This window comes from Perna viridis, chromosome 3 (genome assembly GCF_037379345.1).
Source record: "Perna viridis isolate PV_CMFRI_1.1 ecotype Kerala chromosome 3, ASM3737934v1, whole genome shotgun sequence".
Taxonomy (NCBI): domain Eukaryota; kingdom Metazoa; phylum Mollusca; class Bivalvia; order Mytilida; family Mytilidae; genus Perna; species Perna viridis.
The window spans coordinates 17,460,429-17,666,336 of NC_142447.1; the positions used below are offsets into that span (position 1 = coordinate 17,460,429).

A 205,908-nucleotide genomic window follows, 5' to 3' on the forward strand; every position below is an offset into this window, starting at 1 on the left:
GCATTTTGACCCGTACTCCATTCTTATATTTTGCTTCAATTTTTCAATTGATTTTCAATTAATTGAGGTTAAATGAGAGAGGAAGATGTAACACATAAAATGCCACGTGTATGTTAACTTAATATTTATTTTCATTTTATCAGTTGACGATTTGAAATAGGAGTTTGCTTGCAACCCCACAACTACATGAACAATGATCTCTGTCGTTAATAATAATTCGTGCATTGTTCCAAACTTTTAACCAAATAGCGTCATTGTAACCTGAATCACCCTGTACCCACAAATTGATAAAGACCTATAATGTAAGTAATGTAAGGCTAAAGTTATCAAAATAAAAAAAGTAACTGTACTTTATAACATATTCAACATTAAAGGAATTCCCCTTCGGCCAAGGTGTTGTTCTTAAATGCATACTTTATTCCGAGGTCATGATTCTATGGTGATGGGGAAATACCGTTTCTTTAGGATAATAATGTATTTTAAGACATCATTGCTATAAAAAGCATCAGGCATCCCACCTTTTTGTGGAAAAATATAGTTGATAAGTTTTCATGTACATGTATACATGTATACCTGTCAAAAATACTTCCCACTCTTGGTGTAATCTATGCTTAATTATGTTCTCATAATATATACATGATATATAATTTAGTACAGGTCTGTATAAAGAAATAAACAGTGAAGCACATCTGTTCAATGTTCGAATTTATAAGAATTCATACAAAATGTCATGAGTATGTTCAACAAGAATGAATAAAAAATATTGTAACACTAAAACACTGAGGCTTCGTTCCTTGTATTTAGCATGGGGCTACAATATTTTATAATAACCTTCTCTTATTTACTTACGTAGGACTTATTGCTGGAGGATTTGGATTCCAATTTCGAACTTTTTATTGTTTTGGGGTTGTTTTGATTACCGCTATAACCTTGGTTCCCTTGATTGCTCTTTCATGGTGCAGATGGATACACCGTAACGAACCACGAGTTCATAACGACCGTAAAACTGTGATGGCTTCAATCGTGTAGCAACTTCACCCTGTTCCAGAAGCCTAATTGTAAGAAGTCATATTTAATTTTGAATCTTGAACTTTCTACGTATTTTGTACAAAAACTAGCGATATATATAATTGGTATTGTTTTTTTTATTTTATTTATTGTTTTTAATCGTGAGTGTATTGTATACGTAAGATCAGTGAATTTTTACATAGTTACATAAATGATACAGATTTAAGATATGTTACCTGATTCTTATAAAGACAATTGCCGTTTGACAAAAAATTCAACTGATTAATTTGCATTATAAACAGTAATATATTGATCTCATCAAACATTCAATTTGTCTCGTTTCAATGACAGAACAATAAGCACGATTTAATAGAGGTTAAAAAAAATATATTATCTACATGAAAGAAGTCATCAAAATCTACAAGTTAAATTGCAAGTAATGACAATTATATAAAAAAAATTACATGACAAATCGATATTAATGTCGGCTACATGTTCCTTTAATTGAATTAGAATGATCATCTCTGCCTACACAGGTTAGAAAAGCTATATCACCGTATGCATTGAATACAAGAATACAAGGGTATGTACAAAGACACCTATCTAAACCTTTTTTCAGCTGAAATATTTGTTCTTTAAGGAGGTAGACCCAGGGTAAGGGACACAACTCTTTAAATCAGCAATATGTCTGTAGCATATTCACTTTCACCAAAACCTTTCAAGCTTTCTTTTGAAACAGAATGAAATCAGTCCAAGTTACTTTGATGGTTACATTATATTGATGTAAAGTGGTAACTACAAACGTTCCATTGATTTGTAAGAGTAGAGTCCCTTAACCTAGGTCTACCTCCTTAAAGCAGCTTGTTGTTCGGTTCAAACAGGCTAAAAAAGTTTTTAAATTGATTTCTATGGCTTTTATTTTAATATTCGATTTAAACAAATTACTAGTCTATTAAGGGCTCGATTTAGGCAGCTTTCACTGTATTGTAAAACTCTTAGATTGCCTGTTAAACAACGTAACCTGTTTAAACGGGCCCCTGAATAACCCGATAAATTGCCTGAGCCAGGACTTCACTGAAAACTTAATGCATGGACGGCAGGAGAAACGTCTTCGGCTTTTCTAAAAATACCCGCCGATATGTTCTTCTGGGTAGACGACAGAGGAACGGAAAACTATGACGGAGAACAGATCCGTTCTCATGGTACAGATGGATACACAATAATGATATACAAATTACCGATGAAGATCACAAAAAAGTTGTATTGAATATAATCTTTTAGTAACATATCCCTGTTCAAGACACCAAATAAGTGTAAGAAATCTAGAAAGTTACAAAAAAAGGTCTGCCTATTATTGGCATCTCTGACATAACGTATGAGAACTCCATACGCATTGGCTGAAGAAATTTTGCCACAGATAAATGGACAATTGGTGATACAAAAGGAATAGTTATCGTGTTTATCGTATAGTTTGGTCTTTAACTTTCCCATTCCATCAATTAACACGAGTGGGTTAAGATATGATATGGACTTTAGCTTTCTTTAATTCAAGTTCTTTTGGGTATATGCCATGTATAAAATTCCCGAAAAAAAGGAATGTTCAAAGACAACACGTCATTTACATTAAGATCAAGGGTTCTTGATAAACAATGTTCTTTCTTTTGGATAAGTTCAGCAGTAAAGTCTCAAAAGAGACCAGGAATAGGTCAGCGAGTAGCGCAGCACATATTATGTCTACTCATAATTTAAGGTTAACTCAAGAGTTTCATTTTCTTTAGTTTTATTTTGTTTGTGTGTTTGTTTGATTGTTTGTTTTCAATTTGTATTTTTATGATATTCAGTATATTGTTTTAATTGTTAAGTATGCATATCTCATTGCATTTTGTTTAAAATTCGGAACTATAAGCTTTGAATTTCATTTGAAATACCATAAGTCTTGATTTTCATTTTCCTACACACGGTGTATTTGTAAAAAAATATGCAGCACACCATCCCAAAACAGGACAATTTACGTAATTATTACAACGTGTGCTAACAGCTGGGAATTTTTCTGACTGATATGATAAACTAGTAATTTAGGGGTGATGGAAAACCGGATCAATGGTGATAATCAGTAAAAAGTATTGAATACTCATAGTCTGAACAAAGTTAAATAATTGTTTATCCGTTTTCAAAGATGACCGGATTTTGTCCTTATTATCATGATTATATGCACATCGATCATAATTAAGCGCATTCGCGATAATTTCAGTGACACTTAAACTTTTTTCCATTGTTATTTACCAGTACCATGTGTTTTACCTCTAATCTTTTAAGGTACTGTTTTGAAATGATATATTTGACACTAAATTTGTAAGAATAGAATAGTTGTTTGTAAAAAAAAATAATTACAACTATATTTTAATAGGTATTTATAATTATCACTTCGAACCGTCTAGAGCAGGTACCGACAAACTTCTTTTGAAAAAATGAAAAATGATGTCGCAATACTAAAATTTTGTAGTACTTTTCTTTATTGTGTTTTTATACCACTAAACATAGGAAATACAAATTTGCACAACCACAAATATTTTGTGGTCATGGGTTAATATTTAGTACGTTATATAAATGGACAAAACATTGACAATTTTCTTTACAGCCAACCTTACTATTGTTCAGGTTTTAGATAGGGAATTACCCGTGCAAGCGAGAATCAATTTTATGGTTATTGAATAATATTTTTGACAGCCAATTTACCAAATACCTCGCTACTCCTTATTCATATGTATTTTTGATCAGGCATGAAAATTGCACGGAGAGGGTTCATGTAATCCCCAAATACTGTTGAAAAACGAGTTATTATATCCGAATGCTTTGTCTGTCAACTAATAACTGCATGTTCGCATCAAATATAGAAGAGAGATATTTCCTTTGAGTTTCAGTTCCCTTTCTTTTCAAATTCTAAAGTTCTACTTGTTTGGAAAAAATACTATAATTTAGTTGCTATTGTTTGAGTTCAATTTCATCTAATGAAGGTTGGTGTCGCGTTTTATATTTTTCAAAAGAAAAACAATGGTATAGAGCAATTGTTGAGAAATTAAAGGAAACCATAGCAAAACAATCGTCGGAAAAACGTGTACAGAAGTCAATATCATGTGCTTTTTGACATAAGATAGGATATGTACTGTTTTTTTTTCATTGGTAGCACATTGCTTCCCACATAGAAGACAGTTCCGTTTCCTGACACATGAATTAGGATTCCGCTGAAAGGGTCCGTGTAGTATTTGCTTCTATTTTCAGATGAAAAATTGGACATGTTATATATATATATTTGCATTGTCGTTAACCTATTTTCTATTTGTTCATACAAAAGAAATTTTGATAAGCACAGGGGTGTTTGGATCAGGTACACGTCTTTTTTTAAACGATTTGAACCATATCCTATATATGCAATAACAATACTATGATTGTTGTCATAACGGAAGCATGTGACGTTTAGCTATACTTTTGTGTATGAATATGCATGCAAAATTGTCATATGAGTAAGTTAAACGTACAAAAAAAAAATCACCAAAACTAAAATGCAGTTTTAAATCATGTTCTTGTATATATTTATTACACTTGTCACTATATCTAAATTGGCGTCAACGTCTGTTCACATTGACGTCAAAAATTTGTCATCGGAGTTTGATGGAGAGAAAAAAAAGTTTCTCCTTTTTTTAATGAAGTGTAATAGTTATTTATATCGATAACGCATGCCTTTTTTTAATAGAAAATTAAGGTTTTTCGCGGTTGATTACACAAAACATATCGGTGAAGAAATAATTGCTTTTTAAAGATGATTTGGATGTTTGCACTTGATATGAAATAAAATTTTCTTAAACATTTTATTAAGTTATTAGTTAGAAGTATACCTCATTTGTGTGCTGTTTATGTCTTAGATAATAGGGCTTATTCCCATACCATGCTTAAAAGAAACTAACTTCCAAAAATACCTTTTCGTGCAAAACATAAATATTTTCATTCTTTATATAATATAGAACTATGTCTTTAACTAACTATTTCCATAGACATTGTTGTACAATTTGATTGTATGCCAGAACTATGACAACATTTTCACAATTTGTAGACATTGTTGTTCAATATGATTTTTATGTCAGATCAATGACGATATTTTTTTTACTTTGAAGGCATTGCTGTACAATATGAATCGTATGTCGGAACTATGACAGTATTATTAAAACTTTGTAGACATTGTGGTTCCATATGAATGGTATGTCAGAACTATGACAATAGATTTGACATTTTGTAGACATTGTTATACAATATGAATTGTATTTAAAAAAACTATGGCAATACTTTTTACACTTTGTAGACATTATTGTACAATGTGAATCGTATGTCAGAACTATGACAATATTTTGGACACTTAGACATTGTTGTACAATATGAATTGTAAGTCAGAACTGTGGTAATATTCATATCGTGTTCGAAAAATGTTTGCTCAAAGAAAATATAAAGGAAAAAGCTGAAATTCAGACAGCACGACACGTGTAATATGATTAACAACCGTTATGGTGAAGCCTACTACATGTAATGATATAAACACTAATACTTTAACAGGAACATCATTTAAAGAGGCAATTATTTACTACTATTGTCTTAGTTTTTGCAGGATGATTCAGTATGTTTCAATGAAAACAACGATCGATGTTACAAGCAGTGACAATTTTCAATCACTGGCGAATCAATGATAAGAATCAAGAGGGTGTCGGGTTTCTATTTGCAATACTGAATGAAAACACACCTATCATACGCCCGGCCAAATCACCTTACAAGCTGTTAAAATTACTGATTGAGAGAGATACAGATGTCAATTTGGTTATTTAAGATTCAGATTGATAGGATGGAACATCTAGGTACAAATACGTAGTACTTAGTAGAGATTCTTAATACTTTGTAAAATACTATTCCATATCATCTTCTAAAAGTACCACAGATGGTACTGTCAAAATAATGGAACTTTTCATCGACATCATATTATTCAGTATTGTGGACGTTACTGGCATTCAAATAGGAACAAATTGCGCTTCCGTACTCGCTGACCAATGCCTCACTATTATAAGGCTATCTCAATAGCTGATCTAATCCATAAGATGGAACATCGTTTAACTGAACCCTTTCCTCCCAGATCCTGTTATACAGATGACGCATTGTCTTTAAACAATGCTACTTTTGGGGATCTTATTCATAGCACCTACCCCAAAGGACTTGATATACAGTACACTTATGGCACTATGAAGTCGGCCTCATTTCGCAGCCTACACTTGGAGATCGATGGAAAGGGAAAGAAATGACCAAACTATACGACAGACGCGATTACTTCTCATTCCAAATCGTTAAATACCCTTTCTTCATGGCAAAAGCTTTTCAGCACCTTGGTATGGAGTTTCATTCGTCATACCAGAGCTTGCCGAAACTATGTAGACTTTCTTTACCCTAATAGACTTCTTACATTAGGCTTTTGGAACAATGTCATTTTGCTCTACGATTGATGTCATCACTACAAAAGTGTTATGGTCGTCAACACGATCTCCTAGAGCATTATAGTGTATCATTTTGCACCATGAGAGCCGATTTGTTCACAGTATCATAGTTTGTCTTTCTCTTTCGTCTAATTCGGACGTGACATTTTATGAGCACATTGTTGGGTGTTTCAAGAAAAGTAGAGGACGCTTACTGTACTGTGCACCTGTTCCATGCTCTTAGATGTTAGTGGAGTTCGGGATACTCATTTACTCATTTTTTGTATGTGTTATTGTGGTTATTTCATGTTATTTATTGTGTGTGTCTATGTTTCCCATCTAGTATTTATGGTTGGAATATATTCTTTTGATTATCGGTCAAATCTTGGTTCCCTTGATTAACTGTTGCAGTTTGCATTTCTATTTTTATACACCTTAAACTTCTACTTTGAAACTAAGTAAACACATTACGATGTGACCAATTTCGTTTTAACTTACTGATTCATAAGATTTTGTTTTCTTTTTTTTTATTTATCTATTTTATTATTATTATTTTTTTTTTGTTCTTTTTTGTTTTATTTTTTTTTCATGAATCAACTACAACCATTTTATTGGTACACTCATCTTCTGTTGTGTTTCGTTTCTAACATTAATTTGCTAATTCAACCTTTGAAATTTCAGTTGACGTATATCTTTTTTCCTGTCAAACAACACATTACGTATCAAATCAGATTTTCCCTTAAGTGTGCCTCAATGACAAATGTACATGTAATAACAGTATTACTTATCGTTAAGCAATGTCAATAAGTACACATAGACGGAAATGAACAAAAGTACATATGTTAGTGGGATGTATTCCGGTGACCTATTTATGCTATTGTTGACACCATTACTGATTGATTCACTAGTATTCATTAAAATAGGCTGTTAAATTTCATTAGAATACTTGATCAATTGAAATTTGTTTTACTTTATACTGCTGTGTATTTCAAGCATTTTTATGAGACAAAAATTAAATTCACAATAGAAGGAATCCATCGCCTGTTTTGTTTTGTTTTCTTTTGAAGGTAGTTTATGTACATTATAATAAATATAACTCTTATTTTTTCGAAATTGTCAACATTCACGTTTTAGGACTTTCAAGTTATGCGGATGAAGTACGAACATGTTTAAATGAAACATAACTGAAGGATCGTCTATTGAATGTACCTGTATGTTTCACTAATATCACATTTGTTTGCTTGAACGCATTCCAAATAAGATAATACCAAATAAGCGCTGTAGATATAGGTGAAGGATTGGTTCGAGAGTTGCTGTGATAGCGCATACTATACTAGTGAAGTGAATTCGATTATTGTTTTTTTTTTTAATCATACATTCATCTCCCACTAAAATTAACCAAATGAAACCAAATCAAGAACGATAACTCTTATTAAGTGCCGGTTGAATATACAATGTATGCAATTTTTATCTTAAAACCGCAACAACCAAATGACAAATTAAGATTAGTTATGTGATCTGATACTGTTTCTAAATGAATTCTCTGGGTTTTTTGACATGCATGAATCACCTTCTGTCTGATTTTTAGAAAAAAAATGCTACTTAAACTTTTGCATTTTTCTGCATTATACAATCCATTCCTCATTACCAGCAAAAACTAGTGATATGTGATCTTATTCACCAATGGTCTTTGTCCCTGGATTACATTCTTTTGATTACCGCTATAACCTTGGTTTCCTTAATTACTCTTTTATAAAACAACAGGGGTATAGAAAATAAGCACATGTAGTATTAGGGAGAGAAAAATATTGGGAGTGAAAAATGCACTGATTCCAAAAAAGTACCCTTGTATTGAAAATATTATAATGTTTGATTTTTTTTTTATAATTGTAATAAGATTGTGGGTGTTTGCAAAGACACGTGCTCTATGAGATCATTCTAATAAAGAAACAAACTGTGCGCCACTCATGGTAGATTTGGTTGTTTTTGTTCGTATGAAGCTAGGTAATGCCAACTACAGATAAAACAAAAAACGACTAACCCAGTCCTTCAATTTCAGTTTCCGTAATACAGATGGTGCTTTATTTCTGGAGCACCCTTATTTGCAAGGAAAACTAACACCTAATTTACCCAAAAAGCGTAGATCTAAACAGATAAAACTGATACCCCTTCTGCTTCATACCCAAACCTTACCTTATTCATAGATAATACAGTACGTTTGAAATGGAAACTTTTTAACATACGGGACGATTTCGGCTTACCGATTGTAAACTCCCTTTTCTTTGTGACAATAAACCAACATCTAGATCCTGTGGAATGTATGATCTGTTACTATCGTGCAGACGATTTGAAAAAAAATGACTTATTTTAGTGGCACAAGGATACTATCAAATAAGCGTCTAAGACTGGAATATGCACAATCTTTGTTGGTATCATCAATATACCGGATTAGCAACCCACCGATATTACAATTACCGAATCGCACTCACAAGCAATGAGAAGGTGGCTTTGGTGAAGCAGGAAATGACAAGTCTTCTGTTTTACCTTAGATATCTCTCGATCGTTTTGTTTTTGGTATTTTTTTGTTTGTTTTGTTTTTTGTTTTTTTTCTTTTGTTTTTTCTTTTCTTTTGTTTTTGTTTTGTTTTGTTTTGTTTTTGTTTTTGTCTTTTGTTTGTTTTTGTATTGTATTTTTTTTTGCTTTGTTTTTGTTTTTGTTTGTTTTGCTTTGTTTTGGTTTTGTTTTGTGTTTATTCTTGGTTATTTTTCTAATTTGTCCGAATTCGCATTCCAATGATCTTCAATTTTTACAAGTATATTTTATTCTTTTTGTCTACATTATGTATTAGATCGTCTCTGTTACCTGTTTCTATGTTTGTCTATGTTACTTGAACTCGATGTCTCTGTATTATACTTCAGTTTTGAAGGTTCGAATTTTATCCTCTGTTTTGAGACATCGGTAATTTTCCATGTTCTGATGCTTTGGTTTTTTTAATTCTCTGTTTTGATGCTTCGGTATGTTTCCTTCTGTCTCGATGCTTCGATATTTACCCTCTCTTTTAATATTTTTTAATGTTGCGGTATTTTTTCCATTTGTTTTGATGCTTTGGTATTTTACCCTCTCCTTTGATACTATGATATTTTCCCTCTGTTTGATGCTTCGATACTTTCCTTCTGCTTTGACTCTTTTGGTTTTTTTTCCTTTGTTTTTGACGCTTCAATATTGTCCCTCTTTTTTGATGCCGGTATTTTTCCCGATATTCAGAAAACTCCATAACCCATAGATAGAGTACTATGAATTATTGTACACTAGTGTTGTTAGAATGTGTATAGTAAAAATTCAAAGTGTAGAAAGTAACTTCTATTTATACTTGTTCTTAAGTATTTTAGCAGATCTCCGTAACCTTTTGTTTTTCTTACAGTTTGATTGCTAGCTTCATCAGAAATTTCTATATTTTTCCCCTTTATTTCAACATTCACAGGTTTTTATATCGTTGTGTATTGAAGTCATTTGTGTCGATCTCACCAGATCGTATCAAATTTTAACAAACTTATTTACCACGCATTTTATCGTCTCTCAAATCGAGATTATTGGACCCTCCTATTTACAAAACAAACATCATGCTATGTAATTTTCAAATCAAGTGTGGTTTAAAAATTGAATAAAGTTTGCAAATTTCGTGCATTTTCTAATGTCAGAAGATGTTTGGAACTACATGTAGTTGCCATGTAATAATCTCTTTAATAAAGATCTAAGCATATACACGTGGTAAAACCAAAAAGTAAGAGTGTTATAATAGCCCTAAAATACTGCAATTTATAGCAGCTGTAAATTTAAATGCTAACATGTGAGAGCTCACATTTACGAAGAAAGCCGTTATATGTGTTGTAATATGTAACCTAACTGTGGGAACCGATTGTAGCTAAGTCGGTAATGACCATGTCATATCGAGAGAGTCAGACAAATTATATCTGCTAAAGCTAAAGTATTCTTCGGCTGCAATGTACAAAAGAGCATTTCGACTGGCAACATCTTGAAAATGTATCAAAACTTGTTATGCGGATGAAGTGCGAACATGTTTAAATGAAACATAACTTAAGGTCTATTGCATGTACCTGTATATTTCACTACTATCACATTTGTTTTGCTTGAACGCGTTCCAAATAAGATAATATCAAATAAGCGCTGTAGATATAGGTTAAAAATGCAGAAGCATCGAATGGACAAATGTCTAATCAAGCAAATGTGTCTTCAAGTTGACAATTTACTTGGCAACCCAACCTATTCACTTTTTACTATACCAAAGTAGGAAAATTAACAATAATGCATCTGTTCTAACGTCCTGTGGTATTATACTTTAGGTGCGGAAATATGGCTCTTGTATCAATTCATTAAATACCAAAACTTCACAATTATCATTACAAACAGAGGTATATTGCTGGAAAGAAACACCTCGGTGAATGGTGCTTGGACTAGTACAAAGCAGAGCCAATCCTTCTTCTCCCGAATGGCATGAATGAAATATTTGCCAAATTAGGTTTAACTGTAATCAATCACAAATCAAATAATTACAAGAAAAAATCAAACAATATGAAGCTGACATTTTTATATTAAATATGAAATTATGAACAGGATATAATAAATTATGAATAATTATAAATTAAACTTGAAAAAGAATATGAGATTATGATTGTTACTAAACATACAGTTCCAGATGTATACAATGTTCATGTACATTTGTAGCATTATTGCCCTTAGATGTCTCGTTTAAGCTAATTATGTAAAATTATTCAGACTGTTAATGGACCAGTTATACATGTGAAACATACAAAATCATTTAATAACGATGTCATTGACTTCCGCCTATTACGTTCTTGCAGGAATTTATGGTACAAAACGACAGAAAACTTGTAATACTATTAAAGTCTATTTAAAGGTTCATTCAGGTATTTGTTTTTGTGAGTGACGCCACACGCGGTGTTGGTGACATTTTACGTTACATTAAAAGAAAATGAAAATAACCTTTTGATATGGTCTTTTTTATTTTTTTTTTCAATTCTTGTATCAAATCTAAAACTAGGTATAGTACATTTATTATCAAAAGAATTATTTTCTCTTTGATCAGTATGTGCATGTCTTTTTAGTCTCAATACAACAAATTTATGTATATAAATATTATAACATTTTATTTCATTCTAAAATATTTTTAAAATTATTTTTAAAAATACACAATGCATAAAATACGTTAAATTTGTATTATATTACCATTATATCGTAAACACATAGGCTTCATCACACCACTACTCAGAACAAACATCAGGCATAGTTGAAATATATGACATAATGAACATCAAGATTCAAGATTCAAGATTCTTTATTTCACTCAGACACAAGTTATGTGTAACATGAGGCAAATACAAATACAATTAATGAAAAGTGTCAAAAAAAATCTGTATTATCACATGCAGTATGAACACTCAATGGTCATTGGCTGATATATCACATGCAGTATGAACACTCAATGGTCATTGGCTGATATATCATATGCAGTATGAACACTCAATGGTCATTGGCTGATATAGGGGTCTCGTATTGATACTGCAGTTGATAGAGGTTTTGACATGCAATATCAGACTAATTACATGATGAATTATCTCCGGAGTACAAAGAGTAATCAAGGGAACCAAGATTATAGCGGTAATCAAAAGAATGCAATCCAGGGACAAAGACCAGATATGGAAAACAGACATGCACAACAAAGAACATAAAGTAACTAAAATCATACATACAAAGTATCAAAAGCAAATGAGCAACTCGGACTCCACTAAAAACTTGGAGCATGGTAGGTAGGGTATATTGTATATTGGTTTGTATTTGTTTGCGGGTTCTCACGGTGATATGTATTTAATTTATTTAATTCCTACAACTACTATAAATTTGAAGCATTCGTCTTATGCCACCAATAATGAACAAGCTTCTCTCGTAGTCCCTAGAATCCGACATGACTTCATTTAGTATGGTATCTCGTATATTTCGTTGTTGTGTAATTATAGCTTCAGTAGTTCCGGCCGAGGTCCATGTCAGCAAGCATAAAATGTCATAGAGTTTGTTCCTTAATGTTTTAAGAATTTCTTCAAATATGGTGTCGGTTTCTTGTTCGACTTCATAGAACTGCAAGTATTGTATTGTTTATGTAACTTTGCTTTAAATTTGTCTGAAAATGAACATATACCATAATTGTAATTAACAGCAGAGATTTTGCATGCCACAAAATTAAGCTGGAGTGTAGAAAGCAATAATGTTTCACTCGTAAAACTCATAATAGTCGATACGAATTTAACCTATGACCTTGGAAACACTGAGCAGACAGGAAGTTAACCTGAAATGAAATGGCATAAAGAGTAAGGATCCTTGCCACATGTAGTTTCGTATCTTGAACCAAAACAAAATGCTCAAACTCATAGCTCACAATTTATGACATATTTAAGAAAATTAAATCCTCGTTAAAGTAAAACTGTAAAAGGCATAAAAATATCGATATATTCAACTTCGTCCTCTTACAGGTTACACGTGCCTCATATTAGAAATCAAGTGCTCTTTGACACTGTCATCTCTAAAAATGAAAGATCTAATGATTTCCTTACGAACCAAGAAATAATATAGTGTTGGTAAGTAACCATATTTGTATTGGCTCCGTGGTATGCCAAATGGCATTCGAAGGTATTAACACGGTCAAAATAAACAAAAGACTATATATCAATAATATTATTACAAATGTATCTAACTTCATGTGTTGGTCATGAACGTTCGTTTGCACAAATACCATAGGCAGTGCTTTGACATGACAGCTTGTGGTCATTGGAGCGTGCATGGAGCATACGAACAAAAGAAAACAGTTTATATTGAAAATAAACACTCAGAAACTTACAACAAATTGTTGTTTATGAAATTTGTGTTTTTTAGTAGAGGCACTGTAACGCTACCCTTTTGCATTCCTGCAATTTTGAAATGACCGGCTTTAGAAATTCCATTTCGTAATGACCATTTCTCGGATATTTAGGTACTAGAAAGATTTGGGATGTCTACAACAATTGTATTAAAAGTAAGTAGGCTAACAATATAAAAACCCAAAAAGGTTAACTTGATTCATACCCAAATATATTTACTCTATATATAGTGAAACTGGTCTAAACCGAGCACTCATGGACTCAGTCCCTGTAAAAATCAGGCAGTTGGTGAAACATGATATGGAAAACCCATCATTTTGATAGTGTAATTTGACTATTTGCACCATCAGAATCAAGGAAAACAGACAAGATTTCCCATATCATGCTGGACCATTGAGTTACATTTCATTGAAATGCACTGAAAATGAACATTTAAGGGCAGATAACTCCGTCATCATTGTTCTAATATTCTATTGAAAATTTTCTGAGCAAATTCAGTGATGCAGTGATCAAATAATGGTCTATTCAAATAATGTGAAAGTACTTTAATTCGTGGATTAGGGATGAAATACAAGTTCGTGAATTCTTTAATTCGTGGTTTTGAGGTTATCAATATACACATCAAAGGAAATCTCCTTTTCGTTGGTTACCGAATTTCATGGTTTGGCCTACCCACGAAAACCACCAAAATTGGTACCCAAGAACAATAGAACTTTCACAGTAGAGAAAGTATCCTTGAGTCAGACCGGTGGGTTTTTGATACGCATGCTTCTGATTTTCCCATTTTGCCTGATTCTTACAAAGACTTAAAATTAAGATGTATGATTATTTATCAATATTTTCTTTTAGTTTGTATGCTAATCTTTTTAACCTTGTATGTAACCTTATTTGTCTACTTCCATTTCTGGTTGTGTTGGTTTTTCCTTGAAGATGAATTCATTAAAGTGCTCGAAGCACCTTCTGACCTAATTGTTTACATTCTTTGTAATAGTTTCGTCAACTCTAAATAAAAATATTTATTACATCTATAAAGGCTTAAGATAATTGCCTTGTATTTTAAATTGCTTGATTAACCGCACTTAATGTTAAGATATAAGTGAATGGTACAAATATTTAAGCCATTTGTGAGCTATAATTATAACAAGAGCTGGTGATAAAAGATACAAATATAAATTGGGCCTTGTCACCAAATTTTGTTTAATGATTCATGTATTCACCGGTAATAAAGTAGGACACATTAAGTTTAGGACAGAATTCTACCCTTGTGAGTTATTCAAAACACTTAATTGAGGACGAAGTCCTGATAAAGGCTATCAATACGAAATAAACTCTTGACTTTAGAAACAACGAGAGCCCGATTTAAGTCTGACAGGAATTTAACATGTAGTACTAAGTGTAATACCGAGTCCGGAACATTTTCAATTTTGTACCTTTAACACAAAATAAATGTTTATATGTCTAAATATCATATCTTAATTTTTGTTTTGTTAAATTATAAAGAAATATAAATCCCAGTTGAAGTTAAACCGTAAAAGGCATATTTTTTTATTGTATTAATACGACTTCGTTCTCTTGCAGGTTACCTTGTCCCATATTAGCTTAACTTGATTTATGTAGAAAATGGCATCGTTCATTTCAGTTTGCATCTTTTTTTCATGAAACAAAATGAAAACGATCGACAAACACGAAGAGTCACACACACAGTACATGTACCGAGAATTGAACCACTTTCGTTAATATCTGAATACGCATGAAACTTACCTCTTGTGTGTAAAGCTCAGAGCTCCAGATATAGGTATTGGTCAAATGAGAGAGATTATACTTCATTTCTTACCTATACAGTACCTGTATGGGATAAACTTCCCATTTTATGGGGTATTGGGCAATAGGGTGTGGGTATGGGAAATAGGGCAATGGAGAATGGAGTATGGGCCGATGGGGAATGGGGGATGGGGGCAATGGGGTATGGGGGATGGGGCAATGGGGAATGGGGTATGGGGCAAGTGGGAAGTTTATCCAATACAGGGACTGTATTCTTAAGCAAATCATCACACACTTGTTTTGATATGATAGTTTTTTTAACTATTTATAAATGATCCACACGAATTTTTATCCTCTAGTGAAAACCACATAATTGTTAATGGTCGCCGAAAAGATTTTGTATTGTATGTTGATGATGTGTTATTTTCAGACACTTCAGAGGGTTTGCTGCATTAGGCTCCCTTTGCTCTAAATGGTGTTTAAACGTAAATCGTAAATGATTGATTGATTGTTGGGGTTTAACGCACGAGCAGTAATATTTCAGCCGTATTCAGACGATGAACATGAAATGGATGATAAAATGGACATGAAACGATAACGAAATGAAAAATGGGATGGGGGACACAAGGACAACAAAATTTTGATTGCCACTGGAAATTACAGTATGTAATATGCCAGGGTTACTCCATTCCACCAACTGGGGCACACAACTCAGTTGCTCTGTGGGCAGAGTGCACTAGCCCTCGGCTAGGGTTCTGAGCGCTATTTAGTCGCATTTTACGACAAGCTTAACGCTGCTGCGGGCCTATTCTTTTGACACCCGGACCCACACGGGGCCTAAAAAATACAAGTTATGATGTTCAATAAATCAGAAAGTATTTTGACTATCACTTTTATTTGGATGGTTGCACATCTTAATACGCAGTGGTAAATTCACTCAATGAAAGGAAGAATTATACTAAAGTCCTTTAATTATTTGTGTCAGACATGTCATTATTAATTTCCAAAATGGTAAACTTTGTAATGATATACAATGTTTTATTGTCCTTAAGCATTCTCCTATTCCCTTGATCTGAAATATGTATGGACCGAAATGTCCAGTTTTGGTAAGGAACTGCAGGCTGTCATGGTCCGAAATGTCTCTTGGTCGAATTGTCCGATATAGATTAATCGAAAAATCTTCACCAAAACAATGTAAATTCGTGGTTTTCTAGTATAGAAGTTATTCTTAAAAAGCTTGATATAAGTGTGCAAAACAAAAACAATATAACGTACAAAAATTTACAAAAGTGATTACAGATAAGTTATATCGTCTTTATAGGTTTTATAATCTGAACAAGGAATTTTTTTTTTCTTATCAATCAAGTAAAATATTATTTGGAATGGGAAACAACTTGAATTTAAGAGAATTCAAATACAATCAATCAATCAGTAAAATAGGAATAAGTGCTCGACCTTTAAGGGGTGAGACAGACCGATATTCCAAAAATTATATACCAGATATATCATTGAAAAAATGTCAGTATTGTTCATTAGATAAAGTTGAGGATGAAAAGCACTCTATAATTTAATGCCTATAATATGAGCAAATATATGTAACGATTTCAGAAATTTGGATATCATTTTTTATACCCCAAGCAACGAAGATGCGGAGTGTATAATGGTTTTGACCCGTCCGTCCGCCAGTCCGTCAGTCCGTCTTCAGTTTTCCGGATTTTGTAATGAGACGCTTGTAGATATTGACATAATTTTTGGTATATAAGTTCACCATGATAAGTTACAGGTCAAATTTAACTTCGTTCCGCCCCGACGTAGTAAAATTCACAGAAATAACATAGTACGTGATCTGAGATAACCCCCCATGCACCCCCACTCATCAACCAAAATATGATTGTCAGGTACCCTTATACCTCCCATTTTCGAATCTTTTTGTAGCCAAAAAATAAACTGAAGCATTTTGTATTTTTTTTTTTGGCTCCTTTTTATACCTCGTTGCGGCAAGAATCCATTTTTAAGTTTTCTTTTTATTCTACGAATTTCATTTTTCTACAGAACGTAGTAAACTGACATATGTATATATAATCATGTAGCCCAATGTCTCAGCTTTACAATAGTACCAAGAAAGCTGCGGTAAAATGGAAAAAAATGTACCCTACCCCGCCGAAAAATCGCTAAATTGACATATTTTTCAATGTCAAGACCCCTGGAGTATTAATGCATCAGAAAAAAATGGTTTATTTGGTATTTTCTATTTAGTATTATTACAATTTATGCTTCTGAGGTTCTTTTGATAAATTCTAGCGATTTTCGTAGTCAGAATTTATCAAAAAATGCGAAAAATGATATTTTCGATTTTTCGGTCAAAAATCACATAAATTCGACTCTACAAGTTATTAGTCAACTAAAACGTCTCAAATTTGGTATCATTCGATAGATAATTTAATGTTCTACATAAATGAACCACGAAAAACTAATTTTCGTGAAAGAATATTCAAAAAATGTTAAAATATTACCCCTACTCCTAGAAAACTGGTCTCAGTATCAAACGGAATTCTCATTCACAGCATACCGACACCGAAAAACTCATATTTTAGGTATTCGTAATTAAGATAATGATGTTCCCAATATATCTGATCCATTCAGGCGCTTAGATTTTCTTTTTAGGGTAATAACTACTATAAAATTGTAAAAAATGGAATTTTCTGAATTTTAGAATTTCTCTATGTCACCCGTTATTTCCCGTTTTTTTTTTCCAGAATATCGTAGTTCAATCAAGCCTTTGTGTGATACAGTTCATTAATATAATGTCTTAGCGTCAAAATGAGCTCAAGTAATAAATATTTAAACTTTTCTAAGTCAAGTTATGTGAAAAATTGCCAACCTACCCATGAATAAAAATGCCTTTAATATATAAACTGTGTACGATAGACATGCTGGGTACTATTGTTTTAATTGTCGATGTATTCAACATATATTCTTATTTCAGGGACGTATTTTTTCAGTTTCAATGTGACAATAATGAGTTTTTCATAAAAAGGGAAATTTTAAGAATTTCATATTTCCTTCCATTTCACCAAAACAATAGGGTTTTTCCCTAAGGCTTACCTGGAGCTCTGGTAAAACTTTATTTCATATTATATGTCTTAAATGGGTTCAACGCAATTGAAACAACTTGTTTGTCTACCCCGGACTTGACTTTTTATGAGCAACTCGGCGGGTGTTTCTAGAAAAGCAGAGGACGCTTACCCTACCGGTGCACCAGGTCCATGCTCCCAGTTTTTAGTGGAGTCCGAGTTGCTCATTTACTTTTGTTTCTTTGTATGTATGATTTTAGTTACTTTATGTTTTTTGTTGTGTATGTCTGTTTTCCATGTCTGGTCTTTGTCCATGGATTACATTCTTTTGATTACCGCTATAACCTTGGTTCCCTTGATTACTCTTTCTAAACTTAAAGGTTTGTTCGGTTGAACAGGGCTTTAAACGATTCAGACTAAAAGGGTATAAAGAGCGATAATCTATGTTGGAGTCGACCTATTAATGTTTCCTATATATTTACTACGCACCAGTCCACTAGCATAGAGGCTTTTCTCTACAGGATGTGAAAACTTTGTTAAAGCATGAGTATATGCTCATTACAAACATAAGGAGAACGGATAGGTTGATTATGTCAAAGAGACAACAAACCCACAGGGATGAAAAATGTCAGCTTCAGGCCACCCAATGTTCTTCAATGAACTCACATCAGGCTGTCGCCGTTACACATGTGCTATACTAATTTTAATAAAATTGATGAAGTGCAAAGCTATGAAATAGCGAATTTACCCTCTGTGCAAAAGATCGATTACACGTATATCCTCTGTGCAGGACAATACAGTACGGGGTCTGTTTTATGCTGGATTGGGTTTAGATTTCACTCTACTATAATTTATGATGCGTGCAAAGCATGTTAAAATACTTACATTTGTAGTTGTATTAAATCTAAATAATGTCAAATCATATCCCATTATAGCTCTAAACCCTCTACAGTTGTATATACGCTGAAATATAAATAAGTCTGCAGACACATTGTCACAATGACATAGTCCATGTTTGGCATATATACTGAATGACTTTTACTTCGTTTCCAGAAAGATGCATGGCAGAATGTTATAAAGAAACCAATCGTTTCATGGGTTTTTTTGTGTGGGTTTTTGTTTTTGTTTTGCTTTTGTTTGTTTGTTGTTCTGTTGATGCAGTTTTTTTTTTATTTTGCAAAAAAAAAATCCCCAATAGTAGATGACTATTTGATTTTGAGGAGGTAAAGAGCTATAGGAAGAATATTGACATAAGTATTTCGACTCAGAACTCTTCGAAAATAAATATTTACATCTTGAAGATGGGAGAAACAAGTTTGAGCCTTTCAACACACTCTGATCCGAACATTATGCTTTTACATATACGGAAATAAACACTTTTGAATCAAGCCCCCCCCACCCCCCAAAATAGAAAAAATAATACAAAAAATAATCGTCCCCTAATTTATAAGCATGCGCATGCTCTTAGCTATACACTGTAATTACAGGGTGTCTTCTAGCTATTCCAACATTTTAAAAATATATATTCTAGATATTCCTACATGCAGATAATAATGGATGTTGTTTTAGTAGGTTTTGTTGTTTTAGTAATTATTGCCTAATTAATTTTACAGGTAAATTTGGGATTCAACATTGGATTTAAACATTTTATTAGCAAAATTATAATGTGTTTTAGAGAAATGTGGGGCTATTTTTGCCAAATTTATAAATTTTTTCATGGTAATAAACATAAAATATAGACTGAAAATGTTGAAATATTGGAAAGAAGATAGAGACTGAAAATTAAATTCAGTTAATTAATAAACAAACGAAGAAGCCGTCCATGCCTGCACCTTGCCCCAGTACCAAGCCGATGGTAAACGTGTCCCAAGAAAACGCAAATACCGAGAGATCGACTCAAGACTGACAACACTAAAGATTCGTCTACAGAACCATGAACTCACATCAGTCGTTTGCTTACGCTGCTTCTCATCTTTTGCATCTAGAGTAGACTTGTGAACTTTTGATTAGTGTTTGAGCTGTTGTGCTTTGTATGTTTTATTTATGCATTTATTGTATGATTCTTTTAAACAAATCATGTGTACTTTAACTTTATTTACTGCTTTTTCATTTATTTACAATGTTATCAGTGCTTGAATATTATGTACTTATAAAGTGTGTATTATCAATGACTTATTGTCATCATGAATATTGAATATTTAATAAAATTTAAAAATATAAATTCTGGATATTCCTACATACACAAACTTAATCCCTTGTTTATACAACCGTTCTGGCTTTTCCTATATGGATTTTATAATTTTTACCTACAAATTTTAGGATGTTGGAATAGCCAGAATAAACCAATTACAGTGGAATATAAATTATAATGCTCAAAACAATAATTATAAAAACACGACATCTTTTCAATTGACTACTTCTTTTTTTAGAATCTGTTCCAACTGTCATATTTTTCACTTACCGGTCTTGTTTGTCGGATCAATGGCCGCCTTCTATATAAAGTGCGGTTGTAAAACAAATTCAAACAGGCTTCTAAAACAGCCAAAGATATATATCTGTCTGTCCTACTTTTAGCTTCACAAACTTCTATTCTAAATACGTTGTTAAATTGGTGTCTAGATAAAGGACTTTCCTGTGCGGTGTCTTCCGTTGTATCGTGATCGGGAATGATATCACTGTAGCATGGATGCAGCAGACGGTCACTAAAACTGCGCAGCAGTGCACTTTTTACATGCACACAAATCATTCCGAAGTAGAGAACAGCTCGAAATATTTTTAAACCTACATTATAAAACCGAAAATATTATTTTGACCACAGATGGCTCAGGATGTTTTGTTGTCTTCAATCTAAATTTGACTGTAGCAAATATCCGTCCAATGACCCCGCTTACGCGTTGCTAGGAAACTCAATTTGCTACCATCAGATCTACAGCTACCGTCTCCGAATCTTCACGTCATACAGCTATCTCCTACGGTTTGTGTTTGTCTGTACTACTAGGAGGACTACAATGTACGTAATTTAAGTAGCTGTCTTTGTAAGAATCATGCAAAATCTGAAAAAATGTGACACACTCTAAGAAAGGCTACATATTTTTATTTTTGTAATTAAATTGTTTTATGGGTGTATATTATGAAATGTGTAATTATTCATTCCGATCTGTCTGCTCTTAGGAGATAATCAACATTGAAAATCCAGTAGATTCTATTGTATTCGAGTGTCATTTACTGAGTTATCTCCCTTAATTTTGAAATCTACAGTGCATTCAATATAATTTTTATCTCCTATGAGCACGGGTTATATGAAAAACCAAATAATAATTTCTGTTTACTTAAGCATTTTAAACAAAATATCAAAAATAAAAATATGTAGGCTTCCCAACCATGAATCACATTTTGCATGATTCTTAGCTGGAGTGCTACTTAACTTGAAATATCGGATGGTTGTTTAATATTACCTTTACTATCAATTGATCGATTGATTGATTATCTTTATATCCTCTAAATTTTAAGATTTCATATTTTTTTCATAACCCAAAAACAATTGGGTGTCAAGAGTGGTTCCCGTGCGTATACATTTGAGACTGCTTGATTGTGTTTTTTCTCAACATTTTGAAATTTTTGTCAAGCTCCGCTACATTGAAAAATATCCATGGATGCAGATAGAAGATTATATTCTTTCTAAATTATTTGCCGGAAATGTCGCGATCAGCGGAGCAAAGTACTTTCACCCACAAATCAGTTTCTAAATTTCAATTACATAACACTTAAAATAAAGAACAAGGAATTCTCCAAAGAATTTAAATCAAACAGAAGAAAAGTCTAATTGTAAAAATCAAATATTATTATATTTAATCTTAATATCGGACTAGACTAAATTTCAGCCTAACGAGAAAGACTGAAACTAGTGGCTTGTTAAAAAAAATGATGTAGGTGCGCAAAACATTTGTTGTTCCTACTTCACCAATTTTAATTTTCACGGAAAATACACGGAATCAGTACTAAACAGATCAGTATTATTTTCTACTATTTCAAAATGCCTGAATAGGTTTTCAAAACTAAACTCAAAACCTTATTGTTTTTTATAAAACATTGTTAAATTCATTACTCTTGTATACTTACAAGACATCTTCATATTATTACCAAATTTCATTTGGTTAGTGACAAATTGTTGCTGCTTTTATAATGGGCATTATTGCAAAAGACAGGGAAATTGTTTCAAAATTTCCAAAATTTGAAAGTTTTTGCGAAATCGAGAACTGGAATTCAAAGTCTGCTTTAACCTACGTCACTCGAACATTCCCTTAGTTTTGGAACCAGACCTTAATATCATTGACATTCGGAAAATGCACTCTGTTATGTAATTAGTAATGGTTGTCTTATAGAATTTGGTTATTTTCAAATTCTTAAAATGGTAACAGGTCTAGGCTAGGAAGAGTCAAAACAATATCATACAGTCTTCTGATAGTCTCATACTGTATAATACACTCCCTCGTTTCGGAAATTGAACCGAGAATGTCAGTAGTTTCAATTTAAGCTTTTTTAAAATCAGTAAAATGCATGTCATGCAGTCGTGTAATTACTGGAATCATAAATGGGCTTGTTTTGGAAATTTAATTTGAGAAAACCAATGGAGTATGAACTTATCAGTCGTGGTATTACTATCTAATTATGTAGTAGATTTTCAGCAAATTTATGTGTTTGTTTCAGTTCTAATTGATGAATTTTCGTGATCGAAAGGTCGGTAGGGCAATCAGTTGGGACAAAGTGACAGACTGAATTTAAAACTTAAGCATAACTTTTACGGTTTCAACAAAAGAGACGCTTCAAAGTACGATTCCAAGAATATGAAAATTCGAATCAGAATGCGCACGTAAAGTGCAACTTACAAGTAACACGGTGCATGTCCAAACTATATTTTGTAACTTTTTTTTTTATATAATATGAAATTGTGTGAAGTTAAAGTTGAACTAATTCCCGGTTTTCTGAAAAATTCTATATGTTATTGCTTTTTTTGTTGTTTTTTATTTTTATTTTGTTTTTTTTTGTTTTCACAAATCCTTCTTCAACTAAAACCAGATCGCTTGAAATTATTGAAGATATGAGGAATAGGTGTTAGTCTACCGCTTTTGAAGGGATCCTCCGGATATTTTATCAAATGTTATACAATCTTCAGCTCACGAGTCCGTGTTGAAGCAAGAGATTTAGCATCTTGAACCGGAAATTGTTCCCGCCTTCTTTCAATCATTCTGAACTTGAGATATTTTTTATTAAACACATACCATAGTGACATTTACATGATTTTTCCCATGCCTTGCAATTGAATTCGTTATTTTTTCTCCAGGATACAGTTTTAATTCACTTTTCAGTATTTTTCCCCATTGAGATAATGCAGAATGAGTACTGATCTCAACTGAAGTAACAAGCATTGTCACGCTATAGTCTAGTGACGGATTCGCACCTACAATGGTAATAAAATGTATATATTTATACGGTTTCGATTTTGTACAAATTTTACACTTAAAAATTCTAATATTAAAATAAAAAAAGTTTATACATTGCTTGATTTCCCCGCATTTTACTAAAAAATGAAGACTTATTTTGGCTCTCGGCTAATACTTATATTTATGTATTTACGCTCCCCCCCCCCACACACACACACACACACTTATATGTGAGATGAGATCTATGATCTGCCACTGTTACGTCCAGTTTTATCATTCTTTTGTCATATAATGTACTATGGTTATCTGTATATGTTAATAATGAAAGTAAAAAGATATGCACTACATGTACGATGGAAACAATCGTTGACTTTTCAAAAGTGCATTTATCTGTTGATGTTACCGAAAAGGACGGTGAGCCGAAAGAGGTCCATTACAGCAGTTACTACAAGTAGGCATCGTGGGCATTTCCATATAACGTGCTTTCTGTGCAGTGAACGGCTTTTCTCGAGGAAAGTTCCACCAGCGGATAAAAAGTTAATAAGATGCTCTTAAGAATTACCTCAGTCGCATGCCGCATACCGTCAAACCTTGCTTAAGATAATTTTTTTCTGTTATATTTAGTTTTGTCCTGTTTATTTAACTGTTTTTTTTTATTTGTAGTTAAATCCGACAACAGTGAAACCTATCCAACTTAACCTCAATCGGTACATCCTCGGACAATCCCGGTAATGCTCGGGATCAACGGTTGATCCCGAGATTGGCCGAGAAGTTGCGATTGACCTAACATCGAAGAATCCGAAACCCTGTCTAAACCAAACGCTTTTTGGATCTTTTTTTCTATATCAGTTTATATGTAGTTTGAATCGTGATAAACAGATCATCCTTCTAAATTAGTCAATTTTAAAGTCCAAAAAGGATTCGGTTTATGCAGGTTTTATCATACTTTTACTGACCTCATCCTGAGAAAAGGATTTATTTACATGACTGTATACTTCGTTCCGCGAATCGATTCACTCTTCTACAAAAATAAAAAAAAAGGATCTCTCTTTTTCGAAGTCGATATTATTTTTTGTCTCCTGGCGGACAGAAATGAGCCATTAACATTTAGAGAGATAATTCTAATACATATGTTTACAGCGGACGATATTTGATTTTTCCATTTATATGTACAGCTGTAGATGCGTAGGGTAAATAATTATATATAGGCATTTTTTATATTCACGCATTACAAAGAATTGAACAACAGCCTTGTGTATTCTTGCAGAATGTATTACATCGGACGTCATATTACAATCATTGTATCTGGATATAAGAGCACATCAAAATACACACACAATCCCATAATTTCCCGTATTTACTTCAAATCATTTTATATTAAGGAAAAAGCCTACCCCCTTTTGAATGAAATAGACTCTTTAGAAATGAGAAAAAGAGGTGACCAAAGCGGTCGCTCAGTTATTTATTTTATTATTTCCTTATTTGCTGCTTCCCTTTTAATTCCCTATTCGATACTTATTCGTCAAATATCTATTTTTTTTGTAATATTTACGATCAAAAGGCGTATAGGAAATAAGCAACGAATAAAGAAAAAAGAATAAATATGAATAAGAATAAGGAATACAGTCACAACAACAAATCAGAGACTGAAGTCTTCAAAGTGGCAAATCGTGGAATGTCCAACGTCCAGGCGTCGGTTTTACAAAAAGTCGTAACATGTGAAATTGATCGTAAATCATGACGTCACAATTCTATTTTAGTTTATGACGTCATTCATGGCGAATTCAGTGCTCTACTAAACATAACTCTCAATTAATCAATGATTTTTCTCATTATCATCTTAAATCCTGACGTAGATATCTGTATGGATATGGTTCAGAATTTAAAAAATCACAAATTTTAGTGAACTTAAACTTTTTAGTTCGATTGATAATAAACATTCACGTTCTCTTCCATTTCATATCTATTGAAATATCGTACATTTGTACATTATGAGCAAAATAAATATATTCCTTTTTCGAATATAGACCCGATCGTTTTAAAAGCTGATTGGAGTTGTGTTGTAATATTTTATACGTACCGACTTTAGTTTGAACTTTGTTGTATAATTTCAAGCGAAATTTCGTTATGCTCTATTTAAAATCGGCTGACTTCGTATCCGTGATGACCCGAATGTTTCTCAATCAAAACAACTCGGACACTCGACGTTTCGCAGCTATATTACAGAAAGTAGCCTGCTAGCCTATCATTTTATCTTTTAATGTAAACTTTCCGCTCTCATGCAACTAAAAAACACACGTACAACACTTGTACACGTATGGTATTTAAGAGGTACTTTTTGATGTCGTATGAAGCTAGAACTGACGGTTTTACGGCACCAATCAGCAGCATAAGAAGCATATGGTGGCGTAGTAAAATATTATTATGCAAATCATGTGCGAATGTATTGTACTGAAATAACGAAGCAAGACAACAATGTTAGCGATTAAAGAAGGAATAAAGAATATACAACTTACTTGACGATCGGCAGAGATATAGTAACATTTGTCACAAAAGCCTTTAATAAGATATCGTTTTGTAAGAGTAAAACACAAATATAGAAGTAATAAAAGTTACAATACAAGCTTGGAATTAAACGTACATGTAGTACCTCCAGAGACCTGAAGCTGATCATCAACATTGTACTACGTGAACAAATGTAGAGTTCTGCAAGCACCTACTGGTGAGAGGAACCCAAATCTATAATATGTTAGAAAATGAAAAAGCATTTTCAAAACAATGAAATAACAATAACAATACATATAGCTAGTAATACGGTTTCATGATGCAAACGCAGTCAACGCCAAAAAGCTCAAAGCCTCAAACTTTGGAATAAGCATACCATTTTCAATGTATAATAGAGGTTTTTAATCTGCGATTTTCAAAAAAAAATTCAAAAAATCGATCTCCAATTTGTTTCTTTTTCTATCTTTTATTTTTGGCATTAAATTACTTATTCGGTATGTTAACTCTAATATTATATTCATGTAACAATATTACAAGTAAATGTACCAATCTCCTTCACAAACCATAGATATCAACAGGGGAGATTAGATTTGTCTCCCCTTGAACAGATTAAATCAATGCTATAACAGTAAATTGAAGTTTAAATGTTAAAGTCATCAGTTATGCGTTTCTGTGATAATATGACACAAAATTGCCTTTCTTTAAATGCATACATAATAAAATAAATTGAGATCTTAGAAAAAAAGAATGCAACGCAAGAATTTATATTTTCAATACGATAAATTTTGTATTTAATATTCAAGTTTAGCTTTTTAATATCATTTATATGCGAAATAGTACTTGCATAGATATATTGTAGATGCATACAATTTTAGACCATTTTCGTTATTTTGGAGTTTTAAAAACCCTAAAACGCATTTGTATACATGTTACGAAAGCGGCGACTTGCACTTTTAATTAAGAATTGGCAATAATCACAAAAATTGTCTATTGAAAAATAACAAATTTTCCATGTGCATATTGCTTATTGCGCGAAGCCAATAGACGAAATTTTTATCTTAGCCAATTCTTATAAATTAATTTTAAAACATATTTTCATCTGTAAACGCGAGAAAAGTAGCTCTGAATTTCACTGAATAGAGGCGTGTCAATATTTTTTTAACCATTAAGATGTAACAAAATTATTTTAACCAATCAGATTACTGTATTTATCTCAAATTGATTTATTAAGAAAAATTGCATGTATATCTTTGAATACAACTTAGTGTTGCTAATTGATGTATATAACATTTTGTATTGGTTAGGGCATACGCAAGTCACATAAAAATATTATTTAAATATTATGGCTCAACGTCCACATTTCATACAATTCCGCGTCTTTGGCGGAGAAGCAGTGACTTCCAATTTTTAAGTCTGTGTTGTGTCTCGGCCGGAGATCGAACTATCGACCTCCCGCGCCAAAGGCGTGCACATTACCATGAGAATATAAGAAAAAAAATAACTTGATTTTGTAAGAAATTGCATTGAGTCATAAGATCAACTGTAAATGTTTTGATTTATTCTTACATGGATTGAAATTGGTTGGTCAATGGGAGTAAATAGGGAAGAATTAAAGCTTGGATTCAAAAGTTTATGCAGTAATGCTTACCATAGATAATCGGTTTTGAAGTTGGATGCACGAATAGCAAGGTGCATATTGACAGTGAGGTGTAATGGACATAAATTAGATTTGTCGGAATAAGAAAGAAGTTTCGACGGAAACCCGTTACTAGTATTCAAAATTAGTATAATATGGCTATCTTGGATTTTCAGTCCTTGCCTTAGGGGCATCGGGGGAATGAAAGTAATTTATGTCCGTAATGTCAACAAACGTCCGTTTACTTTGATTGCATTTGGGATACTTGCGGTAAAATGATATTTGGTACGTAGTTGCCGGGTGGTGAATTCTATCATGTACGCGCTTTTTGGATTTAAGTGTACTTTCGTTTACTTTACGAAAATTACCGAGGTCAAAAGAAATAAGACACCTCGGTAAATTTCGGAAAATTGACCGGAAGTTTTTATTATGGGTCGGATACCTTAATTCCTGTTGAACGAGACTTTGCAATTTGTTACTATACGCATTTTTTGTGTTTAATCAGTGATAGTTTACAATCTTAGAGAATGTGGTAAGCAGAGTATGAGTAATCTACTAATCGAGAAGCCCGCGTAATTACCTACCTACATATATATGTATACAATTTTATTCATATGCCCAAAATGTGACGACTTTATTTCCTACACTGCTTCATCGGATCAAAGTGATACAGGGAAGATAACGTAAGCATTGAAGGGTCTGAAAAATTTCTCAACGATGTTAGAACTGTTAAATTTGTAAAGCAAATTTTTGGTCGTTTCCTCCGCTTGATTCTAACTCGTTTCGCTGAGATATCTATGGCAACACCGCCTGCACAAAGTCCACCCCTTAGACCACTCGGCCAGGTAGGCTATATAAAAATGTAGCTTTTGCTGGCGGGGTCATTGCTCCTCGTAGGATAAATCCAGGGTGTAATTTAGTACACAATGTATGGTAGTACGGGACACCACATCTCGATGTTGTTATATAGGTATTTATGTATAGCTATAGTTGACCGAGTGGTCCAGAACGTTGGACTTAGTGCAGGCGATGTAGCCACATATGAAGAGAAAAAAATCGAATCTCGCAGAGGGATTGACCAAATTTGCAATCTCGAATCGAATCTAGAGTTGAGGCGTAGCTTAGACTTGTACATTTATATATAAAATTATTTGCATTGTTAATAGAAAATGTTGAATAGCTTGTATTATGCGGTGTTATTAAGGTTTATGAAAATAAATATATGTTTAACAGCCAAAGAACATTGGATGGTGACTGTGATTAAGAACTTATATGTTGCACATTCGCCGCTATAATGTTGAATATTGAATGTAAGGTAGTAATATATATAACAATAAGGGTATTTATCTTTTGTAAATGATTAAAATGTGCTTTTAATGTATAAAATGAATTTGTCAATCGTTAAAAAATCAAACGTTTTTAAGGTATTGTTTAAACAACAGTAATAGTTCACTTAACCATAAGATTTTGCCCATCTGAATCAATCACTGACTCTATTGGAACTACTAAATGCATGCAGATCTTATCATTACGTCATTTAATGCCCCGGTATACTGAGGTGAGACATGTCTTACTTCAAAATCTGAAAAGGCTTCCTCTATAGTGCATTATAAACATCTATTTTCTTACTAGCGGAAATTGTGAGTTTTTAAATGTGGAACAGAACGGACTAGTTTTCCAACACGTCTATAAATATATTAAGAAAAGGAAATGTTTTCTTCTTGCTTAATAGTCGTTAAATGTTTGGTCTTAAAGATATTATCAACATCGTCTTCAAAATCATCACCGACATTATCATCATCGATATGGATGTTTTTCATTTTTTTTTAAATTTTTCATGCACTCCTTTGTTGATTCTATGATTTTACACTTGTACACTTTGTCATGCCCGTATTATTGTTAAGTGGTATACTATGAGTTTTTACCGGAAGTGGACCTTGGGTATGACCGAAGTGGACTTAGGTGGGAAACAAATAAAGAGAACATGGGAACCTTTGATGTGGGACGGGCACCTTAAAGTTTGGGAGGGGGAAACCACCTCCGTAGGTATCCTCATTAAGTGTCCGAATTAGTGTCCTTATATAGTATACTATAAACAGATAAGTATAAAAGAGGGGGTGTATTATGACGAGTTATCTTTCTTTGTTTATATTGCTTTTTTTATTTTTACTTTTTCATTATCGTTAATTGTTTTTTTTTAATTATTTTTGTAAATTAATTGTAATTTCATTGTCTTTGTGTAATAATGTCAAATTGAATGGGCACTTGGAATAGAGTTTAAATTTTGGTTATGCTCTCATTGCGATTCAATTGATTGTGTAATTTGAATAGATGTCTCACGGATTACAGAGATTAAAGTTTGAAACTTTCCATTTTACTGGTGATTTCAATAGCCCATGTATTGATTTTTAACCGTTTTTATTCTGCTTTATGAATACATTACAGGTGTAAGGGCGTGTTGTGCAATGTTTACCACAAAGAAATAATTTTTTATTATTGTTTTTATTATTTTTGTTTTAATATTTTTTGCATTCAGTTTGAAATTTTGACTAAAGTCTAAAGATTATAATGACTATCGTGAGGTTTACATATTGTACATTTGGAGCGTTAATAACTTTTAAATCGTGTATTGCCTTTCATTTTTATTATAATTATATTTTTTATAACCGACCAATTCATCACCTATAACAGATGAATTCTACCTTTTCATTTTTATGGGGCTGTATCGGGTAAATTCATTTTTTTCAAACACGTCTATGGACGTCAATTAGGTAAACCATTAATTTGTTGATATTTTTTCTCTCAATATTTTCATTCAATGTTTGTCTTTGTTTTTTATAAGGAGATTGAACTCTTTATTGCTATAGTATTGTCGATATGTACATGTCGCCCAAACTTGTTTTGAACGTGTTATGAGGCTCTATCGGGTAAACCGATTTCTTTTGCATACTTAATGTTTACATGTTCTGTACAAGATTTGACATGTTATGGGGGTAAACCATTGAACTACGGAATTTTGTTTTTCTCTCCATATTTTCATTCGTCGTTGTTTCCTACGCCCCCCTTTTTTTTTGGTTCAAGTATTGTATGATGGGCTTTTTCTACATGGAAATTTTTACTGCTATAGTATGTTTTCAAGCTACTTACACTCAAACTTTGACCCGTGTTATGAGGCTCTGATAGCAAATATGTTATGCTGTTGCTAATAGGTGTTATCGGTTGTGAGCTACCCTGTTTTGTAAGGAGGTTTTTCTTTAGTATAGTTTTACTACACAACAAGATTTTTTTTCGAATATATTTGATTTATCACGCTACGATAACCATGCAAACAGACCAATACAGTCCACATACGCATCCTGTTCAGCAAAGGACAACATTAGAAAGACTGAATCATTGAAAACTGGTTTATCGGACTACGATACTTTGATAACAGAACTACACCAATATGCTTTGAGAAAAGAAAAAAACCAAGATACTACGCCAAGATCCTTATACTTCGCTGAAAGGGCTACGCCAATCGATCCAGGATGAAACTCAAGAAAGCTTGCCCAAGGACCCAGCTGACGAAAACTTTTTCATACACCCGACAGACGATCCCCTTGCTTTCGACGTGCCCAAATGATACTTGGACGACCATTACATGCCGTGGGCCCATCCCTTTATCAGCGTCATAGCAGGACCCACCGGAAGTGGAAAAACGATGCCTGTACGTCGATTCGTACAAAACGTAATGCACATGATGATGCCTAGACCCGATCGAATAATGTGGTGCTACGATATTTATGGAACCATGGAGGATGCCGACTTTGTACAAGGACTCCCCGACCTTGACACCTTGGATCCCAGAGAGAGACACTTGCTTGTTCTAGACGATCTGATGAATTCGGTCACTGAATCTATCTCGCATCTCTACACGAAATATTCTCACCATAAAAATATAAATGTCATGTTGCTGGTTCACAATCTGTTCAACAAAAACAAGTATCACAGAACCATCATAGCTCTATTAAGAACGTACAACGACGGAATATCAAATACTAGTGGAAACCAGAACAGAATATCGTGCATCCTTGTATAAGAAACAACGTCCCTTAAGAAAACAAGAAAGTTACAAAAGTTTGCCTAGATGAATCATATTGATCTACGATGCCAGAATCTGAGAGGATAGTTCATCAAGAAAAAGGAGGAGCTATATAGGAAATACAACGAACACTACCAGCATTCATGTTACCGAGGAACAAAAGGAAGTGATTGTAAAATAGAGTGGAAAAAACCGACTTGACGCCAATGATACTCAGACGGCAAGAATACACATATTAAAGCGGAATCTTGAGGATATCGGATCGTGAAGTGTTATTTGAAGGGGAAGAAGAACACTTGATGGAACAGACAATTGAGCTGGACCCGGATTTGAAAAACAGACGACACTCCGACGAATATATGAATATGAATTGTAAATCTATTATATAAAATAAAAACAATCTTGTTTTGTAGTAAAACTATACTAAAGAAAAAAACCTCCTTACAAAACAGGGTAGCTCACAAGCGATAACACATATTAGCAACACCATAACAAACATATTTGCTATCAGAGCCTCATAACACGGGTCAAAGTTTGAGTGTTTATTGTTTGTTGGGGTTTAACGTCCGAGCACAATATTTCAGCTATATGCAGACAATGAACATGAAATGGATGATAAAATGAACATGAAATGAAAAAAAGAAAGGATGGGTCACAAGGATAATAGGGTCGACAAATTTTGATTGCCACTGGAAAAAGAGGGGATGGGTAAGGTCGGGCAATTTAGCCTCCTGTGGCGGAGCGCAAAAGTTCCTACTCCTATCGAATACCACAGCAGGGTTCTTTAACGTGCGAGGAACATGGCATCTTTCCCAACACGGTGCACCACTATGGTTTGCGGTCAGGTTTTCCGTATTATAGCCTGACAACTCCAGCATGTAACACGCCAGGGGTACCCCATTCCACCACCTGGGGCACACATCCCAGTTGTTCTGTGGGCAGAGCGCCTAGCCCCCGGCTAGGTTTCTGAGCACTATTTAGTCGCCTTATACGACAAGCTTAGCGCTGCTGCTGGCCTATTCTATTAACACCCGGACCTGCACGGGGCCAAAGTTTGAGTGTAAGTAACTTGAAAACATACTATAGCAGTAAAAAGTTCATTATAAAAAAACCATCATACAATACATATACCAAAAAAGGGGTCGTAGGAAACAACTACGAATGAAAATATGGAGAGAAAAACAAAATTCAGTAGTTCAATGGTTTACCCCAATAACATGTGAAATCTTATACATGCGACATGTAAACATTGATAGTATGCAAAAGAAATCGGTTTACCCGATAGAGCCTCATTCAAGTTCAAAGCAAGTTTAGGCGACGTGTAAATATCGACAATACTATATCAATAAAGAGTTCAATCTCCTAATAAAAACAAAGACAAACATTAAACGGTCATACAAGTCTCAAACTTAAACAAAAAATGGCATAGGAAACAAACTACTAATGAAAATATGGAGAGAAAAAATATCAACAAATCAATGGTTTACCTAATAGACCCCATAACGTGTCAAACCAAGTACACGCGACATGTAAACTTTGAAAATATGAAAAAAAGGAATTTACCCGATAGAGCCCCATAAAAATGAAAAGGTAGAATTCATCTCTTATAGGTAATTAATTAGTCACAATAAAAATCTAATAATAAAAATGAAAGGCAATATATCATTCAAAAGCTATTAACGTTCCAAATGTACAACATGTAAACCTTACGATAGTCAGTATAATCTTTAAACTTTAGTCAAAATTTCAAACTGAATACAAAAAAATTTAAAACAAAAATAATAAAAACAATGATATTCAATGATACTCACACATGTAAACAATATTCATACACTTTTGTAGTTAATTACATATATGATTTTAAAGTACACATTCTCAGCTTTATTTTGACTACCTTTAATCATAATACACTCACATAATGCACTTACAATTCATAGTCTAGGTTCAGTGTGTTTTTGGTACTACATAGAGGGGTGGTTAGTGAGTCCATTAGAAAAATCATTTATCTGCCCTTGAAATTTTCATTTGCAGTGCATTTCAATGACGTTGTAGCTCAATGGTCCAGCATATTATGGAAAATCTTGTCTTTTTACCCTGATTCTGATGATGCAAATAATCAAATTACACTATCAAAATGATGGCTTTTTTTCATACCATGTTGCACCTACTGCATGATTCTTACAGAGGCTGACACTTAATGAAAAAACCTGATTGCCATGAATGTCTTGCTTTAAATATTTGTGTCACAGAAGTGATATCAGAGTATATGACTGGCTATTTTGAATACCTAAGTTTCTTGACCAACGAATGGTCTGGTTTAGATATTTGCAATGAACAGTATAAGAAATATGAACGATTTTCCGCTTTTCAAGTGGAGGATCAAATAGAATTTGTCAAAATGACAAATACACAATAGGCGTAAAACTATTTCCTTCCGTACAGTAAAATATATTATACAGCCAATCGTATTTATTTATGAAAAATCCTAAACCGATTTGTGTATTGCACACAAACAGTCTTTGGTTTCTTAAACTCTCCTCTATGTAAATGAAAAAAAAACTATCTTCTTGCTTTTTAGGCCGCTAATTTCAGACTTACGACATCTTTAAAATCAAAGTGCGTCTTTCGGTGAAATACTTCGATAAAAATATAATTCATTGTCATACTTTTAATAAAACGCTAGAAAAAAATGGGCTTCACTATGGTTCACACCGCATTCAGGCGATGATATCAAAAACAGCATATCATTTTCTGAAAGGGCAAAAGGAATGAATCAACTTTGTACTTGGTGTGCATGATCAGTATTTACGTCATATTGATACAACCCGATGGATTAAATTCCATGATTTAAATTTTACAAATCCTCTAAAGGCATTCATTAGTTGTACTTCACAATCGGTTTTCACAAAACAATAGCTTTTGACATTTAAGCTGTTCTGTAAATATAATACATTATACGCAAACACGGAAATGAACTTAAACATTACCCAGTACTGGTCATATCATCCGTTACTATCAGATTAGTGTTTCCGTGTACATTTGAAGCTGAATACTGATTAAAAAAGTATTTATAGATGTATCTAATTGAAGTGATCTAACGTCTGTATGTATTGGGTTTCTAAAATTTGCAAGAATCCTTACAACAACGCTACATGGCTAGATTTGCAAAGTGTACCACAAAACCTCTTTCAAAACTTTAAACTTTTTACTCACAGTTGTCAAAGAGGGTTACCAGTCCTACCACGACACTTGGTGTCAAAGGGGGTCATCAGTACTACCACGGCACTTGTTACTCCCTTGTGGTATTAAATCAATGTGGATACTGAAAAATTCGAAAGATCATCTGATATTCCTCAATTCAAGATTATAATCAGAAAACAATACATTAAAATTTATTATTTTTCAACTTTTTATATTTCTTTTCCCCATATTCAGTTAAAATTCCGACACAAAACATTATTATCGTTATTACTCAAAAAAGAGGGTACACCTGATACAAATTTGTAGTTTGTGGTAGAGATTCCTCACATTTGGAAAAAAAACGATACCAAATCATTTCAAAATATATTTGTCCAGTGTAGTGGACGCGTTCTTTAACAAATAGTCGGCATGTCAAAAGGAACATATTGTGCTCCTCTGCTTGCTGACCTATTCCTTCCCTTTTATGAGGCTGACTGTATAGCTGATCTGATCTAAAAGGAGGAACACCGTTTAACTAGACCAGTTTCCGCCATATATATGATGTATTAGCGTTAAACGATCCTAGTTTAGGGGATTTTATGTATCGCATCTACCCACAAATACATGAGGATAAAAGGATACTACAGACATTTTGAGCCAGCCTTATATCCTTATATTTTAACCTACACTTACAGAACGATGGTAATGGAAAACTGTTGACTAATCTTTACGACAAACGCAATAACTTTTCATTCCGTATTGTCAACTTTCCTTTCATCTGTGGCAACATCCCTTCAGCACCTGCATATGGAGTTAACATAACACAACTCATACGTTATGCCAGAGCTTGCCGTAAGTACGCAGACTTTATGTACCGCGCTAGACTTCTGACAGTCAGGCTTCTGGAACAGGGTTATATCAGTTTCATAAAAAAACCTTATCAATTATGATACAAAGCTTATGAAAATAGTGGCATTAACTATTTTTGGGGATTTAAAAACTCGCTTGAAATGCTTGATTAATTACATGTTCGTAGAAAAGTTTCGAATCTGTTCTAAGTTTTTATTTTTCAAAGTTATACACTGCACTTCCACATAATCTCATAAAACAAAAAATCACATATTTTGTTAAATGTTTCGAATTCTTTTAGATCATTTTTATTAACGAGAATGATAAAAACTACATTAATTGGACTTCTTTTGATAAGCTTACAACACTCAAATTCCTTTTCACATTTTCATACGCTTTGACAAAACCGTTTACTGTCAAGTTGTTGGAATTCCATTGGAACCAATTGTGCACCACTAATTGCGGATCTCATTTCATTCTGTACTGACACTAATTGCCATTTATGGCTAGGATAAATAAAAACCTTCCAAAAAGAAAAATCTAATCACACTTTTATATATTTGGACGATATTTTGGGTCTATATATACTGAAGAAATGTATCCTGTCGAGCAGTCTTTGAATAAAGCTAGTATTGATAATAAAGAAAGTCCGCTTTTTGATCTTAGTATTCGTATCGATAATGGTAAACTTAATACTAAAATTACGATAAAAGGAGTGATTTTTCATTTCCTATTGTCAACTATCCGTTTTTAGATGATAACGTCCCCTTGTCATCATCACATGGTGGTTACATATCACATTTAGTTCGATTTGCTCGTATTTGTTACGATGTTTTGGAATTTAATTAAGGAGTCTTTATATAACAGAGAAATATAACATCAAGCAAGGTTTTCGATATCACAAGCTTGTAAGACATTCACAGAATTGTTCAACCGATACCTGGAACTCATTTTCAAATACAGATGTACTTGTAAAGCATTAAACGTGCAGGCATCTATCACCCGTTGTTTTATGGTAATGTTCTAAACAAAGGGAAATCACGATACTCGCCCAATAAGTAAACATAACCGTTGAGTAGGCTCATTCGTAAAGGGTATAATTATGATATTGTTGTCAAATTGTTAGCATTCGTTTGGTATAAACATATAAACATTCATTCGATCATTCGGTTTTTACATAAAAATTAAAACACGATAACACTATATTTAAAAACAGATTTTGGCATGACATGGGTTATGTTCTTATTTTATGACTTATGATGTAGCATAGTTCTCAACCCTGCATGGGGAGAATCGGGATTGATTTTACACAAGGTTGGGACACTGTGAGGTCAGCCACATATCTTGACCTACACTTAGAAATCGATGGTAAAATAAAACTATTGATCCAACTTTACGACAAACATGATTACTTTTCATTCAGAATTGTCAACTTTCCTTTCATCTGTGGCAACATCCTTTCAGCATCTGCGTTATGCCAGAACTTGCCGAAACTACGCAGACTTTTTTTGTATTGCGCCAGAATTGGCGAATACGCTTCTAGAACAGGGTTATGTTGCTACAAGATTGAAGTCATCACTACAGAAGTTTTATGATCGTCATCATGAACTCGTGGATCGTCACGGTGTATCCATCTGCGCCATGAAAACTGATATGTTAAATGTGTCATAGTTTTCCTTTCCTCTTTCGTCTGCCCCAGATTTGACTTTTTATGAGCAACTCGGCGGCTATTTCTAGAAAGGCACAGGACGCTTACCCTACCGGTGCACCTGGTCCATACTCCCAGTTTTAAGTGGAGTCCGAGTTGCTCATTTGCTTTTGTTACTTTGTATGTATGATTTTAGTTACTCTATGTTCTTTGTTGTGTATGTCTGTTTTCCATGTCTGGTCAATGTCCCTGGATAACATTCTTTTGATTACCGCTATACCTTGGTTTCCCTTGATTACTCTTTAAACTGGTCTAGAGCTGGCATGTCAGTTAACTGCTAGCAGTTTTTAATATGTACATTTGTGTAATTATTATTTCTTCATTTCCATTGTAACAAGAGAGTCAGACATTTTGGAACTGATTTTAAGTGCATTTATTTGTATAATACTTTTTCATAATGGCCAGAGGCTCAGACATTTTGGAACTGAATTCAAATGTATTTAATTGTGTAATACTTTTCCATAGTGGCCAGATTTTTAAAGGTGAGGGTTGTGATAACGCCAAAGTACTTTAACCCATCACATGTCTTGTGTCGTTTTCACCTTTAGTTTATTTTCATGTTACTTGAGTAAATAGTTGCAAATCTTTCGTTGTATATAACCCGTGTATAATGATGTTTTGGGGCCAGTCTGCCCTTTGGTGTGAGGTTTTCTCTGTCATTCATTGAAGACAAATGGATGGCTTTGGGCTGACATTTTCATCCAAGTGAGGTTGTTGTCTCTTTTACATATTCACTGTACCTATTCTCGTTATATTATGTTTCTACAAGATCGAAATCGTCATTATAAACTCATCATTACGGTTTATCCCTCCTCTGCACTATAAGAACTGAATTGTTCAATGCGTCATAGTTTCCCTTTTCGTTTGGCTAATATGGAAATTAACAAAATCAGATGAGAAACAAACTTTCAGTTTGTAAATGACCGTGTTACATAGTTCACGACTTTGTTAAGCTCGTGGCTATATTGCAATGTGCCGAAAATAATTAATCGTAATGGAAGCGGAAAGTTTAGTGCGCTATAAAACTTTGTTTAACTCACCTTTCATTTTGAAATGCCTGTACCACGTCAGAACTATTTGGGTGGTTTCAAACTTTCCGGTTTTCACCCTGATATTGCCATTTGTTATACGAACTTTCCTTTTAGACTTTTACTTTTGACTACTGTCTAGATTTTATCAACTCAGTTATTTTGTTATCACCCTTCATATATCAGACCTCTGATATCTCGATTTATTTTGGAAAATATCACTGTATGGATTCATATACACACACAAAAAATGGTTTCAACACGTTTTACTATTGTTTTGGTTTCTATCGCAAATTAATAAAAAGTATGAAAGTTCGAATTAAGAAATTATTCTTTCTTTTCTAGTTTCACCAAGTATTTGCTTGGGTCAGAGATGTTGTGTACCAGTTCTTATAAAATGCAGACACTGCCAACGGTAAATTGATTCATGGTGTGGAAAAAACCATCAAACAAACGATGATTTTCCAGTCTTTATATGCTATACTTTTACATAACGATTATCATTTCTGCATTTCTACAGCTTAAATCAACCAAGTGAAACTAAATCAAGTACGATAACTCTTGCAAAGTGACAATTTCAGTCTTTACTATTTTTATCTCCAAAGCGTAACTAACAAGTGAAAAACTGAAATTGGTTTTGTGATCAGTTACTGTTTCTGAACAAGAAATAAAATTGAATTCGGTGAGTTTTTGCATGGATCAACCACTGTCTGATATTTTTGTTTTAGAAAGACTGATATTTAAGGACATAGACCAAGGGAAGGGGACACAACTCTTACAAATTTTTGGAACGTTTGTATACACCATTTTACATCAATCTCATGTAAGCATCAAAGTAACTTGGAATGATTTCATTCTGTTTCAAAGTAAAAACTTGATTTCAAAAGTAATGTCCCTTGCCCTAAGTCTACCTACTTAACACCATTGAAAGACGAAAATAAACGTTATTATATTTTTGGATCCTTTCTTGATAACAATATATGATTGACTTGAACTCTAATCGTGACGAAATTATCATTATGGCCACGTCTAGAACGGGTAAAAAATCTACTACATCAGGAAATTTTTGGCATTAAAATATGTAAATGTAGATTTTTTTTTGCTTCTAGCTTAAAACCAAAATAACTTTTAAAAGGAAGCTTATAAAAAGGTCCATTATACTATGGCCAGGTAAAATTTAACTTAACTTTAAAAAATGTCATCATTGGACTGAATTATTATTATTCAAATTATCTAAGAATGACACGAATGACACATTCGTTGGAACATGTCAACCTTGTGGTTAATATACACTTAAAGATATATCTGACTTAGTGGAGTCTGAAACTAGAAAACTAAGTAAGGTTAAACAAAGAATTTAAAAAAAAAATCAAATTTTGACAGCCTATTCATGACTGTGACTGCTTCATTAAGGGTGCGAATATGTTTTTAATGATGCAGCCAAAATGTTGTCAAAGACAAGCATGAAAACAAGTATAGCTGCTAACAATAATTTTTATTTTGTTATTCTGAGTTTTTGTCACAACAAAACTTGCACATGTTACAATAAAAATATACATAATAAAATTAATGTACTGTAACTTCAGGAATTATTGAGTAGACTTGGTATTGTGATTTTTGCTATTTTGTCTGAAACAGATTTTAATTTTGCTATTTTGAAAAACATCAATCAAAATTAATATATAATATACCATATAATGTAAACAATATCGCAATAATTTCCGAATTTACACTACAGTCAAATCTGTCTTGGCGACCACCAGCATTCAGCAACAACCTGTATTAAGAAGAATGTGATTTAAATATCCTTCAGTGTTTTATATCGAAAATTATCCTGTTTATAAAGAACACCTGCCTTATGTCATCATAATTTTGTTCTCCCTTTGTAAGTCACTTAAAACAGATTTGACTGTTTCAAAACAACCGCTGATGATAAGTAAAGTGTATAAAATGTTTTTAAACACATGTTGTAATTAGGCAAAAATACCTAAAGATAAAGCAAGAAGGCAAGTCCCTGATTGGTCCTGAGTAGAATAATAGACATGAGTAAAGGTCAATAGACCTATTTGTGGTAAGTGTGGAATAGATGATGGGCATTCATGGACCATGCTCGATATATAATTTCACGATACAAATTATTTTGTTCTACGCATGCCCAATTTCGAGGCAGTGTATATTGAGCCTTCTCATCAATTTACTACAAAAAGGTCTAAAAATTGAAGCTGTGTAAAGAGCAGCTTATAAAAATTTACAAAATAAATAACATCATGAAGAGATTCTCCCTTAATAATAGTTTGAGAAGTAATTCTACTGATGGAAAGCAAATATTTACGTATAAAAATGATATGTACGCCGTTTGCTGAAAAAGTCTCCTACATACTTATTTACTTGCTGAGAATGGGAGAAAATCTTATTGGTACTTTAAAAATGACCTCTTAGGATGAACCTTACATATTTAGTTAGCGTTATTTGGATAAATTTTACAGAATCTTTAATGATAAGATAGTTACGTCCCAACTTAGTAATCCGATCACCTAGTCGATATTTCAGTTGCATAACATTGCGTGTGGGTATCCGTAAAAGTCTAGAATCATTTATTTGAATCTGAAGATCGCATAACACACCCCGAAGTTTATTGGTAACATTACAAAAATCATCTCCATTGTGCAAACTTGTTTCTTCATCTCGATGCATTTGTTCCAGAAATACCAATATTTTAGATATATCTTCAAAATCATTAACAGCTTCTTCTGTAACCTGTAGAGTTGTAAAATGCAGTTAACATATTACAACCAAATTTAGAACGGAACAATACATAGCGGAACGATCGAAGCATACATGAGAATACAATAGTATATTTTCTGTCGTCTGGCATAAATTGCAGACTTTTTGGACATTTTCTCCAATGTGTTTATACCCTTGCAATATTGTCTATTTCAATATTAATTCATACCAAAATATATCATTAATTTTTGTTTCTGTTTTGAATTTGGTACTTGTGTAGCTCACTTTTCAAGTTTTTTAAGTATAATTTCAATCAACCTGTTTGTCAAGCACAAAAGTGTCTACTAGCCACTTGTAAGAAATAATTATTTAGCTGATTTCTTTATAAGACCGTTTACACTTTTACATGATTAAGCTATATTTTTTATATGACTGGTCACTTCTTAAGACGTTATATTGTCAACTCTGACATTGTGGAATCAATATATTATATGAAAGTATATCTAGTATTTATGTTCATCAAAACCTTTGTCACTCTTCGGTTAAAAGGAGCTGATTTGATTCAAACTTTGGAAACATGTATTTGAATTCACTGATGTAACTCATTTTACCCCCAAAGTTTTGGTTGGGTCTATGGGACAACATATGTAATTTGACCTAAACGATAGCTAATCTAGCCTGAAAGCGAATGACAATGAAAAAAAAGTTACTCACATTTAAACTAGAAACGTTTATTGTCATTTTTCTAGTATCTGCTTCAGGGAAACCTTCTAGGTGGTAATAATCTGAATTCCAGCAACTGGTTATTTGCCTTCTTATGGCATCATTGTTACTCTGCAGAGGAAGGAGTAAGAAATATGTAAGCAAGTGCTGATCCAAAGATGTTGAAAATTTAAAAAAAAACGATTTTTGTAGAGGTTTCATGACTTGTTTTGGTTGTATAAATCGAAGGTTGTAACGCCTTATGAAAACGAATTCAAATGAAAGTAATTTAATTCGTGAATACCAATATTTGTGGATTAAGGAAGAAACACAAGTTCGTGGATTTTTTAATTCGTGATTTTGGGGTTTTCAGTATACATATCAGTGGGATTCTCCTTTTTGTTGAAAGCCGAATTTTGTGGTTTGACCTACCCACGAAAAGCACGGAAATTGGTACCTCCACGAACAAAAGTACCTTCACATTTGTATATATGCTTCTTCGATACTAATTAGCTGTTTTACATACTCAATTGGGTGTGACGTTTAAGAACAATTTAAATCATTTTTATTATTATTTTATTGTTATTAAAGATGTGTTTAAATTACTCGTAGATAGCACAATGCTCTTCAATAACATTTTTTGAAGGAAAGAAAATATATTGCCTTGCCAATTGACTTGTTTAATACCTAATACATTTCATCAATCATATCAAATAAATTCTTCGTCTATTTATGAAGTTTATTCTAATACTCGCTGTAAACATCAATATATGATAATCCCATAGAGTGAAGCGTCTTTTCTTTCTAAAATATGTTTTAATTTAAAAGATTGTTCAATCATACAAGGGAAACATCCACTTGTTGAGAAAAAAAAACTCTCATGATTAATATTCATTGATTTCTACATTATAATGTACTTACGTATCTAGCTTTAAGTCTCATAAATTCGTGTTCAATTTCTGGCATTTTAGTAATGATATTCATTAATGAGTTCGGAGGGGGTGCATCTGGTATTATAAATGAAGGTCCACATGGTTGCTTCCATGGGTATTCAGAAATACACTGAGCCTTGGTAAGTTTGACATTTATTCCAATTAAAATCGTCTGTAAAAGTAGTATAACTCCTGTTGGCATACCTGTAGAAAAAAACTTAATCCTATAGTATATGTGTCAAGTAAAACAATGCAAATCTTTTACCTTTTCTGCTCAAAGTTATTTATTTTGGTGACTATCTTACACATGTCAATCAAGTTTCAAATACAACATTAAAAAAAAAACGTTTCGCCACCAAATCGACACATTTGCACTTTATACATACAAAATGTATTCATAGCAAATTGTGGACGTTTTCATATTACCCCAATCCAAGAAGCCTGAAAGTTGAAATGGTCAATAGATTTCCTTTCCATGTCTAAGTTTGCGTTCGTTTGGAGCAGTAGTGCTAGTACCTTGTAATTTTTTTTAAAATATGTCTTCATGACAACGGTACAGATATTAGATATTTGTTTTATATCTAGTACAATTTAATGAGAGAATGTGTTTAACATTTCAGGGCAAGGAAGATTAGAAGGGAGCAACAGCTTGCTGATAGGTATATATGATTTATTAAACAAAAATAATTACCAAATGTGATTTTGAAAGTGTACAACGGCAAATACGAGTAGAATAATTGGATCATAGAATATATGAAAAAAAGTACAAAAATGGAAAAACGATTATACGTTTTCAGATTTAACGTTTTACAAAAACAATTTCTAAAGAATGATAATTGGCTTATACTACAGAAATTAATGGCTGAATTACCGGAGCAGATTTCGAAAAGATTATAATTAATTTATAAGCACATGTAAGCACAGCTGAAAATTTTACATAATTTAAAAAAAATGGAAAATACCAAAACTTTTCAAAGTTTTTCAGTTTTCACTGGGTAAAAAGTAGATCCGGGTTTTACATATAAATAATTTTTATTAACATATGATAAGATTCTGTATTTTAAAAATCAAATTTAGCTGCAAAGAAAACATCAACTTCCTTTGAATATTTGCAAATGTAAGCACATATAGACTCGAACAAAAATTATTTTAGAATTAAACAAAACAGAAACTATTAAAAAAAGACAAAAATTTTTGAAATAATGATATATGAAATAACGATATCAAAATCGTCAATACAACAGTTAAGCCTGTTTAAATCAAACAATGAATAATCCGAAAACCTGACTAAAAACGCTTTGTAATTATATCAACTCAAATATATTGCAAAACACCTGTCTAAACATAATCAAAGTCCAAGCGGAGTTCGGTTTACAAAGATTTCACCGTACATTGTAATTTTCCTTTTAAGTGTCAGTCCCTGTAAGAATCAGGCAGTCGGTTAAACATGGCATGAAAAAAACGGGTTTTTTTAGTGTGATTTGATTATTTTCACCATCAGAATAGAGGAAAACAGGCAAGATTTTCCATATCATGCTGCACCAATTTCATTGAAATGCACTGAAAATGAACATATCAAGGGCAGATATCTCTGTCAAAACCATAAACTTTTCTAAGAGTCTATTGACAAATTTCTGCACAAAGAGTCAGAGATCAAATCCTTGAGTGATATTACATTGTCAGATCGGTAGGGTTTTGAAATGCGTGTTTCTGATTTTTCCTATTTTGCCCGATTCTTACTAACACTTGTACTCAATTATTTCATAATTATAATATTTTCCTTAGTTCGCGTTAATGTTATTGTAATATTATATCATTATTTGTTACGACCTTTGTTTACTTTCCTTACTTTTCATGTTGTTTCCTTGATGTTTGAATGAAAATCAGAACATAAAATTTTATATTTTCATTCAAAATGAAGATGGTACACAAATAACACATTCAAAACGTATATAATTGTTTAAACAAAAAACTAAACAGATATAGACAATCCAATGAAGATAGTTGTTCTCATTTCGATTGTCCTTCCTTACCTTTGTTTAAATGCATGTTGCTAATTAGATTTATACATTAATGATAAATTGATAAGGTTCATTTCATTCATTTTATATGTATGCACTTGTGGGTTATTGACTCTCAAAACAATTGGTTATTACTTTCCGCAAATAAACTAAATATTGGTATCTAACTTCCGACTCTATTGGTTGGTTAATAGAAATGATCTGGAGAATACGGGTTTTTTTTTGACATTTGTTATTTTAAATGTCATAGTTTGAAATATGTTAAATGCTTTCTAATTGAAATTTCAAATCAGTTGTGCAAGAGTAATTAACAAAAAAAATTCCAAGACAGTTTTAAAAACACTTTTTTATTTCACAACTCTGATATAATGAGCTCATTATTTGTATAGGAAATTTCATAATGAAAAACGAAGTATTTCATTCTAAACCAAAAAGTACACAACATATAATATGTTGACACTAGGAACAATATGGTGTCTTTTCAAACAATGTTGATGAGCATGTTTTTTGTAGGTAAAACTTGTCTAAACGACCATCAGTATCCAGCAATAACATGTTTTTATTTAAAACATGAATAAATCTCTATGTAGTACATTCTATGTAAAATTACCCTGTATGTAAATACCCCCTGTCTTATGTGATCATTGTGTTGCTCTCCCATTGAGGGTCACTTCAAACAGGTTTTCTTTTACTTGAAATAGCTAAGAAGCTATTTAAAAATTGCAAGTCCTCAAAGAGGAAAAAAATATTTTGAAATATTTCTCTCTCATAATTTTAAGATATCTAACAGTATCTTTGAAAATCAAGAGATTTCTTAACATCTTCTTCATTCTACTTGATATTATTCTGTAATCCCTTTTCATGACTCCTCTAGATGGTATGAAGTCTTTTACTTCGTTTCTATCTGTCTTTGTCTTTAGCTCACAAAGAGCAGATTTAAGTTTATTAAGAACGTCGCGAATCTTTTGAAACAGCTGGTCGTCTTTACCATCATAAATCATCTGCTCTAGAAACACAAGTATTGATCCAAGGTTGAAGTAATCATAAAGTATTTCTTTCGAAATCTACAAAGAACAAATTAATTAGAGTATTAGAGTAGACATAGTAATTGGTGATTTCAAAGGCAACCAATACAGGAATGGTCACACAACAACATGGACACGATATTGGCTAAGAGAAAAACTTATATTTTACTAATATTCTCATATTGATTTACACAATGTAACCATATTACTGATAAAAATGAGATAAACAAACGTTTAACGTACATAACTCGCTGCTTGTAATACGTCTCAGAAGACAAAATTTCATCTGACAGCTTCTATGACGAATTAATAAAGTCAGGTATGCTCAAATCGTTGATGCTTACGGTATTTGTTACAGCATTTGAATGCAAATATGTCGAATAAATAGATTTACTTTAAATTGCTCTTCTATATATTATATTATTATTATTTTTTTTGTATTTTGTTGTTTTTGTTTTTGTTTTTGTTTTTTTATCTCTCTCTCTTTTTTAAAAAAATCATGCCTTCACCATGAATTACTCCTACAAACCCTATCTAACGATAAAACCTCATCTCGCGAATTGAAAATAGGGTTTCATTGCTTATCTTATTATACACTGTATTATACTTGTAGTAGACGTCTTAGTACATGTAAAAGTCAGTCCACCTCCTGGCTCAGTTGTTCGAAAAAAAAACATCCGCTGGACAAAAGTTACCAAAATGGGTAGGGCAACAGCAATATTTTCACGTTATCCAGCGGATCCCAAATGCCAAAAAAATATTTATAGATATAAAGCTACTTACGTTAATTGTTGTTGGATTGATAATGAATCTGGTTGCATCAGCATGAGGAAAGCCAGACAAATGTAAGAAGTCGTAATCACTTCTCGAGCATGATGTTAAATTCCCATGTCTACGCAGCATCTTCTCCTTTAAAAGAAAAGGTTAGTTTTGACTAGAACATAATGTTGGGCACCAATATACACTAACTTAGGTACTAAAAAAGGGAAATTACAGGAGGGTTTAATATATTCATGAACATTCGATTCCACCTTACGGTCTTAAGTTAGTTCTTTTAAAAGAACATTTCAAATAGATATATTTCTAAATAACTATTAAACTTACATAGATGGAACTTGAGTCATCTATCGCCTCGTTTAGCTTAATTATTAATTCGTTTATCCAACAAAGACTTTCCGTTTTTGCTGGCCCGTCAGGGGCTTTACCACCTCCACATGGGTACCTCCACGGTTGGTTAAGACCGCCCACGCAGTCAGAAAGAGCATGGTTCCCAAACAGGGCGATAACACAACACATTATGATGATGTAGTTCCGTCTTCCTGTCGTAGTTTGAACAAGTAATAATTCAAAATTGAAGAAAAGAACATAAAGAGAATGGATATCGCGAATATGTCAAACAAACAATAATTGGATTGCGATCGGCTTTGTCAGGATCAAAAGTTCCGATTCAAAATATTGCAGAAAAGGAGTAAACAGCAAACGGGGGACACATCACACCCAAACACACCAAACATTCACCAGATGAACCCGTACAAGACAAAAAAACTAAAACAGAATTTTCTGAACGCAAACCTAACTAAAAATCGAGAATGATAGATGTGTTCCGAGGTGATGAACAGTTCCTGCTTCTTGCATCAGATATCCGCTTTTTTCGTTTAAAGTCGTGTCCTTTAAAAGGATAGAACATCTTTATCATATAGATGTCGTTTGATTTATTCTTATGAATTAAGTCGTTTGATGATAGGTTATCGTAGATTTCACGACCGATCTCGCCAAACGAAATTGAAAAATCCAAGTGAAGATATTTGTTTATGAATTTATTGAAGCTTACAAGTACAATTGTGTTAACATTTAGTGTTTGATTTTGTTTTCTCCAGTTGCTTACCGACAGAAAATATAAAGAGTGATAATTATAGGTTTCATAATGAGCAAAAGTTGAATATCGCAAAATATCAACTTAAGTTATTCAATTTTATTATCATAATAAAGGAGCCTCGGCGATTTTTTATGATGTTGAATATTTTGAATTTTTTTTTATTTTCAACTTAAACGAGTTATAAAACCTTTATATCTTTTTTTCTCTATGATTCTTTTGGAATAATTTGGCTGATTCAAATTCGATATCTGTCATGGCAAAAAGTCTAGAGATCGCCCGTTTATGTTGTCATCAATGGTGTCGAAAGAACAGAAACGTCACTTTTGACCAATCAAGTTTTTATAAAAAAAAAAATGATACACAACCATACAACTACCAATTGCGACGGTTATTTTTACATTTAACTTGTTCGAATCATCGTTTATGGTGGTATATCACAAATAATTTCTAGCCGTCTAAGAAGTAGATAAAATGACCAAATGTTACAGAACGTCTGAAATTTGTTTGAAAAAAGTTTATCCATTATAACTTTTGCTCTCAAAAACTTATTTCAAATGCGTATTGAAATGTCCTAAGATCATATACTGTCAACGTATTAATTTTCGCGGTTGCTATTTTTTTGCGGATTTCAATTTAACATTTTTGCGGGTATCAATTTTCGCGGATACTATTTTTCGCGTTTGTGTACTCGTTTAATTCATTACTCAAAGGTAAACTTGCATTCAATGACACCAGTCACAAGATGGTTGATTTTCTCTCAATGAAAACTACTTTGTTTATAAGTCACCTCGAAAATAGCGAAAATTAATACTTTTACAGTATTGTAATTTCACATGAAAAAAAATATGTTAAGCAGGTAGACCTAAGGTAAGGGACATAACTCATGAAATCAGTTGCAGCTTACAAAAAAATATTATCATAAGGAGGTAGACTTAGGGTAAGAGATGTAACTTATGAAATCAGTGATATGTTTGCATTATATTCAATTTCACCAAAGCCTGTCAAGCTTTCGTTTTAGGCAGCATAAAATGAATCTGAGTTAATTAGACGCATACATAAGATTGATGTAAAATGCTGAATACAAACGTTCCAATGATTTTTAAGAGTTGTGTCTCTTACCCTAGGTCTACCTCTTTAAAGCATCGATAGGCTTCCTGATATCTTGTGTTATATACATGTAATAGAGACGGAATTTCATGGAAAAGTAAAAGTATTTAAGCATGATTTATACTTTACCATTGTCTTTTAATTCAAAACCGTGTATCTTACATTTAGCCAATATTAAAAAAAGGTCATTTTTATTGTGTGAGACATTGATTTTTTCTAATCTTACCTGACAAATTTCGATTTATGAATTTAAACATTTTGAAACAAAATTAATGTTTAATTGATAAAAAAAATCAGTAACAAATTTCTTTTATTCAATTTTTGTCGACCACAATTAGTAAATGTTTCCGCATTTTCTAACATTGTAATATTTCCGACATTGTGTATCGATTGGTCGTTATACAGTTCCAAACTACTATCAAAATCCGGTCATTTCGAAAAACATGAAACTGATAAATTGCGGGTACCAAAACATATTTGCAAATTTTACTCAGTTAAAGAATTTTTCAGATTTATGTTTGCTTTCTGGTTTCGTGTTTATATCACCTTTAATGAACCACACAACCGATTAATCACTAGTGTCCTTTATTAATTTTAAGGACTTTTTAAAATCGAGATTCGTTAGTATATATATGCATGTAATGAGAGAAAGATTTTTCGTAATCTCTGCATGTACTCAACGTGCATAAAACATTGTTATTATACAGAAAGTAGTAAAACTTCAATTGTTCCCAGTAACAAATTTCGATAATTCATGAATGAAATGAATTTCGATAACTCTTATATTAATATTCTTTCAATATCAAATGACGTGATTCGAAAATGGAACATTGACTGACTGTCCATATCATTATTTAGACCTTTTACGGGTATGACTGCCGTAAAATACACGTAGCGTCCTATGCGAATAATGAAATTAGACTTAGATGAATATAGAACAGTGATGGCGCACTAGCATGCAGACCTTATCCATGGAATATTCTTAGCTTCAAAAATAGCTTACAGGTTCAAGTGTGGCGATATGTTTTTATTCTATCACCCTTTGTTTAACTTACTCATCAGATTAAAATTGAGAAAAAAAACTTTTATAATGTTATTCAAATTTCTATACTATTTATTCAAATGCTAAAAAATAACTTATTGGCCTTAGGTGAGATAAACGTTAAACATGAAAACCATTTTTAAGTAGCACTCCAGCAAAGAATCATGCAAAATGTGATACATGGTTGGAAAGCATACATATCTTTATTTTTGATATTTTGTTTAAAATGCTTTAGAAAACAGAAATTTATATTTGGTTTTTCATATAACCCGTGCTCATAAGAGATAAAAAGAGATAGAATGCACTGTAGATTTCAAAATTAAGGGAGATAACTCAGTAAACGGCACTCAAATACAATAGAATCTACTGGATTTTCAATGTTGATTATCCCCTAAGAGCAGACAGATCGGAATGAATAAATATACATTTCATAATTTACACCCATAAAACAACTTAATTACAAAAATAAAAATATGTAGCCTTTTTGGGGTGTATCATATTTTTCAGATTTCGCATGATTTTTACAAAGACGGCTACTTAAAAACATAGTCAAAATTATACTTTATATGATGCAAAAAATAAAATGAAATTCTATGACGACATTTCGTCAATATTTCGAATTTTAGAGTTATTTTTCCTGCTTAGATTTACACGGTTTTGTTTGTTTGTTTGTTTGTTTGTTGGGGTTTAACGCCCGAGCAGCAATATTTCAGCTATATTCAGGCGATGAACATGAAGTGGATGATAAAATGAACATGAAATGATGATGGAATGAAAAATGGGATGGGACACAAGGACAAATTTTGATTGCCTCTGGAAATAGGGAGAGGTGGGTAGGGTCGGGCAATTTAGCCTCCTGTGGCGGAGCCCTATGGTTCCTACTCCGGGAGAATACCACAGTAGGGTTTTTTTTTATCGTGCAAGGAACGTGGCGTCTTTCCCAACACGGTGCACCACTATGGTTTGCGGTCAGGTTTTTCGTATTATAGCCTGAAAACCCCAGCATGTAACACGCCAGGGGTACCCCATTCCACCACCTGGGGTACACAACCCAGTTGCTCTGTGGGCAGAGCGCCCTAGCCCCCCAGCTAGGGTTCTGAGCACTGTTTAGTCGCCTTTTACGACAAGCTTAGCGCTGCTGCAGGCCTATTCTTTTGACACCCGGACCTGCACGGGTCTACACGGTTTTGAATTACTGACAATGAATATTGATTACAAGCTGAAAGTCAGACGCCATGCTCTTTATAGTAGTGTTGCCCACTTTTTTGTGATGTTTGTGTGAGATCATTAACAAGGATCGAGCGCTGAAGTGAGTGTGATACAGTAAAACCTGTCTAAACCGAACCGTGAATAATCCGAAACCTTGTCTAAACCGAAACCTGAAAAATCTAAAATATGTCTAAACCGAACTCTGAAAAATCCGAAAACCTGTCTATACCAACCGTGTATAATCCAAAATCCTGGCTACCCGACCCCTAGATAATCCAAAAACATATCTAAACCGAACCCTAAATAATCCAAAAACATGTCTAAAACGAACTGTGTATAATCCGAAACCCTGAATAAACCGAACCCAAAATACAGAATACCCAGAAAACATGTCTATCCTTACACTTTCAAAGTATTTTTCTATCAGTTTAATTGTATATCAAACTTTGAAAAAACTGAACATCTTTCAATCGAAATAATTCCGAAGGACCAAAAGTGTATCAGATTAGACAGGTTTCTCTTTTTTTTTTTCGGATTAATGATACTTTTTAAATGAGATTTTGTAGGAGCCAAATTGCTAATAATGCAATACTTGTGGTACTTTTTGTTACGATTTCTATATTAAAATTTTCATATATATGATTCTAATGCTGTTTATGAGAGGTCACTCCTTAAATCACATGTACAGCATGTCGAAATGTGTAATATTAAATACAACACATGGTACTGTTATTGAATTCGTTTGTATTACTTTGGTATGATGTTCAAATTGTAGGGCAATAAACTTTTATGTTTAATCAATGAAAATAAGATATAAAAAAGCTGTTTTGTACTTCAAAGCCAGTTTTGCATAAATCTAAACGACTCATCACCTTCATCAATGATTTCCCCATTCGATCATACTCTCACTTATTAACCCACATATTTATAAATGCTTCAAGTGCTTAAATATATAAGTATCAGGCAAAGTCGAGATATAATGAGTCATGCTTAAAAATCCCACGAAGATAAAAGTGTAGGCACATAGTTTATGGTTTATTGGAGACGTTTTGACAGTTCATTCGTCTTAGGAGTGTCAGAGGATGCAGTTAATCGAGTTTGAATTACAATAGGTTTATAAAGGAAAAGTTGGTTGCCTTCCCCTTTTTGATGGTAAAATGCATTGCGTTTCATATATTTTTCCATCCAATTACTGACATTTAAAAAAGAAATGAATGCCCTTTTTGCCTTTCAGAAAATTTTTCGAATAAGATATCAAGGAAAGGCTTGTGTGTTTTATTTTTTGGTTTGTGTTTTTTTTCAAACAAGATTCACTCACTGCCTGATTCTTACAGAGAAACGTATTTAATGAAGTTAAAATACACATTTTCAATGCAAACAAGGTAAATGTGTCAATGCACTATAAAACACGGAAGTGAGTTATTTATTGACTTTGAAGGTTTCTACGGAAATCGAAACTTAAATGAATTTACTTTTTCGTCATTGACAAGTTCACCTTACTTTTTTAAGGGGGCTAAATTTGAAAAAAAGTTGTAATCAATAAATTAGAATATTAGTTTAATTAATTTATTAGTTTCGGTTACTAACTGTGCACTCTGAAAGCTCAATTAATTAAAGGGAATTTTTCTCTCTATGAACATATTAAGTATGTTTTCAATATATGTGCTTGTATCTTTTGATGCGTTATTTTTTCAAGTTTTGATTTCGAAATCAAAACTGAAAAAAATGCACAAAAGATACAAACACATATATGCGTATTGGAAACATTGAACAATATATAAATGAGGATGTAACACTCTAGGTCTTTAAAATGTTATATTTGGTTCCTTACTTTTTCGATTCTTACGAAGTGCATAATCTTAAACATTCATTTCTAATGCAAGCGTTTCGTTTTTGACTGTAAAAAGTATTATAACGTTTTTAAAAAATCATGTTTGTTGGGTTAGCCAATGTTTGAAGTGAACAAGACTGGTGTTCCTGTTTAAGCGACGTTCTTGTAGCTTTTCATGTTTTGATGTTTATGATTACAATTTTTCATCTAAAGGACTAAGAAAGATCAGGCCCATATTCGGCACCTTGCATAAATGGAAATTAGAAATTTGACATGGAGGAGTTTATTCTGCTGTTTAGAATGTTAACAGCAGAATAAACTCCTCCATGTCGAATTTGTAATTTCCATTTATCGAAGGTGCCAAATATGGACCTGATCTTTCTTTTTACAGTCTCCGAATTGTCCTGAAATTGGGTACTTTCTGGAATATTATTGCAATGTTGAGTGTCTAAACTTAACCAAAACTTTTTGTTGAAGATTTCTTAATGCCACTTTGTCTAAAGTCAAAATCGGTTATGATTTCCCTGGGTCACGTTGTTGGAGACCTTTTAAAAGAACAAATATAGCATTGAAAATTGTCATTTTTCCTAATTTTGTTGTTTTTTATCGTATTGAATATATGTAGTCTTGTCAGATATACACATTAAGGTGTAGATGTGTACAGCTAAGATAATATTAGTATCTTGGAGATGATAATCTAACTAATAGATTAAGGATTTACAAATTGCGCACGTAGAAAAAACTCAGTGATTGCACAAATAGATCTACTATAGGTTTCGTCGGATTGACTTTGCTGTCAAAAAGAGGGGATCTGTCTTAAGGAGGTAGACCTAGGGTAAGGACACAACTCGAACTAATCATTGGAACGTTTGTATTTAGCATTTTACATCAATCCAATATAAGCATCGAAGTAGCTTGGACTAACTTCATTCTGTTTCAAATGAAAGCTTGATAGGGTTTGGTGATATTGAGTATGAAACAAGCATGTAGCTGATTTCAAGAGTAATGTCCCGTACCCTAGATCTACCTCCTTCATTGTTAATGTACAATAATTAACATTATTTTCCTCTATAAAAGATACCGGTATTAATCATTTTCTTACACTTTTATCGATAGCTTTTAAATAACACTTTTCAAAATTTACCGATGAAAGTATAAAAAAATAGTATATACCGGTATCTTTTATTACTTTTATTTGCTTTTGTTACTTTGTATGTATGATTTTAGTTACTTTATGGTCTTTGTTGTGTATGTCTGTTTTCTATGTCTGATCTTTGTCCCTGGATTACATTTTTTTTATTACCGCTGTAACCTTGGTTCCCTTGATTACTCTTTGTCCCTGGATTACATTCTTTTGATTACTGCTGTAACCTTGGTTCCCTTGATTACTCTTTGTCCTTGGATTACATTCTTTTGATTACCGCTGTAACCTTGGTTCCCTTGATTACTCTTTTATAGAAGGAATTTATATTCATCATGGAACGTATTATTTTGTTTTATTTATTCTTAAAATTTATGCCGTTACTGTCGAGCCTATGGTCTGTACAAGGACTTTTTCTTTAAAGCGAGGATATATCAATCAAGGGTATATTCAGTCTTTGTTGATATAATAACTTCTAAAGTTTTATGGTCGACGTCACAATCTTATCAAACGATATAAAGTTTCAATCTCTTAGATGAGACAATATATCTTCAATTAGATTCGACGTCTTAACGAAGTTGACACTTACTAGCCGCAATAGATAACGTAGCTCCTCTGACACAAATCAAAGTGGCTAGGTCATAAGATTCTAATTCACTAGGGTTCTCTATTGCAATATAAATCATACTGCTATACTGAGAGTGCGTTGAAATTACCAAAGTTTTTATTAAAATCTGAAGAGACTTCAATATGATAATGAATGCGCTTTTGTATTCAATGCTATTGCTTTGCATTTTCAAAACTTTTTTTTTTATTTTGAGGTTTAGTCAATAGTCAATTGTTTCAAATGTTAAAATATTCTTATACTATGTCCTTTAATCTAAGTATGCGAATACCTATACGCAGGTCCGGCTAAATAGATGGCAAAATCCGTATTGCATGCCATATCGACCACGTGATACCAATATCAGGCCCCGTGGGCCACAGTCCAGAGGGGCTGATATTGGTCTTGATTTTCTTTACTTTTGTTTTTATGCTAAATCTTTCTTATTCTGTTCGCTACATTGTGTATTTAGATCGTCTCTGTTTCATGTGTTTACGATTAGATTATATATATTTTTTATGTATTTGAATCATCCCACTGCTAATGCTTCGGTATGTTTTACCGATATTTAAATTAATAAATAAAATAATAATTATTAGGGGTACCAACTCAGGTTTTTTTTAAAGCCATGTAAAATGAAGTCCTGTATGTGCACATTATGTGACTTTTTGGACATTTTTTTTGTTTTCTCATAATACGCACTGTAATTAAAACCTCATATTCCATACATAGCTTGAAAATCACTATCTAATAAAAAAAAATCATATTGAACATTAATGAATGTTAACTTTTAACTCCTTTATTGGAAACAAAACATCAACACAAACGTGGAATGGCAAGAAATAGTAAGTAATGAACCATTCACGGAAAATCACTGCAATAGTACATTTTATTGTGCACCCGGTAAAATGTATATTGAATTAGAAGTGTATGAAATATTCTCCTGGCGACACGTGTTGCACGGGTTAAATCTACCTGTATAATAAAGTGTCCTACTAACTACAAAGTGTTTGCCTCGAGGCTGCGTTTTTTTATATTAAGTCCAATAAAGCTATTTTCCTCTTACTTCATGCAGCCAGTGTAATGCCTTTTAGGACGGCATTTTATACTTTTGTTAATAAATTCTAGATACTACCGATCGACAATTGCGTGTTTATTAATAAATAAATGATAACAGTTGCACAGAACTTTGTAAAAAAAAAATCGAGTTTTCGCTTTTTTTAAATTTATGATTTTTGAAATAACGCCAAAAACTGTAAAAAAAAAACATCGTAAAAATGTTTAATATTTTAAAAATAAACTCAAAATAAGATATTAACATAGATGACTTACCTGATTGCATCGAACTTTGGACATTGAGAAAAACTTAAAATTAATTGATAATATTACTAAATATTTTTCCTCAGTGTCATTATGCTACAGGCATAATCTTTATTTAGGTTGGCATGGTTTTAATTTTGATATGACTTATTTTTAACTTCTTTATAGAAGTGCTATTTCATGAAAAAATATGATCATATTCAATTCATTTTTCTATGAGATTAGCTCCGGGTATGCATTTCTACTTCTGTATCAAATTACTTATTAGTAAGGAAAAAGGTAAGGTGTAGATTAATATCATTTATTAAACTCCTAACTGGAGTAGAGTTTCTAATTATTTATATCAGGAGCAATTTTCATGAGCAGATGTGTGAATTTGGGGTGTATATAATATGACTACCGAGATAATTAGATCTATCGTTTATCTCAGCTTCCTAATTAAGTAGCATTCCCGTTAGGAATCATACAAAATGTGATACATGGTTGAAAAAGCTTCATATTTTTATTTTAATGTATTGCTTATAATATTATAGTAAACAGAAAAAAATATGATAAAATCATTGGTCTTAGGAAATATGAATTATATCAAATTTCATTTAGAATTCAGAAGTAATGGAGATAACTATGTATATGACACTGAAATACAATAGAAACTATTGAATTTTTTATATGAATTTCTAGGACCAGACAGATTGGAATAAATAATTATACATTGCATCTTATGGACCAATAAAGCAAGTTAATAATAAAAAAGAAAACGTGTTTTACGGGAAAACTTTATATTGACCAGCCGGAAGAACTAACTTAGATTATCCAAGACACTGAGAATATAACACCAGTATGTGTGCTAGATTGGCCCACTTAGAGAATTGCTGATATTTCTCAATTTTGCATGAGAAAATCTACATTTCTACATATTTTGGATCTTTTCCTCAGTTCGAGTTTTTTCGATAAAGTGACTGAGTTGAAATGACATACATTTAACAGCTGATCACGACATATCAATTTGACATGTGGTTCGTTACAACCATGGGTCAACTGTAAAAAGTGTGTATACTGATAGTTATCAGAAAGTACTTACTTAAAGATGTTGGATTGATTTAATATCAAGACACAACAGAAATTCCATTAAACATCTCTTTTTGTCTTAATCAAACCATTTACAGTCTTTATTATTTTGTAATGCCAATTAAACAAGCATGCAAAGGATTCAGTATCTTCATTTTTCCGTATGTTTTCCTTTTGTCTTTGAAATTGATTTAACACAACTTTATGGAGGTAGACCTAGGGTAAGGGACATACCCAAGAAATCAGTGATATGTTTGTATCATATTCAATTTCACCGAAGCATTCATTTGAAACAGAGCAATATAAATCAAAGTTACTGTAACAGAATCTGGAATGGATAATAACTCCAAGACGTGTACACTGACTGCTACGTTTATTATAATAGTAGAAGCGAGGATCACAGAATATACAACATGTTCCGAATATATACTATTCACTTATATACATTATATTCACATTACGAGGAGGAATGACCCGGCCAGCGAAAGCTATATTTTTATATAGCCTTGCTGGCCGAGTGGTCTATGGCGCTGGACTTTGTGCAGGCGGTGTTGCCATAGATGTCACAGCAGTACGAGTTCGAGTCCCGCGGAGGTAACGACCAAAAATTTGCATCGCAAATTTGACAGTTCTAACATCGTTGGGAATTTTTCAGACCTTTCTTTACGTTTATCTTCCCTGTATCAATTTGATCCGATGGAGCAGTGTAGCAAATAGAGTCGTCACATTCTGAGACGTATAATATTGATTTGTTGGGACATGCATCATTAATTTGATCCTCTATCCTACATATTAACATCCAAATGAACTGTCCCGTACCACCATACATCGTGTACTAAGTTACAGCCCTAGATTAATCCTACGAGGAGGAATGACCCGGCCAGCGAAAGCTATATTTTATATAGCCTAGCTGGCCGAGTGGTCTAGGACGCTGGACTTTGTGCAGGCGGTGTTGCCATAGATGTCACAGCAGTACGAGTTCGAGTCCCGCGGAGGGAACGACCAAAAATTTGCATCGCAAATTTGACAGTTCTAACATCGTTGGGAATTTTTCAGACCCTTCTATACGTTTATATATCTTCCCTGTATCAATTTGATCCGATGGAGCAGTGTAGCAAATAGAGTCGTCACATTCTGAGGCGTTGTATATATATATATATATATATGTATATTTCAAATATGCCAAACGTTACAAAACAAAAGTGGTAAGTGACGTTTATTTTAAAAACAATAGTTTAAAAAAGAAAGCAAGTATAGTTCAACGTTATTTCTCAATTTATTGTTTGAAAATGTCATCATATTATCTGTGGTCTTGGTAAACGTTTTCTTTGAAACGTACATGTGTTCAGTTTACTACAAAAATACTTAAAAGGCGTGATATAAAACTTACCGTATTTTTTTTTTTTTTTTTTTTTTTTTGACAAGTTATTCAGTTCCATGATAAAGTCAATCCAGTAAAGTTGCAATCGTTCGAATGTGTCGATCGGCTAATATGTCTATGTGTTGATTTCTTCAAATTACTTTTGTAAAAAAAAAATTGTAGAAACGAAATAATCTATGAAAAAACCGCAACTTTACAGAAATGTTGATACGGTATTTTACACCTTTTTAACCGTATTAAGCCTTTATGTATCTTTCGCACATCTTCAGTTTGCGATATTTAATTACGTCTGTTATGACGCTATTAATTCTAACATAAAATAGTTTTCTGTCTATTACATCAAATTTGTGTCATGTAATATATTGTATGTGTGAATTGATACTGTCTTCCGCAGTCACCCCTTGTTACTAACGGAGTATTTATTATTTTGATGTAATTGGATATACATGATTTTCTCGATAAATCTGACATATAAAGCAAATAATAGGGAACGACAGCTTTAACAAACATTCTAGTAATGTGTTTAAGCTCAATCATCTTTTATATGCTCTCAACATATATTATTATATTAAACAATTCAGAGTAAGAGTAGTTCTTTTAACTCAAGAAACAAATGAATGATGAGACGAAAGGGTAATGCAAAATCACGTTGGTCTATAAAAAACAAAATCAAGAAGGCGAAACAAAAACAAAACAAAAAATATAAAAAAACCTTTTCATTTCGCCATGAAATATTTCAAGCAGTGGCAATGTGTTAATTCATAACCATTGAGATATTTCTGCGATGTAGGTAAATACTTTAAATTTCTTTATGTATTTTATTATATTATTATTCTTATTATTTTATTTTATTTTATTTTATTTTTTGGAACAATGAAACAAACACACTCTATTGTCAATACTAGACGTTTTAATGGATTCTGTGTTAGTCATTTACTTTTGTTGAAATATGCATGTTATAAATATGTTGTAAAACTGACAACTGGAAGTTTACATTAAACAGTCGTTTTGACATTTTATCATGTAGATATTTTGCTAATAGTGTCATATATTCGTATGAAAAACTACACCTGGTCCACGACTCCTGTTTTTAATGGAGGACAAGTTGTTCACTTACTTTAGTTTCTATGTGTATGTTGTTTCGGTTATCCTATGATATTGGTTGGGCGAGCCTATTTTCTTCGTTTTGTCGTTGTTCTTGGTTATGTTCTTTTTTATTATGCCCACAATCCTGGTTACCTGGAAAAGGATTTGAACCATATTTTGTATTCCCCTTGTTTTATTTTTATATGGAAGCTACTTTTAATAAATTACGTTAAAAATGATTAAAGGTACACAACCTCTTATGTTGACGGATTGCAATTAAATTTTGTTAGATGGTCGGTAGCAATTAAATCTATGATGTAATTAATTATGACAGAGATGGGTCCAGGGATTTTTTTTTGGCGGGTGGACTTATTGGAAAATTACTGATTTTTGCTTTTCTCCTTTTTTACACTGATTTCTTTCAAACTTTGGCGAATGGATAGTAGAAATAAAATAATGGTTGGAATTTATTTTCACTAAAATCGGTCAAGAAGGGACTTGGTAAAAAAAAGTAATGATTAAGCTGGATAGGGTCTCTATTATTTTTTCTCCCAATTTTTATGAACTGTAAGATATGTTGCAATAAAAGTTTGGAATCTGTTAAAGGAAACCTTTTTTTTGAGTGAGGGAATAGGGACTGAAGAGCACAAACCTGTACATGGAAATTATGAGTGCTCATTAAGGTTCTTGAATTTTATCCTGCATATCAATTTTTCTCATACACACTGTATAATCCTGCAAAACCGTTTCGAAGTACATGTAGTAAATCATATATTACTACTTTTTTTAATACATTAATTCGAAATCTAAGAGAGATAAGTCATAGTTATTTATTTAAACTCGCTAATTGAATTCACAGGCGCTTCGTTAACTTCATTCTCAGTTATATCCTGTTCATCGATTTCTTTCGAAAATTTATGAATAATCTTGTTTTTGATTGCGTTCCATATTTCCTAGCATGAATCTTACAAAGTGCGATCTTAGAATGAAATCAATATAATTTTCCAATACCATACATTATAAATGTTTTCCGTAATTAATCTTTGCTGTGTTCTCAGTTGCAATAGATTCGTTGTACTTTTATGAACTGGGTCCTGTGGAAATAATTACGTAGTTAAGGCCAGCAATCCACCATCTTCCTAATGTTCTTAACATCGACAAGTATGATAATACAGTGAAACCCGTCTAAACCGACGAACCCCTCAGTTTAATCTGTTTTACCATGGTTCAAAATGTACATGTACATTAATTGATATAAAAGGACTTTGGAAAGTGTCTGGATTGGACAGTTTTTGGTATATTCAGGGTTCGGTTTAGACAGGTTTCATTGAAAATTATCTAAGGCTATACAAAACCTTTAACTCACAAAACATGCTATTGTTTTACAAGAAAATCAAATCTGAGGCGATAATTGTAAAATGTATTCCTAATAATGCTCATTTGATTCTAATCATTCAATTCGCCAAAGGTCAATACGCATTTGTGATTTCTGTTTAAAATTTGTCTTCAATGTGAATGAGAACTCATCACATAGCGTTCACGATAACTATGTCGCATCCACAATGTGCTTTCTTCAACACTATAATCTGGATATTCCCTTTCAATGCAAAGTCTGATGTGCATTGTTGAAACTGCTTCTTTAAGTTATAGTGTTAAATGTATATTTTCATTCGAATCGAATGAATTAAAATTTATTACGTTTTCATGCATTTGTGGTTTAGATTTCTACTTGATTAATATTGAAGATGATAAACGTAAACACTGTGAACAAGGAATAACACTAATGACTCCCATTCTAAGCTGATGATTAAAAAAGCACGTGACTTTTAACCATCTGGCGATGATTACATTTCTGCGAGGGTTTTTTTCCAGTCATTTTACATTTACGACCTCGAGTTTTCTACAAGTTTAATGTGAGATCAGATTCTCCTACAATGCTGTCGGTGGTTGCAATATTTCTCCTCTCTCGATAGTTAAATTTTAGAGTTACATGTAACCATTCGCTGAAGCCAGTGGGTTGAAATCTAAAATTTAACTATCTCGAATAGATAAATCTTGTTATCCCTCGAGACTTAATGAGTATTTTAGAAATAAATCACGGAAACTCCATTTTATCATTGATCATTGGTTTACCACGGGCTGAACATTTATGTTGCATAAATATAGGCATTAATGGAGTTTCCGTGTTTATTTCGATTCTAATAAGACAATAACGGTACTTTTTTTTTACATTTTCGTGACCTATGACGGTAACTGTAGACCCGCCATATTTGTCCATATTTAATTATACACTTTACGCTAGCTTTGTCAGTTGAAATGGTCACTAGTGAAACTTTGCTTTGTATTTTAATAATGAAGGAAAGGGCGAATTAAGTAGAACGATGCTAGGTATGGCAATAATCGTTTGCATTGTAAGGTCACAGTGTTAACACAAGTATATGTGTAAGTGGTTTTACGGAATATAATATAATTTTCTAAAACATAACTTTATTATCTTTATTAAACTGATTTCTGGTTCATTTGTAACGGTCAGTTTAAACGTCATGACTAAAAGACTGTCAGCGATAAGCATATTAAAATCATCATGGTCAAAAGCAAGTAGTGTGTTGTGTACAAACAATTAATAGAAAAAGAACATCTCATGAGCTCATCTAAACAACACCAGACGAGGTTTTTCATTTATTCATTTATTCAATGAGCTTTTTCTACACATTGTTTCACCTCGACCAAATGTTGTATTGAATTTTATGTGGATTGGTACTTAAATCATTAAATGACTTAATTGTTCGACAATAATTAAAGAGGAAACATGATGTTTTGAATATTTGTCATGCAAATAGATAGGGTATATCGAAAGTGAACTAGTAATCATTTAAAATAAATTGATAAGTCATAATTTGATTTTTAATAGGGACAAGGAAGAAATTCTAGCGAATAAAACTACCAATTTTATTTTCTGAAGATTTTAGTAAGACTAAATTATTAAACAATTTGGACATAGGACAGTGTGCCATTAAATGAAAAAGAAATATAGGGTTCAGGTGTAAATCATTTGCTATTTCTTGCTAAGGAGACAAGGAATTCCAATTTTAAAATAATAATTTATCCAGAATAATCAGTGACTGATTATTTCGTAAAGTTGGTTTTTACTCTTTTAATGTGACCTTAATTTTACATCTGGTCATGACGTATAATTGGCCTGATACGTCACGATCAGCTGTTTAATGTAGGCACCCTTGGGTAAGATATAATAGATCTCTTACTCGGCAGAGCCTCGTTAGAGAAAGTTTAAATCTTATCTTCGCGGGTTTCTGAAATTCCCCTAGAAAAACAGAGGACGCTTACCCTACCGGTGCACCTGGTCCATGCTCCCAGTTTTTAGTGGAGTCCGAGTTGATAATTTGTTTTTGTTACTTTGTATGTATGATTTTAGTTACTCTATGTCCTTTGTTGTGTATGTCTGTTTTCCATGTCTGCTTTTTGACCCTGGATTACATTCTTTTGATTACCGCTATAACCTTGGTACTCTTGATTACTCTTGCACTCACACAGGTGTTGTATTCTCACAGATAAAATATATCTCGTTTGTGATGATTAAAGTACCAGTCCATTTAAAATTCAGACACTGCCTATGGTTAGCTGATTCATGGTGTAAAAATACCCACGGATCAAACGATGCTTTATTTGTCTACATATAATATATATTTTATTTGACAATGGTTCTGTCTGTATTTAGATCTGTACTTTGGAGCAAACTACACTTTAACCTCCCACTAAAATTAACCAAATCAAACCAAATCAAGAACGATAACTCTTGCAAAGTGCTTACAGCACAACCCCGAAATGAAAAAAAATAAGACTGGTTATGTTATCTTTAATGGTTTGGTACAAGAAATACAACTGAATTCAGTGGGTTTTTGACATGTACGAATCACCTCCTGACTGATTTTTATAAAGACTGCTACTTAAGTAAGAAAACATGTATTTTAAAGAAGGCTGTATACTAAAAGCCCTCAAAATATTTTTTTTTTATTTCTTATTCAGAAAAAGTTAAACAGTTACAGACCACATTACCCTTTGAGATAAAATTTATAAATATATTTTACATAAAATTGGCACTTTTCTACTGTTATTGTATTTTTTAATTATTATTATTATTTATAAGAGGGAAAGTATGATTTTCAGCTTACAGATGTCTGTACATAGATAAAATGAACTAAAGTTACGTACTACAAAAAGCATCATATGTTCTGTAGGAATTTTGTCACTTTGTATTATGTCTACCATGGGGAGTTTCTGAATTTTATTTAGATTTGTTCTCAAATAGTACTTAATTAATACTTGAATATTTATACGGTTTTGTAGATTGATGTTCATATTTCATAGTAATTTTATCAAAGCGATTATTAATATTAGGTACGAACTAATCCATTTTTATGTCACTATGTGACCAAACACATTATTAGAAAAAGATGAGAGTAACGTTAAAAAAATTGATATAGGTATGAAACAATGTTTGCTGACAGTAAGCAAATCAGGGCCGTAGCCAGGTTTCCTGAACGGGGGTGGGCATTGATCACTGATAAGCAATTTTACTTGATTATCTGGTATGATTTCTCTTTAATTACAGGCTAAAATGTAAATCAAAGTGTTTTTTTTTTCAAAAGGGGGCTGCAATCGCACTCCTCGCACCCCTCCTGGCTACGGCCTTGTAAATACATTAGTTCTTAGCAAGTGATTGTCAATTATTTATCGTTAAGTATACTAAATATTTCTTTAGATCTCTTTCTTATAAAACTAAATCGTTAAAGAGACAAACACTTATTTTGGTCGTTTTGTTTAATAGACAAGCTTTAATTAAGAAAATGGTAACAAAGTGTACTGGATAAGAACGGCAATAAAAAACATAATCCAGCAACAACGACAAGACAAAGAAAACAGATAAAGCGCAACAAAGTACACGATATAATCAAAATGACACACATAAAGAAACTGAGGTACATTTTTTTGTAAATGACCAACGCGGATTCCACTAAAAACTAGGAGCGTGGACCATGTACAGTTTATAATACACAAATTTGAAATCATCAGCCAAATAAATTCAATGTAAACTTTTATTTTGTTATTTTCGGTTTTACAACAAGTTGGTCATTGTAAAAATAAGTTTTTACGTCGAAATATAGACTGCCTTTATTGTACATGTGTTTTAAATTCAGGATAAATTTTACGCCTACAATTTTATGCGGAAAAGTCATCCCGGAACCATACAACTATGTTGGTACAATTATAGCGACGCGTAGTTTTATCTGCTTCTGAAAACAAAACTGAAGTTTTAAATTAAATATATAATTTGCCAACTGAAACAAATACACACAAAAAAAAACTCCCTTAAAATGGTGTTTGTTATAGGTGTTATAATTGTCTTCATAATAAATACTAGTAACCTAATAATCAGGTAATTAATCAATTATAATTATTTCCTTAACAGCTTATTTGAATGTTGGTCTTCAAGTTTTAAATGGGTCAATATATGTGTCTCATAAGTTTCTATTTCCGTAGATATTTATTAAGCATATATAACATTTCCGTGTTAGTAGAATTTTGACAAATAGAGATAAAAAAAAGTACTCGTACTATGATTTTATGTTTTAAATTACAAACATTCAAAACTTGTAAATTTTGCAAGTACAACAATGTGAATAATTTGTTTCTGACAAGAAAATTAAAAATATATCAATAATTTTGACAACTAGAAGCTAAATAAATACTAGTATAACAATTAAGTATAAGTTTTGTAAATGTAAGAATCTGGTAAAATGTGAAAAATCGGAAACATGCGTGTCAATACCCCCAATCAGATAATATAATTTCACTCAAGGATGATTTCTCAATTTCTAAAGACCTCTAATTTACCTCTGCTTTACCGGGTATGCTCAGAATGTTTTTCAAAAGTATGTTGTGGTTTCGACTGAGTTATCTGCCCTTGAACTGTTCATTATTAGTGCATTTAATTGAAATTATAACTCAATTTTCCAAAGTGATATGCAAAGTTCTGTTTTGCATATTTTATGAAGTTTTATGGTCGTCATCATGAACTCGTGGATAATTATGGTGTATCCATCTGCACCATGAAAACTGATTTATTCAACGGGTCATAGTTTTCCTTTCTTCGTTTGTCTACCCCGGACTTGACTTTTTATGAGCAACTCGGTGGATGTTTCTAGAAAAGCAGAGGACGCTTACCCTACCGGTGCACCTGATCCATGCTCCCAGTTTTTAGTGGAGTCCGAGTTGTTCATTTGCTTTTGTTACTTTGTATGTATGTTTTTCATTACTTTATGTCCTTTGTTGTGTATGTCTGTTTTCCATGTGTGGTATTTGTCCCTGGATTACATTCGTTTGATTAATGCTATAACCTTGGTTCCCTTGATTACTCTTTCTGTCTGTTTCCTTGAATATAATGGTGCAATTAGTCAAATTAAACATTCAAAATAGTAGGTTTTTTTCATACCATGTTTCGCTTACTGCCTGATTCTTACAGAGACTGGTACTAAATAAATGTTTTTGCATACAGTGAAGTTCAGTGAAATCCGTCTAAATAAAACCTCTTTTTGACTGATGTTTGATTTACCAAGATTTAAAATATGTTATGACTGTCAGGCAGGGGTTTCATAATGTGTCGGAAGTTTCAGAATGTGTCCGAATTTGAAAGGTATCGGCTTGGGTAGTTGAATTTCACGGAAATCGCATTACGTATTTGGGGAAAAAACTATGAATATTAATTGTTTCCATATCTATGGTTATCACACAATGTGGTCCATTCTGAAACTAAAATATGAAACCTATCTAATAATCTATCATTTAAAGTTTTGAAATATATATTCATTTTCCCGCTATAAGAATATGAATGCTCCGACAAGGTTTATCACTGACAACGATTGCATGTTTTCACAAAAAATATATTATATTCGTTATATCCATGTATTCTAATCTCCTTGAAGTAAGCACATAAATGTTGATTTTATTATTCAGCGATTGAAACAATTTTTGTTTTGATATTAGAAACCCTTCGCTGTGTTCGGTCTCACCTAGTTGGCAATTTATGAAATGTTTAAGTTTTACGTTTCAGTTGATGAATCTAACTCCACCAATAGTGAATTTAAAAGTGTAAGAAGAGTATATCATACTTTTGAATAGTTTGAAGAATTGAAATTATTCACCTTAACCCCTTTCAGACTTTTCTGGTTCATTTCGATTTTTTGGTTCAACAGGTTTCGGATATACATTTAAACTGATACTAAGGACTTAAGACGTATCTGGTTCAGACAGGGTTTTTTTTATCTTTCAGTGTTCGGTTTAGGTGAGGTTTCTTGTATAATGGAAACAGCATTTGTAAAAAAAAAACAAAAACAAAACAAAAACAAAATCTTTAATTAAGGTAAAGTATTAAAACGTGAAACTGGTGGGTTGGTACGGAAAGTATTTTTGCAATTAGAACGAGTTCCATATAATCTTAAATGACCGGATCAAGATAGTAGTCTGTAATAAATTAACCAATCGATATGCAAAGGAGGAATTTTTAATTTTAGGTTACTAATCATTATTCAAAAACTAAATAGCGGAAATTATTCATAAAGAATTATTCCATTAGTTCAATATAAAAGACAATATAATGATATTGTTATCAAAGACAAACTTTCGTGTAGTGTTGAAATGATTAAATTCATAAACTTGTTCCAAACAGGTAATAACAGTTTAAATAATAAAAAAGGCAAGCAGTATTATACTCACTGAAATATCTGCCTGCGATTTATAAATCTAGTCTATGTGAATATTGAAGATATTTATTCGTCATCAAAGACCATTCAATCAACCTTTCAATTAAAAATAATTAATAAATAAACTAATAAAAGCAATCATGGCAATTTTTTTTGTTTGAGTACAAATGAGTTGGCTTTTACATAAGTCATTTAGACATTCATCTACTAATAAATTATTATCTGGAAAGGAATAAAAACAGCTATGAACAAACTTCAACCAATATATGCTGGGTGTCATAACAGGACTTATATAAAAAAATATTTTTAATATAAAGAAAAATATTACTATTATTATTGTACGTTAAATAATTAACTATAGTTTTTTTTTATCATAATTCTGATCAGTAGACGATATCCGATGAAATTCTCGAATACCAAATACAAAAAAAAATGCCGACATTCAATCTATCTTATAATAGAACAAAAATCTGTTAAAATTTTTCAAAATGTTATAACATCACAAATACAGTTTCAGAAACTTCTATACATACATTTTGTGACTGGCTGAAAACCTATGACAAAAGCTTTATATAGTTATATGTACTAAACGTTAACACTTTTTTTTGAATACACATGTCGAATATATATTATTTGCTAAAAACTAACACTTAAAATCTTGTGTAATTTAACTGAACAATAAAACAGGTCAAAAATGCCTGATATATATCGACCGTAATTAAGATTATTAACCCCAATGAGCGTAAATGTAGCCAATGTTAGTTCGTATATCATTTTCTTTCAAGTTCTTGTTTAAATTACAATAGGAAGTGGAAGTTGTATCATCAAAGCATGTTTTTGTTTTGTCCTTCTTGGAAACCAAGCTGTCTCGAAATGTGCAGTAATAGAATTAAGCGAGCCCTGGAGAAACCCCTGTGGTGGGGACGTTAAAGATTTTAAAGGAGTACCAAAATTCCACAGTCTTTCTTGGATAAGGAATTTTGTTGTTCAACTGAACGAGGCAACTGATGATTTAGAAAAATTGAAAGGAAACTATGTAAGTTGTAAAGGGTAAAGGCGGGATATTGTAGCAGAAAAACAAAATTTCCATTTCAAATAGAGTCCATGCAACAACTAGACAGTATGTTTGTTTTCAAAATATTTTTATCCATTTCATATCATAAATGCCTAATTTTCTCAAAGTTAAATTTTGGTTTTCGATTAACTGCAACAGTTAAAGAAAACACAGAAAGCATTTACATTCAATAAAAAATAGAGAGAACTCTTTATTTATGTGCAAAATTTGGTTTGTTAGGGTAGTGTAAAATCGTTTCCTGAGCCATCTATTGTCGTATTTAGATAAAACTTTTTTTATTATTTGACATACATATGCTTTAAAAGATTACATTAAACCAAAAACAAAAGTATTGAGATAAAATTTCCCTTGTGCCAAACACAGCATAGGTTCTGCCTGATTTTTTCATGGACAGCCTATTAAAAGTGAAGGTAGGTAATAATAAAAGCTTTTAAACAAAATTGTACATTACCTAATTCTAAACAAAATAACACACAATCCCGAAAGCTTTCAATATTATTGTTATTCATTATTATTACTAGTGTTGCTCACAACACTATATGACTTTTGACGCTGTATAATTTTATGATACAATTTTAATTGAAACGTTACGACTTTTTATATGGCAATCGTTCTACTTGAGCAACCATAATGCATAGACAGTATATTTATTGATGATATAACGCGAATGGCAGTAAGTAACACTTTGCCTCCGCCTACTTTCTTACCCTGCCATAAACTACCGTTTATCGTCGTATCACTGTCGAGGGCCACTAGCGGGGAAGAAATGTGGTCAAATGTCTATCAATACTAATTTTGTTTTGTTTACTTTCTAGATGAATAAAAAATCATACTTGTTAAGACGATTCCGGTCAAAAAACTGCTCCCTATATTTATCTGGCTTTCCTACTGCCGATTCCACAGCTCATAGACCAACACGAACCAATGTAAGTTGTTACTTCATGTGTGTCCGATAATCCTGAACTAAAGCTTGTGTATAAATCATTGTAAAACATACGTTTTATTGAAAGTAATAGTTTATGTTTTTGAAAAGGTTTTGAAACATATATGATGTTATGTACTATACCAAGCGTTATTTCGAAAAACCCCGAAAAGAAATTTTGTGTATACACATTTATTTCACACAAAGCTATAGATGAGTAACATATTTATCTCACAACGGGTTTCTCTCAAGACTATTTTAGAAGAGGGAAAGAGCTATCAATGAAACTATGATCCGACAGAAATCGAAAGAATATATTCCGAGGATAAAAACTAGACACAGAAAATAGGCACACTCAGAAGAATCTGAAATAATCCCCTCCCCCCTGAAAACACATACAAAGAAACGGAAGTAAATGAGAAACCAGAAACCCATTAAAAACTGGACCAATTGTACCGGTAGGGTAAGCGTCTTTGCTTTTTTAGAAACATCCACCGAGTTGCCAGTAAAACATCATGTCCGGGGTCGACAAAAGAGGAAAAGAATACTATGACACGATTTTTATTTTCATAAAAAAAGTTTGTTTAGCATTTGCATTGACATTGTATCTGAACTGAAACATTTATCTAACTTATCAAGTAACACTGCGTATAACATTGAGACACTGTCAATTATAAGATGAAACAATATACAAAAAACCCAACAATGCTTTTTCATATGCTTCATTATTATTTTTATACAAATCTGTATCGTGGTTAGAGGTACACATACATGTACACATCTCTTTAATCAACCAAAGCAAGAATGATAATTCTTGCAAAATGCCAATCTGCAAACTATTTCTGTCAAACAATCGAAAGAAAAATAACAAGACTGGTTATGAAGAATGTAGCTATTTTAAATTAGAAATACAATTTAATTTCAAGTTTTATTTTACATGCTTTTATCACATCCTAGGCCATTTTTATTTCAGATAACAAATGAAATACTGAATGATACTTTAAATCTTGGAACCATATTACGTTTTATGAAAGAGTTGTTGCAGGAACATGATAGCGAATTAAACGACCAACAGCTACGGACATTGTGCAAAGTTTTCTTAAAGTTAAAAAATATTCTTTGTGTTCTCAGTACAAAGACAGATGCCAACATAACTAATAAGATTATACCTTTGACAGGGAATATTCGTGGCGAAAGATTGGAAAATATGTTTCGAAATCTGCTTCTTTTTAGAAACACTATAAATTATTTTCAGGCGATGTCAATGAAATATATGGAGCTATATTTTTTAAATTTTGATGACTTGTCTTAAGGAATGCCAAATTCTAAGACGAATACTTCACTTATTTAATTAATTTTAGAAAATATATTTTTTAATTTGTTATTTATGTTGTAGTGAGCCGTTTAATAAACATATATACAGTTACTTGCAGATTGCAGGGCCTATTTTATTTGTAATAAACCAAATGGATCAGACACAAGTAAAATTACATACTTATGAAGTCTTCTCCTGAAATAATAATAATTACAATTCAATATAGGCATACAAATAGTCACTACTATTATTTATGTTTTACAAAGTTAAGACGAGACAGTTAAAATATAACATTAAGTGATGTGGTGAGATGTGATATGATGTGTACTAATTCAGCTCAATCAATAAGGAATCTCGTAGTGCATTTAACGAAGGAATACACATGGACCAACACAACCTGATATTGTTTTTCCGATAGATTTTCTGCAAGACCAACAAGTAAGTGTAGGTCTATATTGCAAAATTCAAGAACCCACTGTAGAGCATTCTCGTACGTATGACGTAAGTTTTTGACCGGATAAAAACGCCTTTGCAACAGTGTACAGATTACGACGAACAGTGATTATTTTTATTTATTATTATTTTTTTTAACGATCGGAAATTTTGCCAGTATAGAAAGTCATAAACGATGTTTGCAAACACTGTGGTGACGTCAAAGTTAATTTGTGTTTTTGCACCAGAGCGTCACATTGCTGTGAGCTTCCTAATTTTAACTATTCTGATTTAGTAAATATAGCCGTAATGCAAGAGTCCAATTGTCTTGTTAAAATGATTTTATTTTAGCTGAAAAGAGGGTCTAGCATATAATGTTGTTTTTGGAACAAGCTGTTGCCTGCTCAGTGGTGCGAGGGTTTCTTCAATGAAGACCCATGGGTGGCCTTGAGCTGATATTTTTCATACCACTGGGGTTGTTATCTTTTTGATATATTCACCATATCCATTCTCCTTATAATTGACGGAGTTTACATGGTGTTATACCTAGCAATAAAGCAAAACTCAAAGCTTACAACTGTGATGTGTGGTGTAAAGAATATAAAAAAAACAAAAACATGATTTTTTAGAAACACCATTAGAGTTGCTTCTGTAATATCGATTGTAACATGGAATAGAAAAAAATCATAAATTATAAACAATACTCGGCGATTTTATAATGGCGATAGGAAACTTATCTGTAATAGACTTGTAACTCTGTTCTTAAAACTCTTGGTAAGAAACAAGCAATGGAAGTAACTGTCTTTGTAAGAAACATTCAAATTTTGTAATATGTGATTCATCCAAAAAGGCTACACATTTATTTTATAGGTCTTTATGATTAAATGTATAAATATTCATTCCAATCTGTCTGCTCTTAGGCGATAATTCACATTGAAAATCTAATCGTTTCTACTGTATTTTAGCGTCATTTACAGAGTTATCTCTCTTTGTTTTGAATTTTAAAGTATGTCTGAGTCTTATGTTCTTTGCCCATAGGCTTCTGTAGTAAACCTTAATTTCTCATGACTTATGAGCAACACGGCGGTTGTTTTAGAAAGGCAGAGTACGCTTACCTTACAGGTGCACCTGGTCCATGCTCCCAGTTTTAAGTGGAGTGCGAGTTGCTCATTTACTGTTGTTACTTTGTATGTATTATGTTGGTTATTTTATGTTATTTTTTGTGTATGAATTTTTTGTGTGTTTTCTTTGTCCTTGGATTACATTCTTTTGATTTCCGCTAGAATCTTGGTTCCCTTGGTTGCTCTTTAAAAAAAAGACAAGGAGTTTCAATCTAACCTTTGACCCTGTTTGTCCATTTAGGAGATGTCAAAAATCATTTTAAGGTGCATTTTAGAAAAAAAAGTCACGAATAATGGTACAGATCGAACTGAAAATAGATTTGAGTTCATAAAATAGCCCCCTCTTCTGAAGCATTATTTTTCATGAAGATATTTTTTTCCAAAAAGAACCAAGTTTGTTGTGTCATTGCTTGATATTTACTCTGTATCTTGGATGAAATATGCTAATCATTTGCAAAACAAAATACAAGAAAAGCAAAAAGAAAGCGCATTACATTTTTTACTTCCATGTTTTGACGGACACCCGCTCATTAATATGCAATACAAGACTGATGCCAGTACTTTTTATATAATTTTAGTCTCTTAAGAACAAGGGTTATATGAAAATCCACATGTTATTTTCCGTTTACTATGACTTTTTAAACAAAATATAAAAACAAAATATGTAGACATTCCAACCATGAATTACATTTTGCATGATTTTAATCTGGAGTGCTACTTAAGATTTGACAAGCTCTTGTACAACGTATGAGCAGGTACCTGGATGTGAATCAATTAATGCAAAAACATATTTATGTCGGCTATGAATATTGTTTTGTTTTTATACAGACGTCCAACTGGGTCAAAGATTTTTAATGGTACAATTCAGTTAATTGTGAACATTTTCTAAATTAGATCAGTCCTATCATTACCAGCATCAGCCTATCAGTGTAGGTATTTTTTCACGTGCTTTATTAACATCATCAGTGAACAAATTGTGCCATCAAAAGCTCTGATGTTTTGTAAAATAAAAACGTACCACCCACCACAAAGTATGCCACCCAAGAAAACAAGTGTAATATGTAATTAATGTGCATCAGATAATGATGTATTACTTGTAACTTTTTATTTTATTGTATTGTTACAAGTATGCATGTTTTATTTCAAATAGTTTGCGGTTGCCCACCAATCGACAAATATGAATTCTCCTTTACCAATATGATCAAAAGCCTGCATCTGTCTTTCATCAGAACTGATCTTCAAGAATCAGCAGGATATATGTCTTAACAAGCAGGAACTGCTCGTTCCAGATTCACTCACTGTTTTAGTGGTCTTTAGTGTTGTACAGTTTTTACTTGTATAATCATTGTTCCTTGATTTTTTTCATTTGTTTCCTGTGTATAATTCATAGTCCGTCGTAGTCGTTATGGTATTATCCTTTGATTTCTACTCATTTGAATACTTTCCGTATGACTTCTTCGTCCTGTACGAACCTTAGAATAGTAGTCCAGGTAAGCCATATCACGAAAATCCAAAATGGGATTTTTCAAATGTCTTTTATGAGGGCTTTGTATTGTTTTAATACTTCTTTCTTAACGGTTTGAGATGATAACCAAATGAATACAATTTTTTTTTAAATGATGACCGATGGTATGCTATTGCTAACTCATTTGCGTATTGGTACTGGTTCTGTGTAGTATATAAGCAGAATAATATAGAATGTGGAAAGGATGAATAATAAGTGCTCATGAGCTGAAATCGCAAATAAATTAAGATATATAATTAATGACTAGAGAATAATGCCTTTAGATTACCTTTACGAACACAAGTGCGAGTATTACAAATATTTTGTAAATATACTTGAGTGTCAAATGAAATGAAAATGACCATAGTAAAAATATTTGTTGTGAATGCTCGTGCGTGCTATGTTTGATTGTCACATAATTATTCTTGGGTAATTAAATCAAAATCATTGAAGGTGAGAATTTCAGTTAGAAACTACAATCTCCCAGGAGCTTAAATCGCTCACTCTTTTTTCATATTTACCTTTAAAGCGCAATGGCTCTGAAAATGTGTGGTCGTACTACTTCCGTCGCTGGGCCTTTTTGTCGATTTGCAAGATTTTCTATCTATTATTGTTTACAAGATTTTCACTAAAAACTGCACAATATGTCATTTGTATTACAAAGACAAAATCTCTTAAAGAGGCAGACCCACAACTTCGATTCTAAATACTTTTGTAGGACTCATTATAGGGATTAGTTCATCAATAAAATAGTTTTCTATCTTTTATCGATTTCAAGATATTGGCAAAAAGCTGCATCTAACGTGGTCTGTTTTGTTAGCCTATCAACGGTAATAATTTTGTTTCTCATTCCCTCAGAGATGCTTTAATACATGTATACATTGAAATAAATGGCTTTGTAAATGGACATGCTGGCCATGTTTTAACGGATATCCTAAAAAAACATTTATGCTCAATGTCATAGAAATCTGTCAAATAGTTTTAGAGGAGATGAGCTAACAAAAATATCGTTTATGATAAAATATATTAGTTCAATATTTTATGCACTATGTTAATGAGATGAATGAAATCAATGTGTGCTAAGATGATGCTCCATTAGTCACAATGAGACTTTTTAGTACCTTAAAAACGAAACACCTTACAATGACGTTAGGTATCTTAATACATAAATCATTTTTGCACAAATTAAATCCAGGGACTAAGACCAGACATGGAAAACAGACATACACAACAAAGAACATAAAGTAACTAAAATCATACATACAAAGTAACAAAAGTAAATGAACAACTCGGACAAGGTGCACCGGTAGGGTAAGCGTCCTCTGCTATTCTAGAAACACCCACCGAGTTGCTCATAAAAAATCAAGTCCGGGGTAGACAAACGAGGAAATGAAATTATGACCCGTTGAATAAATCAGTTTTCATGGTGCTGATGGATACACCATGACGATCCACGAGTTCATGATGACGACCATAAAACTTCTGTAGTGATGACTTCAATCTTGTGTCAACATAACCCTGTTCCAGAAGCCTATTTGTTAGCGCGATACAAAAAGTCTGTGTAGTTTCAGCAAGCTCTGGCATAACGTATGAGTTGTGATATGAACACTCCATACGAAGGAGCCGAAGGGATGTTGCCACAGATGAAAGGAAAGTTGACAATTCTGAATGAAAAGTCATCACGTTTGTCGTAAAGTTTGGTCAATAGTTTTCCTTTACCATTGATTTCTAAGTGTAGGTCAAGATATGAGGCTGACTTCACAGTGTCTGTAGTATCCTTTATCTCAAGTTCTTTTGGGTAGATGCGATGTATCAAATCCCCGAAATTAGGATTGTTTAAAGATAATACGTCATCTATATAGCGGAAACTGAGATTGAAGGATCCAGCCAAACGATATTCTTTCTTTTTGATCAGATCAGCTATAAAGTCAGCCTCATAAGAGTGAAGAAATAGGTCAGCAAGTAAAGAAGCACAATTTGTTCTCATTGGAATGCCGACTGTTTGTTGAAAAATACGTCCACCACACAGGACAAATATGTTGTCGATTAAAGATTCCAGCATTTTGTAAACATCTTCCTCTGTATATTTGGAAAATGATTTGGAATTATTTCTTACAAAGTATGAGGAATCTCTACCAAGAACTATATATTTGTATATAGGTGTAACATCTTTTTTGGAAAAACAACGATGTATAATGTTTTTAAGTCGGGATTTTAACTGAGTATGGGGAATAGAAGTATACAGTGTTGAAAAATCATAGTTTTTAATGCTATTATATTCAGATAATAGTCTTGAACTGATTGTCTCCAAAAGATCTTTCGAATTTTTCAGGATCCACATTGAATTAATATCACTACGGGAGTAACAAGTGTTGTGGTAGGACTGCAGACCCTCTTTGACAGTTGTGAGTATAGAAGTTAAAAATTGTGAAAGCGGTTTGGTGGTACATTTTGCAGATCCAGCCATGAAACGTTGTTTGTATGGATTCTTGTGAAGTTTAGGAATCCAGTACATAGACGGTAAATCATCGTCCTTAGCAGAGAGACCAAAAGAAGATAGCACAGAATTATGGTTTTCCACAATCTCTTTTTTGGAGAGATTGGTAGTAGTATAGGTCTTATCACTGCTATTATTTTCTACGTGTACCTCTAATAATAAACATTGTATATAAAACGTTTTGCAGACAAAAACAATGTTGTTTTGGGCTTTGTCTGCTGGTACGACAACATACTTGTCATGTATAGTAGACAATGTTTTTGCTACATCGGGGTCTTTGAAAACTGATGTAGCCTTGGCACTCATTGACCTACTAAAAACTTTCATTCGTTTCAAAATTAAAGACCTCACGGCCTTTAACCACTCTGACAGAGAATTTTATTATCATTCAACAATAACTTATATACATTATATTCAAAAGTTTTTTTTTATTATACAAAGATAGCATTGACAAGTATTGACAATAGCCTTTCACATCCCACTGTCGATGGTTCATAAAAAAACATTTTAAAGGGAAGTTTAACATACAGAAACCATAAAATACGAAAAGAAACCAATCTATTTATAACAAGTTTTTGTGTTTTTCTTGGAAGAAATTCATATTTGTAGTTGGTTGGTTTTTAAACATTTCATTTCACAGTTGCATACAAGATTTTGTTCTGGAATTGTTATGTAGGACCTAAACAGTTAAAAGTAATCGTAAGTAGATACATTATGAAAAGCAATTAAAGGTTAATGGTGTATGGGACATACATGTACGTTAAAACATCTTTTTGTGGCATAAATGCTGCTTATAGAAACTTATTTATGACACGACTAACAAATCAGTTTTCAAGGTGCAGATGGATACACCGTAACGATCCACGAGTTCATGATGACGACCATGAAATTTCTGTAGTGATGACTTTATAACCTTGGTTCCCTTGATTACTCTTCAACATTTCAGAAGCCTCATTATAAGAATTCTAGCGCGATACGAAAAAAGTCTGCATAGTAACGGAAAACTCTAGCATCACGTTTGCTGAGTTGTGATATGAAAACTACATATGCAGGTGCTGAAGGGATATTGCCGCAAATGAATGGAAAGTTGACAATTCTGAATGAAAAGTAATCACGTTTGTCATAAAGTTTGGTCAATAGTTTTCCTTTACCATCGATTTCTCAGTACAAATCAATAAATAAGGCTGACTTGACAGTGTCTCTGTAGTATCCTACATCTCAAGTTCTTTGGGTGTAGATGCGATGCATCAAATCCCCGAAACTATGATTGTTTAAAGATAATATGTCATCTATATACCATATTCAATATCTAAATAAAACAGAGAATCTGACAATAATACTCTAAAAAAAAACAAAGTGGATAATAAATAAAGATAATACGTCATCTATATAGAGGAAACTGAGGTTAAAGAATCTAGCTATTCTTTCTTCCTGATCAGATCAGCTATAAAGTCAGCCTCGTAAGAGTGACGGAATAGGTCAGCAAGTGTAGGAGCACAATTTGTTGCCTTTGGAATGCCGATCATTTGTTGAAAAACGCGTCCACCACACTGCATAAATATCTTCTGTTGTAAAAATTAAATTTTCTGTATATTTGGAAGATTGCTTATTTGTAAAATGATATTTTACTTGACAATTGTATGGTTGTATTATATAATGTAAACAAATATCTACTTTGTTTTTTTTTTTGTATTATTGTCAGATTCTCTGTTTTATTTAGATATTGAATATGGTATATAGCATACTTGCATATATAACAAATAACGTTCTGTGCTTGAAAAAAACTGATATTTGCCTATGCATTTAGTCCTTATATATAATTCAACTTTTTTGGATATTAATCTTGAATGTTTAGGTCTCATATGATATATCTCATCACTTGAATGAAGACACGTTTTAAATTTTTTGTGTTGATGTTAGAATGTATTTACGATATGTCTCAGTTTTTTTGGACACATATGCCGTAATAAAATATACAGCTATGCCAAAGTAAATGATAAATATTTGTTTCTATTATTTTAGATAATAAAATGTGGGATATTAAGAACAAAATGAATGCGAGTTTCATAATTCAGATATTAATATTAACTGCGATCATTCGACCTGGTATTTTACTAAATTGCAGTGATGTTGATACAACTAACGGTTAGTGATACATCATTAGAAATGTTTTAGGGTTTTTAAATATCAGATGGTTGTGTACTAAACAATATTCGCAAAGAATCGAATCCAGGAAACTTGAATTTACAGTCGCTACAATCCATCGCTACAATAGGTTTACTGCATGGCCTCCTCCAGATCACCGTTTGAGGATCTTAAGTATCATTACTAAAATCATATACCTATGTTGAAAAGACTCAAATACATGAATTAACACTAGCTAAATGAAACATTTGTAAAATCTTGTCTGATTAAAGATTCTTAAGAGGAATCCAGGGAACCAAAAAATTTAGTGGAAATCAAAAGACGAAGACCAGACATGGAAAACAGACACACACAACAAAGAACATAACGTGACCAAAATTATACATACAAAGTAACAAAAGCAAATGAGCAACTCAGGCTCCACTTAAAACTGGGAGCATGGACCAGGTGCACCGCTAAGGTAATCGTGCTTAAGATGTTCTTGCACATGATCTGATACGATCTAATTACTGAAAAACGGAACATCTTTATGTAGATTCCTGTTGACATGGTGCTTCCTTAATGGATATTTTGTTTCTTATAAAAGCGTATAAATGTGTACGTAATTCCAAATAAGTAATTTCCATAATGTATTAGTTTTATACACCGCTTACAAATTGGGTTATAGACAGCGTTTAATGAGAAACCGTTTCGTTCTTCCGTCACACACTGTATCTTCAATAATATATTTTCTTAACCAATGAGAGAGCTACAACGACAAGCTATTCATTAGTTAATCCCATCATTTACCTTACATTTGGAACATTTGGGGATATGTGTGTGTGCTATTTATGTATTTATTCATTGTTTTAATTGTTTTTGACATTTTTTTTATTTTTATGTTTGAAGATGTTCTCTATTCAACGATCTCTGTTTTAAATAAATTCTTGCGTAAAGTAAAAGATACATGTATTGTATACCAGTTTCTTCTCACCTGCGTTTCTGCAGTATAAATTACACTTTACCACCAAATCCTAGGTAGTTGAAGGCTTTGTTATATACGGCACCTATTTGTTTATGCTCACATCGTGTACACTTTATTGCAGGTGTATCTAAATGTTGTTTTTCTTTTAGCCCAGTGTGTTATTTTTGAAGGAAATACATATTACGTTAGTTCCAGCGCTGATAAACCTGACTTTCGTGGTGCTATGGTAAATATCAATCCTATAAAGTTTTTTTTTATTTTTTATCAATATAATTTCCCTGTAGAAAGCAATGTAAAGTCAGCGTGTAATAAATTTCCATATTGCACTAGTGCAAATATAGTTAAAATTTGTGAAGTTATCCGTGAAACAGGTTCATTTTAAACAAGACTTGATTATATTGCCATACTATAAAAGGGATATTGTATGAAGAATACTGGAGAATATTATTCTTCGTATAATGTACATTGCACTCGTAAACTCGTAAAATATACAATTCTACTCGGGATAATAATCCCCAGTATTAATACAATAATCCTGAATTATTGGTAATTTTTCATATCATTATGATTACTGATTTGTTACACCTTTAACTACATATTGCAATAGATTTCCATGATCGCGAAGAGCATGTTAAGCATCAGAACCTCAAAATCAATTTGCTACTTTGTTGTTATTTATAACATTAATTGCATTTCCTAAAATAATGGAAATATAACTATAAGTAGATTTGTAATTGTAATGCAAACTTTTCGACGAAATGTAAGTCTAAAGATAGTGCTCAACATGGATGCGGGAGGTCAGCGTTCGAATCAAACCATACACCTCTCTGCAAAGACGGAAACCATATCGGAAATTCGATGATGACTGTTTAGCTAGGAGTCAAAATAATGGATAGGAGTTGATGACATGCTCACATGCTTACTGTTCCTTCTATGAGCAAGATTATTAAAATTATCCTCCAAAGTGTGTTGGGCTTTTATCAAGCAGGGTCTTTCTGATTGACCAAACATTATCGGTTCCTGAGTTGCATAAATTATCTTCAACAGAACGTAAAACCTTAATCAATTGAACAATCAGGTATTCTTTAATCTCCATGTTCTATCTTTGTGAATTACAAGCTGGGGCTGGGTTTCTTCCATATTTTTTTTAGTTTTTACTTTTAAATGCGAGGAAAACAATAGACCTGGGAAAATAGGAGCGGGATTTCAAGTTTTCTATGCACAGGAACTGTCTATATGACGGTAATGCCCACCAATGATAACGGATGTTAGAATGGTTGGACCCATACGTTCACGTATGAATTCGAATACACACGCCGTTTTATTTTTCATTTTTAACACTGAAATATAGTTCATCGTAGTTTTTTCTGCAATTTTATATGTTCGTTCGTCGCGCAAGGAATGTTTTCTCATGCACAGTACATTATGCCGTATTTTACATAACGTGATAAAATACAAATCTAAAGGTCACATTACCTTCGGTAAATGTTTACTTCTTCGAAGATAGGGACTACGCTTGTCTCCGTTTTTTGCTTCATGTATTTCTAGGATTTTCTTTTCAAATCCATTATTTTTTATTCAAAACTTTAAAATATAACATGTATCTATTCTCAATCTCTCTTTGTGATATTCTTCTACATGATGTCTAATTCTTTTGAAACATGAACTTTGCAAATAGTGAAATCTGAATAAACCGAACATCCTGTGGACTATAAAAGTTGTCCGATTTTGACCGAACACCGTTTGGACTATAAAATTAGTACAATTTTGACTGAACACCGTTTGGACAATAAAATCTGTCCGGTCGGTACAGTTTTTCGGTTTAACAAGAATAAGAATGCATTTAAATTGATATAACAGGACTTTAAAAATGTCTTTTCTAAACAGACTTTCTTTTTATTCATTTCTGTTTAGACCGGCTCCTCTGTTCATATATATATTTTTTAAAGTAATACAGACCCGTTTGAAATGTAAAAAAGGGTTTGTATTTTTGTTCGTTTGTTGTTGTTGTTGTTTGTGGTTTTTTTTCGTAATTAACTCTTCTTTATACAAACATTTACACTAAGCCTTCCAGCATATTAAAGGCAAGGCAGTGTTACATTACATCACAAACAATGCATTTTGGTCATATTTATAGTGAAAATGAGGGCTAAGTTATTCCGATGATAGCCGAATTTCACGTAATTCCCGTGCAACTAGTGGATTCTCCTTTGGATCGTTAATTTATTTTCACTGAAATACTATGTCGATGCGCAGAGTATTTATATTACTACTGAGAGGAGGACATGTTTTTTTTATATCATTTCAGAAGAAATGCAAAGAGCGTTACGGGAGACTGGTTGAACTGGATTCTTATTGCACACAAGGCTTCTTCTTAAACATGATGCTTAAAAATAAATCTGGTGGAGGAGGTTTGATATATTTGATAAACACACATATAGATTAATTTTCGTTTAAAACGCCATATATTATAACGTTTCATTGCAGTTTGACATTATTGGTATTGAAAAAAAGTACCCGTTTTTAGCGTTTTTTTTTTAATGTTCAATGGGAAATTGAAAAAATATTATGACAAAACATTAAGCGATTTAGATATGACTCAGTGATATAAATGGATAGTAAAGTTAAAAATACGATAAAGGTATAGCACGCTACTTGGTCAAAAAATGATGATATGATAAAATGGGTTATATTAAAGTGTGTCACAAAAGTCTCTGTAAGGATCAAGCAATTTATGTATCAGACATTGTAAGAATTTCTTTCTGTGTCTATAAGATGAAATTTACAATTATTCGTTCCAATCTGTCTGCTCTTAGGAGTTAAATCACATTTCAAATTCAATACTTTCTATGATGTTTCTATGTCAATTACAGAGTTATCTCCCTTAATTTTGAATCTCAAATGAACAGGAGTTATTTGAAAAAATCGCATGTTAATTTCTGTGAACAATAATAATTTATATCAAATATAAACAAATTTAAAAAATTTAGGCTTTAAAACCATGAATAATATGTTGCATGATTCTTAGCCGGAGTACTACTTAATTATATTTGAATAGAATAACACGGGAGGCATAATTCCAACTACATTTTGTACCTGTTTACGTTTCAGAACATTATTCGTTCCCTGCAAAATTCTGAAAAAGATTGGCATTTTTTTTAATATTTCAGACTATTGGATAGGTGGCACTTTCGATCTGAATGTGTCTCGCTGGATCTGGGTTACAAGCCGCAGACCGATTGAGTTAGCCATTTGGCACCCTGGTCAACCAAATAGTCCAGACGAAAATTGTCTGGCGATGTGGAGTCCATACTCATACTTATGGGTAGACAACAAATGCACTGACCATTATCACAGATATATCTGCGAAGGTAATAAAGGCAATTAATTGAAATTAGGTTATTTCTAATTGCAACGTAAACGTTTATATACAAAATTAGGTCATTTCTGATTGTAGGATTAAAGCATTATAAATTGAATTACCTTGTTCGGTAAGCGAATATAATTTTGTTCCATAATTTGCTTTAATTATTGACTTTTGCGCACGCGAGTTTGAAAAAATGTGTATTTCGTATGTCTTTTAATTTGAATTAGATTTTAAAATAAATGATGTTTATCTAAATGATTTTTGTTTGGTTTGGTTTGGTTTTGTTTTTTGTTTTTTGTTTTTGTTTTTTGTTTTTGTTTTTATTTTAGTTTTTGTTTGTTGTTGTTGTTGTTGTTGTTGTTGTTGTTGTTTTTTGTTGTTTAAACCACACGTCTAACGATTGTACTCATACAGCTATTTCGACTAAAAATATTCACTTTAATGCCTGCTGTGCGCTTTTTCTTTTACTAAGATTCGTTCTCATTTTCAGTGGTAAATTGTAGATTAAGGACCCGATATCTATATATGCAACATTCAACCAATCCGATTTGTTTTTAAACTTTTATCAGAAAATTGTCAATGGAGAATTTATATTGTTTCCACAGTCAATCATTTCATTTTTGGTTTTTAATTAATGAACTATTCTATTCAGTCAATCAAATTGACGATAAAGACATTTCTTGTAAAAACACTTACTTCCATCCATCTTTCCTTTGACATCTTTTAATATATTTGTGCAAAATCCATATTCCAAATTTCCAATATTCTTATATAGATAGTTTGGTTCTGAGTGTAGGTATCGGATTAAAGCCCGTTTTTATCATTTCATTTGATATTTTGATTTATGTCTCCTTGATCTTGTGTTACGAACCGAACAAAGAACAAAGACAGCGCTAATAGTAAGTACTTGATCAAACACCAAACAAACAGAACAGGTCTTAAATTCACTTGTTCAAGGCCAGGTGAGCTTTTGCCATCACTTGGCGTCGGTTGTCGTCGTTAACATCTTTTGTTCAAAATCTTCTCCTCAGAAACTAATTAACTGAATTCAATGGAAGTTAGTATTATTTATTCTTAAGATATCCTGCACAAATCTGCTGTTTTTAGTTTTGATCCGTGAAAGAACCATAACAACCGTTTCTAAAAATAGAATATAGGCACAAGACAACAGTTTTGTTTTGGATTTGTCTTTAAAATCGTTAGGTTCAGTCAACTTTTGACCAAAGGAAAACGTGTTTAGCATAATGAGTGTTATCTTTGATGATATTTTCGTGATGATTTTTTGTTGTATTATCGCCTTTCGTTTTGGTTTGTCAAATAATGCTTTTATATTATATTGTGATTATTTATTTGTTTTGTAGGTTCTGTTAGAACTCCAGAAACTATTCAACACTAAACTATTTTTTTTTTAAATTATGTTTTTTGTAATTGTTAAGCATTTTCTCTTTCCATTAGTGAATATTAGTAAATATTTGTAAAGAATTGTGTGTGTGCGAATCTGTGTACGAATGACTGTGTCTCTCAGTTTATTATGTTTTGTTGTCTCTGATTTCAGTTTAATCATTCCGTCATTCCACTTTTTTTTCTTTGATCTAATGTGCCTGTTTATTTTGCTCATATTTAATGTACGTATTTAACTTAATAAATTATCTGAAACCAGTTTTTTATCAGTCCTTCTCTGTACATTACATTGTATGTTTAAAACAGATTACATATCTAAGTACCTTAAGTAACATACACTGAACGTAACAAATCTTCACTTTCCTTTCCTAGTTTTCCCCTACCAAACATTTAATAAGGCCTGACTACAAATGTAACTAGCTTGAGTTAGCTATCAATGACTACTTGTGACTTTCATAAACATGTCTTTTTGTACTGCGTTAGAGTTCTAACAGATAGGCTTCTGGAACAGGATTTTATTGCTACAAGATTGAAGTCATTACTACAGAGGTTTTGTGGTCGTCACCATGGATCGTTACGGTAAATACATCCGCACCATTAGAACCGATTTGTTCCACCTGTCATAGTTTCGTCTACCCCGGCTTGACTTTTCATGAGAGGCTCGGTGGGTGTTTCTAGAAAAGCGGACGACGATTACCCTTAGGAATTAGCTATTTGACGGTTTAGTCAACTTATTGGGTGAGTATTGCGCTTTTCTAGCTTTGTGAAGAATATTACCATATTTTATAGGACGAGAGATACCCTCATGTATTAATTGTATACAGTACATCTGTATTTGAGAATGAGTTCCCCTGAATCGGTTGAAAAAATTTGTGAATGCATTATAAGCTTGTGATATCGAAAACCTTTATGTAGTAATTTCTCAGTTATATATAGATTTCTTTCGTTAAAATTCGAAACCTTGTTACAAATATGAGCAAGTCAAACCTATTGTGATATGTAAACACCATAAGATGACGACAAAAGGACGTCATCATAAAAAACGGATAGATAACGATAGGGAATGAAACATCATCTCTTTAATCATGAATTTTAGTATTGAATTTATTATTTTTGATATGAAAACTTAGATCAAGAAGCAAACAAAGATTAAAGTTGTCGTAAATAAGAGCCAAATATCGATCAAATATCTGAGGGTGCTATTAATGTATCTACCAAATGTTGTTTAGAAGGTCCTTCTTTTAGCCATAAATTGTGATTCGAAACAATACAAAAATAGGTCCGCAATAAGTCGTGCACAATTAGCCACCATGGGAATTCCAATAACTTAACGATTAATGGTATCGTCAAAGCGAAAGAAAATGTTATCTAACAGGAATTCGATTGTTGTAAGCATGTCAAAAGTAATTCAATCAACTTATTTTTTATTTTATTTATTTTTTTTTTTTTCGTTACTGAAAATGATCTAAAAGAAATCGAACAAACATATTCACAATTTATCAAAAGACCTAATATATATCTACAATGTAATGGAAACATATTATATGTAGATTGTTTGAACAATGAACTAGTTCTAGGTGTATTCAACACCAAAAAACCATATGGCCCGTTCATGATGCAATTGTAGGAGCACAAAATGTGTTGTTGCTTACGTTCTTGCAATAAAATGTATCTGAATGGCAATAACATCAAAGTTTCAAGCTTTGCCCGTGGTCAATCTCGGATGATGACCTTTTGTTGTGACCTTTTGTTAAATCAAGTCTCGTCTGAGGAGATAGGAAGAAAAACACTTGACACACAAAATTATAAATTCTAGTGGTGTCGAAATCTTTATCATTGGTAGATTGTAAGTAGCTCTCTATTGGCCCGAAAACAATACTGCATTAAATGTAACATGTTATTGATTATCTTGTCTCACGAAGTCAGCTCACATGCTTTACTGGCATACAATTGAGGTTGAATACAAAAATAGCAGTACCCATTCCTCGATGTCAAACAGAAGACCGTCATTAAGACTATATAAGTCCTTTGTGGTATTGGTTCTATCACTTTAGAACATGTAAAACGAAACATGTCGTCAACAAACCATTGAATTCTGGTCTTTAACATTAAAGAAATGAACAATAATAATGCTACTGTCTTTAAATTTCGGCTTCACTGTGATCGTTGTATTTTGTATACATCTACAAATATCATGGGAGTAATGTATTCACTGATTTTCGTATCGAACACGCTTTAGAAGACACTTCACAGAATTTAAATTTTGCAATTATTTCTTATAGGAGTTGGTGTTTTCAAATACGTTTCATGATTAGCCCATAATTCTTTTTTCTGTGTCGTAATATTGTAAATAAAGATTTTATTGCTTGGTAACTACATATAATAAGGTCTATCGAGATATTATAAAACGCTCCTTTTCTCTCTTCCCCTATCCTCCAAATTAATTTGTTCTGCTGCTGTTCTATCAGTTTAACAGGTATAAAAAAAATATAATGCTATGATGTCTGCCGATGTGGAACTACATGTATATGCATGCTTATGGACTTTGGACTTACCTTTACACATGTATTAAGAATCAGGAACATTTAAAAGCCAAAACCTTGGATGCACTTTGGTATAGATAAACTTTTCTATACATAGTCTCATAATTCGGGAAATAGATAAAATCAGTGTGTTCCATTGCCTAATAAGTTTTATTATTTGTACTTTATATAATAAATTCATGCTTGCTGTCTCAGAATGGGAGGGTAACCGTTTCTGCCATAAGGGGCACGGTCTTTTCTCTAGTACTCTACGTCGCATCATATTACAGTATAACTTTCAAGCGTGACGGCAGGAAGTTGGAGTTGGACCGATATCGAACATAAGTGGCTGGTTCTGAACTGAAACCAGGACAAACTCACCTAATTATGTTTCCATCTCAGGGTGCACTGTTTCGCTCACCAAGTTACCCCCATCAAATTTCGTAAAACTTAAAAGTTGAAATTTGGTGGATATATTGTTTAAATGTTGTTAGCATTTATACATAGACAGATGTAACATATGTAATTACAAACAGATGAAATTTAAATGAACAATGGTATCCGGAACGTTTCAGTCAACTGCCGTATATGGTTCTCTCCTCAGCATCAGATGGCTGATTTTCAAAATACCTTATTTTGCACGAATTTTTTTAACTCATATTGTGAGAGAATGAGTCGAAAAGGGTCTTATTATTTTTACCCTTCTCCCACCTACTCCATGCATGTTTTCATCCTGTGGTAGTGTCTAGGTGCCTGATATTTTATAAAACATAGTATTTGAATATTTTATAAAACATAGTATTTTGATTATTAGTTTTGTGATTTGTGCTAAAACTCAGTAAATTTTGTTTCAGTATGTTACCATGGCTACTGGATTTTATAACAATAATCACTAAATTACTTATAAATGACTTGAACCTCCACACACTAAGGATTTCAAAAATATGCACTTTTTTATGATAAAATACTAGAAATTTCTGTGCGGACTGCATGAAAACAGCTTTATTTCAACAAAATGAGACCAAAATTTTCAAAAATGACCTAACTGTATTGTACTACCTCAGTACACAAATTAATAATTTCTAGAACTTTTTATATTTGAACACTGTACTGAAACATCTCCGTATATATAAAAATATTAATATTAGATATAAACAGCACCTGTCAAATCTGTTTTTTTTTTCACTTGATTTACTTACTTTCAATTTATCAATTGAACTGACCGGACATTATTATTAACATATCTATGTAATTTATAAATAGTAGTTATTATTTCTATTATTATTATATTATTTGTTGCATGAAAAATGCGTATTTGTCTTGTTCGCCTTTGTAGATTTTGTTACCACAGTCTAGGTGTATTATTTGTAAATATCATCTCTAAATTATGATAAAAAACCATTATATATATAAAGGTCTGAAAAATTCCAAACGATGTTAGAACTGTCAAATTTGCGATGCAAATGTTTGGTCATTCCCTCCGCCGGACTCGAACTCGTACCGCTGTGACATCTATGGCAACATCGCCTACACAAAGTCCAGTGCCCTAGACCACTCGGCCAGCTAGGCTATATAGATGTCACAGCGGTACGAGTTCGAGTCCAGCGGAGGGTACGACCAAAAATTTGCATCGCAAATTTGACAGTTCTAACATCGTTGGGAATTTTTCAGACATATCTATACGTTTACATATCTTCCCTGTATCAATTTGATCCGATGGAGCAGTGTAGCGAAGAGTCGTCACATATATTTATCTGAATTTATAAAGTGTTCTCTTCTCTACAAGAAAGTTAACCAGGAGGGTGATTTGAATATGAGTCGGTGCGTTCTTTGTTCTCTTGTTTTTACCGGGAGAAATTGGGACACCCATTGTTTCTAATGGTGCACAACCTTGTCCATATTTTTCATGTGGCCGTTCATTTAAAACATATATATATATATCGGAAACTCCATTTTATCATTGTTTTACCAAGGACTGATCTTTTATGTCGTATGTACCCCAAGCGGCAGAAAGGTTTAAATAACGACCTAAATGGCCAGCCCGTGGTTTAACAATGCTAAAATGGAGTTTCGGTGATTTATTTCGATTCTAATATGAGTTCACAAATTTAAATGCTCGCAACCTATGTGTTGCACGAAATGTTGGTCACGCTTTTGTCACTTTTTGACCATGGCTTTGGTCTAATGAGCTTTGAAGCTCAAATACCAGTTTTCACACACATTTTACATATATAATGCCAAATAAAAGATTATTTATTTAATTGTATCTTATGTCGGGAACTAAACTGTATTTTGTATTATTATTTCATCGTGGATGTTAAAGTAGAGCATGACTACGATTTTTAGTAGATAAATTTCCTATTTTTTTTTTTTTTTTTTTTTTTTGCGAAGTTACCACAGAATGAACTTTCTTTATAATTTTAACGTAAAAACATAGGTCACCGAACTTGATTTTAAAAATTTTGAGCCTTATTTAAGCCAATACTTTACAATATTTTATATGGATTCTGCAAGAAATTTTCAATATTTCGCTAACTTAAACAACAACAAAAAATAATTATCTCCCTTTGAAAGAGGCTTTTATGTCAAAAAATCATTTGAAATGATTTAAATATTTAAGTTTTACATCATTTAAAATATATTTAGTTTAAAGAAAATATATATATGTCTATATAACTTTGCAAGATGCTTCGTATAATAGGTATGATCTACCTTAGCACTTTTTTTCCGATTTTTTAACGAATGCGATACTTATTATTGCGTGAAAGCAAGCCAAAGGCATTACCAAAAGTAAATTTAAACTTTAAAGTGCGGACATTCTGTAGCGTTTCTAAATAAAGGAGAGAGACCTTTACATTTTTGAAATGGTTTTGTGAATGCTTCTAAGTACTTGCTTGAAAGTGTTATACATGTGCTATACATGCTTTATTTGTGTGTAACGTTTTGGAAGATATCGTTTTCATGATTCAGGATTTAGTCGCTTTTACCACTTTTATATGAACATGTAGTTATAAATAGATTTATTGTAACGTTACCCTGACTTAACACTAGCATGTATACAAGTTCCTTGACATTTGTATAGCTTAAATATACGACATAAAAAAAACTTTGTACTGTAACATCAAGGATAAGATTACAAAAACTGTTTAAAACATTTTCTAAATGTCTTGTGTTTGATGGAAAGACGAACATGTTAAAAGATTTCTGGACTTTCAATGTTATAGAAAACTGAAATTTCAATAAAATGCGAATATTAAGAGAAAATAACGTCAATTTGTATTTTAAATGAAGTATAATGTTTGTCATTCAATTTATATTTCAAGATAATTACATGTCGGCAAAAATTGCGGAAAGATTCAAATATGTCAAAATAAAACAAAATTGCTTAATCTTGAGTACATGAAAAAGAAACGATCTACATACACTATGTAGTGAACTGAATGAAAAAAGAAATTACATTTTAAAACTGAAGATAAAGGAAACAAGACGCCACACGAAAAAAACTAAAGCACTGTCACAGCGGTACAGTTCGAGTCCCGGGGAGGGAAAGACCAAAAATTTGCAAAACTCGGACTCCACTAAATTCGGGTAGCATGGACCAGGTGCACCAGTAGTGTCAGCGTCCTCTGCTTTTCAAACAAAAAAACAATATGTAAAGTATGAATGATATTGCTTTGATACTTTTTCAGTTACCGATTAAACAAAGTATGTAACAATCATAACACAAAGACGAAAGAAGTTAAGTTCAACGTGTTTAAAAATGCAGAAAAGTACTCAAAATAGGAGATGCACATCGTTTTTAATTACTATTATGTACCCCTACGCGTGACAAACGGACGACGGACGGAAATGGGTAGCCACTAGACTTGCTTTTATCCAAATTCCGGAGCACTGGTCTCTTCCATGCCGGCATTTTTTTGCCATTCCAGAATATTAGTGGAGGAATCTCAACGGTACGGAACTGGAGCTGCTTTGGAGTTTGGCTTTTACCATTGGTAAAACAAGGGTAATTCTGATTCTTTTGCTACCACCACAAGCATAGATAGCTATCATCAATGCAGAAGTCATGTTTTTCACCTGGCATCCTTCTTATTAGATTACTTGAAGTGTAGGCTTGCAACATTTTTAAAGGTATATATTTAAACTTTTTGGTTCAGTTGGTTTGCCTTTTTCCAGTCTACTCCTTTGAAATATAATATTTTTGGCTGTGGTAAAGATTACTGTGATATTATTAAAGTGGATAATTTAAAACGTAAATCTGGTTGATGACTTGTAATATCATTAACAACACAGAAGATATGTCTAACTACCTATTTGTAAAATATCCTTTACTTGTTATTTGCATGGCAATGTCAATGAATTCTGCCGATCGTATATAACGAGTATGCGATTTTGCTTGTTTTAACATCCAGTGTAATGTTTTCTGCGTTATTAGTTATTAGTAAATATGCTGCACAAGTGATTACAAATGCAAAACAGAGGTCAATTTTACAATCGAATCGATCAGTGATACTTTGCGAATAGTTACCCGTGTCATAAACCTATAGTAACCACCCTGTTTATTTCTGTAAAAAAAGAACAAGAAAGAAATATTGTTGCATTTATGTTCAACAAATCATCAATGAAATCACAATTCTTATTCACAGTCCCTTTATAATATTAAATACTGTTGTTCTAATTGAACTAATCAGATATATATCATACATGATAGACAGATATTACCTAAACAAACCACACTGGATCCCTTGTACCACACGTATGCTAACTGTAAAAGACTAAAATATTTGTTATTTAATGTGTCACTGCATTGTACTTATCGTTTATTTCTTTTGGAAAAATGTAGATGTTTCCAAAACAAATAACATGCACTTACCGCATTCAAATCCATTTTGCGAATAATAACCATAGCAATTACGCCCTAAGTCGCCGATAGTTGCTGTTTAGGTATACACCACGGTATGGAAGCACTTGTGTTTTTATTTGTTATTTATTATTATTATTATTATTGTTTTATGTATTTGTTGTTACTCATGAAAGACTCGTATCTACCTTTGCATCTAATTCGTCACTTTTTCAGGCAGATGTGCAGATCTCATTTGATTTAATAAAGTTTAATAAAGTCTCTTACTGAATTTCTATGTTGATGTGAAACTTTGACAGAATGTGTAAATGGAATTTCCCCATTTTAAAATGTAGCGATGCTTAACAGTCCTTTTTTCATATTTATGGAATGCACGCAATTTAAAAAGTTTTTCAAATGGGCGTAACAATCCCTTCAACACACGACAGACCAGTTGACGACCTCATTTGGAAAGGGAAGTACTGTAAATATTTGTCTTTGAAATTTGAACAATTTGTACCTCGGTATGTAATTAAAAGGTTTGAAATAAGTTATTTATAAGCTCTTATCGCAGTTTCAATAGATCAAATATTTAAATTTTAAGTCTACTGCAGTTTATTAATCTAATGGGGCAACCAACCAGTCTGTCGGGTTTGAATCGTACTTTCCTTTGCTTGAATCTTTTTTATAGAAAGTGAATATAAAAAAGGATTAATATATGACATAAGTATTAGCTTTTTATTGTCGATAAGATATTGGGAGGTAAGAATAAGACAAAGTCGAGGTTCATAATTCCGACATTATGCTTAATTTCGATTATTCGATATGGTGTTGCACTGAATTGCAGCGATGTAACTACAGATAACGGTAAGTGTTACGGTAAGAGGTTTTTAGTTTTTTGTAAAATTTTAGAGCATTGTTCACTAGACATAATTCGAAAAAAATTGAACCCAGGAACCATTGGACCGCAGTTGGCACTCAACAAACATGTATAACAAATACTACATTAGCCAGAGCATAGTATTGAAAACTGTCTTTTGATAGAAGCCATTGCTACAATTATTGAATTAAAAGAAAAACTTATAATTTAACTGCATGAGCTCAAAAACACTGTACCAAGATCTAAAACCTTATTACTAAAAGCACAGTTCTGTGTTGAAATAATTAAGTTCGAATATTAAAGAGTATCACGGGAACCAAGATTCTAGCGCAATTTATCGTAAGTTTGTCATATTAAAGATCTATAAAGATGTACTTGTATTTTGTATTATCAATACGATCCGATTAGATCTCATGGGCGAAATAAGGAACGCATTTCCTCATCTAAATTTGTAATTTACTTTACAGGTGATACCTTATGAAGTATTAAGTGTATGTGTTTGTAAGAATCAGGCAAAAATGGGATAAATCAGAAATATGCATGTCAAATCCCACCGATTTGACAATATAACATCACTTGAGGATAATTTCTCAGAAATTTTTCAATAGAATGTTTAAAAAAAATGAGGTTTTTGACAGAGTTATCTTCCCTCGAAATGTTCATTTTCATTCAATCTCAATGAAATTATAACTCAATGTTCCAACATGACATGGAAGAGTGATCAAGTTAACCAAGATTCTAGCGGAAATCATAAGAATGTAAGACCATACATGGAAAACAGAATAAAAAGTAACTAAAATAATACATACAAAGAAACAAAAGTAAATGAGCAACTGTGACTCCACTAAAAACTGGGAGCGTGAAACAGGTGCTTTTCTAGAAACTCCCACCGAGTTGTTCATAAAAAGTCAATTCCGGGTTAGACGAAAGAGGAAAGGAAGACTTTGACACGTTGAATCAGTTTTTATGGTGCACATGAATACACCGTAACGATCCATGAGTTCATGATGACGACCATAAAACTTCTGTGGTGATGACTTCAATCTTGAAGCAACATAACCCTGTTCAAGAAAATATTGTCTTTTTTCCCTTGATTCTGATGATGCAAATCGTCGAATTACACTATCATGGGCTTTTCATACCATGTTTCACCCACTGCCTGATTCTTATAGGGACTGACACTTGAATACTCGGTTAACATTGGGTGATATACAATGTTAAAGGGGTAACCCTTTCGAGGTCATCACAGAGTGTATTTTCCACTTTTCATTTTCTGTAAGTTTTACTTTTATTTTGTTTCTATTTTATACTTGACACGTCTCCCATACAAAGTTCAAGACTTATTTTGAAGTTAGAGTCCTTTTTATCTAACATGTATTTTCATTGTATTCAGTTCCCTTTATTTTACTTATTCATTGCTTACATCTTCTGCATTGCTATACTACTGATCTCATCAATGCCGATCGGTAATTATTTCGTGCTGCCCGTATGTATTGTAATATACCAAAAAAATATTTAACAGTAATGGAAGCGGTAGATTTAAAACCTGGCTTTACCCATCTTTTAAATCAGAAATACCGGTACCAAGTCAGGCTTCCGTTTTACAAAAAGTCGTAAATGTAAAATTGATCGGAAGTAATGACGTCATAAACTAAAATAGCATTGTGACGTCATGATTTACGATCAATTTCACACTTACTATTTTTTTTGTGAAACCGACGCCAATACCATTGCCAAGATTTAAAACTTTTCAGGTTTTCTCTTCATACTGTCATTTGTTATACGGACTTTTGTTATTGACTTTTCCTTATAACTATTGCGTAGACTTTTTTTAAATATGCTTTTATTTCATAATTTTCTCTAGCTTTACATTTTCAAATCAACTCAGATGTAGTAAACTATTTTGTTTGCCAAGCTACTCGCAGCCTGCAAGATAACTTAAATTATGACATTTTTTGGAAATGTTTTTAAGACACTGTGCAATTGCTTTTGAATTTTTCGTTTTTATACAGTACTCTACTTACACTTTTACTGCAAGGTAGTTGTAGGCTATGTGTCAAGTTAGGCACCTTTTTGTTACCTATGGTCACGATATGCACACTACTTCGATTGTTTCATAAAACTGATTTATCTGTATGTTTTTTTTTAGCTCAATGTATAAAATTTCAAGGAAATACCTATTATATTAGCTCCAGTTCTGATAAACCTGATTTTGTTGGAGCTAAGGTAATAGACAATGAATATAGGTCTTCCATCGCTTTTATTTATTTAATACAAGTTTAACTACATAATGCCGATAAAAATAAGCTCACGGAGAGTGTATTTATAATCAAGTATTCTCTGTCTAAGAATCAGACAAAATATGTAATAAGGTGTGGAACATGAAGAAAAAGTACACAGAGATTGTATTGCATTATTCAAGTATGTAAACCTCATGACTACGAGAAATTACTGTCCACGTGTTTGTAAAATTTGTCTGATAGATCAAATTTAGTTGAAATGCACTAATTTTTCCGAGTTTTTCCTTATACAAGTCACCAATGCTTCATGATGAATTTAAATAGCTTTTCAGTTGTTTTCTTGATGTATTTGAATATGTTTGAGGCAAAAAACACCAAATTGAGAAAATGATGTGCCACTCATTGCCTGATTCTTACAGACAATGGTACTTAAGTACTGCCAATTTTATTTGCTTACTCATTGTTATCTGTTACATTTGTTGCATAAAATAATGGTAATGACTGTAGATTTTTGTAATTGTAATGCAAACTTGGCCACGAAATGTCAAAGCACAAATACATGTAGTATCGGTGGTCTCGGGGAAGCAGGCTAGCCTCGAGTACGGGGGTTCGTGCGTTTGATCCTCTGTTGAGTTTTAAACCGAAGACTTTAAATTTGAAGTAACTGCTTCTCTGCAAAGACTGCAGCATATTGGAGATAAATTAAATACTGATTAGCACAGACTCAATATAATGTGTAAGAGTTTAGTGACATGCTTACATGCTTTCTTTTGATTATATGGGTTAGCACATTAACACTATTGACACAAATCATTCAAAGAATCAGTATTATTTCTGTTACAATCGATTAATGAAATAAAAAAAAAATTGACTGATATAAAAGTATATCTTGAAGTTTTCTATTCCTTTAAAATGAGTAGTAAATATTTTTTTTTATATATTATTTCAGAAAAAATGCGAAGAGCGTTTAGGAAGACTAGCTGAACTAGATTGTTCTTGGAAACAAAGCTCCTCCATAGATCTGATGCGTCAAAATAGATCAAATATATCTACAGGTTAGATATATTTGATACATACACAAAAATATAGTTTAAAGCTTGAAATTAAAATGTCACTAATCGGTTTGACATTATGAATCTTATCAAAGGAATATCCCTCCTTCAACGTTGTTGTTTAAACTAAATTTATTTGACAATATTTTGTACAGATGGATTTTTCAGTTGACTGGCCTACATCGAATAAATATAATGACAAAAGCAATATAGATGTAGCGTTATATCAGTAATATACATTAATTGTAAAAATATGAATGCTCAATGACAAACGTATATAATATAATGTACAATGCCGCTAACCTGTAATCAGACTTGAGTGTTATAATCGGATAATTATTTGGAAATAAATCAGTGCCATAAAGCTATTTATTTTTACTTTCTTTTTTTTTGGGGGGGGGGGTTATTATTTTATTTTTTGGGGGGTTATTTAAATTATTTATTTATTTATTGTGTTTTTTATTCTTTTATTTTTGTTTCTTTGTTTGTTTTTTGTTTTTGTTTTTTGGTTTTTTTTATCTTATGTATTTCTATTCCCTGTGTACAAATTGTAATTTTGTACTTATTTCATGTATGTTTAATTTGTGACATTTTTATTCAATTATAATTTGTATGTTCGGTTTGGACAAATTATCAATTGCATGAAATTAGTGAATACAAATTAGTACAAATTAAATTTGTATAAAATCTGCCAAAAAAATTTCTTTCATTTTTAATTGTTTATATTAAGAAATTCTAAATATGCCAGTGACACACAAACTATTTGTAATATCGAAAATCGAACATACCATCCAAATAATAAAACTGTGGCTTTATAAACTTTCATTTAAAAGCATACTTCACATTGATTAGAGCATGCCACATAACCATGAAATGGGAATTACACATTACATTTTTCTTTTTCCATTTGCATTTTGATGATACATTTGAAGTACTCCTGCTAATATGTTAAGTTCATTAATTAAGAGAAGATTGTACTTAGAAATATAACTTCTAGAAAGTTCTAATACTCGGGAAATTTATCCCTCTGAAAAACCATTACTATATGTGAATCCACTAAACAAAACCGACTAAAAATAGAAAACGTATGCTGTTTTGTTAGAATTATTCAGCCAAATTCAATGACTAAGAAAAATCAAAGAAGTTGAGCTCACTAAAATAAATTTACCTAAAGCATGGTCCAACATTTCAATATAGACTGATTATTTGATTGTTTACCCTGATTTGAAACCGAGCATTTAATTTCATACAAGCTATAAGTTATTTTGGCCGATTATATACAAATTAAAATTTGTACAAAATGTTCATACAAATAACCATTTGTACAAAATTACAACTTACACATACCATGTACAAATGACAGATATGTCAAGATTTAACCTATATTTGTAAGTATGGTATAATGTTTCAGATCACTTTTCACCCATATCGAGATTCTGGAAAAGTCTAGCATTTAATGAATATTTCAGAATCTTGGATAGGTAGCTCATATAATCAGACATATTCTCGCTGGATCTGGGAGACAAGCCGCAGATGGATTGAGTTTGCAATATGGGGGTCCAAATCAACCAAATAATGACGGATCTGGTGGGAAAAATGTCTTGGAATGTGGAGGCCATACGACTACTTACTGGTAGACAACAAATGCACTGACCATTACCGTAGATATATTTGTGAAGGCAATAAATACATATATTGAATACAAAAATATCAATCATATGTGTTACTAATTTCGATATATTGCACGCATGTTTCTAAGAGTAACCTCTCATCAGCAGCATTAGATTAAAAAATACAGCAAAATCTAAATAACAAAATTAAGTGTATACAAGAAGTACTCAAAACCAAAAATTATCGAAATAGCAAGTCAAATCCATCATAGAGAGGTTCTACCATGTGCTATACAAGGAATGAAGCCGCAGTGTTTCAAGTATTTTGAAATGTATTATACTGCAAGTGTTGATAAATATGATAAATAAAATCTGACATAATTCGGGGGCAGATAAGTCTGACTATTGAGTTGGCGAATACCCACGGTGGACCTTTGGTCGTCCAGCAGTGGCATCGACCCAGTATAGGTCATTTCTGATTGTAACATAAAGGGATTTAAATTATTTCTGATTGTAACATAAAGGGATTTAAATTATTTCTGATTGTAACATAAAGTTATTTCTTATTTTCTTAAACGTATATATATATATATATATATTGTATATATATTTTTTTCTTTAATCTGGTATTATTATTATTTACTTTGGAGCTCGTAATTTTGCAAATATTTGTGTTTCAAACGTGTTCAAAACATTTGATTAAGAAAATAATATACTACTGCATGTGTTTGATATTCAATTCATCTACATATGTATATGAAATTTGTTTTTCAATATACGTACTTTTGCTTCATAATAATATTTTATATTTAATTTTAGACAACGCTTCTAATACTATAACTCATATATCTAGTTCGCTTCAAACATTACTTTTAATGTCTACTGTATGTTTTTCATTTTACTGTGAATATTTACATTTTTAGTAGCAAATTCTAGATAATGAATTCTTGATATACAGGTTTCACTGTCTAAACCGAATCACCTTTGGACTTTAATACTAGTTCGTTTTACACAGGTATTTGATGTGCCTGCTTTATTTTTTCAGATTTAATGCACATACTTAATTTTTTTAAATTTGAATCCAGTTTTTTTTATCATTCCTCCTGGTACAATTAAATTGTTGAATATGTCGCAGAAACAATAACTTCACCAGGACTGAAAACGTCAGCTCAAGGCCACCCATGGGTCTTCAATGAGGAACGAGGAAACCCTCACAACACAAAACAGACTAGAGATCGCCCCACAACAATATGATACACAGGTACAGCGAAACTGTTTAAACATTTCACAAATGAACAAATGATTACTAGCATTTAATTGAAATACCATCTCCAAACCAGTTTAAACCTACAAAAAGTTATGCTCTTATCGTATGTAATATCAGTCCCAATTCCTCTCATGCGGAGTTGAGAACCACGGTACATCATAAGCCATGCAATAAAACGTGCAACAATTTATATTTCTTCCATTGGAAACGCCATTAGTTGTCTTCTATGATTAGATTGAAATTAAACAATCATTTTGAACATACATACATCAATAATGCAAGACTTTGTGGAATTGAATTGCATCTGCTCATATATATATACATATATTTTAGATGAAAAAAATATATATATTGTACGTGACATTAGAACTTTGCAAGAGTTATCGTTCTTCATTTGGTTTCAATTGGTTGATTTTAGCGAGGGATGAATATATGATGTTCTAAAAAATACAGATCTGAATGACAAAAAGATCATCGTTATTTGAAAGTAAAGCATATATAGACTGAAAAACATCGTCTGTTTTTGTGGGTTTTTCTTCACCATTAATCACTTCATCATTGGCAGTCCCTGAATTTTATTTGGACTGGTACTTAAAGACTTAATGCCGTTCTATTAATGAAATACAACTACTCTAATGGCACTTAGTACATGCAATCAACTTTTGATATTTTTAATCTAATTTTATGATAGTATAACAAAGGGAAAAAGCATCATCTTCAAGTGTATCGAGCATTTAATGCGTGCGCTGTATTGAGCACTTACGTTCATTCCAATCTAACACATTGACCTTTACAATCCCCTGTAATAAAAGGTAAAAAATGAACAGAAAAATCAAAACAAACACACCACTAAGGAGGTAGACTTAGGGTAAGGGACATAACTCATGAAATCAGTGATCTGTTTGTATTGTATTCAATTTCACCAAAGCCTCTCAAGCTTTCGTTTGAAGCAGAATAGAATGAAATCAAGTTAATTACATGCTTACATAAGATTGATGTAAAATGCTGAATACAAACGTTCCATTGATTTACCTCCTTAAGAACACTTACAGTTACTGATAGCTAGCTTAGCAAATTTTATGTACAATCTATATAAATTTTATCTCAAAAGCGCAATCCCCAAATGAAAAACCAAGACTTGATATGTGGTCTGTATCTGATTCTGAATAAGAAATAAAAGTAAATTTGGTGGGTTTTTGACATGCATGAATCACCTCCTATCTGATATTTGTGAGCAAAGACCAATTGTGTAAGCTACTCAAATGGAGAATGCAAAGGGTCAATTTGAACCATCTTTCATAATTCTAAAAATCATTATGTTCAGTACTTTTTTTAAGAATTATAACAAGAAAATCCCACAATAATGAGGTTGTAATTTAACATTCATTAACAACTTCCTAAGAGAGATACTGACGATCAGATGGTACCAAAGGCATAAGCAAGCTAGTAAGCAATTTAACATTCATTCAAAAATTGGTCTATAATTTTGTCATTTGATTTTTCTCCCTAATAAAGTGACAATTTTTATGTCTGAAATTGTAACAATGTATTGTATAGATGGTGAATAACTATCAGGTATCCGTTATCAGTTTCCCGGAATAATTCGAATACCTGAACCAGCAGTCCATCTTTACCAATTTAATTGTACTTTGTAAAAGAAAATTGTTAAACCGTAGCCCCTTAAGCCGAATCAATTTTAAAGTCCAAAAAGGGATAATGTTTTCACTCGTTTCACTGTATTTTAAAAATAAATGACGTATTTGATCAGACTTATATTTCAAAATTTATTGTACAGCAAATTTTATGTCAAAAAGTGTGGTTATATAGTGTGGTGTGAAGGGAATCAGTTATTTCTTATTATTATTTTATTTATTTATTTTTTAAGATAACAATTCAACGTGATGCTTTGCAATAAACATGTTTTAAGTGTAAGCTTTTGTAAGAATCAGGCAAAGGGAAAACAATAATGCATCATGAAATCAAAATCATCAGAGTAATATTGAAAATCTTTTTTGCCTTGCTTCTGATGGTGCAAGTAATCAAATTATTTTTTTTCAAAATGATGGTTTTTTTATAATATGTTTCGACTTTCTCCTGATTCGTACGGAGACTGACACTTAAATAAAATCTAGTATTTATTACTTGTATATTAAAAAGCATATATTTGTATTTCGTTAGACAAACTGATGTTTTTTTTTTTCGTACAGAAGAGTCGTGTTCTGTGTGTAATATTTTGTTTTGCGTGACGTTTTTGGTCTTCTTTGAGGTAACCAAAATTATTATAGTTTTATCAAAAGACATCTTGCATAACTACTTTTAATGATGCTGGGGTTTACAAGGTGATTCATAAAGATGTACATACAGCATAACGAGCTAGACATACTAAATAACTGAGAGATGATCATGAAATCCAAATACCACGATGTAAACAGGTAATTTTGTAAGTGTGCACGCTCCGGTAAAAACTAAATCAAATGATTATACTATCTCGCAATCAAATATGATTCCTTTGTGACTGACCAGCTGATTGATATTCCTAATCACCAGTGACGTCGAGAAAATAAACGTCAAAAAAGAGTTGTTTTGGAGAGAAACCGTGAGTTGCATTACAATATATATATTTTTACATGTAACGATTCAACTTTATTACACAGAAAATATTCGATCCTCTACTGGATATAAGGTTAATTATTTATCTGTTGTTGTACGATGAGTGCCTTTTAACATTTTTAAATTGTATGACAATGTGATTTCAATTGAAATATATTGAATATATTAACCAAGTTGAAAAATAATGTGTATGTTTTTACACCGTTACAAAGAATAGAATATGGCTTTCGTGGAATGCCTTAAGTGTATTATTTATGAACGGAAAGTGTCAGTAGAAATATACCTTATGTATAAAAGGTAAGAGATTAAATCAGTAAGTGATATATGTACATTTTGATCTAATTTGTGTAGCATTAAAAAATTCCGATATGATTTTTGGAAGAGACAAATTACTGTTTATGGAAAGTTAATTCTGTTTTTGATTTTCAATTCTAATATAACGTCCTTCAAAGTTCTGTAGAAAACAGCTATGATAAAAAAGTAAACGCATGAGCAATATTTCGTGCAACATATAGGCTGTGTCTATTATAAAATAGGATGAAACTATTAGAATCGAAATAAATCACAATAATATCAACCACTCGCAACAGCGATTTTTCCTTATCGCATGTTCGTATCTAACCTTCGATAGCGTGATATCGCAAATATCTAGCCGTCTAAAACGAATATAGGACAATAATGGTAAATAGGATTCAAACGGCAATCAAATTAAAGAACATAATCCAAAGATAACGACTTGGCTTGGAAAAAAAAGCACAATCAACAAAAAACCTGAAGTTGCTTATATATCATCACGTCTGATGTAGAAGAAAGAGGAAAAGAATACTATGTCACAGTGAACAAATTGATTTTGATGGTGTAGATGGATACATCATTTAACGATAAACGATGTTGGTGAACATTCAATTTTTGTGGTGTGACATAAAATCTCCATACGCTGATGGTATGTTGTCACTGATGAATGAAAAGTTTCTATGAAAAGCTCGCACCGCTAGAACCAAATTGAAGATTATGCTGATCCTTCTTGTAATGATGATCATTCCTCAATACTATGTGATTTTAGGTGAGCACTACATACGTAACACCAGATATATAATTTGTCTTTCCTTAACATTTGAATGTTTCAAATTGAGATAAAGAGTTTAACGCCTCTTTCGTGTATTACCCAAGCTTAAAATATATGTGTTTGTTATAACATTAATATTTCAGAAAGTTCATACATTGATCTAGATATGAATAATACATTAGTCATCTTCTGCATGATACCGACAGTCTTAAAAAGACTGGTGCCAGCGTTGGAGTGCAGTGATAAAAATAATATCAACGGTAGGTTTTGTAATAAAAAAAAATTGAGCAACATATGAATTTGTTTTTCCTTGTGACAATTCATGAACATAGATAGTAGGTATATTGTATGTCCCAAAAGATCTTTAAGTATACATTTTTTCTATTCTCCTTTTTAAAATTATTTTTGACAACATATTCTTCATTATTTTTTCTACGACCCAAATATACTCTAATTGTCTTTCTGCACATTTCAGCTGCACCTTGTAAGTTATCGATAAGTGAAGACGAGTATAATGGAACTATAGCTAGAACAAAATACGGTACATTTTCTGATATTATCTCATTGTAGCTGAGTGTGTTCGATTAGATGGAAAGAAGTATTTCATCAGCTCAGATATTGCCAGTTCACGATGCGAAGGTAGAACAAGTGATCGTATTGATAAGCGTGCACATGGGAGTTGTTCATTATTTTTTTATATTTATATAATCAAGACAAAGCAGCGATCACCAAATAAAACATCACCAAAACACAAAAAAAACTAAAAAGTACATGCTGAAAAACGGACAGAACAATATCCGCTAAAAGCTAGGGTGTGACCAAGTAACTAATTACTTACAATGTTGTTTTGATGTAAAAAGGAACGTCCTGCAGCTTAAAGTCCTACAAAACACAAGTACTTTTTTAAAGCTTTAGTCTTATCGTTTATTTTATATTGTACAGCAGTCAGAATTAGATAATCATCTATTGAATTTCATTGTAGTTAAATTGTAAACAACGATCGGGAAGATTGGTGGAACTTGATACCACAACTAAAATAGCTTTCTTCAGGGATAAAATGCAACAAAAGGGGAAAAGTGGAGGTTTGTTTATATTTTCTTGAGCAGTTCAAGTCAAGGAAATAAATAGTGATGTAATGTTGGCAAATCTTTTCATAAAAAAGCTACTTAAAACATTCACTATGACCAATGTAAATGTAAATTCTTCTAACAAAATTATAATAGAAGCTTCTTTTTATGTTAAGTAAAACCTATATAAATCGAGTCACTTTTTGAGTTTAAATATTCGGTTAACCTGACTTTTAAATATATTAAAATTGTTATATAGAGACTTTTTAGAGTTTTAGAGAGTCTCGTTCACACAAGTTTTCTGATTGATCATGGTAGGGTTTAGACAGGTCTTTATTTTCGATGGTAATCAGAAGTCGTCAATATCAATCTTTATATATCGTTGCGTTTTCGTGAATGATTGATTACCTTCAAAGTAAAATATGATTTTGACACATTGTTTGATATGACCATGGACACCACACAAGTTGCGTAGTGTACTACACTAGAGTGCAGGCGTCGGTTTCACAAAAAGTCGTAAGTGTGAAATTAATCGTAAATCATGACGTCACAAAGCCATTTCAGTTTATGACGTCATTACTTACGATCAACTTTACACTGACGACTTTTTGCGAAATCGAGACCTGGAGTTCGATTCCAGCCCGAGTCATACCAAAGACTTTAAAATTGGAAGCCACTAATTCATCTAAGCTCGCTGTATTTAGGAATAGAGTGATGTCTAGTCAGCCCGGGGTTTGAATAATGTATCAGTTTGCCAAATGGAATGACAACCTACCTTCGGGCTGTTGCTTCTTGCAAATAAAGCAAGAAAGATATAATTCAGACTAATAGGTCAGGCGGGTACTGGTTAATTAGTCAATCGTTTTAGTCCCGAAATGCAAGAATATCTGTAATCAATCAAACAATCACTCAATTACATTATCAGTGACTATTTTACAGCGCTACAATGTTTTCATAAATGTTTTCAAAATTTAATGTAAAACATATTAATTCGGGCGAAGTAGATAAATATCTTTATACACCTATGTAAAATTTTGTACCTGATATGTTTTTATTATGGAATTGAACTATATATGACTTTAAACGTTGAACCAGGAACAGTTTCTGCAAACATAATCACAAAGTTGCATTTGGTACAGCTCTCAGTTCGGAGGTTAATTTAAATGTTTGACACAGTACGAAAATGGTTAAAGTTCAAATTCTTTCTAGATTACTGGATTGGAGGATCTGATGACGAAACTGAAGATAACTGGATCTGGGTCACAAGCCAAAGAATAATAAACATTACTGACTGGGGTAACCAAATAATGCAGTGTCGTTTGAACATTGTTTGGTGCTATGGAGTAGTTTTAACTACAAATGGGCTGACAACAATTGTGACCACCTCTATCGATACATATGCGAAGGTAAACAATTAGAAATTAGTGTGAGAAAGTATTAACGTAAACGTAAGGCGCTATATCACGTCAAGAAAATACCTACATTTGGCTATGACATCTTGAATTAGGTCCAGTTTTAACTTTAGGTTGTTTTTTCATTGTTATTTTTTTTTTACTTAATAAATATTTGGTCATTAGTCAAGTCAGAAGTTTTATTCGATGTTGATTTAGAGAGACTTTAATGGCTAGTTGATTGATTTTTTACATAGACTGTTGCAAATGTATTTTGTATCCTACTTTATCCATATAAAAACAACATATTTACATTTATTATTTTTTATAATGATAATGGAACAGCTAATAGCCTTAAGGAAATTTTGACTGTTACATATTGATTATTGTTTTAGTCTTTATCCACTATGATGTATAGTAACTTAAGCAATTCACAATTTTAGCAGTAACGGTGTAAAGATTGCTTTTAATACTAATGCTTGAACTTTATGAATTGTAACCTCATGGCATGTAAGGATTTTTTTAAACTCTTAAAATTTATGATAGTTTATGGTAGGTCATGCTTAATGTTTTTTCGTTATAAAGAATTGTTTTCTAGATTAGTGAATGATGAAGAAACTCCAAAATTTCAATTTTAATACCAAGGTACCAAACTTCAATTGAGATAGGATAACTCGTGCTCAATTTATTGGAAAAAAATGTATGTCACCGAATACGTTCTCTATTTTACGTGTATATATTATAGATATATCATTTACCTTAGTTATCGCGCACTTAATTTTGTGCTTTGCCTAACAAAACTATTATATAATCAATTGACTTTATATACGATCACGAGTATTGAGTGTATTATGAAATATTTATGTTCAAATTAAAACTTTAGATTTAAAGTCACATGAATTTAGAATGAGAAAAACATAACAGACATTTAACAAGAAAATGGTTCTTAATATTTAGAATGATAAATTTGAATTCCACTTTGGACATACTTTCCTACAAATAAAGCAATATTTAGCATAAATGCATTTTTAATAAGTTGTCGCAATCAAGTTACTTTCGTTTCGTTTGTCAATGCCTCAATCGAATGGTCAGTTTACAAGGATTCCAAAAGTAAGTATATCTTTTGCTAAGATTCAAATATATTTATCTAGTGAATTTTAATTCATTTGAGAATGAGATTTCTTTCTACGTTTTATAACATACAATAACTATCCAATTTGTAATGTCTGATCTAAACGTAAGTGAAATAATAATACGTACAATAACCTTCTAGAAAAATATCATCAAAAAGACCAACAGCGAATTATTGGTGTAAAACAACTATAATTTAAGCTGAATTGTAGGGGAAGTGTAATGTCATAAATAAAGAGCAAGAAGCACAAACTATATTCCCGGGTATGATAGTACCATGGCTGTGTCCGCTGAGCCACGATATTACCTTTTTTCAAAATTGCTGCAGAGCGTAGTGATGATGCTGTGATAGCATGCAAAGAGTAGGAAAGAGTAATCAAGGGAACCAAGATTTCAACGGAAATCAAAAGAAAGTAATCCAGGGACAAAGACCAGACATGAAAACCAGACATACAAAACAAAGAATATTAAGTAACTAAAAATAATACATACGAAGTAACAAAAGTAAATGAGCAACTCGAACTCCACTAAAAACTGGGATCATAGACCAGGTGCACCGGTAGGGTAAGTGTCCTCTGCGTTTCTAGAAACACCCACCGATTTGCTCATAAAAATTCAAGTCGGGCGTAGACGAAAGGGGAAAGGAAAACTATGATACGATGAACAAATCAATTTTAATAGTGCAGATGGATATACCGTAACGATTCACGAGTTCATTTGGAATTATTTTAGGAGGAACGTTTTGGAATTGATATATGATGGTGTTCGACATCGACGCCGCTATGATTATTTTGAACATGTAGATTCTTGAAAAGTTCATATTCCTGCAGAATGCATCAAAAATCTTATACGTGCTTGGTAAAACTGACGGAAGCGAGAGTCCCTGAAATGCTTTTTATGAATATTGAGCCTTTCTAGAGTCACGATTGCTTTAATTAATAATTACATTACATTTCACAATACTGCAAAACTTCCTTTTTAATCAGTGGGTAGTGATCGCCTCGAGTATGGGAGGTCGTGTGTTTGATCCCCAGCCGAGTTGTCATACCCAAAAAATTGAGAGACATTGAATAGCTGCTAAGCACGTGGTATATAGAAGGCAGAGTAACATTGGACGTTAAAACAAATACATATACGACATTCATGAGAAGTTGAAAAAAAATCTCTTCATAAACGGATATGAAATTTTGATTTATTGTGCTAAATCATATTCTTGTATATCCGTGATAGATTGTAAACGGTTCTGCCATGAATTCACATATTCAATATTTGTTCCGAAAATGTTCATATGAAATTATTCGCTGAAAAGCTACAGAGAATAAGTTGTTTTAAAGATTTTTACTGTGTTATGGAATAAATGGTTCCGCAGTGAATACAAATACTAGTAAACAATACAAATTATAAAACATATTCCATTTGACAAAGATTTGAAATAACTTTTTTTACAAAAGTTAACTTGTAACAGGATTTATATGGTTTGATTTAAAATTAGTTAATGAGCATTGTACCTAAAATGATACTTTTGTCCTCCACGTACACTTCAATTTTCATTTCTTTTTTTTCTTTAAGATTTATATTCCATTTGTAACAAAATGAGTGTCAGTACCCATATCTCACATCTGAGGCAGTGACCGATTCCATGATGAGCTAATGAAATCCATAAAGCATTCCAATAAAATAGTCACAGCGTTGTATTTTTTTGCATACAGGTATAAACATGAAAATTCAGAATATAAAAGTGTATAAAAGAAAACAGGGTTTACAGTATGTAGTCAACATAATGTTTTTTTTCTACTGAAGTTTGAGTTTCGTATTAAGTTTTAGTGTCAGTATTAGTTTAGTATCAGTTTTGTTTTCTTTGAATTGTTTATACACAGTTTTAAGTCATTTTCCTTGAATTTGAATATATTGTTACGATTTTAAAAAGGGTGTCCTGTAAGCTTAACATTTCAATATTTGTTTTTGTTTCGTTTTCACAAAATCTTATATCACTACGAAAATGCCTGTATATGTACAGATATTCAGTACAAGGGTCATTATTTTAGTAAAATAGATACACAATATCTTATACTTAATCACAAATAAGAAATGCGAGATGCGTGTAACTTAAGTAACAATTTTTAATGTTTTCCTTGATAGAAAAAATACCTGTATTGTCTATTTTTATTCACACCAACTTCGATATGTCAAGAAAAAATTCAATGATACAAACATCGAGAGGTTTTAAATGCTATTCTTATTTTGTCAAGGTCCATGTCCTTTTTCTACACAGTACCCTTTTCGTGGAAATCGCACATGAGTTTGAAGAAAAGAAAATATCATATTACAATGTTTACTTATTAACAATTTAGGTGCACATTCAGGTAAGAAATTTTTAAAATGCATACTCTATTTTAGATCAAAGTATAGAAATGATACATTGTTTAAGATAAACAAAGTCACAGAAACATCATAAAATGATATATTTGTTGTTTTGTTTTTCACAAGGTACTTTTTTTTTAATATTCTGTTTAAAATTGGTTGTAGCAGGAAACACTGTTTTTTTACCTGTTTAAACATGCATGAGCAAAAGATGCATTTTAAAAGAAGTAAACCTACATAAAATAGTTCACTAACTGAAGTTTTCTCGCGTGATGAAGAAAGCGTCTGAGTCGTCGTTTACTGAATAAAGGACACTACAATGATTTGTTAATATAGAAGAAAATGATTAAATGGAATTTTTACTACATATAAAAAGCTGAAATTTGTCATATCTACAAATCCTATCTAAGACTTGGGTAATTTATTAGAACAACGACACAAAATCTATGAATTTGATTTTGAATTGAAACATTTTGGTGAATTAAACGTAAGCGATATGGTCTGTGTAAATACTTTTATTACAACATAATAATTTTGTACTTCGGGAGATCACGCTTCAAAGGTCAAATTTCTTACTACGATCTAAATGTTTTTGTTGTTACTTTCATAGTTCTGCAAAGTTGTCTTATCTATTAAGGATAAAATGATAATATATAATGAAAAATTAGCATTAATAGAAATTTTGAAAACACCTTCTATATTAAGAAGTACTAAAGGGATGCAGCAACACTGTCATCACACTCAAGCATAATTAAGTAGCTAAGAATCATGCAAAATTAAAATGTGGCTTTTCATATAACGCTTGTTCTCGGGAGATAAAAAATATATAGAATGTAGTGTAGAATTCAAAGTTAAGGGAGATAACTCTGTAAATAACATTAAAAAACTATAGAAAATATCGGAATTTCAATACAGATTATTTTCTAAAAGCAGATATATTGGAATGAATACTTATACATTTCATTATATAGACATACAAAGCAACTTAATAACAAAAATAAACTTAGTAGCTGTTTTTGAGGGGGATGTATCACATATTTCGGAATTTGGATGATTCTTACAAAGACTCCAAATAAAAGAGGCTGTAAAAAACCGAACGTTCCAACGGCGAGAGACCGTTGAGTGTTGACAAGATATAGCAGGTAACAACAAAAGGTTTAAGACTATAAATCTGTATAAGAACAAAGAAGCGTAGAGTAATCAATGGAACCAGGATTATAGCAGAAATCAAAAGAATGTTATCTCTAGGGACAAAGATCAGACATGGAAAACAGACAGACTCAACAAAGAACATTAAAAAAATCAAAATAATGCAAGTAACAAAAGTAAATGAGCCATTCGGACTCTGTCGGACTCTATTAATAAATAGGAGCTTGGACCACAACACATTTAACAAATCAGTTTTGAATGTGCAGATGGATAAACCGAAACGATCCACGAGTTCATGATGAAGACCATACGCAGGTGCTGAAGGGATGCTGTCACACATGAAAGGAAAGTTGACAATACGGAATGAAAAGTCCCATTTGTCGTATAGTTTTCCTTGATCATCGATCTCTAAGTATAGGTCAATATATGAAGCTGACTTCACAGTGTCTGAAGTATCCTTTATCTTAAGTTCTTTGGGGTAGATTTGTCTCTATTGGAATGCCGACTATTTTTTGAAAACTGCGTCCACCATACTGGACAAATGTTTTATCGGTCATAAATTACAGAATGTTAGATTTGGAATTATTTTTACAATGTATGAGGTATCTCTATTAAGAACTACATATTTGTATCTAGGTGTACCGTCTTTTTGGAGTAAAAACGATGTATAATGTTTTTGAGTCGGAATTTAAACGGTGTATGCGGAATAGAAGTATAAAGAGTTCAAAACTCATAGGTACACATACGTATTCAAGTATATGATAAGTGTTTAACATCATCTTACAAACATCTTTAATAAAAAAAAAAGCAGTTCATGTAATACACTAAACGTCCACCGTAATGATCGATGAAAGTCATGTTCAATGGAAGAGGACATCTTTATGACAGATATTAGTATATATTTGGAACGAAAAATGTCACAATAAAAGGTATACAAAGACATTATATGATTACTTTTCTTTTTTAATTCTTCATTAGAAGCTTACGATTTATGATTTAATGATAAAATGACATCGTTCCTTATATTTGATTAAAATCGCACTGTTTAATTTAAATTGTTATGTTCTAATAGTGTTACTTAGAAAAATGTTTTTTTTTTACTTGTTTCTAACATGCACGAGAAAAAGGCACATTCAAAAGGTCACCAACCGTAGAGTCTTTCATTGAATGAAGGATGTTATGATTTTTTAACTACACACTACAAACATACAAGAAAATGATTTTAAGGATATCATTCATTATTTAAAAAGCTGTAAAATTAGTCATATATTTGAAATCCACGATTACAAGTAATGATTTCATTTCAAGTAAAGTGTCTCAAAACTTTTATATAAACAAGTCCAATTCAAGAAATAATGGCATAGTGATGAAGGATTCAGATTTATAAAGACACCTTAAATTCATTTTGAATAAAAATCATTGTATTAGTTGTATATTGGTGTCATGATATAGGAATTAGCAGAATCATAGATAGATACAAAATTGAATTCGCCTTTGATCTAATAATAAAATGTTCCGGATATTCAACTATAGTTTAATTGCATTCCATTACGCAAAATATCTAAAAAAAAATAATGAAGTTTGTTAAATGTGTAAGGGAAAGATTGTCTTTTTCTATGAAAAATGAAAAGTCGGGGAATGAATTGTTATTTATAATATACCTTAAAATTCTGATTAAAAAAAACAAAAAGGAGAAAATGGGAATGCAATACTGTTAGCACTCTAAAGTGATGTTTTCGGCTTTTATTTTCACTAGAATATTACTCTGCATTTCTTTTTTTTCGTGTTGTCTGTATTGTTTGCTTTTATTTATCTGGCTTTTTAGTTGTTGTTTTTTTTTTTAAATTGAAATTTTGTCTTTGTTTTGTTCTATTTGTCTGGTTGTTCGTCTGTTTGGGTGTTTTGTTTATCTTTGAAATACCAGACTTGAAATAGGTTGATAACTATTTTCTTCAGATGCATTTTTCATGAGTGCAATAGTTAAAGGATATTTTATCTTCATCATTCTAACCACAGAAAAAGTTCTGTTTGTGTATCTTGACATAGCTTACTTGCAATCGCGTTAAAACTCTATCTCTTTTCTTCAGATGCATGTATCATGACTGCAATAGTTAAAGGATATTTCATCTTCATCATTCATACCACAATAAAGGTTCTGCTTGTGTATTCATTAAGTTGTAGTAATGAAACCAGTATCCATGGTAATATTAACTTCTACTTAAGATGCTGTATTTTCTTTTGTAATTAGATATGTATAATTTAATGACATTTACATATGAAAAAAATCCTGTTGTTGCTAATGTCATTTGTAAATTATTTTCATAAATTTTTAAATTCAGATTAATGAGAAGAATAATCAAAGGAACCACGAGTCCAGTGGGAATCAAATATGTAATCTAAAACGACAAAGGCCAGACATGGAAAACAGACATACACAATATAAGACATAAAAAAAGCAAATGCCGCATACAAAGTAACAAAAGTAAACGAGCTACTCGGACTGCACTAAAAACTGGGAGCATGGACCAGATGTATCGGTAAGGTAGGCGTCCTGGATTTAGAAATACAAGGAGTTCAGTACGAATAATGTTACTAACAGAAAATTCATTTTTATAGGTAAATGTATTATGTTTGAAAACAAGAGATATTTTGTCGGTTCAGAGGAATTGACCTTCAACGATGCAAAGGTAAAGGGAGATTTATAAAGTGAAGATCCATGTAAGGATCAGGCTATTCCTGTTTTAACCATGATACTTCGAGGTGATGAGTACGATTTTGCCTGAAGTACAAAACTCAAAACAATCAATAAAACAGATGAAATGGCGTGCTCAACTGTTTTAACATTTGAATTTTTATATATAAATTATCTCCGGTTAAGAGGGTTTTTTGTGTGTTTGTAATTTTTGGTTTTCTGGTATTTTACATTTTGACCTTTATGGTTTTAATTTTGCCGCTAATAGTGTCAACTTATTAAAGCATTTCTACTTGTCTGCACGCGCCTTTGCTGTTATGACTTCTCCTCACCATTACGCAATCTCAACACTTTTTTTCATATGCGATTTTTGTGTGTTGATTGTAATTTTCACATAGGGATAAGGTGTACTACTTCCCAATTTCTAAACGGACATTTGATAAAATTTTGTGAAGAGTAATCATGTCAAAGATTATACTTTGAATTGTAAAACTGAAAATATTAATACATAAATGAAACATCAAATGTTCGTCGAATAATAAAGTATCTGCAGGGGGAAAATGTTTGTTTGTCTCATTTTGTAGCATGCTGGAGAATGAATTTATTACAATTATAAATTTACATAGTTTTGTACGTTTCTTCCCAAAGTAATATTTGCGCAAATTACGCATCTTCTGTGAATATTTATACTACTAAAGAAAGACCGATTCCTTTGAGCCGCAACTTCTATAAAACCATACAAGGTCGAATATATTTGTTTAAATGTAGTGATGCGTATTTCCTAAATTTGTCGTTGAAACTATGCCTTTTTTCTACGGAAAACGCAAATTTTGGGGAAAATACCCAAATTCGCAGACCGTCATTGGTCCGTGTGTTTTAATACGCTTTCTCGCATGCTCAATCCACGTACTGCCCGAGTATTGTAATTTCATTATTTTGCTGAATCAAACATCCACCATTTCTCATGGGTGCAAAACTGTCCAGACGTGAGAAGGCATAGAACGTGTCGAAATAAACCTCCCCCAATCTATGTGTATCCATCTGGGCCCGAAGATCGGACCCCTCCACCTTTTTATGTGTAAACTGGCATGGCTGGTAAACCCCCTACTCATTGTTTTGAATAATTTAAGAATTTGTTATAAACCTTATAACTGAGCGGAGCGAGCAGAACTTTCAGAAAATTATTGGGTGTTCAACCCAACTCTCTCTTTCCTCCCACCCAACACCTAAATATATTTCGAGTTAATAATTAAGGCACCACTTTAATAACCTACTTGAAAGAGTAATCAAGGGAACCAAGATTATAGCGGTAATCAAAAGAATGTAATCCAGGGACAAAGACCCGACATGGAAAAAACATACACACAACAAAGTACATAAAGTAACTAAAATCATACATACAAAGTAACAAAAGCAAATGAGCAATTTGGACTCCACTAAAAACTGGGAGCATGGACCAGGTGCACCAGTAGGGTGAGCGTCCTCTGCTTTTCTAGAAACACCCGCCGAGTTGCTCATAAAAAGTCATGTCCGGGGTAGACAAACGAGGAAAGGAAAACTATGACCCTTTGAATAAATCAGTTTTCATGGTGCAGATGGATACACCATAAGAAGGCCCCCGTAGCGTGCACATAAACGGAATTCTTGATAACTTAAAAATCAAGGTTGCTGCCCATAGAGTGAAAATTTGGGCAAAGTATCAGGATAACCAGCTAATAGCACCAGGGTTACAGGCAGAGGCTGCTAATCTTGAATTAATACGTAATTGACGCAGCGCGTGTCTGCAGTAGTCAGATTGTTCATTGCAAGTGTTTCTAATGGAGTTTGGGTTTTTTTTTTCCCTCAACAGGCCATATCAAATTTTAAAGTCTTCATTTTGCGTTTGTCGGCATCATCTTCGTAAAACATCAGTTCCCCCATACCCCTGGGTCAAATTAAACCAGCTGGGGCCAATAAAACAGCTTTTTTTGTCCCAGATTAAACCAATTTTTCCAGGAAAGTTCATTGGTATGATGATATGAATCTTTGCTTAGGGACGCATCATTTAACGTCCGAGGGGTTGGGGGCTTGTTTTTTTTTTTTTTTTTTTTGCTTGATTGTTTAAAATATATCGATCCTGACTTTGGAAAAAAGTTAATTTGGTAAGGAAGGATTTAAAAATAAGTACTGTGAATAAAAAAAGAAAAAAAAACAATTCTGAGTCAAAAAGAAAACCAAGTGCCGCTGAAAGGATAATGGTCAACTCCTCTCAAACCACTGAAGCAATTGGAACAAAAATGTACACCATTGATGTCTGGTAGATAGTCGTAGATCCTTTGCAACGATTACTCATTTTGTTTGTATCCGTCAAGTTAGTACAGTGTCAACACTTTGCTCAATCGACCGCGATTTCGCGGGCATCCTTCAGTTAACATAAAATTGGAAAACACATTTCTCAATTCTCAATTTCTCATAATTCATTGTGTGATAATCGGTAGTTAAATCATATCCATGGAAGTTGATTTCAGTTGGGGTTTAATCTGAAATCGAGATTCTTGGTTTAATCGTGCCTGCATCAATATAATTTTGTTTGGATTTGTCCTCTGCTGTATCCATTTGTGAATGCGAATAATAAATTATTTCCACTTTGTAGATCAAATGTGAAAATGTACCTGGACGACTTGCAGAACTTGATACTTTTAACAGTATAGATTTCTTCCGGAATAAGATGGTAAACACCATGGAAGGTGAGATTCTATTGTTTTTTACGAATTTCCGATGAACAATGTATTGGTATGTATCCCCATACTCCCCTATTTTACCTTAGGGGAATTTTGATATACAACGTATTGAATTTACTATTAGTTGTATCTAAAACAACATTTATCGTTAGTGAATTCAAGATATTCAGGATTACTTTTATTTGTTATCCCTTGATATTTATTTTGGAAATACTAAAAAACTTTCTTCTTTTTAGCTCACCTACACAAATAAAACATTTTAGCTTTTGTCATCACCTTGTATATTGTATTTGTCGACATCGTCTGTCTTTAACATTTCTTTAAAAATCCTCTATCAGTGGATTATTACCAAATTTGGACACCGGCATCCGTAGGATATCTACTGTATCTACTTTCAGCGTCCAACTCCTTGTTGGATTTTTTGCCCTTAAATGACGAAAAACGATGGTCGTTTTGTATTTTATCTTATATCTTATGATAAGACCTGCAAAAGTTTCATTGGGTCAAAATTGTTGGAAGACTCCTTGTTAGTTATTGTCTTTGAAAGACAAAAAAGTACGTTTTTGCAATTTTCGGTCAATATCCTGAAAAATATAAGAGATAGGAAAAAAACTTTCAACTGATGAAATGATTGTCTCACTAACCACTTTTAAAGTTTCCATCACTTTACATGTTAAACAAGTAATTTTCGATGTTTAACTGTGAATTCCCAGGACAAATGACACCTTATAGTTGCATACCATCGCAAAGCTGGAAGATAAAGCTTTCAAAATCATTATTCTAATGGTACGATGACCATAGAAATTCTTCAAAAAATTTTCTTGAATAAAAAATACTAAAAATCGACATTTTTACCTCTTCTGCTAATTGACAGCATGGAGGAAAATTACTCACATATGTATACAATATTCATACACTTTTGTACTAAATTATATATATGATTTTGAAATACGCATTCTCAACTTTATTTTGACTACTTTTAATCAGAATACACACAAAAAATGCACTTACAATGCATAGGTTTAGGTTCAGTGTGTTTTTGGTACTACATGAGGGGGCATTTGACAAAATATTAAGAAATATCGGATCAGTCTGGTTCAAATTTCAGAAAAAAAATCTGTTTATTTCTCTTTAAGTGGTATCCCCAACAAATGCATTTTTGACATTTTTTCCAGTGTATTTCTTGCTATCCGGAGAACCACAGCTGCTGAATTTGTATAAATTTCACATTTATTGATTTTAAATACATAATAACACAAAGAGTTGAATGTATGTGTTGCAATACTTTCAATAATGAATTGGTGAGCGAGTCAGGTATTTGGTATTATTATGGTACCATTTGAATATTCCAAAAGATTTTTTAAATTTCGGATGAAGTCACTCATACATTAATTTATTATGTATAACTAAGGTTGCAACGGAGCACTTATGGCAGACAAGCATTTTTTTTTAAACTTTATGTTTCAAATATATCATTATATAAATAAAAAACACTATGTAAACTGCAAAACATTCTCTGGTGGAGGTTTCGTTAGCTGGTCCATTGACTTGTTCTGTGTATCGAAGGTATTACTACTTCTTAAAATATACAAAATTGAAAACAAAGGACTTGGAAAAACATTTGCTATTTTTACACAAATAATAATTTATTTTTAGATTTATATTCTTTGGTTTTAACTATTCAATAAGTGATATTTGTTTGGAAGTCGTAATATTCTATATTTATCAGCAAACATTTAAGTAGCACTCAAGCTAAGAATCATGCAAAATGTGATTAATGGTTGGAAAGCCTACATACTTTTATTTTTTAATATTTTTTTTAAATGCTTTAGTAAACAGAAATTAAAATGTGGTTTTTCATACAACTCGTGCTCATAAGAGATACAAATTGTAAAAAAATGCACTATACAATTCAAAATTAAGGGAGAAAACTCTGTAAATGACACTCAAAATAAAATAGAATCTATTGGATTTTCAATGTTGATTATTTTCTGAGAGCAGGCAGATTTGAATGAATAATTACACATTTCATAATATAGACCCACAAAACAACTTAATTACAAAAAACAAATATGTAGCCTTTTTTTGGGGTGTATCCCATTTTCAAATTTTACATGATCCTTACAAAAACAACTACTTAACAAAATGTTTAAGTGTAAATCAAGGAATGACCGTTATATTTTTTTCGGTGTATGAAAAAACAATCTCAATCACGTGGTACACACTAAATAAACTACAGAGCAGGTTATTTTCAAGTCTGGACACCGACCATTCAAATAGACCGAAAAAAAATATAAAAGTCATACGGTACAATTTTATTTTGGAACCAAACGTCAACGAGTAAATCGTTATAAAAGATTGATGACGTAAAAGTCACATTACAAAATAATATGATGGACCAAATTCTTTATCCAATAAGAAAGCGTGTTACTTCTTATATTTAATTCTGAGAGAATGTTTGTAATTTCTAACAGGTTATACGAAATAATCTGATTTGCGACAGTTGACATTCATTAAACACGAAACATTCCTGATATTTTAATTTCTAATGGACCTCAGTTAAAATATTACGAATGAATTCGTTATCAGATCGGTATTTTGAATTTCGGACTTCGAACCAACGAACGGTAAAGACGTCACAGTACTAAATCAGTATACACAAAATAATCTGGTTTGCTAAAAAAATCAAAAGCTTGTCATTAACTAAATCAAATTGTTGTAATTTACATAAAAAGGTTGATATTATAACCGTAAAAGTCAAAATATCTTCTAGGATACTGGCTTGGAGGGACTGATGAGGGAAGTGAGGGCAAGTGGTACTGGATTACTAGTCGTCGCCCAATTTCCTTTTTTGATTGGTACAAAGGTACCGACAGAGAACAACCCAACAATGCCGGAACTGGAGAACATTGCATTGTAATGTATAAAGATTTTGGGTACCAGTGGGCAGACACGTATTGTACAAACACTTATAGATATATCTGTGAAGGTAATTATAATCAGTCTATATTTTCATGTTAAAAGAAAATAAAGTAAACTGATATTCTTTTAAATTTCATTAGTAATAAATGGACTATGCGTCCATCTTGTCAAAGATAAGACAAGTCTTAATTATATTTTAAAAAAAACAATGTAAGTATATCAGTCTTCAAAATGTTTGTAAGATATTAAATTCCTATACTATAACATCGTGATTTCCAATGTTTTTTTTCTATTTTTGTTCTTTTTTTTCCTATTTTATCTACTATGAATCATATACTTATGTACATTGTACATGTGTGAATATTTATGAATCTAGTCAGATATTAATATGATTAGCATAGAAACAGCTTTATAGTTATTTTTTGCTTCCTACAGTAATGCTTTTTGCATAGAATTTCAATTAGTTAACAATATATTGGACAATGTAAAATTTCGTTTTTCTATATATACATTTTCTGCTTTCATAGAGCACAGTAAACTATAGATATTCTGCATTTTGTAAACTTTTTTTGTTAAATTAATATTTTGCTTATAATTTAAATATGAATTATGTTTATACTTTCATGACATTTTATTTTAACATTTCAAATTATTGTAATTTGGATATCCCAAAATTCCAAGTCAAAATTCAAAGTATAAAGAACTGTTACCTGCCTTACATTGATGAATATTCAGTTTTGTTTTATGTCTTTAGTTTTGTATAAGCTTCAACTTTGTTAACCATCTGTTTTCATATGTAAAATGATGATTTAGAATATTGCATGCTATGATATAGTATAATAATTTCACATTTGAGATGGTTTTACACCTTTTGCAAGAAAAATCAGCTTATAAAAACGGAGAGGACTTAGAAAAATCTCCTCTGCCTTTGAAAACACAAAATTAAGTATGTGTGCTAGTGACAAGAACTTTGACACTCTCTAGTAAGTACGTATATACATTATGTCTAGGCATTGTATTCGATGTAAATGTTATTCTTTATTTATGATTTAATACTTTATTAATATTAGTGTGTTTTTAACTCACTTGTTTTTAAGAATGTAATTTTTAAAGCGTCATGTTTAAGTATGGGTCTGTATCTAGATCAGATAAGAGGATTCATCATTTCTCACGATACTCCATGAAGCTGTTCAAATGCATTTTTTACATCTTAAAAAAAATTCTTGTAATCATTTTCTTGGATCTGCTCAATATTATGAAATAAATTTTGACTGGTTATAGTGTGAATTTTCTAGAGGGAAATTTCCCCTTACTTTTCTTCAATATAATGTAACCAAACTACAGGAGTTGATATCACCAGTTACTTTTATTTGCATTCTAATTGTCGTTTAAGTTTCTATGAGCATATTAACGGACTTCCAATCAAAATATCTTTTTGGGATTAAGATATGAATGAACCATACGTTCTCTGACTGGTTTAAAGGCAGACATGTACATAAAGGTAGATATTGTTTCTTGACGAGAGAAATCAAGAAATATTTCTTGTATAAGCATCACATAAATAAACAAATGAAAAACGGAAATCGAAAACTAAAAATGATTAAAGCATCAAATTTGTTCTATTAATTTTGAAGTCGTTTCCATAATACTGTAAATATACCGAACAGACAATCATAGAAGTATTTTAATATTTGCACATGACATGTAGTGATGGCAAAGCATTACTTTCATGCATGCTCCTAGTTTTTAGCGTAGTCCGAGTTGCTCATTTACTTTTGTTACTTTGTATGTATGATTTTAGTTACTTTATGTTCTTTGTTGTGTATGTCTGTTTTCCATGTCGGGTCTTTCTCCCTGGAATACGTTCTTTTGATTACCGCTATAACCTTGGTTCCCTTGATTACTCTTTGTCCCTGGAATACATTCTTTTGATTACCGCTATAACCTTGGTTCCCTTGATTACTCTTTCACTATTGTATAATTATAACTTTACCAAGACAACATTAATATACTGTACGTACCCTAATAAAAACATTAACACTTCGTTTTATTCTGTTCCACATACGTATACAAATGTATACATGTACTGATATTCATTTCATTGTTTTTATTCAATAGATAAAGTAATGTGACAGATAATGCAGAAGTTCTCAATCAATGTATATTTGGCAAACAAGTGATATATAAACAACAGTTGGTGGATATGTTTTCTGTCTGCCAAAAAAGCAGGTGGGGTAAATTGATATTTCAAATTACCGTTCTAACTGGTATCGCATAAGAATCACAAGGCGCATGTGTACGAGAGAAACATAATCAGAAGAAGAAAAACCTGCTTAAAGAATCTTTAGCATCACGGACTACGCTACTACATGCAATTGTATTAATTAATAGAACAGTTTTAATGTGTATCATGACGAATCACCCAAAATATACTGTTCTGTCATGATATTACAAGTCAGTTTGAGAGTAAGAGGTCATTCGAAAGATTCAAGGATGACTCAAATCGATAGCCAATGCTTCTCCGATACGTATGTGGTTGAAATAAGAAATATAACGACTGCATTTATCTGTTTGGCATCCATATAATGTGGCTGGGAGTGGTGGTATGCTTTCCTGTGTGTTGTTGCTATTTTGAGTTAACACCTTAAAATTAACAAAATACTTCGCAGTGCCCAAAGATCGAAACTTGAATAGTTTAATAGACAAATGTGGACACATCATTCAAGCTTGAAACAGCTCTGAATTTTGATTTATTGAATTTTTGACACGAATTTTATCTGAATCAAAATGACAACTTATTCCTAAACAAGTACTAGTCAAATAAATCCAACCCTACCTTTATTTGGATGGCACAATATCAGAGATATCCATTCACTTATAGTCAAAAGGACCTTTTTTATATTCCCCACCTTGACTTTGTTTTTTTTTTTAAATTTTGAGCAAAGGGAAGTAACCTTCCAATCCGACAGATTGGTTTACTGTCCGATTGGAGCAATGGACAGCAGTAGGTCAACTTCAAATTCAAATATTTGACTTATTGTAAGCTGTGGTAAGTACTTGGTTACATTTGAATAATAAATTTCAAACCATTTAGCTACTAACCGAAGTGTAAATAGTTTAGGTTTCAAAGAGAAATGTTTACTGTTCTTCCTTTCACCAATGAGCCGCCAACCAGGTTGTCGGGTGTTGGTGGGTTACGTCCCTTTGAAAAATTTGCTAAAATGTCTTGCATTTCATAAATATGAAAAATGACAATCAATGTCCAGATATTATAGCATCTCAAAAATACAATTCTCATAAGCGATCCAAACTTTCCCCTTGTGGAATAGTATATTGTGGTATAATTTCATAAAGATCCATACACTTTTACCGTATTTGCATGGAAATACTACGATGACGACAGCATCATGCCATTTTACGATTGCAATTTGTCTGCGGTCCTATAAAACCTCATACAGTGTGTCAGTATATGACAAAGCATGGTCTGTCTAATTAATCAAATGCCTTGTGTCTCTTTTATCGTTACTGACAACTGTATGTACTATTTGGCGGAACCAAATAAAACTAGAACTTATGTCCAAAATATTTATATAGAAAAATTCTGTAACATTGCATCAAATAGATAAACAATGAAAAACAAAAATAATTATTACTACAAAATTAACAAGAAATCATCATTCATAATCATCACATTGATCTTTGAGTGCAGATCGAGATTTTTAATTGTATGGGCACAGCGAAGCAAATTATATTTGTGCTTTCTGAAGATGAAAAATATTCTGAAAGATATCTGCCATTTAAAAATATGAAAATAAAGAGTTTGTAGTAAGTGGAACTTCATGACTTCTCTCTCTGACAAACTTAATCTAAGAAAAAGTTAAGGGGGCAATGATTATTTCGTGATACAGAGGATGGAACGAACTACCATTTTAGTCTTATTTCATTCTGACATAAAAAATTTATTTGATTAAGACATTTTGATTACAACTAGCAAAATTTTGAGGTAAACAAATATGAAAGGAAAGATTTTGTGACAGTTAAAGCCATTCTGAAAATGCAGAATATGTCCGAAATACTAAAAAATGTATGCGAAACTGACCTGTTCAATCGCACCTATAAATATACTATGACCCATCCAACGCTGATACTGAACTGGCACCATGAATGTCATAAACCATGATGATAATAAACAAGGCTGTGACCATCTTTTAAAGCATAATTGGAACAACAACTGACACAAATTGGAAAAAGTCAACTCTACACATACATTAATGAATGTTTGGTGATTGGATAAATTCCCTCAAAATACAAAGTCCGGACAAATTTATTATATCACTCTCAAATAAAACTATAAGAGACGTTATTACAGAATTCACATTCATATTCTCTTACAATGCTGCAAAGCTATAAATTTTGAAAGCAAAAACGGTTATACATGAACAAGCATGAACAGCTCAGCTGTACCATCATTATAACACAAAATCTAACAGACCTAAAAATAAAAAAAAAACAATATAGACCCACTTAAGTCTAAGTAGTACTAAACCCAGCAAAAAAAATACAGAACTTTAACCTACAAATAGCATTATACTCAGACCCTACTCATTGTGTCAATAAACAAAAAAAAACATTTAACACATTAAATGTGACTATAATGAGTCCAAATAGATTAAGGTATTTGATTTTGTATTAAGCATCAGTCTCTGTAAGAATCAGGCATTGAGTAAAACATGGTTGAAAGGAACCCAACACTTTAACTGTGTAATTTGACTATTTGTACTATTAGGACAAATTTTCCATATTGTTTTACTTTGATCACATGAGCCATAATTTCATTTATATGCGCCACAAACGAAATGTCCAGGGTAAATAACTCAAACACTCATTTTGAAACATACTTGTGAAAAATTTCCAAACATATTCAGTATTGTAGTGTTCAAATAATGCATAATTCAAATAGAGAAGGCTTCCTTGAATTGCAGTATATGGTCAAATCGGTGAATTTTCGACAAGCATGTTTCAGAATTTTCACATTCAGCCTAATCTTCACAAAGACTTGAATTATGTAAATGTAGATGATTATAAGTGAAAAAAATCAAAATTCTATCATTTGATACTGTTGCTCATTAATATCAATTTTTTTATGATTCTGATAATTGATAAGGGCATTCCTGTTTAATTATTTGTTAACATTTATTTAGTAGGCCAAACAATATTCAAATTATATTTTCTCCAAATATCTCCAAATTTTCTTGTTTTTATGATTGTTTTTTTATTTTTATCATAGGATCTGCCTGATGTTTACTTGGACAGCCTCTTAAATTGACAATTTCATTATTTTGCCTATTTAGAGGTGAAAGAGAAACCAAGATGACCAAGGTTAAAGCGGTAACCAAAAGAATGTAATCCAGGGACAAAGACCAGACTTGTAAAACACACAACAAAGAGCATAAAATAATCAAAATAATAGTTACAAAGTAGCAAAAGTAAATGAGCAACTCGGACTCCACTAAAAACTAGGAGCATGGACCAGGTGCACCAGTAGGGTAAATTATTATTAAATGCTTATGACTTTGAGTGGAAAATGTCAAAATAACACAGCTTATGCAAGTACAATTTTGACCTTCAATTAAATCTAATTACATGTGTATTAAAATACATAATAATGCAAAAACGTAATCAATACACATCTAAATATATAACTTACAATATGGTTTAAATGGAAATGCCCACACAATATGTCAGAGCAAATGGAAGGGCCGACAAAAAAACAAGTGGTGGTACCTACATTTACCCAAAAATTATTAAAATAATTCCATAAAAAGTATAATAAAATGAAAGAATAAAAACGAACTATGAATAGTGAAAATATGAATCAGGGATATACAGTTTCACATCAAATATTTGTACAGTCAGTTGAAGTAAACATTTACCAAAAAATATCAGGAAATTTTGCTGATGAAAGGCATGTTGAATGTCAACAAAAATACATCGCATAATATGTTACAATAGAAAATATACACACATGTACAAAAACATAGCATACGTCTTCACGAGATCTCAACAACTAAGGCCAAGAAAAAAATTACTGCTTTAAGAATCATTGTTTTCAGAAATTTGTGTGGTCAGGAGATTTGATAAACTTTTGTTAATGAACTGAAGCTGACGTTTACTAAGAAATTGTTTAAACTAAACCTAACATTGAGCAGTTAAGGATTGCCAATATGGAAAAGATATTTCTTTTTTTTTCTTGCCCTTAGCATAATGATATATAAAAATTACCAGGTAGTTCTATGTAATGCTGTTGTCAAGTTGAAAATAGATTACAAAAAATATATATCCTATTCTTCACAAATGTTATTTAAGTGTAAGTGTTTGTAAGAATCAGGCAAAATGGGAAAATCAGAAACATGCATGTCAAAACCCCACCGATCTGACAGTAAAATATCACTCAAGGACGCTTTCTCTATTTGAAAAGACCAATATTTGATCTCTGCATCACTGGCTTTGTTCAGAAATTTTTCAATAGAATGTTAGAAAAATGAGATTTTTGATAGAGTTACCTGCCCTTGAAATGTTCATTTTCAGTGCATTTTAATGAAATCGTAACTCAATCTACCAGTATGATATGTCTGTTTTTCTTGATTCTGATGGTGAAAATAGTCAAATTAAACTATCAAAATGGTGGGTTTTTCATACCATGTTTCACCCACTGCCTGATTCTTACAGATACTGACACTTAAAACACCAAAATGTGAAAATACTTATAATGTAGGCAAGTCCTTTGCAAAATCAACTTGTTTAATGTAACTCTATGTTACTTGTATTTATTACATGAATGTATAGTAATTTCAGTATGTTTCCAAATGTTTATATATTAAAAATGGTTTCCTAGAACACTTTTAAAAAATCAGCCATCTGTACATTAAACAAATGTAGACTACTCTGCAGACATCATTTTGTTTTGAAACAAAAAAGGAGATTCAGAAAAGGAGACACCAAAAAACACTGATATAGAAACATATACATGTAAACGAGAAATGTTTATATAAGGTATAACATAAAAGAGTAAGGGGAAAATGTAAGTTAGCTGGGCATGTACTCCTATATCCAAATTGCATACTGGAATAATAGATTTCAAGCTTCAGCTAAGAATCATGCAAATTTTGTAACATAACCCCAAAAAAGGCTACACATTTTATTTTTTGTTATTATGTTGATTTATAGGTCTATACGATGAAATGTATAATCGTTCATTCTAATCTGTCTGCTCTTGGGAGATAATTCACATTGAAAATCCAATGGTTTCTATTGCATTTTAGTGTGGTCTCACTAACCACTTCTAACGTTTCCATTACTTTACATGTTAAAAAAGTAATTTTCAAAGTCTCACTGTGAATTCCCAGGACAAATGACATCTTAAAGCTGCATACCGTTGCGAAGCTTGGAAAATAAGGCTTCAAAAATCATTATGCTAATGGTACGATCATAGTAGAAATTCTTCACAAAATTTACTTGAATAAATAATACTGAAAATCCACATTTTTACCTGTTCTGCTAACTGACAGCATGGAGGCAAATTACTCACACATGTAAACAATATTCATACACTTTTGTACTTAATTACATATATGATTTTAAAGTACACATTCTCAGCTTTATTTTGACTACTTATAATCATAATACACACAAATAATGCACTTACAATGCATATGTCTAGGTTCAGTGTGTTTTTGGTACTACATAGGGGGGTGGCCATTTGACCCGGAAGTGGTTAGTGAGACCTTAAAAACATTTTATGAGTTTTTATGTTTTTCTTTTTTTACATTTTATGAAAGCTTGTGGTATTGTGAGTCTAATAAGACCGAAACTATCAAAATCAGACATAGGACTACAAAGAAATGGTCATTTTTATATCATGCCCCTCAGTGATATTTTCCCTAAATTACTAAAAAATTACAATTTTAACTAACTTGTCACACCAGATTGATACCTATGATAATTCAAGAAGTTGTAATAGTAAATATCATTTATCATTATGAAAAAAGAACAGATTTCAACAATTTATATCATACCTATTTCATTACTGTGTGATTCTTAGTCTGTGCTGTGTGACTATTTGAGTACTTTGAATATCCCAAGCAGTGACGTTGTGTATTTCATGGATGACGTCAAGTTATGAGTCACTGTTACTGATAAAAATGTTGTTGCTATGTTGTTTTTTAAAATACCTTGCACAATGCACCTCTTAAAATATAGCCAGATTACCAATATCACTATACTGATTTTATGGGAAAATGGAAATAATGACCAAGAAAGGCAATTTTCCTCAAATTATGCATTTCTCTGAAATATGCCATGATTTAATTTATGGTCTCACTAACCACTTCTAACGTTTCCATTACTTTACATGTTAAAAAAGTAATTTTCAAAGTCTCACTGTGAATTCCCAGGACAAATGACATCTTAAAGCTGCATACCGTTGCGAAGCTTGGAAAATAAGGCTTCAAAAATCATTATGCTAATGGTACGATCATAGTAGAAATTCTTCACAAAATTTACTTGAATAAATAATACTGAAAATCCACATTTTTACCTGTTCTGCTAACTGACAGCATGGAGGCAAATTACTCACACATGTAAACAATATTCATACACTTTTGTACTTAATTACATATATGATTTTAAAGTACACATTCTCAGCTTTATTTTGACTACTTTTAATCATAATACACACAAATAATGCACTTACAATGCATATGTCTAGGTTCAGTGTGTTTTTGGTACTACATAGGGGGGGTGGCCATTTGACCCGGAAGTGGTTAGTGAGACCTGTCATTTATAGAGTTGTCTCCCTTTATTTTGAATTTGTACATAGTACATTCTATATAATTTATATCTCTTAAGAACAAGGGTTCTATGAAAATGCACATTATTTTCTGTTAACTTAAGAGTTTTAAACAAAATACCAAAAATAAAAATATGTAAGTTTTCAAATCATGTATCACATTTTGCATGGTTCTTAGCTGGAGTACTACTTAAAATATCTTGAATAATACATATGTCATATTTACCATTACATTTTGGAATTCTCACATTGAGATCAGGTTAACAATCTTTATTTCAAAGATCCAATCAGCCAATGTCTTAATAAATCAATCAAGCCTCAATGAATTTTCATCTTTTTAAAATGTGTACATTCTGTGTACATTACTGCAATATAGTGCATAACAGTACAACACTTACTCATGAAATATAAACACTACAAATCATAGGTTTTGTACAATAAGATCACTTTAAATTTAGTCCATGTTCTTTGGAAGTTATCAAAAGATATATACAGGCGAGGAAGAACTATTCATATTATTGTTTCCTCTCAATTTAAATGTTAAAACACAATAATCTTTTCAGTTTATTCTTCCCATGAATATTCTAGAACTGATTAAATCAAAAACAAATTGCAAACCTATTTTATTACATTTAAAACTTTTATAAACATTAAATTTTGAAGGAAAAATGGAAAAGAAAATTGTAGGGATGGAAAATAAAATTTTAATTTTAAATTGTTCAAATTTTTCAGTTTCTGAGGGTTCACAGAACATGTATGTAGGTAAAGATATTTGTGTGTTGCAATCAGTAGTATGATTTCCATTACACAGAAATTCAGAAATTTTGGACTTGCAACCCTGATATCTTATTCTATATAATTGTAAATTAAGATTATACAGATAAATTTATACATCATGCTTTTAGAGAATCTTTTACATTGATACTTGGAATGAAAAACTCATCGTCAGCATCATCATCTTCATCTGACTTTGGAAGAAGCCGGTAACGGCCGTCTTGATTCTGTTGACGCTTAGCACAACAAATTTCACGAATCAGAAAACCTAACCCTACTATTATACTTAGACATATCAGGACTATAACAAGAATGATCAACACCATAACAGTTTTACGTTTACCATGTAAATAATCATACCCTTCATCACTGTGTTGTCCATTCTGCAGGCAATGTTCTGAAATAAAAAAAAAATGTATACATTCAAAATTTATCCACTTTATCCTTTCCATTATAAGACTGGCCTTCATTCTTTTTTTCTTTTTCTTTTCCCTGTTGGTCTTTGTTCTTGGAATACGTTCATATAATTGACCTCCTTGATAGTTCTTTAAAAGATTGTATGGTAATGTGTTGTTTGGATTGGAATTGCAGAGTTTTAGTTAGATTCAACCCTCATTTCATTTCAAAGTATAGACCTATTAAAACTATAGTTCATATACAATTTACCCAAACAATTTGTTATGGTTAAATAACTGCACGCTACAAAACATACCTTAGTTTTTAAATGGTAAAAAAAAAAGTGCTTAAATTCCAACGCAACTCACTATAAATCAGGTAAGCAAGCAATTTCAAATTTTTCTGCTTCCATATGCAGTGTGTGTGTGTGTGTGTGTGTGTGTGTTCTATCAGACATTTGTGTCTTTTGTCTTCCTTTGCAAAAAAAAAAAAAAAACAGAAAAAAAACAACATATTGTTCAAAGTTAAGATCAGAAAAATAGATTTTACTTTATTTAAGTGTGGTTTGAATTATTTCCTTATTAAAATTGGTTAATTAAGTTTTTCATCATGCATTCTGCAAGCATGTTGTAACCAATTTATAACTACTAGAAAACTTTCAAGGAAAGTGAAACCCAGCAAAATGATTAAAAGTCCACGATTTTAAATCACTCAGTTAGAATGGGAGATTAATAGTCATTACCAGAAGAAAACATAAATATTAGATTACGTTTTATTGGAAAACATTGTTCTCGTGTATATCAACAACTTTATAACAACACAATCAATATTACATTCTTACAATAGAAAACACCAGATTTTGAAAATTAATGTTGAAGTAGATTGCATATGTTTTCAAAAATACAATTGCAACACACAGCGAAAAGTGCCACCTATGAGAACTGTATGCAGCGTAAGATATGATTATCGTATGAACCAAGCATGATATAATAATCAAATGACTATCATATGTTAATTATTATATGATAATATCATACCATTATCATATAAATCGAGCAACATATGATTATCATGAGCGACACTTTTGGCTACATTTTTCAATGGAAGAAATACCTTTAAAAAGTTCCTTTTTTCATTGACAGAAAACGTATTATGACCACAATAATTAGAAAGTTACCAAAAAAATCAAAATATCTTTTATTTCCCAATTCATAAAAAAATAAAATAAAATAATAGTGCCATATATGTGTATACTGATGAAGTAAATCCCCTCATTTTAAAGTTAAGTTTATATAAAAACAAGTCTAGATCACCACCTTAGAATTTAAGAGTAAAGTATCTTTTTTTTTTTTTTTTTGCAAGTATGATTTTTAGATGCCATTAAAACATCTACATTGAAGAGATAAATATGCAACAAATCATCAATTGTTGCACAAAAAAACCAAAACCAGAAAATTGGAAAATAGATATTAACAAATACAATGCATTCAACACAAAACAAAACCTCCCACAAAATATCATTCCGTAACTTTTTAAAGCAAAAAAAAGCCTTAATGTCGCAACCTGTAGACATATTGTTCGTAAAATTGATAAGAAAAAAAACCTTTTTGATGCATTAACACTGAGATTCATATTTCTGTTTTATTATACACCTCAAGAGTGAAATAAAAATCAGAGAAATAAATTGAGAACAAAAATGTCAATGATTTCAGGATGATTTTTTTATATACATCATAGAAGTAACTATAATTGCAATGTCAATGCATGACAATAATTGAGTATCTCATGGTTCTTATGCGATTCATTCTAGATAATTTTTTTTCTAAAACCAGAATTTCCGCAAACCTTTAGCAGCACTTATGTATTGCAGAAAATGTTTTCATGTTTTTTCAAGATTTTTGAAGTCCAAGGAAAAGTTTGGCAGCCGCCATACATCCAAACTAAAAACTTTTTTTTTTCCTTGAGAAATTATGTCAAAAAAACTTTCAATATCTTATGGAATTGATCGCTGATAATGATGGAGTATGTAGCAATTTAAAAAAAAAGACCTACAACAAGAGAGACTGAGAGACAGCCACTGAAAATAAAAATGGTCTGATTGGTTTTAAGTAGGAACATCTTTCAAACCTAAAGATTTGACACTAGTAAAAAAACAGTCAATTGTCACTTATATATTGAATTGCATTATGCATTTTCAAAGAAATAAAAACTTTAAATATCAATACATGTTATCTAAGAAATTATTCAAATTTAAAGTAGCAGTCTTCATAAAAAACAAGAGGTGATTCACACGTCAAAAACCCACCAAAATCACCTTATTTTCTTATTCAATATTCAGACACCAAATAAGCAGTCTTAGTCTGTCATTTGGTTTTGTACTTTGAGATAAAAAATATAATGATTGTGTATGAAACTGGCATTTTGCAAGAGTTGTCGTTCCTGATTCGGTATGATTTTGTTGTCTTAGTGGGACATGAATGTATGGTTTTCTAAAAATACACATCTACATATGGGAAGGACTATCGTTACCTAAAAATACAGCGAATGAAGGCCGACAAAAAAAAAAAAAATTTGTTCTCTGGGTTTTTCAATACCATGAATCATCTCCTCCATACGCAGTGTCTGACTTTCATATGGATTGGTCCTTAATGCCAAAGTTCAAATCTGACTTTAGGCAATATTTTGTGCCTAAGTTCAATTCTAACTTAAAACAATACTTGATCCCATAGGTCTTATTTTTCTTATTTCTTATTTTAGACAAACTTTTGATGACTAGTGTAAACTACAGATATATAATCTTTGATTGCCAGCTGTGTGACTAGACACTAGAGTATGCTATCATAAATTCTAAAAATCTATTTATTACTAAAACATTCCAGCAAATTTCAAATAATTAAATAATTTTGATTCAAAATGTTTATTTTCTGAAAATCTATACTTTTGGCAAATTGTACATCTATTTTAGATATGAAGACCCTATGAAGCTAAAAACTCTGAACTGGTATACAAGGAACTAACATTTATAACTTAAAAGTCATTTAGCAACACTATCATTGTGCTATGATAATACAGTTTATCATGTTTAAACAAAACCAAAATAAACAGGTAATCTGTCTAAACCAAACTTTTAACAGAAAAAAAAATGTCTAAAACAAGCATCATGATGTTTGTTAAAATAATTTTTTAATGACTTTAGACCTGTGAAATCTAAACACATACATAAACTGACAGAACTAAACACGTGGTCTACAACAGGTTTAGTTACGCAGGTCTCAATGTACTTAAATCACAAGTATTTGATAACACAACATTTGTTGGTGTTTTTTTGGTGTTCTTTTTTTCCAAAGTAAGCAAGTGCAAAGTGACACTACTAAGGACACTGAGTGCTAATATTTGAGTCAAAAAGCTAACTATATCCTTTTAGCAAGTGCAATGCAAAACATTTACTGTAAACAAACTTTTATTTGTGGGGTTACAATTTTTCATGGTCTACTGGATTCAGTCCAACAATTTGATTCCCGATGAAAAGTAAAAATTTGACTGAATTATCTCATTCTTTTATGAAATAAATGAATCTTAAAATCGACAAAGCAATGAAATTTAGACAAACCATGAAAAATTATTCCCACAAAAAACATAAGTTCACAGCATACAGTGATAATGCTGTCATATTTCAGTGAGTAATATAAATAACTTTGTTGGTCTTCCTTTGATTAAATGACTATCTAATGACAAAATGCATTCAGTAGTTAACTGGACAATAAATAAGGATTTTTTTTTAACTTTCTACCATTTTGTAGGTATTTAATCGGAAACTCCATTTTATTATGGTCTTACCGTGGGCTGGCCATTTTTTGTCACATTGTTTTACCCTGAAAGATACCAAAGGGATAAATTACAACATAAATGGCCAGCCTGTGGTCAAACAATGATAAAATGGATTTTCCGTGACTTATTTCGATTCTAATAGGACTTTTTATTAGACACAGCCTGTGTATTGCACAAAACGTTGGTCATGTGTTTATCACTTTATACCATTGCTGTGGACTAAAGAGCTTCGAAGCACATCATATTAGAATCTAAATTTGAAAGAAAGTTTAAATCTCTTCGTCAAGTGTCCAACTACCGAAAGGAAGTTCATCAGGTAATTCAATCATTGAAAGACCAACTCTATTTCCTGGATAGCACTACTGAAAATCGGGAAATTTTCGCACCGTCTTTTTTTCACGATTTCTGCACCACGAATCTGTTTTTGAGACGGTTTAAATTTGCGATCGATCATCAGTTGAACTGTTATGTTCTTCAAAGAAAATATTTGCAACAGTTTAATTTTCACATTAAGGATCTTGGCGTGAAAATTGCGAAAAATAAAACCTCAGCGAAAATTTCCAGGTTAACAGTATTTTACTCAACTGAAAAAGCAATTATACAATGTATAAGTATATAAACAGTGATGAAGTGACCCTTTTGCATACATAATACATATAAAAAAGTTAGTTTAGTAAATATATCTGTATATAGAAGTGACAAAGAAACTAAGATGAAACTTCAGATTCATCAACCATCATTACTAAAATTAACAAACAATAAATCACTTAGGTACTACTTTTTGTTTTTCTTATTTCTTTATACAGATAAACTGTTCATGAGATGTGAAATACATACCATGAAAGTATTCACTATTAATAAAAAAAAAAATTGGTCTTCATAATTTGTGGATGATTGAATACTTGAAGATTAAATTTCATCAAACAATAAAATTTGTTTGATACCAAAAAACTGAAATACTTCCATGAAATAATAAGTGTTTTCATTAACATTTCTGAAAGTAGTTGGTAACAAATTTATGATTGAATGGCAGAAAATGAGTGATAGCCTAAAAAGTTTGAAGTAGTTAATTGCATTTTCTAACTTTCAAATATAAATGAAAACACTGATTGTGTGTGCTGTTTAGAGTAAATAACAAGTTTTGGAGACTGATTGCAATAGCCATGGAAACAATGTTTTGTGACAGATTGCCCAAACAATGCTTTGTGACAGATTGCCCAAACAATGCTTTGTGACAGAATGCCCAAACAATGTTCTGTGACAGATTACCCAAACAATGTTTTGTGACAGACTGTCCAAACAATGTTTACAATAAGTGTATGACAAGTTTTAGTAATCAATCATCTAAGAACCATGCAGGAGTGATTCACAGGACTAAAAGTCACACTTTTAATAATGATTCATAAGGGTTTTTTCAATTCTTAAATTTTGTTATCACATACGATAACAATGAGCTTCACAGAGTGCAGCATAATACTACTGCAGTGGTCAAACCACAAACTGTTGGGGCAAGTGTGGATACAATATATATAACTTTTTATAACACTTAAGCATGGGGATTTTCAACTCATTATGGACACAATTTGGTTTGGACACAATTAAGTTCAAAATTTGAAATATGAAACATTGTTTGAAACATTTTCAAAATCTGACCAAACCAAAAAAGTTGATTATTTGGGAAGGGCCCAATTTTGTACCCCTTTTAATCCTAAATGGTAAAAGGATATTAGCCTATCCTGTAAAATAAAACAAAACAGAATTTCAAAAGGAACAAACTGACACCTAAATCATAAGGAAATCAGCAACACGCATTTTCAATTAACTCTAATGATAACACCTATTTCCATGAGGGGTGGAATAAAAACCTCCAAAAACTAAACAACAGCCTTCTGCCATGTCCCTTTTACTCAGGTTTTCATAAAGAAACTAAAGTAACTAGACGCCAATGACAACAACATGGTGATACCATTATATACTATCGAGAAAAACAAAAACAAAAAACATGGTTGTATAAAGATCTCAAATACCTTTAATGTGAAAACTTTATACGAAAAAACCTCTGCCAATAACATAAGTTAATCTCGTGTTATCATACATCAAACAAAATTTCAAAAAATCATGTGACGTTTTTTTCAAATGAATCACTTGTTGTTTTGCATGAATCTTAGGAAGACAGAACCTTAAAACAACATTTAAATTTGTAGACAATTCTATTGAAAAACAAATACACTTAAATGTAACAAAGACACTTTATACATACGACCAAGCAATCAAAACTTGCATACGAACAAGAAACATATTTGTAAAACTTCACCAAAATATTATAAATAGTTTACATTTATACATTTTATCAAATATAATACATTTACCACATCCAATCATTTTTACAATTAACAAAAACATTGCACATCATATGATTTTTGTAAAAATAATATTTGGTCTTTTTCCTCTATTACATTTATAAATTATTTTAAACCATTCACAATGGAATGAATGAAAATAAGTTAGCTCAATATGATTTCAAGATTTCCCTGTTAAAACTAAAAAATAATTTCTGAATTTTTTAAAGCTTATAGATCTATCAAAGCATTAATACTAGCACACTAAATTGATTACATGAAGCATGCATGAATAACAGTATCCTAAATTTTCTCAGGGCAGACATAATGCCATTTTATACCAATTTTATGGTTAGCAGTTTTTTTTTTTTTTTTATTCATTTCTTTTAGCTTGGTATGTAGATAAATAAAATATTTTCTAGGAGAGAAATGAGTACAAATGATCCTGATTTTAAAAGAAAATGTGAGTAAAGAAAAAAGAGAAAATTGTTTAATACATACAGTAACTCAGTCAGTCCATAAACAACAAACCAATTTTTCTAAGAATGGTCTAAACAATTTTTACAGAATAATAAAAATTTCGTTTCTGCAATTAGATTTTTAACATGGAAGAATGTGGCCTAATGAATATAATTTCTTGAAGCAACATTTATACCTTCAATAGGAGGTTAGGCATTTAAAGAAAGGTTACCTTTACTAAAGACTTTTTCCTGAGCTTTATGTAATCTTTTTCACCTACTAGGCAAAGGGTAATTATTTTAAAATATTTAGCCACAATGTTTTGCCTGCAGAAAATTAGCAGTTGTCAAATTTCCAGTACAAATGAACCCTTAACAATATCTTATATCTCAAAATTGAACAAAACCTGGAATATTATTCTGTTAAAACAAGCAGCAACCCTTTTAAGTATTCATCTCACAAAAAACTAGAGGCTCAAGAGAGCCTGAATCGCTCACTTGGTTAACCATTTGCTTATTTGAAAAAATTGAGGAATGAGACAGGCTAAGTTAAAATCAACTAAATTGTCAAATACAGGAAATGCTTTTCATAGCATTTCCACGACCTGAACCAGAATTTTGCTAAAGGCATCGATTTTTGAACTTTTTTCAAAAACCTGTCTTATGACCCCTAAGTTCCATTTTTAGTATAGGCAGCCATATCTATTCATGGATTAAAAATCACAACAGCCATTTTGAGCACAATACACGAAAGAACTATTATGCTTATTTTCATTCAATGATCTTAAATGGTTTTTGAGAAGACGATTTTCAAGTTGTACATATGAAAAAAAAAACAACAAAAAAACTGTTTCAGGGGTTGTAACTCCTACATTAGTCAATGAATGGTTTTAAGAATTTCAGCATAGGTCCTTCTCATGATGCTTAACAATTTTATCCAATACCAGAAATTTGGTAAAGGCAACAGTTTTGAGTTATTTGCAAAAAACTGCCATCTGACCACTATGTTCTATTTTTAGTAACAGCGGCCATGTTTTTTCATGGATCAAAAATCCTAATGGTCCATTTGTGCAGAACACCCTAAGGAACAATTATACTAAGTTTAAAATCTGAAAGTCCAGTTGTTTCAGAGAAGAAAATTTTTTTAAAATTTGTCCACAACGACGATGACGATGAAGGACGCCAAGTGATGGCATAAGCTCACTTGGCCTTTGGCGAGGTGAGCTAAAAATAAGATGTTGAGCCACAACAAGAAAATGATATGTAAAGTTGGGAATAAAATTGTAATCAGATGTTTAATGCACAAAAACAGCCATACCATGATCAAATATCTAAAGAATTAGCACCATGATTTGAAGAAGGACAATGGTCCTTACAGCAAATAAAATGGTCATTATCTGATGTGTTGAAAAACTCTAATGAATAATTGCACAATTAACTACGAGATTTAAAGTACTTTAATGCTAGTTTGATAAACAGTTTAAATGCCATTGTCAATTGTTCAATTAACTACCGAAGGAAGTTCATTAATGTCATTATATAAAAGGAAGATAAACTCTACTCCCTGAAGATAACTTTACAATCCGCTGTAAAATGAATAATTTAAATTAAACTAAGTATTTTTTTTTAATTCTTATCAACCTTTATTGTTTTTTTTTTTTTTCATCCTTTTTTTTTCAGTTCTACATATCAATATTAACCATGAATAATTTCATTATTTTACCACGAAGGATTTCTAGGTTTGGGAAAAATACAACCAACAGATTTTTTGATAGTGTTAACAAAAATTTTCAATGATGCCTTTTAAAAAAATGAAAAGTGTCACTGAAAATGCTGACCATGAACTTGAGCTTTCAACCTTTTCATTTAAATGTTTCATTTGGATAGTTTAGATATTTAAATTAATATTAGTTCAATTGTTTTTATATACAACTAGAGAAAAAAGAACAAAAATCATCCTCAACATTTAAAATTGAAACATTCATTCAAGCCTGACCTATAAACTGATTATACCCTAAAAAACAGTTCAGATCGATTTGTCATTTTTCACTTGTTCCCATTTAAAAGGAGTAAAACACTTCATCAGTTCGTAAAATTTCAAATAGGAGGTTGAATAAGTTTTAAAAAAATGATACAAAAAACGCTTACAGTAGCAACATGCCTACTTAATATTTTTAGTTACTATACCATACTTATTTTGGTCTATCAAAAGAAATCTCACACTAAGACAAGTGAAAAATGCAAGAATTAACCAGACTGTAGTGTACCCTGAGAAAACTTTGCCTTACGTCATGTAATCATCATCTTCACTTCGAACAGGCTCGTATTTAAAAGTTGTAAATAATGACATGGATGAATTATTTTTACGAACAGTACACACAAGAAAAAAAATAAGAATTACAATGATAGTGGCTATTAGAATTACACTTATAGTCAGAATCACGGCTGCTTGATTGACAGAAGTTTCTTTCAAAGGAGACTGTTTGTTAGAAAGACATTTTTCTGAAAGTAGAGAAGAGATGCAAGTTTTGATATTAGTGCTTGTTGTAAATATATTAGTGCTTTTTTTGTGACTGGTGTTCCCTCTGACCTATTAAACCTCATTGTTTTTTACAGATTTTTTATATGTAACATATTGGGTCTGCCTGATTTTTGGACACCTATATAAAACATGAAGGTCAAAGGTCAGAGGAAACAAGGTGGAAGAAAGCAAGCTATATATAACTATGGAAGAACAACTATTTGAAGAATACCAAATTCTGATGGTGGTATGTCTTAGCAAACTCTATATTTACATTCTCCAATCAAGTGTCAAGCACCAATATTCTCAGTATAATAAACACTGTAGATTGAGTGGTTGTTACCTTTTAGGTATTTAAAAAAAAAATTAGTATAATTCATTATTCAGCAATAAGCAAAATGCATAAACCTGCAAAAAGTAAATTTTTAAAAACTGCTGAAAATGTATTCTACAAATTAGAGTTCTTCCACAGAATGCATAAAGAATAGTTCCCATGATATTTATACTTCGAATAATGACTTTATAATTTTAAACACCCCCCCCCCCCCCCCAAAAAAAAAAAAAAAAATCTACATAACAATAAACATCATGGAAAATATCATTCTAGCAATATTTTAATAGCCAATTTAGTTTCAGTTGGTTAAATTGAACAGACTTGCTTATCAATGGCAATGGTCATAAAAAGCTGCATGTAAAATTAAAGCACCCAAAACACTGATTTTATCCACTGTGACCAAGTGGAAATACTGTCATCCACCAGAACAGTAGTGTATTGTTTTATGACAGGTTCAGTTACAAGAACTTCAAAGTAGACAAGGATGGGCCATTTTACTTAAACAGCAAATATTTCTATTCAAAAGGCTAAATGGTGTAATGAAAAGATGAAATGAGAAAAATCAAGAAAAAAATATTGGTCGTATCATTAAAGGTGCTTAATGGAAAAAAAAACAGACAGGAATTTCAACAACACAAATTCAAAGCTACAAAGTTTGACCTCACTACCTCCTCTGTGCTATCCCTCATGAAAATTTAGGTACTTTGTTATTTGTGTTGGTAAATAATTATAGCATACTTCGAATCCTAAACTTTCACAATTCAAAGTATAACATCCATGAGCATAAAATTTTAGACCTTTTTTTACATTTTCTTTCTACTAGAGTATATTGGAATAATGCATTTTAAAGAAAATTTCTAACATCGTAGATGCTAAAGCTGTTGGAAAAAAAATTAAAAGTTCTTAATTTTTTTCCCGTCAGTTTAAGCATCTACGAGGTGAGAAAATTCTTAAAATACATTATTCCAATATACTCTAGTAGAAAGAAATTGTTTATTCCATAAACAAATCAAGAAAAGTTAAGAATTTTGAGTTTGGAAAGGGAATATATTTCCAAATGTGCAATTAATGGCAGCAGACATTTTAGGAAAGTTCAGGGCAAGATATAATAAAGTGAAAGAGTAGACTCCTATAAAATATATAACAGTCTGGTTACTATTTGTCATTGGCTTTAGTGTAGATTCCTGCTCTGAAAAAAAACAGTCAGAACTTAAATTACTTCCATTTAAAAAAAACATAACTAGAAATTCAGTGAGCAAGCTCACTAACAGAATGTACACTCACTTCACACAGAGATGAATGGAAAATACTTGGAGTGGTTGCAAGGTTTTAACATATTAATTATATCCCTTTGGAGTCCTAAAACAGTCATTTATTTTTCCATGAAATTATTATATTCCTGCACATACATATGATACCCAAGCTTCCTATAAAATTTCATTTAAATCCTTTGAACAGTTAAAGAGGTGTTGAGCTTATGTGAAATGTAAACAGATGGGCAGACAGATGAATAATGGTATAAAAATCAACTTGCATCATAACGAGGTAATGTATCAAAAAGATCTGTTATGACTGGAATTCTAGTAATAAAGATTTCAGCTCATAGAGAGATGTATCATGCCAGAAAATTGTTTGAAGACCAGGGTCTGGTTTCATAAAATGTCAAATTAAAATTTTCCTCAAAATCCTTCCTCAAATCAAATTTCAACCGATCAGATCACTTGAAATTGAAGATTTGAGGAAAAGCACAGGACTAAAGAATTATCAACTTGAGATTTTTTTTATGAAACCCGGGCCTGATTATACATTTTTCATATCTATATTTACCTTTTAGAGGTAACCAACACAGTTGTTATCTGTGAACATGCAGCATAGAAAGGCATATATTATGTAAATATCACCCTAAAGCCAAAAAAATCATAAGGGAGTCCCCCTTACCTTTCTTTGCGAATTTCTATGTGCTAATCTTTTATTAAATAATAAAGGAGGAGAGGCATTAAAGCCATTATTATGCCTGAAATCAGAGGTACAAAGTAACTGTAGATAACTATATTGGGTCTGACTCTGACCAAAATTCTGGCCCAAAACTGGTACTTAGAAACAAAGAAAAACTTGAGAAAAATTCATTTCTATAATAAAATATAAATGTTCTATTTATTTCAACCTGTATGACAAGTAGCCAACAATTTCTAGCGATGATTCAGTTTACTGAAAATGTAATTTTAATTAGAATAAAAAATGAGCTTAACTTGAGACTTCCACCTATGAAAATATTTACAACTATTGATTTAAGTTATAAGCTGGCTTATTGGTTGCAAATCACCATTACCATTCTTTTTCCATTATAAATTTTGACTTATTCATATACTGAATAAAAACATATTTTCCTATGTAAAAGTTATATTTAAAAAAAATTGCATCATAATGGTTTACCCATAAATCCCTAAATGTACCAACTCCTTCTGTGATGTACTGTTGAATAAAAAATAATTGTTCTGCCTGAAAACACGAAGGGAAAAATCACTCAAAGACAGAAAATATTTCCTAAGATAATTTTGGCCACTGCCTGGTATTCACTTACTTAATAGTCACAGATCAAGACATTTCGAAAAGAAGGGCTGCTGACTGGCCTCAAGGAAAGGGGGCCATTCCAGTAGTTTTTAAATTTTACTAAAAAAAAACAACCTAACTATTTGAGAATAAAACAAGATTGAGGCTTCCTTTTCTGTTTGGTATCCTTTAAAGCTACCTACTTAGGGATTATTATTCTAAATTTTTAAAAAAAATTATAGCATGCAAATATTGTGGAGTTATACATATAATGTGGATACCAAATGTAATTGTGTTCATTTTGCTTTAATCTATATAAAACATGAAGGTCAAAGGTCAGTTAATTTTGGTTGTTGTTAGGTCAACTCAAAATTTTAATTTTGACTTTCAACAAATTAAATCATCACAAAACACTAAAAAAAAAAAAAAAACTGATACCCTGAAATATGAGTAATTTCACTGAGGCTTAAAGCTCTAATCACATTAAGTGTAAGTGTTTGTAAGAATCAGGCAAAATGGGAAAAATCAGAAACGTGCATGTCAAAACCCCACCACCTTACAATGAAATTATTACTCAAGGATCCTTTCTCTCTTTGAAAAGATCATTATTTGATTTCTGCATCACTGGCTTTCCACAGAAATTTTTCAATAGAATCTTAGAAAAATGAGGTTTTTGATAGAGCTATCTGACCTTGAAATGTTCACTTTCAGTGCATTTCAAGGAAATTGTAACTCAATGGTCCAGCATATGAAAAATCTTGTCTGTTTTCCTCAATTCTGATGATGCAAATAGTCAAATTACACTATCAAAATGATGTTTTTTTTTTCATACCATATTTCACCAACTGCCTGATACTTACAAAGACTGACACTTAAATCCTGAATATATTATCAACTTCTAACCCTCCCTCGAATCTAGCTTTTTTCCATCCCTTTCTATTTTTTATGTTATATTTACCTTTTTTACTATCACAGAAACAACATGAGCCTGAGATATCTTTCTCAGATACACAGCATGGTAAACATGCATGAAGATAGGCACTGTACGCCCGCGGAGCTTTACAGGAAGTACAACCTTGAGATCCGCTCCTCTGACATGTTTCACAAGAGGAATGACATTTGGTACATTCCTGAAAAACAGCAAAGTTAAATTTAGACTAGAGAAAAAATACTGACTTTTTGTCATAGGAAGCAAAAATGTCAACAGAATATATTTTTCCAACAATAATTTTTTTTACTTCAAAGTTGTCAAAATAAAATATTTTGGCTTAGCAGCATTAACTTCAAATTTCAAAGTCTTTCGTATGACTCATAGGAAGACAATGGGACCCACGACGTCCCAACAATGGAGATGAGCATGCTACAATGAGACTACACAGGCAAATGTACCACACATGAGAATCATATGGTTTCCCTCATATGTTTATCATATAAATCAAGCACCATATGATAATCATATGTTTTCGTTTATATATAATCATCATATATTTTCATGCCAAAATTAATAATCAGATAATCAGATAATCAGATAATCGTATGTTTAATATCATATGATAATCATATGAATTGAGCACCATATGATTATAATATGTGGCACATTCTGCTGTGTACTGAGGTGTTAAACAGCACACATGTATTACCAAACCTCATATTACTATACCTACCATGTGTGTAAAATCAAAATAACTGTCTCCATCACACTGTTTGTTTCTGACACAACCCTCTTCAGTTTTGTCGAATCCAGAGGCACATGATGTACAGTCATCTGGAAAATAAAGTAGAATATTTTACCTAATATAATTTTCACATGTAGACACCCCATCTTTATTACTTCATGCCTGCACATTCTTCAACAGTGAATTCTATTGAATGAATTGGATGCAATGCTCTCAATATATAAGCTTGTAAAAGGAAATCAGTATGTTTGGTAAACATAAAATTTTGCCCTGAATATAAACTTAGACAAATCAGTATGGATACTGCATAATATTTAGTAAAGTGTATGCTTACTTTGCCAACAAACTTTTTTTTTGCATTCCATCCATGCACAAAATGGAAACTGAAGTCCAAAATGAAGCAAACTTCAACTTCTGCCAAATTTAAAAAAAAACACTTGCTTTCATTACAAAATAAGCCTTTTTAACTGGGAAAGCTAAATTTTCAATAAATATCAGTGGCAGGAACTGGTATAAATGACTGCTGCTTACCTCTTTCAGATGGGTGCAAATTTATACATATTCAGCAATTGTTAAAAAGTTTAAAAAACAATTGAGACATAGGCAAAATCAGTCTCCACTCAATACTTCTATCCTCTTAAAATACAATGGGAATATTAGTTTATACAAGAATAAAATCACTTCCTAAATTTTTGGTAAATTATTTATAGAAACAATTCACCAAAAATGTATATAGGAGGCAAAGTTCTGAGTCTGTCCGTCTGTCCACTGGCGATACCCAGATGATATCTTTGAAAGATATAAAAGGATCTTTTGCAAACTATGTAAAATTATTAAATATCAGGTTAAGTTTATTTCAGCTTGACTGTTTTATTTACAAAAGTTACTGTCGTTTTAAGTTCATTTTTCCTCCATTTTTATTTTTTTATTTTTTTTTTTTGGATGAATTGGGAGTTATCTGTCTTTGAATATTAAAAATTGTGAATTTCTTTTGGGGTATTAGGGAGTCTAGATAACACAACGTGTAGGAACATCATTTAATAAAAATCAGCCATACAACCTACACTGGATATTTACCTGTTGTACATTGCTGACACTCTCTTATCAACTGGTTATCAGAGGTAGTCACTATATACTGTAGAAACCCAGAAGGACAGGTAGAAACACAAATATTACTATGCTTTATCCTGTAATTAAAATAAAAATCCATATTGCATATTCATATTACCTTTTTTTAACATATTTTAGTAGAACATGCTTAAACCAAACCCCTCTAGGACTTCATAATTGAATTGGTTAAAGAAGGTAGACCTAGGGTAAGGGACATATCCCATGAAATCAGTGATATGTTTGTATCATATTCAGTTTCACACAAGCCTATCAAGCTTTCATTCAGAACAGAATGAAATAAATCCAAATTACTTTGTTGCTTACATGAGACTGATATAAAGAGCCTAAATACAAACGTTCCAATGATCTGTACTAATTGTGTCCCTTACTCTAGGTCTACTTCCTTAAGTAGGTGTTTGGTTCTTTCAAGGTTTTAAATTAAAATAAAAGAACAGCGTTCCAATGTCCCTGTGAAAAAAAAAAATGTGGAAAACTTAAAATTCACTGAAATTTGCTATGTCCAATGCCATAACTGCCATAAAAATCATTCAACCGTAACGAAAGTCAAACTTAATCTTTAATTTCTCACAATAAGACTACACACATAATATAAAATCAATTGGTAAAAGCATTACAACAAAAAGTGTGGAAAACTGTAAATTCCCTGAAATTTTCTGAAAGGTCCAAGGGTTGTACTTCCATAGAAATCATTCAACTGTAACCAAAGTGGAACTTAATGTACAACTCTTCATAATAAGGCAACATACCAAAAACAAACTTATTTGGTAAAAGCATAACAAAAAAAGTGCGGAAAACAAGGACGGACGCACAGATGCCCTACATTTCCATGTCTGCTCGCGACAAGTCACAGGGGACAATAAAAATAACGGGACTGATAAAATTGTCTGGCTTACACAGGTTTTCAGATTATTCAGAGATGGGTTTAGAAAGGTTTTACTGTATATAATATGATCTATGTTTTGAAAATGAAGGACAGAGCTATTTGAACTGAAACAATAACTTCATGACTGTTCTTATGTCGTCTAATGGAAATTTTCTTCTGAGCACTCCCATTCTATGTATGCGTTTAGGGTTCAAACAATCACTTCTGAAATTAAGTATGTCACTTACAACAGAACGATTTTCAGTCATTCAATGTTTCAGACACCCTACATATATAGAAGTTGCTGATGCTAGAGCCCATAAAAAGAACCTTAATGAACATGCTCTCACACCAAATTCACCTTCATATTGAACAGAACGTCTCCTAAATCCACATTTGTAAAATCAATACCATCCAAGTTTTATGGTTTCCAACAATCAATCCAAATTTGAATGAAATCCAACAAAAATGAAAACTTGGATGATATTGATTTTAACAAAAGTGGATTTAGGAGACTTTCTGTTCAACCTACTAAGTATATAAAGCCTCAGACATCATACATTCATCTCCAACTAAAGTTAACCAAATCAAACAAAACCAAGAACAATAACTCTTGCAAAGTCCTAATTTCATGTACAATCTATCAGATTTTTATCTCGAAAGTGCTACAAACATATGAAAAACTAAGACTGAATATGTGATCAGTAACTGTTTCTGAACAAGAAATAAAACTGATCTCTTTTTTTTTTTACATGAATGAATCACCTCCTGTCTGATTTTTATAAAGACTGCTACTTAATAACACACTTAAAAAGAGGTGGATAGAAAGATAAATCTATGGACACACAGGGTAATTCTCATATATCCCCAAGTTTTGTATAACAGTGGTACATTAAGAGATGAATGACTTACAATTATGCAGTTAAGGGAGCAATGAGAAGAAATTACATTCTTATGTATATATTCAATAAGTATGATGTAAATTTCAAAAAGATGACAACAGCACTGCCGAAAAAGGGGCAGTCCAAAATCTCTAATTCTAAAGTATGAACTGACATGACTAATCATACACACAACCAAAAAGCTCACAACAGCATGTACCATGATGTCACAAAAGTGTAAAAATAACAACTATTTCCCTTTAAACTACAAGAATTGGTAACATGAGAAAGGAGCTTCCTAAAGTCCTAGCAAAGGGTTTTAACCCCTGAAAGTTGAGTTTCAAGCTGAGTTTGCTCAGTGCAATAATCAAATTGTATCAAGCTGCTATGTTTATGCCGTGTTACTAATGACAATATCTGTGATTTCCAGTCATACAAGTTACATTACCCACACATCTCCACCATATGAAATTTAACTGGCATATCTATCATTAAATATTCAAGGTTATGCACTTTTGTATATGTTCAATCAGTTAGGTCTAGAACCAACTATGTGTTGATACATGCAGTAGTACCTGCACATACTTGTATGTACTGTAATTTGTATGTAATTTGATTGTTTCAATGTTTTTCACTAAGATGTCATATTTCTCAATAACTTTTTAAGTGAATTGAACATGAAGTTGCACACATTGTTATGCTAGGTATACCCCATGGTATCAGACATCAACCAAAATTGCTTACAACATATGCCCATTTTATATAAAGCCACATACCAAATTCAGAGCCAACCTGGGCAGTGGAAGCTGAAATTTGTGACTAAAATTTGGATGGGTGGAATGATGGACAGACAGACAGATATACAACTTACTCGTTCAGTGGGGATATATCAGTCGTACTTGCACCTGTAATATGCTTGTATTTTGATTTTTGCAATTGTATTGTACATAAAAAGAGAAGTTACTACAAAAACTTTTATTACTGTAATACAAAATATGCAAATTAGTTTGTCTATCTGCAAATATTGCAAAGGAATCAACTATACATATATTACGGAGGCTTATAGCCTGGCGGCAATCCATCGTCTGACTTCAACATCTCATTACGTAATTTCCATTCTTCTAATTGTAAAATTTTCATGTAAATGTGATGGTAGTCCTTCATCATATCCATATATTGCCCCGTTACTAAGATCATTTGTTGACCCATTTCCTCTGAGGACTCCTCAGACTCAGATTTTTCTTCTTCTGACCCTGCTTTGTCATACAGTAAGTTTTGGAGTTCTTCATCCATATCTTCAACTGGACTACAATGAGAATAAGATTCCAACAAGTTCCATGATTAAAATTAATTTGAAAAGAAATCAAGTTTTAACCCTCATTTTTTTTTTCATTACAATATATGCAGATGGCTACTTAAAGTGTTCTTTTTGTAGAATACAGACGTTTCATAAATAATAAGACGTTTTTTGGGGTTTTCTTTGTTTTTTTTTGTTTTGTGTTTTGTATTTGTATTTATTTATTTTTTTTTTTTGGGGGGGGGGAAGGGGGGGGTTTCAACAGTGCAAAATGTGACTGCCTTAATAATTCAATTATTTCGTTGCAATGTTTAAAGGGATATAACTCCCACTAAATTGAGTGGATCATAAATTCCTGATATTATCCCAAACAACATATTGTGTCCTATGAAATTTGGTGCAGTTGGTTTAGAGGAGTTGTGCTTAAAAAAGTTGGAGAATCATAATTACAAAGACTTGCATTCTTGAACTTTACATTACTGAAGCAGAATTTGTCTCAAAATCACAAATATTATAAATTGCAGTGTCAACTAAAATGAAAAAAATCAAAAAAAAAAATTATATATACAATTATTGCTATATTTACAGCCTTATAAAATATGTAGGTCAATCAAGTCTGTTCTTGAATTCAGAATATATAACTCATTTAAGATTTTATATATTGTCTATTTAACTCAGCGGGTGTTTCTAGAAAAGCAGAGGACGCTTACCCTACCGGTGCACCTGGTCCATGCTCCCAGTTTTTAGTGGAGTCCGAGTTGCTCATTTACTTTTGTTACTTTGGTGCATTGGTTGGGTAAGCGTCCTCTGCTTTTCTAGAAACACCTGTGGATTTGCTCATAAAAAGTCAAGTCCAGGGTGGACAAACGAGGAAAGGAAAACTATGACCCGTTGAATAAATCAGTTTTCATGGTACAGATGGATACACCATAACAATCCACGAGTTCATGATGACGACCATAAAACTTCTGTAGCAACCTTGTAGCAACATAGCCCTGCTCCAGAAGCCTATTTGTTAGAGTTCTAGCATGATACAAAAAGTCTGTGTAGTTTCGGCAAGTTCTGGCATAATGTATGAGTTGTGATATGAACACTCCATATGCAGGTGCCAAAGGGATGTTGCCACAGACGAAAGGAAACTTGACAATTCTGAATGAAAAGTTTTTAAGTCGGGATTTTAACTGAGTATGGGGAATAGAAGTATACAGTGTTGAAAAATCATAGATTTTAATGCTATTATATTCAGATAATAGTCTTGAACTGATTGTCTCCAAAAGATCTTTCGAATTTTTCAGGATCCACATTGAATTAATACCACTACGGGAGTAACAAGTGTTGTGGTAAGACTGCAAAAACAATGTTGTTTTGGGCTTTGTCTGCTGGTGCAACAACATATTTGTCATGTATAGTAGACAATGTTTTTGCTACATCGGGGTTTTTGAAAACTGATGTAGCCTTGGCACTCATTGACCTACTTAAAATTTTCATTCATTTAACCGCTATGACAGAGAATCAATGTCTTGTTCTCGTTTTATCCATTTTCTTGAATACCCTGGTAGTCCTCGACGGCATCCATAAGAACTTTAAAGTTATAATTCCAATTTATGGAGTGTGGTTCATCGCACTTGGGACCTTCAGAAAGGATATTACGCAAAGATTAGTTTTCGATAATGATTAAATCTTCCATAACGACGTGACCAGAAGGACCATATTTGAATGGAGAGGTTTTGCAAGAACAGTCAGGTGGTTTAGCCTTGAAGTCCTCAATTTCGACATTCTGCAATAGCCTTTTATAATTGAAAATTTTGGATGCAATGGGTGAAGTATAGGAATATGAAATAATTGGTATGAATTTGTCTTTTAAATATGGAGGAATTTTGTTGGGAACGTTTTTGTGATGGAGGATATTAGCCAAATTAATTGCATCTATATCTTTGTTGACAAACGGTAGTGGAAGAAATGATTGTTTTTTCTTCATCTTGACTTTTCACACAAACTGGTTTAAAGAATCTGTGGAAACCAATATCCAAAACAACAAGTCTGTATAATGATGAGGTGGGGTCAGAAACAGGAGTGTCAAGACTTGACACAAGAGTGTAGTAAAATGAGAGGTATAGAACAAAGTTTGGTTTTACTGTGATGAAGTCCGAGAGGTTTTTATACGAAAGGAAGGAGGCCATATATGGTGACATCATGCAACTTAGGTGACGTATAGTGATGATGACCATGACTCCTTTCCCGTCTTATATTTTTGTCAAATAAATTCATCACATTTATGCTATTGTTATATTGGCTTGAAAGTTTCCTATACTTTTGATGTTGTCGTTGCATCCGTAAGGTATTGCAGTACCTAGTCTGCATATCCAGTATACCTCTATTTCCCTATGATAGTTTTTACTTAGAACGGGACTGTTCGTAGATACTGATAGGTCAAATTTAGTTGAAATTTAGTTGAAATGCACTATGGAAAAATGGCGGGAAAATTTCCCACATTTTTTCCCTATATAGCTAGTCAAAAAATATCAAAGTCACAAATGCTTCAGGATAAATTTAAACAGCTTTTCAGTTGTTTTCTAGATGTATTGAATATATCTAATGTAAAATAGACAAAGTTGAGAATTATGATGTGCCACCAATTGCATGGTTCTTACATAGAATGGTACTTAATAGCAAACATTTTTTTTTTATTCAACTTAGCATATAGATTTTGATATTATCTTATTGAACTATTAAAGACAGAGGTATTATACCAAACAATGACAATTTCAGGGTTGATTTGTGAAAAACTTGACATTATTCTTTTAATCAGAAACATGCATCATAGTCATTTTAATGTAGGGTAATAATGTCATTGGAAATTGGCAAACATTTTTTTTGTATCACAGCCATAGTCTTAAGAAATAAAATCAGCCAGACAGAGCTATGGAACCAGGAAAACAGCTAGCAAGCTCACAGATAAAAATGTCCCTTGCTTCAAGGTTACTTAAATGTTATTATGTCTATTTGCAGATGTCTGAAAAAAATTACATTCCTTTGTGTACATTTAAATATGATAATAAACCTATTCATAAAATTTCATAAAATATTAGGTTCATGAAAATGAATAATCTCCCCTTGAAGACATCAGATTCCCTTCACCTTTTTTCTTTAAGAACTCTATTTATAAGATTTGTGATCAGAATGTACAGGCAGACAGAGTGAAGACTATAAATCCCCAAATTTTGCATGCTGAGGATATAAAAATGATAAATTCTTGGTTAAAATCTGAATGTGTAACAATAGGCCCTGTGTGTGTTTTAATTAGACTGTTAGTGATTCAATGCTCAATAGTTAAAGTTATATGGACTTTTTCATCTGCTAAGTATTACAAATGTTATGGATCAAATCATTCAAGTTAGTAAGCACGTAAACTTATATACAAAACATAACAACACTGAACAAACCAATTAAAACAATCAAAATTTAATTAAAGAAGACTTCAACAGGTACACTAAATAACATTTAGAAGACTATATGGGTATGAAGGGTAATTAACGATTGAAAATTAGTTTTTATCAAATGCACTGCTGTATGCAGCTTTTTAGCTATAAATCTGTTTCACTGATTTCAAATTTACTACATTAGCACTCAAATTGTCTTGCTTATACAACCACAAAATCTCTTTTTGGTAGCGATAAAATTATTTTCAATACCATCAAAATAGCTTTTTGACAAATCATATATTGCTCGCAGAGGGGCTAAAATTTTATTTTGAGAGCACATGTAACAGTATTATAACTGTTTTGATCACATCGAAATTGCAAATGAAGCACATTAATTATGATTGCAATGAACTGCATAAGATTTATTTCAAGTTGGTACTTCTCTTATGAGACTGATTGATTGATTAATTGATTATACTGATTATCTTACCTTGTTTCAATTCTCTGTCATGTTTTGTTCTTCAACGTACACTGTGTACACAAAGACATCATGCTTTCACAAGGCATATATTTCACGTCCCTCTGTGCGCGCTTTACATAAAGTGAACGAACAGTATACTGTTTTCATACCATATAGAGAGTTATTTTGGCAGGTATAAAATTTGGTAATTTTATGGCAAAAAGGTATATGAAAAATATGGTGTTTCTTAATTTGGCAGATGCTTCGTAGTCCACGAAGAACTTGAGCCTAAAGGAAATATTTCTAGAATTCATTTTTACATTTTTAGACAGACCACTGCCAAAATGAGCACCCAGGAAAAATTACCGACTATATGGTAGAAGACAATTGTAATATGCATATATCAGTAATTGGACATTGAGGTGATCAGTAGTAAAAAACACATTTTTACTGCAAATGTTTTATTTGAGCTGTCAAAATGCACAGACCAAATAAACATATTTACAAATTTTATACTGCAATCCTTCTCTATGAGCAGCCAAAATGCACTAACATTTATCTATTGATGATATACGATTACTGGCAGTATATAACACTTTGGCTCCGCCTACTTTTCTACCCTTGCAAGAACTACTTGCTCACTGTAGCATCACTATCAGGGGACACAGTGGGGGAAAAATTTAATAAACACCTCATATTAAAATTAAAGTTGATTTAAAATATGATTATAATTGCAGTATAAAGACAATAAAAGTATTTGACTAGAAATAAAAATGATGTATAAATTTGTCATGAATCAGAAATATGCCCGGTCGAGCCTTGTGTTTTACCCTCATTCTGAGACTAATCTGTATATCATTTTTATTTTAATACATATTTTTGTCCACATATTCTGTGATTGATTAAATATAACTTTCCGTTGTGATGTCACCAACATTTTCTTATTTTAAAATTTCCAGCATGTCTCCACTTCAAATAATAAACAATACAGTTTAGAGAAAATAACAGTTACTTGACTTAACAAAAACTGTGATATAGATGGTGGAAATGCTCACCACAGCCTTGTAAATTACTGGGGTTCTAATTCTCATCCATGTATCAGTTTTATGTCAAGTCAGTGTACATTTATTGTCAAACTTAAGTAGCACTCCAGCTAAGAATCATGCAAAATGTGATACATGGTTGGAAAGCTTACATATTTTTATTTGTCATATTTTGTTTGAAATGCTTTAGTAAACAGAAATTAATATTTGGTTTTTCATATAACCTGTGCTCATAGGCGATAAAAATTATATAAATGCACTGTAGATTTCAAAATTAAGGGAAATAACCCTATAAATGGCACTCAAATACAATAGAATCTACTGGATTTTCAGTGTTGATTATCTCCTAAGAGCAGACAGATCGGAATGAATAATTACACATTTCATAACATACATCCATAAAACCACTTAATTACAAAAGCAAAAATATGTAGCCTTTTGTGAAGTGTATCACATTTTTCAGATTTTGCATGATTCTTACAAAGACAGCTACTTAACTGTATAAAATACACTGTGCTAAGACTTTCCACATTGTAATTATAGAATAATGCCAATACATCTTTATATAGAACTTAGTAAATTAATATACAGCAACAGATAACTAAATGTGATACCTTAGGAAAAAAAACTTTAAAAATTATCAATACTACTTCAAAACTTTTAGAAGCATAAATTTCAAACAAGAAACATAGTTATCCACTATAAAGGCAATGTAACTGAAAGGTTTCATGGCTTGGAGAATCTGATTGAAACCAATTTAAAACAGTTTAAAGAGAATTTTAAGAGAATAAAAATGCAATATTTAACCATTTTCATTGGTTGAAATAAATAGGTAATAATCTCAGACAATTCACTCAAAAAAGTAATTTAGTGTGTACCGGTAAGTAAAATGGCTCTCTTCATGTGCAAATGAGTTCTTCTTAAAACAGGTTTATTACTCAAATGAAAAAAAAATCTAAAACCACAAGAGCTGATTCTGGTATTTAACCTTACTTTTAAAGTACAAGAATTTCTTCTTTCAGATGATGGGCTATCATATAAAAACCCAAATACTCAAGAAAGGCACTTTTGCAAAAAGATGCCATTCAACCAATTCTTACATTAAAACAATCTTAATAGCAACAGGCCTTCAAGTGGGTTTTGGTTAAAAAACAGGGCTTTTAATAGGACAAAATTTCTTGAAAAATAGGCCATTATAGGGCAAAACAGATGAAATAAAGGGATACTATAGGGTAATTTTTGTTTTAAATTTTGCACTTAATTTATACTCTATAAAAATATATACCTACAAAATGTATTCATCATGTTCATCTCATTATAATGAAAACTTTTACAAATGACATCATATCAAGCATACACAATTAAATCATGTCTTGTAAAATGACTGTACTACACCAACTGGGAAACCAAGGCAGCTTTGGAACATCTTGAAGTCCTCAGTAACCACAGAGCTGCAAACTGCCAAAGCTGTCTTGGTATCATGTTGTTGCAGTCCACCACAAAGACTTGAGTGTTGTGTATTACATGAAATGATAAAAAATAATCAGATTCAGAGACAAAAAATAAAACTATAATTGTCTTCAATTTGTAGAATTAATTAACAGGTCATTTAATGAATGACAATTATATTTTTTTTCATTCTATGAAGAAATAACCTCTATCACATCGTGTACACTTAATAACTTGTGCGCACCATGAGCAATGGTGTCAGTTCAAATAGACCCACAAAAAAATTATAACAGTCATTCCTTATAATTTAATTTAAGTACAAAAAAAATGTACCAAAATTCAATAAGTAAATCATAAAAAATAAGTTTGATGACTTCACAGTAATTACAAAATTTGGTCTATGAGATGATAACCAAATTTTTTTTATCCAATCAGAAACTGTGTTACTTCTGAAATTAAATTATATATCCATGTGGAAAAACAGGTGTTACTATTCAATTGAGGAGAAAAAAAAATTCAATCAATTAATTTCAATTAACAGGGATAATAGAGGGCTATTTTAAACAATGATATAGCGATTATAGGGAATTGCCAAAAAGTTAAGGATGTTATTGGAAATATAGGGCCAGTTGAAGGCCTGTAACCAAGAGCATATATTTTTCTTCCTTTCGTCTATGTTTTATGGAATACCCCTATTAAACAGAAACCAGCACCATTAGACAACTCACCATCTTCTCTGACAGTCAATACAGAAGTTAGGAGCAGTACATGATAAACAACCATCAGGACACTTCTGGCAGTGGTTATTATCATCACGGTATTCACCTGCTGAATGGAGATACGGAATAAGATAAAAAAGATTTTTTTTTGTTCTATTTGCATTGAAAAACCAATCTAAAAAGTTATAAAAAATTCCCCTACTCATATTTCTCCACAGAAAATTCTTAACAAATATATCTTACACCACACAGTACTCATAAGTTGGATTATTTCCCATACAAACCATCCCATAACAACCATTATCCTTCATAATAATCTTCATATACACAATTCTCAATTGAAATTTCATCAAAATTCCCTAACAGTACAAGAATGGAGTTGTATGTAATGGGTATACAAATACATGTATACATTCACTTACTAATTATGTCTCTATCAAACATTGATTGAAATTAATAGCTGAAGATAATTTGTAACCACAGGTAAATGTATTGTCATAAGATGAGTTGAGTTACCTCCCTTCCAATTACTGACCATTCTTAATTTGTTTAACCAAAAACTAGTGAAAATTGATCTTTTAATCACTAAATTGCAAAATTTTTACATAAAAAAGATTCTGACTCCAGAATGAACAAGTAAATATACAATAAAGGAACTTTTAACTTGTGGTGTTGAAGCTTGGACAGATTTGGCATGCTAAAAAGTAGCTGCGAAATCGTAGCTGTTGATATTTTTTTTTATGTTTTTTCCAATCTAGATACAAAAAAATAGTTAGAGCTACGTTTCGCAGCTAGCTAAAAAGAAAGCAGGAACAATAGGCACCAGAAACACTATACTAAACTGCTAAAATAAGTATATAAACCTCAATTTCAAAACTAATTAAAGTTTGCCTAAAAAAATGTATATCTTTCCCATTCCAAAGTTCAAAGGGTTACAACTCCCCCAAAATTCAGTGGATCATAAATCCAGGTAAATTGCACACTACATACCATATCCTAACAACCTGCATGAAGTTTCATGAATCTTGGTGCAGTAGTTTCTAAGGAATAGCACTTACAAAAGAGTGACAGACTGACAGACAGACAGACAGGACAAAAACATATGTCTCTGAACCAAAGTGGGGAGAGACATAATTCTTAACAAGAAAGCTACTTACCTGCATGACAAACAACCTTGGGCATTTTACATGTACTATTGATAAGTATCATTCCAACAGGACACTTAGTACACATATCATCCTGTACGAGGCATGCTGCACAATTACCACTGCACTTCTTACACACTGGTACAGAGGGGTTATCTAAATACGGAAAATAATGTAATCAAAATATATTATGAAACTGCACTTCTTACATACTGGTACAGAGGGGTTATCTAAATAGAGAAAATAATGTAATCAAAATATATGGTGTAACTTTACTTCTTGCATACATGTACAGAGCAATTATAAATAAAGAAAACAATGTAATCAAAAACAGCAGTAAAATCTGACCAAACTGTATTCATGTGGACTGAAGATTGTTTTCGTTTTCAGGAGTTTGTTTTAAAAAAGGGTTTGAATGCAATGAAAATCAATAAAATTGATCCTTAAATGGAACTGTCAACAAACATTGTTAGAAGGTGTTTTTTTTGGCATTTTTTTTTTTTTATGAGAACTAATGAAGTTTAAAAATAAAACTCTGCAAATGCAAATGCTATTTGTTCTCAATAGCATGAATGTAAAAATTGAAAAAAAAATGTGAACATAAATTTATATAATTCTGTGAAAAGCAAAAGTAAAAATAGTATATTTTGTAACATAAGTTGGAATACAGTAAATGATTGGTGATTAATGAGTACAGCTTATTCAAGTGCAGACTGAATTTACTGTAATACTGCTGACAGAGGAAAATATACAGACATTATACAAGTAACATACATCTTCTTAAATCATAAAACACATGTGTTCTCAAAATATAAAAGTTTTTTTTCTTTTAAATGTCAGGAAAAAAACCTAAATCTTGTGTTCAATATGTGTCACTTCTACCCTACACGATCAGATTGATTTTCTTAAATGCCAGAGTGTAAAAATGAATGTCAAGTCAAGAAAAGTAAATGTACACTATACAGTAAGACATAAAAAATGAAAACACCACAACATAACATCTTGTAATCCCGATATATATATATATATATCTTTTCCTACAATGCAGCAGTCTTTTTTTTAATGCTACAATTATTTCAATTTTCACGTATTCTTTGTCATTTTATTCGTGGTTTGAACTTCTCAGAATTTGTGCATCGCCAGAGAAAAAAGTACACGTACTTTTAATTACATATTATTGCTATGTTTTTATCATTTCAAAATGTAACTTAAACACAACTGCAATAACTTGTACTGAAATAGTTGGTTATTACAACTCAACTGTTTACCACAACAGAAATTTATAATGTAAACTGTGAAATTTTCATGGTAAGAGCTGTAGACCAAAAATAAGACTGAAGTGAATATCTTTTTTGAAAAACATTACAATATAGTTTGTGGAAGGACCATGAATTCAATGGGTAATCAAGGGAACTAAGGTTATATTGGTAAATCAAAAGAATGTAATCCAGGGACAAAGACCAGACATGGAAAACAGACATACACAACAAAGAACATAAAATAACTAAAATCATACATGCAAAGTTACAAAAGCAAATGAGCAACTCGAACTCCACTAAAAACTAGGGGCATGGACTAGGTGCAGCGGTAGGGTAAGCATCCTCTGCTTTTCTAGAAACACCCACCAAGTTGCTCATAAAAACACTGTAACAATCCAAGAGTAAAACTGTACAAAAGTTAATTGATCACAGAAATCGTGAAAAAAGACAGCGCAAAAACTTCCTAGTTTACTGTATTACAACTGGTGTGTTTACTGTACATGTGATGTTAACTTAACTCAAATATTTAACATAATACCCACTTCACACACATATATCTTTCTTTTGAATTTTTGTGAATCATCAATTCTTAGTCATTCACAAGCAATCATATTTAACATGTCGCATTCTTGAACAACTCTTAACAACTCGTAGACATTTACAGACATATGTAATAATTAGCAAAAGGTGATGAAATATTTTTGATATGTTAAATATTTTTACACAAATGTCCATAAACCTTTATTGAAAATTTAATTTGTAAAGAGCTCACAAACCAATCTTAACCACTTGTGAGGCATCTTTAACAGACTGCAAGAACTGGTAGAGCATTTGCAAGAACTTTTTGGTTTGCTATTTTATACAATTGTTTTAAGATTCATTTATGAAGATTGCAAAGATCTTATGAAAGACTTTTTGATGGATTTATGAATAAACACTAATTCAAGCAAGCACTTTGTGAATATGTACAAATAATTTGTTCAGGATAAAGAGCGTAAGTTTGTCGTGCAAGTGGTCAAAGAAGTCAAAAGAATTTTTGGTATAATATTGCAATTATTCTGAACAATATTGTATGCATTTGTAAATTGATTGTATTTAATCGCAATGAATGATGAACTGTTATCGTAAACGCATTGCATTAATTCCTAGTAAATAGTAAAGTGGTCATTATGTACTTGTAGATTCATGCAATATTTTTTCTGTATGAACAGTATTGCAGTATACCAATATTTCTCCCATTCTAAGCAGGTGATTAAAATGCAGTGATTTAATTTCTGTGAGAGTTTTCTGGCCATTGTATATTTCCAAGTTTTCTACAGATATCATGAGAGAAACTGTGCTCCTTCAGCTTATTCTTAAAGTTATTTCTCCACTCTCTATGGTAAAATTTCTTTCATGCCTTAACCATACACTTACCTCTGAAATACCCCTCAGGACATGAGGTAACACATCGACTCTCTCCCTCAATCCTAAGGAATCCATCTTTACAATTAATACAGAGTTCCTCATCAGCAACAGTAGAACATTCTATACAATTTTCACTACACTCTAAGCACATGGTATCATCTTGTCTGGTACCTGAAGGGCAGGTGTTTACACATATACTGAAAAATAATAAACAATAATTATAGTCCATGCCAACACAAGGTATATATTTATCTAGTTCCAGCAGGGAAACTTTCTACATGTGTATGTAATTTGAATGCAAAAAGGTTTACAGCTTTCACAGTGAAACCTGTCTAACCAAACCATTTTTATCTGAAGTTTTGATTCAATAAACCCTTTAGTGGTAAGTTGGTGAGCATGCTCAAAATACACTTCCCCGAGGTAGGGCTTGGGTAGAACAAAAGAATTTTCCTCACGGAAGTGTTTACAGAGCATGCTCTACACATGCTCATCGACTAGCCCACCGTTAGCACAAAAGGGTCTATTTATGCAGTAGTTTGGTTGACACATGTTTAAAATGCATCTTCAAAATGAAACAGATTTAATCAGTTCTGCCGTCTATCTTTTAGGAATTCATTCAGTCTTTTGTTTTCAAGGTTTGGTGTAAATATTTTTGTTGTGTATTTATATCTTCAGGGTTCAGTTAAAGCATTATTTTTTATAGTACCTTCTGCTATTTTCTGCTGTCCTATATACCCAAACTATCTTTTCTGGGGGAGGGGGTCAGTTATGGAACTTTTGCAGACTGCTTTTAGTGTTATAAACAGAAAATATTGATGTCTCATTTATGGTGAGGAGGGTGTTCACTTAAGACACTTTTGCTACCTTTTATTCAGGGTTCTGTATAGACTTACCCAGAGCTAGCTAATTTGACATTTTTACATTTTAGACAGTCTCCAGGTCCAGTGCCAATACAGGAACCAAGACACTGCTTATCACAGTTCTAATAAAAGAGAAAAATAAACACAAAATTAATATCATCAGTCGAGACAGGGTTAGTACTAATTACACACTAAAGTATTTTACTTTCAGAAACATACTGTCTTTCACTTTTAATTAAATTGTGACATATATTTATTTTTTTCAAATATTCTCAAGTTCAGTTTGGAATTTTCACATACAGATACTTTCTAAAATCTTAATATGTTTTTAAAGTAGAAGAAATTGACACTTCATGTGGTTTTTTTGATATTTTTCTATACATACTGATAACTGTCCTTTCCTGAAGTAATCCAGGGCATACATAAAAAAAATTAAAACATAAATCTAGGGGCTGAGGAAAGCATTTCAAACTAAAATACTAAATAAAAAATAAACAGTCACCATGTCATTAAATGCAAGTCTATAAATTCAGAAATTATTGAACATAATTCACACCTTGACCTTGATTTTGATTTCAATGTTAAGTATGTCTAGAAAAATACCACTTCAATTATTTGGTACTGTATATGCCAAATATGAAAGTCTTAAATTTTTTTTCCGTGACTATTTCACAATAATTTCTGAATTTGTACCTAAAATATAACCATACTAACAGTGCAAACTTTCAATAATATATCTATCCAAGGAAATGGAATGTTATATATGTATCAGGAAGTAATTTATTGTTCAAAACTAAGCTGTGTCTTAATACATCCATTTTTTCTCTAAAATGTTCTTTCAAGGAATAGCTCGTTTTTTTTTATCAATTTATTGAGGGTGAACGAAGTATTGGCTGTTCACACTGCATGATCCACTCAGTTGAATAGAATAAATAACAAGTTGAAAAGCCAATTTTTCTTTTTACATTTAATTACAAAATTGAACTAAATTATGTTGATAAAAAGAATACCCAGGCATTCTGAATTTTGGAAGTTGATAAGGGAAATAACTCCCCATCAATATATGTAATATACATGTACAGAGTTATTGCACTAGACCTGTATTTTTGGCCCAAAGCAATACTTTAAAGTTTCAAAGCATTTGGTTGTATAATTCTTAGATATTATAAAGAAATCAACCATTTTTCAAATCAAACAAAAGCATTTTATCTCAATTTATAAATGCGAACTGCTGAAATTTAGTTTTTATTATTTTTTTTTTAAATTAAGAAACTCCACTGCTGACTTGGAAATCATATAGTTTATTTTCAAATGCATGCCTTTCATCAAAGCCCTACAATGGGAGATGTTCCCTTAAGATTAAGCATAGCTACAAGTACTTACTAGTGGAGGCTGAAAGGGAATTAATCTTAAATTGTACAACGACACCTATCAAAACTTAACCCCAAACTAGAAATACAAATCAATGAAACGTTTGTATTCAGTATTATACATCAATCTCATGCAAGCATCAAAGTAACTTGGACTGATTTCATTCCGTTTCAAATGAAAGCTTGATATGCTTTGGTGAAATTAAATATGATACAAACATATCACTAATTTCAAGAGTTATGTCCTATACCCCAAGTCTATCTATCAAAAAGAAAATTTTTTGGAAAAAGCATATCATTCATCAACCTCAGATTAGTACTGTAAATTCAGAAATAACTGCCATGTTTTTATTCTTGTGAAAATTATGATTTGCAGATATTTTTACCTGCACTACACAATATATAACAGAACTGTTGGTGATTTGTTTATCAAAATTACAAAATAAAAATGGCATTTTTTTTTTGAAACTGCAAAATCCCAATAACGTAACAATTTTTGAATTTACAGAATCTATCGGCCTTAGACTTCAGAACTTAGGACAACCTGATTAGGAAAAAGATAAGTAAAGAGTTGTAGGTACAGAGAATCAACTACTTCCATAATTCAGATGATGGCTATACTTGATTAGGAAGAGAAAATATTTTAAATGGTGTAGGTACAGTGAATCCAAGCCCTTATTCTTCAGGTCTTGGCACTACTTGATTCAGAAAAGTAGATATAGTAGTCGTAAGTATAGTTGATCTATTGACCTCAGACTTCAGGATTAAGCACTACTTGTTCAGGAAAAAAGATATGTTAGAAGTTGCAGGTATATTCAGTTGATCTATAGACCTCAGACTTCAGATCTTGGCAATACTGGAGTCAGAAAAGAAGATATGTTAGGAGTTATTCAGTTGATCTATTGACCTCAGACTTCAGGTCTTGGCACTACTGGATTCAGAAAAGAAGATATGTTAGGAGTTGAAGGTATAGTGGATCTATTCACATAAAACTAAAGGTTTTGACACTATTTGATTAAAAAAGAAGATATGCAAGTTGTAAGTATAGAAATTATTTACACTACTTGATTAAGAAAGGAAGATCTTTTGACCTCAGACTTAAGTCTAAGGAGAAATTTAGATTTACCTGACTTGGTATTGTAGATACGGCAGGTGTTGTAGGAACAGTGGATCTATTAGCCTCAGATTTCAAATTAATAGGATTTGTTTTTGTTCCATGTAGAATCAATGACCAAGATGTCAATGTACCTAAAAACAAACAGACATGTCAGATACATATGTTTATTACTAGGAAATAAGATAACTTTAAATATAGCGCTAAAACAAAGATAATATTTATTCCCAATTTCAGTACCTGAAGTCAAATACTTCTGAAATTTATGGAAATATTTAAGTAAAACATTAGAATAACATCTTATCTAGACCTTTAGCAATGCAAATCAATAGTATTTTAGATTTTCCTCAGAATGAAAGGATGTATCAAGCCTGGATAAAATTTATAAATGATATTAATTCTACTACATTAACATGTTATGGAAGAACATAAATAAAAAGAATGAATAAATGGTCATTTCATTAACCAAATGATATTTATTGACAAAGGATAAAATACCCTTCAATAGTGGACTATTCTGTGCCCAGGCACTATTTGAACGATGATCATCTATTTCAAGTTTCCAAGTTCCTGATGGGTTCTCTTCCCAGAAGTGAACTGACAAAAATGCCCAATCTCGGAATCCTCCTTTCATGATGTCATTTGGTCTTTGAGGTAGAATTGTTGATCTAGTCCCACTGGGAGAAGTAATGTGGATGACAGCATTGCCACGGCGATGATAGTTAAGCGTCACTTTCACCTGCACATGCTCCAAATAGTTGACCTCATTACTTGACCCTTTACATCCATCAGTTTGAACTGAGTCCTCATAATGGTCATTGGTCATTTGGCTGAAAAAAAAAATAAAAATAATAATGTAGCTATTACATTAGAATGATAATTCCTTCTTAATTAAAGGCATGACCAATGATTATTTTTTTTTAAATGACCGAAAAGGTGTATGCCATGAAACATCTTAGAAGTTATAGAAACTTTTCCCTTCCTATTACAGATAAAAGCTGCAGTCTATCTTTGACACTTAAGACAAATATAATCTTATTCTAGATTAATCTAGTTGATTCAGTAGAACACATGACTTATCCATTTACTTCTGGTGTTAATATATAGATAACAAGATTCACCAGTACACATAAACTTTTTAGGGTTGCTAGAATAAGTTTGTAGGTGAGTTGATACAACAGGTTTTACACATATACTTTAGGTGAGTTCATAGAACACAAGACTTACATGTTAACTGTAGGCGAGTTAATAAAACAAGACCCACAAAGAAACTTCAGGTAAGTTCATAACACTTACACATTACCGAATGGTATGTAATTTTCAGGGTTGCTAAATTTCGTAATTTCCTCTATATAAAGAGTATTCAACATTCAGGGTCTTTCTTTTTTGTGACCATAGATACAGTCTACAAGAGAATACTGAGGAATACCTGGCCTTAATTTTGGCAAGCTTTTATTTTTGAGATTCATCCAACCTCACAAATATAGCGAAAATTAGAACTTGCGAAAACTTTCCACTATACAGTAATTTAGGTGAGATATCAGAAGACAAGAGTTACAAGTGAACTTGAGGTAAGTTGACAGATCTGGGCTTACATAAAATTAGTTAGGAATTACACCACAAGACTAAGACATAAACTTACATTAGATTAAATAGAACTTACACATAAACTTTAAGAAAAATGTTTAATAAAGACTTCTTATGAGTTGGTAAAATAGACTTACACATGAACTTTAGGCAAGTAGAACCTAAACAATAACTTCAGGTGAGTACACTTTGTGCAATAACTTCAGGTGAGTACACTTTATACACTAACTTCAGGTGAGTACACTTTGTGCAATAACTTCAGGTGAGTACACTTTATACAATAACTTCAGGTGACAACACTTTATACAATAACATAAGGTGAATATGACTTACAGATTAACTTTCAGTGAGTACACTTTACACAATAACTTCAGGTGAGTACACTTTACATAAAAACTTCTGGTGAGTACACTTTATACAATAACTACAGCTGAGTACACTTTATACAATAACTTCAGGTGAGAACACTTTATACAATAACTACAGCTGAGTACACTTTATACAATAACTTCAGGTGAGAACACTTTATACAATAACATAAGGTGAATATGACTTACACATTAACTTTGGGTGAGTTAATAGAACAGATGTGTTTCTCAGGTACATTTGTCCATCGTAAAGCATAGTCAACCATACCAGTGGCATTCATTAAACCATACCCGTACTTCAAACTCACTGAAACATAAATGGCTAGTTAAAAAATTGGACTTTAAAAATAATGCAAATTATCATTCCTTCTTTTATCAAGTGAACAGCTTCTTTGTTGAATACAGTTCTTGAAGAGGTAAAAAAAGTCTCATTTTTTTGTCATTTTCTTCTTTTTAGGTTTGCATAGGTCAAATATTATGAAATAAGATAAAGTGATGGAGATATCCATTAAACACTCATATCCCTAGAAAAACTACGCTTGACCTCTATTATTCACCTTTTCTATTTTTAGCATTAGAAATCCATTCTCCATCTTGGAATGGTTCTGTTATTGATGTCAATAGTGTAATATACTGCACATCTCTCCATGTCAGGTTTGGGCTGAAAAAAATAATAAAGCAGTTTGTATTTACAACTAAAGTTAATTTTTACATATAATATCTATGAGTAAAGAGTTGTAGGTACAGGGAATAAAAATGTGTAATGATGCAAACTTCAAAAGACCTAAGGGGGGGCCTGACTGATGAGAAAGAAATCATTTTTTGTCGCCTTTACAGAATTGTGTTAAGTAACGAAGATACCTAACCACTTTATTCATCTTTTAATAATTATTCAACAAAACTTTTGAAATGTACTAACTTCAGGAGACACAATGGTAGAGTGTATAGATTAATGGACATTAAATTTAACATTACTAAGTGTTCAAGCCAAGTAAGTGTAAATAATATTCAGTTGTTTCATCAATTTTTCAACATACCAGAACTACATGATCTTTTTCAAACCAAAACAAACTACCCTTACAACATAACTTACTTAGCTTCCAGCATTAGAGCTACCAGTCCACCTGCCAAAGGTGCTGATGCTGAAGTCCCTGTATGGGTACTTGTACATCTATGACGTAAATCTGTTGTTATCTACCGGAAGAAAAATATATAAAAGAAAGTTGAGTTTTTGTATAAAATTAAGCTTTTTGACAATCACTGAAGTGCTATTTTAATTTTACTGTTTTATTTTTTTTATTTTTTTTTAAACAGGACATTATTGGAACATTAAGTGATACACCCCCACCGTAATGGTGGGGGGCGATGTTTAATATGGCCTTACTTGAAATTACACATTTAATTTTGCTGAAAATTAAACTAAACATGTAGTTAATGATATCAAACAAGTTTACAACATTTTCAAAATATTCATAGATCTATTCTCAGGTAATCATCTGGAAACTGTTGGGGAACAGACATATGGACAGAGCAACAAGCAACTTTTTGGAGGGTATAAAGAATACCTCGTCACTTCATGTGGTGAGGTATAAAAATCTTACAATTTGTCTCTCATGGTAAGCACCACTGCTGTATGTTGTAGCCAAGGTAGAAGCACACTCTTCAAGGTACCAGGGGCGTGTTCCATGCTCTGACGTACTACTGATTGACAGAGTGTAAATACTATTGGTGTAACCATCACAATTACAGCTGTCTGAAGCACTCCCACCATTTCCTGATGCCCAAACAAAAATTGATCCTTTGCCACCACGTCCCTGAAAAGGTTAAGAAAATAATCTTTGTTGAAAGTTTTGAGAGCTATCTAATAAATCACCCATTGAGAACAGAAAATTAAGTTTCAGCTTTCTTTTTTTTTTTTGCATGCTTTTACTGCAATTTAAAAAGCGTTTCTTTTTAGGTTGCTTTTCCTTATAAATGATTTTTTTCTACATTTTTAATGTAGTTTTCTTGTACAATCTTTTTTTCTACAAATCTACAATATTTCACTTTCTGTTAAAAAAAAATCAAATAAATTATTTCTTCTCTGCATAATCTTTTAGTAATAACTCCCACTACCGTCTACTGGTTTAATTAATGAATAGTTTTTTTTATATATTTTTAACATCTAAGATTAACACCATCTAAAAACCAGTCAACATAATTTCAAAAGTTGAAGAGACTACATGTAGTTTTATGGCACAAACCTTAGGCCAAAATAAAAAAAACATTCTAGATTCTCATCCCATCTAGAACCAATTTTTGCACCTTCTTGGAAAATTTTAATTTTCATTTTTTTTTCTCAATTTAGGTCAATTTCTTTCAAGTTGACAGCATTTCTCACTTAAATTGATAAAAGATAATAAAAAATTTGAATAATGCTGGATGAGAACCTAGGATTCTTTATGATGGCCTTATTGTCTTTAATACAGAATAACAGCAGTTTTGAAGTCTTTAAGAGGGTGCATCACACCACCCCAAATTGAATGAAATTAGACGTTCTGTCAGGATGTTCAAAACTGATGTTATTCAGATCTGAGTTCAGAATAAAATCTTGAATTGAGAATTTCTGGGATGTCTCAGTCCAACTGAACTGACTGGTCAAAATTTTAGTTGTTGAAGAATTTGATGAATTCTCAATTTGCAATTTTTTATGACACTTTTAAAAGCAATGTAGCATTTCATGTACATAAGATTTTTATAAAAAAAATTCTTGATGTACTGTAATAAAATGTCATTAGCACAAGACAGAACTTATCAGCCAACAGGACAACAGAAAAATGTTGAAGTTGCTGATAAAGTTATACTCATGAATGGCATATCAAAATTTATCAAAATTGTGTGGACAAAGGATCAATTAGCTGAATTCTCATGCAGTTTCTAACTTACATTATGAATTCCATTTTCAAAAGCTTTCCATGCCAGTGGACCTGGCCCATCCACAACTTTTCCATCATCATCTGGCCCCCAGCTGGCAGAATAAATATCAATGTGGGAACTGTTAAAACTTAATGAGGCAGCTTCAACCGCATCAAATACTTCACCATCCAACATACGAACACCTAGACAAAATATAAAACAGTATTTATAACATGTGTATTGGTTGAACATATCCCATATTTCACCAGAACGGAACATTTAAGCCATATATTTTATTTACATTGTAAAAGTACTTTTTATTTGTCGATACTAATTATGTGGTTAAGGAAAAAAATGTTGGTTTGTATACATATGAATTCATGGAACAGACATCTCCATAATACAATTCAATCAAAAATGCTCATTCCATTGTTGAACCAGGAAAACCACGATAATTGGTATCAACTAACAATTACACTTTTATGTTCGATTTTTTCTTACATGTACATCAAATTTGTTGCTGAAATCATACATTTTCTTCTTTTTTTTCCTCTTCAAGTGTCAACATTACCCATCAATATTTCATTTTTACTCTTGAATATATATAAACAGCAGATGTAAATAATTTACTTTGTAACGGAAATTTTTATTTTACAAGTGAATAATCAAGATATCTTAAAAGCAAATCTTCAGTGTTAATACCGCAGAGTATCATATTTTCTGATGTTTCTCTACTTATCTATTTATCTATCATGTACCAGCCCATCATACCAGATCTTGTTATGTTTGCTGTATTTTCTTCTTCACTTTTTTTTTCAAGGTGTTAGCAAGACACTTGTAATTAGCATGACTCCTCATCTCTAAATTAAAAGCCACAGCAACTACATACACAATTTTTTCTTGCAACCCACCAAACAGTTTCAACACCCAATCTATTTACTGACTTACCGGTAAGTACAAATTCATGTTAAAATCAGGCAGGCTCTACAGAAACAGCAATACACACAGTCCTTTCATGGTTTTATAAGCCACACCTAATAAAACTTACCTCCTATCCCTGAGTTACAGGCCCCATCTACTACACAAAGAAGTTTATAAGCTACTGAGACTCACCTCCTATCCCTGAGTTACAGACCCACCTCCTACACATAGAAGTTTTTAAGCCAAATCTACTAAAACATATCTCTATCCCTGAGTTACAAGCCCCATCTATTACATAAAGAAGAATTAAAGCCACACCTACTAAACCTTACCTCCTATCCCTGAGTTAAAGGCCACACCCACTACACATACTGAGTTGTTGGCAGATGCAGACACCTCTCCTGCACACCTGGTTCCATGTCTAAAGAAACGGAAACACAACTGACAGTAAATAATATGGTCAACATACAGGTAACAAAAGAGGGAGTTATGGGGTTTTTTTTTTGTTTTTTTTTTTTTTTTTGCATATAGCAAAACCTAATGAACTTTGACCTGAGTGGAGTGTCTCGTGTACACTCTGGTTGTTTTAAGACATAGGACTCTTGTATCAAGATAAAAGATATAGTCTGAGATACAGTCGAAACTGTTAATGAAAAAAGCATGTAGGCCTAAGGAATCAATAATTAAAATACTTTTGCCATCTGTTCTATGATATCAAAAAATGAGATGTATTGTCATACACCTGACTATGCATAAATATTTATAAAAAATAAATTGATATTATTCTCATAACTGTCATCCATATAGGCTAAATCAGCCACGAGAGCATTTATTCAATAAATCCATAAAAATTTTATCTCCAATAAATGATACAATACTGTTCAAAATGTAACATATTTAGTACTGAAATCAATACAAAATATTTTATCATCAGTAAAAAAAGCTCCTCCCTTCAAACTTCCATCCTACAATTCAAACATAAAACACCAAATCTTTGAAATAAATGAATATTTTTCCAACCAATTAATTTGCATTTTTGAACAATCATTGAATACTTAACAACACTATACAACATCAATTACAGCATGACACCTTTTACACCAATAACATCAATAAAACCACCTGTTACAACTTTGTTCACACCTATTATTTACCTGTATTAATTAGGTACTTACCTGTTCTCGTTAGAAGGATCATATCTGGGCATTGGGTCGTTATCTTTACCATTTACGTCATAACTCGCATATGGATCCTGTTTCGTGAGATAAATAAAAAATAAAATGATAAAATCTTCTTGATTCAGAAATAAACCTTATTACATTCAAATATCTTTATTCTGATGATATAAGATATTGGGTTTTTTTTTATAATGTGAAGTACAAACTTGAACAAGAGATTGCAAAAGTTACACCTACAAATTTCAAATTACACCAAATCTGGGTAATAAACAGGAAGATGTAGTCTCACAGAAAAAATACATAAACTGTAATTTAAAATGTTCTACCCCTAATCATAGGGCAGATTTTACATTTTATCCTATTCTGATGATACAAGATCCTGGTTTTTTTTGGTTTTTTTTAAATTATGTAAAGTGCAAACTTTAATAGGAGATTGCAAAAGTTACACCTGCAAGTTTCATATTACATCAAATCCGTCAAACAGGAAGTTGTGGTCTCAAAGAAAAAATAAATATGTCATTAAAAATGTTCTACCCTAAATCACTGGGGCAGATTTTACATTTTGGGTAAAATTATGATCAATTGTGTTATTGACCAAGTAAGCATTTCAATGCAAGTAAAAATATAATAGGTACATCAACTTCGGTTCAAAACTGGATAAAAAGGACTGTTATGGTAAAAATTAATTCATGAGCTTCCATGAGTGAAGGGGCACATAAAAAGGAAGGAGGTGCCCACAGCTGTCCTTTTAACACTCACTGAGAATGACTTTTGGAGTATGGCTGGTGAAGACAAGATCCAAAAGGGGAGTCTGGGGTTGAAACTCCACCTTTTGATAGAAAATTTTCATAATTTTTTTTTTCAAATTTTGGGCAAAAATGAACAAATGATAACCTGAAACTTAACCCAACCCATACCCCCTTTTAATTATTTTCTGGATTTGCCCTTGCAGGTAACTGTACTACTATTCTACCTTGGATAATCTGAAACTTAACCCAACCCATATCCCTTTTTAATTTTTTTCTGGATTTGCCCTGGCAGCTACTGTACTACCTTGGATTCCTCCTAGCACATCACTACTCATAACCATTGTTTTTATTCAAAATACAAAAACCACACAGTAATAATGATCCTGCCTACACCATTTCCTAGTCAGATTTAAGAGCTACCTTGAAAGGAGAACACACATTGACATTGTTTACTTTCCCTCAGTCTTCAATACAAAAGTGATAACATGCGTCATTAGGAAGACTCATAAATAATAAAATTATAAGCTTTAGATAACAGATAAAAGAACTCCCTCAAACAATCATAAAATCTGTAGGTAAAATATGGCCGTAATGTTTTTAATTTGCCTTATTTATACAATGTAAGTACTGATTTAGGATCTGCAAATTTAAATATTTTACATGTGTATTTTTTCATATTCCTGCTGCTTATAATTGCAGTATTGAAGGTCATTCAAAAGTCAACGGTGTCAAGATAAATAGCTTTTGGAGGAAATTTTTTATATTCAGGATCTGATAGTCTTTTTATAAGTGAGAGATACATGTATCAGAATACCTCAAGTTCTCACTGAATTGAAATATTAATTATACATGTACATCACACTATCATACATAAAATCATCATTTAGAGAGGTTTTGAGATTAAAAAACAACTGTTTTGCTTATGTGGAACCTGAAAATTAAAGAGTTACACAAAGGGAATACATTTTACATTTTATATGTGATTTAGGATTCTATGCAACTTTCATTAAAGTCCATTCAGTCACAGGTGTAAGAGGAGTTAAGGATAAGAGAGAGGTACCTTTGTATCCTCATATTCATAAATAAAGATGTCCATGTTTTGCTAATTTGAAACCCCCTAACTGATTTGAATCAAAATCTAAAATAAGATTAATGCACAATAGGAATATGTAATGAAGGTTCTGTGAAAGTTTCATTTAATTCCATTCAGTGGTGTAGTAAGAGTAAAGGATAAGAAAATGGAACCCCTCTGTGTAATGGAACGAGGGAAGGATGATAGCCTAATCACTTTATACTCCACAATTTTGTTAGTGGGGGTAAAACAAAACCTACCAGTAAATACTTGAATTATGTATAAAATGAGAGCATCTAAAGTACTGTCTGACAGATGCCCCCTATTCACCTCTAGTCATTTCCTATTTATAACAAACAATAGGATTCCCTGTTTACTAGTGAAATCTCCATCTGTCAGTTCTTCCATTAAAACAACATAAAGATGTTGGGTCATCATAAATATGTACATAATAACAAGTCATTGTCCATAACTTGTCTATTACATTTCAATAGGGAAGTGGGAGGGTAATACTGGCTTTACACCCACACTCACTAGTACATGGGGGACAAAGTTCATATGTACTGCTGAAAATCAAGTTTTAATTGCAATTACTCATTTACAAGGACAAAAAATTGCAATATTTTTATGGCAAAAAATGTATTTAGACAACAGCAACCAAGCTGTCAGTTTTCATTAGTACAGGTTTGTTTAAAATTAGAGTGATTTTTTTTTTATATTTACTGTTATTGAAGAATATAACCAATTTTACACAATCTAAGGACAGTGCCACATAGGTGGGCATCAAAATATCCATTATAACTCATGCCAGAAAATTGCTATTTATTAGTTAGCCAATGAAATATTTAGAAACATTGAGTGTAACTTGCTGTTACCAAAATGCCCCCACACAGTAAGTGTGTTGAATGAAAAGTAATTAGCCTAATGTTAAGGTCCAGTAAATGGCATATCCTTTACTAATGTAGAAGGGAAAATGTTGAAATTATTAGTTCAGACTAGAAGCTGAAACCATTATTGACATATACTGGTAGGTAATGATAAACCCATGTTTAGTCAATGAAACATGTAGAGGATATTAAGTCAAATGCCTTAATTCAATAAAACACAGTACATATTTTCATTTTATGACAATATGGAAGTCACAACAGCAATCCAGATGTACCATGCAATGAACCAACCCTGTATTATTTTCAAGAACCGGTATCATTCTTCTTAGAAACAATAAGTTACCCCTCCTTAGAAAGACACTGATGGCTTCCTACAAGGATTTTAAACAGGATATTACTCAGTACATCTTTAAATAATAATTTCCATGAATTAATTAAAATTACTGATGTGGACAAGCTTACACATATTTGTCAATTTTGTAATCTTTACCACTTACATATAGTCCTTAAATAGCTCTCCATACTGTTCTTATCATTCTTTTCAAATATTATGATTTTCAAATGAAAAGCTGAAAACCACTTTAATAGTCATTTAAAGCCTTTCAGGGGAAATTAAACTAATAAGGATTTGTCATTCAATTTGAACCAGAGAGACATTTGTAGATCACTTTATCAATTGAAAGTTTCTTTCTGTCTATTATAGTTTTCAAGTAGCACGTATAAGTTAAAACCACAAATATCATCATTTTTTCGCCTTTCAAGGGCAATAACTCCAATAATCATCATACAACATCGACCAAATCAAGACATTCATAGAACTCTTTAAAAGAAGGTCCCAAATATTTTCCAGTACCTTTTGTTCATTTTGAGATGTACAAATGTATTTAAAAATTGGTGATTTGATCCCTGTGATATAAAAATAGCAACAATGGCCATGTTTCATACTTGATCTGCATAATCAACACAAACTTTAAATTGGATACCCCAAGGATACTGGTACCCAAATTTGGTAATAATCCACTCAGCAGTTTCAGAGGAAAAGATTTTTTTTGATAAAGTTAAACGTAGACAACATTAGATTAGGACAGATTGAAAGTGACAACTATAGCTCTTATGAAGCTTTAGTCAAGGGGAGATAATTATACAAGTGAAAATTAAGATTTTTGAAAATGGAGTCTATTATGGAAGGTAAATTTTCATCCAGAACTTGCAGGAAATGCAAAAAATTCCGAAACTCTAAATCACTTCATATATAATACTCTAATACTTTCAATATAATTAATTAAAAAACCAAAATGTGTTGCAGAGAAACTCCTAAACAATGTATTTTTTTAAACTTTATTCAAGTTTTCAAAAATAACTTGCATGATTAGAAAAGAGTATTCAGTTACTGGAAATATCTTCAAAAGATAAAAGACAACATGTGTCATTCATTTTATGTATATTTTTTAAGAAATTCTTCCTCAAACACTGAAATTTTCTATGCATTTATAGGTAACAGCTTGTACAATGGTATATCTATATCTTAGGAGTAATCAAATAAGCAATAGGTATTAAAGAGCTGTTAACGTGGACATCTAAACCAATATACAATAGGTATTAAAGAGCTTTTAACATGTACATCTAAACCATCTCAAATGTTTTCTTCCACGAAACTACAAAAGCCTAAAGCTATCCATTTCATGAATTATCACAGAGACAATAGAAACACATGCATATGTTCAAGTCTTAACTACACATTTGTAGGAAATGTTAACAAATCAATTTTCACTGTCACTATCATTGTCATATGAAGAAAGAGTTGGTTATCCTGGTAATTTCAGAATTTATTCTTTGTGGTCAATTAGTAAACCACAATCTATCAGTCATTGAGAAAATGTCTTCAAAAATTGCCCTTGGTCCTGAAGAAATTACATTGTATTAGATTTTTCTGTCCAGATTGAACATATGGGGGAAAGTTAAAACACTTCATCTGGTCAGCCAGATTCGAATGGGAATAATTCCTTTAGGACTTACAGAAATAGTTTTTTTATTGAAAATATAGGTAACAAGTCATAGTATATGTATTGTGTCAATTCTGAACAAATACCTGTACAGGTATTTGTGTACAGTGAAATCCTTTCATCAGTATATTAAAAGAGGCTACAGAATTTTCTTTCAGGTACAGCAATATTTTGCCACTTTCCCAAGAAAAATTGATTCATAGTAAGAAACATTTTAATTTTGTTCCTGATATTACCACAATGTGTTTTTGTTTTTTTTTTCAAACATCTGATTAACATACTAAATGTCCATTTAAAGAGATGACAAAGATGCTCTGCAACAGCCTTTAATATATTCAAATGCCATGGTGGCCTTGAGTTAAAATACTGTCGGACAAAACCAGATTACAACACCATGCTACCTTACAATAACAAGATTCTCATCTCTATCCCATCATGCCTGTCGTTCATCATTTCTCCACAATGTGATTCTGAATAAAGACAAATGTAAGCGCTGCCTTGTACAACAAAAGGATAATTGATTTTTAGAATGGTGTTAATGTACCATACAGGCCATTTAAGGTTTACGAAGAAAGTTAATTTAGGTAAATGATTTTTCAGTTGTACCAATTAAAAACAAAAGGCATTGATCTTTTCTCATATTTTTACAAAATATGTCAGGAAAATATAGTAATTTCTTCAAAGTCTATCTTATTACCAGCACTTATTTTGTCTGAGTGTGAACTGAAACAATTAAAGGATGAAAGTGTCATGAAAGACAAGAGGATTGCTCAATAATCCCTCTCCAACTAAATGTGTGTAATTGATGGCACAAAGTCAATTGATTAAATTTTACTGTTAAGTTTCATACATTATCAGCTTGTTTTTTCTGTACAACATGTTTTCCAAAGTCCCATTAATATGTAAAAAAACAGTACATACAAGGTCTTTTTAACCTACAAATTGAATGAAAATACTTTCAATAGACTTGTTCTGACAAGCTCTTTCAGAAGCATATTTTTGGAAATTTCCAAAGGGGCATGACTAAAAAAATTCAAGTAATCTAAACTTCAAGGCATAATGCTTAACTTCATGTGGCATACTGACTATCTACATGTACCTGGTTTACTGAAAGTCAAAAGTTTCAGAGTTACTGCACTTAAGTGTTTCAGTGGTTTTGGGTTATGATCTGATCACATTTAGATTAAACTTTTTCCAATTTGCTTATTTATTATTTTATCTGGAAACACCATGAAATTTATTGAAAAAGGCATACATGTATATCTATGCAGTTCTCACTTCATTTTGAAATTCAGTTTTAAATGAAAAGTCTCAAAAATTCTATTCAAAATATTTTGATTATGCAACTTTTCTGTACTAGATAAAGGCATTAATGTACTCTTCAAATTATTATCACACAAATGACTTATATAAAAACTATTTTCAATTATTTATGAATCTTTAATTCCTAAGCTGAAATCAAATAGATTTCTTCTGAATACATATGCCATTAATAGCGCTAAATTCATTTAGACATTACATAATGGACACTAACCAAAATCTCTGATTTTCTAAATTGTTCATTAAAAGCGATATATTGTCATCTACGGAGACAGTAATTGTTGAACAAGATTTTGACAGAATTTTCCTTCAAATTACACGAGAACGTCAATCCGTTAACATCGTTATGTCATTATGTAAACCAAAATAATGATGTTTTCTCAGTTCCAGACATTTTTCAAAGTACAAAAGTACTTTTATTAAGCGAGGTGCTCATTTTTATACCCATATACTTTTATTGGATGCTTATGTCTTTCATGTATGAACCAAAATCATAGAGTTAAAGGCTTTATAAAGTTATAAATCAGTTTAACCAAAACAAAACTTCATTATTCATTTTTACAGTAATATATAATATCTATCCATATATAACTATATTGAATTCTGTATACTTTATATTTTATACATGGAACTATTCAGACTTGCAATCTGTAATGTGTAATGCACAATGAAAATGTCTGCAAATTATGGAGAATCAAAAAAAGATAAAAACCTCTGCTCTCCCTACACTAGCAATACTAGAGGTTAAGTGACAATCCATTATCTGATTTGGTTCCATTCTTATCCCAAGTTTGAATATGGAGGATTAAAATATTGGGACTATGGCTCAATCATATTAGCAATTGAAAATATCTATGATATTTCACAAGAGCTCAAATTTAAATCTGCTTTTTCATCTTAAGATTTCCTTGATTTTGATGGTGCAGATAGTCAAAGTGATGTTTTTTTTTTCATACTATGTTTAACCTACTGCCTGATTCTTACAAGGGCTGACACTTCACTTCATACATGAACAAAATACTCTAATGTACAGTGAAACCCTGAAATAAAACAGTCTAGGAGCATATGCAATAAAATAGTCTTGGATCCCATGAAATAAAACAGTCTAGGAGCACATGCAATAAAGTAGTCTTAAAACACATGAACAAAACAGTCTTGGAGCACATGAAACAAAATAGTCTTGGAGCACATGATTCTTGCTATTTCAGAGACTAGACTGATTTTGTATTTCAGAGCTTTAAATGTCTCATAATTCTTAAGGGTCGTGATACAGTTCTTAAGTATTTGGTGTTAGCAAGCCTCGAGAGATTTCATGATATCTTTCTTTGGTTTAGAGAGTTCTTATAAGGAAAATGGGACTTCACATGCTATATATCAATAAAAATTTATCAAACAATAATAGTTCATAAAAGCTTATAATTATAAACATTCACAATGAACACTGTCAGTTAAAATACTTTCCACAAATAGCTGATTAAAATCAAAAACACTTGTAGCCCAGAGATAATTAAAATGCTAATACCAGGAAAACCCAGACCACAGGAAAGAATTAGACACACATATATCTATTATGATATCTGGTTAAGTCTGTCCGGCCATATCTCTAACATATTACTTGCTGTAATAACAGACCTAATTATCAAGTTAACAACTAATTTTACACAGAAATGTTTCTAATTTCCTATACACATAACAAGTAAACCTTTCAAAATATATGTTCTATTTTTTTATTTTTTTACTTGTGCACATGGACTAAGAGTCATTATTCATCACACTAATTTTATTAAATACATTTACAATCCTTTTAGAGTTTTGTGAAGTAAAAACTGTGTCTTATTAAACCTTTATTACTCCATACTTGTCCATTTATGAACTTTTAACATCTTGAGGTTATTTTCATGTTTTTATTCTTTCTCTTGTTTTGCTGAGGTTTCATGTTTTCTGACAATTTTTTCTACAAAATTTTATATAAACCCAGTGTTCAGAACATCTTTTGTTTGTATAAAATAGTTGCAATAGATGTCACAGTGGTACGAGTTCGAGTCCTGCGGAGGGAAGGACCTAAAATTTGCCTCGTAAATTTGACAGTTCTAACATCCTTAGGAATTTTTAATGTATATGTACATATACCTTGAAAAAGTCTGACCTTCTGTATCTTTAACCCCTAGTCCAATAGTGTTTCATTTACAGGATAAAACCCAGATAAAAGTCCCAGAACCATAGATCGGTAATGCTAAAAAGGTATAGATTTTAAGATTTGAAAGCTTTACATGAATCCATAGATTATGAAAGTATTTTTTTGAAAACAATTTTCAGCAACTTTTTACAAATATTAAAGATTTTAATGGGCCAGGTTTTAAGGTCCTAACTAAAATCCAGTAACTTTAAGGAACTATTTTTTTCTTCAGCCCTATTGTCCCTGCCTTTTGAAATCACTGCATGAAATTTGGAAACAGTAACGGTTGGTATATTCAACAAAACAGTTCCAATACAATCAAACATAATTCTCTTTCAACTGCATTTATGTAAGTCACCGTATAAATACAGAAAACTCCTTTACACAAATTTTAAAACTACCTTTTTTTCATTTTATACAGAAAACTGATGGCCGTAAGCTACATTGAATTCAAACAACCATCGTTTATACCATTGCTATATGGTATGTAAGTCTCATTCTAGTTTCATTTTCTTTACCTGAATTTACAAAGTAGAACACACTGAAAACTGAGGACCGATCTGCATTTTACTGTTTACTTCCGGGTACTCGAAACGCTATATAACAATGGAAAATCTTCTATTTTATATTTTTTCTGAATAACTTTATCATATAGAAATAGATATTTGTCATTATTTTATCGGTACTTTTTAAACAAAAAGTTGTTTTGCTCTCAACACTGAACTAAACGCTTTCTAAATGACAAGTCTCCATGCTTTCGAATGGTAGACTATGACCCATTCTCATGAAATCACTGGGTCACATGACGAGACTTACATACCCTATAGTGCTATTTCTATTAACTGCACTTACACTCAGTACAATTCATTACTAAATTAAGAATTAAAGCTTTTAATGGATATCGGGAAAGACAGATATTTTAAGAAATGCATTACCTAAGAGCTTTATACCTTTCAAGTAGACTTAATTTTGATGAATGCTTTCAGTAAAAATAATTGCATAACAAAGTCTTGGACTTAGAAACCTTTTTTCAAAGATTTATCTAAAAGTAAATGAATAAAAGCATTTGATAGGAAAAAATCATTACTTTAAAAAAAATAAATAAATAGCTATGCTACCAATTAATCTCATATCTGTTTTTCAGTGTTTTAATCCCATTTAAAATTTGAGAAGAAATATCAAAAACAATCTATTAATAAAAGGTAAGACTAAAGCGCTTCCACGATAGTCAAAATTCTTCAAAGCATAAGTAAAACATGTCAGTGAGACTGGCAAATATGGTAGAGCTTTTAAATTTGCTTTATACTGCACACATTCTATTTGAGCAACCAAAATGCCTTGACAGTATATTTACATGTATGGATGATATAAGGTCAATGACAGTATAAAACACTTTGGCTCCGCCTACTTTTTGACCCTTTAATGAACTAGGTACCTGTTTGTTCTAGCATCACTCTCGCGGGCCACCAGTGGGGAAGAAATGTAATGAACATGTTCATATACATATACAAATTAAAGTTGATTTAAAAAATGATCAGGACTAGGATTAGTATATTGACTAGAAATAAAAAATGATATACGAAATAGGCACGAATTGGAAAAACCCTTGCCTTTACCCCAATTCTAAGCCTTATCTGTATATAGTTTTCATTTCAAGTAAACACACTGTTATTGTCTATATACACTATGCTACAGAAAAGCTTTCCCCTGACAATTTGATCAAAGGTATGTGTATGACCAGAAACCATTGGTAATCCTGTTGGTCAGTCTCACCACCAAAACAGAACAATTTATCACATTCAAATTGTACCATAGCACTAATACATATAGAATAATAATTAACTTTCCATTTTGGTACAGAAAATATCATGTGAAATATCTAGCCAAGCATGTGAGCGCAAGTTGAGGATATTCCACATGAAATTGTAACAATCAAAATTGAAAGTAACTATCATTCTGTTTATCGGTAATCCAATTATTCTATTCATAATCATTTGGGTTTTTGTAACATTTTCATCCTGCAAAAAATGTAACAGAGCAGCTACACATCCCTGAGGCATGACATCATTTTCATTCAAAATCTAAAGAAGATAATGGATGCCTCTAATTGAAACTTTCTAAAAATTTACTAAATTAAAATGAAAATTGTGGTGGTGTAGAAAATCCACATTTACAATTCGAAACCATCCGCCACTGTTGATAGAAAAAAAATCCTATACAAAGTAAATTCTTACTAAATGTAATTAGTAGATGCCAACTTAACAAAAAGAAGACTACATATATAATATAAGAAGTAGAGACACTGTAAAAAATATTAGAGTAAATATAAACTCAATTTGTGCCAACACACACTCTAACACCTCTTAAAATTTTCTCAAACAGTTCTAAATAATCAAGCTTAACAAGTCGGCCATAGTTGCATAATAATCACTCATAAAAATATTGTTTTCAATGCCTAGGTTAAAATAAACATGTTGTAATACCATATCACTCAATCTTTTTAAAGTACCATATTTGAACATGTTGCATGTTAAAACAACTGATCCATCAATTGATATGGATTTGTTGAAACACATACAATACAATAATAGTACAGCAAAACCTGTCTAAACAGAACATCTTTTGAACTGTACAGTTTGTCCATTTTAGACAGGTATTCATTTAACCCATGTACATTTCAACTGATATGAAGAGACTTTACTCATTGTCTGTGTCTGGTTTAGACATGTTTTTTGTTTTATCAAAGGTGTGCTTTAGACAGATTTTACTGTATACAAAGAAAAGTGAAAAAAAAAAATTCCCTGGTTCCATGAACAGTTAATTATGCAAGAAAAATGCTGCTTGAAGTGGGCATTTGCTCTTAATAGAAGTACACATACTTCAAGGAAATTAGTTAAGAGACGGAAACAACAAAGTAAAGTTCAAAGTATAGAGACCTTGTAAATCTTAATTACAAGAGGATAAATTTTGTCTCTTTACAACACAACTGACTTTTAAAGAAGAGGATTTGTTTTTAGTGTGTACAAATTTTTAAAAAGAGGCTACATTTTGTCCCTTTCTAACTTCCCAAAAGAAAGATATATTTCGTTGCTATCTTACCTGATACTGTGAAACCTTATATAAATCATACAGTAACTTAAACAGGAGGCTCCCAGGAGCTGAATTGTTCACCTGATTAAATTTTTGCCTGTCAAGGGCACTAACTCTAACAAGGAGTTGTCCAACAATTTTGACTACCCGAAGACTTTGGTAAGACTTATCATAAAGATCATTTCATCAATTGAAAGTTTCATTCTATCTATTATAGTTTTAAAGATATTGACTGAAAACTGCTAAAAATGTAATTTTTTGCCTTTCAATGGCAATAACTCTTACATAGAGTCGTCTGATAACTTTGATCCCAGAAGACTTTTGTAGGCCTTTTAATAAGAATCATTTCAGCAATTGAAAGTTTCATTCTATGTATCATAGTTTTCAAAATATTGGCTGAAAAGTAAAAAAAGTCATTTTTCATCTCTCAAGGGCAATAACTCTTACATGGATTTGCCTGACAACTTTGATCCCTGGAGACTTTTGCAGGCCTTATATTAAGGATCATTCAGCAATTCAAAGATATTGGCTTAACCTAACCATATTGGAGAAATATACAAAAAACTACTGTCTGCCCCCTATGTTCTATTTTTAGTCATGGTGGCCATTTTTTTAACCGATCTAAAATTCACATTGTCATTTTGTTTTGGATACTCTAAAAAACTAAAATATCAACTTTCATTGAATTATGTAAAAGAGTTTCTGAGAAGAAGATTTTTGAAAGTAAAAACAGCAAAAACAGCAAAAAAAAATCCAAAAAGGGCAATAACTCAAACTTGGGTCAACAGATTTTCACCAAAATTTGACCACAGATGGATCTCATCATGCTGAATACTTTCACTCGTCAAAATTTGGTTAAACCTAATGGATTTGGAGATATATTCAAAAATCCGCTGTCTATCCCCTATGTTCTATTTTTAGCAATGACAGTCATGTTTTTGAACAGATCAAAAATCCAAACGGTCATTTTGTGCAGGATACTCTAAGAAACAATCATCCTAAGTTTCATCCAAAGCCATTCAGTAGATTCAGCGGAGAAGATGTGTGAAGAAATTGTTAACAACGACAACTTGGCAAAGTCGATGCCAAGTGATGGCAATACCTCACCTGACCTACAGCTAAAAAACCTGTCTGAACATAAATATTTATGTTTAAATGCGTTTGAATCTGGATAAACCAAACAACTGTCTAAAATGAACAAATCTTTCAGTCCAAAAGAAGTTGCTTTTGACAGGTTCACTATACAGAATCAGTCTAATTGTTTTTTAAACATATACTTACATAATTTTTAATCAAATCTGGATGGTCTCTTTCAATCCCATCATCCAATATTGTAATGACCACACCTTTCCCTGTATATCCCATCTGCCACGCCCCTTTTACATTCATATCAAATCCAACAGAGCCAGTTGTTCCCCTTCTCCCGCCACCATGCTGCAAAAAAACATTCAAGTTCTTCATTCAAATGATTTATAACCCTTTTTAACATTAAAAACTATTTTTGCATTAAATTGGCATATTCTAGCTTAGTATGTCTGTGGAACATGTATAAAGGGAGTAGATACCACAAATGATTCACAGTACAAGAGAAACCTATTCCTAAATCTGATGATTCTTACAATTTTTCCTTCTAAAGGTGATCATATAGCTTTGATAAGATGCATAACCATTTAACTGGTGTTTTTATAAACTCTTAATACTGCACAACATGTTCTAAATAGTCTAAATAATTGATATATACCTTATACTAGACCTTAACTATTAGAAACTCTAATTGTCCTTAGGAATCAATTCGCATATTGAGTTCAAAATCTTAATAAAGAAACATTTCAACTCCAATGCTCAAGTCTTAGCCTTTAATGGTATAATTTCCATTGATTCAGCTCACCATGATGAATATGACATCAGTTCTTATTCTATTATTGGATTCAAACCTTACAAATTATACCTAACATCACTCATAAAGCAATTTGTTAGAAGTGTAATCCATTTTAACCCTTTTCGGGGGGAAATTAAATTTTGAATTAATGGCCTTTTTGTACAATTGATTTATAGGCTTCTCACTCAACCTTATGCAAAGCTGGAGCAACAATCATAGAAAAAGTCACCTATGGCAGATATTTATTTTTCCTGAACAAGGAACTAGATCAATTATGAATAAGGGAGCAACCATAAGAGTTATTAGATTTTTTTTTTTTTTGGAGGGGGTCTAAAATTAAACTTGAAAAAAAGGCAGGATGGTAGCCTATGGTAAACAAGAGGCTCCCAGGAGCCTGAATTGCTCACCTGGTTGAATTTTGTCTTTCAAGGGCAGTAAGTTTAAGAAGAGTTTCTATCATAGTTTTCAAGATATTAGCTGAAAACTGAAAAAAAAACTGTCATTTTTCCATTTTCAAGGGCAATAACTCTTACAAGGAATCGCCTGACAACTTTTATCCATGAAGACTTTTGTAGGACTACAATAAAAAAACGAATCATTTCAGCTATTGAAAGAATTTGGCTAAACCTAATGATTTTGGAGATATATGTGAAAAACTACTGTCTGACTTCTATGTTATATTTTTAGTAACGGCAGCAATGTTTTTCTAAAGATCAAAAATCCCCACAACAGTTTTATGTATGATACCTTAAGGAACATTCATGTCAAGTTTGGTTCCAATTGGTCAAGTAGTGTCAGAGGAGAAGATTTTTGAAAGAAATAACATAAAAAATAGCAAAAAATGTTGAAAACGGGCAATAACTCCAATATGGCTGAACGGATTAAAACCAAAATTTGAAAATAGATAGATCTCATCATGCTGAACACTTTAACCCATGTCAGAATGGATCATTTCAGCTATTGAAAGAATTTACCTAAACCTAACGGTTTTGGAGATGTATGTGAAAAGCTACTGTCTGACCCCTATGTTCTATTTTTAGTAACGTCAGCCATGTTTTTCAAAAGATCAAAAATCTCTACATCAGTTCTATGGGGGGATACCCAAGGAACATTCATACCAAGTTTGGTTCAAATTGGTCAAGAAGTGTCAGAGAAGAAGAGTTTTGAAAAATTGTTAACGACGACGACAGACACCAAGTGATGGCAATAGCTCACATGGCCTTCGGCCAGGTGAGCTAAAAAGGGCAGGATGCAACTGTTGAAAAAAAATCATGATCTGATTTTTGTAAACACTTTAATGATACAATTATTTGTCATATTTGTATATATCATGAACAAAAACCCAGGACAGGCTGGAATCAATAAAAAGTAAGGATTAACAAAACAAAATATCCAGGAAAAATTTGATCGTACCCCCCCTCCCCCCCAAATACAAATCAAAAGGTTGCTCCATAACATTAAATCGGCAGTTGTGTCATCAAAATTGGTTGTCCATACATTTCCTACATAATATGGATTGACAAAAGTAAGTCTCAAACTTTTGACCTTAAGGAGAAAAAAAAGATCATGATACATTTTTATTTCAAATGGTACAAGACAAAGTTTTTTGTTTGTGCTTGGTGCATTATGTAGATTGACATAAGTAGATCAGAAACTTTAGACCTCAAGGTAAACGGTCAAGATCATGATAACTTGAATGGTACAAGACCAAGTTGGAGTCATTTGGTTGAGTACGGATATCATATTTCTAAAGTAGAAGTTAAATTTTAAGTAAAAAATCAGAGGAAACTGACAAGACAGACTACAAATAGAGTTTGTTGTGAAAATCCCTCATAAATGCATGTATTCATTAATAACAGTCTAGTATCCAGTAACTGGTCTTCTTATGTTTCAAGTGGAGATTCTTTAATTTTTTTTCTAATCACTAAAGATTACCAAAAATTGTTGCTATGTACATATGCATAGTGGAAAAAATATTGACTGGAGAAAGAAGTTCTCTTCAACCAATTAGACTGACTGAGGGGGTTTTTAACTTCCTTGACAACCCTGCGGGTCTCACACAGACAGACGTAAACTAACCAATTAGTTCCTGCATGTGTATATATAGGTCATGCTATACCTACCAGGTACCATTGTTGTTTATATTCTGGGTCATTGAAGGTCAAATCTCGTTTTCTTCGTACTTTAACATATTGTTGCTCAAACCAATGAACCTGAAAATAGATAGGAGATACATACAAAATATCAAACAATTCATGCCAAACTTTTATCTCTTTTCATTTTAAGAGAAATCTTGTAGTTTTACATCAAACCTGAATACAAAAGGTTTCTAACAAGTTATTACATACATATACATGTAGGAATGATGTCATGGGAGCATTGTTAATTAAACCCAATTTTCTGTCTTAATTCATATTTACATGTATACACTGTATCTGAAGAGCACTGAACATTAAAAAATAGTGGCATTTTTCTAAAACTTTTTTCGGATGAAGTCTGCTCAAAATTTGCCATTTTCAATCTGATCATTTTAAACAAAACAGGTAAACAAAATAAATAAACAATACTTCATGATACAATACATTTGTACATGTAGTATGGACATTACATACATGTACATGTATGGTACTCTTCAATACTAAACCCTAAGCTTACTTCAACCAGACAGTATAAAGAACAGCATGGTACATGGACTAAGACAGCAAGGACACAGAGAAGATTGACTATACATGTACATACATGTCCTAATTTAAAAACCAATGAGACTTATGTCTCGAGGACACACAAATAGCCACAGTTCTTTACTGGCAATTATCTGGCAGCATTAATCTTGTTTATCTTTTAATATGCACAGACATGCAGAACCACATGCAATTTATTCTAAAACACTTTAGGTCCTTTTTTAAATGCAATGGTATAATAGATGGAACTTCAGATATTTCCGTAAGTGGAGACAATTCATAATATATCATGAATTTTCCATAAAATGCCATGACAAACGTGACAACCAACAAAAGACTGATGGCTGCAAATTGTCAAGTTTTGGGAATTTTTTTTTATTCTATTATGCAAAAAACAAGAAAATGAAGCAATGAATAATGCCAGTAATACCCAACACATGAAATAATCGTGATGTGACATTCGGAGACATTGATAGATGCTGGGAATTCAATGGTATTGTCTTTCAACAAGCAGACATGTTTAACAGACCACAATCAATTTATATTCCATTCATCAGAATCCAAGAGGTTATAATTCATATTAAAAAGAATTTCCATATGGACATGGCCGTCAACAAGATTTTGTTTTTATAGTAATAGATGATGACTTTTGCTAAATACCTTGAATTGTCATCTTCCAGCAGTAAAATTCTGCCAAACTGTTTAATTTGTAAACTGCCATGGCTAACTTATTTGCTTTTGTTATTTCAGAACAGGGCAATGAAATAAAAGCAAGTTGACAAAAACCATAATAATGTAAATGGAAACATATACCACTTCCTAATCCAAAAATATCCGTAACATTGTCATTTAATTTGTTTGACAAACTTAAAAATAATTAGACCTTCATGACCTGATTACAGAAATAGTATTGTAATGTAAAATTAATGTAAATAAGTTTTGATATGATTTGATACCAGAAATACATTTCATCTGTTGTCAGTAATGTCTATTAGCTTTTTGCAAAGCTTACAAATGTGGCAGTTTTAGTTTTCAATACTGAAATTTTGAAGAAAAAACACTAGCAACGTAATACATATATGAAATAGCTTTTTTTCCTTCCAAATCTAGAACTGCATGATTAGTTTAGCAAGTACTTAATAGTTTAATAGGGGATGACTGAATTTTAGGAGAAATACTTGCTTAATGCAAGCTAAAATTCAATTTTGCTAATAAAAATTGTTTCCACTTGCTAAAATGTGCTAATGGAATTCTATATATATATATGTATTATAGGTGAAGTCCAGAAATAACCAAAGAAATTTAATTTAGCGAGTGTAAATTTTCAGTACTTGTTAAATTTAACTAGTGGAAAAATTTCTGAAATTCAATCTCTGATAGGGGGAGGGGGAGGTTAGAAATAAGAAAATCTTGTCAACCATAGCAAGTTTTGCCAAAACTGAACTGGCCTAGAGTTTAGTTAAATACTTGTCCTAATGATGTTGAACTGAAAAAAAAAACATCAAAAATTAGTTGGCTCAGCAGACAAACTCTGTTTTAACTACCACTTGACCATCATGAAATTTGCTTGCCTTGAGCAAATGGGAGAGTGATATTTTTTGTCCTGTTTATTGGCTGTAAATGGTGTGATGATAATTTTTTTTAGACATCTAAATGGTGCACATGATCAAATACAAGTAAGAACTATTTGATTAAAATACTTAGTAAAGGATATAATAAAGTCACAATTTGAATGTAAAACAACAACGCAATGCATACACAATATCACTCCGCAATATACATTCGGTTTTACTTGTATTCCTGACTTGCGGACCAACATTTTGTCAACATTTATCTCCCTTTGGAGCAGGTATCTATTCGGAACACGTACAGTTTTCCATCCAATATCGACGATATGTTAGAAAATCTCGAAAGTCAAAAGGGAATTTCTCGTTCTACTGACCCTGCCACAAATTTTCTTTACCCGGGATACAAATGAAAATCATCCTTATGTAACCTACCAACAAAATGAAACACCCTGTAAATTTTACAAACACTGTTGTTTTTGTCTGCTGGGGATTCCATTTTCATTCGAGTTACTTCTGTTTTCTGCACCCAAATACAAACATCGATTAGAGAGACTTCGAAATAATACCTGCTCTTACGGGAGGTAACTCTGCAAAAACAGGATAAAATATGGCTGTATCCCGAGCTCTGCAAGTAGGGAATAACACTATGAAATATATAAATATTTCAAAAATTTTTTTTGCTATGCAAAGGTTCATAATCAAGAGTTATCAGGTGTTTCTTTGGAAAATTCAGGAAAAAATCAGGGATTGCTCAAAATCAGGAAAAAATCAGGGATTGCTCAAAAATCAGGAAAAAATCAGGGATTGCTCAAAAATCAGGGAAAATCACGAGTAGCTTGACAGACTGAATGTTGATCACAATCTCTGGAGTCTAATTTTGCCTGCAATGGTGTTTTTTTTATTTCCTAATTTACAATATGGATGTATTTTAAAGTAAAGACATGCAAAAGAATCATTTATTTCGGAACATCTTCTCAAATTCTAGATGGTGTGCAAACTGACAATTACAGAAAATATTTTTTTGCAACACATTGAGGCTGCAATGTACATCTTACGTGACATTACAAGTTTACGACATCCTCAGACATCATCAGAGTATAACGAGGCTAATAAAGCCAATCAAAGTAAAAAAAAATAAATGAAAAAAAAAATATAAAATTTGAAATTACTGCTAGTTGCTGGATTTTTATTACACATGATAAATTTCAATAAGTAAAGCAATGTCTGTTGTTACGCTTATAATAAGCCTGATTTAATAACAATTTTGTTTTGAAACTAGACAGTTCCCTTAGGCCAGGCAAAAAATTATTCAAATTTCAAAAGATAGAATTCGTGCAAGAAGCAATAATATGTCTACTTCAACTTCAAAGGAAATACTGATGGATCTACTGACATAGATAAACGAGGATTTTCTATAATTACCATGGGAAGAACATTTTGACATGGCCAAGCATCAAGTAAAATTAGTCTGGAATAGTTACATGTAACACAGGTCTGCATATACATGTAAGATGCTGTACACTACATGTATATATCATACTAAATAATCTTTCTAAAGTCTATTTTTCAGAATTTCATCAGACCAGGAAATAAGAGACTATGTCCACCTAAATTTATTCTAAAGCAATACATGTATGTGAATAGTCCAAATTATTATGACAGGGATGAACCTGAGTACTGTAGTAGCAGAGGAAAATGTAGTTAATCATTCGAAATCTAACTGAAAATATTCCTTTTAAAATAAAAAATATGTTCCTCTGAGATTCTGAAAATCTTTTAAAATGGCCCATACTCAAAGTTTTAATTCAAATCATTGTTCATTAAGTTAAAAACCTAATTATTAAAATCAAATCTTCTTTACAGGTACATGTACATAACATTTCCAAAAGTGAATAACAGAATTTTCTAACATATGAATTGTCTACATTACAATTTTCTATATGCAAGTACATGTAATCAGTTTTTTAATGCTATTCCAAGCAAAATCATGTCAATATGGTGAATGACTATGCAGTTTTAAAACTACAACAGAATATTTTTCAAGCCTGTTTCTACTTCTACTATGACAATCGAAATTGAACAGTCATCTGGAATGTAATTTTTTAAAGATTTATGGGAACTTCCCAAACAGAACTAATTTCCTATGCAAAAATGTCCTGAAAATCAATGATTCTTGTAATATATACCAAAATTCTTTAATGTGCTGTTCAATGTACCTAATTGCATGTAAATCAATCTAACTACAACTAATTACACATTAACTCAAATTTCTTGGTTGACACATCTTTCAGCCCATTGTCACACAGAGACAATAAGACAGACGTAACATGATAAATCTAAAATATCTGACATTAGCAATAATTGTGTTGAAAAGCCAATAAGTAAAGAACAAACCAGTTCCATAAAAGAATCAAAAGGGGGCTTCAATTATCTCTTATTATCACCATTATAAGGTTGTCATCTTGACAAGAAAGAAAGGCAATCACAGAGACAATGGGGATTTTTTCTTGACTTTCTAAATCAGTATGCAATACTATCCACAGTCACTAAGCTACAAGACTTGTTTAAGCTGAAGACAGATATAGCAGTAATAGGAAATTTGGGGTCATTTCTTTGTCATCTATAGACAACTAAATCTTCACCAAAGACACTGGAATCTTATGTACTTCTCTATCTGAGAATCAGGTAAAATGTGTATAAGAATTAGAATATGAAGAAAAAGACTGAGAGAGATTTTATTGCATTACCGAAGTATTTACACCTCACCACTTCCAGAAATAACCATCGAAGTATTTGAAAAGTTTGCCTTTACAAGTTTTTTAAGAGCAAGTTATGTTGAAATGCACAATACAGAAATGGTGTGAAAATGCCACCCTCTGCTGGACTCTTACACAGAATGGTACTAAACAAAAGTCAAGTAAAGTTTAAACAATGTGAAACACACAGTAAAAGTAAATGTTCAAGTTGAAATTTGACTGATTTGAAAGCCATTTAAGCAAGTTTTTCACCGGACAATCTGATTGGTCGTCTCAATGGGGGAAAGGGAAAACTGTAAACATTTTTCTGGGAAACTTAAACTATTTTCACTTTGATAAATACCTGAATGGTTGGAAATAAGTTATTTAGAAGTATCCAAGTACTTGCTGTGGCTCAAATAAATTGAATAATTCAATTTGAAGTCTACTGCTCTCCACTGCTCCAATTGACAGTAAACCAGTCTGTCGGATGACAAAAAGTTACTCCCCTTTGATTAAAATATTAAAAAACGGAAATATGAAAAATTATTAAACTCTCCCTTTAAGCATATTCATGTTGTATCTGATAGTAAAATAAAGGGAAATAACTGCTAAAATTGTAGGTTTTTTCTGACCAAGTTTAAATTGATGCACTATTCTTTCTAAAAGTGTGGAACTTCAATGATAAGCATTTTTCTTCAAAATATAAAATGTCATCTTGTTGCAACCAGATACTTGAATATGTGCAGTATTAAACACCGGCAAAGTCAAATCTTTGAAATTATGAAGACACCATGCACATGTACATGTATATTTCTATTACAATGAATCTTTTATATCTGCAATGTAGTTTAAGAAAATCATCAAAAATTCAAATAAACTTTATGAATATTTGATAAGAACATTTTAAAATGAAATTTCAAGTAATCAATCACCTGAAATGTTATGTGACTTTTAGGCCATGCCATCAAGTCTGACATACGAATATTTCAAACATTTGAAGAACATAAACCGCAAAAATTCTGACAAACTTAGGAAAAAACAAGTCATTATGTTCTCAATGAACTGTTTCTAATAGTCTGGTTTAAGGTCTAAGTGTGTTCGAAACAGAGAATAACAATCCTTCAGTTCAGAAAAAAAGTGTTGACTAGAGCATTAAAAGAAGAAATTTTGCCATTCATTGCATTGTTCTTCCTAGAAAAAAGAAGGTGGTTAAGTTTAGATATCTGCAAGTTTTACTTTTTGCAGTCTACACAAGAATCCTCCGGCAAAATGTACTAAGACTGTTTGTACACTGACCTGTTAACACTACCGACCCTTCTTTTTTGTGTACATGTACCTCAAATTTTTCTTTTTTTTTTGCCATTTTTTGACAAGCGCTATTAAAGGCAGATAGATTTGCCAACTAAGTCACCCTTGATATTTTTAGAATGAAAGGGGAAACACAGGTTTGTATTTTTTTAAAGCAAATGTCCAGAAAAATTTATTGCAGACTGTACTGAAAAATGAACATGTTGACATATTTAAAACTATCAAATTCTTCAGAAATTTGTAGTAATTAAACACTTGTTACATTATTTATTCTACAAGATAAAGTGCTTGTTCCAAAATTCAGAACAGCAAGCATTTGACAAGATAAAATTGTTATCACGTCAAAATCTGCATAAATCTTTCCTTATTATCAGATTTGCATATAGTTAACCATCGGAATCCTGTTAAGAATTTCCCAAAGCTGTGGTAGGGCAAAGGCTATCAAAGCCAGGCTGATCTTTTTCTTATTTGAATACTATTAAAAGATGTGTAATCTTGAACTTGCTAAATTAAAGGAAATTAACCATATCAACTAGCATTTAAGTATGCATGTTGGCTCTGTGAAATAAATATGCTTCTTTATACTTCAATGTTGTGCAGGTTATGGTAGAAAAACAAGGATGAAAGAAATTTCTAGTGTTGATTCACTTTTGATTTGATTTCATGGAATCCTGACTTCGGATCATTGAAAATGCTAAATCCTTGAGAAAAAAACAGAGATCTTGTTTATGTACTCTTAAACTGGAATACTCCAGATTGTACAAAATTTATAGCACTCCCTTCATCAAACTACCGATTCATATTTTAACAGCATTAAAAACTTCTTTGTCTAAGAATCAGGCAACATGTGCATAAGGTGTGGCACATGAAGATAAAAACACAGAGATTATGTTGCAATTTCATCTCATAACACCCAGAATTAACCATCAAAGTGTTTGTAAAGTTTTTAAATATTGAAAGATCAATTTTAGTTGAAATGCACTGGAAAAATGGTGGGAAAATTTTCCTACACTTTTTCCCTCTTTAAGCAGTCAAAAAATATCTACATCACAGATGCTTCAGGATTAATTTAAGTATTTCTTTGGTTGTTTTCTAAATGTAATGAATACATGTATATTTAAGGCAAAAAAGACCAAATTTAGAAAAATGATGTGCCACCTATTGCCTGATTCTTACATGGAATGGTACTAAAAACAATTCCCTTCAAGACATCATTTGCTAAATACATGAATAGTGCTATATACAGGGGATTTCAGGGATTTGACAACCTCTTGCATTTTTTTTATATTTGTGCAAAATTTGGACATACAGTACCAACAAATACTCCCCTCTTTTTCTTGAGGCCCATTTTCAAAATATCTTGATCCACACCTGATGTGAATAAATGAAATTTGAACAAAAAACAAAAGTACATGTAGTTACGGAAAAGTGACAATCAGTACATACATCTCTTTATGTTGTATTAAACTGTACTGGACATCTAGATGACTGAAATACAACAGATTTTCTTCCTGATAGGCATTAATATGATAGAATTTTCTGAAGACCAGGAAAGACTTTCTAATTCCATATCCATACACATGTGAAAGTAATACTTAGTATGTTAGTTCGTAGGGCACAAAACTACCTATTTTACATCTGAAGTAGTCCTGTTGACTACCAAACAAATGAAATTAGTGTGAAACCCTAGTTATGTCAGTTCAGAAGGTTTCCAAAAATAAATTATGCACATATTATTTAAAGATTTTGTAATACATGTAGTCACTGTCTTAGGGAAAAAATATTGTCTTTTGGATTATCCTACACCTTTGCCTATAAGGCAACTACTCTTACAATAAGATATTCATTTTAAACATAAACTATAAGGCAACAAGACTTTAAAGCAAATGTCATCTTAGTCAAATTTCATCTGTATTGATTCTTTCTTTCTTAATTCACCATGGTTTCACCATTATCACACTACATAAATAATGATAAATGACATTCAAATTCAAAGGTGCTTTATCAATTCAGGCCAAAAAAAAATACCAGTAATAGTCTTGTATACTTCTACCAACAAAAAGATACATGTATAAAGTAGGTAAGTTGGGAAATTATCTTACTTTTCAAAAGCATAATAGTGAAACAATCAGGACTGTCACATTTCTTGAGTCCAAATGGCCATAAAAAGTTCAGGGTAGACACAAAAAACGGGTATGTAGAAAAGCAGGAAACAGATATGTTATTTTATTTGGCCTTCACAATTCACATTCTTTTCCAAGATATGTATCAAAGGCTGTGGGAGTCAACACTCCTTCCATACTGGAAATACATTACAATTAAATAATATTGTCATGTTAAGGCCTGAAATGGACAGCTTCACTAAATTAATAATCATATCAATACATTTTTAATATTGAGAGTTTACCAATAATGGCCAAAGATAAAAGTGATGAGAGAATATTGATAAATAAACAGTTACTTGGGTCATTAATATATGAAAATATCACTTTCATGTCTTGGCTAAGACAAAAATAGCTTGTAAAGTAGGATGTTCTCTAGAAAAGTAAATTCACAATATGGAACCTTATCCTTACAATATTGACTCGCATAGGAAGTGACTGAAAATATCGTAGATTTGTTACATTTACATAAAGATACACAACATATTTACATTGTACATTTTTTCACTTGTATAATGTACATGTACATGTACTCAAGTTACAATGTAACATTAAGAAGTCTCAGTCCAACCTTAGTTGTATAGAACATTTTGGTATATGTACATGTACATCAGTCATTATGTTATACTGTTTGACCCACAGACATATAAGACAGAAAATTTTGAAGTTTTTGACTGCTTACTTGTAATGTATATACATGTACATGTAGGAGAGAAAGGTCTCAATTTGGGTTTTGGTCAGACAAATTGGTAACTGAAATATGTTTGGTAAAGACTGGACCCCTACATGTACATGTACAATATCATGCAGATCATTAATGCTTTAGGATGAGGTAGATGTACATTAGTAAATATATAAATTTTATAAAATGCTTGTTTTTGACATATTATTTCAAAACAGTTGGGACCATAACCCCCAAAAATGATTCCAACTTTCTTTTGTGGAATCAAGCGTCCCTAAGAATCAAGTTATAGCATGGCAACCAAGTATCTACAGACAGCAGTACAGTCAACAGCACCATGCAGTGATTGGGATTACTGTCCGCCATGTGCCAAAGTCGCATTTCCCCTAAGAATGGCGCATGGAGTGACTTGTGTGTCGCGTCATGTGTGCGCATTAAGTTTCCATCATTGATGGTGGAGTGTTGTCCACTACTTGTGACAATAAAAAAGGCATGAGTGTGTCTTTTAACAATGTTTTTATTAGCTGGAGGTGGATGTTTTGATCGCCACATTTTCGAGGGGATTTGAAGACCACAGAATGAAATGGTACTTTGTCGATTTTTTTAGATTACTTATTCTTGATCTCCTACACGTTTGAAAGAATAATAAACATTGCTTTAAAAAATAAAAATAACTTGATAATATCAAAAAAGTATGGACTGGCAGTCCCATTTGAATTGAAAATGTTACCAAAGACATTTGTTTTAAGCTAGACCCAAAACAGAAGAAATTATCCTTTTCAAAGCCTGAAAAAATATTAATGATGGTAACCAGAATCAAACTGCAATTGTTGTAGAAACTAACCTGGCAGCTGGACACGATTATGAACCCCCTACTGAAAATATTAATAATGTCAGAGTCATATTATCTGGTCCTAAAGCACCCAAAAAAAAATTACAAAATCTTACTGCAGCTGAACAAAAAAATAGGCTCTTTCCTATCATTTGTGATAAACTACTTTAATAGCCAAGTTAGGGTCTAACTGGTGGGGGATCTGTAGATTATGATAAAGCACTATACAATACATTAGTATAAAAACTCAAACAACAGAAAAGAAAAGTGATTTGGTGTGACAATCAATTGTCACGTAAATTGTAAACTCTTAACAAACATTTGATCTGCAGTGTAAATTAAAGTTTGTTTATGCTTCATTTGGTCTTCAATATCTACCTCTAGCTGGCCTTAGCTGCTATACTAAATTCTGTCTCATGTTTTTTTTTTTTGGAATGGCCCATTGAAATTGAAAATGTCCCACTGAATTGAAGGGTAAGAGGGCCATAGTCCCATTGGCAAAATTTTAATCCCAATCACTGATCATGACCATAAAATCTTTGCATTTATACATGTACATGCATGAACAAATATGAAAACAAAACACTGTTATTAGTACCTGTAATTTTTATTCCCTTTTGGCAGAATAAAGAGTTGCCTCCCATTTGCAATTATTGTAAATTAAGATAAAGAAGACAATTCAGAAAATACTGTAGCATGGGCCATTGATATTGTATTTCAGTAGTCTAAATGGTCAATTTGAAAAGGCCTTTTGGGTGTTTTTAAGCATGTATTGATCTACATGTAGAATTGAATGAAACTAGGATAGAACCAAATTCTATTGTTCTGTTATCAAAGTGACAGACATTTGACCACATCATTCCTCTAAAAACTGTATATATATATCGTCAAACTGCATGAGCTCCGCAACTCCAATCTGGAGTCATAAAAAAATGTAAATGTAGTATAGTTTTTGGCTTAAAACCAAAACTTTGTCCCTAAATGAAGTAAATCTCTTTACATGTACATGACACAGCTAACAGCTATAATGAATCTATATAAGGAAAAGATAATCCTACAAAAAGGAAATAATTGAAAGAAGAAAAAAGTGTACTTCTCTTGTTTGATCCAATAACGTGAATTTTTTGTACATTGTTCAAACCAAGGTACATGTACATGTACATTTATCACATATTTTTCTTAAATTTTCTATTCCATTAACCACAAAACAGAACATTATAAAGTCATTTCATCTTTTATTTATAAATTTAACCACAACTGAAAATATTCAAATTCTTAGTAAAACTTTTGAACAATTTAGTTTTAAGGCCATTAACAACAATTTATTGCTTACAATAGTCTTTGTATAAAATATGGATAACTTCATATGTGTTTTTAATATCTAAAATATTGATAAATTCATATTAAATGGGATAAGTACAATTTGATACAAGCAGGATAACTACAGAAAAACTTAGCACATACAAGTTCATACTAATGTAAAATACAAGTACAAATTATTCATCAAAGAAATGCTAATTTCCCAAATTCCATATGTTCAAAACTGAACATTTACAATACAAGCAGTGAATTACTTTGTTTAAAGTTCATGTACATACATGTATATATACAGTGCAGCCTAGTTATGGAGTCAGAGTACATGCATTTTTGAACATGTACATTTATAAAATTCATAAATTTCACTGGTCTCAATGGTACAAATGTAAATGTATATGGAAAACATGAGGGACCCATTGTCACTTGTTTTAGCATCTCTAATTGTTACCACTAGCACTTTGGTTAAAGGGGACCAAAAGGCCGTTCGAAGGCAGATTCAACCACTTCCAATAAGTGCTCACACAAACATGTACATGAACATGTAAGTAACCAAGCATATTGTTTTACGAACCAGGAGATCATATCAGTTTTTAACAGTATTTCATTACTTAAGCCAAGCCTACTACTGCATGTAACAAATCTTTAAAATGGACCAGGAAGTAATACTTAATTTTCAAACATAAATGACTCGATCAAAGATTCAAACAAATAATATAACACCACTTAACTTCTTGATTATAAAAATAGACACTAGAAATCATTTTAAAATACAGTGTTTCCACACAGTACACATTCAATTGATTGTACATGTACATGTAGCTGGGCAATACAAATACAAAATGTACATGTACAATGTACATGTAAACCATTGTGATCCTGGGAATGATACAGTGTTTATAATATAACAGTGTTACTAAGACGAAGTCTCAAAAGTTTCACCTGCAAATGTATGGAGCATACATGTATGTTCTTACATTTGTACATACACAGTACATGAACATGCACAGTTAGTAATAAATTGTAATATAATTTTGAACACATGTTCAGTTACCCCTCCTTACACAAACATGACATTGAGTTTTCAAGATTCATGCGAACATTGTTTCCAATTTTTGTGTTATCTTACACAATTTACAGAAAAGTTAATTCCATATATTTAAGGAATATTTTCAGTTTTTAAACAGGTTATACGAAATAACCTGGTTTGCAGCAGTTTAAACTTACAATGTACAATGTTTAAAACCAGAAGCAGTTTATAAAAAGTGTTAACTGGCCCAAACCATGTAACTAAGTATAACCTGTTCAAAAATTTGAAACATTTCTTATAACTTTATTTGAAAAGTCCAAATATTAAGAACTGATATGTTATCAAGATGTTATTATGTTTAGGATTATTTGAATCGCGGAGTGTGGACCAATCGACATTAATGACATCCTAGTACCAAGCAAGGTTATACAAAATAACCTGGTTTGCACAAAGAGAAACAACCAATCAGAAAGCTTGTCATAAATCAAATTAAATTAACATGTACACAAAACTTAGTGCTTGAAAAATCAGTACTTCTTGTCCAATAATACATGTACATGTAGCTCTCCAATGTATTGGCCAGGAAAGAGTATGAAGATGCTTCAAAAACCTGATACATGTAGGTGTATAGGATTTACAAAATACATGTACACTACATCACAAACATGTCCTTTAACTGTAGCTTCTCTTACCTCAGGATGTTCTGACAAAAGTGAATGATGGTGTGAGCTTGGATCTGTTGAGCGTTTGTGGATACCATGATGTAGAAATAAATAATGGTCATTTAAATTACCAATCTGAAAAGAGAAATAAAAATTTAAAAGTTTAATACTGCAGAACAATAAAATCATTCAAAGTGCAATATTTTTTAATCATGCATACACATACATTTTGTACTTGTATGTGCATTAGGAATTTTTAGATGAAATAACATGTACATGTAGCGAGAATGGATATGGTGAATACTGGTATGTCAAAGAGACAAGAAGCATGTGCATTTACAATGTACATGTTTGTTTACACCTGTGTACATGTATTTGTTTGTTGTTTGTTTGTTGGGGTTTAACGTCCGAGCAGCAATATTTCAGCTATATTAAGACGACGTGTACATGTAAGAATTGAACATGTTGTTCTACAAATGTATATGTACATGTATGTATTCACAAATTATACCAATAATAATAAGACAAATGTCAACTTTCAACAAGTAGATGTACACAAGTGTTACACATTTGTATATCAACTCCTCTGAAAACCAAAGTCTGTCATATACATATGTACATGTTACTTTTATGCTATAGTTGGTTTTGAATTTTGTGGAGGTACAATCCATGTACTGTACAATGTACATCGTACATCATACACTACATGTACATCCTTTGTAAGTACACATGTAGATGTACATTTTTTACATTACAAAAATGTAAATTAGAATTAACAAAAACAAAAATTGTCATGTTAGTGTATGGTTATCACATTTTCTGAAATTAATGTCACTTAAATGGTTTTGAATACTGAGGATGTCACTCCAAAATAGCTTTGTACATAAAACTGTCATCACAACTCACCTACATGTATACTAGTATATAGACACCATTAGGCATTTCTTGATAGACTTCTTGATATTTTAAATTACATTGTATACAGTATAATTTTAAAATGTCTGACCGTGTTTATACTACTACATGTACATGTACCTAAGATTTACATGTATGGCTGCATTTTTTTACTGTAAAAAATGAAATACATGTAAGACACCAACATAAGCTTTTGAGAAATCAAGCCAGTGACAGTACATTTGAATGTAAAATAAGTTCTAAAGACTGTTTCTAGTAGAAGCCTATAAAAACAAATGCATTGGGGGATAATAACGTGAACATACTGACCTGTCCTTGGTTTGTAAATCCAAATTCTTTAGCAATTTTATTTGCCTGTACGACACCCCCTTTAATATGGACGGCGAATTCATTCACATAATACGCTGAACATTTGTAACTAGATAATATTAAAAAAGAGAGATAACAAAACATTAACGTCCGAAAGCTGTGCACGGAAAATAGAGTTTTTCTTGAGAAAGAAAGACCGAGTAGATTTGGCATCATAGCGTTGTTTAAAGCGTACTAAATCCTAAAAGCTGAAGACTGGAGCTTCAGAACATGGAACTTAACTCTACTATTAACATCTCTGTAGAAACATGTTTGTAGTTAATGTGTATTCGCTTTCAAAACATCTTTTACACCAAAACACGTCACGTTCGGTAAGTTTACATCCTACTTCCGTGATCTTTGGTGACCCCGTACAGAGCCACCTACCGTTAAGAATTGGAATGAGAAAGACAAGAAAGGTAACTGTAATTTCCCGCCTGTTTCTTATTTCCTTGACGATAACCGCTTTGTTATAGAAATTTTTCTTTATTAAAGTGCAGGGGAGAATTCAGGCGGGGCGTGGCGGGCGTGCAAATTTGTAAAGCATGGGTTGTCATGGGTAGATTAAGGTGGTTTTAGGTTGAAACTTTTATTTCTCGCTAATTTTAGATATTCTAATTTCCTCTGACCCTGCAACCCTCCTTTTTTTAATTTGGATATATCAATATCCAAATAAAAAAAGGAGGGTTGCAATATCCAAATAAAAAAGGAGGGTTGCAGGATCAGAGGAAATTCGGACTAAACAAAAGATATCTACATTGCACCACTCTAGAAGAATATTTCAAAAATTTAACATCGAAAAACTTTTCGCCTTGCGAAATTTTAACTGTGCGCCCGCCCCAAATCTAAAATCCTGGATCCACCCCTGAAGTGTATAATAAAGAAAATTTCATTAAATATGTATGCTAACTGATATGTTTTGAAATTATATATAATAATAGAAGTTTTATGCGTTATTACTATTATGTCAAAAATATTAAGTACCATCATTCAAAATGTGATTCATACCAATCATGGAAAGCCTACATATTTTTAATTTTGATATTTTGTTTAAAATATTATAATGAACAGAAAGAAACATGTGGCTTTTCATATAACCCTTGTTCTAATGGGATGAAACTATATCGAATTTGTTGTAAAATTTAAAATGAGGTTAGATAACTCCGTAAATGACACTGAAACATAACAGAAACTACTGGATTCTCAATGTGAAATATCTCCTTAGAGCAGACAGATTGGAATGAATAATTATTTCATCATACAGACATAGCAGGGGGTAGCATATATTACAGAATTTACATGATTTTTACATAGACTTATGGCAAGCCAAAGTGGATAAAAAAAATAGGTGTTTTCTAGTATTAAAGAATGACCTTTTACAAATTCGTTTTTTTTTTAATATTGCAGACTTGATTTCTAATATCACAAAACATCTTGGTAATAGTAGACAATGTTTTTTTTTTAATATTAGAAATTGATTTTTTAATATTAGAAAAGCCCTTTGAATATTTTATATTTCATTACATTAGAAAACATTTTTTAATATTACGAATCATTTCTAATATAAGAGAGGCACTTTCTAATATTGAAAAAAGGCTTCATTTTGTAAAATCAGCAAATCATTTTCTGAAGTAAAAAATATTTGTCAATATTATCATTTTTTTTTAATATTAAAAAAATATATTGGAAAATCATTTAGTAATTTTATAAAACGTGACTGATTTTGCAATATTACAAAGTGTTTTTTTTTTTTTTGTTTTTTTTTCATTTTCTAATATTACAAATTCAATTGGTAATATTACAAAATGTAAGATATTGTATAAAATAAATAATTCAGAAATTTGTATTTAAAAAAAAAAGTTTGTACAGATAACTCCTGTTATTTTAAGTCATCAGTTAATAAAGGGATCATAAAATGGTTATTTTCATATTAATCCTGTATTATGTCCTCGTACAGTCGTATTGGGTTTCGACCACTTGTATTGGCCCTCGGCTTCGCATCGGGCCAATACAAGTGATCTCAGTTGCATCTGTAAACTCCAGCAACATAAAGTAAAATGAACAGCACACAATACGAGTAACTCAGATATTCTGAATAAATGGAGTAATACGAACAATTCATTTCAGTCCTTGTTGAAATATGTAACCAGACTGTTGTCTGGGATCAATCCCTCTCATTCTGGAATTCCACAATTACTAATGGATAATAAACTGACTTCAAATGATCTGATAATTAAGGCAAATCATTTCTAAGTCTTACAAACAGTTCTAGATACAGCGATTGCTGACCCCTCGTATTTTTTCAGAAGAACAAATCAGTAAAGTTACTCTTAACGGCAATGCTTACAACTCTGAATACCATTCAAGTATCAGGTTCTTGCCTGATAAATCACCGTTTGTTGAAAGAAGAAGACTCTATTATGTAGAGTTTTATCTTATCACTGTTATCTTCTGTCTTCCAAACTTAGTGGGAAAATGCAAATGTGATGCCATTTTTAAAGGAATAACTCTTTTGAAGCGAAAAAGATAGAGCAATTTCACTTTTATGCATTTTTTTTCTAAATGATTAATCGGAAAGACGTGTCTATGAACACGTTCACAATTTTTTGTTCAAAGCAAGAATATCACTACAAATCAGTCTGGGTTTACAAAAGGGATTAATCAGTCAGCTTCTCAGATAATACTGATCGAGCTCCTCATAGAGGTAAAGAAATAAGAGTCGTATTCTGTGATATAAGTAAAGCATTCGACCGTGTTTTGGACTCTAATTTAAACTAAACTAAAATAATTGAATTTCGGGGACATTGCTGCATTGGTTTAAAAATAATTATCGGGGAGGGTACAATAAAAGGGTCGTCTATATGGAAGTAATTTAGACTGTAGACTAATTTAAAGCGGGTGTTCATCATGGCTCCACTTACGACCTTTATTGTTCATATTATTTATCAACGTCATAGTATCTGGTATAGTTGCGTACATCAAACTCTTTGCAGATAATACTAGTGAATACGTAAAACTGTAGACACTATATTTAGTATTCCTGACAATGCTGCCAGGATCTTGGACAGTGACATGTCTCATGTTAGTCGGTAAAGCCACTGCACCCACTTTTGGTGATGTCAGGAAGTTGAATCCCATAAACATCATGGTATTATTTTTCAGATAATGGCTTTAGCATGACTACATTCATTATATATATATTAATCATTTTATATGTAGTAAAAAAGGCTTATTAAACGATTGATATTCCCCAAAAGATGCGATTCTTACATGATAGATTCACAACTAGTGAAAAGCTATTTTTTTCTTTTATACGACTAATTTTAGAATATTGTGACGTCATCTGGTATAACTATACAAGTGTATAAGTAAACAAGCTAAAATGCTCAGATAGAAGCCATGCGAAGAGTGGCAGGTTGAACAAATGTACAGATTTTTTTTCGTAAAGTACAGGAGTTAATTATCAAAAGTAAATGTTTAGTAATGCCTCATTTTCATGTATTCTCTTCATTAATTTTGTTATATCATTTTCGTTAGTCAATCATTTCACGTAGCATTTGATTTACAAGCCTTTAATAGCTAGTTTATTTTAAGAACATGGATTTATTTGCAAGTTCAATCTGAAGGACACAAAACATTATATAATAGTAAGCTTTTGTCCAAATCCTACTGTTAGTTTTGTATGTACAATTTAAGGGCGGATCCAGAAATTTTGAAAAGGAGCAAAAGTGACTTTCTAATATTACAAATTCATTTTCTAATATTACAAATTCAATTTGTAATATTAAAAAATGTGTGATATTTTATAATACTACTAAATCAGGAATTTGTAATATTAGAAAATGAATTTTTAATATTACAAATTGAATTTCTAATATTAAGAAATATTTTCTAATATTAAAAAAATGATTTTGTAATATTAAAAATTCATTTTCTAATATTACAAAATGTTGATTTTTGTCCACTTTGGCTTGCCATACAAGTGCGCATATATCAACCTGCTGATATAAAATCATACGATTACGATCAGTTCAACTGCACTTTGCAATATGCATTACTTAACTTAATTAGATATAAGTTCAGCACAAAAGTACTTTTGATTATGATACAATCAGCATTGAGTAAGTTAGAGGGCATTTTATTTGAAATAAAACGACTAGAAATAACGATCAGTCTCTCAGGCCATGACGACTTATAGAAATCCGTTGATCGTTTTTCTTTTCTTTCTTTTTAAACTAAAATGGTTTGTCGCCACTTGATAAGATCTGGGATGAACAACTTAAATGGCGGTATATATCGGTATAAATGGCATGAGGAGGTGATTATTATAGTATATGTAATGATTCGTATAATAATTAAATTTTGAAAAAAAAGTTGCCTTCAATTCCATTCCATGGTTCTATAGGAGGACCATGAAAGATTTATACACATTTATTACCTACATTCACAACTAAGGCAAAATGGGATCACAACCTTGAAAATTTATTCTATAGGTATCAGTCTTGTATTACATATTCCTGAGCGGCTAAAATATAGTGCGCTTTCTTTTTGTCTTTTTCTATTTTTGTTTCTTGGAAAATGACTATCATTTTTTTTATCAAAAGTAATGGGTAGATATCAAGCTATGACACAAAAAAAAACTTGTTTTTGAGGAAAAACAGTATTTTCATGTAAAATAAGGCTTCTGAACTCAAAATAAAAGTGAAAGTAGAAAAGTCTATGTTTAATTTGACCTGTCCTGGTGTACCAAAGTCCGTGCCTTTTTTTTCTAAAATAGACCTAAAATTATTTTTGACATTTCCTAAATGGAAAACATGGTCTAAAGTTAGATTGAAACTCCTTGTCTATTTTTTTTTTAAAAATCATGAAAATTTAAGGTATACTATAGAAGCCTATGGGGCAAAGAATACAAGACTGAGACCTATACCAATTTGATTTGCGTTTTTCGTTTTCCCTTAATTTTGTGTGTAAGTGTTTTCTATCAGTCTCTATAGAACACTAATATTGTACATATGTTTTTTGTTTTGAATGTATAGCCATTGCTAAAAAGATGAAATGGGAAACATACGAACTTGACCTGAATTAATGACAATGTGTCATAAATAAATACTTAATAATTATGTGAGCGGTTGTATAAATATAGAACTTTCAGGTCTTTTAAAAATGTGAATCACGCATACAAAGTACTAAATATTCACCTCCTCGCGTGTTATCGTTGACCGGTTCAAATTTATCAGATAATAACCATGTGATATCAAAGTCTATAACGTACCGGACAAAATGTGAAACAGTCTCAAATTTTCACATACTATCATGGACTTTCAGGTTGTAAAAACCTTAATCCTTCTTGGACTTCTCGTAGGATCATTCATTATCGGATTTATTCCAATAAAATGTTTTTGGCACTTTAAAGTTAGAGATCGTCGATCTAGACTGTATAGGATAGTCATCAGTGTTTTGAGCTGTTTTGCTGCCGGTGTATTCATGGCAACATGTTTGATGGACTTACTCCCAGAAACTAGAGAGGCTTTAGAGGGACACTTACATGACAGTGAACGCTTTCACGAATACCCTGTCGCTGAGTTTATCATGATCGTCGGTCTTGTTATGATGTTAACAGTTGAACAAGCCGTTTCGACATACCAAGAAAGACAGGGAAAGGGCCCAAGATATTCAAAGAAACACTCATCAAGTGAGAGAAAGGGACTATTACATAATAAAGACGAATTTAAAGTTGAGTATAAATCGACAAAGTTTGACAGCGGCAATGATTCCGGCAATGACGGATCAAACGAAGAGGTACACACGGATTTCGAGAGCAGCGTGTCTATCGCTGCCCATACCTCTGAATCGGACAACTCTATTCTAAGATCAGTACTGTTGTTAACTGCTTTATCGTTACATTCGATATTTGAGGGTCTTGCTGTAGGGCTTCAGAAGAGCACAAGCGACGTGCTTGAGGTGTTTCTTGGATTGAGTCTTCACAAAGTCATCCTTGCGTTTAGTCTTGGTACTACTCTCTCTCAGAGCAAATTGTCTTTCTGGTCGCAAATACGTTCCCTTTTGACATTCGCTTTCTCATCGCCCATTGGGATAGCAATCGGAATATTGATAGTTCAGTTTGGCTCGGGAGATTCATCGTCCCTGGTAGAGGGTATACTACAAGGAATTGCATGTGGCACTTTTTTGTATGTAACATTTTTCGAAATACTTAAAAATGAATTTAGTAATTGTGATTTTCGGATGCTGAAGACGTTGTTTCTATTTATCGGATTTATATCCATGTCAGGGTTGTTCTTAATACATGAACACGGTGACGAAGCTGCCCATACACACAATAACAGTACTACATGACAATTTTGTGATGTATGTTCCAACTTAACTTAAATCGGAACGTTTTATTCCGGATTGTTCTGTTGTAGGTCTAGTACAACTCATTAATGTTCTTTTGTTATAATGCTTGTTCAAGATTTTCTAAGCAACAATGAATGTCCTGTTTAAAGGATTGACACCTACTACATACGATGATTTTTCTCTTTCACAATTTAGAAGGACTTGCTACTAAGTCTTTAGAATTAGGTTGATTTGAATTCAAATTTCCGTTGTAGTTCATGGGGGAGGTTTAGAAGTTTTTTTTCTTTTTGCCAAATGACGAAAAATTTTGAAGTAGGCATTCTTTTCTTGTTTGTATAGTCTCAAGTATAACATGATACCTTCGTAATCTGTGGAATAAGTACTATTGTCTTTCATATTTATTGTACGTAGTTTTTTTGTTTTGTTTTGTTTTTTTGTTTGACAGTGTATTAAATTTATTAAATACATATAATCGATTTTTATACACACACTTTGGAGCATTTATATGCTGATAATTGAAAATGAATGTGGAATTGATATTTTATTAGGACTAAATAAAATTATATGACTATCCCAAGAGACAATTTGAAGTTACTTGACAAACTGAAATTGGCTTCAGATATCAGAGAAACTTCTGGAGAAGAATGGACCAAGTCTTCTTAAAATTTATTGTTCTCTATTTGATAAACGCCGACAAAAAAGTGCAAGACGAATTATTATATGGAATCATTAGAAACATGGAAATAACCAACCAAGAAAAATACAGCAATTGATCTGCACAAAAGTGGCAAAGCTTGGTGTTTTGATCTCATGTTGAATTGAATATGTTAAACTTTCACAAAATAAACTGTTTATGTAAATTCGATTCATATGAATATCCACTAGTTGCTCAGTTACTTTTGTTCCTTTGTAAGTATTATTATACGGGTACCCCTACTCATAAACATGGAGCTATACTACAATCGCCTTCTCCGTCCGTCCGTTACACTTTTTTCGTGACAGATTTCTCAGTTTCTACCTGGGGGATTGCCTAGATAAAAGGTATATTGCTATCTCACGATGACCTGTACCATGTCTCCCCTTTTGATGTTCGTCATGATCATAAGAGTGGGGCTATACAACAATTAACTTGTCCGTCAGTCGGTTACACTTTTTCCGTAAAAGATTTCTCAGCTTATACTGGAGGGAATGTTTAGACATTAGGTATGTTGCTTTCTCATAATGACTTTTACTGTGTCTCCCCTTTTCGTAGCTTTTCTACTTTCTGTTTACCGATTAACTTTGTAGATTTGTAGGGGCTGCGCAATAGAAATTTCCGTAATATGTTCAGATTTCTCATCTTCTACTATGAATGCTTAGATATTTGGGATATTGCTTTCTCCTGATGATTTGTACTGTGTCCCCCCTTTTCAGGTTCGCCACTCATCTACTTCCTGTTCACTGATCGACTTCGTAGTTTGATGGAAATTTTCCTAACAGATTTCTCAGTATTTACTGGAGGAAATGCTTAGATACTTGGTATGTTGCTTTCACGTGATAACTGGTACAGTGTCTCCCCTTTTTAGGTTCGTAATAAGAGTGGGGTTATACAATATCACCCTGTTTGCTCGTCCGTCAATCCGTACACTTTTTTTTCGTATCAGATTTCTCTGTTTCTACTGGAGGGAATCCTTAGATATTAGATATATTGCTTTCTCATGATGACTTATACTGTGTCTCCTCTGCTTCCTGTGTAATTACCGATCACATTTGTAGTGTTTTAGGGGCTGCATAACGGAAATTTTCGTAACAGGAGGGAATCTTTAGATATTTGGCATATTGTTTTCTCATAATGATTTGTTCTGTGTTTTCGTTTTTCAGGTTCGTCCCTCATCTACTTCATGTTAACCAATCGAATTTATAGTTTCAAGGAAACTTCGTAATTAATTGTTTCCCCAGCTTCTACTAGAGGGAATGGTTAGATATTTGATATATTGCTTTTATCATGATAACGTGTATGGTGTCAATCGTTTTCAGGTTCGTCATTAGAGTGGGGCTATACTGCAATCGCCTTGCCCGTCCGTCCGTTACACTTTTTTCCTAATAAATTTCTCAGCTTCTTCTGGAGAAAATCCTTAGATCTTACATATACAAATGTATTGCTTTATCAAGATGACTTATACCGTGTCTCTTCTTTCACGTTCGTTGCTCGTCTACTTCTTGTTTACCGATCAACTTTGTAGTGTTTTAGGTGCTGCATAACGGAAAGTTTCGTAACAGAATTCTCAGCTACTGGAAGGATGCTTTGATATTTTGTATATTACTTAATCATGATGAGTTGTACTGTGTCCTCCTTTTTCAGCCTGGAGTAAGTCTTGCTCAATTTCCCGTGTGGCGGATGATATTGAAGACATGATGTATAGGACATTCCTGTCGTCTTCATCACTCTTGGCGAAGGGGTTGGTGAAATTGTTGAAAGAATCTAAAAGCTTCTGAACATCTTTTCATGATACAGCAATCTCTAGTTACATTGTGTTAGCATGTACTGTCATTGTAATTCATCTGAGCGTGACCGAAAACAAGTTTGGAAAAAGACGCTCTATATTATAATATCGTTTGACACATCATCTGTGATAAGCAGCAAGATCTCAGCGAAATTAAATAATTCCACCTGCAAATTTTGCTTGACGATTAATGGTCTGCTCTATTGTCATGTCTACTGCAGTCCTCAAAGCTTGCACACTGGATCTATTGACACTAAATCCATTTGCACGTAACATGTCTTCTGCTCCAGGATGCGAATCATTCATATTTAAAAGAAAAAGCTAATAGTACATTGCATACCTGGCATAGTTCTGGTGATCAAATGCAAAAAAAATGCAGTCCGTGTTTGTGAACTTCTAGATTATTTTCTTTTGTTACTAGAAGAAAATGTAGGATAAGCCATGATACTTTGTCCATGTAGTTTATCTAAAATTGTGCAGTCCTCCCAAATCGATCTTGTCGAAATGCCTCTTTGAATGTTTGATATTTCTGAAAGACTTTAATGATTTTGGCATTATAATACATAACAACAAGCTTTCATTGGTAATGCCCTTGGATAGATCATTTAAAAGAAATCACAGCTATCTGGTCAAAAACATGCTCTCCAACAATTTCTTATTCGAATAAAGAGAGCAACAATCTTTCAAGACATTAAAGTGTAAGCTTGTGAACTCGAAAAGACCTACACGTA

At 31.9% G+C, this 205,908-nt stretch overlaps 6 protein-coding genes and 1 long non-coding RNA gene across 21 annotated transcripts; 3 read left to right on the forward strand and 4 right to left on the reverse strand.

Annotated features, from left to right (window-relative positions):
- Positions 1–12,732: 12,732 nt before the first annotated feature.
- On the reverse strand, positions 12,733–21,291 carry LOC148621251 (uncharacterized). The gene is made up of 3 exons (XM_088575397.1): positions 20,756–21,291; positions 19,180–19,257; positions 12,733–12,891 (listed from the first exon to the last, which is right to left on the reverse strand). Exons 1-3 carry the CDS (start codon positions 21,038–21,040, stop codon positions 12,829–12,831), a joined length of 426 nt encoding a protein of 141 aa, XP_088431523.1. The 5' UTR covers positions 21,041–21,291; the 3' UTR covers positions 12,733–12,828.
- Positions 21,292–23,260: 1,969 nt separating this feature from the next.
- On the reverse strand, positions 23,261–25,898 carry LOC148621252 (uncharacterized). Its single transcript, XR_015920845.1, has 3 exons — positions 25,816–25,898; positions 24,692–24,756; positions 23,261–23,752 (listed from the first exon to the last, which is right to left on the reverse strand). It is a non-coding gene; the product is annotated as an uncharacterized LOC148621252 (long non-coding RNA).
- A 15,245-nt stretch (positions 25,899–41,143) lies between these two features.
- LOC148621253 (uncharacterized) lies at positions 41,144–43,114 on the reverse strand. Its single transcript, XM_088573903.1, has 3 exons — positions 43,070–43,114; positions 42,161–42,280; positions 41,144–41,479 (listed from the first exon to the last, which is right to left on the reverse strand). The coding sequence occupies exons 1-3, from the start codon at positions 43,112–43,114 to the stop codon at positions 41,144–41,146; spliced, it is 501 nt and encodes a 166-aa protein (XP_088430029.1).
- Positions 43,115–76,995: 33,881 nt separating this feature from the next.
- LOC148621254 (salivary C-type lectin 2-like) lies at positions 76,996–84,565 on the forward strand. Of its 2 annotated transcripts, XM_088575398.1 has the most exons (7): positions 76,996–77,134; positions 78,458–78,580; positions 79,694–79,770; positions 81,853–81,955; positions 82,715–82,915; positions 83,002–83,035; positions 84,273–84,565. In XM_088575398.1, exons 2-7 carry the CDS (start codon positions 78,466–78,468, stop codon positions 84,280–84,282), a joined length of 540 nt encoding a protein of 179 aa, XP_088431524.1. In that variant the 5' UTR covers positions 76,996–77,134; positions 78,458–78,465; the 3' UTR covers positions 84,283–84,565. The 2 variants fall into 2 exon arrangements, with proteins under 2 accessions (XP_088431524.1, XP_088431525.1); XM_088575399.1 differs by lacking the exon at positions 83,002–83,035.
- A 16,600-nt stretch (positions 84,566–101,165) lies between these two features.
- On the forward strand, positions 101,166–122,347 carry LOC148621255 (perlucin-like). Of its 9 annotated transcripts, XR_015921130.1 has the most exons (11): positions 101,166–101,319; positions 102,543–102,659; positions 102,970–103,038; positions 103,382–103,481; positions 104,676–107,697; positions 108,238–108,351; positions 111,586–111,699; positions 112,115–112,185; positions 114,823–114,916; positions 117,684–119,333; positions 119,951–122,347. XR_015921130.1 is itself a non-coding variant. In XM_088575407.1 (5 exons), the coding sequence occupies exons 1-5, from the start codon at positions 110,162–110,164 to the stop codon at positions 117,929–117,931; spliced, it is 600 nt and encodes a 199-aa protein (XP_088431533.1). In that variant the 5' UTR covers positions 109,498–110,161; the 3' UTR covers positions 117,932–122,347. The 9 variants fall into 9 exon arrangements, 1 of the variants encoding a protein (XP_088431533.1); XR_015921129.1 differs by having other exon boundaries at positions 102,875–103,038; positions 104,676–108,351; XR_015921127.1 differs by having other exon boundaries at positions 104,676–108,351.
- LOC148621256 (furin-like protease kpc-1) lies at positions 121,404–196,719 on the reverse strand. 6 transcript variants are annotated; one of them, XM_088575405.1, is made up of 23 exons: positions 196,302–196,718; positions 195,108–195,212; positions 182,224–182,313; positions 179,503–179,655; positions 166,922–166,998; positions 166,079–166,167; positions 164,856–165,028; positions 163,532–163,744; positions 163,024–163,124; positions 162,488–162,591; positions 162,120–162,237; positions 160,474–160,805; positions 159,988–160,109; positions 158,875–158,883; positions 157,525–157,613; positions 156,641–156,828; positions 153,978–154,121; positions 152,830–152,926; positions 142,634–142,743; positions 141,545–141,645; positions 140,839–141,010; positions 139,158–139,186; positions 127,720–127,851 (listed from the first exon to the last, which is right to left on the reverse strand). In XM_088575405.1, exons 1-22 carry the CDS (start codon positions 196,515–196,517, stop codon positions 139,161–139,163), a joined length of 2,829 nt encoding a protein of 942 aa, XP_088431531.1. In that variant the 5' UTR covers positions 196,518–196,718; the 3' UTR covers positions 127,720–127,851; positions 139,158–139,160. The 6 variants fall into 6 exon arrangements, with proteins under 6 accessions (XP_088431526.1, XP_088431527.1, XP_088431531.1 ...); XM_088575400.1 differs by lacking the exon at positions 139,158–139,186 and having other exon boundaries at positions 121,404–127,851; XM_088575402.1 differs by lacking the exons at positions 127,720–127,851; positions 139,158–139,186 and adding an exon at positions 128,609–136,977 and having other exon boundaries at positions 196,302–196,719.
- A 4,798-nt stretch (positions 196,720–201,517) lies between these two features.
- On the forward strand, positions 201,518–203,271 carry LOC148621257 (zinc transporter ZIP1-like). Its single transcript, XM_088575408.1, has one exon. The coding sequence runs from the start codon at positions 201,654–201,656 to the stop codon at positions 202,692–202,694; it is 1,041 nt and encodes a 346-aa protein (XP_088431534.1). The 5' UTR covers positions 201,518–201,653; the 3' UTR covers positions 202,695–203,271.
- Positions 203,272–205,908: the final 2,637 nt, after the last annotated feature.

Bases quoted from the DNA above. Each gene is read 5' to 3' on its own strand.
- LOC148621256 (XM_088575400.1), bottom strand. From the start codon at position 196,517: ATGATGCCAAATCTACTCGGTCTTTCTTTCTCAAGAAAAACTCTATTT. The intron at 163,125-163,531 runs GTAAGATTTTTA...TTCTTCCGGTAG, and splicing joins CTTACCATGAGAGACAAATT to ATAACAACAGATTTACGTCA. The intron at 156,829-157,524 runs GTAAGTCTATAC...ATTATTTTTCAG, and splicing joins GTCAAATTAGCTAGCTCTGG to TATATGTGTAAACACCTGCC.
- LOC148621254 (XM_088575398.1), top strand. From the start codon at position 78,466: ATGTGGGATATTAAGAACAAAATGAATGCGAGTTTCATAATTCAGATA. The intron at 78,581-79,693 runs GTTAGTGATACA...TTTTTCTTTTAG, and splicing joins TGATGTTGATACAACTAACG to CCCAGTGTGTTATTTTTGAA. The intron at 79,771-81,852 runs GTAAATATCAAT...ATATCATTTCAG, and splicing joins CTGACTTTCGTGGTGCTATG to AAGAAATGCAAAGAGCGTTA.
- LOC148621251 (XM_088575397.1), bottom strand. From the start codon at position 21,040: ATGATTTGTGTGCATGTAAAAAGTGCACTGCTGCGCAGTTTTAGTGAC. The intron at 19,258-20,755 runs GTAAGTGAAAAA...TTTATATTTCAG, and splicing joins TGATCCGACAAACAAGACCG to CGTATATACAACTGTAGAGG. The intron at 12,892-19,179 runs GTAAGTATTTTA...ATTTCATTTCAG, and splicing joins GATTTAATACAACTACAAAT to GTTAACTTCCTGTCTGCTCA.
- LOC148621255 (XM_088575407.1), top strand. From the start codon at position 110,162: ATGTATAATGTTTTTGAGTCGGAATTTAAACGGTGTATGCGGAATAGA. The intron at 112,186-114,822 runs GTAAAGGGAGAT...TCCACTTTGTAG, and splicing joins TGACCTTCAACGATGCAAAG to ATCAAATGTGAAAATGTACC. The intron at 114,917-117,683 runs GTGAGATTCTAT...AATATCTTCTAG, and splicing joins GATGGTAAACACCATGGAAG to GATACTGGCTTGGAGGGACT.
- LOC148621253 (XM_088573903.1), bottom strand. From the start codon at position 43,114: ATGCCAGAAATTGAACACGAATTTATGAGACTTAAAGCTAGATAC. The intron at 42,281-43,069 runs GTAAGTACATTA...CTTCCTCTGCAG, and splicing joins TGAGACTTAAAGCTAGATAC to AGTAACAATGATGCCATAAG. The intron at 41,480-42,160 runs GTGAGTAACTTT...ACAACTCTACAG, and splicing joins TAAACGTTTCTAGTTTAAAT to GTTACAGAAGAAGCTGTTAA.
- LOC148621257 (XM_088575408.1), top strand. From the start codon at position 201,654: ATGGACTTTCAGGTTGTAAAAACCTTAATCCTTCTTGGACTTCTCGTA.